Genomic DNA, 241,811 nt, shown 5'->3' with positions numbered 1-241,811 from the left:
GTTACAGATTGTTACATGTACTTTACATACATATACATGAGACTACTCAAGGCGACCAAATTGAGCAGCTCTTGCTCAAGCTTAGTTCGTTAAACATGAGTTAAAATGAGCTCATTGTCGCTGACTGATCAATTAAATGGTAGCAGATGACCACCAATACAATCATCATTGAAACAGATTTCACACAAACTAAAGCGCACTTGAATCGGTGCACATTAGTTATTGGAGAAGGCGGCCGAATTTGTTTAGTAATGGATGGAATCATTGATGGATCCTGAGAGCAGAAGGTTCATACATGAAGCATCTATACATCTTTCTGCACTTCCATTGTTGCTTTCTTTTCTCCCATATGAGGAATCAACATGCATGTATGCAAGAGAGAGAGAGAGATGACAATCGCTTACAGATTTGTTTCACTCATGCAGAGGCTGCATGTATATAGCTCAGGTCTCTCCTAACTTTTTAACCTGTGACAGCCATACTAATGTTGTAGCCAAAAAAGCAACGTTCAGTCGCAAACCTAGGATTTAAGAAGCAGACTGGGTCTTGAGCGACAAAATTTTTACATTACAACAACAATAATAACAATCCAGTTTTATCAAAAAGGAACTACCCAACTAAATAAGCTTAAATAAGGTGCATACGATCCACATAAGAGTTGTGTAACCACTCGTTGAGAGGCTCTCCATATCCTACAAAACAGCCGGAGTTACCATTCTCAGTGACAAAAGGAAACCCAAATAGCTGAAGCAGATCATGCACAGACTGCCTAACAAGAGAAGTTCCGGTGATCTTGCTACGCCTTCCCCAGCCGGTAACAATGTCAATGCGATTAGGCGCCACGCCACCATATGCAATCATCTTCTTTCTGAACCAGGCCAGTGTCCTCGATACAGCTATCACAGCCGTCCCATTAGACATGACATGGAGATTGATGAGCCAGTAGGACTGCCGCTTCTGTGTAACTGCATGAGGATAGACATTATGTGCTGCAACATCCCAAACTAAACCAGCCTCCTCCTTGAGCCCAAACTTGTGGAGGAAGTCAATAACTGCATCTAAAAGGCCCCTCTTGCTCTCTCTGTCTTCTGCATGCATCAGATCCAAGAATTTGGTTGCATGGTCGCGCACATTCTGCCCGTCAGGCCCAGCTGATGGCATTGTAGACAAGAAGGAATGTGCAGGATGACCTGTCACCGACATAAGTTTGCGGCAGGAGCACATAGCCTCGTGTGATGATGTGTCTGCAGTGCAGCAGCTAAGCAACAAAGTATAGGTCTGAGATGAAGGATTAAGTCCTAAGCTCATCATGGACTGCAACACCCGGTACGCATCGGCAAACAGATGAACTCTGAGGAATGCACTTATCAAGGAATTGCATGTTGGGACGTTTGGTTTCAAGCCTGATTCCAGCATAGACTGATACCATCCCTGAGCCTTCACAATGTTCCCTGCCTTGCCCCACAAATCAATCAAAAGACCATAAACTGGCTCATCTGGAACCAAATTCTGTCTCGTCATCTCTGTAAAAACAGCTTCAGCTTCATCCAGATGCCCACAGTGGCCAAGTACCTCCATAATGATATTGTATGTTACCTTGTCAGGGCGGAAGCCTGCATTCTGCATGTCCCGGTACAGCTTCAGTGCAATAGAGAAATTCCTTGCCTTTGCATGCAGAGTTATCATGATATTGTAAGTAATTACATTAGGTACACATCCATTTGCAACCATCTCACAGAAGAGTTTGTAAGCAGGGGTTAGATGGCCAGCTTTTCCAAGGCAGTTGATGATCACACCATATGTGAACGTGTCTGGTGTGAGGCCAGCTTCAAGCATCCTGTGGTACATATCTATCGCAACATCAAAGAGCCCAGCTTTTGCATGGATGTCAATAAGGGTGCAGTATGTAACTCTATCAGGTTGACAACCTGCCTCCTGCATCTTATAGAAGAGGTTGACAGCCTCAGCAAGGTAATTAGCTCGCCCATAACTGTGAATAAGACGATTATATGTCACCACATTTGGTTGACACCTATCCCTCACCATCTCATCAAGCAACCTATTTATGGTTGCAAATTGCTGAGCATTCCCAAGAATGCCAACCATTGTTGTGTAGCAGTGCCCGTCATGCTTGTAACCTGGCTGACGTTTCAACCAATAGAAAAAGCCAAGAGCAACTGAATGATCTTTTATCAGTTTCAGCAATTGGTTTGCTTGGTAAGCATTCATGTTACAGCCCAGGTCTGAAAGAACTGCTTCTGCTGCAGGTCCCCACCATTTGAGATGTCTCAGAATGTCATACACATCTTCAGTTCCATTCCTAGCACTATTTACATAACTTACTTGTTTGGCCCATGGAGCTGGTCCCATATGTGTCCTCTTCGATTCCAAGGAGTTTCCACACAACTTATCCACAGAAGTACGCTGAACCTTGACTGTGTCTCTTCTTTCTGGCATCTTTTCTTTCCCATTGGAAGACTTTGGATTTGCCTCTCTCCTGTGTGCGTGCAATTTTGATCCCTGTGGTATATTCTTTCGCTGGTATTGATGATCTGATGCAGACATATCAGGAATTTCAGAATCTGCTTTGACAACATTGCTCACAAGGTTTTTTGATCCCCTTCTGGAATGCTGTTTGTCAGGCTTACTGCAGTCACCATGAGCATAAACAGTAGAAGTTGACCCCTTGTTAATGGATGACTTGCCAAGCTCTTGGTAGGGGCTAGATATTTTCGTAGTCTTGCCCTTCGAAGATTTTCCATTAGACCTCCCAGGGTCGACCATGAAATTCTGAGGTACAACATTTAAACCGTTCCCATCTGAGGTGGGGAGGTAATTTACTATATCAGAGATAAAGCCAACGGTTGCAAGACCTGCCCTGATGATCTGCTGTGTGAATAATGTTTGGGAATTGATTTTGTGTAGCTCGACATCATGCATGCTGCTACGCACATGGAGACTTTCATCCAGTTGCTCAGAGTTGGAAACAAGATGAAGATGAGGCAAAGGGGCTGGAAGGGCATTACTTTCGGTTTTTCCATTACCAGAAAAAACCTTTGGTACTATTGGAGGTTTTACTTTAGTTGAAGATATCAAGGTGGAAACGTCTGTTGAAAAATAAGCATGTGAGCTTTTGGACTGCTTTCCCAAGATGCAGTGCTCTTCATCAGAGCAACTAGATGCACTTCCATCCTGATTGTTGCTTCTTGAACCAGCAAGAACAAAAGACCTCGCACACTTGCAAATGGGAGCAACCTGTTTTAGTCTTAACATCATCTGCAAAACAGATTTCTATAGAAAAATGTAAGAAACATGTTGCTGAACAAGCGAATTAATATCTAACCTCAACCAAATATTTTATCTTCAGAATTCAATTTAAAATGCCAATAGTCAAATGTGATCCTCTTATCAACATTTAGAAGTAAGAAATCCAACAAAATCTAATAAAACTTTTCATTGTAAAATCAACTTGATTTATATCAAGAAACTTTATCCAGTCAGAATATATACTTTTCAATGAATGCATGATGTGATTATAGATCGAAGATTTGTTTTTCCTTTAAAAAGCACAATATCAATAAGAGAAGATGGCTCACAAGAAGAATCCAGACCCCAAGGGGAAAATTAACCCAAGGCGATTCCGTAAAGCGAGGAATTAACCACCAAGCTATACCTATTCCAGGAATGGTGAACCAAACATCACATCAACCAAGCAACTTCAGTTAAGTGGGCATTGGATTGCCATGGGAAAGGGTAACTTTTCTGGAAAATGTGTGAGCCCCATGCTTTTGCCCCTTACGGAAAATCAAGAGCTGGTAAATTTGTTTAAAAAAGGACCATTTCCTGAGAAAAAGAGTCCTCCCAAAGCGGTTCGATTTTTTTTCCCACAAAAGACATGTCATGCACATTAGTCAATGAAGAAGTCCCTAGTTCGTATAAATTACATGATGAAATTTACTCTAGTTAAAATTATTTTGTAGGAGTATCAAAAAGTTTGTCTATTCATCACCAAGTTGCACAACCAAGGGTGCTTTATTTTGTAGCTTTCTCTGATGATTGTCACGCAGAAAACTAAGGGACCAGCTTTATGTTCCTATCCTCTTATTTTCACTATGCAACAGAGATACTGCCATAATGTCTCTCTTCTAAAGCCCCCTGTAACACCATGAGCTCTTCTTCATACAAATTGTGTTTGTTCTATAGACTATGTAACCAGCACCGATTATGGGTAATACAGATTCAATTTAGCATTCCTCGAGATCTTCCACTGGTTATGTCCCAATGTGAAGCCGTGTAATGAGCCTGATAGCTAACACACTTCTCATCATTAATTGATAAAAAATGCAGCTTAATGACTCGCAATGAAAAGTAAACAAGTCTGGGACCTCTTACAACAAGAAAGTAGCAAAAAAAGTAAAACTAAACTTTATATTCATTTTTGGCAAAAACTATGTAAGTAGCAACATTTATAAAAGTTAAAAGATTTTAAAATAGAATAACACACAGCAGTCTATTCCCAAATACATATCTCCGTGTGTAATATTTTAATTATTTTATCAATCTCTCTTCCTATTCCATTCCATCCCATCCCTTTTTACCCAAAGATCTAGGTCATGCAACATTATGAAATCCAGGAAACAAGGTAATCCAGAATCTTATCTGATAATATGGATTTTCTTGGTTATTCATTTGGAAAGCTGAAAATCTTAATTAATAGCGTGATACATTACAAGGACAAAGCAGGAAAAGGAAAGAGCTAGAATAGACTCGTAGAGAAGACAAAGGTGTTGGGTAATGTGGCTTTGACTTGCTACATGGGACATGGGACCAACTTGGAGTCCCTTTCCTATGTCTCCAAGTAAACCCCATCTAAAGGAATTAATTGCAAGACTCCAAAAGAGATATGGAAAGGTAAGCCAACGGATTATTCTATTTTGAAAGTCTTTGAATGTCCTGCTTATGTTTATGTGCATAGTAGACAACGTTCCAAGTTAGATGATAAGTCTAAACCATGAATCTTTTTCGAATATGATAAGGGAGTGAAGGGTTACAAGTTATAAGATCCTAATTCGCATAAGATCATCATAAGCAGGGATGTTTTTTATGAGCATATGGTGAAAGCAAATAAGATGGATAACATGCAACAAAAAGATGGTGAGAAGAAACTTGTCATTGAGGTAGAGGTGGATGAGATTGATCCACCAAGGAAAAGTGTGATTTCTTCTCAAGAAGCTCCTAGCATGGTTCAAGAGCAAGAACAACCTTATAACTTATCAAGAGACAGAGAATGAAGGACCTAGAAGGCTCTAGTAAGGTACAGTTTTGAAGATATGTCTTTCGTTGCTCTAACTGTTGGTGTAGGTGATATATCATGCTATAAAGATGTTATGAACTAAAATGATAGCAATAAGTGAGTGTTGGTCATGACAGAAGAAATGGAGTCATTTCATAAGAATAAAACTTGAGACTTAGATGAGTTACCCAAGGGTAATAAAGCTAAAGGGTGCAAGTGAGTATTCAGGAAAAAAGAGGTTGCATCAGAAAAAATTGATGAAAAGTTCAGGGCTCGATTGGTGGCAAAGAGATTATTATAGAGAGAAGGAATCGACCATAATGAAGTTTTTCTACTGGTTGTGAAACACACATCGATTCGGGTGTGTTGGAGATGGTTGTCATGCATGATCTTGAGTTAGAGCAACTTAATGTGAAGACCGCATTCCTTCACGAATACCTAAAGGGAGAAATCTACATGTAACAACATAAGGGTTTCAAGGAACTATGCAAGGAGAGTCTTGTTTGCAGGTTAAAGAAATCACTTTATGGGTTGAAGAAATCTCCTCGACAGTGGTCTAAGTGTTTTAACTCTTACATAATTAAGGTTGGGTATACCTAAAGTGAATACGACAGTTCTATTTATTTTCGAGTTCTTGATGATGATCCATGTATTGTACTGATGTCATATGAAGGATCTAGGTGTTGTGAAGAAGATTATTTGCATGGAAATTTATAGAGACAAAAAGGTCAACAAGTTATGGGTTTCACAAAAGAAGTATGTTGAAAGGTACTTGAAAGATTCAATATAGAAAAAGTGAAACATATAAATACTCCTCTTGTTAGACATTTCAAGTTATCTAAGCACTTGTGTCCTAGCACAAAGAAAGAAGAAGCATACATGTCTAAGGTGCCATATGCGAATGCAGTGGGTTGTCTTATGTAAGTCACGGTATGTAGTAAGTCTAATATTTTACATGTTGTAGATGTAGTTAATGAGTATATGGAGAATTCAGGAAATGAGCATTGAAATGCAGTTAAATTGATTGTTTGATATTTACGGAGCACTACAATTGTTGGTATCATTGTTTACGCAGGGTAAGTCTTCATGTTATGTTAGAGGTTATGTTGATGTTGACTTTGCAAGGGACTTAGATAAAAGAAAATCCACCGGTGGTTATATATTTACTCTAGCAGGTGGGTCAGTGAGTTGGAAGTCTAGGCTTCAATCAGTGATTGTTATGTCCACGACTGAGACAAAATATATGGCAGCTTCAAAATCAACAAAAGAAGGAATATGACTTAAGGGTCTAGTTAATGAACTTCACATTTAGCAAAGGAAGGTGCAATAGTATTGTGATAGTTAGAGTGTGATTCATTGGCAGAGAATTTAGTAAGTCGTCCCAGGTCAACGCATATTGATGTGTGGTATCATAAGATTCGAAATATAATAGAAGATGAGGAGTTGGATTTAGTAAAGGTACACATGAAGGATAATCCAGTTGATATGATGACTAAGTTGCTTACAAGTGATAAGTTCAATAGGGATGGCAGTGCACCGGGGGGAAGCGGGGATCCATTCGAACCCACCCCGTTTGGGGCGGGGATGAAGGGCATGAAACAGGGATGGTGGTGAAAATAAAAACCCATGCGGGGATGAGCTTACACTTTCCCCTACTCCGCCTCGCCTCATCCCCTATCTCTATTAGTAAAATGACTAAAATACTCTTATTATTTAGTAAAATTACACATAACTCCTATATATATTCCTCATACTAAATTTCTAACCATAAAGCCTAAAACAACCCTTTTGGCTTCTTCAGTTCTCCTTCCTCTCTTTCTTCCGGTCGTCGCAGTCGACCCTTCTGGCCTCCTCGTGCTTCTCCACGTGACAACTCGACCCTCTCGGTGGCTCGGCCTCTCCTTCTCCTTCTCCTTCTCCTTCTCCTTCTCCTTCTCCTTCTAACGAACGCAACAATAGGAGACGGGGACGGTAAATTTGGCGAGATGCAGCAACGGGAATGGAGACAGGGACGAGGCCGGGTGCAGTGATGGAGACGAGGATGATAAATTTGAGACAGAGCGCGGGTAGAGGTCCAAAGTCACCCCCCCCCCCTCACAGGGATGAAGGTCACTATTTTAAGACGCGGTGGGGATGGATGTAAGTTTTCTCCAGAATCAATGATCAGGAAACTGCAGAGAAGAAAGAGAATGAGGCTGCAACCAATCACGTTTTTCCATAATGGAAAAATCATGATCTCTTCCTTTTAATACATGAAACAAAACCTAATACATGGCGCATGATTTTGGATCATGCACAACTTGCTCTTTAGGAACCAAAAACGACACTTTGTGAGTCCCTTAGTGAACAAATCAACCACTTGGTCTTTTGTTCTAACATAATGAGGCTCAATCTCTTTTTCCTCAATCTTCTGCCTGATAAAATGCTGATCAATCTCAATGTGTTTGGTCTTGTTGTGATGAATAGGATTAAGAGATATTTGGATAGCACTTTGGTTGTCACAAAGGAGAAAGAAACTAGCAATCGTCTCCTTTAACTCTGTTAACAAATGTCTAGTGCATGTTACTTCTGTCGTAGCAGCAGCCATCGGTATTCGGCTTTCGTGCTAGATCTAGCCATTGCCTTTTGTTTTCTACTACTCTAGGAAACAAGATGGGCACCAATGAAAACCTCGTATCCTGAAACTGACTTTCGATCATCAGGATCTCCAGCCCAGTCTGCATCTGAATAAGCAATGATGTCATCAGCAATACTTATGGATCTGCTTTTAGTGTACAAAAGTCCATCTCCAACAGTACTCTTCAAGTATCTCAGTATCATTTTTACTGCATCCATGTGTCCCGTTCTTGGCTCATGCATGAATTGAGAAACTTGATTGACTGAATATGTGATATCAGGCCTGGTGAATGTGAGATATTGAAGCATCCCCACTAAACTCCGATATTTGGTGAGATCATGATACAAGTCTTCGTCTTGCGTACTTAATTTCTGGTTAAGCACACTAGGAGTAGCAAGAGGTTTGCAGTCCTTCATTCCAGCCTTTTCTAACAGATCCAGGGTGTATTTATGTTGGGTCAAAGTAAGCTTATTTTCTTGATTATCCACCTCTACTCCAAGAAAGTACCGAAGATTTCCAAGGTCCTTCATTTTGAATCTTTGGCTCAGAAGATCTTTAGTCCCTTGAACATGGTTCTCACTACTTCCTGTAATAATTATATCATCGACATATATCAATAAGTGAAAAAGGTGCAAAAGGATCCGACCTGATCCACGTCGATCCATGTAAAGATTGTGTACAGCCATGTAACGTACCCAGACCGTCGGGTCTGGTTACACCAGACCCGGATCCATACTTCTGTATTGTAACATTATAAAAGCCCGTATCCTGAAACTGACTTTCGATCATCAGGATCTCCAGCCCAGTCTGCATCTGAATAAGCAATGATGTCATCAGCAATACTTATGGATCTGCTTTTAGTGTACAAAAGTCCATCTCCAACAGTACTCTTCAAGTATCTCAGTATCATTTTTACTGCATCCATGTGTCCCGTTCTTGGCTCATGCATGAATTGAGAAACTTGATTGACTGAATATGTGATATCAGGCCTGGTGAATGTGAGATATTGAAGCATCCCCACTAAACTCCGATATTTGGTGAGATCATGATACAAGTCTTCGTCTTGCGTACTTAATTTCTGGTTAAGCACACTAGGAGTAGCAAGAGGTTTGCAGTCCTTCATTCCAGCCTTTTCTAACAGATCCAGGGTGTATTTATGTTGGGTCAAAGTAAGCTTATTTTCTTGATTATCCACCTCTACTCCAAGAAAGTACCGAAGATTTCCAAGGTCCTTCATTTTGAATCTTTGGCTCAGAAGATCTTTAGTCCCTTGAACATGGTTCTCACTACTTCCTGTAATAATTATATCATCGACATATATCAATAAGTGAAAAAGGTGCAAAAGGATCCGACCTGATCCACGTCGATCCATGTAAAGATTGTGTACAGCCATGTAACGTACCCAGACCGTCGGGTCTGGTTACACCAGACCCGGATCCATACTTCTGTATTGTAACATTATAAAAGCACTGTTTTAGGTTACAATTTCATAACAGAAATCGTGACAGCCGAAGTCTTCTTTTGGATTCCTTCTTCGTCTCTCTCTCTCTCTCTCTCTCTCTCTCTCTCTCTCTCTCTCTCTCTCTCTCTCTCTCTCTCTCTCTCTCTCTCTCCCATTCTCTATTTTCTCTATACAGGTGAAAAACTAACATGGTATCAGAGCCGAGATCCGTCTAAAGGCTGAAAAGGATTCCGGCAAGGGCGACGTTCAGAAAATCGAGGTTTTTCGTTCCTCTCTCCCTTTCCTTCTGTTCATCTCCATTTCCTCTCCTCTTTACTCATTCGTCCCCTCTTTCTGAAATCCCCTGTGTACCCACATCTCGCGTGGGTTTTATTTCTTTGTCAAACTGTGATCCACGTGAACCCTATTCACGTGGGTTTTATATTTGGTGAATCTGTGATTCACATGAACCCTATTCACGTGAATCCAAACTGTGGGTGACTGTATTTCACGTGAATTGATTCACGTGAAACACCGAATCTTTCTTTAATTCTATTTGCTTGATCTTCTTTTGCCCAATCTTCTCTAAGTCTGTCTTTGCATATTCGAATATTACAGCTTTTTTTTATTCATTACTGCTATGCGGTGAAATTTACTTCTTGATTATCCATTTCTATTCTTGTCAAAAAAAAGGGGGTATATTTAACGTGTGAAGGTATTCTTCATCACGTCAATCTCAGTTTCTGCACTGTATAGAAAAGGTTCAGATACTGAGTTCCCTGAATCTGACAGCCTGCGATTCTCTATCCTTTACAAAAAAAGGAAGAAGAGGGTTGAACATTTCGTGGACACTCTTGTTGACATTCTCATTGATTTTCATTCTCAAATGGATCTTTATCTCTCCTAATCAAATCTTTCTTCAAGTTTTCTCAACCAACTCGTTTCTGAAAAGTTGAATACCTCAAATTTCTTGATTTGGAGGAGATAAATTATTCCTTTTATAAGGAGTCAAGGTCTCTTAAGTCACCTGAATGGAACCACTCAAGTCCCACCAAAATTTGTCCCGAGAGAAGAGAAAGATGATCAAGGAGCGAGTTCGATCGTATATGTCAAAAATGTAGAATTTCTTAATTGGGAAAGGAAAGATTAATCAGTTGTTGCATACATCACCTCAACCCTGTCTCAAGAAGTTCTAGTTGTCATCCCCGACAATTGTACAGCGCTACAACTCTGGGAGCGACTGGTTCAGACGTATTCGCAGGTTTCTCAAGCAAGGATGGTTTTCCTAAAAAGGAAATTTCAGTTCCTAAGAAAAGATTCCATGACCATCATGGAATATTTGAACAAGATAAAGACCATCACAGATCAGCTTGCAGTTATAGGATGTGTCGTAAGCGACAATGACATGGTGCAACAAACTCTGAGTGGATTGGGATCTGACTACAATATGATAGTCACTTCACTATTGTGCCTTCTTGCTCTTCCTACCTTCGATGAGTTACGAGCCAAATTGATTCAGTATGAAATGACTCTGAAGGGATTCTCTAAAGAAACTCATATTCACACAAATTCTCAAAAAGTTTTTGCTATAGGAGTGACTTATGGTAGAGGACGAGGAGGACAAGGGTGAAATAGACACGAAGGGCGTGGCCTGCTTTCCACTCCAAATATGTGGGCTCATGCGCAGGGATCAAGATTCATCCCCACTTGCTTCCTTTGTAACAAAAAGGGGCATATCAAGAAGAATTGTTGGCATAATCCAGAGAATAAAGGAAAGGGTCCACAGACAGAAACCAAAAGAAAGTTCATAAATACCAGAGACAGTGGAGCGATTAAAGATCTGCTGATATCTACCTTGTAAGAGTTGAAATTGAAGCAGAGTGATGAAGGCACTTAGTTTGTCGACTGAGGGGCAGCGACTCATGTGACAGGCGATGCAGGTAAAATTTTTAACCATATTCCTTATTTTGGAAAAAGTAAGATTGTCACTGAAGATGGATCCCACCATCCTGTTTCTCATGTTGGAAAAATTGTCATTCACATGTCACATTTCACTCTTACTCTTTCTGACGTTCTTCATGCTCTTGACATTAAGAAAAATATTGTCTCTGTCTCCAAACTTATTGGTGATAATAATGCTTCAGTTGAATTCACTCTCTTCTCTGTGCAGATCAAGGACCTACACACGAGGGAAACATTCGCTGAAGGAAAGAGACGAGGCAATATGTATGTCTTTGAAGAAGCTCCATGTCATGTTGTCGCCCTGCTCATCTGAATTTGAAGCCTTCATTAGAGTCGTGTTCATCCTTTTCTGCCAGTGTTTTTAGTATCTCTGAATGTAATAAGTCATTCTTATGGCATAGTCGGTTAGGACATTGTGGAAGTCATTTTATTGAGAAACTTGTCTCTAATAATCTCATTCCAAAAGAAAGTCTCAATGGAGATGAGAGCAGTCATAAATGTTCCAGTTGTCTTTCATGCAAGAGTCATGTATTGCCTTTCCATTTCATTAATAATAGAAATTCAAAACCTTTTGAGATTATTTGTTCTGATGTATGGGGACCCGCCCCAATTGTCTCTGGATCTGGGAGCAGATACTATCTAATCTTTGTTGATAGTTATTCTCGATACACTTAGATATATTTCATAAAGAATAAGTCGGAAGTCTTCTCTTTGTTTCAAAATTTTCTTTCCTTGGTCAAAAATCAATTTTCTGAGTCCATTCAATTTTTTCAATGCAATGGAGGTGGGGAATTCTCATCCCGTGATTTTATTTCTTTTCTTCGAAATAACGAAATAAGAAGAAAGGTGTACTGCCCTCACACTCCTCAACAAAATGGGATTGTTGAACGAAAACATATACATATCGTTGAAAGTGCCATGAGTATGCTTCATGACAGTAATCTTCCTATCAACCTATGGACAGAAGTCTTTCATTCTGCCGTGCATGTGATAAATAGACTGCCCACGGTTGTTCTGGAGAATAAGTCTCCTTATCACTGTCATTTTGGAGCTCATCCCAGTTATCATGATCTGCGTGTTTTTTGATGTGTTTGCTATGTGCATATTGATCAGTCCATGAGAAACAAGTTTCAAGACAAGGCCCAGAAGTGTAGGTTTGTGGGATATGCAGATGACTACAAAGGATATAGGTGTTATGATCTCACCAACAAACGTATCAGAATCTCAAGAAATGTTGTCTTTGATGTATGCCAACTGAAGTTTACTATCCTTTGTTGAGTTCAGAACTTTTTGCTAACTCCAATGAAGCATGTTCCTCAGATTGCATGCAGCAAGGAGAAGAGATGTTTAAGAACACTGGTACGTCGGGATCACAGAATGCAGAGGAAGTACCGAGCAGATACAAAGGTATTGTCTATTATAGACAGAGACCGACAGCATCAAGCCATTCAGATCATGTCTCAATCGGCAATCCGACTCCTTCTCATACTCTTGAGGTCAGAAAATCAAACTGCATACGACATCCCATTGACAGGTAGGTTAGCTATAACAACTTTCCTTGGATCTTCAACTCTTTTTAATTGCCCTCAATAAGGAAGATGAGCCCATCATGTACTACGAGACAGCCACTTCTACCAAGTGGGTAGAAGCCATGAATGATGAAATGCAAGCCTTGCATGAATGTGGAACCTGGGAAATTGTTCCGAGACCACCTGACAAAAATGTTGTCGGATGTAAATGCATCTACAAAATAAAGTACAAGTCAGATGAAGCCATTGAACGATACAAGGCAAGGCTTGTGGCAAAAGGATTCACTCAAGAAGCAGGGCAAGACTATGATGAGACCTTTAGTCCGGTTGTAAGAATGGGAACAATTCGAATTATTATTTCTCTGGTTGTTGAACATGGATGGAAGTTGAGTCAGCTTGATGTGAAAAATGCATTCTTGCATAGGGACTTGAAGGAGGAAGTATACATGGAGCAACCCCCTGGATATCAAGAACAAAATTGTAAGGTTAAAAAGAGCTATCTATGGTCTGAAGCAAGCATCTCGCTCATGGTTTGATAGCTTCTTGCTAGAGATTCAGAAACATGGATTTTTACGTTTCATGTTGGACCACTCATTATTTATTTTTAGAAGTCAGACTGTGACCACTCTGTTATTAATTTATGTCGATGATATTGTCATCATAGGAAACTCTGCGGCCCACATCCAAGAAGTAAAAGACTTGCTAGGTCAGAGGTTCAAAATGAAAGATCTTGGAGTTCTACGTTATTTTCTTGGTGCAGAAGTTGATAATCAGGCTCATGGCTTGACACTCACTCAGCACAAGTACACCGTAGACGTTCTCAGCAAGGCAAGCATGAAAGACTGCAAACCTCTGGGAACTCCGAGTGTGCTTCATCAAAAACTTAGCGCTCATGATGGAGATCTGTGTGATGACCCACCAGGTATCGAAGCATAATAGGAATATTAAAGTACCTCATATTCACTAGACCTAATATTGTTTATTCAGTCAATCAAGTGTCTCAATTTATGCATGCGCCACGTACTGGACATATAGAAGCGGTCAAGAGGATCCTTAGATATCTGAAAGGGACTATTGGGGATGGATTGATATATTCACCACAGTCATATGGCAAAGATGAGCACGGACTCACTGTATATTGTGATGCAAACTGGGCAGGAGATCCTGATGAACGAAGATCTACATCAGGATATTGTGTTTTCATTGAAAGAAATTTAGTCTCTTGGAGCAGTAGAAAACAAAAGGTCATCGCTAGATCAAGCACTGAGGCTGAGTATAGATCTATGGCTACTGCTACTGCCGAAGCCACATAGATCAGGCATCTACTAACTGAAGTAGGAGAAAAGATCTTCCATACTACCTTGCTATGTGACAACCAAAGTGCTATCAACATGTCATTCAATCCAGTACATCACAATCGTGCTAAGCACATTGAGATCGACCAACACTTTGTGAGACAAAAGGTTGAAGAAAAAGAGATTGAGCCTGAGTTCGTCAATACTGAAAGACAAGTTGCAGACCTATTTACCAAAGGGTTAACAAAGGATCATTTTTGGATGCTTAAAGGCAAGTTGTTCATGGTCCAAAACCATGATCAACTTGAGGAGGGGTGAAAAAGGTGCAAAAGGATCTGACCCGATCCACGTCGATCTATGTAAAGATTGTGTACATCCATGTAACGTACCCAAACTGTTGGGTCTGGTTACACCAGACCCGGATCCATACTTCTGTATTTTAACATTATAAAAGCACTGTTTTAGGTCACGATTTCATAACAGAAATCGTGACAACCGAAGTCTTCTTTTGGATTCCTTCTTCGTCTCTCTCTATCCCTTTCTCTCTTTTCTCTATACAGGTGAAAAACTAACAATAAGAAGGTAGTAAACTCCTTACCTCGATGAATAAAAAGAGAATGATCCAATTGCGATTGATAAAAACCATGTCTTTGAATTTCTAGGGAGAAACTCTCAAACCAAGATCGAGACGCTTGTTTCAGGCCATAGAGTGCTCGATTTAATCTGCAGACATACTCCTTTCAATCCCCTTCTATATATCTTGGCGGTTGTTCCATGTATACTTCTTCCTTCAAATCCCCATAAAGAAAAGCATTATTCACATCTAGCTGGCTTATTCTCCAACCATAATCTACAGCCAATGAAAGAACAATGTGAATTGTGCCCATTTCATGACTGGACTAAAAGTTTCATCATAATCCTGTCCAAATTCTTGGGTGAATCCCTTTGCTACGAGACGAGCTTTGTATCGCTCAACACTCCCATCCGGTTTGTATTTGATCTTGTAAACCCATCGCGACCCAACAACATTCTTATCTGAAAGTCGAGGAACAATTGTCCATGTTTGACATTGGTACAAAGTTTTCATCTCTTCATTCATGGCTTGAATCCATTTCTTGAAGTTAATAGCTTGATGAAAATGTCTAGGCTCAGTCTCTTTCTTAATCTGAGACAAATATAACTGAAAATCCATGGTGAAATTCTCATAACTAACCCACCTTTCAATAGGATGTCGGGCTCTGTCTGATCGTCTAATTGGGAGTGCCACTGTATTAGAAACTGGAGAAGTAGTGGTGTCATTGGGCGAATAAGACGTAAGAGCTTCTTGTTCAATATCATTCGGGGCCAAAAGGGACCTTTCTCTTCTCCTATAAACTTGCCCAGCAAACTTATTAATCTCTAGAGGATTGTCTATTTCAAGTTCATGTATTCTATTGTTTCCATCTTGACAGGATATCCCTTGAGCACAAGAGGAAGAGCACTCATTGCTTGTTTCAGGAAAAAGCTCTGCACTAAGCCATGGATCATAGAAAAGAGCATTCATATTGGTTTGGGCAGAAACATATTCTCCATCTCCAAAATCATTTTCATCAAAAACTACATTTCTAGATATCTTTATTCGCCTGCTGTCAGGATCATAACATTTGTACCCTTTATGGTGATTTGCATATCCAACAAATCTGCACTTTGATGCCTTAGCCTGAAACTTATTTCGCAGAGAAGAATCAATATGAACATAACACATGCAGCCAAAAAAATTTAGTTCATCATAATTAGGATGCTTTCCAAATAAAACGAAATAAGGTGATTTATTTTCTAAAATCTTTATGAGCAGGCGATTAATAATGTAAACAACAAAATGAAAAGCCTTTGTCCATAATCCTATGGAAACATGACTTCTGTGCATCATGCTCATAGCGCTCTCCACAATGTGACGATGTTTCCGTTCTGCAAATCCATTCTGTTGAGATGTATGCGGACAAGATACTCTATGATTTATTCCACTATCTTGGAGGTAATTGATAAATTCCCTAAAATATTTCCCCCACCATCACATTGGAAATGTAAAATATTACAAGAAAAATGAGTTTTAATAAATGCATGAAAACAACGAAAAATAGAAAAGACTTCTGATTTATTCTTCATGAAGTATATCCAGGTGAAATGAGAGAAATTATCGATAAAAATAACATAATATCTGCTACCAGAATTAGAGGAATCAGGAGTCGGTCCCCACACATCAGAACAAACGATTTCAAAAGACCTTGAAGCTCTCTCATTTATTGAATGGAATGGAAAGGAAGAACATGACTCTTACACAGTTGACAACTGGAACATATTTTATCATCTAATCTAGGAATCAAACTAGATTCAAGAATAAGCCCATTAGATACCAGTCGTTCAACAAAGACTCAACCACAATGACCAAGACGAGAATGCCAAAAATCAGGCTTATTACATTTATTTGAAGATTGCAAACTAAACACACGCATACTCTTTGACGACATAGACTGAGGAGACTTCAAGGTAGGTCGGACACAAGTAGAAGGATCCTCCTGGAAGATATACATATTTTCCCGGCGTTCCTCTCTAGCGAACGTCTTCTTCGTTTGTAGATCCTTGACATAAGCAAAAGACGGAGTAAATTCAACGGAAGAATTGGTATGATCAACAAGCTTAGAAACGGAAACTATATTTTTCTTAATATCTGGGGCATGCAGGACATTGGAAAGATGAAGTGGGGATTTAGACAAGGGAATAGAAACATTTCCAATGTGAGTGATGGGATGGTGTGACCCATCTCCAGTGACTGTTACTTTTTTCAAAACAAGGGTTAAAGTAGAGAATTTACCCGCATTACTTGTGACATGAGTAGCTGCCCCTGAATCAATGTACCACACTCATTTATCATCGCGCTTCAGATCAAGTTCAGAAAACGTGGCCAAGAGAAGCTCTTTCACATCTCCACCAAACTTTGAAGAGTTCTCTTTTCGTCCTGATGAGCTCTCACTCTTTTGGAACTTTCCTTTGTTCTGTGGATTGTGCCAACAAATTGGCTTTGACGTGACCTCGCTTGTTACAGAGATAACATGTGGGTACATTTTTCACATTATAAATAGGTGTAACATTCGAAGTAGGAAGTAACCCATGCCCCCCGGAGTACCTCGTCCTCGTCCTCTGCCGCCTCCAAAGTTACTATCCCCACGTCCCTGACCAAAAGAAATCACAGTAGCAAGAACCTGTCCACCAGTCTCATGTGACATCCCCTTCAAAGTCATCTCATATTGAAGTAGTTTTGCTTGCAAGTCCTCAAATAATGGTAAGTCGGGTAGACATAGCAGTGAAGTCAAAAGGACATGAAATTTCAGTCCCAAGCCATTCAAGGTTTGCCTAACTTTGTCTTTATCTGTCACTTCAGACCCTACAACGGTTAGTTGATCACTGATGCTCTTAACCTTGTTCAAGTACCCCATGACGAACATGGAGCCCTTAGTCAGGAGTTGAAATTCACGCTAAAGAAAAGAAATTTTAGCCTCTGATATCTAAGAGTATGTCTTTACCAGCTTGTCCCACAATTCCTTTGTTGAACACTCATCTGGAATTCCCACCAATACTTCTTTAGAGATAGTAGAAATAATAAAAGCAATTGCAGCTTGATCACGCTTCATCCAAATCTCGTATTGGGGATTTAGAATTTGTTGTATAAAATCAGTCTCATTTCCATCCTTAGTTTCTTGGATGATAAATTCTGGAGCTGAAATTGATCCATTTAGATGTCCAGAGAGACCTTGGCTTTTAATGAAGGAAAGAAGTTGTCTTTTCCAGATCAAAAAATTGTAATTGGTAAGCTTTTCAGAAATTAGTTAGCCAAGGAAATTGGATGAGAGAAATGAATGAGAAGAATCCATGACTTAAATTTTTTTTTTTTGACGTGGGCAATTAGTATGCAAAATTGTCACAGACCAAAATGCAACAAATAAGACTCATCCCCCACCTTTTTTTTTAAAGGAGAAAGCTCGAGTATTCAACGTGAATGTGAAAAGTTAGATCTGATACACATATCTAATTTGATTGCATCAAGGAAGTGACAAATATGAAGATTATATTTTTTTTATGAGATTGCACACAACAGTAATGAATACGAAGAGTAACAGGTGAAACCGAGACTGCAGACTGATTCTAACCAATAGTCAGATTTAATGCACCGATCTGGGAAAAAGCGTGAGGTGTCAGATCTGTCACACAGATCCGGTGAACAACGAGAATGAGTTTGACGCAAAACTACAAAGGAATACCGTGAAACTGGTTTGGGTTTGTCGTGAAACTGATTTGGGTGAAAAGGAACTCGACCCAAATCAGTTTGATGCAAAATTGATACCAAAAATGTCGTGAAACTGATTTGAGAATAAAAGGGTTGTCGTGAAACTGATTTGATGCAAACCCAAATCAGTTTCAGGAAAAGAGGAAGATTTGAAACTGATTTGATACAAACCAGATGGCTGAAAAATACTAGTCAGATGTCTGATCTGATCTGTGTATCAGATCTGAATGGAAGGATTAATAAGAACGAGAATCTAGAGAGGAAGGAATAGATGAAAACAGAATATTAAAGATGAAGTGCAGAATGAAAAAAAGCAAAACAGTAGAAGACGAGAGAGGAGATAGAAAAGGGAATAAGATCTCTTAGAGACACACCTGCTGGAAAAACTTTAAGCCTTCGGATCAGACTTGCTCTAATACCATGTAAGTTTTCTCTAGAATCAATGATCAGGAAACTGCAGAGAAGAAAGAGAATGAGGTTGCAACCAATCACGGTTTTCCATAATGGAAAAATCATGATCTCTTCCTTTTAATACATGAAACAAAACCTAATACATGGCCTTTTACAAGTAACCCTAATAAGTTACAAGTATTTACAAGTATGTCCAATATATGTTGGACATGTTACACAAAAGTAGTTTGGATCCGGATCCAGATCCAAACTTAAATACAAACACAAATGCCCGATATATGTCCTGTCTAACAATGGACACCTTGTCCCCGGCACCTGCCTCGGTTCACTACCATCCCTAAAGTTCAGGCACTGCTTGGACTTGGTTACTGTTTCAGGTTAGAAGCATGGGCCCCAAAGAGAGGAGCATTGAAGGTGAGAAAGAATTTTTTACATGGGTGATGGCAAGCCAAACCCAAGGTAGAGATTGTTGGGTAATATGGCTTTGACTTTCCACATGGGGCATGGGACCCACTTGGACTCCCTTTCCTATGTCTCCAAGGAAACCCCAACGTATTAGGGGTTTCTCTCTTTGTTTTGGAAACTACCCATATGAGGGTATTTTGGGAACCCACAAAAGTGGTGGTAATTAAAAACCTATATGAGAGGGTGGTTCCAATGTGGGATCTTTTATGAGAGGAAAACTAAGAGAAAAAGAAGGAAGAAAAAGAGAGGCTTAAGGCATATTGAGTCTCTCTTGTACATGGTGGGTGAGGGTTCTTGTTCACAAGTGTGAAGGATAGCTTGTTTGGATTGCAACAAGGGAGGAGAAAGAAGGTGGGGCAGACTTCGTTTTGACTTGTCGGATCGAGAAATTTCTTCTTGTTCTTGAGAGCCCTGAAACATTGTGTACTTGTTGGTTTCAATAAAGATTTCTCTCATACTCTCCCCATGGACGTAGGCGATTTCGTCGAACCACGTAAATTCAGAGTCTTGTGTGCTTGATTGTTTTCTTGTTCTTTCATTACATCGTGTTTTTGCACATTTCCCGCACCCACAAAAGGAAGAACAAAGAATTGCCAACAAATTCACCCTATAAAAAAAAAATCTTTGGCAAACCAAGTCAGCCATAATATGCTTTCCAAACTTTCTCTAGCAATAAGAGGTTTCTAGAACAATGTTGATCAAATGAGAAGTCCACAATCTCAAGCCAATAGCCTAACCAAAGATTGCTTTTCTATGCAGAAAAGACATGTATCGATAATTATGATCTTACATATGGAAAATTCCTTCATATCTCATTCATCCCCAACAAGATGTCTTTTCTATGCACCAGTGGAAAAAAAAAACACAGGGCATGACATGGTTCATATATGATTTCATTATTAAACAAAAACCAAAAACCCATTTTGTGATATAGTTTGTCTATTCCATGACCAGAACAAAGGGAGATACACGTTGCACCACGATTTTGAATCAGAATAGAGATTTCAAGAAATGCCAGATCTATTTACTCTATATAATCGAACCTGATCTGGTGTATCATAAGGTATTTGCCTTTTCTACTGATTCCTATGAGTTGGATAAAAAAAAAATCTTGAATGATGTATTCAACTCAAGGGATGAATCTAAAAAGAATCTTCATTGGTTCTACCTCATATTTTTTATGTTTATCCCCATTCCTTTTATTATAGATACAAAACAAACCAATTAACCAAGTTATTTGATGAGATATTTTTGTTTATCCTTGTTTCTCTCTCCAAATTACTACAAGTTGATCCTGCCCCTTTTTTCCTAATAGGAAATGGAGTTTTCTATTTTATTAGTAGTGTTACTAACATGATAGAAAATGACATGATGATAATCTTTCATCTTCGTAAAAAGAAAGTCCTTGCTGAAGCCTTATGTTTACAATTGTAGTTTAAGTAAGATCAAAATTTGTATGACATTTTTTTTAATAGAATTGAACTTGAAAAAACAAAAAGGAAGAACTTTGTTTTCAATGAGGTTCAGTATTCACATGAAAACCTAGAAAAGAAATGGAGGAAAACAAAAGACTGAGGCAAGTGATACAGGGAATTTTTTGGCCATGGAAGTAATGATACGGAACCCCTTAGTAGAAAGGTATTCCAGTCTAGGCTGAAGATGGCACACTTCTCAGAACCATCCAGGCTCACTTGGTCAGTGTATTGGAGTTGCAGTTGCTACATAATTCACAAACATGAAAATTTGAACCTAACTTTTCATCCTTGTTGACATCACTTATCCATCCAGACAAGGAAAAAGTGAGCAAGCATCATCTGTATAGAGCTGTGTATCTAATACCAGAAACAACACCTGGTAAACAAGTAACAAATGAGACACTATTTTTAATTCAGCGATGATAATAAGACAATTTTTTCCAGTTTATGCATAAAATTCACAATTCCTTACATGTTACAATATAATAACACTTTGTAACCTCATTGGTATTTAATTCTTGTTAAAAATTAGCACAAAGCATGGATCACTTCAAAGTTCAACGTAATAGTCAAAATTTCTCAAAAAGATAATTCATCAAATCATGTTACAAGAGAAGCTATGAAAATCCCCCACCCTCTCTCTGATATATATATATATATATATATATATATATATATATATATATCCAAAATAAAGAGATATCCGCCACTAAAATATCAGCTTTAAATTGAAAAAACACAACTAAAAGAACTGCACAAGCAAACCATTCTATCTGATACTGAGAACCTTTTATAGGCCATGAGAGAACATAAGCACTCTAGTCTTGGTACAATTGCCTAAAGGAGCCATGTTTTGCAGGTTACAACATAGGCACTCCAAAATCCTTAATTTAGTAGTGTCAATGCTGGTATTTCTAAATGCTGGTGGTAGGTGCTTCTCGGAGCTGTCACACAGAAACATGTTAGATGATATCTAGGATACACTATATGCATCAATAGATAGTTTATATTTTCTACATTTTTCCTTCATGCGTTAGTGGAGCTCTACATGTGCAATTTATATGCCATTAGATATTGTGTATTTGTGTGTTTGTGCATGTGTTTGCCTGTGAAACATACACAAGACAGCTGCACCGCTAGGCAAAGGTGTTATAGTTGGAGATACCATTGTTTTCAGTACAGAAGTTCCTATATCAATGGAAATGTCCTGCCTCTTAGTGCACTTTGAGCTATTGATTTATGTAATAGGGAGAAACCAATTAAGTTTACGACAAAACCTAAAATTCAATCACTGATTCAATCTGAGTACCTAACTGGCGAGACCTAAACAGAAAACCGAAGATTAACGAAGGCAGGTGATTGAATTCAGTGGTTCCTACCAGCAACCTGTGCTTACTAGGCATAGTTTACAGGATCACAAATTAATCCAACAATCATATGATGATCATAAAAGGCTGAAATCAACTTAAAATAAACAAGAAATCACTGGGGAAGCAATTTACGAATGTTATCAAGGGTTTGGACATAATCTAGTTCAAAGGCCCAGAAAACGAACCCTGCAGACCAAATGAGTCATAACAAAACATTTTTTCACAAAGTTTAACCAATGTTATCAAGGGTTTGGACATAATCTAATTCCAAAGCAGAGAAAACGAACCATCCCCACTGAATCCAGAGCCATAAGAAAACATCTTTTTACAAAGTTTAACCAATTTTATCAAGGGTTTGGCCATAATCTAATTCAAATACCCAGAAAATGAACCTTGCCCATCGAATTAGAACCATAAGAAAACAACATTCACTAAGTCCAAACCTTGCCACTCCTTGCTTTAAAGAACAATATCAATTTGACTAATTGGTTCAACAATTTACAGCCAAAAAGATAAATAGAGATGAAGGAATGGCTACAATACCCCTTGTTTGTCGCCAATTCTATTGAGGCATAGCGTTCACCTGGAGACACACAATCAGCAGAATCATAGAATCAAATACCAGGAATCGAAATTTATTCACTACATCCCCAAAGGCATAGAAAAACAAACAAAGAATATAAAGGTGGGTCGAGCTGGAATCACGACGTAGACTGTCAATGGACCAGCCCAACAACAAGGTAACACTTAAATCACCACACCTCCCCTCATTTCTCTTAATCCTACCTTCCACCGTCTGTGATAGTTCGTATAACAAACTTTACCCCATCCCCCATCAGAAAAAAAAAGCAAAAAGAGCATGAAGAATGCACTGATTTGCAATACCATGCTCTTTCATACGCTTGGTATGAAGACTAATGACGATAAACTAAAGCTGAAAGAGAGATATTGGCAATAGTCAATCACCCACAAACAAAAGAGAGAGAGAGAGAGAGCGTGTGTATACCTTCTTCAAAGGTATCCAGTGGTCACCATCATCATCATCATCCAACTGATGTCTGGGAATGGAGAGAGGGCTGCACCAGTTGTGGTTCCAATCATCCTGGAAGCAACTCTCTGTCTCTTTCTCTCTCTCCCCAGCCAGAAAACTAATGAAGTTTCCCAGCAAACGGGGGAGAAAGAATGACTGGTTCTGCCTGGACGATGGAAAAGGGGGGTAGATTTTTCCTTTTTCTTTCTTTGCTTTTTTCTACTGGGAAGCGGGGGTGAGACAAACCCACCAACTTTTTTTCTTTTCTTTTTTATTTTTTAATAAAAATTAGTGTGGTCTGGTCGCCTTATTATTTTCTCCTACTTTTCTTATTAAAGTTTATGGTGTGTCGATATTTTGATTAGGGGGTGTAAACGGGACTGGTTTACCCGGACTCGACCCGGACAAACCCTATAGGTCCAGGTATGGTGACAAATAAGTCCGATTCAGACATGGTCTTGAGTATAGTTTGTGATATTTTATACCAGACCCGGACCCGACCCGAGTTCTGATTAAGACCCACAAATTTCAATGTAAAAATGATAAAAATTATTATTTTACCAGGTATGGTCCAGACTGTAAGTTTGGAAATTAGTGTAGTACGGAATCAGCGGTCTATATTATATCTCATAATTAGAAAATAAATGTTTTTTAATACAGCTGTAAGTTTGGAAATTTTGGTAGCTCCAGTTGTTTGTTCCACCTGTAAATAACCCAAAATAACTCTCCTTTTTTTTCCGCTAGGCATTCAAGTTTTTCTTTTGATTCAGTGATTGTCCTTTTTTTTAACGAGGATTCAGTGATGGTCCTTTATCTTGCACAATTGGCAAATTTTGTTATAGTTATTATCGTACTTAGCAATTAATCAAGTGTTTATCGACAAATCATGATTAATCAAGAAAAACAATCAATTTTAGTACATCAACTTTCTGACTAATAATACTAAACCCAAGAGGTTTGGCGCAGTGGGATGGGATCTTTTGACTGGAAGTCCAGGTTCAAATCTCATGGGCGTCACCCCAGCTTAAGCCAAAGCTTTGGGACTCCCTGGGGTGGAAGGGTAAGCCCTCAAAGTTTTACTAAGGATTTGGACATTTGTTAGGGACGATCTATGAATGTCATCAAGTCGATAGGACGTTCCATGTGGGTGTTCTTTGTTGTAAGATTGAAGTTGGGTGTGATAACTGGTGGACATTAAGGCCATTGGGACTTTATCAATTAGGGTTTGTTTGATGCCTGGGCCAAGCTTGAAAGGAATGAACGAACATAACAGATAGGACGGGTACTCGTCCAATGTTTGTTTTGATTGTACTCATCTCTCTTCTCTCGTCTGCTGTGTTCCTTATGTTCAACTTTTGTTTTACGTTGTGCAACAGAATGAGCACATCAAAAAAAACTCTAATTCCATGAAAAAACAAGAAAGAAAATGGATGAAAGGCAAGAAAAAACCCGGAATTGACAGACAAACATTGAAATTTATAGTAGAAACCAGTAAACCATGAAGATCCCATCGTCTAACCAATCATTGGACGAATTTCAAACCCTAATCAAAGGAAAAAGTACAAGCTGTGATTGTTCTTGTTTTAAAATTTTGTGAAAGTTGGTCAGAAGATTGACCTTGACCTTGTGACCAACAATTACAACAACTATTTTTCCTGCTGTGATTGGTCATCCCTATGTGCGACTGAAGCAAACACGCTCTATGTTTAACCTATTTTCAACGCATCCAATATCGCAAGGCCTTTTTTGTCAAATCAAATCCATAACTTTAGTATGAGATCCAAGCTTTATCCATCTTATAAAACAAAGGCACCTTTCAAAATTCATATGAAGTATAAGATCAAGACTGACCCAACCTATATCCAATTTGTTTTTATAAATCCAAACTGCCCAACAAGATGGGTAGGAGATGGAACTCAGGTCAGTCAGAGTTTGAAGTTTCCACTCATTTTTTCATGGTCAGATGATGCATAGACAAATTCATTGACCGACATGGACTCTTCTATCGAGCTAGTAAGATCGACTTGTTAACATCACTAGAGTTCTCTTTGGGCAGGTTTGGAAGTGAGAACAAGGTAGGAAAGATAAAATGGCAGTCTTTTCTAATGTTTCAAATGAGAGAATTTTTCAAAGATAGTTTTTCTAAAAAAAAAAATTTATAGAAAAAAATCTTGTACTTGGGGTGGAGTAATCTTTCATGCATAAAACATTGATTTAACACACACTCCCTAGCGACCTCCTCACTCGGTTGTCCTTCTTCTCTTACTATTCCAGATGATGGGTGGCACTCTCGATATGGCGAGGGTCATCGAGTCCAATGATCGGACAGTTTCCAAAGCTCTCACATAGTCGAGCTCCCCCGAATTCCAGGCTTCTCCTCTCCCTCTTCCCCACTCTTCATTTGTTCACCGACGATCTGGACGACCTCCTCTGGAACCCTATTCTACATGGGCCCCGATTCTAGAATCCTCCTCTCCTTCGCGTTCAATCACTAGCGACAACAGTTGATAAGGACTGACGGCGATTCATTGACGAAAGTTGTCACCCAAGTGCGTCAAGATCAAGAATTCTTCGATGGAATCAGTGATCATTATCGTAGAGATTGTTGGTCATACATGACCAAGGTTGGCCATGTTTCACACATGGGTTCATGCGTTGAGGAGAGAGGTGGGCCCACTCTCTCTCCAACGCATGAAACCTCCCAATAGTGAGCTTTATCCAAATGGAGCATATTTGAATGTGCTTCATTTTGATAAGTATGAAGTGAAAGTTGTTGTCGATTTTCTCCCAGTAGTGAGCTTTAACTAATGTTGGGTAACAGAGGTGAAACCACTAACAAACTCTCCCTTTTAGGGAAGAGGATCTCACACAATGAAGATATAGAAATATCAAAAGTGAGAAATCACCCCTTGAAGAAGGTCTATTACAATACCTCAGAGCTTCATCATCTATGCACATTGTGTACTCCTCATCCCATCAGTGGTATCAGAGCCTTGGTTCATGGTGTGCACGGTTCCGTCTTCAAATCATTGTTCAAAGTCGCTGATTGCCGCTCAAAGCCGCAAAACATCGATCACCGATCATCGAAAAACAAATACAAGAAAGGTCAGTGCCCTTTTTCCTTTTAGTGTATGGGTTGTTGTATTTGGAGGGGCTTAACCAAGTCCGAATCGGTGACCTTTATCCCCTATCACCGGATTTCCAACCTTAGTCGGTGAAAATCTGGCAACAAGAGAATATATAAAAAAATATAAAATAAGGGTGTTGGGTTTTGATTAAATGGATTTTTTTTACAAAGTAGTAACAAATAGGTCGCCAGATTAAATGGATTTACGACCTACCTCGCTGAAGCTAAACAAAAAAAAACATAGCAAAAAAAAAAAGGAAAGCGCTTTCATTTTTCTAGGGTTCCATTTTCTAAAAAAAAGACCCTTAATTGGGTTTGTTCGAAACAAACAAAATTTGGGAAAATTGTCTTTTTTTGTGTGTTTTTTTTTTATTTGGGAAAACCCCTATGAGGAGACCCTCTTTCGTTTTTAGGGTTTCATTTCCTGTATAAAAGAAAAAAAATAGACCCCAAATCGGGGTTTGTGTCTAGCCTCTAGAAGGTTGCCAGTTTTTTTTTTTTCGGTGACCTCTAATTTTAAAAAAAACTTCTTTATTTTTGTTGTCGCTTGAAGAAACAAAAACAAACAAACTCATTCTCTGTATTTTTTTTAAGAAGCAGACCCAGATCAAGGTCTGCATCTATCTTCAGTCATCGACACTGGAGATTAGACATCTCTAGTCGTTGTCGTGAATCACCGACGATGAACGCCAGGCTTCAACAAAAAAAATAGAGGGAAAGTTTTTTTCTTTTCGTCAAGAGAAAACAAAAAAACACATGAAAAAGGAGAATCACAATGGGTCACTGGTATTCGGCGACCCTTGTTCACTAAAAAAAAATCAAAAGGGCAGCATACCTTTTTTTTTCCTACATCGCCTCATCGTCCACCATGGTGTCGCCCACCACGCTGTCCCTACTGCTAAAATTTTTTGGTGACCCAATCGACCTACCTGTGGTGGAGGATCAAACGCAAAAAGGGTTTTTCACGTAAGGGGAATGAAAAAAAAAAACTTTTGCAGAAGAACAATGATTTGAGAGAAAAAAAAATGAGTTTTAAGGATTCTCGAACATTCGGTTCTTTTATACTGTTAAACAGGAAAAGGTATTATGCAGTCCCTAGTCTTTTCTAATAATACCAATCAAGTCCCTATCTAGTTTATTTATTTTTCGCTCATGTTCTTTTCTGTTAATGTCGCTAATATCCTGCTGCAATAAAATTACGTCTCTAACTTTTGTTATTTTAAATTTGGCACCTATATCATCTACTTTACAAAACACATCCTTATTTTCTGGTAAATTCCAGAAAGCGACTTGTACTCTGAAAAATATTCAAAACAGACTCTTATCTTTCTGAGATTTTGCAAAAAACCCCATGGATCTTTTTTTGAAAGTTCTGTTTTGGGGGTTCTATTTTTTCTTTCACTACACACGTCTGACTTTTCTGAAATTACATAATAAGTGCTCAAAGTTTGCAGTTTGGCTCATTGATCTTTGTTTTAGTTGAAATATGTTAAAAATTGATTGTCTTTTATTTTTTTAAATATTTTCATGGCAAAATATGTTTAATATCATGATTTTACATATTTTGAACATGATATTTTGTGAGTTCATGGCTAATGTTGTGATATTTATCTTATTGTTGAATGTTAGACATATTTTTATCATATTTTGCTAACATAAAATACTTAAAATCAAAAAAATGCCTAGTAGGGTTTGTGCTACTGAATTGGCCAAAACTGATAAATTAAATGGAATCAATTTTCATATTTGGAATAAAAGGATTCCTCTTATTTTGACTTTAGAGAGCATCGAGAATGCCTTGACTACTGAAATGAACCCGGGTGACACAACTCTAGAAGCAGATAAAAATTTTTATCTTAAATATAAAAAAGATAACATGTTAATCAGAACCATCATACTCACCTACATGGATGATGATCTCATTAGGGTGTTCGAAGATTACTCTACAATAAAGTCAATGTTTGATGTTATTTCAAAGAAATATGATACTACGTTTAAAACTCACATTCAATTGCTCTTGGAGCAATATAATTCATGTAAGATGCAAGAAAGTGATAATTTAGTTGACCACGTGAATAAAATGTTAGTGATGGCAAAGGACTTGATGATTATTGGAAATGTGATTCCTGATCATATGCTGATATCCACTATTTTGCATAGTCTCATATCTTCATGGAAGATGGTGCAAGTTGCTCTATGACTGAACTCTAAAAAATTGACACTGGAAGAGTTGTATGCTCCACTTAAAATTGAGGCAGCAACATATGCAGCAAAACATGAAAAGTGAATTATACTTTGCTAAAGATGCTCTAAACAAAAGTCATAGCCCTTCCAAATGCCCACATTTTAAAAGAAAGTTTTTTAAAGGTAATGACAAATTTGATAAGAGAAAAATGTTCAACATTTCGCAAGCCGCAGGCAACCACCTCTCAGGTGAAGTGCTTCAAGTGTGAAAAAACTGGACACCTCAAAAAAGATTGTTAAAGTCGGACGAACAACAACAATAGCATGAAGAACAAAAATGGCAAGCAAAAGGGGAGACATGATATGATTTATGTGATATCAGAATGCTCATATATAGACCAGGCACTTTCTGGATGGTGGGTAGACTCTTGAGCAATGCGTCATATCTCCATGAGCAAGTAAAGAATGGTGGACATAATTGAGTATAAACTCAGAGAACATCGGGTGTACATGAGGAACAACACCTACTCTGATATTATGGATATTGGAACTTATTGTATTGAAACTTCTAGGAACAATATTATGTTATCAAATATTTTGTTTGTACCATCTATGAGACAAAATCTAGTGTCAGTTCTGGCATTAATTGCTAAGGATTTTGAAGTTAGGTTTCTCTCAAAAAGAGTTACTATAGGAAAACACGGTCGGGTTCTATTTTATGGAGTTTTTTATAAACAACATGATTTGTTCAAATTTTTTTATTCTGAGATGAATAAAATTTTATATATTTTTATTTATATTGATAATGTCTTTAATGTGGATGTATTGTTTGGCACCAAAGACTTTGACATATTAATTTAAAGAAAATAAAAAAACTTATTGAATTAAATCTAATACCTAACTTTGATTAATCTTCTTTTTACATATGTGAACCTTATATTCATGGTAAAATAATAATAAAACCATTTTCACATAATGTAATTGGAGCATCTGAATTATTAGAAATCATACACACTGACATTTGTGGTCTCTTCATGACTTAAACTCATAAAAGAATATAATATTTTATATCTATTATTAATGACTTATCAAGATATAGCTATTTATATCTTATCATATAAGTATGAAGCATTAGAAAAATCTAATTAATATCAACAAGAAGTCAAAAACCAACTTAGTAGAAAGATTAAAGTTTTATTGTCCGATCGAGGAAGAAAATTTACCTTAAATGAATTTTCTGAATATTGTAAGGCTAGTGGGATCAAACATCAAACTACGACTCCATACACTTATCAACAAAATGGTGTAGCTGAAATATTTAATAGAACCTTTCTTTATATGGTTAGATACATGTTATCTAATGCTTCATTACCTAAAGTATCTTGGAGAGAAGCAATACATATAACAACATATATTTCAAATAAGGTTCTTTGTAAGACTATTGTCTCTACACCTTATGAATTATGGTCTAGAAAAAAACCTAACCTAAGTTACTTTCGTAGATAAAGTTCAGTAGCTAAAGATTATAGAGTAATCAAGAGATAAACTCGATACAAGATCTATAAGGTTTGTATTTATTGGATATCCTAAAATATCCAAATGTTATAGATTTTACCATCTAAATAAGAGTTTAATCGAAAGTAAAGATGTTATATTCTTAGAAGATCAAAACATGAAACAAATTATTCCTAAAACAAATGGAGATGAGCTTCTTGATTTATATTATGACTTTGATGACTCACAATAACGTTTATGTAATAATGAATCATCTTTTCATTCCCTATTTTCTTCAAATCAGACTCAGGTTGGCCATAAGAGGTAAAGCTCCCCTGTCATACTTGGATGGCTATTATATCTACCTAGTGAAGGAACTGTGTTATGCCTTAGACCTTGATGACATGGAAGATAACCTATGAGGCAATAAAATCACGTGAGTCAACAGACTAGGTAAATGCCATGGACAAGAAAATTGAGTTCATTGAGAAAAACTAAGTCTGGAAATTGACTGATTTACCTGAGAAAAAAAAACCATTGGTTGTAAATGAATTTTAAAGAAAAAATTTAAGTCTGATGAAAGTATTGATAAATTTAAAGCAATGTTGGTAGCTAAAAGATTTTCTCAGAAAGAAGGGTTAGACTATTTTGATACATAATTACCTTTACAATTTTTGCCACAATAAGGATAATTCTCGCTATTGTAGGTCATTACGACCTAGATCTACATCAAATGGATGTTAAAACCACATTTGTTAATGGTGAGCTTAAGGAAACAATTTTCATGAAACAACCTAAAGGCTATATAATTAAAGGCAAAGAAGATACAGTATGTAGGTTGAAAAAAATCCTATATAGACTCAAGCAATCACCATGACAATGGTACTTAAAGTTTTATAAGGAAATTACATCATTAGGTTTGTGAAAAATAAATTTGACCACTGTGTTTATGTCTGGAAAAGTGAGAGCAAATTTGCTATTCTCTCACTATATGTGAATGACATTCTTTTAACTGGAAATGACAATGATATATATGATTGTCAAAACCAAGACATAGTTAAATTCTTAATTCGAGATGAAAGACGTGGGAGAAGAATTCTATGTTCTTGGAATTAAAATCACTCGAGATAGAAATTCTAAACTTTTAAGTTTGAGTCAAGAAAGGTATATAAATCATATACTCAAAAAATTTAGAATGAGTGATTGCAAGCTTGTTAGAACGTCTGTGGTAAAAGATATTCAATTAAGTAAGAATGATAGTTCTGGTGTGGGATAAGAAAGACTAAATGTCCCTTATGCACAAGCCATTAAAAGCTTGATGTATATTATGCTATGTATAAGGCCTGATATCAGTTTTGTTGTTGGCCTCGTTAGTCGCTACCAAAGTAATCCTGGTTAGCCTAATTGGCAAGCAATAAAAAGAATATTTTGATATTTAAAAGGGATAATAAACTTAAAATTATGTTTTCAATATGAAATTTAGAATTAACTGGATATTTTGATGCTGACTTTGCAGGCAACAGAGATGATAATAAATTCACTTTTGGATTTATTTTTTGTCCTCAGAGGAGGAAAAATTTCCTTGTTTTGTAAGAAACAAGGTTGCATAGCTCAACATACTCAGTAAGCATAATATATTGCATGCAATATTACTGTGACTTTTGCCATTTGGATAAACCGCTTCATTAATGATTTGAAGCAGGATATAACCAATGGGCAAGTTTAAATTTATTGTGGTAACTAAGCTGCCATCTATCTTATGAAGAGTGGAGCAGACGATTCTAAAAGTAAACATATAATGGTAAAATACCATTATATTCATGACATGATTGAAATGAATGAAATCAAAGTCAGTTACTTACTTATATATGTTATGATTGTTGATTCCTTAACAAAGGGCATATCAGAGAAAATGTTATCAAAACATGTATCCTGTATGAGATTAAGATATTTTGATAAGACATGTGGCTGAATGAGTAACCAAAATATATAACTCATTCTAGAAACATTGATGCAAGTGAAATACTTCAATAGTGAGAGGCAAAATCCTGGATCGTGATTATTTTTCACATAGCCAAGTAGGAGATGTTGGTCATACATGACCAAGGTTGGACATGTTTCACGCATGGGTTCATGCGTTGAGGAGAGAGGTGGGCCCACTCTCTCCAATGCATGAAACCACTTAGTAGTGGACTTTATCTAAATGAAGCACATTTGAACATGCTTCATTTGGATAAGTATGAAGTGAAAGTTGTTACCGATTTTCTATTTTAGAGAGAAAATCGGTAGCTCCCACAATGCTGGGTAACGACTACCCAGGGGGGTGAAACCACCAACAAACTCTCCCTTTTAAGAGAGATGATCTTACACAACAAAGATATAGAAATATCGAAAGTGAGAAATCCCCACTTAAAGAAGGTCTGTTACAATACCTGAGAGCTTTGTCATCTGTGCACATTGTGTACTCCTCATCCCATCAAAGATCTGTCGGATTCTTGTCCTTTGTCGATGGTTTATGTAAAACCCATGAAATTTATGGAATTCTAAACGAATAAAACATAGGCATTTATGTGAAATAGTAAGATTTTATGCTAAGCAATACAATTTTGATGACTTGGGGCTTCTAGAACGAAACCAGTAACAAACCCTTGAAAGTAGTATTTGGATCTGGATCTTTGCAAGATCTGATGATCCGACTTGGCTCACAGGGCCCAATGAGAAACTTGATGGTTTCGGGATGATAGCGTGAGATCCAAAACACATTTAAGGTAAGAGAGTGCAAGTTTAGAACAAACGAGAGAAAAATCCACGTGAAAACGGGAAAAAATCTATCAACAAGGAAAAATGTCCCAATATGACATAAAATGATTTTTCTTGTAAAAGTAAACACCAAGTGATAGTGTGGTATAGTGGTAGGACACACAGTTGTGTGGAGCCATATCTTAAGTTCAAAACCCTGGAGCGCCCACGTAGAAATGAAAAACATTGCTTTTTCGTGAAATCCGGAACAAAACTAAAAGAGTTAAATACAATTTAATCCACACACTTTGCAATGAAAAACAATATAGCACAAGTGGTGGGGTTTGTTGCCCCTTTGATGAAAGACCCTCATTCAAAAACCCCTATGCACAAATTGTCTTTTTGCATAAAAAAATGATGATTTTACTTAAGTGAATATATATATATATAGGAATGGTAAAAACGTGGGAGTTGGGTTAAGCCTAGATTTTTGACTGCTTTTTCTCTTTTCCAAAAAGTAAGAGAGATCCCATGTGACATGGAAGAGGGGTACCCATAAAGCAAATAGTGAGGGAAGTTAGAGAAAATCATGCCAAAGAGAGAAGGGGCATTTTTGGAAATAGGCATCACCCACCAAAAACATGCGATGAGGGTGAAGATTTAATGTTTTGAAAATTTAATAACTTCCCCTAAGTAAGAGGAGTTAAATGGGGGATTTTTTGGTGGGGAGTTACACTAGACGTCTCTCTCTCTCTCTCTCTCTCTCTTGACGTTTTGGCCAGCCACCCTTTCCTTCTTTGCTGATCGTGGGGACTCCATTATTGAAGTTGTGTGGGTTGCTCCAATGAAGGAACGAGAGTGCAACTGTGTCGTCGCAAGACTTCAAATAGGTAAGGGACATTATACTTATATGTTGTACTCACTGTCTTGTAGTACGTATGAGGCTTGATGCCACCCAGAAATTTGTACTAAACCATGCCAGCCATGGATGGGTATATAGGGGTCCAAGCTCTGAATTGGGATGATAAAAAAAAAACTTTGGGTTTTGGATGGCCCGAGTGATGGAGGGCTGGATGTGAACTCATCCCAAACGTTTGATGGGCATTTGTAACACACGATTAGAGTGGATGACTCTACAGGTGAGAGTATGTATACCAGAGATGAGAGGATCTTTCCACTTCCAGTAGCTATCAGAAATTTTAAGTTATATGCTCAGCACTATACACAGACCACATCACATGAATATATATATATATATATATATATATATATATATATATATATATATATATATAGGTTGTTCCCAGATCTACTGTCCAAGGGTTTCATTAGAGATAACTCAAATCTGATTGTTTACAAGGCTGTGGTTGAGACCCACGTCTGTTCATTCCCTGTAGATTTAAGTCTTCGCCTTAACCTAATGATTTTTGCTTAAATCATCTACAAAATGTTGTTTTGATAGTCTATTAAACATGGGCCAGATAAGCTTCTAATTTATGCTCTGCCCCACCATGTATCGGCTGAGATTAGTGGTGGAATGTGAATGGCTGGACATAATGTCTAATTTTTTTATTTTGCTAGTTTGGGTTATTACTTAATGAGCCGTAAACTTTTGCAATGTATGCATAGTGGTCGATGGCATATAGCGTAACTAAGCTGCAGATGACGTCAGTATGCTATTATATTCATGAAATTATATGATTGCTATGAGGAACTATGAGTTAATGGTATGGGAAGTGTTGGTAGACTGACATGAATATAATTGATTTAACGGGAACTAAAATGTTAACCACTTAAGTCATTGTTCGTTCCTTTCATTCTCCACAATTACTATCCTTATGTTTATGTTGTTGTTTAATGTATTTTTTTTTATACCACCATGGACATATTTGCTGGGAAATTGACCATGGTTATAGTATTACTCAAACGTGTTTTATTGATTATTCTTATGTACTATTTACTTTGTACATACCCTGTCCATAAAGTGTGAATATCTAATTTTCTTCATTTTTGTCATGTTTAGCCATGTCTTTTATCATAGTCTTTTCCATGGTGGGACCGAAGGGGTCCAGCGTTTTAGACATTTTTGCTTGAAGAGAGTGTATGGTTGTTTGTCCATTTAAGCCCATGCTACCTGGATAATGTAGGTGTGTTAGCAACAAACAAATATGTATACACATAGACACACACATGAGGTGGCATACAATGCGGGCAATACATCTTTGTTGCTCTCTTTGCATTTGTGCTTATTAACTTGGTCAATTTTCCCTCTAATGTAAAATAAAATAAGGGAAACTAAAAATATATAAGGGAAGCAACATTGCCAAAATGGTACAGAATGAAATAAATCTTCGCCATTGCTGGAAAAAAAAATGGGGGCAGCACGTGTTGTACATGCTGATATGCTCTATCTGCCTATATCGGGGCCATGCAAGACATGCTGGGCTCCTCAAGGAGAGACACCAACCGTTAGCACCTTTCGTTGATGACTGTCACCTAGGGGTGGCAACCATAAGGCCATGACAAGAGTCGGCCGATGACAGTCTAGCTTGTTGCGACAAGTCTATGTGACCTTAGTAAGGGTACTTTCAAATATATATATATATATATATATATATATATATATATATATATATATATATATATATATATATATATATATATATATATATATATATCAAGCAAACCATGCCACATGGATGGCATAGTTAGTGGGTACTAATGTGTACGTCGTAGCTCAAAAAAAAATGAATGCTCAAATATGGACTTTGAGTCCAGTCGTGCAGGAAAAAAAAATGCTACCTTGATGGTGCTTAGCGCACCCTAACTCAAATGCATACTTTGTGTGCGAACTTTAAGCCGGGTTCAGGATTTGGGAATTCCTTGTGGTGCGATGACTCGCACAAGAACATAATTGATAAATATAAATGTATGCATCACCAAAAAGGTGATGAGGTTATGGGTATACCGGGAAGACGATATATGTTACTAGACCCCCCCTTAGGGTGCGATAGCTCGCACAAAATGATAAAGAAAAGGTTAAATGCAATTATAAACATAAAACCTCTGAGATTCTGGGTACACCTGAAAGACGGTGTATGTTACCGGATTCTTCGGGCTCTGGGTACACCTGAAGGATGGTGTGTGTTACTTAACCCATGGTTTACCTTGGAGAGGGTAGGTGGTACAAGCTTCATGGACATTTTGATTTTTTGTGAGAGTTAGGCATCTCACCGGGTCCCCAGTCTACGAAGTTAGGGGACCAGGACTACCAATGTATTCTAGGTGGTAGATCCAAGTCTTCTGCAGAAGTGTCAAGGGTGCATCCTAATTCTTGTTCTAGCTACTGAGGAGTTCTCTCTCGGTCACTAACCGTTCCCTTTGGACATCTGTACGGCTAGTCATACGAGTTATTAATTAATAGACCCCCGTATGATCTCGGTCCGCTACGAGGTCTATGCCTGTGCGTGCTCACAAGATAAGAGTAAGATAAACATTAAATAATTTAAGTTGACTGAAATCTTATTCCTGAAGAATTGTATACTGTTGATATGACTTTCGTAAAACTTGTGCAATCTACAACTTATGCTAATGTGAATAAATGTATCTTTAACTCAGTTATCTTTTAACTGTATTATGAATTAGAAAGTATAATTATTTTCTTAGAATAATATAAATTTCCATGCTAGTTATATTTGTAGATGTTGCACATATTTGTACACAGAACACTAAGCTCCATATATAAATATAATGCTTCTTACGCAAACAGGGGAGTCTGACCATTCTGCTTTAAATGTTTTTCAGGAAGCAACTAAATCAGAGCATCAGGGCATCATTATGGATATAGCCAAGAGATCTCATTTATTTCAGTATTTTATGTTTAAACTCTAATTAATAAATTTACATTATGATATGAGATGTAGTTAATGACATTAATGCTTTAATTAATGAATGATATGCTTTAGTACTTCTCTGTTTTACCCTGTAATGCACCCAACTCTTGTTTTCACACTTTTGCTATTTCAAAAAAAAAAAAATTACTCCAAAAAATTTTACTTCAAAAAGTTGGGGCGTTACAGTTTATTATATCCGGTCAATCAATATTTGTCTTTGTCGATTCAAAAATTGCTATTTTTAAAGGGAGTTAGCTTTGTGTGATCTTAAAAGTGTTGCTAGTAAATAAACTTAACAACTAGCGACTGGACTCGGTTCGACTCATCACAAACTCATTTGTGATCGGTTCGTATAGCTAGCGAGTCGAGCTCTGACTTGTATATATATATATTATGTATAATATATCTTTTAAGTGTAATATATAAAAAGAAGAATGCATAGAATATATTCCAAAAGAGTCTGATTAATGAAACATATATACATAAAATATGAATTATTAAGTGTAATATTAAAAATATATATTTTGACTATAATATATAAACACACACACACACACATATATATATATATATATATTCCATGTATAAATAACATAGAATGTTTTTACACTAGCCAACTCGTGTCCAAGATGAGTCGAGCACTCAGCTAAACACAAACATGAGCCGAGCCACGAGCTCAATCCACTGGTAAATGAATTGAGCCCGAACACACTTTGTCCAGTTCCTTCGACTTATTTACCAGCCTTACTCGGAAATTGAGCGCCACCACCACCACCATCACCCTAAAACCAAGTGAAGACAAGAGCTTGGCTCTCGCCTGCTCCTGGAGGAGGGGACAACATCACCACCTCCACCCCCTCCTCTCTTTAAATTTTTTAATGTTTTCAAATTTGTTTTTCTCATACTACACAAACAACTAAAATATTTTTATTTAGAAAAAATAACATATCAAAAATGCTCATAGGCAATTTTTTTTAATGAGACTTTTTCTTGCTTTCAAATGTGCCCTATGAGAACCATAAATGAGTTGAAGAAGGGATTGAAGATGCGAGCAAAGGTGAAAATGAAATATGGGAGTGAATTTGTGATGCAGCCTTGTTGTGGAGAATGTGGGGAAATTAGGTACTAGCTACTGTCATGATGATCCACACTACAAGAAAGAATTATTAAATAAAAAACAATATAAGACCACTAAATTTCATCTCTACGAAAGTTCTAAAATGCTTATTTATTATAAACAAAAAATCGAAGCCCCAAACTAACTTGAATATTGAATATAGATTCAATATATAATAATAATCCAAACAAAATAAATGACAATAAATACAAATAATAATAATATAATAAATTATATATAATTGGACCCTAGATCTTCATTGGCTTGACATCTTCGTTTTATCCAACTTTCGTGAATTTAACTCCGTTGGTGAATCAAATTGTCAACTACATCCTTTTAGTATGTAGTCCCAAAAGGAAATGAAATACATATATACACCCATCTTTTTTTAAGTATGAAACTGACAAAGTGGTACATGACACTAGGGGTGCCAACGGGTCTGATTTACCACTACTCAACCCGGACCAAACCCTATAGAGTCCGGGTATGGGGACAAATAAGAAGACCAGATTAAGACCCAGGTCCAGACCCGAAGGTCCGGTTAATACATAGACCCTGGTATACTTTGTGAAATTTTATACCACACCCTGACCCGACCTGAGTTCCGATTAAGACTCATAATTTTTCAATGCAAAAATGATAAAAAAATATTATTTTACCGGGTATGATCCAGGTCTGGTTCATGTAGCTCTTATCGGATCCAGGTATGATTTCTCTTATAGTAGACCCGATTAGACCCCAGTCGAAACCCGATACCATATCCAAAAATCTGGTCCAAGTTTGATTCTACCTGGGGCTGAACCAAACCCGAACAGTTGACACCGCTACATGACACACTTTTGACACTATGTAATCGTGTTTTGGCCAAGTCCAAACAAATACGACAAACATAGGCAATCACGACTCAAAATATGACAAATTTTGCCAATTGATCTTTTTGATGATTTTATCGTATGAAAAATTAAGCGCCTTGGTTATCCACTTGTTAAAGTTGCTGCATGGTAAAATAAGGCACTATGCAAGTTGTAGTGTGAAAAAAAATAAAACCACACTACGATTTCGATCAAACAAAAGAGCAAAGCTAACAGTAAAACAATAAATTGGCAATATTTGTTATGTTTTCTAGTTTGTGGTCAGTTATGTATTGCACTAGAAATTAGAATGTGACGGAAAACCAACTTGCAACTTATTTTATGACTTGCAAGTGACTAATCGCCAAGTCACAAAGTGACATAAAATAACAAACAACGAAGTTTTTTAAGGTTTCTCCCCCAAGACCTTTCATCTTTCCTTCTCTTTCTCTTATCTTCAGCACCTAAGCAAATTCTTAGGGCACGTTTAAAAGAGAGAAAGATGTAGGAAAAGTGATGCAAAATGAAAAGTTTGTATGGATTTTTTGACCCTTCCAAACCAGACAGGCTTTTAGCTGATAGAATTTTTTAAAAAGTACACTTTTTGATAAGAAACATTCTTCCATAAAAAGAGGTGGAAGAATGTTTTCTACGAAAGAGAAAATTTATTTTACACTCTCCACCACTCATCTCACCACCACCCTCCTCTCTCTCCTTTTCACATTTTTCTGCTCAATTTCTCTTCATTGCTACACAAACAAGCAAAAAAACTTTCTTTTGAAAAACGCTTCTTAATAAAAACTCACAGGCAAAACTTTCTTTTCCTATAAGAGTTTTTCTCTCTTCCAGACGTGCCCTTATGCTAAGTGCTATATGTGTGATGCAAAATGCGTGAAACCACGTCCATCCACGTGCCCACACAAACTCAGAAATGCATTCTGCGAGTCCACTTGAGTCGCATTTTGCTGTCTCAAAGTGTTCCATCCTCTCTCTTGGAATAGGGGAGGATAGGATAACTTTGAAACAAAAAAAGAGGGTCCCCTTTATCCTTGTCAGCGCTGTTTGAGATAGGACAGGACAGGACAGGACAGGACATGATGGTACCCTAGTGCTTTCATGTCCGTGAAGCAAACACCCCCTAAGAGGTGTTTGATTTGCAGAAAACTCTGACGATGAAAAATAAAAATTGAAGTTTTTTTGTTTTGCACTGATGAGTGAGCTTACCATTGGCAGAAAAAATCCATGAAAACTCTGCTCATCTTATAAGAACGATTTATGAATGTCACCAAGTTCACGGGACGTAAGAAGTTGAAAACCCATAATTGGCGCCCCTTGCATCAAGGTGGAAACTGAGACTACCCCTCGGTGGCAGGGGAGACCTCAAGTGCTTTCTCAAGCGGAGGTCAGCCAAGTAGTGATGGGCTTCCTTTAAAAAAAAAGAGTGGTTAACCAAAGCTCTATTACAAGATAAGAACTGACAGGCCTCTCGGGGCCCACCTGATTCTGAGAGTAACGTTCGTCTCTTCACGCTACAATGGGGTATGGAGGCGGTTGTGCACTCGTCACTATAGAACCAAGAACAGCCCCAGGCGGGTTTTCCTCATTGCTCCTCTTCCAGGCTCCAGCTCCTCGAAGTCACAGACAAGAGAGAGAGAGAGATGGATGGTTTGATCAAGGAAGACAGATGGGGTTACACTGTGAGAACAAGCTCAGATGCTTGCATCTCTGCCATCAATTCTTACTATGAACAGGTGGGTCCACTTAAACCCCGCCCTCTGTGTGTGTGTGTAGTGAATTTGTGTTTGTGTTTGTGTTTGTGGGGGTGAAGGTATTGTCATATGGGAGAAGCTGCAGAGTCATAGCAAAAGCAGCGGCAGAGGACAAGGGCTGCGTCCTGGCCAACGTCTTGGCCGCCCATTTCTACCGCAGGAGTAAGCCTCAGCTATCGGCGTCTCACCTCGCTGCTGCCAAGGACAACCTCGTGAGGCCTAGACTCACAACCTCCCTTGTTTCATTCTTCATTCTTATCATATTTGCCGCATTCTGCTTCTGATTTCCGATGTCGGTTCGTCGTATTTGGCCAGGATCATGCCACTTCTTATGAGAAATCGGTGTACGGTGCAGTTTCCTGCTCGATGGATGGTAGCGTGGACGACGACGCCGTTCTTGCTTTCCTATTGGAGGTATATTCTTAAATCGACCCCTCTTATCTTGTTCCTGATAATGAATTTTGTGAATGGTTTGTTTAATGATGACTTTTTGGGAATTTGGTTGATCATCCAATCGTAATTGCTAGATACAGCTTTTCGTTCATTTCTTTTGGACGTAGAATGCTTGATGACCTGTAATCGGCTGCCTGTGTTATTGGGGTTTGGGTATTGGGAGTTGGGTGTTGATCATGAACGAAGTTGGTCTTTTGTTTTAGATGCATTTCTGAATTGTACAAGGGCGGGCGGGAAATATCAGTTTCATAAGAGACCAAGAACAATAGAAATCCCAGACAGCAGATCGCTTAGCAAAGAGAAGCATGAGAGGAAGGCCACATATTGTTCGAACTGTTACATGTAGTTACAGGAAGCTTCTAGGAAACTCAGATGTGTGAATCCGTATGCTTCTTTCACAATTCTGAAACTTTCTTCGAAATCGCTTTCCCCAATATGAAAGCAAACTTTTTCTGATGCTGAAAATGCACCTTTGGTGGTAGAAAATTTGTTTTTTTCTTTTTAAAATTTGTCCTTTTATTGTAAAACCTACTATGATGGGTCTTTGTAGGCAAAAGACTTAAAGAAGTGTTTAAATGAAAAGCAGATTTTATTTACGTTTTTTAATGTTACTTCTCGATTCAATGATCACTTGTCCCTCAGTTCCTCTTATGCTTCATAAACACTTCATCTCACACCCACTTCTTACTCTGGTAACAATGCTATACCATAAGAAGATTGAGAATGCAAGCCCAAAAAAGGATTTTAGTTTTGATACATTCACTCATACAGACATTAGTTGATTCTCAGAGGTGTTGGCTATTGTATTCAGTTGCATGCTGGTACATCTTACTGTAGTCCTCAACTAGTTTTCTATGCATATATTGAAAATAAATAATGGTTGGTTGGAATAGGAGGGTTAGGTGCTGCATATGGTCCCTTTTTCAGTTCAGGTTAGGAATCCTTGATAGGGTTGGACTCCCGTTACGACTAAGACTCTTAAGCCCTCTTTCATGGCAAAGGGCATTCCTCCCTGGCTTGTTGAAACAAACGGCCCCCTTAATGGAACAATTCCAATTACAGTTAAGACTCTTAAAGACACTAGCACCAACATTGCAACAAGTATCCAAGCATAAATAACTTACAATAACAGCAAGAAACTCTTAATCTGAACATATTCTAAAGTAACAACCTAGGCACAAAATCATGCTGTTGCCCTTGATGGGAAGAATGACCAAAATGCCCCTGGTAGGCACACATATTTCATTGAGTTGGGACCTTGATATTAGCAACTGATGTTCACTATCTCTTTCACGTTATTTTGACTCTTTAACATATATTCTTCATCAGATATTTGTTATAGGCTTATTGATTCTTCTTGGTGTCTATTATTTGTTAGAATGCAACAACCACATAAGATCTTCTAGACCCTAGTGCATCCTTGAAGCCAAATATTTGGCCACACGATATTCAACTCTATAAGCAGTGTGTTTATGTTAGCTGGTGTTGAGTGTGGACTTCACTTGGTCTCTGACAACTCTAACACAGAGACAGAAATTGCATACTTGCCGCTAGTAGCAAGCATGTTGGAGTTGATTATTGTGTTCAATATGACTGTCTTGATGGAACCACATCCATTCATTTTTGTTGCTGTCATTGAGCTTGCTGACTTTTTTGATGTTATTTCCATTTTGTACAATTTAAAGCAGTCTTGCCAATGCTTCCCGTCCTGGAAAATGATTTTCCCAGGTCTACAGCTTGTGTGTGTGTGTGTGGGTGGGGGGGTGGGGGGTGGGGGGTGGGGGTTACTAAATGTTTCATGCTTACACAGTATTTAGACTTGTAACTGATTTTCCCAGGTCTACAATTTAAAGCAGTCTTGCCAATGTTCCATTTTTGTTTTTTGTTTCACAACTAAATTTATACTATTTTATTTCAGCTAATAAAGAAGTACCCAAGGGACCTGGTGTCTTTGAAGAGGGCCCAGATTATATGCTTCTACTTGGCACGACCTGATTTTTCCTTGTACCTAGCTGAACAGGTGATCTCTAATCTACTTTGAATTGTGTCCTTGGTTGAATAATTATTTAAGTTTATGAAAGATTATCTACAGAATTGTTAATGCATCACTCCTTCCTTTGTTGTGTTAATTTACATATTTGACTTCTTTTATATCATCTTTCCTTGGTTGAGAATTTATTTTAAATTTATGGAAGGTTATCTACAAATATGTTATTGCACATTGCATTTTATTTGGTCTGTTAGTTTATCTATTTGACTTCTTCTACAACACATCCTTTGTGCTTTCCAAGCTAGAGCTACAAAGAACATTTTAGATTCTCCATCTAACCTTTTTTTCTCTGTAAACATTTTAAATTTGTGATTAGGTTGATGATATGCAAGTCCTCTGGCTACTCTACCTTTAGAAAAAAAATTTAAAACTATGCAACTTAACACGAAATTCTATCTTTATTTCATCTTTTTAGTAAGGGGACAACTGTGCATTTTATTTCTTCAGGTGAATTCATCTTTATTTATATCTGTTGAGAAAATATTAGTTTTGCTAATTTAACAAAAAATTTAAATTGCCTATAGGCTTTGCCAGAAAATAAACGAGCGAGCTACATATACGGGATGCTTGCTTTTCCTTTACTTGAGCTTGGCAGAATGGCTGATGCTGAGGTAGCTGCAAGAGAAGGTTTAAGAATCAACAAAAATGACCAATGGTCCCGACATGCTGTAAGTTGTAGCTTGGAGAATCTAGTGGAGTAATATTACTCGTCATATATGACTGCTTCTTAGAACTAATATAGTCCTGCTAGTGCTCTTTGTCCCGTGGTGGTTGATGCTTGACACTGCCACTGTTGCTGCCCGGCCTATAAGTACACACTCTGACCACAATCAGTCATTTAGATGGGCAGGCAGTTGCATTGCTGCATGCTGATGTTTCTTTGGTTCCTATACTGATCAATCCTAAAATTTTCTGTAACCGTTATCTTTTTACTTCCTTCTATTCAACAAATTTCCTTTTTTTGCATCTTTGATATAGTATTCTTGAAGATGAGAGAATTCTCGACTTGAGGAGTTTTGCATTAAAAGCATTTCATGAATTTGTGGATCTTCATTCTGCCAAAGTTCTTACAAGATAGCTGATATATTTTATTTGAACATTTGTTTTCTTTTTTTTTAGTGCTGCATAAAACATTTACTTGCAAGAGTATTTCATTATTTTATAGTTATCCATTGTTGAGTTGTCAATTGCCATGAGTACGTTGCAAGCTGACTTCTGGTGCTGATCGCATACTCTTTGAATTTCAGTATTTTCCCATGGCTATTTTTATGAAATTTCCAGTATGGCTAACACATATAAGGGGGTACAGAAGAAAAGTCTAAAATGGAGTATTTATGTAACATAGGTTACAGATAAAATTTCTCTTACTACTTATCTACCGGTTGAAAAGTCCAATATTTGACTTGATAATCAGTTTTTAATTGTGAGTTTGCTCCATCATTCTATAAAATTTCAAAAAGGGCATTGGTAATCTTATTAGTTGGTTCCCTCTTATATCTAGCAGTTGTTGAATGAAGATCTTAATTAGTAGTCGTAGGCTTCGTGGGAACTTATTAAATTCTAAGTAATTTTCACTAATGAGAACACAAGAGAAGGAGCACAATCACAAGGCAGTCACTAATGGGCACAAGAACACAATATAGTTCACAACAAAAGCCACTAAGGCTATGTCACATGGGTGCGGGTGCGACACGGGTGCGGCTGAATTTCAAAATTTTTGGACACGGGGCCACAGATATATATATATATGTATATATTTATATATTTAAAAAAAAATATATCTACACAGTCTGGTAAAGACTGTGCTCAACACAGTTAAAAAAAATATATCTACATAGTCTGGTAAAGACTGTGCAACACAGTCTGGGTAAAGACTGTGCTCTGCATAGTCTTTCTCTCTAAAAACAGAAGTATATAAAAAATATATAAAGGATATTTTTTTTAGTTTTTATACATTTTTTGTCCTAAAAAATGGATAAAAATAGACTCGGTCAACGTTGACCAAGTCCAAAACAAGGACGAACTCGGTCTCGACTTGTTGACCGAGTCCGACTCGGCGTTGACCGAGTCCGGGCCGTGTCCGAAGCCACACCCGTGTCCGCACCCGTGTCAGGGCGTGTCGACTCGGGTGCAGCGCCTCCCTAGCCGAGTCCATGTGACATAGGTAAGGACAGTTATGAGGTTAAAAGAATCGAACACCTTAAATCTGTACACAGATTCACAATTTCAACGTTGCTCTTAAACCCATGCCAATTCGATTTAAACCAAGTCCCTTACCTATTGAATCCCAAGAGGAAAAAACCTACCTTGGTGAGCTGCTGTGGAGTGTGGACTGAACCACGAAGAAAGAAGAAGAAGGTGATGACACTGCAGAATAAGGAACGCTGCAACATTCCTCACACTCGGTACAACCCTCTCCCTTTCTCTCTCTCTGCACCCTCTCTTTTCTCCCCTTTCACGATTTCATCCCTCTCTCTCTCTCTCAAAATCGATATTGGGAGAGAGAGCTCTCACCAATTTTATAAAAGGACTCTTCTTCTAAAGGGGACATCCTTATCAAATTTGGAAAGTCTTCTATTATGGAAATAGAAGCCTTTTCTATACAAACTCTCAATTAAAAATATATATAATATGTATATATATATTATCTATTATTATTAGTATTGTTTATTTTTAAAAGCTTAATTATCCACACACATATGCATCATGGGTCTCGGCCAGCGAGCCCAGGATCCATATCCGGACCCAAATGACGTCAATCACTATATATATTATATACATTATATCAATTCAAATAGTGAAAATTGAAATGAAATGGGGATCTTCGAAACACGAGCTTAGATTAACAAGAGCAAGTGTCAAGAATGACACTAAAGCATAACCCTTAAAAAGGGTATAACTGGAAACAAAATAAAAATAAAAATGTATTCTTTATTGATATGAAAAACCAATTGCTTAAGAAGCATTGGAGTAAAATACAAGAGGGGCTGCACCCCTTTATATACACAGCTGAAAGAGGACTCAATAGAGCTGTTGGGCACAGTCCAACAACTCTATTTAGAGCTGTTGGAATGTGTCAGTCCAACAGCTCTATTAAGAGCTGTTGGACTGCGTCAGTCCAACAGCTCTATTGCTAGTCAAGTCTGGACAGGACTTGACTAGCAACAGTCATTCTAGTTCAAACTGAACTAGATGACATAAAGACAAAAAATAAAAAATAAAGGGAAAAAATTACAGAAAAGAAAGAAATGAAAAATGTATATATATATATATATAATATAATATTATTATATATACATATATGTACAGTTTTACATTTTAACACTCCCCCTCAAACTTACGGTACAATGAGCGAAAGTTTGTCTAAGAGAAAGTGAAATCGGGGAGCAGCGAGAGGCTTTGTAAAGAAGTCTGCTAACTGATATTCTGAAGTGACATATGGCAGATCAATTATCCCGTGTAGATATTCCTCTCTGACGTAGTGACAATCCATTTCGATGTGTTTGGTGCGTTCGTGGAATGTTCTGTTACTGGCAATGTAGATCGCACTTTTGTTGTCACAACACATTTGTGAAGCCTTTGTTGCTTCAACTCCCATGTCAGCAAGCAGTCGTCGGAGCCAAACTACTTCCATGGTCGTGGTTGCCATGGCTCTGTATTCAGCTTCGGTGGATGAGAGAGATACCTTCTGCTGCTTTTTACACCTCCACGAGATTAATGATTCCCCTAAAAAGACACAAAAGCCAGTGGTTGAGTGTCTGTTATTGGGATCACCTCCCCAATCAGCATCAGTATATGCAATTAAATCAAGAGAAGAGGAGGAAGATAAGAAAAGTCCTCGTGAAAGAGAGGACTTGATGTATCTGATAATACGCATGACTGCTCCCATATGAACAGAAGTAGGAGCATGTTGAAATTGACTTGCTGTATGAACAACATGTGCTATATCTGGTCTGGTAATGGATAGATAGGAAAGTGCCCCGACAAGCTGTCTGTAAGGAGTAGGGTCTGCAAGAAGTTCTCCATCATCAATCTTCATTTTAACATTAACAACTTCTGGAGTGTCGACTTTCTTATCATCAGTAATACCAGACCTGAAAACAATATCAAAAGCAAATTTAGTCTGAGATAATAAATATCCTCTAGGAGAATAAGCAACTTCAATGCCTAAAAAATATCTCAACAAGCCCAAATCAGTCATTTCAAAATGAGATTTAAGAAGTGTTTTGATTGTTTCAACTCCCTGTTTATCGCTTCCGGTGATGATCATATCATCCACATAGAGAAGAAGCACAATGATCCTTGCATCAGAATTCTTAATAAACAAAGCAGTGTCAGTTAAACAGAATTGAAAACCAATATCAATCATAACACGACTAAGCCTATCATACCAAGCTTTTGGTGCTTGTTTAAGTCCATAAAGAGCTTTTTCTAAGCGGAGGACTTTACCCTTAGGAATACTTAGACCAGGAGGGGGTTCCATATATACTTCTTCAACTAGCTTTCCATTTAAAAAAGCATTTTTGACATCCATTTGAAAAATAGACCATTTTTTGATAGAAGCTAAGGCAATTAAGGTTCGGACAGTAGTCATACGAGCCACCGGAGCAAAGGTTTCTTCATAATCAATCCCATATTCTTGGGCATAACCTTTGGCTACTAAACGGGCTTTATATCTTTCAAGAGTACCATCACTCTTGGTTTTAATTTTATAAACCCATCGACATCCTATAGTTTTCTTCCCTGGAGGAAGATCTTGAATATTCCATGTAGAAGCCTTTTCAAGTGCATCTAATTCAGCTTTCATGGCTTCTATCCATTTGATATCATTTTTTGCTTGAAAATATGTGGATGGTTCTTCATATGAGTGAATTAATGCAATAACTGCCCTATATGTGGGTGAGAAAGACTCGTATGATACAAACTTTCCTGGAGGCCTCGAGATTCGGGTTGATTGTCTAGTTGGAATGTTAGAATATTTCTCAAGTGCACATGGAGGATTAGACTCTTGTCGCCTGGAATATTGAATACTAGTATCTCTATGAACTTCTTCATTTTCAACATTAAGATCAATAATTCTTTGATCATCATCAAAGTTACAGTCAAGGTCATATTCATTAGATGTTGATGTTAGATCTAGCAAAAAGGAGTACTCAGTGACGTCTTTTAATTTTCTAAAATCAAAGAAGCTCTCCTTTTCAAGAAAGGAAACATTTCTAGACACATATAGTTTATTATTTTTGAAGTCAAAACATCTATAACCTTTCCGGTTTTCAGCATATCCTAAAAAGGCACAGGGAATCGCACGAGGGGAAAGTTTATCATTTTTGTCAGTAAATATGAAACATTTGCACCCAAATATTCTTAGTCTAGAGTAGTCTGGAGAAATGTTCATAAGTTTTTCAATGGGAGTGATATTTTGTAACGAAGAAGATGACATCCTATTAATGAGATATGTGGCAGTTAAGGCAGCTTCTGCCCAAAAGTCTTTCGGGACTTGATTTGCTATTAATAAAGTCCTAGTGGTTTCTATAATATGGCGATGTTTTCGTTCTGCCAGTCCATTTTGTTGAGGTGTATAAGGACAAGATCTTTGATGTGTGATGCCATGCAATTTAAGATAATTTTGAAAATCTGTGGATAAGAACTCTCCCCCTGAATCTGTGCGAAAAATAGTAATATCATTTTGAAACTTGTTTTTAACCATATTATGAAAAGTTTGAAAGTATGAAAATACTTCAGACTTATGTTTGAGAAAGTACATCCATGTATGTCGGGAGAAATCATCGACAAAAATAACATAGTAAACAAATCCTCCTTTAGAAATTATTGGTGCAGGACCCCAAACATCCGAGTGTATTAATTCAAGTGGTCTTGAAGAGAAAAAGGTTCTGTTCTGAAATGGTAATCTTTTCATTTTGCCGAGAATACAATCTTTACAATCAAATGATTCAGAATTACAAAATTTCCCTAGATTTGGAAAATGTTGGATTTTGGCTATATGTGGGTGACCAAGTCTCTTATGCCACAGTTCCAACTCTATTTTTTGAATATTATAACAAAAAGCTTTCTTTGGCATTTCCAAAAAATCCATGTAATAGAGTCCTCCTTCTCTATGGCCTTCCCCAATCAGCTTGCCTGACTGGCGATCCTGTACCCAACAACCATGAGAAGAAAAAGAAATATTACACCCATAATCAGAAATTTGAGATACAGATAAAAGATTTAAATTTAATTTGGGAACATGTTTAATTTCTGGAATAAAAAAATTTTTTGTTTTATAAATTTTTTCAAAATTTCCTATTCCTTCTATTTCAAGAGAAGTCCCATCAGCAGTAAAGACCTTTGACACACTTGTTTTATTTTTAACACATTTGGATAGACTTTGATTATTTGGGGTCATATGAAAAGATGCACCAGAGTCAAGAAGCCAAGAAATTTTACCTAGATCAGAAAAAGATGAGGCTGCTGCGCCGGTTGAAGCTTCAGATGAGGAAGAGGCACCTTTGATGAGAGGCTGAAGAATCTCCATTAGTTGGGCCAGGGAAACTGGTGCATCATGATCTTTAGGCTCCGATCCAGCAATTGCAGCTCTTTTTTCTCTCAGCTCCTTAAGTTTGGGACATTGTGGCCTGTAGTGTCCCGGTTCATGACAGTGATGACAAATAACTTTCTTCTTATCATAGTCACCATTTTGTCGGTTAAAGTGAGGAGGCCTATATGATCGAACATGATTCTCTGGTCTAGACACGGCTAAAACGGAATCATCTTCAAGTTTTAAAGAACCTTTCCGGAGACGATTTTCTTCCATTGTTAACTCTTCAATAGTTTCAACAATAGAAGAAATTTTTCCCCGGTGAAGTAGGGCCGATTTAGTGGTTTCAAATTCCGGCCTTAATCCAGTGATAAACTGGTAAAAATGTTCGGCATCGAGTTGTTTCTGACGAAGCTCGATGTCTTCGGCACAATGCCACTTTGGTTCTAAAAGGGAAAGTTCTTCCCAAAGTTCGGACAACCCATTGTAATATTCATGAATAGTTTTGTCTCCTTGTGTCATCATTCGAACTTTTTCTTGGAGGTTGCACACGTGTGCAATATCTTTAAGGGAATACATATTCTTAAGGTATTCCCATGCCTTATCGGCATGATCAAATTTGGCAAGACTGAGCATTTTTTAATGTCAACGCTATTGATAAGCCATGACATTATCTTCGCATGAGATATTCTCCATTCTTTCCATTTCTTCTCGTATGAGGCATTAACCTTGATTTTCTCTTCTTCCGATAGAGGGACCTCTTTATCTCCCTCCTTTTTAGTAAGAGATAGCTTAGGTTCCGAATCGGAACCATCCACAATCCCCCATAAGCCTTTTCCCCATATATGGTGCTTCATGATTGAAGCCCATGTTACATAGTTCGTATCGCTTAGTTTCATAGGCATGATGGTGACTTTATCATTGTCATCCATCGATTACAAGGAGAGAAAGAATAGGGATAGAAGAGAAACAAGGAAAATGAAAAAGAAAGAAAAAAAAACAATACAACAAGATGTGAAATCTTCTCCAATGAAGTGATAAAACACTTCTCTTCAAGTGGCGAACACTTTTGCAAACGGGCACGGAAACCGAGGCAGCTTTTCCTCAAGATTTAGTACTTCCGCGGCTCTGATACCATGAAATGAAATGGGGATCTTCGAAACACGAGCTTAGATTAACAAGAGCAAGTGTCAAGAATGACACTAAAGCATAACCCTTAAAAAGGGTATAACTGGAAACAAAATAAAAATAAAAATGTATTCTTTATTGATATGAAAAACCAATTGCTTAAGAAGCATTGGAGTAAAATACAAGAGGGGCTGCACCCCTTTATATACACAGCTGAAAGAGGACTCAATAGAGCTGTTGGGCACAGTCCAACAACTCTATTTAGAGCTGTTGGAATGTGTCAGTCCAACAACTCTATTAAGAGCTGTTGGACTGTGTCAGTCCAACAGCTCTATTGCTAGTCAAGTCTGGACAGGACTTGACTAGCAACAGTCATTCTAGTTCAAACTGAACTAGATGACATAAAGACAAAAAATAAAAAATAAAGGAAAAAAATTACAGAAAAGAAAGAAATGAAAAATGTATATATATATATATATATATAATATAATATTATTATATATACATATATGTACAGTTTTACATTTTAACAAAAATATACTTATTTAATAAAAATTATATTTATTAAACTTATAATTAGACAAAATTCTACGAGATATTACATCCCATATATATACAACAAAGGAGGAAGAAGAGGGCTAGTCCCAATGGCTAGAAAAGACACATAAAAAAAAAGGCCCCTAATGTGCAGGACCTATTACATAAAATAAAAAAACTAAAATGCCCCTAGAAGACATTACCTATTACATTTACATGAAGAAATTTTAAAACACACACACACATATATATACATTAATATATATATACATTAAGTATATACATATTAATATATGTATATATGTTAACCAAAAATTATATATATATAGTCAACCAATACATTTAACGTCCTCCTTCAAACTGATTTGGAGATGACCGATAGTTTGCTTAAAAGAAAAGAGAATCGAGGTGATGGCAAGGCTTTAGTGAAGAAGTCTGCAAACTGATATTTTGATGTTATGTATGGTAAATCAATGGTTCCCTTGAAAAATTCTTCTCAAACATAGTGACAAACCATCTCTATGTGCTTAGTTCATTCATTGAATGTGTGATTGCTTGCAATGTATATGACACTTTTGTTGTCACAACACATCTTTGTAGGTGTAGAGATGTCGACACCCATATCCTTCCACAAACTTCTCAGCTAAACAATTTTAGTGGTGGTGGTTGCCATTGCTTGATATTCAACTTCGGTGAAAGAAAGTGACACATTTTGTTGCTTCTTACACCTCCAGTATATAAGAGAATCCCCCAAAAATACAGAGTAACCTGTAGTAGAAGTTCGATTATTAGAATTGTCTCCCCAATTAGAGTTACTATAAACAATTAAACTTAAAGACGATGGAGAGGATAATAAAAACCCTTTGGTTATAGTCCCTTTCAAGTATTTGATGATTTTTATAACAACCATATAGACTCTATTAGGTACATGTTGGAATTGACTTGCGCTATGAATTGCATGTTCTATATCGAGCCGAATGATGGATAGGTATGTCAGATACCTAATTAACTGACAATAAGGCGTAGAGTCTTCTAATGGAGTGCCATCATTAGCCCTCACTTTTGCATTGATCACTTCGAGAGTGTCCACTACCTTTTCATCCGTCAAACCTGATCTATCAATAACTTCATAAGCCAATTTCATTTGAAATAGTACATATCCTTTGGAAGAGTAGACAATATCAATACCTACAAAATATCTTAGAAAACCAAAATCAGACATATCAAAAGTTTCTTTGAGAATATTTTTAAAGAATTCAACCCCCTTTTTATCGCTACTAGTAATAATCATATCATCTACATATAAAAGTAAAATAATGATGTTGTTTCTGCATTCTTGATAAAAAGAGCAGTGTCAATATAACAAGATATAAAATCAAGATTAATCATAACTTTGCTAAATCAGTCTTTGTATAAGGAAGGTTCATAAAATGCATGTATGTCTAAAAGACACACTCTATATTTAGGAGAAAAAGATTCATAGGACACAAATCTACTAAGGGGCCTAGATATTCGATATGATCTCCTAACATTGGTTTCACCTGTAGGTTGGTTTTGCAAAAACTTATCAAGTGCACATGGATGTTTCTCAGTGTTATGCCAAGAGTAGACATTAAATTCTTGAACATCATTATCTTCATTTATAAGGAGATTGTGAGTATCAACATTCACATCGTTATGAGCATAAACATTCACTTATGACAATCATCATTCACATAATCATCAATAGAGTCACTAATAATACGATCATTCTCAACATCATTAGAGTTAGATGATTTCTTCTTTTCCTTGGGCAATAAATCAAACAAAAAAGAACACTCAATATCTTTCTTAGTCATATTTTTCTCAATCCCATTTTCATCTTCTAGAAAAGTAACATTTCTAGAAATATAAACTTTTCATTTTTTAAGTCATAACACCTATAACCTATGTCACATGGGTGCGGGTGTGGGGGTGCAGCACTTTCAAAAACCTTGGGTGCGGGGGTGCGCCAGGGGCAAAAATGTATATATATATATAAAGGGGGGTCTGGGGGTTCCCCCCGGTGCGGGTCCCGCTGCGCGGTCAGCGGGTGGGGGTCCAGGGGGGCCGCCCCTGGCGGGGGGTTATAGGGGGGCAGCGCCCCCCCCCCCCCCCCCCCAAGATTTTTTTTTAAAATTCTGCAGCCCATTTCATAGGGCAATTTTAAAAAAAAATCCAAAAAATGGACCGAAATGACCTTGGGTGCGGTCAACGCACCCAGGGTCGGGTTGACCGCACCCGGTGCCGCACCCACACCCGCGTCGAGTTGCATCGATGCGGGTGCGGCACCCTACTAGCCGAATCCCTGTGACATAGCCTATAACCTTTTTTGGTTTTTCCCATAACCAAGAAAAACACATTCAATGGCTTTTGGCAAAAGTTTGACATTTTTTTCACAAAGGAAAAACATTTACAACAAAAAAAATTAATTTTTTAAAATTAGGTTCAATGTTAAAGAGTCTTTCTAAAGGCGAGATGTTTTTCAAAGTGGAAGATGGCATCTTATTTATTAAATAAATAATGGTAAGAGTGACTTTGACCAAAAAATTTAGGAACATTTTTTGAAATAAACAATGTTCTAGTAGTCTCTATAATATGCATATGCTTTTTTACGACAAACCCATTTTGTTGAGGGGGGGGGGGGTTGGGCAAATTTTTTTACATAAAACACCATTTTCTTTGAAATAAATTTTAAATCCATTTGACAAAAAATCACCTCCCGAATCCGAACAAAAAATATATGTTGATTTGAAATTGATTTTTAATTAAATTTGTTAAAATATATTGTTATTACATATATATAGTATATATATATAGAGAGAGAGACACACACATACATATATATTTTGTAATACCCACTAGGGGTAAAATAGTCTTTTCACATGTATACATGCATATCCACTAGGGATTAGGGGTGGCAAAACCTGACTGACCCGCCAACCGACCTCTTAGGCGGGTTCGGGTTTGGCTTAAACTAACCCGTTTAATAAACGGGTCGACCCGCCTAACCCGTTTATTAAACGGGTCGGGTTCGTGTTAGGGGTATGCCAACCCGCTAACCCGGCTGACCCGTTTAATAAACGGGTTAGGCGGGCGGGTCAACCTGCCAACCCACCCGCCAACCCGCCCGCTAACCCGTCGACCCGTTTACCCGACCCAACCTGTTTATTAAACGGGTTGGTGGGTCGTGTCGGGTTACCCGTTTAACAAACGGGTCAGTTTCGTGTTTGCCACAGCCGACCCATTTAATAAACGGATCGGGTTCGGGTTGAGGTATGCTTACCCGCCAACCCGACCCGATTGCCACCCCTACTAGGGATATGCTTTCTTCCTTTTTTCTTTATTTTTTATTTTTTATTTTCTTTTTTCTTTTTTATTTTCTTTTCATTATGAAAGGAGGGGTCCACCATAGAGTCGTTGGACCCCTCCAACGACTCTATGGGAGCCCCTCCTTGGTTCCCTTTTGTGTATAAATAAGGGGCTTTGCCCCATGTATTTTGTAAGCTTGTTTAAGCTTTTCTCAATAAAGGTTCTCATATTTAGTTCTCTTTCTCTCATTTTGTGTTTGTCAATTGCCACTGTGCGTTATTGTATTTTTGCCCATTAGTGGCCTATTGCTTGTATGCTTGTGCATCTCTTAGTCACTTAGTGACGTTATCTTTTATCATTAGTGTTTCATTACATGGTATCAAAGCATTGGTTGTGAAAGTATCATTGGAATACTCTTACTTACGTTTGAGTAAGCTTCATCAAATTCCTCCAAGATGGGTTGATCTTTTATTCAAATTGAATGAAACAAATTATAGAATGTGAGCGGTCACCATGGAAAACAATCTCAAAGGTAAAAGACTTTGGGGATATGTATGTGGAACCATTCCAGAACCACAATTAAAGCTTACTAAATAGGAGGGAAATTAAGAAAAGGCCTTGAATGCAGAAGAGAAGGATAAAGCTATTCAAGAGTATCAATCTAAAGTTGAAGATTGGGAAGGTGAGCATGCCAAAATATTGGCATGGTTCATGAATAACGTGGAGCTTAAAATATGTGCCAATCTTGCCAAATTCAAGAAAACAAATGAAGCTTGGTTCTTTATGATAGGTATGTACACTAAAAAAGACCTTGCTAGGCATTTTTTTTTGCAAGAGAAAATAAGAGAAACCAAGCAAGGGAACATGAGCATTAGAGACTACTATAGTACTCCATCTCCGTTATGGGATGAACTTGCTCTTCTCGAACCACAATGGGAAGAAAGTGCTATTGCTATGAGGCAAGAACAAATGGGGAGAGAGAGGTTTTTTCAATTTATTTATGGGTTTTGTCTCGAATTTGATCAACTAAGAGGATCCCTTCTTCATAGGACTTCTACCCCTCTTAGTGAAATTTTAGCCGATTTGTGCCAAGAAGAAACTCGCTTGGCTCTTAAGAAAGATATCGATGAGGCCCATGTAGTATCTAGATCGGGAAATAATATGAGAACATACAAACCTCCTCATTTTTGAAAAAATAACAATGGTGGAGGAAGAAAAATTATTTGTCACCATTGTAATGAACCGGGTTATCTTCAACCGGATTGTCCTAAGCTCAAAAGAAAGGTGGCTTCCGTTGGAGAGTGTCCAAGCAATTCAAGTGAAGAATCAAAGAGAGCTGAAGATATAAAGTACTCCATTACACAACTTACCGAAACTCTCCAACAATTCATGAGGATCAATTCTTCCATACCTTCCACCTCTGGTGCCACAATCTCATCAATTGTCGGTATGTCCTCTTGGATTCTTGATTCGGGTGCCTCTTTCCACATGACTCCGAATGCATTTCTTTTATCAAAACCAAGTCTCAATTCTTTTAAATCCTTCGTTTTCACGCCCGATGGAACATCATTAGATATTGAAGGAATGAGAAACCTTGAAAAAGTTTATGGCCAAAACAAAGAATTTCATGTTTCAAAAATTAGAATCATTCCAAAACTTAATTTAAATCTTTTTCCGGTCTCTCAAATTACTGATTTTGGATGTAGTGTATCCTTTTCACCAACCAATTGCTTTGTGCAGGATCTCCGGTCCGAGAAGCGGATTGGGCAAGGCCATAGAAGAGGAGACCTATATTACATGGATTTTTTGTCTTTGTCATCCAAATCTTTTTGTAATCATGTTCAATCTAAAGATCTTGAGACTTGGCACAAAAGGCTTGGCCATCCTAGTATTTCCAAGTTGTATCTTTTTCCATTTTTTGAAAAAATTTGTAATGAAAAAACATTTACTTGCAATGATTGTATCCTCGAGAAAGTGCATTCGCTTACGTATCCACATAACAATTTTGTTTTCAAAAGACCATTTGAACTAGTGCATTCAGATGTATGGGGACCAACACCCGTTATGTCTAAATGAGGTTATTCCTATTATGTTGTCTTTATTTGATGATTTTACTAGGTACACATGGGTTTATTTTATCAAAAACAAATCCGATGTCTTTTCCAATTTTAAAGAATTTCATGTTCTCATTCAAAATCAATTTCAAAACATAGTCATTTTTAGATCCAATTCCAGAGGAGAATACATGTCAAAAGAATTTCAAAACCATCTTAAACTAAACAACATTATACATCAAAGATCTTGTCAAAAAACTCTCCAACAAAATGGTCTTATTGAGAGGAAACATAGGCATCTCATTGAAACAACAAAGACTTTTCTTGTTTCTAAAAATGTTTCAAAGAACTTTTGCGCCGAAGCCACTCTTGCCGCAACTTATCTCATAAATCGAATGCCTTCCTCTTCTTTAAAAAATGTCTCTTTTTTGAGAAATTGTTCAAAATATCTCCGAATTTTAAAAGATTGAGAGTTTTTTGTTGTAAGTGCTTTGTTCTTTTTCAAGGACAAGATAAACTATCATCAAAAGCTCTTAAATGTGCTTTTATTGGCTATGGTGAAAATAAAAAGGCTATAGATATTATGATATTCAAAACAACAAACTTTATGTTTTAAGAAATGTGACCTTTCTTGAAGAACAAAATGGTTTTAAAATTCAAAAATCTAAAGAAGAGATTGACTATTCTTTTCTATTTGACTTATTACCTAGAAATAAGTCTACAAGTGATTTAATTTGTGATCATACTTGTAATGACAATTCACATCAAAATGTTGATTTGTCATATCAAATTGTTAATTCTCACAATTAGAATCCTAATAATATGCATGTGTATACTCGGCGTGAGGGCAATGAACATTAAAGTGCTTTCGATATATATTATCAAGACATCTCCTTAGAAGATCAAGTTAAAGAAACCCAACCTAGGCGATCTTCTAGGAATAGTATACCTCCTAAAAAATTTGTGTCATATGATTCATTTTCTCTAAATTTTCGAACTTGTCTAATGATGATACATTCCTATCATGAGCCTTCCAATTTTAAAGAGGCTGAGCAACATCCACATTGGGTCGATGCTATGAGACTTGAAGTAGAAGCCCTTAACAAAGCCAACACTTAGACCATCGTAAGTCAACCATTAGGGAAAAGAACTATTGGATGTAGATGGGTTTATAAAGTCAAAACCAAGAATGATGAGACATTAGAAAGATGCAAAGCTAGGTTAGTTGCTAAAGGATACGCTCAAGAATATGAAATTGATTATGAGGAAACCTTTGCCCTAGTTGCTAGGATGACCAGTGTAAGAACCTTGATAGCTTTAGCATCTATTAAACAATGACCTATCTATCAACTAGATGTTAAAAATGCATTTTTAAATGAGAATCTTTGTGAAGAAGTATTTATAGATCTTTCGTCGGGTCTTAAGATTGATAAAGAAAAAATTCTCAAACTTAACAAAGCCCTATATGGTCTCAAACAAGCTCCAAAAGCTTAGTGTGATCTTTTTAGTAAAATTGTTCTTGCGAATGGTTTTACATCTTGTTATACTAATACTACTTTATTTGTTAAGTCTACAGGAGATCACATAACTATCTTATTGTTATATGTTAATGGCGTGATCATCACTGGAAATGATAAGAAGAGCATTAAGCTTATTAAAAATATTCTCAAAAATAATTTTGATATGTTTGATCTTGGGTTTCTAAGGTTTTTTTAGGGATCGAAGTTACATATTCCCTTTGGGGGTATGTTCTATCTTAGATAAAGCTTGCATCAGACATTATTGCTAGGTTTGAATTAATTGATGAAAAGAAAGTGGACACTCTTGAAGTAATCAATGCGAAGATGAGAGCCAATGATGAAACTCTTTTAAAAGATCCCACTCCCTATCGTCAGCTGATTGGATCACTAACATATTTGTCTATTGACATGCCATATATTATTCATGTTGTTCACAGTGCAAGCCAATTTCAGACAGCTTCTACTTCTATTCACATGGCAGTTGTCATGAGAATTATCAAATATTTAAAGAAAACTATAACAAAAGGACTATTCTTATCCTCCTCTTCATCTCATAATTTAATTGCTTATACTGACTCTGATTGGGGGTAACCCCAAAGATTGTATTTTTACAACAGGTTATTGTATTTTTCTTTGAGAATCATTAATTTCTTAAAGATGTAAGAAACAACAAAAGGTGTCATTTTCTTCCACAGGCTAAGTATAGGGCGATGACCACTACTACCACTGAACTTGTCTGGTTGAGAAGTCTACTCAAAGATATGGGCGCCCTTTTCTCTACTCCTTCGAAGTTGCGCTGTGACAACAAGAGTGCTATTTACATTGCTAGCAACCACACCTTCCATGAACGAACAAAGCATATAGAGATGGATTGTCACTATGTTCGAGATGAATTCCTACGGGATACCCTTCAAGTACCCTATGTTACTTCACAGTATCAACTAGCGAACTTCTTCACCAAAGCATTGTCATCGCCTCGCTTCTACTTTCTCCTTAGCAAACTCTCGGTGATCTCACCGTGTGTTTGAGGGGGGTGTTAAAATATATATATATATATATATATATATATATATATATATATATATATATATATATATATATATAAAGCAAGAGAGAGAGAAAGCAAGAGAGAGAGACATATACATATATATTTTATATATATGTATATGTCTCTCTCTCTCTCTATATATATATTGTAATACCCACTAGGGGTAAAATAATCTTTTCACATGTATACACGCATATCCACTAGGGATATGCTTTCTTCTTTATTTTTTATTTTCTTTTTTCTTTTTTATTTTCTTTTCATTATGAAAGGAGGGGTCCACTATAGAGTCGTTAGACCCCTCTAACGGTCATAAATATCTCAAGGATCCAAGATGTCTTACCCAGAGGAGAAGTGGATGACACGGCGGCTCCCGAAGTAGATGTAGACGTCTTCAAGAATTGTTGAAGAGCATCCGCCAATAGTGCAATATATAGATCCTTAAGTTCACCACCTCTTTTGTTATTGATTTCACTACAAGTTTTGGATGAAGTGTCTCAAATCAGAGCTACCTTTGTCTTCAATTTTTGGCAAGCTGGCTTGATATGCCTCGACTCATTGCAAAAGTAACATATAAACTTTCTTTGACCTTTATTTTGCTCATCAAAGTGTGGTGGGGTTTATAAGTCTTGGTGGTGGCACCGGGTTTAGATGCAGCAAGAACGACATCATTGGTCTTTTTTTTCCTTGTCCTTCATTCTTTCTTCCTCCATGCTCAACTCGATAAGAGTATCATGGAGAGAATGAACCTTTGATTTGTGGAGTAACATCATTCTTACTCTCTCTAACTCGAGCCTTAAACCATTAAGGAGCATGAAGAGTCGTTCCCTCTTGGGTTGTTCTTGTCTTAGGCAATGATCTCCGGTAGTTTCCCATTTGGGTTCCAAGATGACAAGCTCTCTCCAAAGATGGTCCATCTCGTTTTAGTAATCCCGAATTGATTTTTCACCTTGCCTCAAAGACATCTTTCTTTTATGGAGATTCCACCAATGAGCCATGTCCTTCATGGTGTACAATGTACATGTTTCTTAGGAACTTCCATGCTTCCTTGGCAATTTTGAATTATGCCACACTATTAAGAATAGAAGTGTTCATGTTACTATTCATGCCAATATTTTGGCATTGTCCATCTGCCACTCCATGTCTCGAACTCAAGGGTGGCGGTCTCCTCATCTTTATTGAGAAATGTAATGTTTCCATTCTCAAATTTTGTGAATGAGAGTTGGGGCTCCAATCGATCGCCATCAATGTGCTTGATGAGTCCTTTGGATAAGATGTGGTTTTCCATAGTAGAGGCCCAAGTGCGGTAGTTGGAACTATTGAACTTGATGGACATGACGAACACGGACTCCTCCATAATGCACGAGCAATGAAGAGATAGGATCACTTGAGGCTTGGCATGTCTTCCAAGTAGAGGCACGATCTTCATGAGGGTCACTAGGATTAAGGGCCTATTGGCTCTGATGCTATGTATTAAGAACCCAAGAGAAGGAGCATAATCACAAGGCCACTATTGGGCAAAGTACAAAAGCCACTATGGACAAGCACAAGAACAAAATATAATTCACAACACAAAGGGCTGAGCACAAAAAAAATATAATTTTATTAACTCTCAAATGCTTAAGAAAAGCATGAGAAAAAATATGGGAGAGCTCCCATATGTATAGTGTAAGAAAAAACCAATATTAGATCAAGAAAACACAACAGTTTGCATTGTGCTGAAGGAGGAGAGAGAGAGAGGGAGATGCTAAAAAATGGCAGCCAGCTAAAGAGATGACTAGCCCTAATGTTATATTATGAAACATGTAATACAAGAGGTTTAAAATACAAACAAATTACAGGATTGCCATTATATAAAGAATACAGTCTTAATATAAATAAACGCCTCCGGTGACGTCAAAGACACATTTTATCACCCTCCCTCAAGTTGTGCATGGTCATGAACCATGAACAACTTGTTCTTTAAGAACCAAAATTGATGCTTTGTTAGGCCTTTGGTGAACAAATCAACAACTTGACTTTCTGTACGAGTGTGATAAGGCTCAATCTCTTTGTCTTCAACCTTCTGTCTGATGAAGTGTTGATCTATCTCAATATGCTTTGTGCGACCATGCTGTATAGGATTATAAGCAATGTTAATAGCACTCTGATTATCACACAACAAAAATAATTGTGAGATTCCTTCTCCAAGATGTCTGACCCTTGTAACTTCAGCAGTCCCACTAGCCATGGACCTATATTCAACTTCAGTACTGAATTTTTTTTCCAATGAATATACAATAGCCAGAAACAGATCGTCGCTCATCTGGATCTCCTGCCTAATCCGCATCATTATAAGTGATGATGTCATGTCCTTTATTGTCAGTCCAATTTCTTTGATAAAGAAGGCCGTCACCAATGGTTCCTTTAAAAAATCTTAAAATTCTTTTCACGACTTCAACATGACCGGTTCTTGGTTCATGCATTAATTGAGATACCTGATTAACAAAATATATAATGTCTGGCTTGGTAAAAGTAAGATACTGGAGCATTTCAACGATGCTCCAATATTTGGTCGGATCATGATATAAGTCTCCATCATTAGAACTCAGTTTTTTGATGCAGAATACAAGATGTGTTTAGGGGCTTACAATGTGACATCCCTGCTCCGCTCAAAACATTGAGAATATATTTATGTTGAGTAAGAGTTAAAACATTATCTCTTCTATCCACTTCAACCCCGAGAAAATACCTTAAGTCACCAAGATCTTTCATCTTGAATTTTTTCATCAATAATTCCTTCACTGTTTGTATATGACTATTTGAATTGCCTGTAAGAATTATGTCAACATATATAAGTAATAATGTAGTAACGTCATTATCCTTGAAAATAAAGAGTGAATGATCAAGAGAACATATGCGAAAACCATAGTTTTGAATTTTAAGAGAAAAACTCTCAAACCAAGCGCGAGAGGCTTGCTTCAATCCATAAAGAGCTCTATTCAGTTTACAAACATAATCCTTGGGTTCTCCTTCAGCATATCCAGGGGGTTGCTCCATGAAAACTTCTTCTTTCAGATCTCCATGTAAGAAGGCATTTTAACATCTAACTGGCTCAACTGTCATCCATAATCAACAACCAAAGATGTAACAATTTGTATTGTTCCAATATTAACAACAAGACTGAAAGTTTCATCATAATCTTACCCATATTTGTATAAAACCTCGTGCCACAAGTCTTGCTTTATATTTTCAATACATCCATTAGGTTTATACTTAATCTTATAAACCCATTTGCACCCAACAACATTTTTCTTCTCAGGTCTAGGAACAATTTCCCAGGTTTGGTATTCATGAAGAGCTTCCATCTCCTCATTCATAGCCTCTATCCATTTATGCGATTTAATGACTTGATATAAGTTGACAGGTTTATCATGCTTCTCAACTTATGACATAAAAATTGAAAATCCATGAAAAAGTTATCATAGCTGACCCATCTTTGAATAGGATGGTGTATCCTTTCCGATCTTCTTAATGGAGGCTGACTCATATCCTGCTCGACATTGTCAGTGACATGATCTCTTGCTCTTCTAACACAAACTTGACTAGAAAATCTCTGAAATTTTATAGGCATTTCATTTTCTGAGGAATGTGGAGGTTCAAGATTTTTTATATTTGAACTCAATTCTTTATAAAATGGCTGACAAGTCCTCCTTTCACTTTTAAACAATTCTGCACTCATCCAGGGGTCATAAACTTCAATATTTCGAGATGAGTTCTGCTCTTGAGATAATGACATGCTCTCAAAATTCTGTTCATCAAAAACATTTCTGGAAATTTTGATAGCTTAGTTACCAGGTCATAACATCTGTATCCCTTATAATCTTCTGTATATCCAACAAATCTGCACTTCACTGCTTTATCCTGAAATTTATTTCTCAGAGATTTGTCAATATGAACATAACAAACACAACCAAAAGTGTGCAAGTCATTATAATTAGGTTGTTTTCCAAGAAGAGTAAAATATGAAAACTTGTCTTCTAAATTTCCCATGGGCAGACGATTAATCACATGTATAGCGGTATGAAAAGCTTTTGTCCAAAGATTAATAGAAATATTACTATCATGAAGCATGCTCATGACACTCTCAAGGATATGGCGGTGTTTCCGTTCAACCACTCTATTTTATTGAGGAGTATATGGACATGACGCACACCTACTTATCCCATTATTTTGAAGAAAATCAAGAAAGTCATTTGAAGAATATTCACCTCCACCATCACATTAGAAATGCACAACATTGGAAGAGAAACGATTTTTAACGAGTACACAAAAATCTTGAAATAGTCTAAAAACTTCAGACTTGTGTTTCATGAAGTATATCCAAGTGAAACGAGAGTAACTGTCAATGAATAAAACATAATATTGACTTCCAGATGAAGAACATACAGGAGCAGGTCTTCATACATCAGAATACACAATTTCAAAGGCTTTTGAGGCTCTTTCATTAACAAGATTAAAAAGAAGAACATGACTCTTACATAACTGACAACTTGAACATTTTTAGCATTTAAAACAGAATGTAAACAGGACTCTGGAATCAAATTTTCTGACACAAGTTTCTTAATAAAACTATGACTACAATGTGACCCAAGCGATTGTGCCATAAATTTGGCTTATTACATCGAGAAAGACTAAAGACATCTGAATGACAAGACTTAAGACTCTGAGATGCCGATTCCAAAAAGGTTGACTTCAAGGTAGAAGATGAATGAGATGTGTGATTCTCCTTGAAGATATACATGTTTCCTCAGTGAATGTTTCTTTCGTTTGAAGATCCTTAATATACACAAAAGAGAGAGTAAATTCTACAGAAGAATTTGTATAATCAACAAGTTTGGATACAGAAACATTATTCTTTTTAATATTAGGAGCAAAAAGAACATTTGACAAGTTAAGAGAAGTACTAGACAAAGGAATTTGTGCACTTCCAATATGAGAAATGTGATGATGTGTTCCATCCCCAGTGACTATACTACCTTTTTAGAAATAAGGAGATAAATTCGAGAGCTTACCAACATTTCCTGTAATATAAGTGGCCGTTCAAGAATCCACATACCATTCTCCTTGTTCATTTTGCTTAATACTCATCTGAGATAAGGCGGCCAACAAAAGTTGTTGCATATCTCCAAAAGATTTTTGTCCATCAGATTCCCTTTTGTTTCCTGCTTTGTTATTCTTTCATTTGTTTTGGGGATTAAACCATCAGTCAACTTTCACATGTCCTTTCTTGTTACACTGGAAACATGTAGGCACTCTTTTCTAATTCCCTGCATTGAAAAATCCTGGCGTGCTCGGAGTAGGAAGAATACTACGACCTTATTGACCAAAACGACCTCGACCTCTTCTACTTTGAAAACTGTTACCACGACGTCCAATACCATGAGATATGTCTAATACCAAGACATTATGAGTATCTGCATGATCACTGCCTTCCGTCAGGTGTTTTATGCTCATTTCATAATGAAGAAGTTTAGCTTGAAGATCTTCAAAGCTAGGTAACTTTGGTAGAACCGATAAAGAAGAGGAGAGAACATGATATTTTGGACTCAGTCCATTAAGAGTTTGCTGAACTTTTTCCTTATCAGAGACTGCACTCCCAACAATAGCTAGTTGATCTGTAACTGATTTTACTTTGTTTAAAAATTCTATGACTGACATTGAGGATTGAGCCCTTTTTAAGAGTCTGGAACTCCTTTTTTAGAAATAAAACTCTTGCTTCTGAAATCTGAGAATATGTTTGCGCAAGTTTGTTCTATAATTGACCAGCAGTACAATCATCCGATATTGATATCAATACTTCCTGAGATAGGGTGAAAGTAATATATGCAACTAATGCCTAATCACGCTTCATCAATATTGTGAATTCATGATTTGAAATATAGGTAGCCAATGCATCTCCTTTATCATCCTTTGTTTCCTGTGGATTGAACTGTGGTGGGATTGAAATTGATCCATCTAGATGCCCAAACAGATCTTGGCTCCTTATAAAAGGAACAATTTGTCTCTTCCAAGTCAGAAAATTAAAATGATTTAGCTTTTCGGAAACAAGCTGATTCAAAAAATTCGAAGAGAGGCCAGCATAGGTAGAGGAGTCCATTTAAATAGATGAAAAGAGAAAGGATAAAACAATAAGGACGATTAGAATAAAAATTCAGCCAAGAGCAAATATGCAGCAGTAAAATCAGATTTGACCAATAAGCAAGAAAGAAGATTTAATGTAAAATGTGCCTCTCTTTTTTTTAATAAATAAAGGCAGTATTTGGACTCCGTCTGATTCCTGCAACAGACCTGCTAACACAATAAAATGCTGCCAATACATTTTTGCCCACTGAATATATGCGAAATAATGGAGAGGCAAGAAGGATTAAAGATAATCATTCAAGGTTGCAGAAAATAAAATCTGGACAAATATTAGATCCAAAAATTTTCAGATTTGGATATATCACAACCAGAAATTTTCAGATTAGGATATTAGAAACAAACAGGCACTATTTTGACGTCAAATAAATTTCCTTTTTTTTTGTTTAAAAGGTTGACGTCAAAATAAAATGCACGATATAGATGGAATAAAACCAAAAGACATTCAGCTGACAGGAAAAGAAAAGCTGACAGAAGAAGAAAAGAATAAAAAGAAGAAAGATTAGGAGGAAATGAAGATTAAGAAGATTCTGACCAGAAGAAACAAGATTAGATCTAAAAGGGCATACCTTTTGGAAGAAAACCGAAGTCCCGCTCTGATACCATGTAAGAAAAAACCAATATTAGATGAAGAAAACACCACAGTTTGCATTCAGCTGAAAGAGGAGAGAGAGGAAGAAAGAGAGAGAGGGAGATGCTAAAAAATGGCTTCCAGCTAAAAAGATTGATAGCCCTAATGTTATATTATGAAACATGTATTACAAGAGGTTTAAAATACAAACAAATCACAGGATTGCCATTACATAAAGAATACAGTCTTAATATGATCCAGATCCAGTGATGTCAAAGACACATTTTATCATAGAGCAAAGGAGGAAGAAGAGGGCTAGTCCAACTAGCCATTGGACTAGCCCAACAGGCAACAGCTAGTTGGGTTAGTCCAAACAGCTAGGAAAAACACATAAAAAAATAAAAAATACAACAAACAACAACTACGCCTTCATCCCAAAACAATTGGGGTCAGCGATATGAACCAACAAAGAAAATCATTCTGGGTCTTCCACATGAATCCTTCTCCTCCATTCATTTCTATCCAATGCCATGTCATCGGTGAGGTTCAAAGCATTCATATCCTTTCCTATCACCTCCATCCATGTCTTCTTAGGCCTACCCGACCTCTTTTAACTAATATATTTTCCCATTTCTCCATCCTTCTAACTGGAGCATCATTAGGCCTTCGTCGAATATGTCCAAACCACCGTAAACGATTCTCTCTCATCTTATTTTCAATGGGTGCAACGCCTACCTTCTTACGTATCTCCTCGTTTCGAATCTTATCTTTTATTGTATTTCCACACATCCATCTCAGCATACGCATATCAGCTACACTCATTTTTTGAATATGATGTCTCTTGGCAGCCCAACATTCCGTACCATATAGTAAAGCGGGCCTAATAGTCGTCCTATAAAACTTTCCCTTCAACCGCAATGGCATTCTACGATCGCACAACACTCCAGTTGCACTCTTCCATTTCATCCACCCAACCTTTATCCTATGATTTACATCTCCATCAATTTCTCCATACTTTTGAATGATAGATCCCAAATATTTGAAAGAATCATCCACCGGTATTTCTTGCTCACCAAGCTTCACTACACTCCCATCTCTATTTCGTTGCTTACTAAATCGACATTCCATGTATTCTGTCTTACTCTTACTCAACTTAAAACCTCCTTGCTTCCAATGTTTGTCTCCATAATTCTAACTTAGCATTAACCCCAGCTCTAGACTCATCAATCAAAACAATATCATCAGCAAACAACATACACCACGACACATTTTCTTGAATTGATCTCGTAAGCTCATCCATCACTATAGCAAATAGGAAAGGGCTTAAAGCAGATCCTTGATGTAACCCAACCGTTATAGGAAAATTGGTTGTCACCCCTCCACAAGTGCGGACATTGGTTACTACTCCTTCATACATATCTTTAATTATACTAATGTACTTGAGAGAAACACCTTTCTTCATCATTGTCCACCAGAGAACGTCCCTAGGTACTCTATCGTAAGCCTTCTCCAAATCAATAAAAACCATATGCAAATCTTTGTTCCTCTCTCTATTTCTCTCAATAAGTTGTCTAAGAAGATGTATAGCTTTCATAGTAGATCTTTCAGGTATAAAACCAAATTGATTCTCCGATATCATGACAACCTTCCTCAACCTAGACTCAATCACCCTCTCCCAAAGTTTCATAGTATGACTCATGTGTTTTATACCACGATAGTTTGTGCAATCTTGTATATCACCCTTATTCTTATATAGAGGCACCAAAGTACTTTTCCTCCACTCATTAGGCATCTTATTTGTCCGCCAAATCTTGTTAAAAAGATTTGTCAACCATTATAAAAAAATAAAAAATAAAAAATAAAAAATAAAAAATAAAAAATAAAAAATAAAAAATAAAAAATAAAAAAGACAAAACTGCCCCTAATGGGCAGGGCCTATTGCATAAAATAAAAAGACTAAAATGTACCTAGAGGACTCCCTATTACATTTACATCAACAACAACAACAACAACAACTACGCCTTCATCCCAAAACAATTGGGGTCAGCGATATGAACCAAAAAAGAAATTCATTTTGGGTCTTCCACATGAATCCTTTTCCTCCAATCATTTCTATCCAACGCCATGTCCTCGGTGAGGTTCAAAGCATTCATATCCTTTCCTATCATCTCCATCCAAGTCTTCCTAGGCCTACCCCGACCTCTTTTAACTAATATATTTTCCCATTTCTCCAACCTTCTAACTGGAGCATCATTAGGCCTTCGCCGAATATGTCCAAACCACCGTAAACGATTCTCTCGCATCTTATTTTCAATGGGTGCAACACCTACCTTCTTACGTATCTCTTCGTTCCGAATCTTATCTTTTATTGTATTTCCACACATCCATCTAAGCATCCGCATCTCAGCTACACTCATTTTTTGAATATGATGTCTCTTGGCAGCCCAACATTCCGTACCATATAGTAAAGCGGGTCTAATAGTCGTCCTATAAAACTTTCCCTTCAACCGCAATGGCATTCTACGATCGCACAGCACTCCAGTAGCACTTTTCCATTTCATCCACCCAACCTTTATCCTATGATTTACATCTCCATCAATTTCTCCATACTTTTGAATGATGGATCCCAAATATTTGAAATAATCATTCACCGGTATATCTTGCTCACCAAGCTTCACTACACTCCCATCACTACTTCGTTGCTTACTAAACCGACATTCCATATATTCAGTCTTACTCTTACTCAACTTAAAACCTCTAGCTTCCAATGTCTGTCTCCATAATTCTAACTTAGCATTAACCCCAGCTCTAGACTCATCAATCAAAACAATATCATCAGCAAACAACATACACCACGGTACATTTTCTTGAATTGATCTCGTAAGCTCATCCATCACTATCGCAAATAGGAAAGGGCTTAAAGCAGATCCTTGATGTAACCCAACATTTACATCAATAAATTAAAAAAAAATATATATATATATATATACATTAATATATATTTATATCAAGTATATACATATTAATATAAATATATATGTTAACCAAAAATAACAATATATATATACATTTAACATTATGTCTATATATGATTTTTCCTGCAGTTATGCCATGTTCTTCAATATGAATGCCGCTTCAAGGAGGCCATTGAATTTATGGAAGCTTCTTCTCCCTCATGGAATTTTTGCTCTTCATTTGTGTAATAAACTTTCATCATTGATTCTATTATTCAATTCATTAGGTTCCTTTAATGATTTGACATTTTAAAAATATTTTTATGGCTATGGATGTTTTTCAGGATTACCCATAATTGGTGGCACATTGCTCTTTGTTACCTGGATGGCCACTCTCTGCATAAAGCTCTTCAAGTTTATGACCAGCATATATGGAAGGAATTAGAAAAAGATGATGCTGAAGGGGCTAAGGTATGACTGTGTGAGCCCTTTCTGGATCATGTATTTAAGATTTTGACTACAAAAATTTCCCACAGGTTTATTTAAATGCTCTGGGATTTATGTTACGTGTTGGCGTGCGTGGTTACACTGATGATAATGATTTCCGTCTTAGAGCACTGGCAGCTTGCCTTTTAGATCAGGTGAGTTTGGGAATCTTTACAATGATATCAACAATCATAAATGTGAATTCTGTTTTAGTTGATATATGTTTGCAGGATAAAAGCTGGGAACCCTTGGGTGGCCGTAAGGTTTCTATGGGCAGTCCAATGGACCATAAAGAAACCATATGGCGAGACCACCTGCCCGTCGGTCTTTATAAGCATTAATATGTGCTAGAAAATCAGAAAAAAAACAAAAACATACTGAGCTGCAATAAGTCAATAACTTGTGTTTTTGCAATGGTATTAATATAATCTTTAAATGATGCGTTCCTTTGATTGAAACTTGAAGTTCGTATATGGCTTTTTGGGCACAGATTATCTTGGGGATAAAACATGCTTTTGATATTATACATCTACATCTCATACTAGAAGTAGATGCCTCATGATCTTTATTAAGCTTAGAAGAGGGAATAACCAGCAAAAATTCCCAAGAAAGTAGTGTGTTTTTGGTTGATGATATTATCTTTATACTTTATCTACCTAGGGTTCCCCTTTATGAGAGAATGCCATTACTCATGTTAATGAGGATATGCCTACTCTCTTGAAATAGTGAAAATCAATACGTTCTTTAGGTCAACTACCAATTCTAAATGTAGGGCTGTCATTTGGAGCTCGTGAGGCTCAATTTAATTTTGGGGGTGTTGTGAGTTGATATGCCTCTAGGCCCTCTACTCATGAATCTTTATTTTTGCAACAGATCACTATAGTTATTGCTACTAATCTGGTGAATTCATGAGTGCATAACACATCATTTTTTGTATTGTCATTTTATTTAAGGGAAAACCAAGAAAAAGGGTATTCTAATAAGAACTCAAAATCAATTATTGTACTGACAAGCTATGTGGTCAAAATCCTTGACTAGGCTCTGACCAGGCTGCCTAGTTGGGCTAGGCGGAGCCCTACTACCTATGCTGAAGCTGTAATAAAACATGCAGAAATACAATAGAAAACCCACTAATGGAAAACAAGAAACAATAAAGAGTATATTCACTTGAAAAATGCTTGGAAAAACATGCATATTACAAGGGGAAGGAGTGCCTTTAAATAAGCAGAAAAATATACACATGGGTGTTGGACCAGCCCCAATGGCTAGAAATATAGCTGTTGGGATGAGCCCAACAGCTATTTCATAAAATATAAAAAAAATTTTTTTACATAACAGCCCCTACTAGGTTGTCCATATTATAAACGTTAAAAGACTAAAATGCCCCTATCTATATAAAAGTATATATCTATATATAACTGATATATATAATAACAAATAACTATATTTTAACACTCCCCTTCAAACTTACGGTATGATAATCAAGAGTTTGCCAAAAAGAGATACAAAACAAGGTAAAGGCGAGGCCTTAGTGAAGAAGTCCGCCAGCTGACATTCCGAAGTTACATAGGGCAATTCAATAATTCATCTTAGATATTCTTCTTGGACATAGTGTCAGCCCATCTCTATATGCTTGGTTCGTTCTTGGAAGGTGTGGCTGCTTGCAATGTAGATATCACTCTTATTGTTGCGACACATCTTTGAAGGACTAGAGATAACTTAACCCATATCTTTGAGAAGACTTCACAACCAAATAATCTCCATAGTAGTTGTTGCCATGACTCGATATTCAACTTCAATGGATGATAAAGATACCTTCTGTTGCTTTTTATACCTCCAAGATATAAGTCTCCTAAAAACACACCAAAACCAATATTTGAGTCTCTATCATTATGGTTGTTAAAGTATATATATTTAAAATTATATATACTTATTGTGTATACATATATATATATATAGATATATATGTATTTATATTATTGTAATAGGGAATACCCACAGGGGTATTTTTGTCTTTTCATTGTAATAGGTTGTGCCCATTAGGGAGACATTTGTCTTTTTCTATTAATTTCCTTTTTGTTTTTTATATAATGTCCTTTAGCTAAAACTAAAGGACATCATAGACTTTATTCAATGGGGACGTTGGGACCAGGGGCGTAGCTGGGATTCATGTGAGGTGGGGGGGGGGCAAATAGGGTTGTAGCAAAAAAAAAAAATTGGTGCGATAGTCTGGGGTTCGGGGGCAGTGCCCCCCCCCCCCAATTTTTTTTTTAGATAAAATAAAAAATGGCTACAATTATTAATAAAAATCTATTTCATATGGACAAATCAAACTATTTGCTGCAGTCTTTCTCAACCTCAACGAAAAGTTCTTAAACATTATCTAATGGCAATATATAACACTGGTGCGATAATTTCAAGTTCATAACAATGCATAAATTTTATTTATGACAAAATAAATCAAAATACAAAAGTACCAACTAAAATGGACCCCGACGGTTACCCACAACATAAAATTCATCTATAAGAGAATCTATAACTAAAGTCATAGTATATTCTCGTTCGATGTACAATGTCATACAGTCAGCAAGAAAACTGTCATCCATTTTGTTACGAATTTCCGTCTTCACATGCTTCATCACTGAAAATGCTCGTTCTGTAGTGGCCGTAGAAACTGGTAATGTCAATACAAGACAAAATAATCTAGTTAGCATGACATAACTTTCTGACCTTTCACTTACAACCAACTGTTGATACAAATCAGGTAGTGTAGGTACTTGAAATTGAGTATAAAAAACCACATCAATTTGATAATGTTGTAACTCTGCTTTCAAGTAAAATATATCTTGTGCTGTAAAATCTTGAGGATAGAACTTCTCTGTAAGCTTGTAAATATCAGCTATATTAAAGGATTCAAATGAGTTTCTAGGATCCAATGTCGCACTGAGAGAAAGAAGTTCGACTGATGTGTCATTAAATCTAGTATTTAACTCCACCAACAAGAAATCTATAGCTTTATTGAAAACATCAAAATGATAGTGATGCTCAAGTGAGGGATACTCACGACCACGGGATCGACCAACCATATATGAACCACTGAAGTCAGGTAGGCAAATATCATTTGTTGAACAAAATGATGTTACCTCTTGAAGGAATTCTTCCCAACCATCTTCTCTCAAAGCTTGAAGTAGTGTAGACAAATCTCATAGCAGTCAAAATATCTTGATTTTTCTTCTGAAGGGTCTGACATAGAATATCAATAACTGCAAATATTCGATTCATCAAATGCAAGACAAATGCAAATTCGAACAGGGGGCTCCGCTCCCTTGTCGGTCGAACCAAAGAGAGACCCCCTGCCGACAAGAGACGACAACAGGGGGCTCTGCTCCCCTGTCGGTCAAACCAAAGAGAGAGGCAGGGGGAGCCCCTCTGCCACCGAGAAACGACAGGGGGCTCAGCCCCTCTGTCGACTGAACAAAGGGAGAGGCAGGGGGGAGTCCCCCTGCCGACGAGAGACAGCGATAGGGGGCTCCGCCCCCTGTCGACTGAACAAAGAGAGAGGCAGGGGGGAGTCCCCCTGCCGACGAGAGACAGCGATAGGGGGCTCCGCCCCCTGTCAACTGAACAAAGAGAGAGGCAGGGGGAGTCCCCCTGCTGACGAGAGATAGCGATAGGGGGCTCTGCCCCCCTGTCGACTAAATCAAAGAAAGAGGCAGGGGGGGGGAGAGTCCCCTTACCGACGAGAGGCGACGACAGGGGACTTCGCCCCCTGTCGACTGAGCAAGGAGAAAAAGAAGAAGAAGAAGAAAAAGAGGGTTACCTGAGGAGGAGGAGGTCGATGGTAGTGGAGACGAGGGAGAAGGTGGTGGTGCTCGGAGGGGGGGGTGGGGGTGGGGTGGCCGACAGCTTTGGTCGCCGGCGACTGCTCGAAAGACGGGAGGCTATGGAAAGAGAAGGAGAGGTGAGATGAGACCCCAACGTCGGGGGCTTTGGCGCAGCCGGCGATCGGACGAGAGGAGGTAACAAGGAAGTCGACGTCACGGTCGTTGGCGGCTCTGGTCGTCGGTGGCCGCGGGGGACGAGAGGAGACAGGAGAGGCGGAGAGGAGAGAGACGGTGGCGAGGGGTTTTGCCCCTCGCCCAAGGTGCCTGTGTCTTTTTAAAGACACAGGCTGTGATAACCGCATTTTTTTTGGGTATTAATTGGATTTTTAAAGATATAATGCGTAAACGGTTTGATTTGGGTCTGGGATCCAAGACCCATAAAGGGATATAAAATAAATTAAATATAACGCGTGGATCCAATCTGAGGATCCACACTATTGGAGAACTTCGGACCCAAATCGCGGACCCGGGTAAGCAAAGGATCCACTGATCCTGATCGCAGCAGGCTCGCGGGTCTCGAATCCGGACCCGAGTCGCGCCCTGCGATACCGATAAGTAATAGTAAAAAAAAAATGTAAATTAAAGGGCAGGGGTTTGCCCGATAAAATGGAGGGAAGGCTGCGGTTAGGGTTCTGAAAGAACCCTAACACGATGGAAGCAGGGGGCGGGGTCGTGCGAGGCCGCCGAAGGGAAAGGGGGGGAAAACCTATCCCCTCCCTTTTCGTGGGCTGCCCTCCTGCAAAAAGGGAGTCCTGGATTTCTTGCTCTCCCTCTCCTCTGCCCCTCATCACCCTCTCCACCGGCATCGCGGCTGCGGAAACAGCAGGCCGACCATCGACAACAGCCTCCCGATCGCGCCCTTCACGCCGGCAGGAGCTCCGTCGTCGGCAAGCCTCCCGGCCACCTGCTGCCGCCATCGCCTGCCACCAGAATCGCCGGCGACCTTCTTGCAGCAGCGTCAGACACCTCCTCCTCCAATCGCCGGAACAAGTAGGATTTCTGCACTTTTTGTTTGTTATTGATTGTATCCTGTGTGTGTGTTGTGGGTCGGTCAAGAAAGCAAGACATTAGGTGCTCGGTCGTTCTTGATAGGGTTCTTGGCTACCGGAAAACGCAGGCCCGTGAGTTGGGGTTTTCGATAGTCATGATTTTCAATTTGGGGGTTTTCTTGCTTAACCCTAACTTGGAAAATCTCAAATCAAACCGATTTGGGATTTCGGTTGAAGCTTTGGTCAGCCCAGCCGTGGGGTTTCGATTTCTTGGATATGATAAACCCTAACTAAGATTCCATGTTCACAAATCATATACGATTAGTTACTGGATCTGTTTATCTCTGCAAGTTCTTTGCATAACATCGTGTTTTCCTATCACTTATCTTGGATGCATCCTAAACTGTTTGAGTAACTAGTTAAGAATGGGGGTTTCTTTCTGCGGGTGCTGGGACCCAGATTCGGGGGTGTTCGTGTACATCCCTAGCTTGAAGAGGAGTTGGGGTTTTTGCCGTAAATCCCAAATCTAGGTGTATTTGGGGATTTAGGGCTGAGGTACACCCAAAATCCAGACAGATTTGGGGATATCGATAAGCCTAGTTCGAAATTTGCCAATAAGGTTTTCCCACAAAGATTTCTTGAATCTCTGGTTTGGACATTTCACTTACATCTGGAGTTAGGTGATTCTGTTCATTACTGAAATACATAGTATTATTGTTTTCTAAAATTTTTGGTAACGAGTGAAAGGCATGAGATGGTATTTTGTTGTTCATCATGATGATAAGAGTCAGCATCTTGAGATGAACTTGAACCACAAATCGGGTTGTTGGGAACCGCACTGCGTGCCCTCTAAATTAAACAACCTGTTTAAGTTAATAAGATGCTAGATTAAAAAGTACGTTAAATCGATGTTGAGTTAAATGTATCGCAGGTTCCATTCTGTTTTAAATTCAGAATTTGGGTATAAAGCATCCCGTGAAATCTTCGTAGTTGTATATCATGGATTAAAGCATGAACACTTTAAGAATAATTTCCTGGTAATCACATGAATGGTCAAGGTTAGGGTGTTTGGTAGACACTGGATTTGGGTCTCCCATGAGTAGTCGGTTTTGGAAAAACATTCTTGAGGGAAAAAGGATCTAACATTATTAGGGATTTTCATTATTGATTTGTTGAATGTGTTCATTTTGTGGCATCGACTCCTGGTATTATGCAAGTTGTATTCTTCTCTCATGGAAGTCCGTGAAATTTTATTATGATTGGCTGAAGTTTAGTCGGCTGGACTGGATTGACTATTTTTAGCTAGAAAGATGGGGGTCCGGGATGTTAAATTATGTACATAATCATATAATGTAATATATATATTTTATATATATATGGTGATACATATACATATATTAATATATATGTATATGTATCTACTCAAATATATATATATATATAAAATATATATTTCTATTTGTTTAGTCATAAGGGTAGTTTAGTCTTTTCCTCTATTTTTGCGCACATTCACTTTATGGATGTGATTGTAATTATTTTTATTTTTTCTTTTTGTTTTTTTCATTTCTTTTTGTATGTGTACCAAAAAGGTACCTTGGGGGGCCCACCAACATAGTCGTTGGGCCCTCTCCAACGGTCACATTTGTGACCGTTGGAGGGGCTCCAACGACTATGGGTGGAGCCCCTCCAAGGCCCCTCTTGTGGTGTTATAAATATGGGCTCTCCCCTTTGTATTTTCTCATGTCAAAGCCCAAGTTCTCAATAAATTGATTCCATTATTTTTATGCCTTTGTGCATTTGTGAGTTATTTGTGGGTTGTGCTTTTTGTGCACAAGTGTTCTAAAGTGTTCTTATTGTGCTTTCGTGGTGGGTTCAATATCAAGAATATTAAGGTCTTGATATTAGTATCTTGTTGGAGATACTTTCACATGGTATCAGAGCCTCGTTGGAAGAAAGAAGATCGTGTATCTCGCCTCTTGTGAAGCACCTCGAAAATCGTGCCCTCAAGCTAGTGAAGTTTTTGAGTAAAGCATTTGCTCCGGGGAATGTTTTAGAAGCAACTTTTGTCAAGAAAAGGTTGAAAATCCGTTAAGGTACGCTTTATTTTTCATCTTCTTCTCTCCATAATGGGTGAAAAAGACTCCCACTTCTCCCTTGGTTTTTAACTTAGTGGTTCAAACTACCATGTTTGGGCCGGCAACATGGAAGCCCATATCAAAGGGAAAGGTCTTTGGGGTTATGTTCAAGGTTCCATATCGGAACCCGAACCCAAGCTTTTTATTATAGAGAAAGGGGAAATCAAAATTCTTGAAGGAGAAGATAGACAAAAGGCCTTAGAAGAATATTCCAAAAGGCATGATGAGTGGGAAATGAAGAACTTCAAAATATTGTCTTGGATTTTTTCGTCCGTAGAAACCAAGATCAATGCCAACATCATCAAATTTAAAAGGGCCTCCGAAGCTTGGTTATACCTTGAAAAAATGTATACGTCAAGGGACTTGTCTCACAAATACTACCTCCAAAAGAAAGCCTTGACTCTTCAACAAAATGATTTATCTATTCGGGAATATTTTGCCGAATTATCATCTATTTGGGACGAGCTTGCCATGCTCGAACCAAAATGGAGCGGAGAAGCTATTGAGTTAAGGCACAAACAACTTGAGGAAGATCGTTTCTTCAACTTCTTAAATGATCTTAGACCCGAATTTGAGCAAATTCGGTCCTCCCTTCTATCGGCTTTTACCTCCCCATCTATTGAAGATGTCATCACCAAGCTAAGTGGTGAGGAAACACGTATGGGGATTAGTAAAAATAACCCAAGCATTCTTGCTACACCTTCTCAAAATGACTATGAAGTGGTCAATGCCGTGTCAAGACCCGGTAATAATTTGAAGACCTACAAACCGCCCCATTTCAAAAATCAAGGGCAAAATGATCGATATGGCAAGAGAGATTATAGCAAAATAACTTGCCATTTTTGTAAAGAACCGGGACATATCAAACCCAATTGTCCCAAATGGAAGAAATTCCTCGCCGCGGCTTTAGCATCCCAATCGGAGGAACGACCTTCAACATCAAATGAACCTCTTTCGCTTCATCAAATTATGGATGCTCTTCAACCTCTTCTCAAAGGAGGCACTTCTGGAGCCGCCATGTCATCTTCTTCCTCTCTTGGTAAGACATCTTGGCTACTTGATTCTGGTGCTTCGTTTCATATGACTCTAAGTCATTGTTTTCTTTCTAATTATTCTGAAAATCGCCTTCCATCTTTTGTCTCAACCGCAGATGGAACCCCTCTTGAAATTAAAGGAATGGGCAATTTTGAAAAACAAGACTTTTTTATCCCAAAAATTCGTCTTATTCCAAAACTAAACTTAAGTTTACTTTCCGTTTCTCAACTCTCGGACTATGGTTGCGATATAAAGTTCTCTTCTAATAAATGTTGGATACAGGATCGCCAGTCCGGGAAATTGATTGGGGAAGGCTCTAGGAGAGGAGACCTCTACTATGTTGATTTTCTTAAAATTCCCAAGAATCAATTTTGTAATGTTGCTCAAAACAAAGATATTCATGTATGGCATAAGAGATTGGGTCATCCCAACATTGTTAAAATCTCTTATTTGCCTTTTATTAAGCATCTTTGTAATGAAAATTTTGTTTGTAATGAATGTATTCTTGGAAAAATGAGAAGTCTTCCTTTTCCTCAAAGATCCATGTTTACAACAAAACCTTTTGAAATCGTTCACTCCGATGTATGGGGTCCAGCTCCGGTGATATCCAAGGGAGGCTTTTCTTACTATGTTATCTTTGTGGATGATTTCACTAGGTTTAGTTGGATATATTTTCTTAAACATAAATATGAAGTTTTTTCAACTTTTAAAACATTTCATATGATGGTTTTAAATCAATTCAATGGAAATTTTAAAATTTTTAGAACCGATTCGGGTGGCGAATACCTTTCCAATGAATTTAAAAGCTATCTTGAAAACTATGGAATTCTTCATCAAAAGTCTTGTCCCAAACCCCCCCAACAAAATGGGTTGGCTGAACGGAAACATAGGCATATTATTGAAACCACACGAACTTTGCTCATTTCTCAAAATATACCGAAAAAACTTTGGGCGGAGGCCGCTCTTACTTCTGTCTATCTCATAAATAGACTTCCATCTAAAAACTTGAACAAGATTTCCCCGTTTGAAAAATTATACGAAAAAACCCCTGATTATAGCAGGTTAAGGGTTTTTGGATGTAAATGTTTTGTCCTTACTGATAAAAATGACAAACTCTCCCCTAAGGCCATTCCTTGTGCCTTTCTTGGTTACTCTGAAACTCATAAAGGTTTTCGCTGTTATGATGTTAAGAGTGATAAACTTTATGTTTCCAGAAATGTAAGCTTCTTGGAAAATGTTAGTGGTTTCGAAAAACTTGAAACTAATGATGAGAATATAGATTATTCTTTTCTGTTTGATTTATTAATTGAAGATGATGATACTAGCGATGATGAAACAAATCAAAATGATGAAACTCATACTGATCAACCCATTAATGAAGAACCACATAGAGATCCTATAACCTACTCTCATAGAGATAGGAGTACTTTTAGAAGTGCCCTCGAAAGATATGATAGTGAGTCTACCCCTTCAAGTGAAGGAAATCTTCGTAGGACCGAAAGATCAAGAAAACCCTCTTCTAGGTTCATCTCATATGAGTCTTTTTCACCAAAATATAGAGCCTGTCTAAGCGCCATCCACTCGTACATAGAACCTAGGGATTTTGAGGAAGCACGAAAATACCCAGAATGGATAGTTGCTATGAATAATGAACTTGAAGCTCTAAAGAAAGCAAAAACCTGGGAGTTTCAAGACCTTCCTAAAGATAAGAAAGCAATAGGGTGTAGATGGGTGTTTAAAGTCAAAACTAAGAGTGATGGGTCTCTTGAGAGATATAAGGCCCGCTTAGTTGCAAAAGAATATGGTCAAAAATATGGGATTGATTATGAGGAGACTTTTGCCCCCGTTGCTCAGATGGTCACCGTCCGATGTCTTATAACCGTTGCTTCAATAAATAAATGGAACATCTATCAGATGGATGTTAAGAATGCGTTTTTAAACGGAGATCTAAACGAAGAAGTATATATGGATGCTCCTCCTGGAATGGAGTATCCTAAAGGGAAAGTGCTTCGTCTTCGGAAAGCACTGTATGGTTTAAAACAAGCTCCCAAAGCTTGGTATGATAGGTTCAACTCTGTGATGTTAGATAATGGTTTTTCATCATGCTTTACTGATACTGCTTTGTTTGTTAGAAAGTCTAATGCAGGGATTGTTATTCTGTTGCTATATGTGGATGACATGCTTATTACTGAGAGTGATTCTAAAGGGATGAAAAGCATAAACTCCATGTTAAAGGATAAGTTTGAAATGTCTGACTTGGGTTTCTTAACTTATTTTTTGGGTATTGAGGTTGAATACTCTCATAAAGGGTATTTTTTGTCTCAAACTAAGCTTGCATCTGAGATTATTGACAGGTCAGGTATTACAGATGATAAAGTTTGTGAAACTCCTGCTATAGTAGGAGCAAAAATGAAGATTGATGATGGTGTTCCTCTCTCCGATCCTACTCCCTACAGGCAACTAGTAGGCTCGTTGATGTATCTAAGTATCACCAGACCAGATATCTCACATGCGGTGCATACGACAAGTCAATTTCAGCATGCACCAACTTCTGTTCACATGGGTGCTATCTTGCGTGTCGTGAGATACCTAAAGCACACTATTAATAAGGGAGTTTTTCTGTCTTCCTTTTCTGAGTTAAAATTAATTGCTTATACTGACTCTGATTGGGGAGGTGACCCAAATAACCGTCACTCCACCACTGGTTTTTGTGTATTCTTAGGGGACTCATTGATCTCATGGAGATGCAAGAAGCAGCAAAAGGTATCTCTATCATCAACTGAAGCTGAATATCGTGCCATGGCGACTACTACCATGAAAATTGTTTGGATTCATCAGTTGCTGGAAGATATGGGAATCAAAATTGAAGGGCCTACCAAGCCTTACTGTGACAACAAAAGTGCGATTTATATTGCTAAAAATCACACTTTTCATGAGCGGACCAAACATATAGAGATGGACTGTCACTATGTTCGGGAGGCGTATCTCCAAGGAATCATTGACCTTCCATATGTCACGTCCGAGTATCAGTTGGCGGACTTCTTCACTAAAGCCTTGTGTGCTCCGCGCTTCAACTTCCTTCTTAGCAAACTCTCGGTCATCCTGCCCTAAGTTTGAGGGGGGGTGTTAAATTATGTACATAATCATATAATGTAATATATATATTTTATATATATATGGTAATACATATACATATATTAATATATATGTATCTACTCAAATATATATATAAAATATATATTTCTATTTGTTTAGTCATAAGGGTAGTTTAGTCTTTTCCTCTATTTTTGCGCACATTCACTTTATGGATGTGATTGTAATTATTTTTATTTTTTCTTTTTGTTTTTTTCATTTCTTTTTGTATGTGTACCAAAAAGGTACCTTGGGGGGCCCACCAACATAGTCGTTGGGCCCTCTCCAACGGTCACATTTGTGACCGTTGGAGGGGCTCCAACGACTATGGGTGGAGCCCCTCCAAGGCCCCTCTTGTGGTGTTATAAATATGGGCTCTCCCCTTTGTATTTTCTCATGTCAAAGCCCAAGTTCTCAATAAATTGATTCCATTATTTTTATGCCTTTGTGCATTTGTGAGTTATTTGTGGGTTGTGCTTTTTGTGCACAAGTGTTCTAAAGTGTTCTTATTGTGCTTTCGTGGTGGGTTCAATATCAAGAATATTAAGGTCTTGATATTAGTATCTTGTTGGAGATACTTTCACACGGGATTGGTAAGCTCAACCACCTTCCTTAGCCTATGCGAAAACTTACACTTTTGCTCGGAGAATACATGAAATGTTATCTTAGCATTTCATTGTACTGGTTGTGCATTTATGAATGAGGTCATGGCTCAGTCAGTGATATTTTTGATGAGCACGTGTAATTTATGAGCACACTCACACACTCAAAGGAGATATGCATGGGTTAATACACGTATGTGATGTAGGTGACACACGTAGTGAAGATGCATATGATTGAGATATGACATGCTTATGATTGTGTTAGGGTTGCATGAGTGCACATGCATTTGGCACATGTTAGCATGATTTTTAGTTTGTAACATGTGAGGTATTTGATGTCTAATAATATGTCATGGCAAAGTTGTTTTGATATAGGCGCATACATGATATGAATGTGTGCAACCCTGAAGTTTCAATTGCTGAATCTGGGTTATGTTCATGTGTGTGGATGTTAACACATGAAAAGGTTTTCTGTGCCTATATTGATGGGACATGTTTATTTGTCGTGCATTTATGGATTTGTTTTCAGTGCATGTGCATACACGAAATCGATGTGTGTTTAGCATGTAAAATCATGTATAAATGCCCTTATGTGCTTATGGATGATGGATGAATGCATGTGTGTTAAGTGATTACATGAAAGCACTTACACATGGATGATGAACACCTGCATATGACTGTGGAAGCTCATGCACATTGTTAAAATGGTATGAATGAATGTGCATTTGGAATTATGTTGGTATTATTGCATACATTGCAAGTTATGATTTTTGCCTACGATGCATCGATGGTCTAGATGAATCATCACATGCCTGGAGAGCCTTGAGCTTGAGTTTGCTTTTTCTTTAATTGTTTAAATGCATCGCAAAAATCATACTTTATATTATTGTTCTATATTGCACTGTTCGATGTGTTTCCACGGGCTGGAGTCTCGTGATGGTTCTCGCAGGGGTTGATGCGAGCTTTTGCCTTGTCTTTGCATGTGGAACTGCAAAATTCAATAATTGGCTCTTAATAAAAAGATAATGAATAAGAACAGTGTAATATACGTTCTGGGATATCTCATCTGGAGTATGAGAATCTTAGATCCGGTCTTGGGGAGACTGTGAGGATACAAAAACTTCGTGTGCTGTAATTTTGTCCCCTGAACCTGATATTGAGGTTCTTTCTCCTGGCCACGGTTTTAGGGAGAGTCCGCCACTTTACCCGGGAGTGGTGTGTTGGTCACAGTTGTGAGTTTGTTTGGTACCAAGGAAGTGACACTTGTGGGCGTGGGGTGTCCCTTGTGTCCCCGACATTAGATGTGGAGGTCTAATGTTCCGATGTATGGTGTTGTTTCTTGATATCGGTCGAGGGCTAAGGTGAAACCAATAATAAAATACAAATTGTGTGTTAAGCTACCCTGGGAACCTACTTGACCTCGGGGTTTGTACCCGTTTGGTGTATCCGCGGGCAACAGTAATTAAAAAGAGGAACTTAAATTGTATGCATTTAATAGGGCATGCATATGGAAATGGAAACTTAAGGAAAGATAATAAGAGGATTCATGCATTACACATAAGTCATGCATTTTTCTGCTATGCATTAGAACATGCATATGTTATCTGTTTCCTTAATTGTTATATGTTGGTGGATGCGTGATGTTTAACTTTTAATGTATATTAAATGTTTTGTACTAAAATTGTGCATCATGGTATGGTTTAATGTTTCTTTATGCATAATGGATGTACCTTGTGGGATGAATGCGTACCTGGATTGCATTTCTTTGAATAATTGTGTGGATTCGTATTGTGGTTGTGGGATATGTAATTGCTGCTATCAATGTTACCTGCCAGTTAGCTTATGATAAATTGTTGACTGTTGTAGCATAGACCTTTACTTATCCTTGTACGTGCTGAAAATCATACATGACACCCATATCACATACTGGATTCATGATATACCACATTAAAAGTTACAGATTTCCTACTTAGACAGTTGTAGTCTAATTCCTATAAATTTCAGGTAAAGAGTTGAAGTTAGGAGCGGCTGCTGGATGAGGTTTCGATCGGGATTTTGGATTTACTGTTCCAAGGATAGTGTGAGAACTCTGATCTTAATTTTCATTGATATTGAAATGAAAAGAATGTTTTGGTCTTGCTCCACCTGTAATGTTCTGGAATGCTTAACCCTATGGTATGACTTGTTTCCGCTGTATTGAAAAAAAAATTCTTTAAAAATTGGGGTTTAGATTTCGGGGCGTTACACAGGCTTCTCGAATATTCAAGAAGCCGGGTCTGGGCTCGGGTCCAGGTACAGCTCGGGTCCATGGGAGGCTATGGAAAGAGAAGGAGAGGTGAGATGAGACCCCAACGTCGGGGGCTCTGGCGCAACCGGCGATCGGACGAGAGGAGGTGACAAGGAAGTCGGCGTCACGGTCGTCGGCGGCTCTGGTCATCGGTGGCCCCGGGGGACGAGAGGAGACAAGAGAGGCAGAGAGGAGAGAGACGGTGGCGAGGGGTTTTGCCCCTCGCCCAAGGTGCCTGTGTCTTTTTAAAGACATAGGCTTCTCGAATATTTGAGAAGCCGGGTCTGGGCTCGGGTCCAGGTCCAGTTCGGATCCGACGCAGCGGACCGACAACGACGCATATCCGACACGTGCCTAGCACGTGTTCGACATGTGTCTGATACGTTTTTTTTTAAGGGCTCTACACCAGGTGTTGGATCTTACCTGGGAATCAGGACTGGGCTTTTAAATTTTTTTATTTATTTTTTAACTGGGTCGGGAGGCAGGACTGGTCCGCCTTTGGTTGGGACCTCCCTAACAGCTCTATTTCTATCCGTTGCGGATGGCCCCTAGGCCCTATCTGGCTCTGTTGTGTATATATTAGGGTCTGAACCCCTTTGTAAATTGCATGCTTGTCTTAATCTCAGTAACAACTTCTATATTTTTTACATTGTCTCTTGCCCAATTGTGGGTTTGTGCTTGTGTGCTTATATTGACCCATAAGTGGTCCTTGCTTTTGCACGCTTTTGTGTGCTTGTAAAGCCCATAAGTGGCATCCTATTACTATTTTTTGTATTTCATGACATGGTATCAGTGCGTTAGGTATATTTGAAGTGAATGAGCGTTCATTAAGAGTACGTGACAGAGGGATTGAGTGATAGTGAACTTCATTGCTTTGTTATTGCATGATACTTGTTTAAGTGCTAGAATGGTAAGTTGATTATGAAAATTGTTATTGTGATAATCTTCTGAAATTGTGCATGAATTTGGTTTATGCTATTTCATTACTGTTTGAATTTTTAGAGGAATTCGTACAAAGGACTTTGGTTCTTACACGTTTTCAAATTTTTTTTACAGGTCTGGGTACACAGTGATGGGATGACTTGCTAGATAGGGGCTGCAAGCTTTGCGTGATATGTCATGGGTTCTTGATAGAGTGACTCCTTGACGTATACGATTTTCTATTTCAGTTTATTTGACATTCATTCAATTGATTAATAAAATGATTATTTCTTCGTTGATTCAATGCACCGTTTGATGTGGTTTGGTATATATTAAATCTGTGAGACCCTGGATACTTGGGTTTTGTTTCTGCAATTGTTTAAAAAAAAATCACTTTTTACGAGGATAGGTTGAGGTCATTATAGAGTTGGTATAAGAGTCAGACCACCAAACTATGTATTAAACTATTTTTTTGGGATACCAAACTTTTTTTGTATAAGACAAGGTTGGTATTTGAGACCTGTTAGATCTGTCAGAACCATTATAAAAAGGTCATGACTCGTATTCCAGAAGCAATCTACATTACTGGTAAGAGCTATTTTGTATATTTGTCCTTACTGTTTTGAAATTGCTGAATTTTTATGTTGTTGGCCATAGGGATAATTTTATTTAATTCCATATGTGTGAATTAAATTGTTGTGTTTGTTGTTATGGATCAATCTTAAAAGGGTAGGTTTGATCAGGGTACGAATTTCTAATAAATCTTTATGTGATAGATGTTCACCCGTGCCCCAACTTCGTCTTCTGGCGCTCCAGCTGATTGGCTGAAGCAGAGGGACTTTTTCACGAATGCTCTCAACACCCTGGCAACGATTTTGACTATGCACATCCAGGTGTAGGCGATGTAGCAGACGACGTGTGTCCACCCGCCGAGGTTACTACGAACCCCTATGCAATGACGTTTGAGAAGTTCTTGATGTTGGATCCGCCAACCTTCTCAGGGAAGGCTGACCCAGAGGCAGCTGAGAGTTGGGTCAAGGAAATAGAGAGAGCTTTTCGCGTTCTGTCTATGCTCGAGGACATGCAGACTGATTTTGGCATGTTCCGGTTGGAGGGCGATGCCAAGAAGTGGTGGGATACCCTGCGATGGGTGAAGTACGCATGTGTGGAGGATATCCTCTGGAAGATGTTCAGTGCGGAGTTCCTGGACACATATTTCCTTGTTTATGCCCGCGAGCGTATGTAGTAGCAGTTCCTCGAGTTGGTTCAGGGGAACATGAGTTTGATGGAATATGTTAAAATATGCTATATATATTTATATATATAGATTATGGCACATACACATATATACTTTACATATATATGTCTATGTGTCTATCTACATATATAAATATATGTATTCCCTTTGTAATACCCACTAGGGGTAAAATAATCATTTTACTATTTCAGGCCACATGTATATTCTTTTTCCTTTTCCCCTTCTTTTTCTTTTTCTTTTTCCTTTTTCCTTGGAAAAACCCCCCTTAAGAGACGTTGGAGCCTCCAACGATCACATTTGTGACCATTGGAAGGGCTCCAACGTCCCTTAGGAGCCCTTCCAAGGGTCCTTTCCTTGTGCCTATAAATAAAGGGGTTTTCCCCCATTGTATGTATGCTTCTTTGAAGCCTTCTTGAGTGAAATATATTTTTTCCTCTTCTTTTGGGTGTTTTGCCACTTTTGTGGCTTTGTTGTAATCTTGCCTATTAGTGGCTATTTGTGTATGTGCGTGCTCTCTTAAAGATATCGCTCCTCTTATTTGACACTTCATTACATGGTATAAGAGCAAGGTTATGAAAGCTTCATTGGATCCTCTCTTGACAAGTAATATCTCTTCTCTCCCTTGCTTTCAAAACTCTTTTTCTATAAATGGCCAACAATGATGCAAAAATCAATCTCTCATTCAAATTGAATAGGACCAACTATCGTATCTGGGCAGCCGCCATGGAAAATAACCTCAAAGGTAAAAAACTTTAGGGTTACGTGTGGAACCGTTCCGGAACCACAATTAAAATTAACCAAGTTTGAAGGCAATAAAGAAAGAGCATTGAATGAAGAAGAAAAGGAGAAAGCTATTCTTGACTTCTCTTCAAAAATGGAAGATTGGGAAAGTGAGCATGCTAAAATTTTAGCATGGTTCATGAATAATGTTGAATTAAAAATTTGTGCAAATCTAGCAAAGTTTAATAAGGCCAATGAAGCTTGGTTCTTTATGAAAGGCATGCACACTCAAAGAGATCTTGCTTGACATTTCTTCTTACAAGAAAAGGTAAGAGAAACTAAGCAAGGTGATATGAGTATTAGGGACTATTATAGTACCCTATCTTCTTTATGGGATGAACTTGTCTTTCTCGAACCACAATGGGAAGGTAGTGCTATTGCCACGAGGTAAGATCAAATGGAGAAAGAATTTTTTTTCCAATTTATTCATGGGCTTCGTCCCGAATTTGAACAATTAAGAGAATCCCTTCTTCATAGGGCTTCTATTCCTCTAAGTGACATTTTGGCTGATTTATGTCAAGAAGAGACTCGTTTGGTTGATGAAGTTCATGTCGTGTCTAGACCTGACAACAATGTAAGGCCATACAAACCACCCCATTTTTTGAAAAATAATGGTGGTGGAGGAAGAAAAATTATTTGCCATAATTGTAATGAACCGGGCCATATTCGCCCAGATTGCCCCAAGTTCAAGAAAAAGGTAGCTTCCGTTGGAGGAATTCCTCCAAATGAAGATTCAAAGAAAGATGGAGACATAAAGGAGTCAATTGCTCATCTTACCAAAACTCTACAACAATTCATGAAGATGAACTCCACTCCATCATCCTCTACACCATTCACTTTCGGTGCCGAAGAGTTGACTCTCACTCAACATAAGTATACCATTGATGTTCTCAATAAAGCGGGTATGAAAGACTGCAAACCCTTGGGAACTCCTAGCGTTCTTCATCAAAGGCTTAACTCTCAAGACGGGGATCCATTTGATAATCCCACACAGTACCGTAGCATAGTGGGTATGTTACAATACTTCACTTTTACTCGCCCTGATATAGTATACTCCGTGAATCAAGTATCTCAGTTTATGCATGCACCATGTGAAGGGCATATGGAAGCAGTTAAACAGATACTTCGATACCTGAAGGGAACGGTTGGGGATGGCCTCTTATATAAGAGAAAAACCAATGGGCAAAATGCACATGAGATCACTGTTTATTCTGATGCAGACTGGGCGGGAGACCCAGATGAACGCAAATCAGTATCCAGCTATTGTGTGTTTGTTGGGATGAATTTGGTTTCTTGGAGTAGTAAGAAACAAAAAGCTGTTGCCAGATCCAGTACAGAGGCTGAATACAGGTCAATGGCAGCCGCCACTGCTGAAGCTACTTGGATTAGACACTTACTGACAGAAATAGGAGAATCGATCTCTCGATCACTTCTTTTGTGTGACAACCAGAGTGCCATTAGTATGTCTTTTAATCCAATCCATCACAGTCGTGCCAAACATATTGAAATAGATCAACATTTTGTGAGACAAAAGGTAGAAGAGAAAGAGATTGAGCCTGAATTTGTACGAACTACAAATCAAGTGGCGAATATATTTACAAAAGGATTGACAAAAGACAGATTTTGGATGTTAAAAGACAAGTTGTTCATGGTTCAAGATTATGCACAACTTGAGGGAGGGTGAAAAGAAGTGTATTCCCCATGTCACGGGTCACGGATCTGGAGATCCAGACCCGTGATCATTGCCTTCTCATTAATGGCATGATGTAATTTATTCTTTTGTTATAAGGGTACTTTTGTACCCTAATATCTGTAATAGTATATTATTATAAAGAGGTTAATACAGCAGCTGGCCCTACGAAACAAGTGGGGTATCGGTTTTCTCCCAGTTCCTCTCTCCCTCTCTATCTCTCTCTTTGTTTCTCAGCTTTCACGCAGGGAAGGACGAGAACATTGGAAATCTTTCACCTAGCACGACACCAATTTCACCCGCACCGTACTGCATGGCACCTGCATGACTGGTTGATCTGAAGAAGCAGCTGTAGAAACTTCTTGATAAGGGTTTCAACTTGTGGTGTACCAGTTCTTCTTGTCAAGAAGAAGGATGGGTTCATGTGACTCTGCATAGACTATCGCATGTTGAACAAGGTAACCATGAAGAACAAGTACCCTTTGCCCAAGATTGATGATTTATTTGACCAGTTATGTACGACAAAGGTGTTTTCTATGATCGATCTTTGCTCCGAGTACCATCAATTGTAGATCAGGGCAGAGGATATTCTGAAGACTGCATGCAAGTCTAGATACTGGCACTACGAGTTCATGGTGATGTCTTTCAGACTGACCAATGCCCCTACAACGTTTATGGACTTGATGAATTGAGTCTTCAGTTTGTGGTTGGATTCGTTTGTCATTGTGTTTATCGATGACATTCTGATCTATTCTGGGAGCGTAGAGGAGCACCGAGAGCATCTGCAAATCGTGTTGCAGACATTGAGAGAACATAAGTTGTATGCTAAGTTCTCGAAGTATGAGTTTTGGCTTGACAGAGTGATGTTCCTCGGTCACGTGATCTAAGAGAAAGGTGTGAAAGTTGATCCAGCAAAGGTGGAGACAATGTTGTCTTGGGAACAGCCGAAGACAGTTTCAGAGATTAAGAGCTTCTTGAGATTGATGGTGTAATATCACGTATTTTCACACTTAGCCATTTTGAGATTTTTTAAAAAATTTAGCTAAGTTTGGGAGAAAAATCGTTTAAGCCTCAATTTTAGATCGATGTTTTTGAGTCTGGGTTTGACCCAGGTCTCAATTTCTATGTCTAAACGAGCCAATCGAAATGTGAGAAAAAGTTTTATTTTTGATCTTTAAATTCAAATAAAATTCAGGTTATTTTCGGGTTAAATTCAGAATTTGATATTTGTGTAATATGTCGTTGGATGCGTCTCGGAATTTTGAGCACAACGATATTTTATTTTTTCCGATTCGGGATACGGTTGAGCTGAAAATCGCATTTTTCTAGAAATTGAGCAGTTTGTCGGGTTGGATTCAGATTTGGATCGGACCGAATCTGAGGGATTTGATCCAAATTAATATGGATTTGGACCCTATCCTAGACCCATATTAATATGGATTTGATCCAGTTTAAAACCCATTTGGATTTCGGATATGGATTTAGGTCTTGGATCCGGATCCGGATTCAAATCTATGCCCAACGATTTTTCTAACTTTAAATTCATCAAAAACCTTTAAATTGGGGTTTATTTATGTTAAGAAGCCTTCCGCATTAATTTGATAATTTTTGGAAATTTATTTATAATTTACTATTAAATAAATAAATAAATAATTTAATGCAATTCCGAAAATTTATTTTGGGGTTTGTTTAAGACTCTTGAAAGATCCTTTAAACATGTATGGAAGAGTTCAAGAGGATTTGAGAGACTAAGAGTTCTTTTTTAACACAATTTTAAAAAGTCAAACTTGAAGAGTTTTAAAATTTTTAGAAAAACTCATAAAGAAGAGTTTTAATTTTTGAGAGTTCTCTCCCTCTCCGGCCCTTTTAGATGGGCTGGAGAAGGGAGGGGCGACCTCCCCTATGGGGGCCTATAAAAAGACTTCAAAAAGAGAGAGAAAAGAGAAAGAGAAGGAAAAAAAGAAGGGGGAGAGAGAAAGTGAGGAAAAGAGAGGTAAAAGGGGGAAGAAGATGAGAATATTTGACCTTTTTCAGCCATCAATCCACCTTCCACCATTGTTTTCTTTGTTTTAGATTCATGGTACGGGTTTCTCTCTTGTTTCGGATGAGAAAAAGAACATGGATTGGATTTTCATGTGATGTTTTTTTATAAAAGTCCATGGAAAAAGAGCAAATCTAGTTATTTACTCTAAAATACATGGACAGGGTTTTGTAAATCCTCTTTCATGGAGGTATTTTCGATTTTTATACACCTAGCAATAAAGAAATTTCTGTGCATGGCATATTTACACCAAAACAGAATTTTATTTTATGGTAAATACAGTTTATTATGTGTTGTTCATGATAGATTTGGTTTTTCATGAATATTCTGTTGAAGGAACATTAGATGTTGTGGTTTTTTTATAAAAGTCCATGGAAAAAGAGCAAATCTAGTTATTTACTCTAAAATACATGGACAGGGTTTTGTAAATCCTCTTTCATGGTGGTATTTTCGATTTTTATACACCTAGCAATAAAGAAATTTCTGTGCATGGCATATTTACACCAAAACAGAATTTTATTTTATGGTAAATACAGTTTATTATGTGTTGTTCATGATAGATTTGGTTTTTCATGAATATTCTGTTGAAGGAACATTAGATGTTGTGGTTTCGGGTTCATGAACGCATGTCATATTGATAAAATTTGATTCTGCATGTGTCCTTGTACTAAGCATAAGAGTAAATGCATATGCATGAAGTATATCTATTTGAGAAATCAAGATAGTAGGGTCAGGCATGCTCATATGCATGAAGTATATCTATTTGAGAAATCAAGATAGTAGGGTCAGGCATGCTGAATATTCATATTAGGTAGATTCCTAGCATGATTTGAGTTGTTAGCATTCCAAATACGTCCATAGGCATGTGCTGGGCTGTATTCTGCTCAAAAAGAAAAGAAAAGAAAATAAAAGAAAGGAGTTTAATTTTTTTTGTGGCACTGGGGCAGTCAGCCCCAACCGACTGGGTCGGCTGGGTGGGTTTGGCTGTGTGCCCGATGCGGTCGATTGGGTTGGCTGGGTCACATGTATCCAAAATATATATATACTTTATGTATGTTAATGTAAGGTCCTAAAATCTATGTATAAATAAATATATATATATATATATATATATATATATATATATATATATATATATATATATATATATATATATATATATATATATATATATATGACGCTTGCATAACACATTATACGCACTGCCATGTGTTTGAAAATGTAATCTTCCTTTGAAAAGATGGTTTATGAAGCATGTCCGAATAATAACCAGATTCATGTATACTTGAATTGGTTCATGCATCTGTAGTCATTTTCATGATATGATTATGCTCGATTAATTCCAGTTCGGGTACCTGACAAATCCTTTTAGTTATGCTTACTGTTGGCACCCATTTGGACTTATAGAAATCCAGTCAATGCACAGATTTTCAGACCTTCTCTAATAATGGATTGGGTTTAATACATACATAAGAGTGATATATTTAGACATGCTTAGTCTTGTTTGGCATGCACATTACTAGTATAAATGCATAGTTATTTTTCATGTGCATACACATAATGAGAGTGATATGCTCATAGTGGTATGAGTGTCCTCATGCAAGTAAAAGAACGCTAGTTCCTAAATGCTTATGCTCGTCATATAATGCATGTTCGGGTTAGTGATGCATAGTTGTTTCCTACGCATGTGCATACATGAAATAGATATGTTTGTCATGTATGTGGCGACATGAATATTTACATGTTTAGTTGAATTGTTTCATAAATGAAAGCATGCATTGGACATGAATACATGTATTGAGTTAAAGCATGCAATGAATATGAAGTTGTGAACTCGTGCACATGCATATGAGTTTTATTGTTTCATGCACATCTTTAAATTTATATACATGAATGTGCATTGAAATGCATGTGGAAAGTGCATATTAGCATGTTATTCATGATTTTTGCATATGAATGCACTGATGATCAAATGGATCATCTACGCTGTGTGGGCCTTGAGCATGTGTTGCTCTTTGTTTTAGTTGTTTTTGGGAGGCAATGCAACAATGACGAGAGAAATGATGGAAGAAAGAAAATCATTTATCATAACTGTGGAGAACAAGGGCACATCAAACCATATTGCTCAAAATTCAAAGAAAAGAACGATAAAAGATTAGCTACTCTAGAGGCTTCTTAAGAGGACAAAGATGCAACCAATAGAGATCTAAAATCTGTTGGAAGCATGTCATTGTCCCAATTGAAGCCCTATAATCGCTCCTCAAAGGCTGTAGTTAAAGAGCTGATTAGGGCCAATCCTTGTTATGTTTCATAAAAGTGTTTTTATGATAAATGTAATATTATCTTCATTGTGACGATAAGAAAGAGGAGTAAATAAAGTATCCCATGTTTCATGCTGTAATGTTTCTTCTTCTACTTCTTCCTCTTCTTCTACTCAGAATCATCCCCATAAAACTTCAAACAATCATGTTCAACACCTTTAACTGAGAGAAGGATGATGATCATTATCATTGGAAAGGGCATTTCAGTTATTTTATAAAAATTGCAAAATGTGTATTAAATTCCCAAAGTGCAACTATAAAGTACTCTTTACTTTTTCTCTAACTACTTAACTACCCCTATTAGTGGCAATTAATGTATCACTATGGTAATTCAAAATTTGTTGGATGATAAAAATGGGTGAACTTGTAAATTTCCAAAAAGGTGTTTCTCTCTTTCTCTCTATACTTACATATACATATATAAATGTATGTATGTATGTTTGTATGCACATATGTATGTGTCATAAAAATATTAGCCATGTTTTGGGGAGAATTTAAGATTAGGATGTTTTTGTCAAAAAATGTTTTTTAAAGTCAAATTTATCAACAGAAAATTTGAATAACTTTGAAAAATAAAATTTTCAAGAAAATATTAACAATATATTTTCATTTGAGAGTCTTTAATTTATTATGATATTTTTGATTTTTTTTTTTATTTTAGAAATAATAATTCAGCCATGCAAATAATTAGAAAAGGTAGTGCTATTTGTGGCTAATTTATTATTATGGTACACATACATGCAGAAGATGCCACTTATGGGCTTACAAGACGCACAATAATGTGCACAACTAAGGACCACTTATGGATCTATGCTAAAACACAAGCACAAGAGCCATTTAGGGGCTAGAACATAACATAAAAAATATAGACTTTATTGAGGAAGCAATGCTAGAGACAAGCATACCAAACAAGGGAGGATAACTCCCTTTATATAGGCAATTGAGAGCCTATAGAGCTGTTGGGGAGCTCCCAACGGCTCTAATGGTCACAGACCATTATGCCTTCAATGCAATAAAAAATAAAAAATAAAAGAAAACAAATACAAAAAGACTAAAGTGCCCCCTAATGGGCACAACCTATTACATAACATGAAATGACCAAAATACCCTAATGGGTATAACCTATAACATAAATGTAGGAACATATATATACATATTTATAAGTATATATGCATATACATACTCTCTCTCTCTCTCTATATATATATATATATATATAAGAGAGAGAGAGAGAGAGAGTATGTATATGCATATATACTTATATAAAAATAAAATCTTCAAGAAAATATTAACAATATATTTTCATTTGAGAGTCTTTAATTTATTATGATATTTTTGATTTTTTTTTATTTTAGAAATAATAATTCAGCCATGCAAATAATTAGAAAAGGTAGTGCTATTTGTGGCTAATTTATTATTATGGTACACATACATGCAGAAGATGCCACTTATGGGCTTACAAGACGCACAATAATGTGCACAACTAAGGACCACTTATGGATCTATGCTAAAACACAAGCACAAGAGCCATTTAGGGGCTAGAACACAACATAAAAAATATAGACTTTATTGAGGAAGCAATGCTAGAGACAAGCATACCAAACAAGGGAGGATAACTCCCTTTATATAGGCAATTGAGAGCCTATAGAGCTGTTGGGGAGCTCCCAACGGCTCTAATGGTCACAGACCATTATGCCTTCAATGCAATAAAAAAATAAAAAATAAAAGAAAACAAATACAAAAAGACTAAAGTGCCCCCTAATGGGCACAACCTATTACATAACATGAAATGACCAAAATACCCTAATGGGTATAACCTATAACATAAATGTAGGAACATATATATACATATTTATAAGTATATATGCATATACATACTCTCTCTCTCTCTCTCTCTCTATATATATATATATATATATATATATATATATATATATATATATATATATAATGGCACTGCAACTATGTCAGCGAATTGCATTAAGGCCAACTGCTAACAAAAGTTTCTGGTCATACGTACAATAGGATGATAGTATAAACACTTTGTGTAGGGTGACCTTCATTCATTAGTACCTATGTCACATGGGTGCGGGTGCGGGTGCGACACGGGTGCGGAACAATTTCATAAATTTTGGACACGGGGACTCGGCTATATATATATTAAAAAAAAAAAAAAAAAAAAAAAAATATATATATATATATATATATATATATATATATATATATATATATATATATATATATATATATATATATATATAAGACTCGGTCAAAGTTGTGCCCATTAGGGGACAGGTGATGAGTTGTGAAGGCATTCTGTACACTTTCTTCATACAGGAATAATTCACTTTTGGGCATTTTCTTCATACACTGTAATAATTCACTTTCTTCGTACAGGAAAAAACCACAAAAACTTGAGTTGTGCCCATTCTGTACTTAAAACTTGAAAGTGTACAGGTTTTTTAGTTGTGATGGGTTTTTTTCCTTACAGCTGTAGCCCAGAAAATTTAAAAAAAAAAAAATTCAAAATTTTTTTTTCCAAAAAATGGACCAAAATGACCCTGGGTGAGTTGACCACACCCAGGGTCGGGTTGACCGAGTCCGAGCCGCACCCGTGTCCGCACCCGTGTCGGTGCGTGTCAACGCGGGTGCGGCGACCTTGGAGCCGAGTCCGTGTGACATAGATTAGTACACTATCTGTTTATCTCTTTCTTCTGAAATGTTCCTGTAAACTTCCAGAAGAAACTCCTGTTTTTTCTCTTTTTTATTTCAAATATTAAATCAGAAGGTTAAATCTATGCATGGTTAAGCATATCTTGTAGGATTTGGATAACTTTGTTTCCAAGTGTGTTGGTAGCCTTTGAAAAGACTGAAGAAAGAAGAATTGTGTAAAGCATCTTATGTTGGCTATATTTTTCCATAATTCTTCTGTTCCCTTAGATGTGAAGAATAGAGAATAATACTGCTGAATTTTCCTGTTCTTTCCCCTTTGTTAAATTATTTTGGTTATTTTCCTGGATGATTTCTGCTTAATAATGCTTTCATAATATGTTGATTGAATATTGGCTCAATGTATTGGACGATATTGCTACTTTACCTAAATATGGCATGCTTCAATACCCAGTCCACTTGGTGTATGGAATGGTTGCTTGATGTATTGGCACTTTGGGCTTTAGCTCATATTGGAGAACTCTCCAGGGCAAAGGAATTGCTCAATGCCATTAGATCTAGGTAAGTTGAAGCTCATGTGTATAATTTTTTCTGTCATTCATAACCTTATACTGTCATATTACTCTTAGGTTTCATTCAATGACTGCAAAGAAGCAGCAATCAATGCAGAGAGGAGTTCTGGTTTGTATATTTTTTTATTGGGCACATTTATACTTCATTTACTTTGGTTTTTGTACTGATTCACACCATCATAATTCTCTAGTCATTATTCTTTTGTTTTAAAAGATTTTTTTTAATGCTTTAACCTTTAAGAGGTTAGGCAGTTGTTTATGAAACCTTATGTAATTATTGGGGCATGATTATTATCTTATTGTGTGCCATAGTTGGCAAACTCGGCGAGTCAATTCATGACTCACCTGAGTTGGCTCAGTTTCAGCCTTAACCGAGTCAGAAAAACAATATAACTCGGTTAGGACCAAACTCGGCTGAGTCAATGCTGTGACTTGGCCGGTTCAGTCAAGATTCGACCGAGTTTATCATTGACTCAGCCCAGTTTTTCACTGCCATATAGGATAAATTGGTTTTGTTTAAAAATTCAAATTATTTAAAGCTTTCTATTTTTCAAAGTTCCTCCTGGCACTTTCCAAGAAAAATGTTTTCTATTATTGGTCATGGTTCTCGGTGGATGAGGGGAATAACATTCAATGTAGAGAGAGAGTTAATGATTAAATGATAAATATTAACATTTAATAATATAATCACAATAAGAAAGGGCGATTTTACCAAAGATGACACTATTCAATGCATCTTAAATCACTCATGCAATTTTTTGAAAGTTTCATCTTTAGAATACAAATATCATGATTAAATCGTGATATTTACATTTTATCAAATATATCATAATATTTTGTAAATATCACTCTATTTTACAATTTAAAATAGTCAACTAACATATCATGTTTTTCAGCAATATTTCATAATACATGTAACTTAAATTTTTTTCTCTCACAAAAAACAGTAAAAATATCTCTAATCTGTCACTACGTACATATTTATATAAAAATTCTAAGTTGCATGTATTATTATATATAAGAAATCACACTTATATGTTAATTTTATGAATTTTTGTATTATAAATTATATATTTGTTATTTATTTTTAATAAATTAATAAAAACCTTGAATCACCCAAGTCATCGAGTTGACTCACTCGAGTAGCCGAGCTACATGCAGCCGTTACGATACTGAGTCCCGAGGATGCCAACCATGCTATGTGCTCATATTTTAAATAGGTGTCTTTATTTGTAGAGGTATGGAGATATCATACATGATTAGTGATTCATGGAGTATTTCCTTCAAGAAAAGAAAAAAAATCATGTTTATTTTTATTTTTATTTGCAACAGAATTTTTTTCATGGGAGTATGAGATAGAGGTCAGGAAAATATATGAAGCATTATAATTAAAGGCTGGAGTGACTGAAATCCAATATTACCACTTATTGATTATGCAATTGTACATCATGAGCAAAAGTCTTTTGCTATTGGTAGAAGGCTATTATGTTTTGATGAAATATCTGGCACAGAAGCTGTAACTTCCCAAATTTCAAACTTGCGAGCCTTTTCAGAAAAACAGGCAAGAGACTAGAAATATCTCTTTCCTTCATAGTTTGTTTATAAAATCAGCGGAAGATGTTTCTTTTGATAAATCATAAGGCAAACTGAACACTTTGGGCACGTTAGCTAAAAGAACCAAAATTCACAAGATTCGGATATCCTAAGAGAAATCCGATACAAACCCAAGCGTCCAGGACGCGAGCTAAGAGCAGGAAGAATAAGTCTTGAAGCCATCTTGCAATCGCGCAATCGCCCGTAGTGTACCTAATCATCACCTGTACCCATAGAATGGGTTAGTTTCGCGAAAAACTAGTAGGTGCACAAGAGAGACTAACAGGAAACTGAATTAAGTACATTTAATTCAGTAGGCTACGCAGTTTAAAACAGATATGCAGTTAAACAGGTAAGCAATGCAAGCAGGTGAATAGTGCAAACACGTAAGTAGTACAAGCGAATCAGCAGTGCAAGCGAGTAAGTAGTGCAAGCGAGTCAGCAGTGCAAGCGCGTAAGCAGTGCAAATGCGTAAGTAGTGCAAACAGTAAGCAGTGCAACTGACCAACGCAACATACGATCCATTTGATCGTAAGCTGTGAACTACTACGCAACAAGCTTGTCCTCGTTCCTAGAACGAGGTCTCTGCGTCTAATCACCATCAGGACATCGTTTGTCACTCACTACTTCTAACAAACGCTTTGTCCTGAACGACCTTAATCTATTCTCATCTCTCAAAGTCTTACGCGGCTAACCGTCACCGGTTATGACGCACTAAGGTGTCATACTTTCTCAGAAAAGCTCACCCTTCCGTAGAAGGTCCAAAACATGATCACTAACTCAAATCGCTAACGATCTGATTTCTCACACCTGAGTCAAGCATGTAATTATGCTAAAACAAAAAGCCGAAACTATGAATTCATAGTTGGCTATCACAAACAATCTCAGAAGATCATCATAGCTCACCATGACTTTTTATGGTAAGCAAAAACACAAGATCCACATCGGATCGCTCGGTCCGGGAGATATACGACCTGACAAGGAATTACCGCCCTAGAGGGTATACTTGATCTTGGACCATACACTTCCTCACAGGAGTTCACTGTCTTTGCGGCTACACATTCGTGGACAGTGTACATCCTCACAGAGAATCTTCCACTCTAGCCGGGTCACCTGATCTTGATCATACATACCCCCACAGCGAAAACTTTGGGAAGTCGGTCCCTAACAAAAGCCATATCCAATGAAAATCATTGTGATACACGCATCAACACGAATGACCGCTCTCAGGGTCGATAGCCACTAATACAAACGACAAAGTCAACGCCGGATCACCTGGTCTGGGAAATGTATAACCTCACAAGGAATTCCGCCCTAGATGGTATACCTGGTCTTGGACCATACACTTCCTCACAGGAGTTCACCGTCTTTGCGGCTACCCGTTTGTGGACAATGTACATCCTCACAGAGAATCTACCACTCTAGCCGGGTACCTGGTCTTGATCATACACGCCCTCGCAGATAATCCTTTGGAGATCAGGCCCTCGACAGACACCCTACTCGGTGATACATGCATCAATACAGTTGACTTCTCTGAACCATTGATCGCCTCGGGGTCAGTAGCCACAATATGGGCACAAGCATGCATATCAGCAATATGCATCGTATCGCTTCACATAGAAGCATATAATCCTACGCCTCGTGTTATTGCCACGAGAAACATTACAATCCCCAAATAGGACCTCAAAGCATGCATAAACGACACATGAGAACACGCAGATATGGCAATCCAGTTGATTCTATGGGCGAAGAGTAACTAACTTTACCCGTCAGCCAAACCAAACAACTGAATAAGACGAGCACTCATAACAATGCTCGTAAAACATACAATTACCATAACATGGCTCAGTCCATCAACAAGTAATTAAATTAATCGTAAAGCATAAACCATTGTATCACAAGCCATTCATAAGCTATACACGATAAACAAACATACGGCAACAGTTATATCACAATATGTAAGCAGCTTATAAGACAAGCGGCCACATCAATTCTAGTTGCCACCAGTTCGTAGATTACGAGCTATATGCAATCACATCAATCATAAGAGATGCAAGCCAACAAGTGCTACGCTACAATAAGCACCAAATAGTTCGACCAAAGGATAAAACAAGTCACATGCTAATATGTAGCAACTGGCATAATGCTATTATTATAAACATTTAACTAGTATGAGAAACTCCTTATTACTCCGCAAAGAACTGCGTAAGCAGTTTAACCAACTAGAGTAACGCCTTGACAGACGTGCACAACTCAACGAGAAACATACTGAACTACCGAGCAAGCAAGCGATTCAGTAGTGCAAGCTAATCAATAGTGCAAGCGAATCGATAGTGCAAGTGAGTCAGTAGTGCAAGCGAATCAGTAGTGCAAGCGAATCTTACGACCTAACGACCAGTGCGAACAGACCTTATGTTTCGATAATTACTGGCCCGCGGGTAGAAACAACTGAGACTAGTTCGGGCGTATGTTATTCTATGTATTTTCAATAACCCGAATAGCTAGTTGAGTCCGCTCCAAAGGGGACGACTTTAGCCGAGAGAGGATTCCCCAGAGGCTGAAAAGCAGTGCCACAGATGCATCCAACTTCTGAAGAAGTCTTGAGCTAACTATTGTAGCCCCTTTCCCCTTAACTCCAATGACTGGGGAGGCCGAATCATTGCCCGTGGGGTGATTGTTAACAACCTGTCCATTGGAGTTTTGTACCGCTCTGTCCTCTCCCTTGACAGACAACCAGAAGCGAATGGGTGCGTTAGGGGTTGCTTAACTAACGACCCATCCTATGCTGTGGTCTTTAAACCACTCAAGTATCTTGCCTGTGAAGGAGAATGTGAGGCCATTTATGTGATTACAACATTTTGCATTTAGCGTTGTTCGAGGTCGCACGACCGTCTCATCCGATCATCGCAGTACTAGACGTGTCGTGCACGACTACAAGTACTCTAGGATGAAGGGGGTATAGCTCCTCAATAGAAGCCTCAACATGAGTGTTTCACAAAGATGTAAAGTTTATCAACTTTACTCTATCTTTTGAAACAACAGTACCTTGTGCCAACATTATGCATGTGATTATCTCGAATCACATCCACTATCGGGGTATCTACATGTCTCGCATGACTCGATACCGGTCTCGATAGACGGGATACGAGTTTCTCAAAAGAACACCCACTAAGAAGTTCGCTCGAACCTCCAGTTCGGGATCACCCTAGATATGCCAAAAAGGCGAGCAGAACCAACCAGTCACGTCCTTCCAAATGCTTCGATTTGGAGCAGTCTTTGATGCTTTTGCGCAGCTCCCTAAAATCTCAAGTCGACTCTGCAGGATTGCGCACACGAAGAGCCAGGATCCTTATGAGGTATCCCTCCCCTTAGACGAGGATGTGTCGCTCGCTCCCGACTGAACTCTTGTCGCAAGAGGGAGAGTGGTAAATGCCCCTTGCATCCTCCACGAGGATGCCTTTAAGGCATACGCAAAGAGCAAGAACCTGCACGTCATCTGCAATAGCAAGGCAATACCAACACATATGCAAAAACAAGAGCCTAGGCGCAAAGCGCGACGACAAAGTAAAGGCGGTAAGCAGAAGTGCAACGCAAACCCTCAGCACAACCCGCAACAACAAGTAAAGACCGTAAGCAGGAGTGCAACTCAGAACCTTTGCGCGATGCACAACGACAAAGTAAATGACAAGGATCGTGAAACCACGTCCTTGAGTTAAATGCGTACTCGTATAAATATATATGATATATATACGCATATATATTTATTTAATTGTCCTTTTTACTTAATTGAACTCAATTCAATTGTCCAAGTCTTCTGTGCAATCTTCCCCTACCTTTGGGAGTTGCAAGCTTGCTGGCGTCTGCGAGTGTAAGCGATAGAAGGCTCGGGTCGTGGAGCGCGAGCAAGATCCGTCGTACGAGCTGCAAAAGTGACGATCTTAGCAAGCTAACACCAAAATAGAAGGTCAGGGGCACCGTCGCCGTCCTGACGTAAGGGAAGTAGAGGCAGGGGCATCGTGCCCTTGCGCACCTGCCATAAGTGCAAGAAGCAGGGGCAGGGGCTGCGAGCCCCTACCGACCTGCTGTCAGCGAGAAGCAGGGAGACAGGGGGCTGTACCCCTGCCTGAAGAAAACAACGAGGGAGGCTTCGCCTTGCCTGCCAAAAGAGCAAGGAGGCGAGGCCCTTCCCTGCAAGCCACTAAGGGGGAGGCAGGGGGCTTCGCCCCTGCCTGCCAAGAATGCAAAGAGGGGTCGGGGACTTCGACCTCCGCCATCTCTGAAAAAGGGCAGCGGCGACGACCCTGTTATGTCCAGCAAAAAGAAACAAAGACAGGGGATGAGCCCCTGTTTGCCAAGCAGAAACAGAACACAGGGAGGGCTCGACCCTCCCCTACCCAGTAAGCATAGGGCGGCGGGAAGAAACCCAGTCCTCCCACCGTGCCCACCGATCGAAGAAAAGACACAGGCAGGGGGCTCTGCCCCGCCCAGCCTGACGTGAAAGAACAATGATAGGGGGCTCTGCCCCCCTGTCGATCGAACCAAAGAGGGAGTCAGGGGGGCAGTCCCCCTACCGACAAGCGGCGAGGACAGGGGGCTCTGCCCCCTGTCGGTCGGCTGAACACGGAGAAGGTGAGGGTTCAGGGAGGGCTCGACCCCCTCCCCCGCTGACAGGAGAGCAGGGAGGGGCTGGACCCTCCCTCCCTTGCTGACAGGAGAGCAAGGAGGGGCTCGCCCCCCTCCCCTGCCGATATAGGGAGCAGGGAGGGGCTCGGCCCCTCCCCTGCTAAGAGTGGGCACAGGGAGGGGGTTTGACCCCTCCTGTGACCCCATGGGGAGTAAGGAGCAGGGAGGGGGGCTCGACCCCTCCCCTCCTAATAGTGGCACAGGGAGGGGGCTCGGCCCCTCCCTTACCAAACACGGCGCAGGGTGGGGCTCGACCCCTCCCTCGCTGAAAAGAGTCGCAGGGAGGGGGCCTTGCCCCTCCTCTGTGATTTAAGGCAGCAGGGAGGCGGCTCGAAGGAGGTCGTAGGTGGCGACAGGTTGACCGGGGTCTCCAGCGAGAGAGAGGGTGTAGAGACGAGTCGGGGGGAAGAAGGGAAGAGAGATGGGCGTCGTGAGAGAGACGGTGAGGGGGGTTTCGTGTTTGAAACCCCCCTGCCTCGCTGTTGATCGAAGACCCGAGGGAGAGAGGCGGTCGGAGGGGAAAACCGCAGAGGCTGAGAGACGAGAGGGGGAAAGAGGTTTCGAGAACCTCCCCCCTTCGTCGCTGCGTGCTTTTTTAAAAGCACGCAGCCGACTTAGTTACCCGGGTCGGATCCGGCCCGGATCCAAACTTTTTTTTTTGTCGGGTTATTACAGAAGCCATGGCCTAGCAATTGAGGACTTCATCCTCACCACAGCTGGAGGGCGATTTTGAAAAGATCTCCGTTCTGATTAAGGACTCTGTGTAGAATGGACAAAATATTGCATTAATTGATGTGAATGTGAAACACAAATGATAGTGCCTTCCAAAATAATTCTTGGTGCCTTCTGGTTTTCTCTCAGCTTGCAGAGGCACTGTATGAATATGGAAGGGGTGATCACCATCGTGCATTTAGCATTATTGGTCCAAATTTCAGAGCAGTTGATTATAAGGTATAAATACTCCTACACTCTGTTTGTATAAAGCTTTATATTGCATATGATTTTGGGATTAAATTATTGATACTCTTAATATTAGGTAATTGGAGCATCTGATGAACAACTTGAAGTCTTTACTGAAGTATGGTACACGATTTTACTGAACACTGGACATGTTGCTAAGGGTATGCTAGTGCATGGCTATTTACATAATGCTAGTGTTTTGATAGCTGATAGCTTGTAAAAATTCATGACAGCAATCAGTGAACTAGAGAAGCGTGTTCAGATTCAGCAAGGAATCCCTTTCATATGGCGCTTGCTGGTACAAGTCTAACTTAAACTTTCCTTGTCTGGTTAATAAGTGATTGATGCATATACTGTAATAAAATAGCAGAAAATACAAAAAAAAATGTCACTAAGGGCTTCACAAGATCACGACCACAAAAGTGCATAAGTATAAACCAATGCCACTAAGGGCTTACAAGATCACGATCAAAATGTGCACAAGCACAAGTCCACTATAGGACTAAACAATACCCAACAAGGAGCAACAACACAAGCACTAAATGCATATAAAACATTAAGGAACTAAATAGAAAACATAAAATATAAAAAATATTCATCTTTATTGAGCATAAATGCTTAAGAGAAGCATTGTTTATACAAGAGGGGTTCAACCCCTATTTATACACAAAAAACCCACTAAGAGAGGCTATTAGGAGCTCCCAAGGAGTCGTTGGAAGCTCCCAACAGTCATAAAAATGACCGTTGGGGAGCCCCAATGACTCTTTGAAAGAATGCCCAAAGAGCCCTTGGTCTTTTAAAAAAAGGGACTAAGAATAGAATAAGAAATAAAAAAAATAAAAGACTGTCTCTAGAGGACATATTCTATTACAAGGAAAAAGACCTAAATACCCCTGACAAAAACAAAAAAAAAGTAAAAAATATATTGATATATATATTCATATATTTTAACACCCCTCCTCAAACTTACGGTGTGATATACCAAAAGTTTGAAAATGCAACAAAGATTCAATAAGAAGGGTTCAAGTCTTTAAGTGTCTTCAATGAAAATCTCCATCTTTATAACATATTAGAGAGTTTTGCAAATACAAGTCTTCAAATGTTTTTTATTGGTGATCATCTCCAATCGCCTTCACCTGTTATCTCCATCTTCATGATGCATCAAAGATATTCTTTTCTCAAATCGCATCTTTAAGAACCTATAGAGAAAACAAAACAGAGGTCCCAACTACAAAAAAAAGGTATTCTAACCAAATAGTTATGAAGTTTTAAAGCAAATATATATATTTTGAACAAGAATAACACTCAAGAAAAATTTTAAGCAAAATAGTGATAATTTTTAGAAATATTAGATAACCATTAAGAAAGATACGAGGAGCATACCTCAAAAGAGAATTTTTTATGAAATCAAATTTAGACAATCATAAACTCAAAATCAATATATTTTTCAAGAAATCATAAGTATTGATCATAAGGGAACTTAATCACAAAAAAGCATATCAATTATCAAAAAGAGATAAACAATGATGTATTAATAATATTCCAAATTTTTAGAAAAACTCTTCAATTAAACCAAATCATCAATTTATACTAAAAACAACATGCATATAAAGTATAACACTAAAAAGAACCCTCAAGAAAAGAGGAGTTAATTAAATTTATGCATGCAACAATGTGAACAAGATAATCAGTATGAAACACACATATATATTCAACATGCAATTAAAACATATCTAATGCACATAAGAGCAATACAAATAATTTATCAATAAAATGCATGATTTTAATGTAAAGAATCAAATAGCCTTCAATTATGTACAAAAGTGTCCACCAATATCAAGTGGACAACACACAAGTGTTTTTCGTAAGGAACACACTCAACACCTACAAAGGGGCATACACAAGAAAGCTCACAATATAAAAAATAAGATTTTTATTAAACATCACAAGTATGCAAAATCCATACAATCTTTATCAATAAACATTTTTCCCTATAAGGAAACACAAGTAGAAAATATTTTAAAATTTCATTGAGAGATTCTAAAAAATCTTACATAACTAAGGGAATGATACAAATTTCAACAATAGTTCGACCACTACGAGCAATAACCTCACTAGACCTTCAAACCTCAAAATTCAAGTGTATCAACGACTAGAACAAGAACATAACCAATGGGTGCACATAACTCACCACATTGAAAACATCTCTCGTCTACATATAATGACACTCAAAACAAGTGTACGAGCGACTAGAACAAGAGCATAATCACAATGCCAACGATGAGCTAAAATCACACACGAAGGTGTTAATAAACATCTCTTATTTACATATAATGACACTCAAAACAAGTGTATGAGTGACTAGAACAAGAGCATAATCACAATGCCAACGATGGGCTAAAATCACACACGAAGGTGTGACTAAACATCTCTTATCTACATATAATTGTTACCCGGAATAAAAAAGAAGTATACAAAGCTATACATAAATGGACTCGGGTCTGGTATAAGATCCAGACTCGACTCAAGTCTGGTATAAGATCCAGACCCGAAACACACACACACACACTTTTTCACCCCCTCTCAAGTTGATCATGGTTCTGAACCATGAACAACTTGCCTTTAAGCATCCAAAAACGATCTTTTGTCAAGCCCTTGGTAAAAATGTTTGCAACTTGTCTTTCAGTGTTAACAAATTCAGGCTCAATCTCTTTTTCTTTAACCTTTTGTCTCACAAAATGTTGGTCGATCTCAATATGCTTAGCGCGACTGTGGTGTACTGGATTGAATGACATATTAAGAGCACTTTGATTGTCACACAGCAAGGTAGACGGAGAGATCGTTTCTCCCACTTCAGTTAGTAAATGCCTGACCCATGTGACTTCAGCAGTAGCGGCAACCATGGATCTATACTCAGCTTCAGTGCTTGATCTAGCAACAACCTTTTGTTTTCTACTACTCCAAGAGACTAAGTTTCTCCCAATAAAAACACAATATCCCGACGTAGATTTTCGCTCATCAGGATCTCCTGCCCAGTCTGCATCACAATATACAGTAAGTTCACGCACATTCTTACTAGACGACTGTGGAGAATATATCAAGCCATCTCTAATGGTCTCTTTCAGATATCTGAGTATCCTCTTAACTGCCTCCATATGTCCAGTACGTGGTGCATGTATAAATTGAGACACTTGATTGACTGAATAAACAATATCAGGTCGAGTAAATGTGAGATACTGCAACATTCCTATTAGACTGCGATACCTGGTGGGATCCTCATATAGGTATCCATCATGAGTACTTAGTTTTTGGTGGAGCACACTAGGAGTTGCTAAAGGTTTGCAGTCTTTCATACCACTGCCTTGCTGAGAACATCTATCGTATACTTGTGCTGAGTAAGGGTCAAGCTATGAGCCTGACTATCGACTTCTACGCCAAGAAAATAGCGCAAGGCTCCGAGATCTTTCATTTTGAACCTCTATCCTAATAGGTTTTTTACTTCTTTGATGTTTTCTTCAGAGTTTCCTGTGATAACTATATCATCAACATAAATTAACAATAGAGTGATCACATTCTGACTTCTAAAAATAAATAATGAGTTATCTAGTAGGGAGCGTGAGAATCCATGCTTCTGAATCTCAAGTGAGAAGCTGTCAAACCAAGAGCGAGATGCTTGTTTTAGGCCATAGATAGCTCTTTTTAGCCTGCACACGTGTTTTACAGTTTTGCTCTTGATATCCAGGGGGTTGTTCCATGTAGACTTCCTCCAAATCCCCATGTAAAAAGACATTCTTAACATCAAGCTGACTCAGCTTCCATCCATGTTCAACGGCCAGTGAAAGAATATTTTGAATTCACATTCTCACCACTGGACTGAATGTCTCATCATAGTCTTGTCCTGCTTCTTGAGTGAATCATTTTGTAACCAGTCTCACCTTGTATCGTTCAATGGTTCCATCCAATTTATACTTTATTTTGTAGACCCATTTACATCAAACAACATTTTTGTCAGGTGGTCTTGGGACGTCTTCTAGGTTCCACATTCATGTAAGCCTTGCATTTCATCATTAATGGCTTCTACCCATTTGGTAGAAGTAGATGCCTGGTAGTACATGATAGGTTCATCCTCCTTATTCAAAGCAGTTAAGAAGAGCTGAAAGTCCAAGGAGAAATTATTATAACTGACCCACCTATCACTAAGATGTTGCATGCGATTGGATCTTCTGACCTCAAGAGTATGAGAGGAAGTAGGTGCAACTGTTGAGGTGTGATTTGAAAGATTTGGCGCTATCGTTCTCTGTCTAGTATAGCAAATGCCCTTGTATCTGCCCGGTACGGATGGTATTTCTTCCCCATTCTGTAATCCCGATATGCCAATAGTCTCAGACATTTCTTCTTCCTGCTGCCCACAATCTGGAGAACAAACTTTATTAGAACTAACAAAAAGTTTTGAATTCAACCAAGGATGATAAACTTCGGTGGTGGTAGAGGGCATATCCGTTGTGTCAGCTTTGTGATCAAAATTGTGTTTATCAAAGATGACATTTCTTGAGATTCTGATACGTCTGTTGACGGATACGTAACACCTATATCCTTTGTAGTCTTCGGCATATCCCACAAATCTACACTTTTGAGCCTTATCCTGAAACTTGTTTCTTAGGGACCGATCAATATGCACATAACAAACACATCCGAAAGCACGCAAATCATGATGACTAGGATGAGCTCCAAAAAGACAGTAATAGGGAGTCTTATTTTCTAGAACAACCATAGGCAGACTATTTATCACATGTACAACAGAATAAAAAGCTTCTGTCCACAGATTAATGAGAAGATTACTATCATGGAGCATACTCATGACACTTTCAACGATATGCCTGTGTTTTCGCTCAACAATTCCATTTTGTTGAGGGGTGTGTGGGCATGACACCCTTCTTCCTATCCCATTATTTTGAAGAAAAGAAATAAAGTCACTAGATGAGAACTCCCCACCTCCATCACTTTGGAAGAATTGGATGGACTCAGAGAATTGATGTTTTACTAAGGAAAGAAAGTTTTGGAACAAAAGGAAAACTTCTGACTTATTTTTTATGAAATATATTCAGGTGTATCGAGAGTAGCTATCAATAAAGATTAGGTAGTATATGCTCCCAGATCCAGAGGCAGCTGGGGCAGGTCTCCATACATCAGAACATATTACCTTAAAAGGCTTTGAAGCTCTCTTATTAATAAAATAGAAAAGCAATACATGATTTTTGTATAAAAGACAACTGGAACACTTCTGACTTTTCTCATCCACTTTAAGACTTTCTTTTGGAATGAGATTATTAGAAACAAGTTTTTCAATAAAATGACTCCCACAATGTCCTAATCGACTATGCCATAAGGAAGGCTTATTACATTCAGAAATACTAAAAACATTTGCTGAAGAGAAGGAACACGACTCTAATGAAGGCTTCGAATACAGATGAATAGGGCGGATGGGATGACATGGAGCTTCTTCAAAGACATACATATTGCCTCATCTCTTTTCTTCAGCGAATGTTTCCCTCGTGCGAAGGTCCTTGACCTGCACAAAGAAGGGAGTGAATTCGACTGAAGCATGATTATCATCAACAAGCTTAGAAACAAAGACAATATTTTTCTTGATATTTGGAGCATGAAGGACATTAACAAGTTCAAGAGTAGAATGTGACATGGGAATGACAAATTTTCCAACATGAGAAACTGGATGATAGGATCCATCTCCAGTGACAATTTTACTTTTGCCAAAATAAGGGATAGATTTAGAAAGGTTACCTGCATCACCAGTCACGTGAGTTGTTGCCCTGAATTAACGAACCATATGCCTTGATCATTCTGCTTTAATTTCAATTCTGACAGGACAAATATTAGCAGATCTCTAATCTCTCCATTGTCTCTGATATTAGTGGGCTTTCTTTTTTGTTCTGGCTGTGGAGTCTTTCCTTTATTTTCAGGGTTGTGCCAACAATTCACCTTGATATGCCCCCTTTTGTTGCAAAGGAAGCAAGTGGGGATTGACCTTTGTCCCTGAGTGTGAGTCAAGATATTTGGAGTGGGAAGCAATCCACGTCCTCCGTGTCCATTTCGCCCTTGTCCCCCTCGCCCTCGTCCTTGACCATAAGTCACTTCTGTGGCAAAAACTTCTTGAGAATTTGCATGAACATGTGTTTCTTCAGAAAATCCCTTCAAAGTCATTTCATACTGAATCAATTTAGCTCGCAACTCATCAAAAGTAGGAAGAGTAGGCAGGCACAATAGTGAAGTGACGATCATATTATAGTCGGGTCCCAATCCACTGAGAGTTTGTTGCACCATATCACTGTCACTTACGGCAGATCCTATAACTGCAAGTTGGTCTGTGATAGTCTTCATCTTGTTGAGATATTCCATGATGGTCATGGAATTTTTTCTCAGCTGCTGAAATTTCCTCTTGAGAAAAACCATCCTCGCCTGTGAAACTTGTGAATACGTCTGAACCAACCTCTCCCAAAGTTGCAGGCCTGTACAATTGTCGGGGATTGCAACAAGAACCTCTTGAGACAAGGTAGAAGTGATGTATGCAACTATTGATTGATCTTTCCTTTCCCAGTTGAGATATTCTGCATTTTTGACATACACAATTGAACTCGCCCCTTTATCATTTTTCTCTTCTCTCGTAACAAATTTTAGCAGGACTGGAGTGGTTCCATTCAGGTGACCTAAGAGACATTGGCTCCTTATAAAAGGTATGATTTGTCTCTTCCAAATCAAAAAGTTTGAGGTGGTTAACTTTTCAGAAACAAGTTGATTGAGGAAACTTGAAGAAATACTCGATTGAGAAGAATGAGAATCTATGGAGGAAAAGGAATTGAACAAGGATATAACAAGGATATTCGAGTGTTCACGGAGTGCCCCGTCTACTGTCAAAAAGTTTAGCTCGTCGCACCCCATTTTTTTTGTTTCTTTTTTTTCTTTTTTTTTTGTTTTTTTTGAGCTGAGCAACCTTCGAGAAACTAGCGATTAGAGTCTGTCAGATTCAAAAAGAGATCAGATTTGAATTTTCCCTTCCCTTTTTTTATAAAATTGAGATTGAGGCAATAGGAATTTCTCACACATTGAACAAAAGTTGAAACTAATTGTGTTTTCAGGTCTGAACAAAAACAGATGAAGATAACGTTGACAGACAACTGTTAATTGAGTACCAGTTATGACAGCGAGAAGAAAATAGGTTAAAAGGAGGAGACACTTGGTAGAAATGAAAGCGAATAAAAAAAAATCTGCTGTCAAATATCAGATTTGAACAACAAAAGTTTGATTCCAGTCCAGGTGGCAGAAGGATGCGCAGGGGAGAAGTGCTCCAGATCTGGTGCAAAAGGAATCAGATCTGAATATGCTAGACGAATAAGAAAATGGGTTGACTTTAGGGTTTCACACGAAACAATAGATTCACGTGAGACAAGATTTTTTTTTTGAGATTCACGATTCACGTATTCATGATTCACGTGATGACTTAGAGATTCACGTTAGGGATTCACGTGAGATGTGAATCCTTCATCAAAGAAACAAAAAGTGAGATGAAGAAGATCGAAAGTGAAGAAAACGAGAGAAATGGAGAGATCTCAAACCTTGGTCGCACCTTTTTGGAAGCGCCCTTCAATCCCTAAGTGGATCTTTGCTCTGATACCATGTTAGAATCTCTTCTTGAGCCTGTGTTAAGAAAAGAGAAAGGAATAGAAGAAGGGGCTGCGGCTGTCACAATTTCAATGAAATCGTGACCTAAAGACTGTATTAATATGTTTGAGTGTACATTGTGGGTTCAGGTCTGGTATAATATCCAAACCCGGAATAAAAAAGAAGTATACAAAGCTATACATAAATGGACTCGGGTCTGGTATAAGATCTAGACCCGAAACACACACTTTTTCAATAATGACATTAAAAAAATAAGTGTATCAGCGACTAGATTAAAAGTATAATCTCAATGCCAACAATGAGCTAAAAACACACACGAAGGTGTGAACAAACATTTCTTGTCTATATAAAATGACACTTAAATAAGAGACATAATAGGAAGAAACACAAAAGGTGAGAGAGCTTATAATAAAAACAAACTAATGCCATCAATTTGTACAATCTTTCGAAACACCATGGTTTCAAAAATAGATAGCCATCACAAATAAACATAATTATGAGCATCCAATATAATAATGGCCAAATAAACAAATGAGTGATACAACACACTCATAAAACCAAAGATCAAGCAACCGTCAGTTAGAGCCGAACTATAAGTTGACAATCTAAACTTACATAATCGAGGTGCATACAGCTCACTCATGCAAACAAACTCTGGTTCAATAATAACAAGGCCAAGAGAAATGATGCATCATATAAAATTCAGTGATGGATACAACAAATGCTATAAGAAGGCAATAAATACTCACATAAATCATTTTCGAAATAAGTGAGTTCAAATATAAGAACTAATTTGAAAAGCAAAGTTTTAAATCAAATCCATAACAAGATGTCAATTGATGCAATCATATGCAATGCGATCATAAGCATCGTTAATATAAGCAAGCTATATAGAGAGATAGCTTAATCTAGATTAAAAGTATACTATGAGACAATCAATGTCATATAACATTAAAGATGACCAAAACATATATAGAGATTCTCAAAGAACCATATAAAAAACCAAGTGCATACAAAAGTACAACTAATCATGGATAATCACAAAGAGATTAAAAGAACTCATGTATATGCAATAATCTAAATAACTTAAAGCCACATATCTTATACGAAAGACATACATAAGAATAAATTTAAGCATATATGCAAGTAATAGATTTAAGGCACTAAGGGCACAATATAAAAAAATTATATTTTATAAATAACAAGTCTTTAATCTAGAACATACATGTTTACACCAAAGATCTAAGTAGACAAACACATCCATCATTAATGAACAAGTACTAAAGTGAACCATAAGGGAAACACTTATAACACCCATAAAGGGAAAACACAAAGAAGTTTCTCATAATTCTCAACCTAATATTTTATTAAAAACTGAGTATGTAATATATTTAGATATCATGCAAAACATGTAAGATAATGATCATTAAAGAGCCATGAGAATAAGAAAATAACATAATCATGAGGACTACAAAAAAATAAGAGAAACACCCAATATCATAACCATTGTCTCACAAAAGGACCATAAAAGGCATTTATTAAAGTGAATGACTTCTCATAAGAAATTCTGCTCAATACCTTATGCACAAATAAACAATCATGTAAGGCAATCATAAGTGCATAAGAATCAAATATCAAAAAATTATTATTATTTTTTTTCATAAGCTAAATCATAATTTATAACACTTCATATGCTACTTTTAATATCCCAAGAGTAAAAAGAAAAATTAAAAACAAGTTTAAGCAAAATTTCATAAGATCATACTTATGAAATACACACAACACCATTATTTTAAAATATCTCAAAACATTTTAAAATATATGACAATTTTTCAAGAAAGAACAAAACAAAGTTCAATAATAGAACAAAAGCCAGCAAATACTTAAGCATACAAAATTGTATACATGTATATAAAATAAAACAAGTTTTTTGAAAAAATAAGATTCAAACATGATTAAAAAAAAACATACATATATCTAATTTCACAAGATTAAACAAATAAACCTTATAAGAACAAGTCCAATAATTAAAAAAAATCAAAGCTTTTTTTTTAATAAAAATAACAAAACATATATATATATATATATATTTAAAGATTAAAGAAAATAAATGCTTCCTCATGCATAATGCATGAAAAAGATAACACAAGAAATACTTAAAGATATTGTTAGTTTTGGATCATGGATCCGACCCGCACCACATTCCAAGGATCCATCTTGGGATGCGTGGGCGGTGGCATGTTTGTAATTTATCTTTATTACTTGTGTAATGTTATACCCTGTACAACACTTATAAATAATAAGGAAAAGAGGGAAAACCCTATTGCCGCCGACTCCTCTCTTCTCTCTTTACCTCATCTCTAACCCTTGCAGGTGGATATTTCTGACATGGTATCAGAGCACAGGCGCGGAAATCAATCATCTAGAAGGCCTCTAAAGACCAACACGTGCTGCTAAAGGACGTAGGTTTATTTATGTTCCTTCTTCCTTAATCAGTTTTTGCTTCTTTCTTCTTTTTCTTAATCCTCTTTCACGTTATTCCAGTTTCTCTTTTTGGTTCTTCTCATTCTCAATATTTCTGGTACGCGCATCTTAACATCCTGTTTCAGTCTGCCGAGTTTTTGTTTTTCTCCCCAAAATATTTCTGATTCTTTCCCTTTTTCTGGTTCGCACGTTACTATTCTCTGTGTAATGTGTGTGCTGATATCATTTTCAGCACACAGCAACATTGCTGCTTCCTTTTCTTTCCCTTTTTCTGGTTCGCATGTTACTATTCTCTGTGTAACGTGTGTGCTGATATCATTTTCAGCACACAGCAGCATTGCTGCTTCCTTTTCTCTGTGTAACGTGTGTGCTGATATCATTTTCAACACACAGCAGCATTGCTGTTTCTTTTTCTCTACGTAACACGTGTACTGGTATCATTTTCAGCACACAGCAGCATTGCTGTTTTTCTTTTTCTCTGTATAACGTGTGTGCTGATATTATTTTCAGCACACAGCATTGTTGTCTCCTCTTCAATACACTGTTAGAACAATTTAGCTTCTCATTTTTCATATAATCCATGGATTCCAAGTTGAACCCTAGTTTTCTTACTCACCTCATGACCCACAAGTTATCTCATGATAACTACTTACTTTGGAAACGTTAGATTGTGCCTTTTATTCACAGTCATGGTCTTTATGGGCATCTAGATGGGCGATCACCCGCCCCACCTACACATATCATGCAAGAAATAACAGGTGAAGATGGGAAGGTGAGTCAACTTCGAACCACCAATCCTGCTTATGACATATGGGTACAGCGGGATCAAACATTAGTTGCTTACATAACTTCCACACTTTCTGATCGTGTTTTACAAACTATTTCTGATGATCAATCTGCTGCCGAGTTGTGGAATGGACTAGCTCATTCCTTTTCTCAGGTTTCTGAATCTCGGGCTTTGCAACTCAAGTGGCAATTCCAATCCATGCGAAAAGGAAACAAATCTATTACAGAGTTCATGGGGGATGTCAGGGTTATTACAGATCAGTTAGCTGCCATTGGAAGTCCTGTATCAGATAAGGACATGGTACAACAGGTATTAGGTAGCCTTGGACCTGAATATCGCATGTTTTGCACAACACTCCAGGTTGTCTCGGTTCTTCCATGTTTTGATGATCTTCAATCTAAGCTTTTGCAATATGAGGTCAGTTTAAATCAGGAACACGCGTCAGATGATACTCATCCTGTGATGATGGCACATACGCCTATTCAAACAGGAGCCTTATTTACTCCTCCTCGTCTAAATGGAACAACTATAAACAAAGGAGGATTACTACCTACACCAGCTGGAGGAGGCCTTGGCTCAGGTAGTGTACCACGAGGGGGACGTGTTCCTACTTGTTTTCTATGCAACAAGCGGGGACATGTTAAAGCAAATTGCTGGTACAATCCTCAGAACCGGAACAAAAGAGGGAGGTCAGGGCAAAGGGCAACTCAGACATTTGCACGCACTCCTCAGGGACAGGTTCTTCCTTAGGACGTACAAAATATTCTTATGACTACTTTCAATCAGATGAACTTGCGCCAAAATGATGATGGTATATGGTATATTGATTCAGGAGCAGCAACACATGTTACTTCTGATGCAAGTAAATTTTCTCACTTGACTCCTTACACTGGAAATGACACTATAGTCATAGGAGATGGATCTCACCACCCCATCTCTCACACTGGAAATGTCTCCCTTTCTTTGCCTGAATCTCAATTACCCTTGTCAAATGTCTTACTCACACCTGCTATTCAAAAGAATATTCTATCTGTGTCTAAATTAGTTGATGAAACAAATTCTTTCGTTGAATTTACTCCTTCTTCTGTTTATCTTAAGGATCTTCACACCAAGAAGACACTCGCTAAATGTGAACGGCGCGGGAACATGTACGTCTTTGAAGAATCTCATGTGCCTTTGAAGACGTCGTCTTCCGTAGCCGTGGCTTCTTCAGCTCCTTCCTTTCCAACATTTTTGAGTCGATTCACAGATCATAGTTCTTCATCTAGAGTCTTGAAACTTAATAAGCCAGACTTATGGCATCTTTGTTTGGGTCATTGTAGTCAAGTTTTTCTTGACAAGTTGTCTGCTAAAGGTCTAATACCCGCAGTCAGTTTAGAGTCAAAATGTCGAAGTTGTCATTTATGCAAAAGTCATGTACTTCGTTTTCATAGTATCAATAAAAGAGCAACAAAGCCTTTTGAGATTATATGCTCAGATGTTTGGGGTCCTGCGCCCACTGCCTCTCTTTTTGGATCTCGATACTATGTACTTTTTCTTGATTCTTACACTCGATTTAGTTGAATTTACTTCATGAAAAAAAACATGAAGTTTTCAAGTTGTTCAAACAGTTTCATGCACTAGTCCAAAACCAATTCAATACCAATGTTGTATATTTCCGGTGTGATGGGGGGGGAGGGAGAATACATATCCCATGATTTTAGTGAATATTTGAAGGAGCATGGCATTACACGTAACATTTTTTGCCCTCATACCCCTCAACAAAATGGAGTAGCTGAGAGAAAACACAGGCATATTGTTGAGACAACCTTGAGCATGATGCACACTGTGGGTATTCCCTTCTCTCTTTGGACCGAGGCTTTCCATACAGCTGTTTACGTTATCAACAGGTTGCCCATGACCATCCTTGAAGATAATTCTCCATACTTTGTTCTTTATAATTGTCATCCATCATATGAAGAACTACATCCTTTTGGTTGTGTATGTTATGTTCACATTGATCATTCATTGAGAAATAAGTTTCAAGATAGAGCTGTACAGTGCAAGTTTCTTGGGTATGCAGATGACTATAAGGGATACAGGTGTTATGATCCTCATACATGCAAAATTCGGGTATCTAGAAATGTTGTTTTTTATGATAAAAATTTTGACACTCTGGGTTCGTCTTCCACAGATACACAGGACAATTATGATCCTTGGCTCAGTGACTCACTTTTATATGACTCGTTGCCTTATGAGGATTCATCTTTATTGACAGACAATGAACCCTATACTTTCGATGTGGAACCACATATGGAAGACATTCCTCCTACAACAACATCCTCACGTTTTTCTGGTCTTGTTTATTCTCGTAGATCTCATCCAGTCAATGATGAGACTCCTCTACGACGTTCCACTCGGATTAGACATCCTATAGATCGTTGGGTAAGTTATAACAATTTCTCTTTGGATTTTCAAACATTTCTAACCAGAGTGTCCAAAGAAACAAAACCTTCCTCCTTTCATGATGTTGTACATTCCCGTGCCTGGGTAGAGGCGATGAATGAGGAAATGGAAGCATTGCATGAATGCAATACATGGGAAATTGTACCAAGGCCAGATAACAAGAATGTTGTAGGGTCCAAATGGGTGTACAAGATCAAGCACAAACCGGATGGCAGTGTTGAGCGCTATAAAGCTCGTCTGGTCGCACGAGGCTTTACACAACAGTATGGGCAGGACTACGATGAAACGTTCAGCCCAATAGTAAAATTGGGCACCGTCAGGATTATCATTGCATTGGCGTTACAACATGGATGGTCACTCAGTCAACTTGATGTTAAAAATGCTTTTCTGCATGGTGAACTAAAGGAAGAAGTTTACATGGAGCAACCACCTGGTTATAATATGCATGATTCATCCAATTGGGTATGTAAACTTCGACGCTCTCTTTATGGCTTGAAACAAGCTTCTCGATCTTGGTTTGAGAGTTTTTCCACGGCGATCCAACATCATGGGTTCACTAAAAGTGTTCTAGATCATTCATTGTTCATATTCAAAAGTGATTCAGCTATTGTTTGGGTGCTTATATATGTTGATGACATCATTATTACCGGGAGTGATGAGGTTCACATATCTTGGGTTAAGTCTATGCTGATGGCTAAATTCAAGATGAAAGACTTGGGTCCCTTGCGATATTTTTTGGGTGTGGAAGTTGATAGTCGACATGAGACTATTACATTGAGCCAACATAAGTACACCATTGATATTTTACTTGCTACCGGGATGGAGAATTGTAAACCAATTAGCACACCTTGCCTTCTAAATCATAAGCTAAGTGCTAAAGAAGGCACTACTTATCATGATCCTACTTTGTATCGTCGAGTTGTAGGGATGTTACAATACTTAACATTCACTAGGCTTGACATAGCATACTTTGTCAATCAGCGTTCACAGTTTATGCATGCTCTTACAAATGTACATATGGAAGGAGTAAAAAGGATCCTTCGGTATTTAAAGGGTACGATTGGAGTCAGGGCATCGACTATTCACATACACAGACGCGGACTGGGCTGGTGATCCTGACGAGCGCAGATCAGTTTCGGGGTATTGCATTCTTATCGGAAATAATATTGTAACATGGAGTAGCAAGAAGCAAAAGGCAGTGGCGTGATCTAGTACTGAAGCAGAATATCGTGCAATGGCAGCAGGAACAACAGATGTTACATGGGTGAGACATCTACTGCAAGAATTACAAGAATCGATCTCGTCCTCTATGCTTCTTTGTGATAATCAGAGTGCTATTAATATTGCCTTCAATCCCATCCTTCATTGTCGCACGAAGCATATCGAAATCGATCAACATTTTGTTAGGCAAAAGGTGGAAGAAAAAGAAATTGAACCTGCATATGTTCGGTCAAATATGCAAGTTGCTGACATCTTTACCAAGGGATTATCCACTCATCAGTTTTGGGCACTCAAAGGCAAGTTGAGCATGATCAAAGACCATACTCAACTTGAGGGAGGCTGTTAGTTTTGGATCATGGATCTGACCCACACCACATTCCAAGGATCCATCTTGGGATGCGTGGGCGGTAGCATGTTTGTAATTTATCTTTATTACTTGTGTAATGTTATACCCTGCACAACACTTATAAATAATAAGGAAAAGAGGGAAAACCCTATTGCCGCCGATTCCTCTCTTCTCTCTTTACCTCATCTCTAACCCTTGCAGGTGGATATTTCTGATAGATATAAGAGACATATTGGATCTAGTTTTTCCTTGAATTCAAGTAACACAACGATCATAAATCCTTCATGAAGCACAAACTCAAACCAAAGAATCCCAAGACCCAAAAGAGGCAAAATGCCAAAAAAAAATTCTTGACTCTAATACCATGTAATAAAATAGCAGAAAATACAAAAAAAAATGTCACTAAGGGCTTCACAAGATCACGACCACAAAAGTGCATAAGTATAAACCAATGCCACTAAGGGCTTACAAGATCACGATCAAAATGTGCACAAGCACAAGTCCACTATAGGACTAAACAATACCCAACAAGGAGCAACAACACAAGCACTAAATGCATATAAAACGTTAAGGAACTAAATAGAAAACATAAAATATAAAAAGTATTCATCTTTATTGAGCATAAATGCTTAAGAGAAGCATTGTTTATACAAGAGGGGTTCAACCCAGAGTTACCAGAAGCGCCTAGGCATGTGGGGAAGCGCAAAATGGTGCGATTTCGAAACGTGCAGGGAAGCGCGCTTCCCTTTTATGGGATGGGAAGTGCGTTTCCCCCTCGCTTTCCCCTTTTTTCATTTTTATTTTTATTTTTATTTTTTCCCTCTTTTTTTGCTTCCCCCTTGCTTCCTGGGTCGCTTCCGGTTCGCTTCCAAGACAGTTCGTGATTCGCTTCTAAGTCGTCCCATGCTTCCCGCTTCCTACAATTTTGAAAGTGCCTCGCTTCCCACTCCCGCTTCCCGTATCGCTTCCCACTTCCTCAACTGACAACCATGGTTCAACCCCTATTTATACACAAAACAGCCACTAAGAGGGAGGCTATTGGGAGCTCCCGGTGAGTCATTGGGAGCTCCCAATGGTCATAAAAATGACTCTTGGGGAGCCCCAACGACTCTTTGGGAGAATGCCTAAAGAGCCCTTGGTCTTTTGAGAAAAGGACCAAGAATAAAATAAGAAATAAAAAAATAAAAGATTGTCCTTAGAGGACAGATTCTATTACAAGGAAAAAGACCAAAACACCCCTGATAATAACAGAAAATAAAAAAGAGTAAAAAATATACTATATATATAAGTATATATATACATATATTTTCACATATACATACTCAATGCAGTCATTCCTGAACTTCTGAAACCTTGATAATGAATCAATTTGAGAAGAGCATGTATAAAGGGCTTACAAAAGTTGTCATTGTAGGCTTGTGTTTGTATGTTGGCCTTTGGAAAATGGCTTTGCTGCAACGACATCATTTTTTTTACAAGTTATCACACACACACACACACACACACACACACACACACATATATATATATATATATATATATATATATATATATATATATATAGAGAGAGAGAGAGAGAGAGAGAGAGAGAGAGAGAGAGAGAGAGAGATGCAACCATGCTAAATGGGGTTTTCGGTCTTTTCTGTTTTATTTTTAAATTTTGATCATATAGATGTGATCTACCTGCTTGATTTTATAAGGATCAGCTCTTGGAGAGTTCGATTCCGATGCATGGGTAAGTTTTTATAAGGTTTGAAAAAACAACGGTCCAAAATCTTTGTAAAATTTTAAGGCTCCAATATCATTTTTTTTTCATCGAGAACATATGATCAAGATGTCGATTCCCTGTAAATGGACCATGCTGAATGCATCTATGGAGTCAGAATTGCGAAAAAGCATCGGAAAACCTGAAAAACCCATTTAACATGCTTTCATCACTCTATATATATTATCACCATCCTTTTTAAATTCACTACCATAGATTTTTTTACCTTCACTTCCATGTCTTGACTCTGGATTAGCCATACCATTGTATCCACAATAGTGACAAAGGTTAAAAACGGCAAAATATCGGCAGCCAGAAACTCGCGAGAATTTAAATGTTTTTTTGAAAATCTCCATTTTTTCATTAAAGTCTCGGCAAGAAAAAATAAACTAAAAATCTAAAAAATAAAATTTTATAAAGAAATATAAATAAAAACATTTAAAAATAAAAACCACATGGTTTTTTCATGATAAATAGCTGATAAAAACATAAATATTGCATTTAAAACATGATATTTATGTTTTTGATGAAAAACTCATGAGAAATTGCTAATATCATGAGAAATTGCCATTTTTAACCTTCGGGTAATTTCTCGCAATATTTTCATAAATCTTGCGAGATTTTTCACTATGGTATCCACCTCCTTTTGCAAACATATATGAGATTTTCTTTTTATTAGTTGTGTATGTTTGCCACGTGGGCTTTGCTCATCAGGTGGGGGTGACTTGTGAATCTCACCAAGTTGACATGACATCACGTGTTTCAAACCCACATGTGGTATCCTTTGCCACCTATGTCACACGGATTCTTCTAATAGGGCACCGCACCCGCACCCAGGCGGGTCCGACACTTGGACATAACTTCCTTTGTGTTAGGTAAAGTCAACCACACCGAGGTCCATTTCTATATAAAAGTAGATTCAATTAACCCTAATAAAGTCCATTTTTATCTATATCATATATATAAATACATAAATGCACACACATACACATAGTGTTAACTTAAAACTGTTAAAAATTATATATATATATACCCTCCCCGCACCCAAGTTTTTTTAAAGTGCCGCATCCGCACCTGCACCTATGTGACATAGCTTGCCACAAGGTCGAAGTTGGGCGTACTCCCTGGTTGGTGGGGGGGGGGGGTCAGAAGGGTTACCAAAAATTCCGCTTACATATGGGAAACTTGTTTCTGAAACTGAAAACCTTGCATTTCCGAATCTTGTGGAAAACTTCTAAAAATGCATGAAAAACTCGTTTCCTATAGAGTGAGAAACCTCTTTCACATCACATGAGAAACCTACTTATTTTTCTATGAGAAACCAGTTCCCTTATTTGGGAAATATGTTTTCGTACATTTCTTGCAAGTTTTTCTTAAATAGGAAATTTCTTTTTTCATGAAAATTTGAGGTATATGTGTTATTCAAAATTCTAATTACATATTTTAGTTGTAATCAATGTAATCATATATTTTACAAAAAATATATTAATTCTTGCTATTTATCATAATATTAAGAAAAATAGTGTAAACTTATAATATTCTTAATGCATATTGTCGACATTTGCACTTTTGCTCCACAGACATTCATGTGTACACACACAATATATTACGTTTCCCATTTCTCATGAATTTTAGAAAGTCCCGTTTCCACGTTTCTCATTCCGTTTCCCTTCCTGGCAACCTTGGTTTTACCAACTAGAGGTCTGCCAAGGTGTTGACGATGGGAAAAAATTTTTGTGGACCTTTAACATTGTTCTTCTGAAACTATAGGGTTATGTTTTGTTATGCAGCTCAAGTGTTTCAATGAATCTTATAATGAAAAAGAAAGGGCAACAAGGCTGGATTGCATTTGTGGCATTGGGAAGAATTGGCTATGCAAACCTATTCCGTTAATCTCAATTTCCATTTGTTGGATATCACGCATTTGCCATAATTATCATTATGCCTAATGCCTTATAGGTTATGTTGTACTTTTTTTCCTGTGTCATGAACTTGTATATTCAACTTCTCTCTCTCTCTCTCTCCACATGTTACTATTGTTAAATTATGTAATCTAATCATGCAATGTAATATATATATTTTATATATATAAGGTAATACATATACATATATTAATATATATGTATATGTATCTACTTATTATATATATAAATTATATATTTCTAACTGTTTAGCCATAGGGGTAGTTTAGTCTTTTTACAACATATTCTTTTTAGAATATGTTTTTGTAATTTCTTTTTATTCTTTTTCTTTTTGTAAAAGGTGCCCACCTTCTAGTCGTTGGGCCCCTTCCAACGGTCACATTTGTGACCGTTGGAAGGGGCTCCAACGGCAAGAGGTGGAGCCTCTCCAAGGACTCCACCTCCTCTATTTAAAGGGGCTCTCCCCTTGTGTACTCCTCAAGCTTTTAGGATTATAGCCCAAGCTCCTTTTCAATCTTATGACTCTTGGGTATGCTTTTGCGCATTTGTGAGTTTGTGTTGTGCTTTTTGTGCACAAGTGTTTCAAGTGTTCTTGTTGTGCGTATGTGCACGCATTTGTTTACAAGAATATTGTAATATTGCTATTAGTATCTTGTTGAAGATACTTTTACATGGTATCAGAGCAAGGTTGAAGGAGGTTCGTGCATTTATTTGTTTTTCGAGTGCCTTAAAAAACGTGCCTTCAAGCTTTTGGCGTTTGAAGTGGATAACCTTCTTCGGGCAATATTTTAAGAGTCTCTTTTGTTAAGGAAGGCATGGAAGTTTCTTGAGGTACGTATTATTTTTCAACTTCTATCCTCTCTAATGGGCGAAAAAGACTCTCATTTTTCTCTTGGCTTCAAATTGAATGACTCAAACTATCATGTTTGGGCCGGGAACATGAAAGCTCAAATAAAAGGAAATGGTCTTTGGGGATACGTTCTTGGTTCTATACCGGAACCCGAACCAAGGATTACTTTGGTAGAGAAATGTGAAATCAAAATTCTCAAAGGAGAAAAGAGGAATAAAGCTCTTGAGGAATACTCCAAGAAACATGAAGAATGGGAAATGAAAAATTTCAAGATTCTTCCTTGGATTTTTTCATCGGTTGAAACAAAGATAAATGTCAACATTATTAAATTCAAGAAAGCATCGGAAGCTTGGCATTATCTAGAAAAAATGTACACGTCAAGAGACTTTGTCACACAAGTATTATCTTCAATAAAGGGCTTTGACCCTTCAAAAAAATGAGATCTCCATAAGAGAATACTTTGCGGAATTGTCATCCATATGGGATGAACTCGTAATGCTTGAGCTTAAGTGGAGTGAAGAAGCTATTGAGCTTAGATACAAACAATTGGAAGCAGACTACTTTTTTAATTTTTTGAATGACCTTAGACCCAAGTTCGAGCAAATTCGGTCCTCTCTCCTTTCCTCTTTCGTTTCCCCCTCTCTTGAAGATGTCATTACAAAGCTAAGTGGGGAGGAAACTCGTATGAACTTTAGAAAAAACAATTCAAGTGTTCTTGCTACTTCAAATAATGAAGAAAATGAAGGCGCTAATGCCGTATCAAGACCGGGGAGAAATTTGAAAACTTATAAGCCTCCTCACTTCAAGAATCAAAACTCAATTGGTCAAGGAGTGAAGAAGGACTATAGCAAGCTTACATGTTATTTTTGTAAAGAACTGGGGCACATTAAACCTATATGCCCAAAATGGAAGAAAATACTTGCTATGACCATGACATTTCAACAAGAGGAACAACCATCATCGTCAAATGGGTCTCTTTCTCTTTATCAAATTGTAGAAGCTTTGCAACCTCTTCTCAAGGGAGGAACTTCCGGAGCCGCTATGTCTACCTCTTCACCTTCCGGTAAGATATCTTGGCTTTTAGATTCCGGCGCATCTTTTCATATGACTCCAAGTGTTTGCTCCCTTTCCGAATTTTCTAAAAATCTTCTTCCATCTTTTGTCTCAACGGCGGATGGAACACCTCTTGAAATTAAAGGAATAGGAAATTTTGAAAAACAAGATTTTTTTATCCCTAAAATTCGTCTTATACCAAAACTACATTTAAATTTACTTTCGGTCTCTCAACTATCTGATCATGGTTGCGATGTAAAATTCACTTTTGATAAATGTTGGATTCAGGATCGCCAGTCTGGGAGATTGATTGGGGAAGGCTCTAGGAGAGGCGAACTCTACTACGTTGACTTTCTTCAAGTTCCCAAGAATCAATTTTGTAATATTGTTCAAAACAAAGATATTCATGTATGTCATAAGAGATTGGGACATCCCAACATTGTTAAAATCTCTTATTTGCCTTTTATTAAACATCTTTGTAAAGGAGATTTTGTTTGTAATGATTGTATTCTTGGGAAAATGAAAAGTCTACCTTTTTCTCCAAGATCCATGTTTTTAACAAAGCCCTTTGAAATTGTTCATTTTGATGTATGGGGACCCGTTCCTGTGATATCTAAAGGCGGATTCTCGTATTATGTTATTTTCGTGGATGATTACACTAGGTTTTGTTGGATATACTTTCTTAAACATAAACATAAAGTTTTTTAAACGTTTAAAACGTTTCATGTGATGATTTTAAATCAATTTAATGGAAGTTTAAAAATTCTTAGGTCTGACTCTGGTGATGAATACCTTTCAAATGAATTTAAGAGTTACCTTAAAAGTTATGGTATTATCCATCAAAAATCTTGCCCGAAAACCCCACAACAAAATGGGTTTGCCGAACGGAAGCATAGGTATATTATTGAAACAACTAGAACCTTGCTCATTTTTCAAAACATTCCAAAGAAACTATGGGCTGAAGCCGCCCTTACCTCAGTATATCTCATAAACAGACTTTCATCGAAGAATTTGAGTAAAATTTCTCTTTTTGAAAAGTTGTATGAAAACGAACATGATTACAACAAGTTAAGGGTGTTTGAATGTAAGTGCTTTGTCCTTACAGATAAAAATGATAAGCTTTCCCCAAAGGCCATTCCGTGTGCCTTTCTTGGTTATTCCGAAACCCATAAGGGTTTTCGATGTTATGACATTAAAAATGACAAACTTTATGTTTCCGGAAATGTGAGTTTTTTGGAAAATCTTAGTGGTTTTAAAAGTCCAGAATTACATAATGAAAATGTTGATTATTCTTTTTTGTTTGAACTATTAGCCAAAGATGATGATTCTAGTGATGATTAGTCAAATCAGAATGACTCAAGTGATATTGATATTGAGGAAATTATTCCTTCGCTTTACTCCTCTCACCAATCTATTAATGAAGGGCCATATAGAGATCCCATCACCTATACTCATAGAGATAGGAGCACTTTTAGAAGTGCTCTTGAAAAATATGATGATAGTCAGACTATTCCTCAAGGTGAGGAAAATCTTCGTAGAACCGAAAGACAAAAAAGTTCCCTCTAGGTTCATATCATATGATTCTTTTTTACCTAGATATAGAGCATGTCTTAGTGCCATTCACTCCTACGTAGAACCTAGAAACTTTGCGGAAGCTAGTAAAAGTCTTGAATGGATAGTTGCGATGGAAAATGAACTCGGAGCTCTGAAAAGAGCTAAGACATGGGAATTTCAAGTTCTTCCTAAGGGTAAAAAAACAATAGGGTGTAGATGAGTTTTTAAAGTTAAAACTAAGAGCGATGGATCTCTTGAGAGATATAAGGCTCGATTGGTTGTCAAGGGTTATAGTCAAGAGTATGAGATTGACTATGAAGAAACTTTTGCGCCTGTGACCCGAATGGTCACTGTTCGATGTCTCATCATTGTTGCATCCATTAACAATTAGAACATCTATCAAATAGTTGTTAAGAATGCCTTCCTGAATGGTGATTTGAATGAGGAAGTTTATATGGATGCTTCATCTGGAACAGAGACTCTCAAAAGAAAAGTGCTTCGTCTTAGGAAAGCGCTCTATGGCCTAAAACAAGCCCCTAAGGCTTGGTATGATAGGTTTAACTCAGTAATGTTGGAAAATGGTTTTTCTTCTTGCTTTACTCACACTGCTTTGTTTGTTAGAAAATCCAATGCAGTGATTGTGATTTTGCTGTTGTATGTGGATGATATGCTCATCACCGGAAGTGATTTTAATGGAGTTAAGAGTATAAAATCAATTTTAAAAGATAAATTTGAAATGTCTGACTTGGGTTTTCTACCTTATTTTTTGTAAATTGAAGTAGCATACTCTCATAGAGGGTATTTCTTATCTCAAACTAAGCTTGCTTCTGAGATCATTGACAGGTCAGGTATTACAGATGAAAAGGTTTGTGAAACTCCTGCCATAGTGGGAACTAAAATGAAGATTGATGATGGTGTTCCTCTTTTGGGTCCTACTCCCTACAGACAACTTGTAGGATCATTGATGTATCTGAGTATTACCAGACCAGATATCTCTCATGCAGTGCATACTGCAAGTCAGTTTCAGCATGCACCAACATCCGTCCATATGAGTGTTATCTTATGAGTCGTAAGATACATTAAGGGTACTCTAAACAAGGGAGTTTTTCTATCATTTTCGTCTGATTTAAAGTTAATTGCTTATATTGACTCAAATTGGGGAGGTGACCCAAATAACCGTCACTCCACCACTGGTTTTTGTGTGTTCTTAGGAGATTCACTGGTTTCATGGAGATGCAAGAAGCAACAAAAAGTATCTCTATCATCAACTGAAGCCGAATATTGTGCCATGACAACTACTACCATGAAAATTGTATGTATTCATCAGTTGCTGAAAGATATGAGGATCACAATCGAAGGACCTACCAAGTTATGCTGTGACAACAAAAGTACAATTTATATTGCTAAGAATCACACTTTTCATGAGCGGACAAAACACATAGAGATGAATTGTCACTATGTTCGTGAGGCGTACCTCAAAGGAGTCATTGACCTTCCATATGTCACGTCAGAATATTCGTTGGTGGATTTCTTCACCAAAGCTTTGTGTGCTCCGCGCCTTAACTTCCTTCTTAGCAAACTCTCGGTCGTACTGCCCTAAGTTTGCGGGGGGTGGTGGTGGTGTTAAATTATGTAATCTAATCATGCAATATATATATATATATGTACCTACTTATTATATATAAAATATATATTTCTAACTGTTTAGTCATAGGGGTAGTTTAGTCTTTTTACATATTCTTTTAGAATATGTTTTTGTAATTTCTTTTTATTCTTTTTCTTTTTTTCTTTGTGTAAAAGGTGGAATGCACCTTGGAGGGGCCCACCATCTAGTCGTTGGGCCCCTTCCAACGGTCACATTTGTGACCGTTGGAAGGGGCTCCAACGGCTAGAGGTGGAGCCTCTCCAAGGACTCCACCTCCTCTATTTAAAGGGGCTCTCCCCTTGTGTATTCCTCAAGCTTTTAGGATTATAGCCCAAGCTCCTTTTCAATCTTATGACTCTTGGGTATGCTTTTGCGCATTTGTGAGTTTGTGTTGTGCTTTTTGTGCACAAGTGTTTCAAGTGTTCTTGTTGTGCGTATGTGCACGCATTTGTTTCCAAGAATATTGTAATATTGCTATTAGTATCTTGTTGAAGATACTTTTACAACTATATGGTGGTATTATGCACTCTTGTTAATTTTATGTGTACACACAAACATGCACAAACGTATGCCCGTGTGCGTATCTAGGTGTGTTGTGTATGGTGCATTATGCATGTGAGTTTATGTTGTGGTGCATGCCAGTTCTCTCTTTTTCTCTCTCCACAGATTATTTGGTGTATTATGCACTCTTGTTTACTTTATAGGGTGTGTGTGCATGCATTCTCTCTCTCTCTCTCTCGCCACATTATTTGGTGGTGTTATGCACTCTTGTTAACTTTACTGTGTGTTGGCGTGTGTCTACATGCATACATGCACGCCTGCAAGTGTGTGAGTTGGTGTGCAAGTATGAGTGCATATGTGCTCTCTCTCTCTCTCTCCATGTTATGAATTGGTTGTTGTGCACTGTTAACTTTTATGATATGTGTGTTTTTGTATCTATTGATGTAATGAGGTGCACTGCATGCATAATGTTTCCCAAGAGGCACATGCATATAGATGCCTCCTGCATAACTGTCACTTTAAACGCTAGAAAATTTATCTCTCACATGCATAACTACAAGCAGATGTTCCACTAAATAATTAAGAGAACTGCTTTTAGTTGTTAGCTTTCTTGCCATCTTACATCTACTCCCATGGTTGATCCAGGAGAGGGCTTATCTACTAGCAGGCTCAGGAAATGCAGAGGTGGCTGGGCAGAAAGCACAGGCCTTAGAAACAGCATATTTTGAACAGAATGTGTGAATTCTTCTCCATGATCTCTTTTTATTTTTTTAAAAATATCTTTAGTGGGAGTTGTCCATAAACAAGTCAGTTAATAGATGAATGCATGAATACACCAGATTCTGACTTACCAAACTCAAAATACTTGAAAAACTAGGACAACCTCCAACTATTCCATCTAATTAAACAGAGTGACACAACTGGCAAGTTCTTCAATGTTTAGAAAACTGATGTTAACTCTAGGGCCAGGACGACCAACTGGATTCTGAATTCCCTATAGTGAGGTTTAGCTATGTACTGCAAGTCATAGTGACAAAAGTTAGAAACGGCAAAATATCGGCCACCAAAAATTCATGAGAATTTGAATTTGTTTTGAAAATCTTGCATTTTTTGGCAAAATTTAGGCAATAAAAAATAAATTTAAAATATAAAAAATATTTAAAAATAAAAACCATATGGATTTTCATGATAAATAGCCGATAAAAAACATAAATATTTTGTTTAAAACGTGATATTTATGTTTTTGACAAAAACCTCACGAGAAATTGAAAATATCGGGAGAAATTGCCATTTTGAACTTTCGAGTAATTTCTCATTATATTTTTGCGAGATTTTCATAAATCTTTTGAGATTTGTCACTATGCTGCAAGTTTCAAAAGTTTGTTGGTTATTTCAGTGAAAATTTAGATATTGTGAAACAAATATATATTTTCACTTCATTAAAAGCAATGTGGATGTCTTGTTTATGTTTGAAAGACACATGAATGGTTAGGTCATACTATCATAACTGGGGGGTCTTGGATTTGAATGTCACGGGGTCATCCCTCATCATGCCTATGCAAAAAAAATTGAATGTAGTGTACACTGGTGAAACACTTAAGGGCAGCGACAGCTTATTTAGATTCTCAAAGCACTATGGTAAGGATTATTAACTGGTGCTGTAATAGCTCTGCCAAAAAGTTTTGCAGTTAGCCCCATGAAAATGCAAACGGTGAAACCAATTGTCTTTTTATTTGTTCATTCTATTAACATCAATGAAAGGTACCTTACATATTTGATAGATGATTTATTGTTAAATTTTAGTGGAAATATAATTCTGAGTTGTTGGAAAGATGCTATATAGAATTAGGACATTTGCATGAAGATGCTGAAGAATAAATCCAAAGTTTTTCTTTTACATAATAAACGTAAGGTGGCCTTGTAGCACTAACTTCGGTTTTAAACTTTGTAGCCTTAATTTAGAGTTACATTTTATTCCTTCTTGAGAGAGAGCGCGCGAGAGAGAGAGAGTTTGTGCCTGGCATGTGTTATATCATGTTGATAAGAATTTGCTGGGCAGTGTGCATGCTGTATATCGGATGAAGGCTAGATGGAACAATGTTCATGGAATTTTGAATTTCATAGGAATAGATATAAACAAGCTAATTGCAACTGTTCAAGTGGAAGCTTTCGTAAGATAAATTTAATCCAACCACATGTATTGCTCAATACAACTTGTCAAAAAGGTTGGTGTTTCATATTTGGTAGAAAGCAATGACAAAAGATGTTCTTCTGGTTGTTGATGAAAAAGGTTTATGCGCCATGTGTGGGAGCGCCAAAGCTTTGATAGCGCACCAGAGACCATTAAAGTGCTTAAAAGGACGTACATGTATTGTATAAAGAATCAGAAATCTTCAAGAGACAAGGGATGTTGCTGCAGTTTTTGGACGTGTGTGGTGTGAGAGATGGAAAAGTATTCTGTTAGCAAGCTTTCCATTTGTTCGCACTTTGAAGATGAATTATGTTGATCTGTCTTTATGCTGTGTAATCTTTTTGAGTCTGTTGGATCGATTGACCATTCCTTTCTGGCCATATACTGGATTGAATAAATTCACTTCTTGTGAATTTCTTAGATTTGTTGTAGACATACTATATTAAGGAATGCATGTAATTACATCGTGTTTTATATATCATTTACTGTTTCTTCATAGGAGGAACTTGGTGAAAAGATCAGAGAATCTCAAACTTCATTATAGTGATCATGGGGGTGGTTCAGATTTGTTGGCTTCTCTTCATATTGTTGATCCAGGCTATGTGCAGAATATACTGAAACACTTGATTAGTATCCACAGCAATGCCCTTCACATTGAAAGGCACCGAGTAATCTTCTTCTATGAGTAGCTGTGCATCGCTTTTAATCTGCATGGAAAGCTTATAGCTTATACTTTACATCATTCATCTGGCATTCTCATGTTGGTTGGATTTTCCATTCATTCATATTCAATGGGATATCTGTGGCTTAAGCACCATTAGAATATTATTCCACTAAAAGAGCATAGTTTAGCTACTCATCCATTAGGTCTGTCAATGGGTCAGGTTTATACCCGGTACACGACCTGACCCAAGCCCAAATTCTCGGGTATGGGCATAAAAAGTGCCAACCAGAATCTGACCCAAGCAATATTCTGGCTGGGTATTCGACTCAACCAGGCCTATTTGCTGGGTACCCGATCTGACCTGAGTGTTTGATATGTACTTTAAGTAAACTTCTAAAATCATATTGGTTTGGGTTTGAGATTTTATTTTGGTGACCCGAAAAAACTCAAACCTGACATTTTGTTATTTGTGCGGGTTTGGGTACACCATGATGGGTCGGGTACTTTACCCGTTGACAGCCCTACCGTCCATATGGTGGATCCTAGATAAATGATGTTTACATTATTTTTTTGGAAAATGACCGTATTGTATGACAAAAATGACGTGTTTCTAAAAATGCTTCACAATTTACCAAATCTATCAAATGGACAATTATGCAAGTTCTAAAAAATTTTAGGACCTTTTTACCCTTCTCATGTGTGAACCTTACAAATTTTGCAATTTGGCAATTCCCATGAGAATTTCTTCAAAAATTTGCAGAACATTTATTCTCAGGTCTATATCTCACTCATCCAACATTGAAAACCTACATTTTTATAAATGTTGAAAAGCTGAGACACAAATCTCAAACTTTCTTGTTTTGAGTCAAAATCGAAAACCCATTTAAAGATCTTGTTTTTGAGATCCAAAACCAAAACAAAAACTATTCTGCGAATTGTTACAACCAAATAGTCTGTGTTTCAGAAGGCATTTTTTTAACCAATTCGTTAGATTGATGTGATCTTGGTGGCGTTGGAAAGTTAACGTCTTGATCTTAGTTATTTTTGTTTTGTTTCTCCGAATTCTTGGCATAGGTGGCTAAAAAATAGCATATAATCATTGGGATAGGCGCAATTGCGCCGGTTCATCTCCTATTTTAGAAACATTCTCAGAATTGTATCTCAGTGCTTGTTTGTCATTTTTAATGAATAAAATATTATAAAAAAATATTTTTGTTTAGAATCTTTGTTCTTTTTCGTGTTTTTTTTTTCAGATTTCTTTATTTTTAGAGAAAAAAATTAATGACAAAATGCATCATCGATGAAGTGTCGTCGATTTGTGTTTCACCAAAAATAATTGTTGGAAATGAAATATAGCATTTAATATGACGGTAATTTCGCACACTTAAAAGAACTTTGACATCACTGCATGCGAAACTTCATGAATTTTGCAAATATTTTAAGAATTCTATAAATTTTTCAATAATTTTGCAACTAACAATGCGAAACTCTTGACAAACTTCACGAGTAGTGTCATGATTTTTGTACTGTAGATGCGGAAATCATGAAGAATTTCACATGGTGGTTGCAAATTTTTTTTCTTATGAAATTTATTATTTGCCTTCACCATTCGCAGATGAGTCACCAAAAAATCCTTGGAGGTAGGCCAAAATTCAGGGTTTGCAAAAATAGGGCATCCGGATGCAAAAAAGAAGTTGAAAAATGAAGTCGTTCATACATTTTGTATTCATTCTATTCTTTCACAAAATGAAGTCGCTCATACATTGCATTCATTACATTTTTTCATAAAATGAAGTCGCTTATACATTGCATTCATTACATTCTTTTACAAAATGAAGTCTCTCATACATTTTGCAGTCATTCCATTCTTTTACAAAATGAAGTCGCTTATACATTTTGCATTCATTCCATTTTTTCACAAAATGAAGTCACTCATACATTGCATTCATTTGATTCTTTTGCAAAATGAAGTCACTCATACATTGCATTCTTTCTATTATTTACAAAATGAAAACGCTCATACATTGCATGGGGAGAAAACATTATCATCGATTAACACATCTTAGGGGCTTTCACAGTTCATTCGAGCAGCGGCTCTCCATCAATTTTACATCTTCATCCTTCGCATTCTCTATAATGAGAACGAATTTTCAGTTGATCAACTTTTTCACTCACAAACAACTCATGTACTTTTGGTTTCCTATCCCATAAGATCTCACTACTGATGCTTTTACTGAAGAAACTTACCATCGATGAAGTACTGCAAATCTTTTCATCATTGATGCTTTTATAAAAAAAACTCACAGTCGATGAAGTGCCACTGATCTTCTCATCACTTATGCTTTTACTAGAAAAACTCACCGTTGATGAAGCCTATTCTTTTATAGAAAAAACTCATTGTCGATAAAGTATCGCCCATGCTTTCTGAGTTTTTCATTGCCGGTGAACTGCTGTCGATGAGAATTTTTCACAAATCTAGAATATCGTCAAAATATCGCCGAAATGATTGGGAACCACCGGTTGGGGAACAAAAGAACCCTAGGATTGCAAAAATAGGGCATCCGCATGCAAATAAGAGTTTGAGAAACAAAGCATCATTTATATAGATTGGAATTTCACAAGAATTTTTTTTTGCAATATAAGACTTTCGCAAGTTTTTAGTAATTTCACAATACTTCATGCGATACTCCTTGAAAATTTTGCAAGGTAAAGGATTTTTACAATAATTTTTGGAATATCAAAATATCAGTTGCGATTTTGTTGACAAGTTTTGCAAGTCCATCAATTTTTAGTGTCATGATCTGCGAAAACTGAAAATTTCCAACTATGAGAGGTAAAAGCATCCAAAAAAAATTTGAGAACCCGCAAAATTGTCCATTTGACGGATTTGATAAATTGTGGGGAATTTTGAGAAACACATCAAATTTATCGTACAATACAATCATTTTTCATTTTTTTAATGACAAAGTAGGATGAATAAAGGCACGCAATCAGATATACATTTAAAACATACCATACTGTATTTTTAATTTAAAACATGCAACTAAAAAAAAGTAAAGCAAATAAGTCCATTTTTTATATGGCTCGTAGTTGAGAAAGAAAATTCTAGAAAAGATTATCGCATCTTGTTTATTCATATATCCTATCAGAAAAAAAAAAGAAAAATGAAAGTTAATGTAAATTATATTTACTGCAGTTAAAAGGTGAAAAAAGGAGCATAGGCACCATGGTTAAAAGGTAAAAGAAACAAAGAGGAGTGCAATTTTTGACAAACATATAGGAGAATGGTAATTAAATTTTGACCAAAAAAAAGGTGATGGTTGACAATTTAGAAAATTAAGGGCCATACCATTAAGATATCAAGGTAAACCGGATACATTCTGGGTATAAGTGGTATACCATAACTGATCATTATTTGTGCTTTTTTTATGTGAAAATTACAAAACTATCACGAAGCTGCAATGTAATTTCATACCGAAAATGCATGAAAAAATGTTATTTGAGAAAGTCATGTAGAAAAAAAAATGGCCTTCATTACCCTTCTACTTTTACAACATTTAGGGTAGGGTACTGGAGATTTGAGTGCAAACAGTGGTTGTATGTTATTTCTTTTCGCGTAAGGATACGATAGATCTGTCCTTGCTTCTTAGCGTCTTGTGGGTGATTACAGATCAGCTCTAATATTTTATTGCTTGAGTTTTGAATAAACTTGGTTCGTACAGTACGGTTTGTCTTTATGTGGATTAACGGTTGCAGAATGCACGTTTATTGGACGGTAGAGACAGGTTTTTGACTGTCAAAAGATCAGGTGATATTTCATATCACTAACCATGGGTGATTTGGCATATCTACCGTCGTTTCTAACAATCAATGGTGATCAGCAAGACGGTTACGAGAATGTCAAGGAGCTTAGTTAGGCTGGGCCCGTAAGGAAAAATATAAAACCGTAGAAGATATATATAAACTGTCTTTATCGTGTTAATATTGCAATTAAAACATGATATTTTTAAAGACCATATATTTTTCAATGTATCAGCTTTCGAAAAGGCGGATCTTTGTTATATAAATTACGAAGAATGATCAACTTGCAGCTAAGACCCCATTTAACCTGGGGTTAATGTTTGGTGCTATTTAAGGTACAAAACTATTTAGTATAAATCACCTTTTCATATTTTTTAGTTTTTTTTTTGGTAGATCGGACTTTATAGATGAGATCTACATGGTTTGTTTTAGGGGTGGGCATCAGCCTGCTAGGCCCGCAGGCTGGCCCGGTCCAGCCGGCTATGGCCCAGGCTTGGGCCTTCATTTTAGACCCAACCCCAGCCCAAAGCGGGCTGACTTGGGCTGGGCTGCAGGCCTACCTGGCCCGGTCTCTCTCTCTCTCTCTCTCTCTCTCTCTCTATATATATATATATATATATATATATATATATATATATATATAGAGAGAGAGAGAGAGAGAGAGAGAGAGAGAGAGAGAGAGAGATGGGTAGGTGCGATACATGCTAAATGGGTTTTTCTTAGATTCTAGTGTTTTTTTCACAGTTCCGACCCCGTAAATGTGTTGGGCATGGTCGATTTACGAGAAATCCACACCTGGATAATGTCTTTTCGATAAAAAAAAATGATATTTGGAGCCTCAAGATTTTACAAAGATTTTGAACTGTTATTTTTTGACCTTATAAACATCCACCCATGTGTCAGAATCAAACACTTAGATCACATCTGTACAATCAGAATTTAAAAATAAAACAAAAACACCCTGAAAAACTCGTACCTACCCGTTACTTTATAAATATGTGTATTTATGTTTATATAATTATATTTATAATATATAAAATATATTTTTGTATATATTCACGGGATATCCCAATCCAGCCCGGCCCAATTAGGCAGATGGGTGGGACAAGTCACATTCGGCAATGAGCCAGCACGAACCGGCCAGGCCCTTTGCCCACCCCTAGTTTGTTTAGTAGAAATATCCAGAAAAGGGTGGTCTTTTGCTCGGTTGAGCCAGCCTTGAGCTGTGAGGTTATATCACGTGCAAATTGCTTTACAGGTTTTGCTTCCAAGGGAAGCTGAGCCTTGCAATGATTATTACACCATAAATGGAATAAGAGCAGCAGCTTCAATGCTAAATTCCTAGGCTGTTTGTGGCAGTTCAAATTCAGCGACACCTTGTGTTGGAGGCCAAAAAGATCACTAATCTATACATCTCATTCAAGGGGAAACTTATAAACATGCTATAGCCCAAACCATAAAAAGGCACAAAATCAATCCTAAACACAGAACCGTAGAAGGTGGGGAGCTCATCAATTTCCTCAGACCAAGATTAGAGATTCCTCTTGAATGCCTGATACCACAATATTGACAGCAGATCAGCTCCCACATTAATCAACCCTTCATCTTCTCAATGGCAGGCACTGAGAGAGAAATCTCATTCTCTTTACTAAAGCAGCATATAAATTTTTCATCATCAAACACATTGCTTTGGTCTGAAATTTTCCTTTGACAAGAGATTCACCATAAGGCGCTCCAGTCTCAAGGAACCTGGACCAGGCCTGAGCACACCTGGATCACCTATAACTGAGCAGGGATCAGTCCCATTTTCCGCATCTCCAACACACCAACCTCCAGGAACGACTCTTCCAGTACTCCGGCCTAAAAGCTCGGCATCAATCTTGTCAAGCACCGGATCATCTTTATAGAATTTCCTTGCAAAAGGTGCATTGCTATCTATCATGCTTTGAGAATGGTTAAGCGTGAGGTGGTGAGGGTGCTGCTTCGGAGGATTGTCCCAAGATATGTAATGCAAATCATGGTTAACAGTTGTGTTCCGGAATTCATGCGTGTTACATATGATGGTGTGAAAGTATCCTTCCGGAGAGGAAAGAAAATTGGCATAGTACATGAGGACCGTCCTTGGGAGATTGTCCCAACCCCATATACAGTATTCCATGAAAGCCCGAGAAAGTGCCACCCAAGCAGAGCCTGAACAGGAAAGATAAGTCGCAGATCATTAGCACTTTCTTGCACACAGATTCAGAAACAGGGAAACAGTGTGCAAGGAGGAAACATTTGAGAATGCATCAAAATATACAGGCATGTTGTAATGAAGGGCAAGCATTGCAAGTCACGTTAAATCCATAGGTCTATATTATTCCTGTTTTTTCTGTTGCAGCAGTAGAAGACTTGTACGGGTATCTCCAATGACAAAAGTGATCATCGTATTATATAGTAAAATGAAATAGAGAATAATAATAAATGCTGAAGGAACAAATAGCACATGCATAACCGTGAAAGCCCGAGTGCACCAAGTTTGCTGCAGGAACTAGAGTCAAGCACTTGTGATTTAGTGATCAAGTCGCTGGTAGAGATTGCAGAAGAAAGATACAGGATGACCAATTAATCAACTGATACTAAGAACAGCATATTGTTAACATAATCATCAACATTGGTCTCAACGATATATCAAAAAGGCAGCTTCTCAGGATATTATTAGAGGTTTCTCTATAAACCCCAGGAAATCTGTCTTCTGAAGAATGAAGCTTTTTAACAAAAATTGCAAAAAGGAAAAGAATAGATTATAGTAATGTTTTTTAATGGGTAAAGAAAAGGATTTTTTTTAATTATTAAAAGCTAAGGATTAAGAAAATGACGTTTAAAAATATAACAAAAAGAAAAAGCATTCTAGAAAAATATCATGCAATAATGTGATCATTTTAAAATACCCACATTTAAAATATTGCAAAATTTTTGCCTTTCTAATAAATTTCCCATTATATCATGATATTTTGAAAATATTGACAAGACCTATGACCATGCATTGTGACGTAGACTGTCTCAGTTGATGATCCAAGTCATTTCTTATGCAGTTGGTCAAGCTCTCAACCTCTCTATCCTATTTTGTTTGAGTAGTTGAGGATGCTATAGATGGTTTGGTTGCTACCAAACTTTGGGCAAAGTTTGACCAAGAAATATCCCACCATTTCTCAGAACCATTCTGAAAACTGGCCTGACAGGAAACCAGTGCATATCATAATTTCCATGTTGACAACCCGTCAATTTACCACCAAGTCATTGATGGAAAGGATGCAAAACATCACTTGAATGACATTCTGAAATGTGTATTATTGCAGTAGGTTTGCACTCAGCTTCATTCAACCCATAACTTTGAGAAGTTAGAATTAAGATAATATATCTTGTATGTGAACAATGACACCTTTTGGAAAACTTTAATATCAATTGACCACATGACAAATGTTTGATGTCAGGAAAGAAGTAAAAACAGAGACCTAACTGTAAATTATTGCAATATCATTTGAAGGAAAGAGAGAAAAGAGAGAAATATCCATCCACAACTTGGAGGTGGCTACTCATGCTGCATGTACTTTTGTATGGCATGCATATGGCATTGATATTAGACACTAACACGATGCCATATGTACTTTTGTATGCAGTGGCAGAGACAGTTATAAATACTTGTATAACCCAGCTGGTTGAAAGAGCAGAGGTACCCATGGCAAGCTAGGTAATACAAGCATTTATAACTGTGACTGTCTCTGCCACTGCATACAAAAGTACATACAGCATCATGTTAGTGTCTAATATTGATACCATATGCATGCCTGAAGCCCCCCCTCCAAGTTGTGCATGGGTGACCACTATGGAGTCATGGACAGCTTGATTTTCAATTGCTAATGCTGGTGTATTATAAATGGACCGTTGATGAATAGTATGCTACTTGCTACTCTCTAAGCATAAATATAGTCTCCAGTTTCTTGTTCTCAACATTCTTGCAAATGAAATGTTTATATAGTTCTATGTGCTTGGTATTATTATGCTGGACTGAATTAATAGATATTGCAACTGCAATTTTATTGTCACAATACAAAATAAACCAAGTCATTGCTTGACCAAGCATCGTGAGTGGATACCTTAACTAGAATACTTTAAGAATTGCAAACCATAGACCTGTATTTTGCTTCCGTGGTGCACCTTGCAACAGTCCCTTGTTTCTTACTACTCCATGGGACCAAATGTGACCCATGCTATGTCACAGGGACTCAGCTAGCAGGGTGCCGCACCCGCGTCGACGCGACTCAATGTGGGTGCGGGTGCAGTCAACTCGATCCTGGGTGCGTTGACCGCACCCAGGGTCATTTTGGTCCATTTTTTTGTTTTTTTTGTTTTTTTAAAATTTTGCCCTGTGAAATGGGCTGCGGAATTTAAAAAAAAAATCTGGGGGGGGGGGGGGGGGGCTGCCCCCCTATAACCCCCCGCCAGGGGCGGCCCCCCTGGACCCCCGCCCGCTGACCGCGCAGCGGGACCCGTGCAGGGGGGAACCCCCGGACCCCCCTTATATATATATTTACATTTTTGCCCCTGCCGCACCCCCGCACCCGGGTTTTTTGGAAGTGCCGAATCCCCGCACCCGCACCCATGTGACATAGGACCCATGTATACATAATACCTTGAGGTAGACCTTTCACTAGTCGGATTTCCATCCATTGGCATCCGAATAGGCAAAGATCAGTACCTGGCCCAAAACATGAGTTTTTGGCATAGTTTATATTAACTTGCAATTACACGTCTTTTATATACTTGAGAACTCAGCCGCTTGAAGATGAGTGGTTCTTGGAGCATGCATAGATTGCCAGGTTTGATTCATAGCAAAAACCATACATGTCCTTGATAAAGACAAGTACTACAATGCTCCTACAATACTTGTTGCATCTCTTAGGTATCGATAATAACAAGGATCCCTCATTATCTATTAAGTGTTTGTTCATAGCAGCCACCATTTAAGTGGGTTTATAATCAGCCACACGTGATATGCACAGAAGATTAATGCATATTTTTGCTGGAAGACTACCAAAAATTAGGTCTATGGTCTATATCAATCCCAAGAAGGTACCTCAAGATCCTGATTTTCTTCATCTAAAAAAATTCATTTAACAAAAGGTTAACTCCTTGGATATGAGCAAGAGAACCATTTAAATGAACATATCATTGACATACGGGAACCATTTAAATGAATGAAGATGGAATGATCAACTTCAATTCTCAGAAATCTACATGCACAAACTACACAATGGAAACTATCAAATAATAAATGTGAGACTTGCTTAAGTCCATATATCACCTTCTTTAAACAATGAACCATGTGTGATAGATTTCTTTTACTATATCTAGGTGATTGTTCCATATACAACTTTTTATGTAAGTACAATTGAAGGCACACATTCTTTACATCTAATTGTTAAAGCCTCCATCTAAAATTCACAATCAAGGATACTACTCATCTTCAGCACTAAACTAAGAGTTTCACCATTGTGTTTGGATGTATCTTTTCACTACAAACTGAGCTTTAAACTTCTCAATGCTTCTATCTGACTTATATTTTATATTGTAAATCCACTTAGAGCCAACTACGTTCCTTGTCAAGGGGCGGATCCACTATTTCCTATGTTACACATCTATGGACTGCCTCAATCTACTTATTTATCATCTCTATCCATCTCTAATCTTCTCCAACCTTGCTATAAGATTTAGGTTCATTGGATTGCTGAAAATTCAATAAACACTTGAAACTCAACTGAGAATGTCACATAACTGATGAACTGTTCAATTGATGCTTAGTTCTAGATGAGTGATGAGATGTTTGTTGGGATGTATGAGGAACTAGACTCATAAAATCTTCCTATGTAAGTTGCACCTCCATGTTTGTGGGATGTTTTTGATGGTCATCTGTTTAAGGCTGCATATCAATATTATTCTTGTCAGCAATATCTTAGCACATCATTTGATTTTTGGAACTTAATTGCTGTCACTCTCTTGAGTGAAAAGCCAACCTTTCTTCCTGGCATTCTATGTCACTGTGTTCTGTAAAGGGAATAGAGCATCACCATTGCTGCCTGAGGTAATAAAATCTGGTTGAGTGGACCACATAGGGCTATAGGAGCTGCAAGTTGAAACCCATGTGCTTCAAGCAACATGGGTGACTCTCCAAACCTTCTCTTGAGTATATGGAGCTTAGCCTCATCAAAATCTCACGAGATATCATGGTTTTTTAGCACGTGAATTAAAACATCTGAAGCGCCTTTGTGATGATCATCACATCATGGAACATCTTGTTTATTAATATGTAAGACACAATCAAACAGATGTAAACATGAATAGCTTTGGGGGGGGGGGGGGTCGCCAGATAAGGCAAAAATTTGTCAAGGTCAAACATTTCCTCTCTTAGACACATCTCTATACCTATGGGATCAAGGTCTTGCTCACTAACTATTTGTTCATTTTTCACCAGGGGCATATCCCTTGGCAATTCATTTGTGTCTATTACCATTTCATAATGGTTTGAAACAACTAAAACCACTTCATCATAAGGAAAGCCATAACTGATCAAATAATCATTGCTTCCACAACGATTGTCCATCTTGAAGTACAAAGGAACTGATGGAACCACCAAATTCACAAAGCAGAAACAAAAGCTTAAATGAGGACTGAAAAGGTTAGAGAAAGCACTCTTTCTATCGATAAACAACAGTTACATGAAAGATAAAATCAAATAGAATGCATGAATAAAGAAAGAGGAAGAAGATAACATGAATTTTGTCATCATAAATTTAGCTGAATATGAGATCAAATAATTTGACAACTATAAAGAACCATCATTCATATGACTTCATTTGAACAAGAAAACCAATAAGAACGAATCTCTCTGAGTAGCTGATATCAATTAAGACGCCAACAAAACAAATTAGCAATACAAACAGCAGCTCACCTGTGAAGAGCCTAAATGCAGTAGGAACACTTCTTCTCTGGGACACCCAAAAAACTTCTGATTTTTTGGACAAGTAGAGTCCAGGATCTATTATAATAGGTTTAGCCCTCTGGAATCTGCATTCATTGATTTTCCCAATTCCCTTAGAAAGATAAAACACACTAAAAAAGAAAAAAATTACGAAATTTGAAAAAGAGATCACAAACGAGAGCTAATGTTTACATACTCTTTCCATCCAATATTACTCGTGTGCTCGATGAAATTCAAATCACGTGGGAAATACGAGAATGTGTGCAGCAGATCTTATTTCCAGCAAAAGAAGAAAATTCAAATTAGGCAAAACAAAAAGAAACAAAACAGCAAGTAAATGTTTGCTATTGAACTTGAGCATTTGTTATACACAAAATGAAAATTCAATCGTAGAACTAACAGCAACAAACACATACCGTCTTGAGTGACAAGAGGGTAGTCAGAAGCACTGAGGTTGATGAACCAATCCCACTCTCCCCCGTCCCTCAGTAGTATCGCAGCGGCGTGCAGCGTGTTCGCCACCATCGTCGGCCCTCTGTAAGTAATCAGATTCGACTTCGTGATCACATGGACGTTCTTGAATCTCACAAAGACCGGATCTTTCCTTATGTAATTGTTGAGGGAAATCTTCTCTCTCGGCGGCGCCTCGAGATCCAGGTGGATGATGTAGCGATTGAGAGGATGGTACACCGACTGGAGGGTCCTCTTCAACCTCTCGCCCTCACCAACAGAACCGGATATCAAGTAAGCAAGTCGAGGGGGAAGAGGGAGAGAAGAGGATGGGGAGGACATCAATTTGGTCTCAACAAATAGAGGTTTTGCGTGTCGGTATCCGAACCCAAATGGGAAAATCACCCAAGGGTAAGGGGTACCGCCGGTGGAAGTATTGTCAGAAGTGATCAATGTGGTCAAGAAGAGGAGGACTAGAGAGAAGATGGAGCCGATGGCCAATGAAAAAATCCATTTTCTCTCCATGGTCGAGTAAATCTGAGAGAAACGCTTCATTTTCTCAAGTGGGTACCTCATAGAATGGCCCAAGGACGAGCATTCATGATGGGTTTTGATTGCCATCTTGAATTGAATGTGATTTTCTTCAGATGGGAGACGATGGGGTCTTGGATGTCCTTGTTGGGGAGTGTCTGAAGGGTGAAAACACTGAAAAGGAAAGGATTCTCTTACAGAAAGAAGGAAGATTTGTTGGAGAAGATGGAGAAAGTTGGTCACCGCCCTTCGGTTCACGCTTTGTTTGTGAGGGTCATCCGCTACAACCATCCCTCTCGATCTCGCGCGGTTGTTGGGGCTTTGGCTCTCAGACGTGAACGATGCTGCTGCCTCAGTTTATTTGAATTTATAGTTCCTTCATAATTAGCAAAATTAATTAATTTTGGTTTTTAATGACAATTAATAAAAATCAATTATATTTAATTTCGTAATTGACAAATTGTTAAAGATGTAATATTTGCCACGAAGGTCCCACTCATCTGGTAAAGGTGACTCGTGAATGTAAGTTTTTTTTTTAACAATATTTTTGAAGATAAAAAAGAAATTTGTTAAAGTTAGGTAGAACCATAGTTACCAAAAAACTAAATGGATACAAGAAGAGATGTGTGAAGCGGAAGTGGGAAACAAGTATGAAGTGGGAAACGAGTGTTAAAAAGTAATACTAAGTGTAGGGATACGGTTGTGAAGTGAGCATGCAAATACATGAAAAAATGAAAATAATATAAAACCAATACGCAAAGCTTGCTATAAAAAAATATAATTTTCTAACCCGAAAAACATAAGTGAGGGAGAAGCAAATGAAAATTGACAAGAAACGAGGAGAAAATATTAAAGAAGTGAAAAGGAATCGTTTTGAAAAACACAGAAGTAAACTTCCTACTAAAGAAAATCAAGTTTTTCATTGAAGGCAGACTTCAAAAAGCTTTATAACCTTTTGAAGAAACCAGAAGTTTTCTGCGAGCGTTCAAAGAAACAAGCTTTTCCCACATAGTAAAAAGCTTTCAGTAACTATCTGCAAGGCTGAAGTTGGATATACCCTATGGTAGGTAAGGGGTCCTAATAAATTCGGTGTGGAAGGCAGTTTTACTATTGTAAAAAAGCTTGGTTTATAGTTTGCATCATTGCCAGTCTTGTTTGGAAAAATTTCTTCCATCCGTTGCGCAAAGCAATAGTCATAAATCTTGTTTTTGGACAAATGTTAGCGAAGAAAATTTTAGTTTTTTTCTCAAGAAAATCTTGAACATGCAAAAATCACAAGTACGTTTTTCTCTTTTAGTATAATACTAACCCTTGATAATTGTTGCAATAAAATAGTGACTTTTTTAAAAGTATAAGTAGTATTTGTAACATGTAAGGGTAGGGTATGGGGTGGTGGACAAGGTCTTCACCCTCACCCTGTCTCAAAATTTTGCCCTCCATTCCTGCCCGGATTTTGATTTTAACCTTCATCTTCGGTTCATTCTTTGTTTCATGTCCTCCATCCTCAATTCAAACAGAGCGACACAGGGCCTCATTTTTCTGGTCCTTTAACCGTTACCGTTATCACCTTCCGCCATTAGAGAAAGGAGATGAGAGAAACGAGAACTCACACGGCTCAGTAGAGGAAAGAAAGAGGAGAAATTCGAGAAAGTGTTTTATGTTAGGGTTAGGAATATATATAATATGTATAAAGATATAATAATAATTTTCTTAACGAGGATCGGGGATGAGGTGGGGTAGGGGCAAGAGTAAGTCCATCCCAGCACCGGTTTTGATTTTAACCTTCATCCCCTGTCCATTCTTCATTTCATGTCTTCCATCTTAGGTTCAAACGGGACCAGACAGGGCGGGGCCCCATTTCTCACAGGTCCCCTGGATTGTTAATTATTGAATAAGTAAAATTTTACTTAGTCGCCCTCCTTTTACTTCTTATTCAAAAATGGCATCATGTTTCTGATTTTTACCACATGGACTTCTGTTTGTATGACATCTCTCAGACAAGAGGTTCTATTTATTATTGTCTATTATCCTATATTAGATTATAAGTCAAATTATAATAATAACCTTCATAATCAACGGCTCAAAATATTTTCCTGTTTCCTTTTCATGAGGATAAACATTTTTTTTTCAATTTCAAAAGGCAATAAAGAAAACCGAAAACAATCACATTTTCCAAGCTCATGGATGTTGACCTGAGATCCTATTTGATAGTTTCCAGCAAAATGTGGCTCATATTAAGAATTTCAGAAAAATGAGGCTCATATTTGAAATTAGGGGCAAAAGATTGACCCATAAATGAACCCTTTCCTTAATAAATACATTGATTAAAATAATTTTCAGGTTAAAAAAATGAACAATAACCGCATAAAAAGGAGTTACAAAACCAAAACCAATGGTAAATGCGGTTTAATTCGATTTAATTTCACACAAGGACAACAAACAGTCATATGAATGAGATTTTTTATTGAAAATCAAGTTAGGGTATAGGAAATATATGATTTATTTCAAGATCAACGTGATCTGAAAAAATCCAATAAAACTAGCCACATACCCGAGGTTTTCTTAGAACTATTTTAAATTTTATAATTTTTCATGTTCTAGATGTTTCTCTCAAAAAATGGGGTTTCTTTTTCTTTTTTCTGCTGGTCTTTTGAAAAGACAGCTTTATTTTTTTTTCATTTTCAAAGTTTTATTAAAAGGACATGTTTCAAAACGGGGTTTTATTATGTCATTTGGAATCTTTCATTAATTCTTCCATCTTTGATGACGGGACTTTGTGCAGTCATAGTCACAAATATCGTGAGATTTATGACAAATCTTACGATAATATCACGAAAAATTATCTAAAAGTTAAAAACAGTATTTTCTCGTGATATTTTCAAAATATCATGATTTTTTGTCAAAACATAAATATTGTGATTTAAACATGATATTTACATTTTTCATGGTTATTTACCATGAAAAATTTGTGGTTTATATTTTTAAATATTTTTATTTATATTTTCTTATAAATTTTTATTGCCAAGATTTTGCCAAAAAATGAAAGATTTAAAAAAAAAAATTCAAATTCTTGCAAGTTTTTGACTGCCCCTATTTTGCAGTTTTTAACTTTTGTCACTATGAGTGCAGTAACCTCAATTTGTTGTGAAACATAGTCACAAATATTGATGACAGTTAAAAAATATCATAAATTCTTTGAAATATTTTCAAAGGTCATTATTATACTGAAAAAAATGTGATATTTTCATAACATCACTTATGATGAGAATATCACATTTAACCTTATACTGATAGGGTAAGAGTATTTTTTTATAGGCTTATATGTATATATTTCTATATATCAACATTTTCTTGAGATTTATTTTGACAAAACTAGATATTTCAATAAGCCAAGATATTTTTTCAATGGTATTTCCTCAAAAATGAGAATTGTGATTACCATGCGAAGTAACTCACTACAATAAATCTGTGGATTCGCGACGGTCGCTAATCCGTCGTTGTACAGTTTAGCAATGGATAACTTTCATCGCAATTTCTTAGTCGCTAATTAACGATGGAAAATATCTGTCACTACTTCTATCACTAATTTGTGATGAATTAGCGAATGCCATGATTTATCACAAGGCCATCGTTAATCCATAAAGATTTGGTTTTACGATATATACACATTCGTTGCTAATTCTGTCGCTATTGTAGCGACGACATTGCGACATATTATAATCCATCGCAAAACATTAGTCGATTCAGTTTTGTGATGGATAAATATTTATCGTTAAAATGGAGGCCGATACTAATTAGCGACAGATATTATCCATCGTTGATCCGTCGTAAAAATTAAAAAATTATAAAAAATTATTTGAAATAGAGAAATTTTCTCGTTATACAATTTATATATCCTGTGTATAAAAAACAAAGTACACATAAAAAATACATATACAAAGCAGCTAAAACAATTTATCGATCCACTATAATCCTCGCCAAGTTTTAATTATTTGCAAGTGAACATTTACAAAGAGATTCTTTTGAAACAATAAGAATGTACAACAAATTCAACACATGAATCTAATCATCGTCAAGATTTTGTGCATTATCTTCTTTATTGTCTCAATTTGTCCCTTCATCCATGCCTCCATCAGCTCCTCTACGTTGATTATCTCCAGCATCCTACAAGAGAAAAGAAAGGTTAATATTGATAAACAAAATATAATGAAATAAATTATATGTAATGCACCTAATCTAAGGCAATCAAAGTAACATGAATGAATTACACATAGACTAGCTAGCAATAAAGTGAAGGACATTAGCAGAATTCAGATATGTGTTCTAAGGCTGACAGAAAAAAATTCATAATGATTCAATCATGCATATATGTGTTCTAAGGTTATCAAAAAAATATCATAGTGATTCAAGCATGCATATATGTGTTATAAGGATGTCAAATAAATGTCTTATGTATCACAATCATGCTTATATGTGTTCTAATGTTATCAAAAAACTCTCATAGTGATTCAATTATGCATATATGTGTTCTAAGGTTGTCAAAAAACTTTCATAGTGATTCAAGCATGCATATATGTATTCTAAGGCAGTCAAACAATTTCATAGTGATGAAATCATGCTTATATATGTGTACTAAGGTCATAAAAAAACTTTAATAGTGATTCAATCATGCATATATATATTTTTTATTAGGTTGTCAAAAAACTTTCATAGTGACTCAATCATGCATATATGTGTTATAAGGCAATAAAGAAACTTTCATAGTAATAGAATCATGTTTATGTGTTCTAATGTTGTCAAAAAACTTTTATAGTGATTCAATCATGCATATATATGTTATATGGCAGTCAAAAACTTTCATAGTGATGAAATCATGTTTATATGCGTTCTAATGTTGTCAAAAAACTCTCATAGTGCTTCAAGCATGGATATATGTATTATAAGGCAATCAAAAACTTTCATAGTGACTCAATCATGCATATATGTGTTATAAGGCAATAAAGAAACTTTCATAGTAATAGAATCATGCTTATGTGTTCTAATGTTGTCAAAAAACTTTCATAGTGATTCAATCATGCATATATATGTTATATGGCAGTCAAAAACTTTCATAGTGATGAAATCATGTTTATATGTGTTCTAATGTTGTCAAAAAACTCTCATAGTGCTTCAAGCATGCATATATGTATTATAAGGCAATCAAAAACTTTCATAGTGATGAAATCATGCTTATATGTGTTCTATTATTGTCAAAAAATTCTCATAGTGCTTCAATCAAGCATATATATGTTCAAAGGTTGTCAAAAAACTTTCATAGCGATTCAATCATGCATATATGTGTTATAAGGCAGTCAAAAAACTTTCATAATGATAGAATCATGCTTATATGTGTTTTAATTTGTCAAAAAACTTTCATAGTGATTCAATCATGCACATATGTGTTATAAGGCAGTCAAAAACTTTCATAGTGATGAAACCATGCTTATATGTGTTTTAATGTTGTCAAAAAACTCTCATAGTGCTTTAAACATGCATATATATGTTATAAGGCAGTCAAAAACTTTTATAGTGATGAAATCCTGCTTATATGTGTTCTATTGTTGTCAAAAAACTCTCATAGTGCTTCAATCAAGCATGTATGTGTTCAAAGGTTGTCAAAAAACTTTCATAGTGATTCAATCATGCATATATGTGTTATAAGCCAGTCAAAAAACTTTCATAGTGATGGAATCATGCTTATATATGTTCTAATATTGTCAAAAAACTTTCATAGTGATGAAATCATGCATATATGTGTTATAAGGAAGTAAAAAACTTTCATAGTGATGAAATTATGCTCATATGTGATGAAATCATGCATATACTAGCTTAAAATCTAATGACATGAAACTTTCATACCTGACAGGCACCTACAAACGAAGTTCCCCTGTCCCGAAAAAAGTTGCACAACTCATTACAGACAACATTGGAAATTACTTCATGTAAATAGTCACGCATTGTGTCCTTAACAAGCTCTCAGACACCATCCCAAGAATTAGTCGGGTCAATCAGACACTTGGAGTTGATGCTGGCTAGAGAACTCTGAGAGCCCTTGCTGGAAGAGGCAACGACTTGTGAGGTGTTCATATTATTCCCAAACCCAAACACATGACCCTTTTTGGGTTCACTGGTTGCAGTCACCCATGCTACAGGATCAAAAGGCGGATGCTGAGTGGAGTCATCGTCATATCGCTCTACCATCTGCTGCTCGTATGACTCCTACAAAGTAATGATTACAGTATGAATTAATAATTAATAATTACAATGTTCATGATAACTTATATATTACAATATTTATTAATACAATAAATACATACCATTATTGTTCTTGCCCTCTCTGATATGAACTCTCCCGTGCTCTTACGTTTATATGTTTCAACAAACACATCCTTGTAAGGCACAATGCCTTCTTTTTCTTCTTCCTGCGAGGTTAAATGATAAAAAATTATTTAAAAGGTATGCAACAATACTTATAAATTTGACAATATATATATATATATATATATATTGATGAGTTACCATTTTCTTCGGGTGGCTCCCAAAAGTCTTAGATCCACCTGTGTGTAGATGGACATCGGACATCTTTGCTCGATTTTGTGCAGCCTTTGCTGAGCGGTTTCAAAATTCATACCCTGCCCACTTGTCACAGATTGCATCTAAAAAATCTGACCTGATAGTAGGAGGGTCATGGCCCTTCCACTTTTGTGGATTATCTACCCCACCAGATGCTTTTATTGCTGCAATCTTCATATTATGCAGCATGTCTATAAATCGACTGACAATCACCTTCTGCCACACCACCTCGCGTCCTGCTCCTCCATCGCAGTCGCGAAGTGATTCAAAGACTACAAATAATTTCAGAAAGTTAGTAGACATGACTATAACAAAAAAATAAATATGAAACACATTAGCTATGATAAATGATTGTATACCATGAATGAGGACCACAATCTATCCAACACCTCCTTCAGGTACACTTTCTATTGAGCGACCAATCCTGATAGATGTTGAACTAGTGACTGCCTAATCTCTCGTATTACTTCTTGTGACTTGAATCTTGTGCTGCACATGAATTGATACACATTAACTATCGATATACACTATTTATAAGATAAGTATTGGATAGGTAAAAATAAAATACTTACGACCGATTATCGATATACACTATTTGAATATGTCATCGTGTGTCAGACTAAGAAGACCCTGCATCCAGCGTTGTCTCTTGACGTGTATGAACAACTGGTGTAGGTGGGTCATGTGCAGGCGAAACATCATTTATAGAAAAATAAGTTATTAATTCACACAAATCATGCATTTAAACTAATCAAGTATACAATTAGTTAAATGATATACCTATCGAAGCAACCCGTGAAGCTGAAGGTTGACCATATTCTAACAAATAAAAATTTTATTTGGATCAGTTACACAACTCTATATCTTCATGGATACATAATCAAATCATTACAATATATTCAAACCATTCATATCAAATATTGAAATACATTAAAACATAAGATATGACATCACTTGCTAATCATGGATAACTTATCCTTAACTTTCAATACAATTGGATCAGTTACACAATTCTAAAAGATTGCAATACATTCAAACATAAGATATGTATTACAAGATGTATTTCACTAGCTTGAGTATGCTTCCTCATCACTTGTTTGACTTTCATATTCTTCTTCTTCCTTCTCCTCATCTTCGTCCTCTTCTTCTTCTTCTTCTTCATTGGGCGTCCATCCACTTGGTATATCATTTGGATCACATTCTTCCATACGTGTGCTATCGGACAATGAAGATATGACATGCATACTATGTGCGACATCGTGACCATAAAAGAAGTCATACATATCATCTAATTGATAGTAATCACCCTCTTCAGCAATCTTGTCTTCCTGTAACTGATCATATTCGGGGTATAGTTTAGACTTCACCTTACAAACTGCCCACCATTCATTTCTATATGACTTCTTTGTATTCGGATATGAAGTATAGTAAACTTGTTGAGCTTACGAGGCTAATATGAATGGTTCATATGTTTCAAACCTTGATTTATGATTCACCTCTATAATGCTTGAGGTTGTGTCGACTCTTGTTGTTGTGGGATCAAACCAATGACACTTGAATAATGTTACCCTATTATTTATGCATAAGTAAGTCAACTCCATTATTTCTTTTATAACACTGTAGTAGTCATGTTCATTTTCACCGTAGTTGCAACCCTTGACACACATGCTACTATTCATTGTTGACTTGTTTATACCGTAGTCTTTTATATGAAATCGATAACCATTTATGATGTACCCGTTGTAACATTGCACAACTTTGGTCGGACCATTTTGTAAATCACATATTCCTTGGTCATTAACATCACTATGACAGACCTACAAGCATAAACAATGACTGTGATCAAGACCAATTAAGTAACTTATTGTTGTTTATATGGAAAGAATGCATGTCATCGTCCTTACCAACTCTTTCAACCATGCCACAAACTTATTTTCACGTTCTTTCTGTACTTCTGAATTAGTGAGATATGAAAGTTCTCTTCGCAACTCCAGATCAAATCATATACACTTAACAAATATTTATATTACAGAACTATGTACGCACGTATAGAACTTAATGTTACATATTAAGTATACTTACTCGATGTAGGGGTCGATCACTGAGCAATTAAAAATAATATAGATTTGTGTTGCATCTTGCTCTCGATCTTCCAAGAGTCTTGATCGTCAACTACCAAAGGCATGCCCAAGTGGTTGAAATATCAATAGTTTGTCAGCTACAGTAAATTGTTCTCCATCATCGTTACGAGGCGGGCAAATATAATGTGTTGGAATATGAGGTTCAAAGTACATAGATGAGAAATTTAAAATCTCTTCTAAAGTGTATGCCTCACAAATAGAACCCTCCACTCTTGCTTTATTTTGAACCTTTTTTTTGAGGTCAAACATGCATCTGTTAACAATATACATCTCGTAATATAATAAATTTCCAATAGCATTGAAGAAAAAAATAAAAAAAAATATACCTTTCAAATGGGTACATCCACTGATATTGCACAGGTCCACCAACCCTAACTTCATATGGCAAATGTATGATCACATATTCCATAACAACGAAAAATGCTGACAAATAGTAGTGACGATAGGATCCTCGAGATTCTTTACCTCAGTTACTACAACTTTTGATGCGTACAATGTTCTAAAAAATCTACTCAACTTGGATAATACCTCTCATATAGGTTTGTCTAACATATCATAAAATGCTAGGGGAATCAACCGTTGCATAATAACATGACAATCATGGCTCTTCAACTCATATAATTGTCCCTCGTCTATCTTCACAGCTCGAGCAATGTTAGAAACGTATCCATCTGAAAATCTCAATTGTCTCAACCATTGACATACCTGCTTTACTTGATCTGGTTCAAGCACGTACCTTATCTTTGGTTTCAGTACTTTGCCATTGTAGTTTATGAGTTCCAATTCTGATCTTTTATATATTACTTTTAAATCTATACGGGTCTTCAGATTATCCTTCGTTTTCTCTTTGACATTCATTACCGTATTGAACACATTATCAAACATATTTTTCTCCACAAGCATCACATCAAAATTATGTCGTATCAATAGGGTCGACCAATATGATAGTTCCCAAAATATAAATTTCTTTATTCAATTGTGATCCTTCCCAAATCTAAGGAAGGGCGTCAGACTATGGACATCTGTCAGTACATCTGAAAAATATTACAATCATCTTAAAATCTCTATGCCAGAAAACCATGTAGGTGGACCTTCCATTTCAGTTGTGCCTACTCGAAAATATTCTTTTGTCGTTTGAACGTATGGTCGTTGGGTAAAAATTGACGGTGACAATCAAACCAGCACGACTTCTGTCCATACGTCAATCGAAAATATTTTATATCCTCCATGCAGTATGAATATGCCAACCTCACATGTGTGCTCCAACCAGATAACATACCATATGCAGGGAAATCACTGATTGTCCATAGAACAACAACCTTCATATTAAAGTTTTGTTTTTTGTGGGCATCGTACATGAGAACTCCGTCATCCCACAATATTTTCAGTTCATCAATCAATGACCTTAAATATACATTAAGATTTTGGCCCAGAGAGGCCAGACCAAGGATCAATAGAGACAAGAAAAGATTTTGACGCTTCATACACAAGCTTGGAGGAAGGTTGTGTGGGGGTGACAAATACTGGCCAACACGAGTATGAAGTTGATCTACCCCTAAATGGATTAAATTCATCTGTACATAAACCTAGCCTAGCATTTTTCACTTCCATTGTGAAGGTCTGATGAGTATAATTAAAGTGCTTTCAAGCTTCCGTGTCAACAGAATGCGTGATCTTGTCTTTATCATGTTGAACTTTATTTGCATGTCATCTCATGTGTTTAGCTGTCCTCGAAGACATATACAATCGTTGCAATCTAGGGGTGAGAGAAAAGTAGCAGAGTGACTTGTATGATACTTCTTTTGACCTCGTGCTACCATTGCCTCTTGTCTTTGGCTTGAAACGAGGATGCCCACAAGACAAACATGATCTGCTATTTTTTTTTATCTTTGAAATACAACATGTAGTGATTTGGACAAGCATCTATCTTTTGATACCCCATACCTAAAGCGTTAACCATAACCTTTACACGATAGAAATTTTGTGGCAATTTTTCATCTTTGAGCAACATACTCTTCACAATAGAGTACAGATGGTCAAAACATGATTGACTCAAATTATACTTGGACTTCAAATTCATTAGTTAAAGAACTGCAGACAAGATAGTGTGACTCTCACAACTATTTCAAAGTGGCTCATCAACATCTCTAAGTAAATCATAAAATCTATTAGCTGCATCATTTGCTGCTTCTTCCTCTACCCTAGTTGGTACATCATTAAGACCCATAGCAGAACCCAAATATGGTCCTACGACATCAAATATCAAATCTACATATACATTATCATGCATCATATCAACCCGTGTATCAAAATTATTCCAAAATTCTTCACCATAAAGCATCCAATTCTGATAATCATTCACAAAACCCTTCCTGTATAGGTGATGTCTAACGTCATGAGGTTCTACAAATCGATTGTTCTTACACATCGTGCAGGAGCACCTGATCCGACCTGTGAGATCCACTATACTAACACTTGTAATTGCAAATTCAATAAAACTATCAACACCATCCATATATTCAAGCGATACCTCATTGTCAACTATTCTATGGTACATCCATTCACGGTTTGCAGCCATTTTGGGCGATGGATGTTACGGATAATATCCTAACCAGTTAAAAGAAAATCATAAGATTGCGATGATGAAAAAAATATCTAATTTATCATGCATTCATGATGGATGTAATGATTTGCTATATATATTACACACACACACACACACACACACACACACACACACACACACACACACACATATATATATATATATATATATATATATATATATATGGTGTTACTCAATCACAAAAACTATGATGCATTAATTGATAACTTAATATTTTCATGTACAAAACGATCACATCATATTTACACTCATCACAAGGATATTTAGAATGATAAAATCACATTCGTCAACATGATACATTCATTTGAAGTATATTTTTATGATACAATTTCATATAGAATACATAATCAAATTGACAATAACTTCATGCAAGCATAGATACAGTCACATCAAACATGACAATACAATCATTCATTCATACCACAATAATGTCAAATATGTACCTGCAACAAACACACTCCAATATCCCGCTAACTACTATCAACATGAAATTTGAACTCTAAAAATAAGAGCACTTCTATTTTCATACATTCAAATCATGCTCAGTATGATCTTCGAACTCCAGCAAAGCAGTTATAGATATCCACAACTAAGTGAGTGTGTAAACAAAAAAAAGTATTGCATCCAAGAAAGTAAATAACCTGTGATGCGCCTGCATCACTTACTCACTATGGGTATTTACCCGATTTGCATTTTGCTTGTTTCTTTTCGCATAGCATTTTAAGCCGCATGTGATGCTTAGCATTAAGCATCGCACATTTTACTCTGTTACGCACCTGTAATGCCTATTACTCTTGCCGGCCAAAGACAAATACACAAGGAGAAGCAGAAGAAAATAGGTTGTCAACCATAGACAAAGACATAGGCGGGGCCCCCTACCGGCCGAGCAAACACAATGGCAGGGGGGCGAATCCCTCTGTCGTTGTTGCTTAAACAAGAGCAGGGCGGCAAAGGCCCCTGCCGGAAAGTACTAGCGGCAGGAGTGCGGGCCCCCTGCTGGCCAAGCAAACACAACGACAGGGGGGCGGATCCCTCTGTCGTTGTTGCTTAAATAAGGGCAGGGGGGCTCTGCCCCTTGCCAAAAAACACCAGTGATAGGGGGGATCCACCCCTGCTGGTCGAGCAAACACAATGGCAGGGGAGGGCGGATCCCTCAACCGTTGTTGCTTAAACACAATGGCAGGGGGGACCCCTGTCTGCCGAGGGAAAAAGAAGGGCAGAGGCAGAGCCCCTGACAGTCGAAATGAAAGAGTGAGATAGAGATGAGGGCAGGGGCATCACGCCTGTCGGCAAATCCAAAGACGACTGCCCCTGCCTATCAGAAAAGACACAAAGGGCAGAGGCGCTGCGCTTGCCTTGTTGTCAAAAAAATGAGCGGCAAGGGCCGAAGCCCCTGCCTGACAGAGTGAGGGTAGGCAGGGCCTTGCCTTGCCTGCCTATAGTAGGGGGAAAAAGGTAGGAGGCAAAAGCCCCTACCGACAAGGGACACATGACAAGGGCGTTGCCCTTGTCGACCTGCCAAAAAAGGAAGGAACGAAGAGGGAGAAGACAATGAGGGGTAGCAGTTACCTGTGAGAGAGGTAGGATGGTCTCGTCGTCGGAACTCGCAAGAGCGAGCGACAGAAAGGGTGTTCTTGTGGTCGCCGACCTCGGGTGCCAAAACATGAGCAGAAGGGAGGGAGGAAAGCGGCGGTGGTGTGGCTGCCGACGTTCGATTGGCTGAAAAAGGAAGCGGGAGAGAGGGAGCGATGCAGGGTGACCAATGGTCGGTGGTCGTCGATGGCAGTAGGGAAGAAGGAGACGGTGGTGGTGTTCGGCGGCTTTGGTCGTCAACGTCTGCTCGAAGGATGGTCGGCGGAGAAGAGGATCGAGCGACGACAGAGAAAAGGCGATGGATCGACGAAAGAGGGGAGAGAGAGAGAGCAGGGAAACAATTTCGCATCCTAGATGGGTCATTTTATATCGAAAAGTAGCGACGACTTAGTGACAGAAAAATTCTACCGCTAATCTGTCGCTAAGTTGCGACGGAGTTTCAGACCTAATTTTTCCTTCGCTACTCCATCGTTATTTAGCGATGGATTAGTGTCAGAATTTTTTCTTTGCTAATCCGTCGCTAATTAGCGACTGATTTTGCGACGACAATATTCCATCGCTACTCCATCACTAATTTTTGATTTTAACGACGGATAATTTTCTCTCGCTAATCCATCGCCAAATTGTAGCAAAAAAAATTCATCACAAATTTTCGTTGCTACTTAGCATTTTTCTTGTAGTGACTACTAAAATTTAAGTTTTCCTTTCAAACATACTTTCTCAAACAAACATGGTGTTTACTATAATCCACACGCACCGTGCAACTAGTGAGAAATGTGAAAAGTCCTTCAGCGTTGTCAGATCGCTTAGCACCGTTCATCTTTGGCATAAAAGCGCTCGACCAATGACAACAAACACCTTCTTGGGTGCCCTCATGCATATCTTGATAATTCTTTGTCCATTTGATTAACTAATGATTTTCTTTTTCACCCTAAAAACTAGTTAGGCATTGCATGAAAGAACCTTTCTTTGCATGACTCCTTTCTTTCAAAAGAAAAGATTAAATGCATAAAGATGCCCCCTAAAGACTAAGGGGAAAATGAGGCATCTTTTGTTACAAAGTGATGTAGGAGCAAAGCAATGCATATCCGAGTCCACTTTATCTATTGGATTATTTGAGATTCATTTTAGTTTAGTTTAAATATTTTTTAATTTTTGGATCATTGTGTTGGATATTGGATCATTTTGTTTGATCCATATCTTAGTTAAGATTAATTTTATCTTTTTAAGAGTTTATCAAATTAAGTAGTTTATTTGGATTGGGATATGAGATATCTCGTCTAGAGCCATATGTAGAATGGACAGTTGAAAGTTAATTTAAGATTGAATTTAGTATTTTCAGTTATTTCAATTTTGTATTTATTTTCCATAATTTTCAACAATTTCTTTGAATTTCTCATATTTTTTTGCTTTTCTAGATTCTCGAGCATAAGAGTAGGCTAACGTAGATTTTCTCATAAATCGAGCCCCTTTGTTCGGTCTCAAGAATGCTAAGGCAACCTATTAACGGGCAATGACCAGCATCGGTTTATGACCGACTTTACAAGTTTTGTAGAACGGGTTGTATTGGCCCGATCCTAGTGTGGCACAGTGAAGGTAGGATTTAGATAATCCGAATGAACTTGTACTCTGTTGCACCGATGCATCTTCAATGGACAATGTGGGACCCTCTGACTTTACATAGAGCTCTTAGTACTCACCCTCAGACTTTATCTGCACCCACTGTGTCAAGGTCCACAAGCCAACAATGGAGGGCTGAAGAGGAGAAAATTTTAAGAGAAACCCTTGTTTTTTTGGGTATCGGACTTTGTCTGATGTCCGACCCAATTTGATTCCGTTTAGCTGCATTTGGTAAGCTCAAATCATATCTGATTATAATCTGATGCCGATATGGTTTTGATTTTTTGTTACCAAATCTGACAAATATTTGAATTCAATGAATACTCCAATCTGTTTACATCTTAAAAACGGATCTGCTATGAACTTTTCACCAGCTATATCCAAATCTGAATTTGAATAGGTTTAGCCACATCAAATTAGTCCCATCTGTATTGGCCGCATTTGATCCCAATCCGAACTGTTCACATCCCTAACCACTACTTCAATTAACTTAGAGTGCATATCAGGTCAAAAGCAACCTCTCATGGTAATCCATCAGAGGTCACCCTGATGCCATTCATTCATGTAAATGAACGGCATCCAAAATATCATGGTTGGACTCTGCATCTCTTAGATGGGTCCCACATTTTTTCCAAAGCCGTTGATGTGTAAATGATTGCCTCTCTTGAGTTTGCAAAAACGAATGACTAAACATACAGCGTTCAACCATAATATTTGTGATGAGTGTCATCAAGGTGACTTAATATATGTATATATATATATATAATAGAGCCAGCCAAATTAGGCCTACGGGGTCTGCCGTGGGTGGGGGTTTCCCCAACAGTCCGGCCCGAACCAAACTTTTGGCTCGGCCCGTCATTGACAGCCGGGCCATTGACTGGCCTGGCCCCTTGCCCACTCCTATTTGCTCACTCATATGTATATGGTTTTGGGCCTTGACATCCAAGGCACCCGCTGACTAATTCATCTGCACTCACCATTGTTGCCTTTCAAAATCCACATTATAGAGGTGGAAGGTTAAGGGTTGACAATTTTAAAGAAACACCTTAAACCAAATTGTTCAGCTGTATTTCAACATAAAAATGAACATTTTTTTTTGTGAAGAATGTAAAAATAACTCTTGAGATCACAGACCTAGTCGTGTTGGCTCAGCAGGCCTTACTTAAGATCACCTTTATAGCTAGGGATGGCAGTGGACCGGGGGAAAGCAGGGCCCCGCCCCGCCTCGCCTCGCCCCGTTTGGACTGGGGATGAAGGGTATGAAACGGGGATGGAAGCGGGGACGAAGGTTAAAATCCATCCCCGTCCGGGGATGGAGGTGGGGATGGACGTGCACTTTTCCCCGCCCCGCCACGATCCCCGCCCCAACCACTTTTCCCCGCAATATCCCCGCCCTGCCCCGCCTCATCCCCGTTTGAACCGGGGATGGATGACATGAAACGGGGATGAAGGCGGGCATGGAGGATAAAATCCATTCCCCGCCGGGGATGGAGGCGGGGGTGGAGGATAAAATCTTGAGGCGGGGCGGGGGTGGATACCTTGTCCCCCGCTCTGCCCCGCCCCACTGCCATCCCTATTTACAGCGATGTAAACCCGTGGTGAGCTCCTTGTCCTCATAGAGTCGCTCAGTTTTGGCTGAGCAAGAGCTTATCTCTTGCCCTCATTAATACAAAGCGTTTGATACTCATGGGAATGAAACTCTGACCACCTGTCTAATGGCCAAGGCCTTCTCCATTGTGCCAAATCGCTTGGAGCTTGAAAATGGAGAACTATGGCGCTAGAAGTTTTCTTAACGTTAGATTGGGCCGTTATTTTGGCATATAAGTTTCAAAAGGATGGGTCTGGTTTAGGTTCATCGTGTGTCCAAAGCTGTCTGAATCCAAGCAACCAACTTAAACTGATGGATATATTTCAAAGTCAGTAATGATCAATTGGATTAAGAGCCAAGGCCACTAAGTGTGCCTCACGTCATGCCTTTCTAAAATTAAAAAGAAAGACTTTTATGTGTAAGGTGGAAGGGTCACCCCCTATGGGAATGGTTTCTATGGAAGGGGCGGAGGAAGCTTGGCAGCATGACTTTGGTGGAGCCCGTTGCTTTGTGCGTTAAACACCTTTCTTTTTTCATGACATGCAAACGGGCCTGTAAGAGTGTGTTTGATGGTGCATCCAAGATTGAATGAAACAAAAAGACAATGCATTGTTCTGTAATAACTGTACTGCGATCATCGTTTGTTTCGACTGAACAAGAAGTTATCATTTTTTGTGTCTAGCATTAGATTTTTTACGTCGTGCGGGCAACTTGAACAAATATGTATAAGTGTTAGATAACTTTGTTTTGGATCATACAACTTGATTCACCCAGCCATATGATTGTTTAAAAATGTTTATTGTAGATTTTAGCTTTGGATATTGATCTCGATTAGATCTAAAAACTAAAAAATGTTTAAAATTTAGGTAATTTTAAAAAATAAGAATTGATCAGTTTTTATATATAAATGCTTTAATCCGTGTTATATTGAATCTAATTATGAAAGTTTATCAAAAAGTTATGAATTTTAATCTCAAATATGGATCTCAAACTGGATCCAAGTACGAAAGAAATGTTTAAATTTTAGGTAATTTGATAAGAAATAAAAATGCATATTATTTTATATACAAATACAAAAATCATAAGTAAATCATAAAACCCTAAAATACAATAAAATAAACCATAAATAAACCATAAATAAACCAAAACCTATAAACTACAAGAAAAATAAACCATAAATCAAAGAAACCATAGATAAACTATACAATTAAATATAAAAAGCCCTAATTCAAACTCTAATCAAAGAAGAGAAAAAAAATCCTAAATTGAATACAAGAAAAACCTTAATCAAATTAACTATAAAAAGAGTTAAAGGAATTTGATTCAAAATCTTAATAAAAAAAAATCAAAGAAAAAAGCCCTAATAAAAATAAATATCAAAACCCTAATTAAAGATATTTGATTATAAACCCTAATAAAAGAAAATTAAATAAAAAAACCTCAATAAAATAAAAGAAAGCCCTAATAAAATTAAATAACAAAAATCTTAATTAAATATATATGATTCAAAGCCCTAATAAATAGAAATCAAAGAAAAAAAACCCTAATCAATGAAAAAATCTAATAAAAATTAAAGAAAAAAGAAAAACCCTAAATAATGATATTTGATTCAAAGCCCAGCTAATAAATGAAAATCAAAGAAAAAAAGTACTAAATATAAAAAATAAAATCCTAATTAAAGATAATTGATTCAAAGCTCTAATCAATAAAAATCAAAGAAAAAAACTCCAATCAATGAAAATAAAAAACCCTAATAAAATATCAAAGGAAACAAAAACAAAAACTATAATTAAATATATTTGATTCAAACCCTAATTAATGAAAATCAAAGAAAAAACTCAAATTAATGAAAATAAAAATAAAAATAAAATAATCAGAGAAAAAGTATGAAGGAAAGAGAGAGATCGGGAGAAACGAAGAAGAAGAAGAGAAAGAGAGAGAAGGTCAGGGTTAGATTCCCCTTCGTCTGAGTTTTTTTTATAAGCCGGGTTCCCTTCATCCCATAATTTCACCGTTGCACGCATCCAGTGTTCCGCATGTATGTAACATCCTGCACAACGTAAGGGACACACGATCAAACACCCCCTAAGAGCACATTTGTGTGCTGCAGAAACAAGGGGATCCACGAAAATGCACAGGACCCCATGCATTTCCGTGGGCTTCTTTTCGCGTCAAAGACACTATCATTTTCAAATATGGGGGGGGGGGGGGGGGGGGGGTGGGTGGGTGGGCGGTGGCAGTATCATTGAGAATTGGCCTGAATCTGCCAGTTTGTATTGTATCGTTCAAAAATCGATATTAAACTTATTTTTAAATAAATTTTAAAAATACTTTTAAATACTTTTTATTATTTTTTAAATATTTTGTTGACACATCATTTTCTGGTTAAAAATTAGCCAGTATCAGAATTGATTTCAGTGTCCCATACGATTCTGGCAACTTTGGCTCCACAGCAACCCATGCCGTAGAGGCTTTGTCCATGACACAAAAACATACCCCAAGTTACATAAGCTCATTATGAGTTCCACATGATAAATTCACTAATACCATTTTGTTGTATTAAGATAAAGGAAGACTTTTTTTTTTATGATGACCACCTCTGAAAGCCACAGACACACCTGTGCACCAGTGAGGTTTGATCAAGTGCCTTCACCCAGCACCACCACAACCACCACATTGGCCGCGGGGGCGGCTCCCCTGGTAGAGAAAAGGCATTTCATATACATACCAGGCTCTACATGGGAGGTAAACATTGAAGGTGTTTGAGCCAACAGAGGAGTAAAAACCTCCAGTTCCCCAAATTAATAAATGTTGCTTTTAAGAAATGGTGTTTCCATCTCCTAAGGACATAAACAGGTGCTCAATTTGGGTGGTTGCAATACTGTACCCGACTAGTACATATGTTTAAAGAGACTTGAATTTGGATTTAGGTTTGAATATGAAATCTCTCCAATTAAATTGGAGTTTGAGTATAAAAATATAATGTAGATCCAATTGAAGTTTGTTAAAATATTTGGATGTAGTTATGTTGTACCCAAATCGGTTCTACTCATCCCCATCTTCTTACCCCTCCTTGAAATTTCATTGATGCAACTTGTTTAGATCAAATTAGACTTCACATATGTGATTTACATCTTTTATTTAGTGAAGATCAACATTTAAAACGTGCATGATTTTTTGGCAATTCAAAAATCATCGGTTGACAAAACACAAAAGTTTGTAATTTAAAAAATCATATTTTTTTTTCATAAAAAAAATATGACTCAAAAAGTCCATATTCTCATTGAATTGACTATGTTGATTTGTTCAAAACAACTTGCATCAATAAGATTTAAGAGGGGTATGAAGACGGGGGATGTCATAGTGGATGAGTGGAACCAACCTGATGTCTTAGAAACATTTATTAGAAGTTATAATTGTGGATGAAGGCTAGTAACTTTGTGAGTAATTTCTTGATTGTGAGCTTGTTTAATTTCAAAACCTTTTATTTTTTAACCCATGTAAGAATATGAGTAGATTGATGTAGAAAATTGAACCAAAATCTGGTTGGATTCTGCTATACATTACTATATATATGTTCAGATTTAAAATTTTTACCAAACTCAAGTAAATATGTTTGGGACAATATAAATTCAGCCAAAGTCCCTTGTGGTTGACATCCTTGACCAATCTTGCTTTAGGTTGCAAAATCAGCAGTTATATGGCCATAGCTTACTCAACTCCATCCTCCATAGCCGTTGCCATGCAACAAATGCTAGGTAAGTTTAACTCAATCCCTGCCTCTTCCAAATAAAAAAGGGTTTAGGGTTGTTTCAAACCAATGTTGTCAGTATGGGTGTGAATCGGGCGATTTGTATCGTATCGGCAGAAAATCGATACGATACTAACCTGAATCAGTTATTTTTAATAAATATAAAAAATGCTTTAAAGTGAAATTTTAATATTGTTTCAATGGTTTTAACACGTATCACATTCTGATTGACACAAAATATTTATTGAGCATGATTTATGACATCAAACACCAGTTTTCCCTTGTAAGAACATTGAAACAAGTTTTTGCAAGTTACCCAACGAGGAAAGAACATTCAATCAGATTTGGATTGGACCATTTTGGATAAGATTGCATTTGTTTGAATCAAGTTGGATCAACCACATCGTTTTGGATTCTGCTATTCAGAACAAGTTGAATCTAACCATCAAATTTTGATGACGAGGAATCCTCACGTAAGGGAGGGAAAACCTCTGGTGGGGGGCCATGATCGACCACCCTGCTCTACATGGCCCACCTGAATCTGACCATCAGACTGAGTTGGCGTTGTTATTCCTCAGGTTGCACCAAGTTTGGATCTAGCCAAAATGAATTGGACTGAACCTCATGCCGCATTTTGGATTAGATGGAACCAATTTGGATCAAGTTAATGTCTTCAGATTTTGATTGGATTTTAATGGACCTGCTTGGATCCAGACTATTCATGTGATGCAGACAAAGATCTAAACCAGAGTAAAACGTGTTGAGTTGAAGGATTTTGCAATTTGAATTGAATAGGTATCAAATTTCTAAATACACATAAGTTTTACATCATATATATACACATAAAGTAGGGGTGGACATTGGGCCAACCCGATTAGGGCCCGACCCATCTTGGGGCCCGAGTCCTGCACTACTGTGTTATAATTGGGCTCGGGTCAGGCCAAGCCCTTTAAGCCCGACTTGTTGGGCCTTGTGCATTTTACACATGGGGCCGGCCTGATTAAGGTCCGATTATCTAATTGGGCCGGGTCGGGACCAAATAAAGTCTGACATGCAGTCCAGCCGGATGACCACCCTTAATAAAGTATCATTATTCAGAAGAAAGTCGTGTAACCAATTCCTATTATATAGACGTAAGTTGTAATTTTTGCTGCGTTGCTAGGTAATTCATTCAGGGGAGATCTAATTAGGCAACCAGGACTCAGATCTAGAGGCCCAAGACTGTGTCTCAGTTCCAAATGGACAAGGTGATCCGAATTCCTGTGTTGACTGACGGATCCAGAATGGAATCAAGAGGAGTGCACCATGCATAGGTTTACGAGGAGAACCAGAGGACAAAGGAGGCATGCATACAACCCCCTTAACCTAGGCCATGTTCCCCCGCAATCCAAGTCCTGGGGTCCAAAAAGTTCGTTTGCAGTTGATCTAAAAGTGGAAGCTTATCCAGTTTAGTGATCCGAGATCCAATAAGATTTATGGGGTCATTAGGGTTTCTCATCTATAAATAGATGTGATGCTTTTATATGAGAGTACTTTTATTTTGATGAGACAATATCCTGATATTTCTCTTCTTATTATTTCCAGCTTTAGTTAAATTAAATTTCCCATTTTCCTAGATAATCTTAGCTGTTAATCATAGTTGGTAATCAAATATTTGAGGGTAGAAATTCAAGGTAACCAGGCAAGGAGTAGAAGAAGGAAAGGAAGAAGAAAAATCTGGGTGGTTGTGAAGGCATCAAGATGAAGATAAGATGAAGGTGCCAAATCAAACTCCGTTGGTGCACGATTGTCTGTAGTTTGCAAAGGTGGCCCGCGTAAGGCAGGGTGGTCGATTACATGACAGCATTTCATGTGGGGCCTGCACTCTGTAGCCGTGGGCCCGTACAATGCTGTCATGTGATTGGCTATGGCACTTAACCACTCCTTTGACCTTGACTTGTTTGCGGGAGGGTTCCTACTCATAAAAAATAGTTTGCAATCATTGTTCGGACGATAGTTGGTGAGAGAGAGATAGAGGTTGTGATTAGGGTTGCAAACAGGTCAAATCCAGGAATCCAAATTTGCAAAATATCATGCTTGTCGATAAAAAGTCCACGATCAAGTTGGGTCGACGACAAGGACAAAGAAACGGGGCGTTGAACAATGAGAAAATGACTTATTGAAAGGATGTATGATAGAAATTCCAAGGTGAAGAAGGTAACTCATGAGTCAAACTTAAAAGTAAACCAGCTGCTTTCACACCGTGCAGACCATGCAATCTTCGTGTGTTATAAGAATCCAGTTAGTCAATCTGCAACCAACCGAACTTAAGTTTTCCTAGACTAATGTTTCAATTCATACTGTCAGCAAAATTAACTCCTCATAGCTGCTATTCGCAGTACCACCCTAAGTTTTGGTGGTTGGTACCACAATAGTCTCTCTCTCTCTCTCTCTCTCTCTCTCTCTCTCTCTCTATATATATATATATATATATATATATATATATATATATATATATATATATATATATATATATATATATATAAATGGAGCAGCGGGAGAAGGATACCACCTAACTGTCAGATCTGTTTGAATCTATTTTTATCATTTGATTTTTTTTTTGTAATTTTTTAGTTTGGATCTTAGTATAATATCAGATCTATCTATAATAGGATCAAGGTTTCCTTTGTGCTCTACTGATACATTGTGAAAAGAGAGAGAGGGAGGCTTGGTTATTGATGATTTTTTTAGTAATTTTTTTTGCATTTTCTGTTTTTTTTTATTAAACTCTAGATTTCATAGATAATTAGTTTTGAGCTAGGGTATCAATCGGTGCTCAAGAGCCATCCTTCTTTTTACTGCATCAAATTGGTAGCATATATGTGGGCAGTGGCGTAGCTAGGATTCATGTGAGGGGGGGGGGGGGGCAAACAGGTGTGTAGCAAAAAAAAAATTTGGTGTGATAGTTGGGGGTTGGGGGGCAGCGCCCCCGAAAAAAAAATTTGAGATAAAATAAAAAATGGCTACAATTATTAATAAAAATCTATTTCATATGGACAAATCAAACTATTTGCTGCAGTCAGGGCTGGGCTAGGACTGGACTGGGCTAAAAAAATGGATAAAAATCTATTTCATATGGAATCAGGGTTGGGCTAGGACTGAGCTTTAAAAAAAAAATTAACTGTTTCGGGAGGCAGGACTGGGCTACAGCCCCCCAGCTCCTCCTCTGTATGTGGGTGTATTGACTACGTCCTAAATATTCCTTTCACCTAAACCAATCCTAAATGGCTTTAAAAAGCAAGGTTTTTGGGTTTGAACTTATGTATTCTCTACAACTTATTTTGCAAAAAGCAAGCATCAGATTAGTCATTTTTCATATTTAAATGTTTTTGATAAAAAAAATCTAACAACTACTAGCGATAATCAGAAATTCCGTACGTGGAAATAGTAGAAGACGCGTTGGAGCATGGGGATCAACTTCCTGGAGTTACCTCCCACGCTTGGGGATCAACTTCCTGGAAAAAAACATGTATATAGATACGGGGTAGGGGGAGCCTCCTAAGACAAAGGAGAAGGTAGGGATGGCTGTGGACCGAGGGAAACAGAGCTCTGTCCTGCCTCATCCTGTTTGGACCAGGGATGGAGGACATGAAACAGGAATGGAGGCGGGGATGAACTTCCACTTTCCCCCACCCCGCCCCATCCCCATCTCAGTTCATGGCTTGCCCCACCCCACCCCACCCCATCCCCAATCCTTCTTTAGGAAAACGGGGTCCCACTCTGCCTCACCCTGCCCCATCCCCAATCCTTCTTTAAGAAAATGGGGTCCCGCTCCGTCTCATCCTATTTGGACTAGGGATGGAGGACATGAAACGGGGATGGAGGTTAAAATCAAAACTCCTGTGGGATGGAGGCAGGGATGAAGGATTGGATTTTGAGATGGGGCGTGAGTGGAGACCTTGTGCCCCGCCCCGATCCATTGTCATCCCTAGCAGAGAGTGGTGATACGAGGCATTCCGTAGGAGTCAAGGGTTGTCTTGCTGAAAGTCATCATCCCAGGGGAGTGTTATGAGCAGTTAATTCGGTCCATGAGGTGTGAGAGATCTCAACAAAAAGTGTGGAATATGGGTACATGTTTAAAGCCTTTCTTGCTTAATGGCCTTCCATGCTAGACCTACAATTCTCTGCTTGGAAGGATGGTTTGTTCCTAATTTTTGTTGCTAGTGAAGAGCTTCTGATTATTGCAACAAGGGAAGATGGAGGGTCACTGGCAGGACTTTGCTCACAAACCAGTGGTACCCAAGAATGCTTATGGAATTGAAAGTTACAACCAAGCCGCCCATTTGGATCTGAATGCTGGATCTTTTGGCACAAAGTTGTAGACACAAGACATCTTCAAGGGCATAGCAACTTTGCTTGGCAACAGAGTTCCTTAATGCGGATTCTTATACTTGAGTGAAAGAAAATTTACATTTTGCAAGAATGAGAATTAAAGTCCCCCTCGATTTCAGACCAGAGCCTTTGGTGGACATTGTGATCAAAGGAGGGGAGGAGAAATTCAACATGAAATGAAATCCTGTATGAAAACAATGTTTACTTCTATAGCCGATGTGGATCCATTGCTCATTCGGTGGGAATATGTAGGTAATTTTCTCAGAAGAAGGAGCCCTCTAGAGATCCAAAGGATGATGGATGAAAAACATTTAATATGATGAAGAGAATCCGCGGGATCCAAAACAGAGGAATTGAACTTAGTCCATCATACAGACTCAAAGCCCTATGGGAGGAGGTGATGACAGAGGAAAAGGACGAGGAGCAAGTATGAGCGAAAGAAGTAAAGGAAAATAATCAAGAAGGCAGAACCCTACTGGTCGAGCAAAAGGGAGAAGGAAGATCGAAAGAGATGACACATCAACAAAATGAGCGACCAAGCGTGTCTGAGGAAGTCTAGATGAAGGCACAATGGAAGCGGGGAGAGGTTTGGGAGAGAATAGCCCCCTAAAGACCCCTTTACATGAAGATAATGTCATTGAACATTAGAGGTTTGGGACGACGGTGGGCTAGGAGGCATATTGCTGATATGCTTAAGAATAACAGGGTGAACTTGGTTTTCCTCTTGAAAACAAAGTCGCAAGTGATGTCATTCCTCAAATTCAAAAATAATTCTCAAGTTACAACTATTTATCTTTGAGATTCATTAGCAGTCGAGGTGGAAATTGCTTTTGTAAAAGATCAATTGATAACAATTACCATAGAAAAGGCTTCAGAGGTGGTGGTAGTCACAATAATAAAGCTTGGCAACACCATTCTTTGTGGACAGTTCTACGAGAACACCTCCAGGACTCCCTGTAGCTAATCCTAGGAGATTGTAACATTACTAGAGGCCCATGGAGATTAAGGAGTAAGCACAATGACTGTCAATCCTTCAACTCCATGGTAGACGACTACAGTCTCATGGAGATTGGAACCCAAGGAGGATGATGCACGTGGAGCAATAACCAAGCGGGTGTGGGATACTAAGCAAGTTGATTAGATTGAGAACATTAAATCTTCCATTACATTTTTTAAATTTTGTGCTATGCATGAGGAATGTGAGACACTAGTTAAAGATAGTTGGGATCAGGGGAGTCAAGAATGCTATATGTTTAGATTGACTACATGTATGGATGCAGATAAGAAGAACCTGAGAGAGTGTGCCAAATAGGGTGTTGGTTTAATTCTGAGGAGAGTGAAAGAAGTTGAAGCTGCCTTGAAAGCATGCCAAAAAGATATAGAATAAAGGGATTTAAAGGCGATAAGGAAAGAACTAAACCCAAGTAAGGAGCTCCACATTCTCAGAGAAACGGAAGAGTCCATTTTGAAACATAAATCTAATGTAACACTCCAAAATTTTAACCTGAAAATTATGAGATTTTTTTTAATACTTTTAAAATTAACAGCAAAAATTATTTATTAAAAATGTTGGTTAAGAAAATCGAGCGTGTTAGAGATCTGTCAAACCATACACTGAATTAAATTGAATTTATCAATATCATAAATGACTTAATTCAGTCTCATGCATTTAAAATAACATAAGAGTCCCTATAATATCTAAATTAATAAAATCATATCCAATCAAAAGTGCCTAAGAAATAAAAAAGATTTGACTCTCGACCGGCCATCATAAGGCATCCTTATGAATTTTTGAGGTCAAACTCACCAGGTCCAGTAGAAGGTACTAAACAAATACAGGTAAACTGAATCAATATACTTCATTCGCTTTACAATCAATCATTTAAGCAGACAATCATTTTACGCATGCTTTCAATACCAATTGCATATAACGAATTGATTAAGAAACAAACACTAAATTTATGCATTATCATAATTGCATAATACAAATCAATTCATAGGTAAATACTAACTTTATGCATGAGCAAATAGATAATGCATGTACTTACCAATGCAAAACAATAGCTCTTTCATGCACGAGTGACTTTAACTTTCTTTATTTAAGTTTTATTTTTACAATAATGCATGACATGACTAAACTAATGCACATACATTTATTGTTTCACTTATTAGCTTTATGGGTACTAACACATGCTTAGCCTGAATCAGGACAATGATATAAGAGAGGTATTTTCAAACAAGTTGTGACTTAACCCTAACCCAACACATTTTACCAGTCCTGAGTGAGGGATCACCTTGTCGAGAAAGAGAGCTCTCAACACCTCTAACTTGACATATCAGACTTCACTCATGAGTTCTTTATCTACTACCATGCAACAATTGTGGAGGTTTTTCCTATTTTCGTAGTTGGAGAGAAGCAACCTTTTGTACTTAAAATTTAGAGTTATGGAGCTTAGAGTACTACTTACCATCTCATTGTATGCATCAATAGAATTAATATTCACATATTATTCTTTTATTTACATTAATTCTACTATTTTTCATACACAAACATAATGAGTCTATCTCAAAGATTCGTGTCTTCATTTTGGACACCTTGATGCATAATTCAATGTCACTATCACTTTCATATTATGCATACTAATTGTAACACATTCATTCATAGGCGTTAAATATGATTCACATCATACATCTATACATTGTTCCATACCATACACTGCAATGCACATGTACTTGAAATTCAGTAAAAATGTTCATTCAGTGGCATGCAATAATAATTCATCCGATGACATGATTATTAAAAATTTAAAACATGAATTTACACAATATTACATGCTACAATTCCACGTTAATATGTTATTCAAATTATTATATTAACATCGAAAGTTCATACTTCACATAACTTAACTGACCCTTATTCGGTTCGAGACCTGGTTAGGCGAGATTCACCCTACTTTTACAGAACTATCATGTTGTACATAGGATGATATTTGACCTCACATTTCTGTCATAAATGCTCTCATTTGTCAGCTTTCATATGCCACAAATTGTTCGTAAAAACTTCTCATAATAAGTGAGTTATGAACATTTAATTGAGTAAAAGTCGGTTGCCACATTCATATAGATACGTTAATCAAACAGTAAGTAGTGACCAAATCATATTATATATGTTTTTTTTTTTCAGTTCTTGTGTAACCACCCTAGTAGCCAACATAAAATAGAGGTTTATTAGGACCACAATTGACCTGCTGAAATCATTGAGCACTTGTAGCCCACGACAGCCCGACTAAGGTGCACAAACAAGGATGCACCTTGCTAGTCACCTAGGTCTAGTCAGCAAGCTAGGGCAGACTTATCCGAGTCTACTGCACCTACTCATGTGCAGTAGGGGCAGCCCATAAACCAACACAAGGTGACATTCACTAACTACTCCTGCTAGACAAGCGAAGACCCCATTGGTGTAAGCTTATCATTGATTTTAGTCAAAAGGTGAAAGTCAATCTCCAAAATGAAATTATTTCTTTTTGGGACGACACATGGGGCTGCAGAGCAACCTCCCAAAAGCATATTTATAGTGGTTTAAAATTTGGCAAATGTGCAAGTTATATTTTCTAGTGTCAAAATGGTGTTTGGAATTTTTTTCTTGATGAGGGCTACTTTGGAGACTTTGGCTACATTTTGTGAAGTTTTTAAGTAGTTGGAAAACAAATACAAGGAGGGAACTTATGATGAAGTGCATTTCCAAAATAGAAAACTTTCAATCAAGTCATGTTACGAAGAAGTCAAGGTTCAAGCCGTGTTGTTTGGTGAGAGAGTATCACAGAAATTTTGAAGAACTCTAGCATGGAATAATACCATAGCGGATATAAATTTACATAAACATAGCAGACTATAAAAAAATAAATAAATTGACTTTCTGAATTTCAGCCCAATCAAGGTTCAAACTTATTTAAGTAAACCCAAATAAAATCTATGTCCAAATTAGACTTTCGAAAATTCAAACCCAATCAAGGTTCAAACTTATTTAAGTAAACCCAAATCAAATTCATGTCCAAATTAGACTTTCGAAATCCAAGCCCAAATTCACACTTAATTAAAACTTAAATTAAATCTTAAATGAATTCACTCGTATTGACTGAAATCCTATATATACTTTAAATCCAATTTAACCTTGAGTTTAAATTCGATTTCAAACCTTAATTAATTTTGATCTCTTTTAACATATAAATTCAAATCTCAGGTTGGCATTAAATAAAATTCTATTTTCACCCTATTTAAGCATAAAAATTTATATATTATTAAATCCAAATAAGTCCAACTTAAATCTAGATTAAATCCAATTTAAACATCAAACTAGATTCAAAATAAATTTTTAATTTAAAATTCATCTCAAATCCAATTTGGAGTTCATTTTGTAATTAGATCCCAACTTATATTTATAACAATATTTTAATATTAAATTTATATTTATTCCTTATAAAACTTATCAAAAATTCATAAGTTTTACATCTAGGGCCAAGTGGCTTCAATAGAGAGACAAAAACAACTTTTTCCTCCACTCTCAAGTAAATAAGAATGTTATGCAAAAGCACATCCAAAAACTCTCTTTTGTGAATGATAGGAAAGTCCCATTGAAAGAAGTAATAAAGCAGGAGGCAATCTCTTTTCAGCACTCTTTTGCTAGTGCGAGAAGAAGAGGATCTCAAATGCAGAATCGGCCAATCCCAAGAGTAACTGAACACGATAATCAGGAGTTGCTAAGAGCAATTAATGACTTTGAGATTAAAGAGGTAGTGTTCAGTCTAAACCCAAATAGTGCTTTAGGCCCAGATTGGTTTTCAGGATCCTTTTTTCTAAATGTTTTGGCATATTGTTGAGGAGGATATATGTAAGCAATTGTCTAGGAGATGATAAGATAGAAGGGTCGAGATGAGATAGTGCACAAAAACATTTTGCACTAGCATCACTGGCCACAAACAACACTTACTCTGTGGTTTTTAGTGGAGGAAAGGCTTCTCACACAGGATACACAAAAGAGATTAGGCCTCGCCACTCTAAAATGATGTATACTATGTAAAATGATTGAGTAATCACATTTCACCTCTTTTTGGAATGCAATAAGGTGAGGGCATTACAAAAACAAGTAGTGGCTTTCTTTGGTAAGAAGTGGATATGAAAGGAGACAATCAAACAAGCTATGATAAGTTGGAGAGCTATGCATTTTAGGATACGTTTGGGAGTCTATTGTAAGAGGAGATGGGATAGCATCAAAGGTAGTTAGCTGATCTAGGCTACCCTAGATGCAATTGGAGGTTGATTGGGATAACAATTTGAGGGATGTTAATTATGCCAGAAAATCTGCCAGCTCCAAATCTATAAATTTTCAAATTTCAAGTCCCCATATAAAGAGAAGGTATTTGAGACTCCTTGAATCACAGGAAATCTGGTGGCTTCCTGGAATTTTGATAGTTCACACTTTTTTAGTGCATTTACCTCAATAAATCTCCTTTTAAACACTTTTTTAGTGCATTTACTTTAGTAAATCCTCTTATATATATATATTGACGCTCCTCCATGTGTTTCACTGAAAATTGCTCCAACATTATTTTTCTCACATTCTCAATCTCAAAAGGGAAAGAGGTAAAACAATAGGTTATTTTTGTTTTTTTCTCCTTGATTTTTTTGTTTTTTTAAGTGTGTATTGAATTTTATTTTGTTTTTTAACTGTTTATTTGTGTGTTCATAGGATAAATATTTTTTTTTGCATTGTGATAAGACTTTTCCAATCAATCTTGAGGAGAAAATAATAACAATAGTAAAGGTATATTCATACTATTTTATTGAGTTTTTCAATTTAATTGTATGATTTGATTCACATTTGTTGTATTCACATGCTAAACATGAAGTGAAATATTTTAGTGACAAGAGTATTGCAAAATACACACAACTTTGCATCATTATAGGAAATGACTAAGCAAATGGTCATGCCGATGTATCTTTTGGTGATGGTTTCACTGATTTAAAGTAATCATCCATGCAAAATTGTAATGATGATAGTTACATTCCAGAAATGCCTGAAGTTTTAGAGGACTATGATTACTAAGAGCATCCACAATAATTCATATCTATTGTGGATAGCTCCTGTTCTACTAGGTCTTCTCTTCCAATTTATCAAAGTGAAACAGTAAGAAATAACAAAAGTAAGATAGGGAAGAAACTAAAGGATGTGTTAACTCTATTATATAAAATAATTCAGGGTCTGTCAATATGACAAATGAATTATGTACATTAAGCCTTGAGAATACAATGTTTTATGATATAAAGTTTCTTGCTGAAAATAAGCACTTGGCAAATGTATTCCTATCTTTGCCTACAAACATGAAGCGTGAATGGATCCTTGGAGATTTAAGAATAAATGAAGACTAAATTAGATATTTTTTTAATGATAACTTTTTTAATAAAATGATTATACTTCATTGTAAAGAACTTTTATTTTTATTTTCATACTTTTGGACTTAGTCTAGAATACTTGAGATTGGAGTGAGTTTAATTAGTACTTATGTTTAATTTAAATGTCACTTGTTTGTCAAAAACATTAAGGCTCTGTTTTGCATTTAAATTTGATATAACATTTCTTTACATTCTTTGCTACTCAAATACCCAGCTACATGTTCCAACATGGTGATGAATCAAGAGTAGTTGAAAGCCTAGATCATTTAAGAAGTTATTTATGCTTCCAAACAACAGATGAAGTTCACAACTCCTTTGAAATCCATCTTGATGTATCCTTGCTCAACTTGAATATTTTTCCTATTGATTGTAGATAAAAATAATTTTATTTGAATAGTGTAAGTGTATAAATGTGCGAATTGAGATATTGAATAAATTGAAAAAGAAAAATGAAAAGAAAGAAAGATAGAGGATGTAAGAGTTTTTTTCTCGTGGATATAGGTCTTTGGCCTAATCAACTATATGCATGCTATTTCTCTTCTCTGATCTCTTATTTAATTTTTATTTAAACAATTCTATATTTTTAACATCTTATATATACACATACATGGAGAGAGAGAGAGTATGGGTACGAAAGGACTCGGTGCCAATAATAAAATTGAAGAGTCAACTTTATTATGCATGATATAATAAACTATATTACTTTATGACTTTGCTTTGGGGTTGTCTTAATTTATTTATTGCAACCTTTTAAGATATTTTCTTGGTATTGAACTCCCATTATATTCTGGTTGTTGGCAACCCAAATGGGGTTCATATCCAACAGTTATCCTGAAAAGGAAATGGAAAGAAGAAAAAACTAAAAGTTGACTTTGTTGCGTGTAAAGAAAGTTCAAAGCTACACTTTATCCTGAAGTCATTATCCAAAGTTTAGTCAAAGAAGTTGGAAAATGTCAAAATTTTGTTTTGGTCATGCATGACGTGCATGACAAAGTCCAAATGTGGGTTATTGTTTTTATCTGCAATTTGGGGCATTTTCAGTCCAGAGAGGAGTTGGTGATTGCATTAGTAAGACAAGAGTAGTAGTTGACTCCTTGAGCGTGGTGGTTGAATTTTCCGCTCTGTTCATAGTTTAAAATATCATCGATATTATAAAAATATCGTGATAAAATACAATATTTTTAAAGTAATATTTATTTTGAAATTTTGACTTTCCTTTTGCTAGGTTAACGAAAAGCCCCATAACTGACTACACATTAATTAAAGGGCTGCCGATTGGTAGGGGGTGTCAACGGTCCGGTACAGGGCAGGATCGGGTCATACCCGATCCATTGACACCCTTGTTAGTTTGTAAAACAGGGGTTATAACCAGAAATGCCCTAAGAGGATGGGAAACACGTTTTCTCGGAAATAGTCTTCAAAACGATAAATGCTGTGTTTCCGAAGCATTTGTGAAACACCAAAAAATTATAAGAAACATGTTTCTCATATTCGGGAAACTCGTTTTCAATGTGTTTCCTACATGTTTCCCAAGCATTTCTCTTTCGTGAGATTCATGTTTCTCATATTTCATTTCATTAATTTATTATGTGATTAAGGCTTTTTTTCCCTTAATGTTTCTCATGTGTTTTCCACACCTTTCGCAGTTCGTTTCCCAATTTGTTACTCGTTTCTTGTTTCACATGCGCCTGAAAAACCTCGTTTCCCGTTTTCATTTATCAGGATGTTTCTCATTTCCATTTCCTTTCTAGCAAACATAGGTAAAACCTTTTAGGTTTCCCCTTGCTCACTAAGGGGTACATCCAAACTTTTGCTCCATGTGAGCTTCGAACTGTGTTCATCTCATGTTAGGTGACAAACCATAGTTGCCCCTAATGAGATAAGTGAACTTAAATAGGAAGGTAATACTCTTGTGAGGTGAAAATATCACTTCTATAACACAAACATTATCGTGAAAAGACTTTTTTGCCCAAATATTTTAGATTTTTTATATTTTATTTTTATTATATATATTGTATTTTTTAAGAGAAAGACGTGTTCAAAATATTAAGACATTTTTCTCTAGCTGATATTTTCCCAAGAACAAGATTTGTAACTATGCATATGCTAATGCTTTTCTCTCTCTCTCTCTCTATATATATGTATATATATATATGTATATATATATGTATATATATATATATATTTTGTATGAAGCACATTACCTTGCACTTTAGCTCTTAACATATATCTCTGGTCACTCTGAGGGCACGTTTGGAAGCGAGAAAAACTCTCATAGGAAAAGAAAGTTTTGCCAATCAGAAATTTTGACATGACAAGTTTTTCAAAAAAAAAAAAATTAACTTGTTTGTGTTTCATGAAAAAAACATAGTGAAAAACCTTTTCGCCATCATCAAAGATAATAGACATGAGGAAGAGGGAAATGAGAGAGAGAGCATAGGCAGTAGGGGAGAAGAGAGAGGTTGGGAATGGATGACGGGTCTTGCAAGAGGTGAGATGGGTGGTGATGATGGTGGTAGGTGGTGGGTGGTGGTGGTGGTGATAGTGAGATGATAAGTGGTGGTGGTAGTTAGATGGGAAGCGGGAGTGTAAAAATAAATTTTCTTTTGGTAGGAAAAAGTATACTTTTAAGAAAAACTCTTAACCAAAAGGTCTCTTTTGTTTGGAAGGGTTGGAAAATCCACACGGATTTTACATTTTGCATCACTTTTCCTACAATTTTTCTGAAGACGGTAATAAAAGTTGGTGCTGGGAGAGGTTGTAGGTAGGGGTGTCAATGGGTTGGGTTTGACCCAAACACTACCTATACCAAACCATATACCATCAGAGCTTGGTAACAAATAAGTTCTGATTAGAATTTGGGTCAGACTCCAAGGGTTCAGTTAATATATGGAGTAGGGTATAGTTTGTGAAATTTCATACCAGACACATGCCCGACTCAAGTTCCGACTAAGATCCGCAAATTTTCAATGTAATTTTTTATTTTATTTTACTGGGTATGGTCTGGGTCTGGTTCATGTAATCCTTATAAGATCTGGGTATAGTTTCTTTTATGATGAATCCAATTGTACTCAGGTCCAAATCCAGTACCTGCATCTCAAATCAGGTCTGGGTTTGGTTCTACTTAGGTCCAAACCAAACCCGACCCACTGACAACCCTACTTGTAGCCTTATAGGTGAGACATAGGGGGCCCATGCATGTGGATATCGATTCTTAAATGCCAATCAATTAAGAAACCGCTTCCACTGAAAATAGAGATGGCTGGAGACAGATATGTCGGACAGCCACAGTATATAAATACACATACTATATAATATACATATTTGCCACTGTCTGCAGTATGTACAATATAGTTGGAAAATTGGCGCAAGTTGCATCCACTCAATCTGAGCTTATAGATATGTTGGACATGGTTTTTTTGCTAGCAATCATACTTGGATCATGTTTAAAAGTATTGTATTTTTTTTATTTATAAAATTTTAGTACAATATTGTAAGTAGTTGATTTTTGAAGCTCTTAAAAAGAGCTTACATATTGCAAATACATGATTCAAAACCTATTTTTGCAAATACATGATTCAAAACCTATTTTTTACTAAACAGATTAGATAGACACATTTTTAAGTTTGGACCTATTTGATAACTAGGTGATCCAACTTAGGACTTTGCCGAGTTGGATCACGTCAGTCCCTAAAATTGAGCCAAAAAAACTGGCATGACTCAGTTAGGGATTAACTTCATTGAGTTAGCTAAGTTTTATCATTGATTCACGTCAGTCCCTAATATTGTTTATCTTTTTTTACATTGAAAATTTGCGGATCTTAGTCAAAACTCGGGTTGGGCCCAGCTCTGGTATGAAATTTCACAAACCATACAGAGCTCCATATGTTACTTGACTCTTCGGGTCCGATCCAGTTTCTAATAGGATGTTCTTGTTTATGACCAAACCCTGACCCTATCGGGTAAGGTATGGTACGGGTCAGATCCAGGTCAAACCTGACCCATTAACACCAGTGGCAGAGCCACATTGAGGCCAATGAAAGAAGGATCAGGGTGGCATGCCCACCCTGATCTTTTATGTGCCCCCTCCCCCCACCCGATGACTCTCTCTCTCTCTCTCTCAACCCAATAATCCCCCCAATAGAGGGGTTTGCTAGGGCTGGTAAACAAGCTGAGCTTAGACTGTTCGAGCTTGGCTCGTTAAGGCTACACTCCTGCTCTGGCTCGTCTTCTAAAAAATTGTTTTTTAAGACTTAATAATATATAAAATATATGTATAATACATATAATATATGTTTAATCCATGTATAAAACATATATAATATGCATTTTAGGTATATAATATATATAATATATGTATAAATACATAATATAAAAGTATATATAAAAATATAATATGTAAAATGACCTATACAAGTCAAGCCAATCGAGCTTGCCATGTTGGTGCTCAGCTCATTTACTTAACTGACCTAAATGATAGATTGGTTCACTGAGTTCAATTTCTGAGTCAAGCAGAGACAAATGGCAAGTTGTTCATCTCATTTCTCAGCTCTAGAGTTTGTGCCCATCCGAGTTCAAATTTCTGGCTCCGCCACTGAATGACACCCTACCGAGGATGCAATTTTGGCTTTTATTCATGTATGAATCCTGAAGGGGAAAGGGCAGCATTTGCCAACTTAAATAATTGGAAGCCTTTCTAATTTTCCAACTCCCTTCGGCATTTTCTAGCTCCCAAATATGACCTAAAGTCAAACATAGATTTAGTGAGACTCTGAATCACTATAATGCAAGTTATTTTAATATAATCGGATCTCATCGATGAATTCAATATATTTTCAAGATAGTAGGGATCGACTTCTGAATCATGTTTTAACCATGAAAAAAACACACTTTTATGACCTTGTATACTGTTGATTTTTGAAGCTTTAAAACACAACAAAAAAGAATGAAGGAAAAAAAAGAAGCTTTTGTACCCACAAATGACTAACAAATATAGTCCCACGATCTACTTTTGAACATTGAGAAATTTTGGTCTACCTTTCAAAGTGCGTTTGATTACCTGAGATCCTAGATCCAAGGTGATCATAGACCCTGAGATGAATCTGATATCCTATATTTTTAACTGGATATGGAATGCAATATGAAAAGGTCATTTGATGAGTGAGATTCATGCATCTTTAGTTTGACCCCCCTCTCCTGCTATCCAAGGCTCTTTGCATGGCTTTTGCCACTGAAAAGCTCAAATCTCTTTCAACTTTTACTGATAGCCATCCACCACCACTAGCCATCCACCACGTCCTAAAGCTTGTTAAAAGACGTTGAAAGAGAGAGAGAAATGTCTACCGTGGGCCACAGGCAATCAAATTTAAAATAATATTAAGAGAGAGAGGTGGGCTTGACTTGCTGTGTCACCTGTCCCTTTGAAAAACAGGACCACCCACTCTCCCAAACCGATTAAAGATCTTTGGCTTTCTGCGTGCCGTTTAAATTCCGGATTGCTCCATGGATGGTGTGAAACAAGATGGTGTTCCCATTTAGTAAATTACTGCCTAGTCTATCATTGTGCTGTCAATGACTATATAATCCCCATTGAAGACCAGCATTCAAACCCCTCGGATACTGCCGGACCGTTGAAGCCATGAGCAAATCAAAGAGGGGTAAGACAATGGTTTGTGGGGTTAACATGAGGGGTCTTGCTCTTTTCATGCTTCTCTTCAGCTCCAGCTTCTGGGGTTCTTCTGCTCTACCACTCTGCACTGATTCAAGTGGGTACCTTTCTTCTGTTCTGAGCTTCTTTCTTTAGTGGTTTGATTGGTTTTGGTTTCCTGTCTTGCTGGTTTTCCTTCTTAGTTGTTTGGGGGAGTTCAGAGGGCCTAATTGTTGATAGTTTTTTATGGGTTTGTCATGAAACAGGGGCTCCATTACCCCCAAAGGCTCCCTTATCCTTCTGCCCTTACACGGGAAATGTATGTTGTGATGCGAAAGAGGATGCTGCCTTGAAGACTCAATTTGATTCGATGAATGTGTCGGATCCCGCGTGCGGCGCGGTGATCAAATCTATTCTCTGCGCAGTAAGCCAATATACTGGTTGATGGTTGCTCTTTATCAGCGGAATTGTCTCAATTGGTTTCTCTCTTGTGATCGACATCTATTTTGTTGTGCACTGTGTTGATGCCTACGTGAAAAGATATGCATACTTTGAATGGTGATTTTTTTTGTTTAAACAGTGATTCAGGACAAGTTGTGGTCGGTGTCACACATCTCGTTCTTGAGATAATCTCGGTGAGTGAAAATCTCACGTTTTGAAAAAACTGGTTTTCATGTAAAGATGCATGAAAATATAAAAATAGAAATGGATAGAATTGTAACAAAATTGTTATGTCCTTACTAATGACATAAAAACACGATGTCGTCAAATAGTCGATATTTTGAAAATATCATTTTTTGGGATAATATAAGTTTTTGAAAATATCACGATAAAATAACAGCATTTTTAAAATATTCATGATATTTCTGACATTGGTTACGATATTTGGCATGGTTCATAGGCTAGATTGATTAGACATACTAATAAGAAATCTGGCTTTAAGTGATTTTACACCTGGCATTTTTTCTTATTTTTCTTCATTTTGCTTCTTAATACCATTATGAAGTTTGTAGTGATCTGTTAGGAATCTGTTATGTTTGGCCGAGCACCACAAACTTTATCCCAAGCTCCCACATGGTGATCCCAACTCTACCTGCATGAAGTAGCACCCTAAAGTACTTCCAAAGGATTCATCTCACGTGGCATGCAAGGATGACAAAATTACGAGATTCAGACTGACCACAGTAGAAAGGAATAAGTGCATTTTAGTCCAATAATTCATTTGAAAGATTGATTTATGACTCCTGTTAGTGAATCAATGACCATTGTTCTATTTGTAGAGTAGCCTTTGGTTAGTCAGCGAAAATTTTCTTGGGTGGAAATATCTCATGCAGAACCCTGTCAACTCCATGATTATCACGGTCTGGTACCAAGGAAGATCACTTTTTTGATGCATTCAATTAAGATCCTTCCGTTGTTTTTTGTTCTGGATGAATTCAGTTTCATATATAATTTATGAAATATATTCCTCAAACAGTGCTGCGTGTTTGTCCTAAGAACCAGTTCAATGATATTGTCTTTATGCTTACTAGCTAGGAGTATATCATCATGTAGAGAAAAATATATTGCATAATTCTCATTACATTCGAAATAAATGTTATGGTCAAATGAGATTAGAAAATCTACTCAATCAGTGAAACATTAATTTCCTGTACCATTATCTAAAAGCTGTATGTGAACATGATGCATTTGTTTAATTCATATGGTATGTTTTTGTCTTTGTGCTTAACCAAACCTTCGAGTTGTGCCATATAGGTGTATCATCGAGATGAACATTAAGAAAACATATTTTTCAGGTCCATCTGTTGAAGCTCTATATCATATTAGGCTGCATGTAATCAAAAGAATCCTAAGTCAAATTGGCTAAAAGAAAAAAAAATCTAATCATTGTAAATGCTTTCACATAGATTATTACCTGTACAACCATCCTGACCTTACGCTTTTCACCCTCATCATCAACATTTAGCTTGGTCTTCTAAATCCATTAGCATCCTAAAACTCCGTATCCTTGTCACAGATCACATAATTCATATCTTTTTATTTTTTATCAAGACTAATAACAAAAAGAAAAGTGGAAGTGTAATGAAGAGGCGAGGTTCAACATACGGTGGATATTCTTCGCAATTTTGGGAATTTTTTGGAAGTAGTGGAATGAAGATAAATACAATTTAAAGAGAGAGAAACACTTCTAACGGGTAAAGGCTGTTTCAATGTTCTCATAATGGAGATATAATTTTTCTTGTTTATACTTATATGTACCACAGTGCTTTTATGAACCTAATAATGTGTGAAGAAGATCCAACCTTGCTAAGATTGGTCCAAGTTACATTGCATATAAAACCCTTCAGATTCATCGATACATCTCTGTGTTAAAATATTGTTAAAATAGTTGATTAATATTTTGGGGTTAATCATGGAGTCCTGTACTTGACAATCAAATGCTTTTCTTTTTTTTTCTTTGGCTCCTAATCTTTATCAAATGAAGCTCTGTTAAAATAAATTTGTTTAATACATCAATTGATTTGATGATCCACTTAATTCAAGCTTCTGATTTTGCTTCTTCTGCAGAAATGTGATCAGTTCTCTGCAGAGTTATTTAGGATAGAATCACAGCAGGGTACTTTTCCTGCATTGTGCAATGGAACTGTTTCAAAAGACTCAACTCAGTTGACGGATGCTGCAAGTGACTACTGTTCCAGTGTCTGGAAGACATGTCAAAATGTATCCATTGGGAACTCCCCTTTTGCAGCTTCACTTAAAGGAGGACCCACAGCCAATGCCAGTTCATCTAAATTCACAGACTTTTGGCAGTCAGAGAAGGACTTCTGTGCTGTATTTGGTGGGTCCTCTACTGAGGAACAGGTTTGTTTTGCAGGAACTCAGGTATCACTAGATAGTACTGTAGATTCACCTCCAAAGGGCCTTTGCATTGAGAAAATTGGTAATGGTTCTTATCTCAACATGGCGAGTCATCCTGATGGTAGCAGTCGTGTATTTCTATCCAACCAAGCTGGAAAAATATGGTTGGCAACAGTTCCTAAAGCTGGATCTGGTGAAACATTGCAGTTCGACGAGTCCAGTCCATTTCTTGATATAACTGATGTAGTACATTTTGATTCAGAGTTTGGCCTAATGGGAATAGCATTTCATCCAGATTTTGTTAAAAATGGGCGTTTTTTCGTTTCTTACAACTGTGACAAGACGAAGACACCAGGTTGTTCTGGAAGATGCGCATGTAATACTGCGGTAGACTGTGACCCTGCTAAGATTGGTTCAGACAGTGGTTCCACGACATGCCAATATGGCAGTGTTGTTGCAGAGTACTCTGCAAATGGCAGAATACCACCCTCCCAGGTATGCATGACATTCTTCATCAAGGAATAATGTTGTATATGAAATAGCTATGCAAATATTTTTCTTTGCTAGAGATCTTTGATGACATCTTCTATTCTTTCTAGGCAACAACTGCTAACTCTTTGGAAATGAGGAGAATATTTACTATGGGTCTTCCCTATACATCTCATCATGCTGGGCAGATTCTCTTTGGCCCCGCAGACAGATACTTATACTTTATGATGGGTGATGGTGGCAGTAGGGGTGACCCTTTCAATTTTGCTCAAAATAAAAAATCTTTGCTTGGAAAGATCATGCGCCTTGATATTGATAACATTCCAAGTAAGTACTAAATCTCATTCTGTCACCAATAAAACTTTCAGTTTATCTCTTTCATTTTGCTTTCAAAATGCTTATATTTCAGTGCTAGTCAGTATTGATAAAAAATTTGCGGTGAAGGAATGGGACTTACCTAGATTTCACAAAACCCTTTTTCAAAATTCGTTCAAAAAGATGTAGGACACACATTTCAAGCCTGAACCATCCTTCACGAGAAGGTAAAGTAGAGGCAGGTTTTTCGATCGCCAGAGCTTGAAGCTCACCGCCGCGAACCGAAATATAAAACATGTATGAGTATTTATGTGAGTAGAACAAAAACTAATATAAAATCACAAAATTGTCGAAGCGATTTTGAAAAATCACAATTTTTTGGACTTTGGGGTCCATTTAGTTCTTTTAGGGCTCCTTTCTAGTCTAGCAAGACGTCTGCCCAATAAGATAGTTGTTGCAATGACTTCAACAGTACCTCTGCATAGTTCTGACAGTTTAGAGCTCAGGCCAAGAGAGGGTAAGAGTGAGGGCAAGGCTAGCACCCAGACAATGAATTTCTAGATCCCCTTTACTCTAGGGGTCACCTCCTATTTATAGGAGTCATGTATGGGATATAGATCAAGGGTTTTCTGGATCTGAATCCAACGCAAATGGATCCATCCTTATCATCATAGGGGATAAGGCTCATTCATGAAGAGTCCTGCATGAAACATACATGAGGAGTTTCAGTGTGATTGGGACACGCCTCTTCCTGAGGCTTATCTACACATTCGACGGGGAGGACAACATAGAGGAGTGCTGTCCCAAGGCAGGATGACAAGCTTGAGTGCTGTCTGAAGGTAGGAAGACACACTAGTATGTCGTTTTAGGGCAAAAACAATGATCTTTTGGGTTTTTTCTAATATGATTTTTCTTGTTTCAAATCCTCATCTTTGAAACTTGAGAGCACGTTTACTCAAAAAAGGTTAGTATTTTGGACATCTTGAGAAAAATTGGGTGTCCACAGTTAGTCAGCTATAGCAAGCAGCATAGGCCTTTAAAACAAAATCTGTATAGAGAGCAGGGCACTAATGGCTTACATATACTAATGAGAATGTGCTGGCCATGAGAGATCTAGTTTCTGACAATGTTCATGTGCTTTATACTTGTTTGTTTCTTGCTGTATCATTCTTCTTTTCCTCATTATCATGTTTTATTGCTATGAAAACCATTGCTACAAATATGGTTCTCACTTCTCAGTAATTTCTCAGTGAGTTTTTTTTTGGTGTTTTTTTTGGGACAATCTCAGATGCTTTAAAAAAGTTTTAGATGTAAAGAAACATTAAAAAGGATAAGAAATAATAGGTTTTAGCATTATTCATTTATGAAAACATAAATAAACAAGTAAAAATGTTTTTAAAATAAAATAAAAAATAGCAGAAATATATATTTTAAGTAATAAAGTAAGACTTTTTACAATATCATGATATTTATGTTAAAATATTGTGGTATATTTCTTTTAATATTGGCTAGGGTGTTTTTCTCATAAATATCATGTTTCAAAATATCAACAATACTTACATATACTAATGATAATGTACTGGCCATGAGAGATCTAGTTTGCTTTATACTTGTTTTTTTCTTGCTGTATCATTCTTCTTTTCCTCATTATCATGTTTTGATGCTATGAAAATCATTGCCAAAAATATCATTCTCAATAATTTCTCAATGAGTTTTTTTTTGGTGGTTTTTTGGGGAAAATCTCAGGTGCTTTAAAAAAGTTTTAGATGTAAAGAAAAATTAAAAAGCATAAAAAATAATAGGTTTTAGCATTATTCATTTATGAAAACATAAATAAACAAGTACAAAATGTTTTTAAAAAAAAATAAAAATAGTGGAGATATATATTTTAAGTAATAAAGTAAGAATTTTTACAATATCATGATATTTATGTTAAAATATCGTGATATATTTCTTTTAATATCGGCTAGGGCATTTTTTTCATAAATATCATGTTTCAAAATATCAACAATAACTGTGGCTATGATTAAAACGTAGTCACAAATATCGGTATCGGTTATATCTCGGCAAGGCTATTTCTTGCGATATTATAGGTTTGGTGATAAATCTCGGAAAAATCTCAGGGGCTTAAAAAGTATAAAAAATGACAAAAATAAATAGGAAAATATCATGTTTAGACAAAAAAACATAAATAATAAAAGAAAGACGTAAAAAATGTGAAAAAGAAGAAAAACATATTTAAAATGTAAAAAATAAAAACAGTAAAACTAATTTGATAATATCGTGATATTATCAAATTGGCGATATTTTCAAAATATCGTGATATTTTACCTATATTATCGTTTGCTGAATTTACAATGATAATATAACAATATTTTGAAAATATCGCCGATATCTGTAACTATGGATTAAAATTATAAGCATGAGTTCTGTCCAATGAAATGTAATCAAATAGAGGCCTTTTAGATGGATAAATTTTTTTCTCTGGCTCAAAGTGACAAAGAATTTGACAAGCTACACTGGGAATTAGCTAGTTCTATTGGTATAATTTAGACAGCATTGCATGAATCAACTTGGAATTACCCAAATTTCAATACAAATACTAGCAATGGTCCTTCAAGGATGATGCTTGAGTTGCTATGGTACCTGAGATATTTGATGACCAAAACAAAAAAAGAAAAAAAAAGAAAAGAAAGAAGAGTATGTGAAATTGTCTACGAAGAGACAATGCATAAACAAGCATAAAAACTTTGTAAAAGAAGTGCACGAAAGCACTCTTACAACACTTGAACAAAATACACAAAAAGCGTATAAATAATAAACATGCAATAATGCATGTATTTCAATATATAAAAGCAAATGCTTGAGACTCTCAAGCTTGTTCTACAACAAGGGGGAACACCCCTATTTATACAAGAAAGAAGAGGGCAAGAGGGGGCTCCCCAAAGGAGTCGTTGGGGAGACCCCCAATGCTCCTTTTTGAATGTGCAAAAAGGCAAAAATAAAAGAAAAAAAGAATTACAAAAATAAAAGGAAAAAGGAAAAAAGTACAGCATATTCCAAATGGGATATGCGCAAAATGTGAAAAGACGACAATACCCTTATCAGGTAAAAAAGAGAAAAATGTATAAATATATATACTTATATATAGAGATACGTATACATATAATATATGTATACATATCTCTATGTATATAAGTATATATATTTATACTTACAATAATGCTTTTGAGTATACATTTTAACACCCCCCCTCAAACTTACGGTGTGATAACCGCAAGTTTGTCAAGGAGGAAATGAAATCTAGGCGAACAAAGAGCTTTTGTGAAGAAGTCCGCAAGTTGATATTCAGACGTCACGTATGGTAAATCAATGACCTTCTTCAAGTATTCTTCCCTGACATAATGGCAGTCCATCTCAATATGCTTTATTCGCTCGTGAAAGATGTGGTTTTTGGCAATATAGATTGCACTTTTATTGTCGCAGCACAACTTAGTTGGTTCTCTGATAGGCACTCCCATATCTTCCAAAAGGCGTCGAATCCATACAATTTCCATGGTAGTGGATGCCATGGCTCTGTATTCGGCTTCAGTGGATGATAAGGATACCTTTTGTTGCTTCTTACATCGCCACGAGATCAACGATTCTCCTAAGAAAATACAAAAACCAGTGGTGGAGTGACGGTTACTAGGGTCACCTCCCCAATCTGAGTCAGTATAAGCAAACAATTTTAATTAAGAAGAAGAAGATAGGAATACTCCCTTATTCATCGTTCCCTTTAAATATCTGATGATGCGACGCACAACACTCATATGAACGGTTGTAGGAGCATGCTAAAATTGGCTGGCGATGTGTATAGCATGTGACAAATCGGGTCGAGTAATGCTAAGATACATTAAAGAACCTACCAACTGCCTGTAAGGAGTAGGATCCGTTAGAGGAACACCGTCGTCAATCTTCATTTTTGCTCCCACAACTTCAGGAGTTTCACATACTTTGTCATCAGAAATCCCTGATCTGTCAATAATCTCACAAGCAAGCTTAGACTGAGATAGAAAATAACCACGTTGCGAATAAGCAACCTCAATTCCAAGAAAATATGTCAGAAAACCCAAGTCTGACATCTCAAATTTTGAAGTTAAGACGGACTTAATACCCTTGACTCCTTGAACATCATCACCTGTAATTAACATGTCATCAACATATAGTAACAATATTACAATCCCTGCCTTAGATTTTCTAGTAAATAGAGCAGTGTCAGTATAACAGGAGGAAAAACCATTTTCCAGCATTACACTGGTAAATCTGTCATACCAAGCTTTGGGGGCCTGTTTCAAACCATAAAGGGCCTTTCGAAGACGAAGAACTTTATCTTTAGGGATCTCCATGCCTGGTGGAGCATCCATATACACTTCTTCGTTAAGATCACCATTTAAAAAAACATTTTTTACATCCATTTGAAAAATATTCCAATTTTTAATAGATGCAATAGTGATAAGACATCTAACTGTAACCATTCGGGCTACAGGAGCAAAAGTTTCTTCATAATCAATTCCATACTCTTGCTCATATCCTTTTGCAACTAAGCGAGCTTTATACCTTTCAAGGGATCCGTCACTCTTAGTTTTAACCTTAAAAACCCATCGACAACCTATAGTTTTCTTTCCTATGGGTAGAGTTTCGAAATCCCAAGTTTCAGCCCTTTTAAGAGCATTAAGTTCATTTTGCATAGCTTCTTGCCATTCTATACATTTTTTAGCTTCTTCAAAATTTCTAGGTTCAAAATAAGAATGAATAGCACTAAGACAAGCCCTATATCGGGGTGAAAAGGAATTAAAGGAGACAAAACGAGTTGGAGGTCTCCTATTCCTCTCAGATCTACGGTGATCGAGAACAGGAACAAGTTCACTATATTGATCAATAGCACTTCTAAAGGTGTCTTGGTTTCTACGTGAGTATGTTATTGGATCACTTGAAATCCTGCCTTCTTGTTGGTTATGCTCTTCGACATTACCCTCAATGTCCTCATCATGGTTTGATGATACATCATCATCACTAGATATATCATCATTACTAGACAATAAGTCAAAAAGGAAGGAATAATCAAAATTTTCTTGTTGCGAAACATTTTTTTCAAATCCACTTTCATTTTCCAAAAAAGTTACATTTCTAGAGACATATAACTTATCTTCTCGAAGATCATAACACCGAAATCCCTTTTGAGTTTCAGAATAGCCAAGAAAAGCGCAGGGGATAGCCTTGGGAGAGAGTTTGTCATTCTTATCCGTAAGTATGAAACACTTACACCCGAAAACTCGTAACCTATTATAATCTGGTTCAAGTTTATATAAAATCTCAAAAGGAGATATTTTCCCTAATATTCTAGAAGGTAATCGATTTATTAGATAAACAAAAGCAAGAGCTGCTTCAGCCCAAAAATTTTTAGGGATGTTTTGAGAAATAAGAAGGGTTCTAGTGGTCTCAATGATGTGCCTATGTTTTCTTTCGGCCAACCCATTTTGTTGAGGGGTTTTGGGACAAGATCTTTGGTGAATGATTCCGTGATCTTCAAGATATATTTTAAATTGGTTAGAGAGATATTCTCCTCCAGAATCACTTTTAAAGATCTTTATGTTACTGTTAAATTGATTCTTGATCATTGAATGAAAGGTTCTAAAACACGAAAAAACCTCATGCTTGAACTTAAGAAAAAATATCCATGAATATCTAGAGAAATCATCCACAAAAATAACATAATAAGAAAAACCTCCTTTTGAGACAACAGGTGCGGGTCCCCAAACATCGGAATGAACAATTTCAAAGGTTTTAGATGAGAACATAGTTCTTTGCTCAAAAGGTAAACTTTGTATTTTTCCGAGAATACAGTCATTACAAGAAAAAGAACTTTTACATAGGTCCTTTGCAAAATGTAAATAGGATAACTTGATGATATTAGGATGACCAAGTCTTTTGTGCCACACATTTATGTCTTTATTTCGGGCAACATTACAAAAAGATTTTGGAACTTGAAGAGATTCCATATAGTATAGATCGCCTTTTCTAAAGCCTTCCCCAATCAATTTCCCGGACCGGCGATCCTGTATAAAACATTTATCACATGAAAATTTAATATCGCAACCATGGTCCGAGAGTTGAGAAACAGAGAGAAGGTTTAAGTTAAGCTTAGGTATAAATCTGATTTTTGGAATAAAAAAATCTTGATTTTCAAAATCACCTATTCCTTTAATTTCAAGAGAGGTTCCATCCGCAGTGGAAACAAAGGATGGAGAAACATTTTTTGAATAATCGGAAAGTGAAAACATGTTTGGGGACATATGAAAAGATGCATCTGAGTCCAAAAGCCAAGAGACTTTACCTGGAATGGAAGAAGTAGACACGGCGGCACCGGATGTAGCTCCCTTGAGAAGAGGTTGAAGGGCTTCCATTATTTGGTTCAACGAGAGTGACCCACTGGATGATGCTTCTTCCTTTTGTGGTGCTCCGGCGGTGGCCATAGCGAGAAGTTTCTTCCATTTAGGACATACGAGTTTGATATGTCCCGGTTCTTTACAAAAGTGACATATAGTCTTGCTATAGTCCCTCTTTCCTCTTTGTCCGCCATCTCCTCCTTGATTTTGGAATTTAAAATGAGGAGGACGATAGGTCTTTACATTATTTCCGGGTCTTGATACGGCATTGACCTCAATGTTTTCATCATGATTACAAGGGACCATAAGAACACTTGGTCCTTGTTTACATAAACTCATACGAGTCTCCTCACCACTTAATTTGGTGAGAACATCTTCAAGAGAGGGAGGAGTAAATGAGGATAGAAGTGATGACCTTATTTGCTCAAATTTCGGCCTCAACCCATTAAAAAAATTGAAGAAACGATCTTCTTCAAGTTGCTTGTGGCGGAGTTCAATTGCCTCTCCACTCCATTTTGGTTCAAGCATAGAGAGCTCATCCAAAATAGAGGAAAGATCGGCAAAATATTCCCTAATAGACATTTCACCTTGAGTAAGGGAGAGAGCCTTCTTTTGAAGGTAATACTTATGAGATAGATCTCTTGATGTATACATCTTCTCGAGATAATGCCAAGCTTCCGATGCCTTTTTGAATTTGATAATGTTGGCATTAATCTTCGTTTCGACGGATGAGAAGAACCAAGAAAGAATCTTGAAGTTCTTCATTTCCCATTTGTCGTGTTTCTTTGAGTATTCCTCAAGAGCTTTGATTCTTTCCTCTCCCTTAAGAATCTTGATATCGCTTCCGTCCATTACGGTTATCTTGGGTTCCGGTTCCGGAATCGTTCCTTGCACATAACCCCACAATCCTTTTCCTTTTATGTGGGCTTCCATATTCCCGGCCCAAATATGATAGTTGGACCCATTCAACTTGAAGCCAAGGGCAAAGTGAGACTCTTTCTCACCCATTAAGGCGTAAAGAGAAGGAGAAAAAAGACGTACCAATACAATGTTTCAACTTCTACTTTGCACAAGATCCTTCTAAAATATTTGAGAAGTAAGATCCACCTCTTCAATCTCTAAAGATTCGAAGGCACGGTTTTCGAGGCACTCGAACAAAAGAGGATCCCACGATCTTCAATCACCAACCGAGCTCTGATACCATGTGAAATTGTCTACGAAGAGACAATGCATAAACAAGCATAAAAACTTTGTAAAAGAAGTGCACGAAAGCACTCTTACAACACTTGAACAAAATACGCAAAAAGCGTATAAATAATAAACATGCAATAATGCATGTATTTCAATATATAAAAGCAAATGCTTGAGACTCTCAAGCTTGTTCTACAACAAGGGGGAACACCCCTATTTATACAAGAAAGAAGAGGGCAAGAGGGGGCTCCCCAAAGGAGTCGTTGGGGAGCTTCCAACGGTCACAATTGTGACCGTTGGGGGCTCCCCAACGACTCTATTGGGGAGACCCCAATGCTCCTTTTTGAATGTGCAAAAAGGCAAAAATAAAAGAAAAAAAGAATTACAAAAATAAAAGAAAAAAGGAAAAAAGTACAGCATATTCCAAATGGGATATGCGCAAAATGTGAAAAGACAACAATACCCTTATCGGGTAAAAAAGAGAAAAATGTATAAATATATATACTTATATATAGAGATACGTATACATATAATATATGTATACGTATCTCTATGTATATAAGTATATATATTTATACTTACAATAATGCTTTTGAGTATACATTTTAACAGAGTAGAAGGCATAAAGAGCTTCCAAAAGACCTTGGTTTTAGTTTTCCTTGCTAGGTAATTCCTTTTTCTAACTATCTTGTTTAACTGTTTGATACTTGAGCAAGTGCCTACATCACAAAATGTACATTCAACAATTTGGTCAAATCCTTTGATTCAGTCAACTAAAAGAAGACATAAATGATGTTATCACAACAGTATCCTCGATTTTGCTCATTGGACACTTCAACTATGTTGTTTAATAAGCTGTTAATAGGTTAATGTACTGGTCTAATTTAATTTGAGTATTTACTGGAAACATGTCCAAGGATATGCATGTTTTGCTGCCTGTGCTATAGGCTATCCTCGATTTTCGCAGCATTATCATCCAGAACAATGAAAAGTTAGAAAAGTAGAAAATTGCTTGAGAAAAAGCAGTAACTGAACCACAAAAATTTCTTTAAGGGTGAAGATTTAGTCAAGTACCAAAAGATTCTAAGCTGTTGTAAAGGAGATTGCTAAAAAGAAATGCAAGGAAATGAAAAATTTTCTATGAAGGCCAAGTGTTGTCTTTGTGTTAGGCTTAGTATCGACTAGTAAAGTGTATGCATGAAGGGATTAGAGATCAAATTGATGCAGGGTTTTTTCCATGTAGAATGCCAATTTGGATGGGGAGACATCTGTTGGCTTGTGAGATCTCAAAAAGACTTCCAGAATTGGCTAATTTTTGTTCACTTTTTGATGCCACAGTCTTTATCAACATCAGTCCAAATGAAAAAAATTTGCAAGTGTAGAAGTTGATGAAGTAAACTAACTTGTCATCCTTTCTTCTCGTTATCAATTTTGTGTTCACTTATTTATCCATGTAGTTGAGTTGGAGTTTTTATTTGGATTGGTAGCTTTTCTGAGTGATGCACACATAATTCAAAGTGAATTCTTTGGACATCTATGCCAAAAAGATATTCCTTCATTCTTATTCAATGTTTTTTCTTCAATTTTATGCCTCAGGTGCTGCTGATATAGTCAAACAAGGTTTCTGGGGAAATTACTCAATTCCAAAAGACAATCCATTTTCTGAAGATAATCAGTTGCAACCTGAAATATGGGCCCTTGGACTTAGAAATCCATGGCGTTGCAGTTTTGATTCCAAAAGGCCCACATACTTCCTCTGTGCAGATGTTGGCCAGGTTTCAAATTGCAGCTTTTGATCATCTGTTCTACTTCTACTTTGCATATTCTTAATATGTCATTCAGATCTCTGTCATTAATATCCTTTATGACCTGGTCACTGTTTATTTTTTTGTGGTACCTTTGTTGTGTTACTGTTTCTTCATTTTTGGACAAAAAGATTGATAAAATTAACATTTCTATACAATTCTGAAAAATTATTCCAGTGTCTTCGTGAATATGCTTAATGCTCATTGTGCACTTTGACAATCTGATTTGTTTACTAATTCTGCTGCAAGTCTAATACACTTTACTGTAAAATTTTTAATTAGTGACACTTAATATCATTCATGTTACTGCACAGTCTTGAATACTCTTTCTTGTTTAATCTTTTAAGTTTGCTGTACAACAACAACAACAACTACGCCTTCATCCCAAAACAATTTTAAGTTTGCTGTAGCTGCTTAAAATTTATATTCATTTATTTTGGGAAACTTTGGAAACAAAGGAGGGAGGAAAAGAACCATATTTCAATACCCAAGAATATAATCAATGATGTAAACAGGAAAAACTAAAATAAGGGATGATTAGCGACTTAAACAGCCATAATTACACAAATTATGAAAAATGAGAATGCAGTTGCACTTAGGTCACTATGAACAGAAAATAAAACAAACAAAAAATAAAGAGTAGAAACCCCTAACATCACCACTTCTAAGAGTTCCTTCCAACTCATAAGTTTATCATCGAGATTTGGCCAAGGAATGGAATTGCAGAGGGGGTAGAACTAAGTTTCCATTAAAAAAAACAATTTTGACATCCATTTGAAATATAGGTCATTTTCTTACTAGAGTCCTAACAATGGTTATTCTAGTAACTGGTACAAAAGTTTCTTCGTAATCTATGCCATATTCTTAGGAATGGCCTTTGAGAGTTTCATCACCTTTGGTTTTGATCTTCTATACCCACCTGCAACTTATAGGTTTTTTGCCTTGTGGGACATCTTGAATGATCCGGTTATTAACCTTTTCTAACACTTAACTCTATCCTCATGGCTTCTATCCACTCAGAATGATCTTTAACTTGAGCATAGGTTGAAGGTTCTACATAAGAGTGAATTAATGCAATAAATGCTTTGTATTTTAGAAAAAAGGACTCATACGATACAAACTTCCCAAGTAGTTTAGAGATCCTAGATGATCTTCTGGTTTGAACTTGAGATTGTTTAGCATAATTTTCTAGTGCACATGGGTGATTGAAATCCATATGCCTAGAATACTGCAAATAATTTTGGTTCCTATGAGAATGCTCTTCGTTAATTATATGATCATTATCATGGTTACACTCATCTATTATATCAATATCATCATCAAGATCACATTCTTAATCATGTTTTTCATAATTTGGAATCAAATCAAATAAAAATGAATACTCAGCTACTTCCTCAACTTTTTCAAAGTAAAAAAACTTTCCTTTTCCAAAAATGACATATTGCTTGAAACATACAATTTTTTATTTTTGGGATCGAAGCACTGATAACCTTTTTGGTTATCTGCATAACCTAAAAATGCACAGGGAATAGCCCGAGGTGAGAGTTTATCATTTTTGTTAGTGAAAACAAAACATTTATATCCAAAAACTCTCAATCTAGAGTAATCAAGAGCTAATTTAAAAAGTTTTTCAAAAGGTGTTATATCTTTTAGAGAAGAAGATGCCATCTTATTAATAAGATATGTGGCAGTTAGGAATGCTTCAACCAAAAAATCCTTTGGTACTTGGTTTGCTATTAGTAAAGTTCTAGTTGTTTATATAATATGTCAGTATTTTTGTTGTGTCAAACCATTTTTTTTGTGGTGTGTGAGGACAAGATTTTTTTATGTGTGATGCCATGTAGGTTTAGATAATCTTTAAATTCTTTTAATATGAATTCTCCCTCTGAATCAATGCGAAAAATAGAAATGTCATTTTTAAACCTATTTTTGACTAAGTTGTAGAATATTTGAAAATGTAAAAAGACTTCAGACTTATGCCTAAGGAAGTAGATCCAAGTATGCCTAGAGAAATCATCAACAAAAATCACATAGTATGCATATCCACCCTTTGATATAACTGGTGTTGGCCCCTAGACATCCGAATGTATTAACTCAAGCGGTCTAGAGGAAATAAAAGTTCTTTCATTAAATGACAATCTCTTTATTTTACCAAGGATACAATCTTTTTATTTATAATTTTCAGAGTTAATTTTTTTTTTTAGATTTGGAAAGTATTAAATTTTGGATACATTAGGATGACTAAGTCGTTTGTGCCATAAATCCAAGTCAATTTTTTAAACATTGCAGCAAAAGGTATTCTTAGGTATTTCCAAAAAGTCTATGAAGTAGATGTCTCTTTCTCTATGACCTTCCTTAATCAGCTTCCCTGACTATCGATCCTCCACCCAACAACCATCAGAAGAGAAAGAGACATTACATCCATTGTAAGATATTTAAGAATCTGACAAAAGATTTAAGTTTAATTTAGGAATATACCTTACTTTTAGAATAATAAACCTTTTAAAATTTTATAAACTATTTTCAAAATCTTCAATTCCTTTTATTTTAAGAGATGAACTATCGACCGTGAAAACATTTGATATGCTTAAATTGATATAACATTCAGATAAAATTTTGTGTTTGGGGGTCATATGAAAAGAAAACACCAGAGTCAAGAAGCCTAAGAGTTTTATCGAGATCAGAAAAAGAAGAAATTGCGGCTCCAGTTGATGCTCCATTTAGAGAAGATACTCTTTTAAACAAAGGTTGGAGAATCTCCATAAGTTGTGACATAGATATCGCTGCATCATGGGAGTTGTTAGTTTCACTTGTTTCTTGAGACTAACCAACCGCCACCTTCTTTTCTTCCCTTTTTCTAAATCTAGGACATTGAGGTTTAGTGTGTCCCAATACTCCCAACTCATGACAATTATAACAAATAAATTTTTTTGGTCATATTCATTGCCTTGTTTCCAATAAAGCTTGTTATCATACTTATTTCCTTGTTTTCAATGAGGTGGCTTGTAAGGACACATGAAATTCCTCAGTTTAGAGATGTCTAAAACATAGTCATTTTCATTTTTTAAGGAGTGCCTTCTTAGCCTATTCTCTTCCATACTCAACTCTTTAACAATATCAATAATAGAGGGGATTTTCTCTCTATGGAGAAGAGCTGATTTGGTACTCTTAAACTTCGGTCTTAAACCATTTATAAATTGATAAAAATGCTCTAGATCAAGTTGTTTTTTTTTTGGAGTTATATATCTTCCGAGCAATAGGAATGGAGTAGGGATTGTTATGAGTCGTGAGTTTATAGATAATGTTGTTGAGGTCCGTAGGAAGGGTGATAGGATTTTACTTATTGAATTAGTATTAGGTACAGATATTATTAATATTATTAGTGTTTATGCACCTCAAGTAGGTTTAGATGATTCCATTAAGCGTCAATTTTGGGAAGTAGATAGAGTAGTACAAGGGATATCTTATGGAGAAAAGCTTTTCATCAGTGGTGACCTTAATGGACATGTAGGCATTTGAGAGTATCCATGGAGGCTATGGTATAGGAGAAAAAAACGAAAGTGGAGAAAGGATTTTAGATTTTGGTTTGTCCTATGATATGATCTTAGCAAAAACTTGGTTTAGGAAGAGGGAGTCTCACCTAGTAACATTTAAAAGTGGGGTTGATACGAGTCAGATAGATTTTTTCTTACTTAGAAAGAGAGATAGGGGTTGTTGCATTGATTGTAAGGTTATACCGGGAGAAAGTGTAGCTACACAACATAGAGTTTTAATTTTAGATCTTAGAATTAGACAATGCCTCAAAAGGGATAGACATAGGATAGATCCTAGAATTAAGTGGTGGGCACTAAAAGGAGCTAAACAAGGAATGTTTGTAGAACAAGTAGTTAAGGAAGCTGATTGGTGTCTCGAGGAGGATTTAGAATCAATGTGGAATAAGATAGCGGGTGGCATGAGAAAGGTGGCTAAGGAGGTATTGGGTGAGTCTAATGGCAGTGCACCGCTTGGTAATGATACATCATGGTGGAACGAGGATGTCAAATTAGCTATTAAGGTTAAAAGAGAGTGTTATAGAAATCTAAGTAATAGTCATGATAATGAGAATTTGGAGAAGTATATGATAGCAAAGAAGGAAGCTAAAAAAGTAGTTCGAAACGCGAGGGATAAGGTATATAAGGAGGTTTATGACAAGTGGGATACCAAAGAGGGCGAGAAGGATATTTATAGGCTTGCAAAGATGAGAGATAGGAAATCGAGGGATCTGGGTATGGTTAGATGTATCAAAGATGAAACACAAAGGGTTTTAGTCAAAGATGAGGAAATTAAGGAGAGTTGGAAAGATTATTTTGATAAGCTATTTAATGAAAGTCATGCTCAGGATCTTGGAGACTTGTCCATTCCTTTTCATGAGATGAATCGTGACTTCATGCGCAAGATTCAAAAGAAAGAAATTGCAGAGGCTTTGAAGAAAATGAAATCAAGAAGGGCAGTTGGCCCAGATGGTATACCTATCGAGGCTTGGGAATGCTTGGGAGAGAAATATTTAGAATGGTTGACAAATCTTTTTAACAAGATTTGACGGACAAATAAGATGCCTAATGAGTGGAGGAAAAGTACTTTGGTGCCTCTATATAAGAATAAGGGTGATATACAAGATTGCACAAACTATCGTGGTATAAAACTCATGAGTCATACTATGAAACTTTGGGAGAGGGTGATTGAGTCTAGGTTGAGGAAGGTTGTCATGATATCGGAGAATCAATTTGGTTTTATGCCTAGAAGATCAACTATGGAAGTTATACATCTTCTTAGACAACTTATTGAGAGAAATAGAGAGAGGAACAAAGATTTGCATATGGTTTTTATTGATTTGGAGAAGGCTTACGATAGAGTACCTAGGGACGTTCTCTGGTGAACAATGATGAAGAAAGGTGTTTCTCTCAAGTACATTAGTATAATTAAGGATATGTATGAAGGAGTAGTATCCAATGTCCGCACGTGTGGAGGGGTGACAACCAATTTTCCTATAACGGTTGGGTTACATCAAGCATCTGCCTTAAGCCCTTTCCTATTTGCTATAGTGATGGATGAGCTTACGAGATCAATTCAAAAAAATGTACCGTGGTGTATGTTGTTTGCTGATGATATTGTTTTGATTGATGACTCTAGAGCTGGGGTTAATGCTAAGTTAGAATTATGGAGACAAACATTGGAAGCAAGAGGTTTTAAGTTGAGTAAGAGTAAGACAGAATATATGGAATGTCGGTTTAGTAAGCAACGAAGTAGTGATGAGAGTGTAGTGAAGCTTGGTGAGCAAGAAATATCGGTGGATGATTGTTTCAAATATTTGGGATCTATCATTCAAAAGTATGGAGAAATTGATGGAGATGTAAACCATAGGATAAAGGTTGGGTGGATGAAATGGAAAAGTGCAACTGGAGTGTTGTGCGATCGTAGAATGCCATTGCGGTTGAAGAAAAAGTTTTATAGGACGACTATTAGGCCCGCTTTACTATATGGTACGGAATGTTGGGCTGCCAAGATACATCATATTCAAAAAATGAGTGTAGCTGAGATGCGTATGCTTAGATGGATGTATGGAAATACAATAAAAGATAAGATTTGGAACGAGGAGATACGTAATAAGGTAAGCATTGCACCCATTGAAAATAAGATGAGAGAGAATCGTTTACGGTGGTTTGGCCATATTCAGCGAAGGCCTAATGATGCTCCAGTTAGAAGGATGAAGAAATGGAAAAATATATTAGTTAAAAGAGGTCGGGGTAGGCGTAAGAAGACTTGGATGGAGATGATAGGAAAGGATATGAATGCTTTGAACCTCACCGAGGACATGGCATTGGATAGAAATGATTGGAGGAGAAGGATTCATGTGGAAGACCCAGAATGATTTTCTTTGTTGGTTCATATCGCCGACCCCACTTGTTTTGGGATGAAGGCGTAGTTGTTGTTGTTGTTGTATATCTTCCGAGCAATGCCACTTAGGCTTAAGAATAGATAATTCTTCTCAATGTTCGGATAATTCATTGTAGTATTCTCTAATACTTTTTTATTTTTGAGTGATTGTTCGATCTTTGTTTTATAAATTGCATACATGTGCAATATTCTTAAGAGAATATATATTCTTAAGCTATTCCCAAGCTTTGTTGGCATTTTCAAATTTTGCGAGAATAGAACATTTTTTAATATTCATGCTATTGATTAGCTAAGACCATAATTTTGGTATGCCCATTCTTCACTCTTTTCATTTTTTCTTTTAAGTAGCTAGTCCCTTTGTCTTCTCACTATCCATAAGAGACACTTTTTTTTCATTCTCTACCTTTGTGATGACTAGTTTAATCTCTGGATCGGAACTATCAATTAATGTCCCCAATCCCTTTCTCCATATGTCGTGCTTCATTATTAAAGACCACATTACAAAATTAGTATCATTGAGTTTCATGGGTACAATAGTGATTTTCTCTTTGTCATCCATTATTACAAAGAAGAGAGAAAGAGATGAGGAGAGAGATGTGAGAAGGGAATATATGAGAAAGGAGGGAGAAATAGCATGAGCACACCACCACAAACACATGATCCAACGAACCACGCTTACACAATCACACAAACACTTGAATCACCGAGAAATTTTTTCTTTCTCCCATGACCATGAGCATGAAAAACAAGACAACAAGCAATCCTCAAGAGTCAAGAGCAACCTTCATCTGATACCATGTAAAGAAATAAGACTCTTCTAATTACACACAATATGTCCACCAAAGATTCAAGAGAACAAGCACAACAAGTGTCCACAAAAGGAACCCACACAAAAGTATCCACAAGAAGACTTAAAAATAAATAATATTTTATTCATCACCAAATGCAAGAAGCATTACATTGAGGAGGGGGGATAACCCCTATTTTTATACATGAGAGAAGAGTGAGGGAGAGAGAATAGAGTTGTAATGGCTCTATGACTAGTCAACTTAGTTGTTGACTAGTTGGAGCTCTAGTTCATTTTTAACTAGATAAAAATAAAAAAGGTAAAAATAATTTTATATATATATATATATATATATATATATATATATATATATATATATATATATATATATATATATATAGTAATGGGTTCCTTAGGCTCCCTTTTTCGTTAGGCCTCTTCAAAAATCATAGTTTTAAGTATTTTGTCTCACGTCTAACACTGTAGATGTGATCTATAGGTTTTCTTTAGTTGGAATCGACTTTGGGATCGATGTATACAGGTTTTTCCGGTGATCCAAAATCATTGGCTATGAAGGCACCAGTTTTTTTTTAGCTCATAAAAACATGTTTTTTCATCAAAAAAACATGATCCAAGAGTCGATTCCCACTAAATCTATCATGCTAAACACATCTAACTTTTCAGATCTATCATAAAACACTTAAAACCTATAGGGCAGAATGGGGCAGAACAAGAAATGGGGCCTAATATGTTCAGTTCTCATACATATATATATATATATATATAGATGTACATTTTACCAGATTTAACATATGTTATTTGGAGTGCATGAAGTAGAAATATGGTTCATTCAAATCATACAATATGTTCCTTGAGAATATGGGACCATAGTGCCAAGAAAATATCCAACTATAAACCAAGTTAACCATCTGAAAGTTTTCGTGCAACTGGTTTATTTTGCAAGTGCTTTTTTCTATATTACATGTTATAATTATGTTATTTATATGTAAAGAAGTGTGATAGCTATTGAGGGTCATATACTATGGAGCGCTAATTTGGTCCTGATGTGTATGATTGAAAGGTCACTTAGTATCTTACTCTTGTTAATATGATCAATGTATGTAAATGAAGTTTGAAGTTACTGAAAGAGGATGTATTAGCTCTAATGTGAGAACCATACTCTCTCCCGATATATATATATATATATATATATATATATATATATATATATATATATATATATATATATATATATATATATATATATATATATATATATATGAGTGTGTGTGTGTGTGTGTGTGTGTGTGGTGAGGTTGACTAGATGTTCTATTTAGTATAAACCACCTTTGTCATTTTTTTAAAATTTTGTGGATCAGACCTTCTATATATGATAGTTTATGAGTGCCATTGCTTCCTAAAAGGTTGGACATCTCATTACTCGGTTTACTTGTTGCTATCAAATTTCTTTTATCTTCTTCTTTGGAGAATAGTATATATGTGTGCAAGTAAGGTAGTCACTTGTAGATCGTAATATGTCTTAGTGTGCTCATATCGTTATCTAGACCCCCAATCTTCTTTCTCTTCCCCTTCTTAAAATGTGCACACTTCACTTCATCATAGCAGCTCATATGATCCCACAACTTAATTAATTATAGTAGTCGTTGAAGGATTGCTTACCTTGTTTGCACCTTTGAATCCTGAGATATCACACCTTTTGGCTGCATTCGTCTTGCTTGAGTAGGCTTCTGAATGGCATCCCATACCCTTTTTGCTAATTTATAATTTGTAGGTTTTCCTTATTGACGATTTTATGAATTTTAGGAGCAATGCTATCAGTAGATAATTCTAACAATCTCAATCCAAACAACCAGGATCACTTTTGTTGGATTTTTTCACTCCATAGATGTACCCAAGCTTTCTTAACTCATGATGCCTCGTACTTCTTTCCATCAAACTTAACAATAGTGATTTGGAAGTTTGACATATTACATTATGCTAGATTGCTTTCAGACACTTGATGACTCCTCATCTATGGTTTTTTTTTTCTCCTCGGCCTTTTCAATTTGATTTTGTTCACCCATTCCAACAAGTGTCTATTTGTGTGGATTATTTTTCTTATGTAGTAAGAAATGACTCAAAGCGGTGGAGATCCAACCAAGTTCTAGCCCAAGGACAATCTGGTGTTTACCAATATTAGTCTTTTGGTCAAGGTGTGAGTACGCTGCTTGGTTTCACTTTTCCATTATGTTGAACTGTGAAAAATTAGAAAATTTTATGGACTGGGAAAGGTCTCTAAAACTAGCTGTTTTCGAAAGGACAAGTTAGATTATATCCTACGAAGATGTTGACACTAGGACCCTGGAAGGAAGAAGGGGAGGCATGCTTGTGATATCATGGCTTGCACTTTTTGGTTACTTTAATAAGTCCTATGTGTGACAGAGTACTTTCTTTTTTCTTACGTGTTTCTGATTGCTTACAGGAATCCATCAAGGGATGTAAGCTGATAAACATCTTTTTGTTTGTATTTTTTTTATTTTCACCTCTTTAGGCCCCTCAAATTCTGGAAATGAACTAATGAGATGTACTGTCTTTTGGCTTCATGAACTTTCTAATTTTTTGTGAATAAATCCAGAGATGATATGGACTAGTTCTCAAGGGTTGTATGTTTTAATTAAGTGATATGACTAAACTGGCGTGCTATCTTGCTTTAAGGAACTATATGAAGAGGTTGATTTAATAACGAAAGGTGGAAATTTTGGATGGCGCGTTTATGAGGGTCCATATCTTTTCACTCCTCTATCATCTCCTGGAGGGAATACAAGTGCCAGCTCTATACAGGCAATACCTCCTATTATGGGTTATAACCATTCCTCTGTCAATAAGAATGAAGGTTCTGCCTCAATAACTGGTGGATACTATTATAGGTCAACAACAGATCCCTGTATGTATGGAAGGTGAGTGAGAAAACTTGAAACTTTTCTAGTTATTGTGTTGACTCAATGAATCATACTCTTTTGCTTGAGTCCAACTGGGGATACTCTGGCTGATTGCCAGAAAACTTGAAACTTTTCTAGTTATTGTGTTAAGTGATTCAATGAATCATACTCTTTTGCTTGAGTCCAACTGGGGATACTCTGGCTGATGGCCGTATTATATTTGAATATGACAAATTTCAGGTACTTGCACGCTGATTTGTATGCATCAGCATTGTGGGCAAGTATTGAAAACCCAAGTGGCGGTGGGAAGTTCAATAGCACCATGATTCCCTTCAACTGTGCCGCAGACTCTCCAATTCCCTGCACATATACGCCAGGAAATCCCCTCCCTGCTTTGAACATAATCTACTCCTTTGGAGAAGATAACAACAAGGATATCTACCTACTGACCAGTAATGGAGTATACAGGGTGGTCCCTCCCAGTCGCTGCAAGTACACATGCTCAAAGGAAGTCATTTCAACAACAAATGGTAGTTCTGCTCCTAGCCCTTCATCTTCTGCAGAAGGGAAAATTGAATTTCGAAAGAAATCAGTTGTTTTGTTATGTCTGTTCTTGTCTTTGTTCTTGATCTATTGACCCTGGAAGAGTGCTATTTTCCCAAAGTGGGCTGTATTATCTTAGGGAGCAACTGTATCTTATGAATTAGTTGACTGTGTAGCTTTGAAAGGGCTAGGATATACTGCTCAGTTTTATATCTGGTCATTTGTGTATACTTTGTGTCTGTATGAATGTCCACGTATGCGTTTCTAGTAAAACATTACAGGAGTAAATCTCTAGTGCATGTTTCGTGGAAATGGCTTGTGTAGGACTTATTTTCTTGTTTGCTGCTAGTAAACTAAGCATGTTTTTTTTTGGTCTATTTTTAAAGTAATAATAAGTTAAATTCAAGAGTAATTGTGTTTTTACAGTACTCACTACCGAGTAATTGAATACATACAAAAACTATCATTTTCTTTTAAGATTTTCAAAATTATACTGAATCTAGGTCCATTCTTGTCCAAGATTGGTCTATTGATGCAATTATCCTTTTCTCTTAAAAAAATTTGTTTTTTTTGGTAGTCAACTGCCAAGTTTCTTGATATAATTTGTTGTCTGAAGGTTTGGCTACAGTGCCTTCACATTCATAGTTTTTGCTACTTAGTAACGGCCTGGCTTTTGAGACATTTGCCTTTTGGTAGTTTCCCTTTTTCAATTGGGCTGTTACAACAATATGTTTTCCAGTGTAAATTAAGGGAAAGATGGAACCTGGATTGAAGATCCATATCTAGCTCATAGGATCTATCTTGCTCCATTTTATATTTTAGACTGTCATTATTGTTGTTTTTTCTAATGATATGTATCATGGATTTAAAATTTATTTATGTTTAAACTTAGGGCCTTCTTAGGGTTTCTTTTTCTATAAATAGGTGTTTAAAATATCTTTATAAAAGGGATCTGATTAGTGAAAGCTGTCTTTTTTTTTCGTGTTTGCTATAAGTTTGAATTTGGTTTTAGTCTAATCTTTGGTTAGAATGCAATACTTCATGGCTTAAATTCTCAACGCATTTTGAATTACATGAAAGTGACTCAATACAAGGGGATTACTCACCTTGATTCGTTTGAGATATTGCAAAATTTGAGAGATAATTGTAGAAAAATGATATCCAAGAAAAAATGTAGTGGAGAAGAAGGATCCTGATTTTTCTATTGATCTTTTACAAATTACTGAATATATAAAGTGCAAAATAAAAGATAACGATAATAACTCACTTACCTCTGTCATATCCCTAACTCAAGGGATTCACAATGATCCCTCTTCTATTTCCTCCTTGAATTAAGCAATTCGCAAATTGAAACTTATCTAAGTTAAAAAGAAAAATTTATATTTTTCATATTTCCCCCACTGTAAATAGGAAACATAGTAAATGAGATAAATTTAACAAATTTAACACTCTCCCTCAAGTTGGAGTGTGTGGATTTATCACACCCAACTTGCCTTTTAGTCTAATGAACTAATCACGAGCTAGCGCCTTGGTGAAAATATCAACACACAGATTTTTGGTGTAGACATACTCGTTTGGATTATTTTCTTCTAGATTTTTTCAGGAACCACATGACAACCCACCTCTGTGTTTTGTACGGTCATGGTAAACAAGGCTTGCAGTTATGTGAATTATCATTTGATTGTCACAATATATAACCTTTGGTTCTGGATGATTGATGTTGAAATCATGAAGGAGATGTCTTCTCCATTTCATCTCGTGTACGTGGTTGCTGCCATGTATTTATACTTTATTTCTTTGTTTTCTATGATATTGTGTTGTCTCCAATCACAATGTAGTAACTCCACGTAGATCTTCTGGTCATGAAGTTGCCCAGTCTGAATCACAGTAGCCTTACTTGGATCTCACTTTACATTGACATTAAAATGCCTTGTTTGAGAGTTCGTTTTGATGGACCTCAATAAACATAAAGTAGCTTCTAGATGCAGTTTTCGTAGTTGGCTCCTAAACTGGCTGAGGATATTGATCGGATAAACGATATCAGGACAAGTGATGGTAAGGTATATAAAGTGCTCAACAAACTTTCGATACAATGTCCCATCATTTAGAATTTCTTTGTCCTCATTATTTAATTTCAATTGTTGTCCCATTGAAAAATTGCATGGACATACTTCTAGATATCCCATGTAATTCAAGATATCAAGAATATACTTTCTCTGTGATAAAAATATTCTTTGTTTGGATCTGGCCATCTCTATCCAAAGAAAGTATTTAAGCTGACCTGAGTCCAGTTTAAATTTTGGGTTGAGATTTGCTTTCAATTTTTCAATGTTGTCAATGTTGTTCCATGATATGATAATGTTATAAACATAGACTAAGAAGAATACACAGGATGCTTGTGACATCTTTGAAGATAGAGAATAGTCTGCCTTTGACTACACATACTCGAATTCTATTAAATATAAGGTTAATTTAGAAAATCAATTTTGTGAATATTGTTTTAGTCAATAAATAAACTTATTTAGTCGACAAACAATACATTTTCTCTGATTATCGAGGTTCGGTGGCAAATGCATGTATACTTCCTCATCTAGTTCACCATGAAGGCATTGTTCACATCAACTTGATAAAGATACCAATTTTGAATAGTTGCGATGGTCAAAAGACATCCAACCATGATGAGTTTGATGACAGGGAAAAATGTTTTATTATAGTTAAGTCCCTCAACTTGTATATATCCTTTCGCAACAAGGCAAGCTTTGTGACTCTCGACAGATCCATATGATTTGTACTTAGTCTTGTAGACCCATTTGCACTTGATAGCCTTTTTTTTTAGGAGATCTATAATTATCCAGGTACCATTCTCTTCTACTACTCTATTTTTCGTAGCATCTTGCCAATGCTTTGTACTTTATGGCTTGGTTGAAAGACTCAGGTTCAATGACTTGGATAATGACATCGATAAAGACTATGTGATCCATATGATTTGTACTTGGTCTTGTAAACCCATTTGCACCTGATAGCCTTTTTTTTTAGGAGATCTGTAATTATCCAGGTACCATTCTCTTCTAGTACTTGATTTTTTGTAGCATCTTGCCAATGTTTTGTACTTTATGGCTTGGTTGAAAGACTCAGGTTCAATGACTTGGGTAATGACATCGATAAAGACTCTATGTGTCACTGAAAAAGACTCATAACTCAAATATTAAGACAAATGGGCTCTTAACCACCACATCACTCAAATCATCAAATTAGAGGATGGGAGTTGCAATGTAGCATTGATAATATCGAAGATAAGATGGTTGAGTGAAAATCCGTTGGGATTTTTTTGTGGGTCTCAAAGAGTGATTTTGAGATTTTTGACTTGACTTAATTTGCTTGTCATGAGATTTTTGTGATGTATTCATTCTCAAGTTTTGGGACAAATTTTTTTACTAATTTCACATTCAGATATGTTTTAACCGATTCAGAGATAATCATGGGAATGACACTATTCCTATCATTACTTTTGTTGCATTGACCTTGAAAATGAAAGTGATTTTCATAAAAATGCATATCTCTGCTAGAAAATATTTCTTGTTTTTCATTTTCAAAAACTTTATAGGCGGCTTGACCATGAGAGTAACTAAAAAATATATATTTTTGAGCCCTACTATCAAATTTATGCAAATAATGCATATTATAAGCATAGCAAAGACACCTTAATATCTTCATATGAATGTACCAGAGTTTTTTGTTGTAGAGAACCTCAAAAGGAGTTTTCTTGTATAACGTTTTGAAGGGAAGGCAGTTTATGAGATAGGCCAAAAGAAGAACACTTCTCTCCAAAAACGTATAGGCAAGTTGGCTTGAAATTTAAGTGCATGGGCAATATTGAGGTCTCCGTTTTCGCGTTCGACAATGCCACTTTGTTATGTTGTTTCAACACAACTATATTGGTGATTTATATCATTTTCACTAAGATATGACTGCATTTCATTAAAAAAAAACTCAGATCTATTATCGGATCTAATACTCAAAACACGAGTGTTAAATTGATTACCAACCATGTCAATAATTTGAAGAACATTTTGCATTTTAGATTTTAGATTTATGTCACATTAAATACGCCCATGTGCAATGACTAAAATTGTCAATAATTATGAGAAAATGATGCACCCCATATAATGAAAGGGTTTTGTATCCACCTCATATATTATAGTGAATTAATTTAAAATGAACGGATGTAGATATAAAACTATTCAGAAATGAGAATCGGGTTTGTTTAGCCATATGACAAATGAAACACTCATCAAGAAATACATGGCAATCAATTATCTTGGAGTTTATCAATGTTTCAAGTTTAGCATTGGATAAATGTTCTAACTAAGAATGCCATAAAGAAAAAAAGTATTTTGAAGATGAATTAAGTGCGAAAATACTATACATCTTGAGAAAATATAGCCCATTATGCAACCGTCCCACTCCAATACTCATCTTTGACTATGGGTTCTGGAACCAATAATCATTGTTAAAAACAATTTCATAATTAAAAGTTTATTTACAAATATGAGATCGAATATGAAAATAGGAACACACAAGACATTTCCTACGTGGGTCAAATGAGTGGAAGCTCCATTTGGTAGACCGATAGGTGGACAAAAAACTATATACAAATTATTTAGATTTGACAAATCACTGGTTATATGATCGATATCACCCGTATCTATGATCCAATGTTGGAAAAATGACAAAAAGAGTGGAATCAAAGAAGAGATTAACTTGTGGGTTACCTTGGTGTATGAATGACCTTATCTTTTTATACTCATCACGGGTGAATTGGGGTACCAAATTCTTATAATAAGAGTATTAGGGACAATCAATAATGTTAGCATTAGCTTGACCACTTGTTCGAGCACTAGAGAGTGCCCCTTGACGACTTAAAAAATCATGGAGGTAGAAGCAATTTTCCTTAGTATGCTGGAGCTTCCCACGATATTCGCACTTGGGGACGTCCCCTTGAGAAATCTTCCGTATGTTGAGGATTAAATTTTGTCATTGTAGCAGATCTCGATGCTTCTTGGGTGACAAAAGGATAAACTTTAGTGATAGCGGGAAGCATACTCATCAAAAGTATTTGGCTTATGACAGAAGTGTACCTACTCCTAACGATCAAAGCGAGTCTCTTCATTAATCTCTCCAAGTAGGATTCGAACCTAAGACCAATTGGTTAATAGCTGATCGCTCTACCACTGAGCTACTGAGGAACAATGAAAGATTAGATCTCATAGAGTTTAACTCCTATTCTCAAACTGTCATTGAGCCCCATTAAAAACTGCATGAGCTGACCCTGATGCAGGAGTTCTTGAATTGCCTTCCGGAGAATGTGAGGATTTTAGCGTATGTGGCCAACTCATCCCACATACACTTCAACTTGGTATAACAAACAACCACAAAATTTTCAAATTGTTTGTGATTGATAATTTTCTATTGAATTTGATAAATCCTTGGGGCATTTGATTGTGAGAATCGTTCCCGCAATTCTTTCTAGACATTTGATGTAGTTTCAATGTATATGATGCCTGCAGCGAGGTCTTTGAGCAGAGTTTTCAAGATCGATGATTATACCTTATTATTACATCATTGCCAAGAGGCAACCAACACGGGTGGCTCATCGGGCTTTGGAATAGACCCATCTATGAAACCCATTTTGTAGTGTTTTTGTAAATCCAAGCACGTAGATCACAGTTATATTCAAGAAAAAAAGACAAAAATCCATGAAAATAGTGGTTCACAATTAGCTCTCTATACATAAAGAGAGAGTAGGTGGTAGCTGCCTGCTATCAGTTTACCAGGATTTTGAAGATTTTTTTATGTTTTTTTTTCTTAAATCCGACCATATAGTTCTACATACTTGATTTTATAAGAATAGACTCCTAAATTGTCAGATTCTGCCATGTAGATAAGTTCTTATAAGGTTTAAAAATCGATGGTCCAAGATTTTGAATATTCAAGGCTTAAAAAGTAATATTTTTTTATCAAAAAACATGATACAAATGTCATTTTCTATCAAATTTACCATACTGAACACATTCATTGCATCCAACATCTTGTTATATAGTATTCCTCATGGTTCTTCTTCTACAATAATTTCAAAAGTAGTGCGATACACAGCAGGATTCTACATAGAGAAGTCTCCAATGAGAGGTTGGGAAACAAGACAAGTTCCAGGGTGGACTGAATGGTGCAAATAGTACGAGTTCGAAACATTCTTACTTGACGTGTTGTTTTGCAGTTGGGTAGCATTTTCATGGGACAACATGATTGATGACAGAAAAAAAACACCACAAAAAGACATTGCAGCTTTGGACAAGTCAAGGATGAAACACGTTCACACAATGATGGCAGCTGAAGAACAAATGTAGCTACATCGGGTGGTTTCTTCGCAATGCTCCCTATAGATCGTGCAATTCTGATATCATGTAGAAAAATAATATAAAAAAATACAGTAGATAAGAATGATTCTGATTTTTTTATTGATCTTTTACAAATTACAGAATATACACAGTGCAAAATAGAAGATAACGATAACAAGTCATCGACCTCTATCATATCCCTAACTCAAGGGATTCACAATGATCTCTCTTCTATTTTCTATTTGAATTAAGCAATTCGAAAATTGAAACTTACCTAAGTTAAAAAAAAAGAAATTGCATTTTTCTATTTATTACATCATAAATAAGAAACATAGCAAATGGTATAAATGTAACAAATCTAACAATAATCTTATTATGTTTAGGATTTAACCAAAGGTCAATCGATTAAATATTATGATGCATGATATAAATGAACAATTCTGGGAAACATATAGGAAACGTGATATCATATAGAAGAAAGTTGTTTGTGGTCTCTTCAAAAAGATTGTGGGCAGAATACATGAAAGAGATTTTTGGTGCACAACCCGAGAAGCAACTCTAAAGAAATGCTGGGAGTTCTTTCTGCATATAACTTTTTCATTTTTTTTTGATATTTACGTAGAGAAACCAAGCTGACTCTGCCTGTTGTACTTATCCCCAGGTAGTCGCCTCGCTTCAAACATAACTTTGATTCAAACAAAAGGCTTCAAACATAACTTTGAGCAATGTCAGAATCGGTATCAGCCCTGAATTGATTTTCCCAATTTTTAAACAGGAGATACACATGGCACAAAAAAATGAAAAAATAATTTAAACCATTTTAAAAAAATAAAAAATAAGCTGAATCAGCTTGGTTTCGTATTGATTTGTGGCTCATACGATACAAGTCGGCCGATTCAGGCCGAGTCGCAATGACACTGACAACATTGCTCGTGAGTTTGAAACCTGATGTGCACATCCTTCACGGTGGGCAAGGGAGACCTGAGGTTTTCACCAATGGAAGCCACAAACAAGGCATGTGTCAATTGATTGTAGCTTTCAGTGAACAAAAAAATGACCGGTTATCACCCACCCAAAAAGAAAAAATAAAGATGACCATGACATGAGATTGTTGCATTTTGTCCATGCTAATAACCGTGCCTTTGACAACATGTGATTCCATGTTATAAATGGCAATCTCTAATCTGTTACTGTAAGCACAACTGTTTTGTGTTGGTTTTAGATTGTCCAAGACACATGAAACATAACCATAGCTAAAGCGGGGGCCAACAGATGCACAAATAAACATATTTAGACAAACAGGAACGTAATTGTATTAGCCATTTCATTAAGGCTATGTTTGGGAGCGTTGAATCAGAGGTTGTGTTGTGGTTTCCGCCATGCTCTCGTACTCTTGCTGTTTGGGAACAGTGGCGTTGCTGAAACAATGTGTTGGGACTGGTGTTGGCAGGCCCAACACCACATTTCACCACCTTTCACGAGAGAACTTTTTGGCAACTCCATCTCTCAACATCACATTGCCAAAATGATATTTTGGCAACACACTGAAACTGTGTTTCCATCCTATTGCAAGGTCCCAAACATAGCTTAAGTTCATAAAGCCAGCAAGCTCTTCAGCAGAGAGAGAGAGAGAGAGAGAGAGAGAGAGAGAGAGAGAGAGAGAGAGAGAGAGAGAGAGAGAGAGAGACCTTTTAGGATGCACACTGGGAAGATAGGAATATCATATGCTTAAGCCACGTAAGGTTTAATGTTTAAACACTGTTTGAAAACAGTTTCTCAAGCAAACCAGGAGCAATCGTGCCATTGCCATTCTTTTCAAAAAACAGGATACCATTTGAATAAGGATGTCAATGGATCAGATGTTATCCCGAATTTGATTCCATTAACTGGATTTGGTAAACAAAATTAAATCCAATTAATAAACATAACCGGATTCAGCTTAGGATTTTACAACAGCATCCGATGTTCTCACTGAAAAGAAGAGTTAAAAGATCGGCTCTTTTCATGATATTTTCAAAATGTTGTGGTATTATGGTTCCTAGAACAGTTTGCTTCTATTGTAGAAGAGAGTTTGTGAGGCTGTATAAATGGGACAAATTACACAGTACTAAGACAACTAGAAAATCTAAGACCTATTTAGAGGATACAAACCATGTACACAAGTTGAATTAACAGAAATATTCAAACTATGGAAAACATATAACGTGCTCTTTCCCTTTTTCACTCTCCAGATCTTAAGAGAGAATCAGGATGATATAGCAGCCAAAAAAAGCAAAAAGCTGGACCAAAAGAAATTCCAAATGATCAGATTGGTAGTTATGATTAGTTGATTCATTACTTCTCCCTAGTTAGATTAATAAAACATTATTGGAAATGACAATAAAAATATTATGAGCAGCAGCAGAACATCTTAAACACAAGCTTTGATTTCAATTTTACAAGAGAGCAGTAGGCACACAAACGCTTCATCATTGTGGCCATCCAATTTACATTGAAATCAAACTTGGAATCAAGATTTCATCAATGAAAACCATCCGTATAAACATAGATGATCTCAAGGATGTCTGCAAATCCTTCAAAAGCAAAACCAATCTAAAAAAACTCAAAATCCAAGTAAGAACCTGATGACTTGTCTGAGTCAGTAACTTCCTTTTCAACTGAAGGCACTGGCATTGATGGGGCAGCTGCATTCTTAACAAAAGTTAGATCCACAGGCCTAGGAATCTCTGGAGGAGATGTGCTGCGAATGAGAGCCCAGTTAACACTCTCAAAGAATGCATGTTGCTTGATTTCTGTGGCCCCTCTCTTGTATGCTAACCTGTGTTCTGGATCTTTTACAAGCAAACCTCTAATCAAATCCTTAGCAGGAAAACTTACTGAAGGTGCATCTGGAAACTTAAGCGGCTGCCCGACAATGTTGAAGAGGGTAGCACGATTGCCTAGACCCTTGAAAGGAGTCTTTCCATGCAGTAATTCATACAAGAATATTCCAAATGTCCACCAGTCTACAGCACTACCATGGCCTTCACCTTTGATGATTTCAGGTGCAAGATATTCATGAGTTCCCACAAACGACATCGAGCGCGCACTGGTTGGCTCCACAATGAGCTCTGGAAGAGCAGCTGTATGGCTCAGGAATGCACCTTCATTTTTCAGCTTTCTAGTCTTAGTAGAGGAGAACAAGAGAGGTGCAAAGCAAGATGGTTGCAGACATGCTGGCTTCATGCTAGATGTTACTGTACAATCTGCCTCAGTACAGGATGGTTGAATGCAGTATGCAGGGATCTTCCTAGAGGTTTCAGCTCCTATATATGAAGACTTCACAAGAGTTGGACTTACATGGCACTTCAATGATAAATCAAAGTCTGAGAGCATGATATGGCCATCCTCTCTCACCAAGACATTTTCTGGTTTTAGATCCCGGTATACAACTCCCATCATGTGTAAATATTCAAGTGCAAGAAGAACTTCTGATGCATAGAACCTGAAAAATGTACACATGATTCAGAAGCAGTTTAATGATAGTTTACCAGTTACATTAATATACAAGCAATAAAACCAACATTTGTGATATCCACAAGTGGATATATTCTGTCAATTAAAATGGTTCAACTATACACATACGGCTCAGGAAATGGTAGGCACAAAGGAAATACATGAAGAATAGAAGGCACTCTTATGCAAACTGAACGCTATCAGAAAATGTGCTTAAAAGAAACCGAGACAAGAATGTATGACAATAAAGAAATGCATATATTTATGAAGACAATTACAGTTAACCAATCAAGTATGTTATTCCATGGCCTACAAGAAGAGGAGAAGAAAGGAATCATAAACAATGGCTAAAAACTATCCATCATTATTCTAGAAAATTGCTGACTTGTGAAAAAATTACTCATGGTCTAGGACTCTAGGAGGAACCACTGGAACAATATTTAGCCATGGATCACTATGCTGCCTGAAATCAGCAATTAGTTCAAGTATAGGGATTACGTATCTCAAATATCTGCAGACCCCTTTCTGCAGTACTAATGAAAGAAATCCAAAGAAAGGCACAGGAAAGAATGCATACTAAATCAGGTGCTGTTTGGATGATTCAGAAGATCCAAATCCAAAGGGATATGGTAATTGAGCAAGCTAGGTCAGTGTCAAGCTCAAAACAAACTATTTGATTGATTCATCTCCTGATACTGATAGGATAAATGTTTGACTACAACTAGAAGCTTTCACTATTTATGTAGGACAGCAGATTAGTTTGACCTTACAAGCTGAAGTGACTAAACAGAAGGAACATAAATACATACATGAAGATCAATGCCCTTCTTGGTTAGAAACATAATGAAGTCTCTATTTGTAGGCATATAATTTAGGGGAGCATTAATTTGAGTTAAGATCTCAGCTTGAAGAAACCTGCATATTCCAGAGTGAAGAATCTTAATGTTATATTCCAAACAACCATTTTTTTGAAAGGTTTTGTGTGATTAGCAATGTCATCAAAGCTCCTATCACTGCCAAGCGGCAATTTTGCCAACCAAGAAGTGGTATAATAGGTTACTCCAAACATCTGCTTTATCTGTACCAAATCAGCAATAAATGTTATACTGAAAATGTTTATGCTTGAATGATGCATTCGTGCACATGTTTCTTCAAGGGGTTTTTGCCGAAATTCCAATACACATCAACTTCTGCCATTCCCTGATTATCTATATGAAAGTTCTCCAAACACGCTGTCTACATGGGAAAATATATTTAGTGTATCCAAGCCAAGCCAAGCCATATGAGTTTCCTATGCACCAATCTCAATCATATAAAACAATGGCAAAAATTTGGTGTTTAACTTCTTATATTTTTTATACTTCATTTCACTATGCAGTGCTCTAATGGCACCTAACAGTTACGGAGTTACTCTTTCCAAGCTTCAGGCAATGGTTGGAGCATTGAAAACTTCAAAATATTTTGCATTTTTTCAGTAAAACCTATGGCATGCAAATCACGACTAAGTTCATTATAGTGAGGATATACTTTGCTTTCTAGATATTCCTGGTTAGTTCTTAACATGTTCACCAACTTCTTCATTTTGTAGCTGTTAGCCACTAACTTTTCTTTTTCCCGTTTGATTCAGAAATCAATGCCTAAATAATGCATTAGAATCTGATACCTTTTTTTTTCTTTTTCTTTCTTTGTTACTGGATTTCTGATAATCAGTCAAAAGTAGAACTCATTTGATAGGTTTTATATAATTCACAGGTCAAGTGCTTCCAGGTCCTATATAGTTGCAGGCCATCACTTTTATTACATCACTTATTTACAATGGACCTCACATTTTACCACTTTATCCTAACAATTTATTCTAAGCAAAATGCTTTATATTCTTTTCCTTCCCCCAAGCCTATGGGCCACGGACTGCTGAAGAGATATGTCTTTGCTTATATACCTAAGTAGCCCGACCTTTGGTGTTCGTAATTTAAGACTGTGCATCTAAATCTGAGTTTTATGGAGCTTGATTAATTAAAAGTATCTAAATACATACTTCAACTACATTTAGCTGGTATTTTCAATAACGTGAGGCATTTTGGGCATACAAACCCCATTTACTGGTAAAAGTCCATCCTATGGCATACGTATCACCAAAAATTGCCATTTTCCCATACTCAAACGATTGGGATACTTCTTGCAGATTCCAATGATTGGAGTATGCCACATTTCATTCCCTGCAATTCCTTTCTACTCATTAAGACAAAGTGCTACCCTATTCAAATGAAATGTAAGCCTAAAATACTCAACCATGACTCAGGAAAGCAAAACATCTATAAAAGCTCACGAATTCAAGAGGAACTTGGGCGTCCCTGCGTGAGTTAATCATAGAGAAGAATTTCTGCATTGCAACTGACCTATGTCTATTCAGGAAGGAATGCCATTTTTGTTTTAGCACTAGGTTCATGGTAAAACCAGAACTTGTAATTTCAATGAGAATGTTATAATGATGATTAAGCTTCCCCTTGAAGATATTTTATGTCACAGGTGCATAAATTGATCAGCTTGCACATTTATCTCATCTAATTGCAAAATAACAAATACTGAAAATGGTTTATGAAGAAACATGATAATGAGTTCAAATAACAGGATCTCTCCAAATCCTAGCAGTTATATTTAATTCTACAACAGAAACCATACCAAGAATACAGAATTAAAATTGCATAAGCTGTAATCCCTCCAAAAGGAAAGCCAACACTAATCAAGCAAAGGCACCATGATGGAAAATAAATCACCACAGGCAACAATTACCGTGCAGCATGTTCCGAAAAGCGTTTTCCGGGCTGCCGTTGCCGGAGCATATGAAGGTCGCCTCCGCTGCAGAACTCCATCGCCAAGCAAGAGAACTTGTCCGTCTCGAAATGGGCGTACAGAGTCGGCAAGAAGGGGTGGTCTAAAGACAAGAGGATCTCTCTTTCTGTCTGGGCCCTCAACCATTTCTTCTTGCTTGACAAAGATTCCTTGTCCATAACCTTCATTGCAAACAAGCAACTTGTTCCTCTCAATTCAGCCAAGTACACGCTTCCAATGTCTCCACAGCCGAGTTTCTTAAGCAGCCTAAAATGGCCCAAGCCCAATGGCCCATCCTTAGACTTCACATACTGAATCGCATCCCATCGGAGGTCATTACCCTTATGGGGCTTGTTCGGTGTGCCGATCGAGCTCGTATAGCTTCCTCTTATGCTCTCGGTGTCGCCGGACACGCTACTGCAATAGCTCGACGTGCTCAAACTGCTCTTTCCACTATCCATGGAGTCCACATGTGCAATCTTAGGGCTTTCTGCAGCTCTGCATTCACCCTTCTTCCCTTCAAAAACTGAACCATCACTAATCTTCAATCCATCACTCAGCTTACTACAGGTGCTGCTCTTCACACTGTTGGTACCAGCAGTGATGGTACTGCTAAGGCTGCTCTTACAGCTAAGGTCCATACTGCTCACACTGGAGCTCAGTGGGACACCAACATTAGGATCCCCACCCTTAAAGCTACCACCCTCAATAGAGGAAGTGCTCATGGATTGACAGAGAGAATCCATCTCTTCAACCACATCTTTGTCAATCACAGCTGCCATACTGTGCTAGTATTCTCCTCTGCACTTTCTTCAAATATACAGAACAGGATTTATACCCTCAGAAAAAAACCAGCTTGTGAAAACAGCAGGAACTCATTCAACACAGTCCGCGAGGGCTGCACTCATCTGGAGGGGGTGACTCGGAAATGTTATCAAGTTGACAGGATGTCACAAGTTAGAAACATGCAAACAGATATCTTTTGCCGCAAGGTTGAAGCTGGGTGTACTCCCTGATGAGCAAGAGGCGCCTGCCTGAGGTTTTACGCTAATAAACTCCTTGAATGAGATTGTTTTTCTCCGACTATCAGAGAAAAAAATCAACACAGGTCTGGAACAACCAATAGACTGGTAGGCCAGGCGACCCAAAAAAGTAACCTAAGTTGACAGGATGTCATGAGTTAGAAACATACAAGTGAATATCCTTTGCCACAAAGCCGAAGCTGAGTGTACCACCCCTGATGATCAAGGAAGTCAATAAGTTTTTATGCTAATAAACTCGGCGAATGCGGCTGTTTTTATTCGATTATCTAAAAAAAAAAACTTTCAACACAGGTCTGGAACAACCAACAATGTGCATTGCATTCCTGCACTTAGAGGCACCAAGAATCCACATTCAAGGTTGGTACCTGTTCTTAGTCCTTTAGTCAAAGAATAAAACAAGATGACCAAGAATCAGACCGACCCATCTCAGCTTTTTGGTGAAAAGGAGTAAAAAAAGGAAGCAAAAATAAGGGAATATAGTCATTGGGACATACTCAAAACTCGAAAGCAGGCAGCCTCAGAAACACTTTCACAAAAAGAGAAAATGGGAGAATTGGGCTCCCCACAAATTTGTTTTTTTTGGGTTTTCGGCGTTGTGAATGGACTAGTCTCAAAGCACAATAACATGGGGAGAGCAACAAACCAACAAAGCGTTCGAACTTTTGAACGCTCTCGAGTCTCAAGAAGAGACACGTTCAGTCAAAACGTCAAATCTAATGAAGCTGACATTAAATTGCAAAAGTAAGGCATGCGGTTTCAAATTCAAAAAGAGCATGAGTCTCCTTCCTCTGTGCGTAATCAGAGAGAGACAGAGAGAGGATTGAAGATGGTATTGGGGTTTGAGTCATTTTAATTTTTTTGGTATTTTTTGACCTCCTCTTTCTCAGAGATCACAGGATTCACAGCGAACAATAAGACAGGCAGCCTCGGGAGTAACACAGTGCGAGCGGACAGCTGCACACACTCGCAAGCAGGTGGTTTTACAATAATTTTCTCTCTCCTCTTTCTAATCCGCTTTCTCTCTCTACTTTGGATGCATTGAATAGAATCTAGGCCACAGCTAAGTAGACTCCTGGCTGCCTCAAGTTACGAAGTTGGCTGTAGCTAATAAGAACGCGTCAGTTGCACTGGAGGGTGAATCAGGTGCATAGTGATTGCACATTTTTAGTGTGCTGCTACACCTGATTCCCGAACATGAATGGGATGTATGGTGTAGAGAGGGAAGATCAGGTGCAATGTGATTGCACACCTTTTAGTGTGCCGCACCACTTGATCAGATGGATGGTAATCAGGTGCAGGAAGACACTAAGTGTAATATAGGAAAAACTTTTAAATGCAAAATCGAGGGTATTTACATAAATTTAGTTCTGAGACTGATCCAAACCAATCAATGGCGGGCTAGATTTGTGTTAATGATTCAGACTTGAGAATAGAATGCAGAGCGTTATATACTCCAGAAAGTGATCCAAACAAAATTTTGAATCGACAGGTTCAATACGCTTTTACGGTTTTGAATGAGAACGGATACGATCCAGCCCGAGAAATTCAGTTTGAAGCAGAGTCGAAACTGTACCGAATCCAGATAATCCATTTGAACTGGATTCAGATTTACTGTTACTCCAGAAAATACGTTTACGATAAACAGATCAGTTGTGTTCACGGGTTTGGACTTGGATCCAAACATCCGAAGCTCAAAAGGGCATTTACGAAAGAAATTTCAAAAGTAGAGGTATTTTGAAAAGTAATTGAAAATAATTGAAGGAAATAATAAAGTCATTTCTCCCTAATGGGACCCTTGCAAGGTGCCACATAGTGACCTCCTCCTCTCTCTCTCTCTTGGGAAGGTCGACATTCGACCCTCCCCTTTTTCTCTCCTCTTCCTTGGATAGACACCCAACCCTCTCTCTTATCCCTCTCTTTTTTTTTTTCCTCCGTTTCCCCCTCATCTCTCTCATTCCTTCTTCCTTTCACGAGCTGGCTAGCTCCATTGCCGGACGATTCCAACGCTGACCACACCGCGCATGATCGCCACCACATGTTGGGGAGCTACAGTGGACGACAATTGAACCTGCTTACTCGTTGAGTCTCTCTCTTTCTCTCTCACTTGCTAGAAAACTATTGTAACATTGCCGCCCGACTGAGGCAGTTACGAGAAGAGGAAGAGCCGCTTGGGCGATTATGAGAAAAGGGGAACATTACCCCTCTCTCTCTCCCGCAAAAATGGAAAGTGGGAGAGGGAAGGGGAGAAATACCTCCCCCGATTATGAAAGGAGAGGGGTGAGGGGGTAACAATTACCCTTACCCATGGCTATAAAAGCCACAGGTTCCCCTCTTCCTTCCTCTATCTCTTTTGGTAGAAGCAAACTCTAAGAGAGAGAGAGAGAGAGGTTCAGAGAGAGAGAGAAGGAAATGAGAAGGCACAATGACAGCTAAGGATGTCACTGTCGGCCAGATAAGTACTCATTCTCTTTCCTCTCATTTTCTTTTCAAAGCAGAAGACGCCGACAATCGCATGATTGCCGACGAGTTTCAAAGGCACAGGAACAAGGAGAACCCTGTCCTTGCTGCTCATATGGGTGGTGAAATAGATGGGGGTTTCTCTCTCTTATCACTAACGACAATCAGTAGGTTGCCGATAACAAAAAAAAATGGAAAAACAACGGGGGGGGAACCCTACCGCATGCTGTCTGCAGTGAGGAGGCGCAGAAGGTCAGACCCTCTGCCCTCACCATCGGCTAGTGCCAATGGCTTGAAAAAAAATACAGACCGTAGGAGAGGCAAACTCGGTCTGCATAGACTGAGTCAACTATGTCACTCAGTCTGGGCATGACCCGGACTTAGCCGAGTCAAGGGATGACCAAGGTGACTCTGTCTGGGCATGCCCAAACCGAGTCAACAGCAGAAAAAAGTTGTTAATGGGGACACACCGAGTCAGGCCTATAGAATAACAGACCATCTTAGTCTGAACAAACTGAGTTGGGTCTAAGTGGTGTAAAAGACTGTCTCGGTCTAAATAGACTGAGTCAGGTTTGATAGTTTTAGTAGACCATCTCGGTCTGAACAGACCCAATTAGGTCTATTTTCTTAGCAGACCCGCTCAATTTAGAAAGATCGAGTCGGGTCTGATTTTGGAGGACGAACGCGGTCCAGATCGAGTCGTGTCTGCTGTGGGCAGACCTACTCTGTTTAGATCGAGTCAAGCCCACAGTTGGGTTAGACCAACTCGGTCTAGACTGAGTTGGCTGAGTTTTTAGAATATATATATATATATCGATCAATGGAATTAGATGAGTACATAGAGCAGAGTGAAAATCGAGATGGCAAAGACTTCGATTTTTCAATACGAACTGGAACAAGGTTTGGATCCAAACTTAAATCAGATCGTGTATACCTAAAGTGGATCCAAAACTAATTGGATCTAGTTGGGTTTAATCCAAGTCTTCTTCATCGCTGATGCCAAACTTATGTCAAACCATCACGTAAAGGTATGGATCGAGTATATTGAATCCAAGATCAAATCAGAGTTGCAGTTGAAAAAATGAAACTTATATGATTCGCTTTGGAATAAGAGTGAATCTGGATCTAAAATTTAATTAAAAGTTGAATTATAGTGAATACGAATTAAATATGGTGTAAAGATGTAATATAAAAACAAAATAAATTAGAGAAAGTACATGAAACTAGGGGTGGTCAAAAAGTAAAAAAAAACATTTTGCCCTCAGTATGCCCGATTAGTAAATAAGATATAACTTGGTACCCCAATGTCAGATTCAAGTGTTTTTTGGATCCTTGGATTCTCCTCTTCAAGTAAGATCCATTAGAAGGGGATGTGATGACAAACCCTGAAAGAACAGAGTCAGAGTTTGGCATTAAAGCTCAGGGGTATTTTCAAAGTTTTCACAAAGACGGGACTTTAAATGATAATACAAGATATTCGTTTATTTTAGATCAAAACTTGCAAAAAGGCTAAGGTTATTCCTTAGAATTAAAATTTAAGCATTCTAGGTAAGTGAACATTTGAAAAGTCTTCTTTAGTTAAATAAAATACATGTTGATTAGTTTAGGCATCTTGCGATATGATTCAATGTATTTTAAGTATACTAGTTATATTTTATCATGAATAGAACAACTGTTTAGCATGCTTAGGAATATATAATCATGATATTATGTATGATGCTTAAATGAGATGATATATGCTACATGTTTCTTGCTTTATGACATGATTTAAATTATGAATATATCTTATATAAAGAAAATCATGACATTATTGCATGTAAACGATTGATGTATGATGTTGAGAATTGAGTGTAGTATTCCAGAGTTTTGGGATAGGATCTATTATGAAAATATCATGCTTATTTATGCCTTGAGAGGGGCATTATAAGTGTTATAATTTAATAAGTTGACTCTGTGGTGGGTTGTTATTCTTAAATATATGACACGTGAATACATGTTAACTGTAGTTAGTGGACATACATTGATAATTATATAAAGCACTAACTTTAAGAAATGAAGTTTAAAAGAATAATGTGCATATGATAACCACAAAGAGCATAATAGAGAACTTTATTAGGAGGTATGGTCTAAGGAACTATTTAGGTGTGTACCTCGTGTATACTTTATGAATTTCTCAAACATTCTTAAGTGACCCTTAGTGGTTAAAACATTGCCTACTAGATACATATAAAATGAAGTATGAACCACAAAACCTTGGGGGGCAAGTATAGCTTCTCGACACCTTATGGGCATGTATAGCTCCTTGAGTACCTTAGGGGCAGGTATAGCCGCCCAAGCTCTTTGGCTAGTTATCGATGAGCACTTTGTGGCTCTCGGCTTGCAACCAACGAGCAGTTGCAACACCTATGTCCATAATATGGGTCAGTTTGTTGCTTGTGGTTTATATGTCTGGCCAACACTGTAAACTCTGAGTTGCTACGCTAAAAAAGGCTACGTTTGAAATAGTCGACTAGAGTAAATTATGAATTTACGCATAATGATAGAGATACGATAAAAATAGGTAACAATTAATAAATAACATATGTGCTTAGTTAACAAACTAAACTAAGACTATAAGCTTATAGCTCACTACAGTTGCAACGGTAGTGTTTATTTATAAATGAAAACTTACCAAGTTGTAGACTCACCTCCTCTCTTGATTGCAACTGTAGGTTCAGGAACTGCTGCTAACAGGAGGAATTAGTTCAGGACTTTGACTCAGTTGCCACTAGACTTTTCCATATTTTAAGTATATTTCATTTTTATATTTCTGTTTATTCTGCTTATGTAATTGAAAAAATTTATTTGGATGAAAATAGTTATTATTAATGGATGTATGGACTTTCAATTATTATGAAAAAAAATTGGCATGGTTTTGAGGTTATTTTGGTTATTTTCTTTTAAGAACTAACGTCCATAAACTTGGGCTTGAGAGGCCCCGGTTTGGGTCATTACAACCATACTTCATTAATCTGAAGACTCTCCATTTTTGACAAACCCTGCTTATCTGATCCGACGTCTATCTCGCTCACTCTCCAGTGATCTCTACTCAAAGGAATGGCTTCAGTGGGGGATTGATTTTTGGGTGCTAGTACAAGGTTTATCTATTGCAGAGGAATGCAGTCCTCGACATGAAGAAGAGTCTCTAAAAGGCCTTCGATTATCTTTAGCAGTTCTGATCATCCCTCTTTGTTTTCTCTCTTAGCTGGAAGGAAGTCAAGTTGCATTTCAACTCCAGATTTGTCCCCATCAAGGTTCAATTTTATGAACTTCTGAAGCAAAAGAAGAATACCCCTCTTCCTCCCGGAGAGGCCATCATTGGTAATTTCAAGCCTTTGACTTCTTTGAATCTGATGACGGCTTTGGCGGCTATGGAGCTGAAGTGTAAAAACCTTAAGGTGAAGCTAAGTCAACGGTTGATGATGCCTTCATCTGTTGCGAAGACAATGAGGTGGAACCCCTATGGAATTGAAATTGCTTTACAAGAAAATGGATGTGTGCGGGCTCACAAAGTTTATGGTTGAACATGAGTCCACTACCAAAAGATGCTCCATTGAGGACCTCGTCACAACTTTGTAGGAAGAGATCTGGCTAAGTTGGTGCTTGATTTCAAGGATGAGTACTATTCGACTAAAGTCAAGCAACAAAGGATGTTGTCGTTGTGGACTCCGCTTCTCATCGTGGTTTTGATAGCCTTCAGGTGCCTCTTGGTAAACTAAAGCAAAAAATCAGCATCTCTGTGAAGGACAAAGCTAAGAGGTTCACATCCAAATGGGGCGATAGACTGGCTAAGCACCCAGATGAGGATGAGATGGCACTCTGCCATGCTACTATTGGCTATCTAAAAATTTTTGTTGCGTAATGCAACATCCTCAATGTTGATGCAAAGGAGTTGTATGAAATCCTTGTTTCTGCACTTTGGTACACGGGTGCTAGAAATCTCTGCCACAAAAAAAGTTAGGCTCTTCGATAGAATGCTAGATACACCAGGCCGTCATTGCCACCCTTGAGTTATTTTTGTCACCACCTCGTTAGCTGTGTTGATCAAGGAACACATTTCTATAGAGGTATAATTCTTGAATCCTTATCAGGGCTTGGGGTATAATACCCCTATGTTCATCAGGTTTTTAATTATGCACGAGATACATAAATAGCTTCCTTTAGATGAATTCAGAACTCGAGAATAGTTCTTTGGGTTCGTATATATTAAGAATAATTTATTAAACTAACTGGAGATGAGACATGGCAGACATTGATATAAATTATAATTATAGAATCAATTAATCGAAAACGAAATAAAAGTGCTTTGTTTTGCAGATTGAACTTAAAAATAAAAGATAAAATCAGTATATTATTAAATTAGTTGCAAGTAATGATGAACATTTAAGTATATGTTGTGTGAGTGTATGCCGACGAGGCATACACAATTAATGTTTATAATGTGTGTATGTGGTATATGTGTAGGCAAGAGCAACATACGTATATACATTTGATTGTGGTTCGTGTGTATGATATGTAGCATATGCATGAATGTGAAATGTAATACGTACATATACAAGTTTAGTATATGTACTTATATTACAACTATGGTTCATACATCGCTTACGAACCTATGAATTGTATTTTGTGATGTGCGCATATACAAGAATGACATATGTGCGATTGTTTACTATGATGCATATGTGTGCAAGTAAAACATATGTATAAATGCTTGATGTAATGGATACCTATGCATTTATACAAATGTTTTGTCTGATGTAGCGAGTGTGTATGCAATTGTGCACATGTATAATTATATAATTATGATGAGTATGTATACAATAATATATATGTATGAATTAATATATGATGCATGTGCATATATTCTATTGGCATACGTATGCATATTTTAATACGTGAATTGTTTGTTTGGGTTTTGAGATAGAATGTATGTTGCATACATTAAAAATTAAATTATATATAATTGTTTGCATGCATTAGAAGATAACTACGTATAATTGATTGCGCAGGGATGGGTGAAATAAAAATTAAATAATTGTATGCAATGTGTAGGATAATGTATGAATTAAGACATAATGTATGGATGCATACATTAGAAATTAACTGCATAGGATTGTTTACATGCATTAGAAGGTATCTGTATAGGACTGTTTACATGCGTTAGAAATGATTGATTTGAATGCGAAGATATCACAATTCATATTAATTTGTAAAATATACACTTTCAAATGCAGAAATGATGACTATCAACTCATATGATTGTTTCAAATGCAAGGCTTGCTATTCATATTTTAAAACTTCCACGTAGGATAAATATGTTTGAATTGTGATGTCATGATTAAATTTGTTGAATTGATGGGTATTGACCCAATGTATTCATTCAATGTTAAAATTTTATAATTTATGTTTTAATTAAAATTCTGGCAATGTGATATGCATGAATTGCATTATTGAATAACATGATAATTATGTGTATTGACTTAAGCACAACTGTTGATTTCATAATGCCTAGCATGTGTGTTTACTTGATAAATGTCATGTATTAAGACAAAGTTCTTAAAAAATAAAAAAAAGTTACACTTAATAGTAAAGTTTGAAAGATAGAGCGACATTGACTTATACTATTGAAATCGAACAAGTGGGTTAAATGTGAACCTGCGTTACACCGATCTCGTGAAAAATTATGAACATAGCCATAAGTCATTCCCGATAAATTATGAACGTAGCCGCTAGCCATTCTGGCAAATGAGGGTCAAATGTGAACCGTACCCCCTACCACTACGGTCTAAGAGAACCTTTCGCTTTGATACACATGTGGAGTTTGAGCTACAACTGTACGTTTACAATCGTGCACTACAATTTTTTTTAGTTTGAGGGATGACATGTCTCATACTTTGGTGTCAGTCTCTTGTACTTTCTGAGGTTACATATAAAAAATATAAATTGACTAAATGAATACCCTCTTACGAGTTTGAGTGTTTATAGTCGATCAAGAGTGATGCCCTAGGTTAACAAGATGAAATTAATATGAAATGGTTGCAAGCATAACATGTAAAGTGAAAGAAATATAATTAAAAGATAAAGAAAATGTGATCATCCATAATAAGTTATGATTGCATGTTTAAATTTTGTTCTATATATAAATGCATATTGAATTTAATGTAAGCATGATTGTATGCTTGAATTTTATATGAGCGTAAACGTATGCTAAATTGAGTGATATTATGATTGCATGTTTCAATTCATTAATTGTATGAATGCATGTTTGAATGAGATATATTACATACTTGTAGGCTTGATTGATTATGCGTAAGAGCAAGCACATGTTACTGGTAAGCATTAGTTGTTTGATATGCATGTATTAAAGTCTACATATATTGTGTGCTTGATCTATGCATAAAATATGTATAGAGTTTGTGTAAATCAAGTATATTGATATACATGACTTGTGTTGAGACATATTGCATTCATAGTTATGTATGAAAGTACGTAACCTATTATGGTTTTTATAATTATTTGTTTGACATTCTAAAGACCTAGTAATAACAACAACAACAACAACAACTACGCCTTCATCCCAAAACAATTGGGGTCAGCGATATGAACCAAAAAAGAAATTCATTTTGGGTCTTCCACATGAATCCTTTTCCTCCAATCATTTCTATCCAACGCCATGTCCTCGGTGAGGTTCAAAGCATTCATATCCTTTCCTATCATCTCCATCCAAGTCTTCCTAGGCCTACCCCGACCTCTTTTAACTAATATATTTTCCCATTTCTCCAACCTTCTAATTGGAGCATCATTAGGCCTTCGCCGAATATGTCCAAACCACCGTAAACGATTCTCTCGCATCTTATTTTCAATGGGTGCAACACCTACCTTCTTACGTATCTCTTCGTTCCGAATCTTATCTTTTATTGTATTTCCACACATCCATCTAAGCATCCGCATCTCAGCTACACTCATTTTTTGAATATGATGTCTCTTGGCAGCCCAACATTCCGTACCATATAGTAAAGCGGGTCTAATAGTCGTCCTATAAAACTTTCCCTTCAACCGCAATGGCATTCTACGATCGCACAGCACTCCAGTAGCACTTTTCCATTTCATCCACCCAACCTTTATCCTATGATTTACATCTCCATCAATTTCTCCATACTTTTGAATGATGGATCCCAAATATTTGAAATAATCATTCACCGGTATATCTTGCTCAACAAGCTTCACTACACTCCCATCACTACTTCGTTGCTTACTAAACCGACATTCCATATATTCAGTCTTACTCTTACTCAACTTAAAACCTCTAGCTTCCAATGTCTGTCTCCATAATTCTAACTTAGCATTAACCCCAGCTCTAGACTCATCAATCAAAACAATATCATCAGCAAACAACATACACCACGGTACATTTTCTTGAATTGATCTCGTAAGCTCATCCATCACTATCGCAAATAGGAAAGGGCTTAAAGCAGATCCTTGATGTAACCCAACCGTTATCGGAAAATTGGTTGACACCCCTCCACAAGTGCGGACATTGGTTACTACTCCTTCGTACATATCTTTAATTATACTAATGTACTTGAGAGAAACACCTTTCTTCATCATTGTCCACCAGAGAACGTCCCTAGGTACTCTATCGTATGCCTTCTCTAAATCAATAAAAACCATATGCAAATCTTTGTTCCTCTCTCTATATCTTTCAATAAGTTGTCTAAAGACCTAGTAATGGTTTGCAAAATTATACGGAAACATTATGTATCTCACTCTCAAATTTTTTATATATTTCAAATCCAAGTGCATAGGTAGAGGGTCGTCATAGTGTGAGGACTTCGATTTTGGGGATGGGCTGAATTGGACTTCTTCTGTATAATTTTGGGTGTATTTATATCCTGAATTTCATTTGTAAAATAAATAAAATAGGTTTTTGAATGTGTATTGTAATTTTTTTAATGGTTTGATTCTATATTTGTAATGCACTCAAGTTTTGAGATTGTTTTCAAAATATTCGAAAAGACTTCTATTATGTTTTCAAAGGTTTAATATTTTGTAAAAAAAATCCCCCAAAATTTGGGGTGTCACGCTAAGTATGCAATCACATTGGACCTATTATCCCTCCTTCCACCACCCAAACTTCTCTCTCTCTCTCAAGGTTACAATATTGACAAAAATTTGTTAAATAATGAATACAGTATTAAAAACAAAAATACATTAAAAATGATAAAAAGACAACAGAACCAGTTAAAAGATCAACAAATAGTACGCAGGGGCTTTATTCCATTTTAATTTTATAAGATAAGATAAAAATTGGTCACATATATAAGATTTTTTTCTGAAAAAGTAAGGCAAGGTATAGGAACTTTGTCACTAAAATTAAAGACTCAATATGATACAAACTCGGGATCCAAACAAAAGTTCGATTGTATTTGAGTTATGTTGAAATATAATCTTTTTGTGTTATAAATGCTTCTCCCAAATAAAATAGTTTTTCTGCTTGTATTTGGAAGAAGACAAAGTTTTGAAAAATAGTTTTTCTGCTTGTATTTGGAAGAAGACAAAGTTTTGATTGTTTTATCATTTGCAAAGTTTTATTAAAAAATTTAATAACATGTTTTGTGTTCTAGACTGAGTTTTGCTGTTTTAGACTTTGGAAAGATGAGCTAAACCCAAATGGACATTTGATTTGATTTTTTTTTCTTGGTAGCAGGGAAAACACCATGTCATATATATATATATATATATATATATATATATATATATATATATAGAGAGAGAGAGAGAGAGAGAGAGAGAGAGAGAGAGAGAGATATGATCATATTAGGCCCCATTTTTTGTTCTGCCCTATAGGTTTTAATTGTTTTATGATAGATCAAAACCATCAGATGTGTTTAACATGATCGGTTTAGTGGGAATTGACTCTTGAATCATATTTTTTGATAAAAAACATGTTCTTGAGAAAAATTGGTGCATTCATAGCCATTGATTTTGGATAACGGGAAAAACCTATATATGACGATCCAAAAGTCAGTTCCCACCTAAATAAATCCTATATATCACATCTATGGTGATGTGAGAAAAAATACTTGGAACAATAAGAGAGAGAGAGAGAATCAATGGTTTATAATGCACTAAAATTTGATGATAAAATATTCATATTTTAACATTAAATCAATAAAAAGAAACTTGTTTCTTCATAAATCCTATGGATTTTGGTGACTCCCTAGCGCCAAGGGGTAATCCCAAAGAGTTTTACAGTGCCAGGACAGCGTAGGCAGAGCTAGTGCGACTAGGTCTATCATTTTATTGGTGGTTTTTATGTGTAAATATAAAAAAAAACAATGATAAACAGGATATAACATAAAACACCTAAACTATGATTTTTGGAAAGTCCTAATGGTGACCTAACAAAAAAGGAGAAGCATAATCTACATTCCCACCCCCCACCACCACACACACACACACACACACACACACATATATATATATATATATATATATATATATATATATATATATATATATATATATATATATATATATATATAGAGAGAGAGAGAGAGAGAGAGAGAGAGAGAGAGAGAGAGAATGGATGATTATTTTGTATATTGTTAGCAGGATGCGTGTGCGTTCAGCAGCACATGCACATTAATAAGAAAAATCACCTTTAGTGGAGGTCGTGACTGCTGCTAAGGCTTGTTTTTTTGACCTGTATTGGTGGTCAATGACCACTGCTTTTTTTTTGCATTAGATCGATGCTGGATGCGTGTTCGACGATTGGGCATCCACTATTACGCTTAATCATGTGCGCGTGTGTGTGTATATATATATAATCACTAGAATATGAGAACTAGAAAGATGAAAACTAATGTGTGAACTAATATTTTCATGATTTTTTTGTTCCTTTCTCATGTGATCTATATGTTTGGTTTTATAAGAATCCGCTCTTGAATCATCTAATATTTTTGATGCATAAACATCATTTTTTAAGGTTTTAAAATCAATGACCCATAATTTTTATAAATATTCAAGCATTCAAAAATCACATTTTTTCATCCAAAATACATGATCCGTTGATTCCTAGCAAATTCACAATACCAAACACATCCACATGGTTGGATTTGCAAAAAATGTGTTGGAAATGACCATAATTCTAGTTTCCGTGTTTGAGTTCTCAAATTCTAGTTATATATATATATATATATATATATATATATATATATATATATATATATATATATATATTGCAATTATGTGACATCCTTTTTTTCAGCTTGGTTACCTTCACGAGCACCAAAAAAGAAAAGTGAAAAAGGAAGGCCGACTAAAGTAGGATGTAATCAGGGCAATAACAAACCCGGCATGATGGGTTTGATAAAATAGACCAGAATCATATATCTGACCCCAATATAAAATGGATCTTTTTATTTATTCAGGTTAACATGAACTGGATCCGGTGCAAGTGGAGATGTCAATGGCTTGGAATTGGTAGGGCATTTTAGGCCCGGTTTGGAAACTAGTAGCTGGGATAGGAAGTGCCATTTGAGGAATTAAGAACTGCCAAATCTTAACCTCTTGGAGGTGGTAGCTGTGGATTTCATTCTTTAGTGTAAATACAAAGATGAGAGGGCTTCACTTTCCATCCCAAATGCATAAACACCCGTCCCAGCTACCAGTTTCTAAACCACAAGGTAGTTTGACCAAGGTTTTTTTTTAAAGGCAAGCTGGGTTTAGGCAGATCCCTACCAGTCACACAACTGTACCATTGGGTTTTGAACCTGACACAAGGTGACTTGCACTAGCTGCTCCTACCAGACAAGCAGAGCCCCGTTGGTGTTCAAGTTTTTGCCAAATGGGTTAACTCTTATCTCAGCTCCTAGATTCCAAACAGGGCCTTATATTCAATTCCCAATCTGAGCCTGAACCAACTCCAACTCTAATTATGCGTAAAAATATATCTGAATAAATATTTTAAGCTATTGGATCATGATTGGTTGCTGTCCTTTTTTTCATCTGGATCTGAATCTGGTTACTTAGTATCCAATCAAGACAGATTCGATAAAGCCTACATTCGAACTACTGATTACTCTTGATCAACATTAATCAAGATCCGATTACTCTTGAATGCCATTGATCTCAAGATGAATGACAATCAAAACCTATACAAATGAGATGCTCATCACTTGGATGGGCTCCACCTTTTTTTTTGTGATGTCGTTTGTGTTTAGGAGGGATTGCATGAAAATGGTTTGAAATGAAGACCTCACAATGAGCTTGTCCACTGTTGATGGGTGTTGCTCATTTTCAAGATGAATGACATCCAAGGCAGCTCTGACATGATCTGCTCTCGCTCGGGTGGGAATTTATGTATTTTGAGAGAGAAAGTGAGACCTAAGACGTGGAGAAATGTGATTGAAAGAGAACACGCACAAGCATGCAAACTACAAACACAGGTCTTTACATGGTTCGGTTCAGTATAAACTTACGTCGAAAAGTTTATATATATATATATATATATATATATATATATATATATATATATATATATAACATGAAATGTTTTTACATGAGCCAGCTTTTGTTTGGCTTGTCTTATGCAGAGACGAGCTGAGCTTGGCTAAACACGAACACAAGCCGAGTCATGAGCTCAATCCACTGGTAAATGAGCCGAGCCCGAAGATGCCCTGTTCAACTAGTTTAGCAACCCTACTTGGCACACCTTCATTAGGGAGTCACATGAATATCAGAAATTGACCACTTTGATCCAAAAGAAATGGCAAAGATAATGAAGAAAAAAAAAGGGAAAAAAAAGGCCAACAGAGAAGTAGGCTTCCTAGCTAAGGATGTAAGATACCTAACTGAATCTAAACCCAATTAGTCAGATTTGGTAGCTTAAATAACATCAGATTGATAGTTGCATTCAGATTTAGAAGGCAGTGTCTTACATCTGAATAAGAATCCGAATCCAAACTGAGTATGAATCCGATAGATATACGAGTTTAATTGCATAAAGAAAAGTATCCGATTGACTAGTTGGATCCAAATTCGATATTAATTAACTTTTCGATTAAAATCCCATTTGAGTTTGAATCTGATTAGGCAATAACCAATTATGTTGAATTCAGTAATGTCTATTGCCTTTGTTGATGTTCTTTGCCTTCGACTTCATATTGTCCAAACTACCCATATTACTCAACTACATGGAATGGACTGTTCCTAAGAGGACGTTTGCGTAACATGAAAACAGGCATATAGTATCTACAAATATTGTCAGTATCGGCCTGAATCGTTTCGGCAGAAAATCGATATGATACACGATACTGACCTCAATCAGCTATTTTTTAATAAATATAAAAATGCTTAAAATTAATTTTTAATATTATTTTAATGGTTTCAACCCATATATGTCACGTTTTGATTGACACAAAATATTTGTTAATTATTTTTTAGCCGATTCAGAACTATTCACTTGAGAATCGGTATGGGCCGAGACACCTGAATCATTGGGCCAACCAATTCAGAACGATTCAGGGCCTAGACCGATACTGACAACATTGGTATCTACAGAAACGCATCTCTAACCTCCCTTGGACCCCCTCTCAAAATCTGTAAAAAGATACCCATAATAATTTGAACCATTGTATCTGCATGCCCACAAAAGCTACCTGGCTAGGTGGATCGGCTTAAGGTGTTCAAACTGAAAGGTGTTGCAAGTTCGATACCCCTGGTGCGGCTTGCTTCTGCCATGGCAGTGTAGGCCACCAGATTGGCAACCAGTCCTTAATCAGATAATTTTGTATACTTGTACATGATTTTTTACTATATATATAGAAATACATTGTTAGTTAGGGTTTGCCTAACCACATCTTGCCTTTCCAAAAGAAAATCTCTCTACCAATATTTGAGATGTTCGAACTATGGCGGTGGTTTCATCTTGAATGATTAAAAAAAAAAAGACCATTGTGCCTGCACTTTTGGTATTTGAACATTGTAATAATTTTTAAATTGGTTGAACGTAAGTGCATGAAAAATGAAAAGAAAACACAAAAAAAAAATGTAGGGCGGAAGCAAATAAGAAATGACAAGAAGCGAGTGAAAATAAAATTTTTAATTTTCTATGAGGTGAGGTCGGGGTAGGCCTAGGAAGACTTGGATGGAGATGATAGGAAAGGATATGAATGCTTTGAACCTCACCGAGGACATGGCATTGGATAGAAATGATTGGAGGAAAAGGATTCATGTGGAAGACCCAAAATGAATTTCTTTTTTTGTTCATATCGCTGACCCCAATTGTTTTGGGATGAAGGCGTAGTTGTTGTTGTTGTTCTATGAGGTGAGGAGGAAGCCAGTGAAAAATGATAAAGCGAGAAAAAACCGTCAAGAATGAGCAAGGGAATCAATTTGTGAAACTAAGATGTAGTATGCGCCCCACTAAAGGGAATCAAGTTTCCCATATTTCAAAGTGGGTATCTCAAAGCTTTCCCTCCTTTTGGGGAAGCTAAGAGTTTCTTACTTCTATCGGAAGCAAGCTTCCCATGTAATAAGAAGCTTCTAGTAACTATGGTTATACCATTATTTAATGACATGGAATTCATTGCGGGTGTAGATATCTTTTTTAAATTTGTTCAAAATTTTTTGTTATAATAAGAAAAAAATGTTTTCTCACTTAGGGCAGGACAGTGGGCAAGCCCAGTCTGGTTAGTAGACGAGCTTGATTGGGTTTTGATGGGCCGGGCTTGGTCAAGTCCGACTCGTTAACAAACCAGGTGGGGCCTAGGGCCGATTCAAGTCGGGCCTGAGTCTAGTACAAAGCCCACAGCCCACCCGTTTGACCCATGGAGCTAATTAGGCTTGAGTTGGGCTAGGTTACAAGTGAACTTGTATTCACATATACCACATTCACCTCTTTCAATGCATAGTTTGTTTTAGTAAAAAATTGAAAAAAAAAATCATTAAAACTCAAGATAAATATAAATTTTAAAATAAATACTTGACCGTATATGCGTATATAGTAGGTGTTAGCTGCCTACCACTTTTTGAGCATACTGCCAGCAAATTGAGCTTTGGAAGGATTTTTTCTAAAATTCCAAGTGCTTGACTTTACAAGAATAGACTCTTGGATTGTTTAATTTTAATATTCAGGTAAGTTTTCATAAGATTTAAAAATCAATGGTCTACAACTTTCAAAATTATTCAATACTTAAAAAAATATATTTTTATCGAAAAAACATTATTCAAGCGTCATTTAAAAGAAAATCAACCATGATGAACACTTTTGCAAGGTCATATTTATGAAAGATAACCCTAAAACACCTATTGACTGGCAGTAGGCAACTCTGGCCCTGCCAGACCTGGTATTTTGTCAGGCAGGGCTCTGTTTTAAAAAGTAGGCCCAACGGGAAACTCACAGGCCGCCCAGCCCTACCCTCACTTACATCTCCTTCATTACTTGAAAAGGCAAGCCTAATTCCATCTTGTTAAGCCTGCATCAATAATAAATTACCAAATCTCTGATTTTAAGGAATTAAAAATGTGGGATCCTTCATTTTTATAGTGTTTTTACTTAAATTCACTATAAGTAACTTTATTACTTCTAATTTTTTTCCTTTTGACAGTTTCTTGCCTCAGTTTACCTGACTTTTTTTTTACTGAAAAGTGATTCCTTCTTTCTTTATTCTAATCCTCCATTCAGATGGATAATTTTAGCTGTGAAGTGAAATGATCAGGTGCGTGCAGTATGATTGCAAAAATATTTGTGCATTAAGCACCTGATCACCCTCCATCTTGGGGACAGGGCTTGTCAGTTGTGGGCTCAAGCCTGATGGAGGGCAATCAGGTGCTCAATGCACAAATTTTGTGCCACGTGATTGCACTGGACTCATTTTAGCTAGCATAGGGTTATAACCAAATATTCTTCATTTGACAAAGCCAAAAAAATATATATATCACCAAAAACTGGTGATATTGAACATGGACCACACACGTGTTGACAATTGCAGTCACCACTTGAGAAGGAAGACACGGCGTGACACATTTTGCGCTGACAGATCCACCTCATTTTCATTGAGACCTAATACGGATATCGTCAGAGGAGCCTTGAATGCCGTTCATCCATGAGATGAACGGCAGCCTAATAACCACCATTTTTTCTTTTTTAGCTGTACATTTATTTTCTTGCTTTAGATGCCATTCATCTTGTAGATGAATGGCTCTGGATTTTTTTGTGGGACCCATCTGAGAGGCAAATTGATTGCCCTTTATCACATGGATGAACGACATCCAAGGCACACTCTGGCCTGATCGGGTCTCATTTTCAATAAAGAACATATGTGATTAGGGGTGGCAAAATCTGACCCGACCCGCCAACCCGCTTCTTAGCTGGGTTAGGGTTTGGCTTAAACGGGTTCGTGTCGTAAACGGGTCGACCCGCCTAACCCGTTTATTAAACGGGTCATGTTCGTGTTAGGGGTACGTATGCCAACCCGACAACCCGTTTGACCCGTTTAATAAACGGGTTAGGCGGGCGGGTCAACCCGCCGACCCATTTATATATATATATTAACTTATCTAACCCTAACTCCGACCCGCCAACCCGTTTGACCCGTTTAATAAACGGATTAGGCGGGTGGGTCAACCCGTTTACACGAACCTGTCAACCCACCGACCTGTTTATATATATATTAACTTATCTAATCCTAACTCTGACCTGCCAACCCGTTTAATAAACGGGTCGCCGTGTCGTGTAATCATGTCGTGTCGACCCGACCTGTTTATTAAATGGTTTAACCATGTCGTGTCGGGTTACCTGTTTAATAAATGGGTCGTGTTCGTGTGTGCCACATTCGACCCGTTCAATAAACGGGTCATGTTCGTGTTGAGGTATTCTGACCCGCTAAATTGACCCGATTGCCACCCCTATGTGTGATCCACATCCAATATCACTAATTCTTGCTGATATTGAATACCGAGCGCTTTGAAAGAAAATAAAAGGGAATAGAATAGGAGAAAGGATAAAAAGAGAGGCTAAATTCCTTATAAAAAGGGATACCATCTCCACTAGAAATGCTCCTTATTATGAGAACCACGTTGGAAACCACTCTTTGTTGATACATGCTTGATGCATAAAAGTGGCAGCCCACTGAGTTTTAGGCTGTGAGGCCAGTCACCATAAGTATGACTGGCAGAGCCAGCGCCATTAGGTCTCTGTTCCTAAGAGCGGTTTCTCCATGTAAATATCGAAAAAAAGAAAGAGAACCGTATTTTTAGGGCGAGTGTGGTAAGCTGCAGCCTCTGTCCCCATAAGATTCACATGTGGCACTCTTCTAGCTCCCTTTCTTCTCCTTTATCAAGCAAGTAAAAAACAGAATGAGCAATATTGATCCAACCATACTTAATATAAGCAGAACCATATCCAAGATCATTATAGATAGCATATATATAACGTGCTCAGTCAAATGTAGGGGTGGCCATTTCTGACACCACCCACCAACCCGACCCGCCAACCCGCTTCTTAGGTGGGTTCGGGTTTGGCTTAAACAGGTTCGTGTCGTAAACGGGTCGACCCGCTTAACTCGTTTATTAAACAGGTCGGGTTCGTGTTAGGGGTATGCCAACCCCCCAACCCGTTTATCATATCTGCCATTAACCAAAAATGCACCAAAACAAGTGGCCTCGAGCAGAACAGGTTTCTCTTCATGGCATTAATTTATTCTGCCTGTAGTAAATAAATGCTCATCCTTAGGTCGTGTTTTGCTCCTTTTTCGTTTGCTTCCGCCGGAAGATACGCGGTACCACCATGGTCGCTCTTCAGCTCGTTCCCGAGCCCATACTCGGTGAGATCTCCCCGCGTGCTCACCCTCCCGGTAAGCGGCGTGACCATCTCCCACAGCCAAAATCACCTGGTCCACGATGCCTTTGCTGGTGGCTCCCCTGAGACCGACTTCTACAAGGACTCGCCCGGGGACATCGCCGCCGTCCACGGCGCCCCCAGGCTCACCCTCGACCCGCTCCACAACTGTGCGGGGATCGCAGCGATCGCAACCCTCCTGGCTCTCGGTGTTCGGTCCGTTGGCATCTCGGTCTCGCTGGAGAAGGGGCTCCCTCTCGGCAGTGGCCTCGGCTCGAGCTCGGCCAGCGCCGCCGCCGCCTTTGGCTTGAACGCCCTCTTCGGCGGCCGACTCTCCGGCCTCGACCTCGTCCTCGCCAACCTGTTTACCCGAACCTGACCCACCAATCTGTTTACCCGACCCAACCCATTTATTAAACGGGTTAATCGTGTCGTATCGGGTTACCCGTTTAATAAATGGGTCGAGTTCGTGTTTGCCATAGCCGACCCATTTAATAAATGGGTCGGGTTCGTGTTGAGGTTTTCTGACCCGCCAACCCGACCCGATTGCCACCCTTAGTCAAATGCAAGGATGGTAGTGGCCCACGAAAAACAAGGTCTCCACCCCCACCCCATCTCAAAATCCTGACTTCCATCCCCATTTCATGTCCATCTCCCATCCAAATAGGGCGAGGTGGGGCGGGGCCCCTTTTTCCTCGGTCCATTGCATCCTTGGAAGTATTGGGGACGTGGTAGGGAGGGGTGATTGGGACAGGGATGGGGGTGGGGAGGAAGAAAGCGTAAGTCCATCCCTGCCTCCATTCCCGCACGGTTTTTTATTTTAACCTTCATCCCTATTTCATGTCCTTCATCCCCCGGTTCAAACGGGGTGAGGTGGGGTGGGGCCCGTTTCCCCCCATCCACATCCATCCCTAGTCAAATGCTAGTTTTTCTATATTTCTTTTATTGGAAAATATTGGATCTTAATAGGAACTCGGGTCAAACCCAAGGTTGGTTTGGAATTTTCATAAATGAGACCCGGTTATGTGTACTTCTCTGATCCTATGGGTTCAAATGAATAACTAATCAGACCTTATACGTCACAAGGACACAACTAACGGACACGGATCATATTATTTTTGAGTAATTTTCTATTAAGAATAGCATAAAAAGGGACACGACATGAGGGCAAGTTGAAGTGTCCCTGTGACATAGATTCAGAACTATTTCATTAGTTTTGAACATAGGACTATGGAATCCAATTTGGGTCGGATCAAGTCCAACATGCCTAATCCACGTCTGTCTTGATTTCAACTTTCAAGGTGCTCCTATCATGTGTAAAATCTAGATCCATACTAAAACAAGTTTAGCCTATAACCAAATCGGGTCTCGGGTGATAACCTCTTGGGTGACGACCCCAGATTGATTACCAAAAAAAGAAAGAAAAAAAGATTGCAGTATATTTTTCATGAGGCAAAAGGAACCCTTTATATCAAATAGAAAATAATTTTTTTTTGTATTCACACCGAAAATTCAAGGCTCCCAAATAGAGCTTTTTTTTTTGGATAATCCATGAGAACACCCCCCCCCCCAGTACATTATCTGGGTTAATGCAGAGTGCATCAAGATGGAAAAAAATGCTGGCAAATCAGTAGAATTTTCTTTTGATCAAAGGGTTTGGGTTGGACATTTCTCATCAAGTTAGGGTAATTTTCATATGACTACCATTTTTTTAATCTTAACTAACATACCCACTAATTTTCTTGTTTTGCAAATAAATTTCATACTCTTGTCCAGGGTAAAGCAGATAACCCATGAGTTAACTCTTGTTAAACCCATAAGTTGAATGACCAATTTACCCTTGTGAAGTAACAAAATCCCATTTTAGTTCAAACATTTAACTTATTTTTGTTCTATTGTCTTTACCTCAAACAATAAAATAGATTGACAAATAAGAACATTGCTTGCCCTACTATAGTTTTCCATGTTTGACAATAATTAGTACTTTTTAAAGGTAAACAAATAAATTTATCTTAAGCATAAAAAGCATAAGTACATTTCTATAAGGATAACATGGTAATTTTAAGTTCATGATCAACGTTAACTAAAGGTTAAACCAAGGTGGTAGAAAAATTGAGGATGTTGGACTAAAGGTGGCAAAAGCTTTTAAGAAAGAGATGGAATATGATCGGACAGATGCAAAGGGCCAGCATGTGAAACCAACCGTTCCTAGATTTTGATACCAAATTCTCTACAATCAAAAAAGGAAAAAAAAAAAAAGTAAAAAAGTTGAAAACTAACGGGAAAGCAACATCTCTCTCTAAAAGAAAAACAGTTTTTTTGCTGGTGCACAAATAGCGCCAGCAAAAACCTTTGCTGGTGCAACAATGCGCCGCCAGTAGCACCAGAAAATGTACCGCCGGTAATGAATTTTATGGCGCAACTTTACACCGTCGGGAAAAATCAATTTTTGCTGTCACAAATTTGCACCAGCAAAAAGTTAATACTGGCACAGAACTGCGCCAGTAAAGATGTTTCACAAAATTGAAAGATATCTGTCTTTGATATAGGCAAGCTGGGGACTCAATCTCGACAGTGAGGCCCCTTGATTATGAGAGTGCAATCCAACTCTTCAGCTATCTCATTCGACCCCCCAAGTGAGGCCCCACGACCACCCTGCTTTATGTGGCCCACCTCTGAAAGCTACGGACACACATGTGCACCAGTGTGCTTCTATCTGGTGCCTTCATCTCAGCACCCTCACAACCACCCTGCTGGCAACCCCCACAGTGGACAAATGAGCCAACTCTTATGTCGTATCTTTTTTTTTTTTTAAATCATAGGGCCCCAACTGAATGGTATGGCCAAAATGTAATTGCCAATACCACCAAGCTTTTAATATTCATCTTGCCCTTTGGAGGCATATAACACATAAACGCTGATGTCATACTCTTTTTTATGCATGTCTAGCACTTTTTTTTGTTTCAATAATAACAAGGATAAACCACTGTTATGATTCAGTGATACCGTTGGTCATTTGATCATGACATTTTGTCTGTCAAACTCCCAATTAATTTCCAAACATAATACAAGGACATTCAGATGTGTCTACAAAGTAAGAATTTTCTGTTGCAAAATCTTAAGGTCCTACTGTAATGGCATCATTTGACAAAAGTAGTAAAATTAATAACAAGCGTGGTTTGATGAACCTACGCAAAGCTTGATGAAGGCCGTAGATTGAATTGGCTCCTTTGTGCGTGTCCTTCAATCAATCAACATCCCCAATCCCAAGAGAATATACACAATGCCTGTGAGTAAACACCAAGTGGAAAATAGCATGATGTGCTTTAGTCCACAGTCACAAATCTGGCTCTTAAGCAAAAATTTGCTGCTATTTTGAATTTTTTTTCGAAAAAATATCAATTTGGTATAAAAATGTAGGTTAGAATTGTAATCAGATTATTCGAGAGTCAGTTCCTACAAAACCAAACATGTAGATCACATCTGTACAGTTAAAAAAAAAATCAATAAACTGCAAAAAATGGTCAATCCGTAAGAAGCTCGTACCTAGGTTGGTTGGTACCTACCGATTCCTCTACAAAAATATGAATAATATAAAAGCACTCTGGCAAGTGTTTTTTATCGGGTTAATTTCGTGATAAAAATATGATATTTTCAAAATATGCGATATTTTGAAAATACTCCATTTCGGTATAATATAAGTCTTCGACTATATCATGAAAAAATCACAATATTTTCCCAAAATATCAGTGATATTTGTAGCCATGCTTTTGTACATGGCAAAGGTGAGAAAAAGTGGGAATTCAAATGCTCACGAACTTACCTGTCCAAATTCCTGGAAGGTTCTTCAAGCCGTGGCTCCAAAATGAAGCTTGAAAGTAGCAATCTGTGGACGTATTAACACCAAAAGGGCAGTTGCAGACAAAGGAATTGTAACTCCCTGTGTACCCACAAACTCCATTGCTCTTCTCACATTGCGTACAACCAAGTGGGTAAGCATTATTTACACTAAAATGATATTTTAGTGCAATTCCGTATTTCCATTTAGAGGCATCAAGTTGTTGGTAATTGAAATTGTTGATAGATGTATAGGAGGCACATTGCAATTTGGTAAGATCCATATCAAAGGAAGGACCAAGGTCAACAGGTGAATATATGCAACATGATGAAACTGGAGAGTAGAGTTGGAGGTTGAGGCCAGCCACTGCAGGGCAAGCATAGAGCTGGCTGCATATTGGGGCACCACTTACATCACACAATGGAGCATTGTTCTTTTTGAAATTGCTGTTGAAGGAATTGTTGAACACAGGGGAAGAGGTAACAGAGCAATCAAGAAGCGCGAAGACCGTGTCGTCTGGGAAGGTGAACGGCGCATCCCAGTCGAGTCCGAAGCCTTTGCTTGGTTGCATGCATGAACATGTAGACATGGTTGGATCTTGTACATAAAACACTTGATTGATGTAGTCAATCCACTGAACCGCATACTTGCCGGAATGTGTTGTGAGGACAAGTTGTTGATCTTTGCATGTAACAAAGTTTTGGAAGCGAGGATCCCCGCAGCCCGGGCCGGTTCCAAAGGGGTACCGGATTTGTAGGTTCCCACATGAGTTCCTGCATGGTTGGGGGAAGACTGATAGAGGAAGTGCAAGGAAGAAGAAGAATAAGAAGGAAATGGAGTATATAAAATTCATGCTTTCTTGCTGGTATGAGCAACTTCTTTTCCCTCTTAACCTTTTTGATTGGAATTTGCCCTTTCAAAGTGATCAATGTATGATTGGTAGGTTGGCACTGGACTTATTTTATTGTTTTGAGTTGTGGGCGATAGTGAAGTGCCCATGTGCTATAGCGTGGCAGTTTTAGGTATGGGAGCCCACTTTCAATGTAAAAGCATTTTTTCAATTGCTTCGATTCCCTGACTTAGGGTTCTCTCTTAAAGTACTTGGAGCTTCATAAACAATAGCACTTTTAACTATATCTAAAGCATAATGACAAATATTCCCGATATTTTGAAAATATCGTGAAAATGCCATAATTTGGTTTTGGTCCCTATTTGAAACTGCCAAAGTGTTGCATCAAAGAAGAGTTACGGAAAACTTCTTAGATAGGTGGGAAGCACGCTTTCTAAAAACTCACTTCTAAAGTGTGATACTTCTCGCTTCTGAAACTTGATGAGAATCTCGATTCTCCCACGCTTTTTCTATGCTTTTTACACACTTTATCTATTCTTTTTATATATTTTCTCACTTTATTTTTCATGTTTTTACGTGTTTTCTCTCACGCTTCTCATTCATTTCCATGTGCTTTCTTCAAATTGATCATCATTTTTAAATTTTGTTAAAAATTTCATTTTTGCATTAAAAATAAAAAAATAAAAATATTTTTTTTATTTTACCTTTTAGTTGTGCTCCATTTTGATTCCCTTTCAGTTCTTATATTATTTTTTTATTTATCGCTTCTCGCTTCCCATATTGTTTTCCGCTTCGACTTCCTAGTTTGGCAACCTAGCGTGAAAGTATCAATAAAATCACATTTATGTAAGCTATTCACACGAAAATTGGTTATTTTGTATGTGTTATTTTGTTTTTTAATATTGTGGTCCTATTTATTTATTTATCTATTTATTTCTATCATTGTATATTTTGCAGATAAAAATGAAAGAAAAACAAAAAATTTCAATTTCTCACGACAATTTGACTGTTGTTATTTTTCGAGTTATCTCAAGGTTTATTTCTCTAAAGGGAGTTTACTTTGTTCTTGTTAAGAGTCAGTGAGATTGATGCCCACATCATATTATTGAGGCAAGGTAGCTTTGCCAAAATTGAAAGGATCAACACATGCTTATCCAGACAGGTCAGGCTGACTATCCTTTTCATAATTGAAAGTATGTCATGATCAAGACATGAATTACACTTGGAAAATGGGTTTAGCATGAACTCCGCAATTCTTTAACATCAATGAACTAGATTTTATCTGATATCCGACCGAATTGGATTCCCAATAGCACTTTTAACTATGTGTAAAGCATAATGACAAATATCTGCGATATTTTGAAAATATTGTGAAAATGCCATAAATTGGTTTTGATCCCGATTTGAAACCGTCAAAGTGTTACATGAAAGCAAAGTTACCAAAAACTTCTTAGATAGGCGGGAAGCACGCTTTCTGAAAACTCACTTCTAAAGCGCGATACTTCTCGCTTCTGAAACTTGATGAGAATCACGATTATCCCACGCTTCTTCTATGTTTTCCACACACTTCATCTATTCTTTTTATATATTTTCTCACTTTATTTTTCATGTGTTTCCTCTTACGCTTCTCATTCATTTCCATGTGCTTTTTCTAAATTGGCAATCATCGTTTTTAGATTTTGTTAAAAATTTATTTTTTGTATTAAAAAATCATAAAATTTAAGAATAGTTATTTTTATTTTAGTTTTTAGTTGTGCTCCATTTTGATTCCCATTCAATTCTTATATTTTTTTTATTCATCATTTCTCGCTTCCCATATCGTTTTCCGCTTCTGCTTCCTAGTATGGCAACCTTGCGTGAAAGTATCAATATAATCACATTTATGTAAGCTATTCACAGAAAAATTAGTTATTTTGCATATGTTATTTTGTTTTTTAATATTGTGTTCCTATTTATTTATTTATCTATTTATTTTTATCGTTGTATATTTTGCAGATAAAAATGAAATAAAAACAAAAAATTTCAATTTCTCACAAGAATTAATTTGACGCTTTATCTCAAGGTTTATTTCTCTAATGGGAGTTTACTTTGTTCTTGTGGAGAGTCAATGAGATTGAGGCCCACGTCATATTATTGGGGCAAGCTAGCTTTGCCAAAATTAAAAGGATCACATGCTTATAGAGACAAGTCAGCCTGGCTATCCTTTTCATAATTGAAAGTATGTCATGATCAAGACATGAATTGCACTTGGAAAAGGGGTTTAGCATGAACTCCACAATTCTTTAACATCAATGAACTGGATTTTATCCGATATCCAACCTAATTGGATTCCTAATAGCACTTTTAACTATGTCTAAAGCATAATGACAAATATCTGTAATATTTTGAAAATATCGTGAAAATGCCATAATTTGGTTTTGGTCCTGTAATATTTTGAAAATATCGTGAAAATGCCATAATTTGGTTTTGGTCCCTATTTAAAACTGCCAAAGTGTTGCATGAAAGCATAGTTACCAAAAACTTTTTAGATAGGCGGGAAGCACGCTTTCTAAAAACTCACTTCTAAAGCGCGATACTTCTCACTTCTGAAACTTGATGAGAATCTCGATTATCCCATGCTTCTCCTATGCT

The 241,811-nt window shown here is 37.1% G+C and overlaps 5 protein-coding genes and 1 long non-coding RNA gene across 11 annotated transcripts; 2 read left to right on the top strand and 4 right to left on the bottom strand.

Annotated features, from left to right (window-relative positions):
* Positions 1 to 407: 407 nt before the first annotated feature.
* On the bottom strand, positions 408 to 23,425 carry LOC149830470 (pentatricopeptide repeat-containing protein At1g74750-like). 4 transcript variants are annotated; one of them, XM_090016532.1, is made up of 3 exons: positions 23,186 to 23,425; positions 22,723 to 22,762; positions 408 to 3,291 (listed from the first exon to the last, which is right to left on the bottom strand). In XM_090016532.1, exon 3 carries the CDS (start codon positions 3,274 to 3,276, stop codon positions 628 to 630), a length of 2,649 nt encoding a protein of 882 aa, XP_089872658.1. In that variant the 5' UTR covers positions 3,277 to 3,291; positions 22,723 to 22,762; positions 23,186 to 23,425; the 3' UTR covers positions 408 to 627. The 4 variants fall into 4 exon arrangements, with proteins under 4 accessions (XP_089872658.1, XP_089872659.1, XP_089872660.1 ...); XM_090016533.1 differs by having other exon boundaries at positions 408 to 3,276; positions 23,186 to 23,391; XM_090016534.1 differs by lacking the exon at positions 22,723 to 22,762 and having other exon boundaries at positions 23,186 to 23,391.
* Positions 23,426 to 40,174: 16,749 nt separating this feature from the next.
* LOC149830469 (uncharacterized) lies at positions 40,175 to 129,647 on the top strand. 3 transcript variants are annotated; one of them, XM_090016530.1, is made up of 15 exons: positions 40,175 to 40,365; positions 40,443 to 40,595; positions 40,699 to 40,797; positions 42,755 to 42,856; positions 43,411 to 43,554; positions 68,891 to 68,985; positions 69,085 to 69,211; positions 69,277 to 69,381; positions 95,426 to 95,532; positions 95,601 to 95,652; positions 102,681 to 102,770; positions 102,856 to 102,940; positions 103,013 to 103,077; positions 127,693 to 127,782; positions 129,338 to 129,647. In XM_090016530.1, the coding sequence occupies exons 1-15, from the start codon at positions 40,273 to 40,275 to the stop codon at positions 129,371 to 129,373; spliced, it is 1,443 nt and encodes a 480-aa protein (XP_089872656.1). In that variant the 5' UTR covers positions 40,175 to 40,272; the 3' UTR covers positions 129,374 to 129,647. The 3 variants fall into 3 exon arrangements, 2 of the variants coding, with proteins under 2 accessions (XP_089872656.1, XP_089872657.1); XR_016433877.1 differs by lacking the exon at positions 129,338 to 129,647 and having other exon boundaries at positions 40,178 to 40,365; positions 102,856 to 102,897; XM_090016531.1 differs by lacking the exons at positions 95,426 to 95,532; positions 95,601 to 95,652 and having other exon boundaries at positions 40,203 to 40,365.
* A 5,387-nt stretch (positions 129,648 to 135,034) lies between these two features.
* LOC149830468 (beta-glucuronosyltransferase GlcAT14B-like) lies at positions 135,035 to 142,032 on the bottom strand. Its single transcript, XM_090015825.1, has 4 exons — positions 141,138 to 142,032; positions 140,918 to 140,993; positions 140,692 to 140,807; positions 135,035 to 135,893 (listed from the first exon to the last, which is right to left on the bottom strand). The coding sequence occupies exons 1-4, from the start codon at positions 141,991 to 141,993 to the stop codon at positions 135,379 to 135,381; spliced, it is 1,563 nt and encodes a 520-aa protein (XP_089871951.1). The 5' UTR covers positions 141,994 to 142,032; the 3' UTR covers positions 135,035 to 135,378.
* Positions 142,033 to 177,858: 35,826 nt separating this feature from the next.
* Positions 177,859 to 201,703, top strand: LOC149830467 (HIPL1 protein-like). Its single transcript, XM_090016529.1, has 7 exons — positions 177,859 to 178,219; positions 178,368 to 178,525; positions 180,670 to 181,455; positions 181,560 to 181,776; positions 190,980 to 191,158; positions 200,625 to 200,866; positions 201,089 to 201,703. Exons 1-7 carry the CDS (start codon positions 178,093 to 178,095, stop codon positions 201,483 to 201,485), a joined length of 2,106 nt encoding a protein of 701 aa, XP_089872655.1. The 5' UTR covers positions 177,859 to 178,092; the 3' UTR covers positions 201,486 to 201,703.
* A 5,055-nt stretch (positions 201,704 to 206,758) lies between these two features.
* LOC149830466 (serine/threonine-protein kinase D6PK-like) lies at positions 206,759 to 215,568 on the bottom strand. Its single transcript, XM_090016528.1, has 3 exons — positions 214,638 to 215,568; positions 214,072 to 214,589; positions 206,759 to 211,270 (listed from the first exon to the last, which is right to left on the bottom strand). The coding sequence occupies exons 1-3, from the start codon at positions 214,890 to 214,892 to the stop codon at positions 210,379 to 210,381; spliced, it is 1,665 nt and encodes a 554-aa protein (XP_089872654.1). The 5' UTR covers positions 214,893 to 215,568; the 3' UTR covers positions 206,759 to 210,378.
* Positions 215,569 to 237,410: 21,842 nt separating this feature from the next.
* LOC149830465 (uncharacterized) lies at positions 237,411 to 239,225 on the bottom strand. The gene is made up of 2 exons (XR_016433875.1): positions 238,316 to 239,225; positions 237,411 to 237,779 (listed from the first exon to the last, which is right to left on the bottom strand). It is a non-coding gene; the product is annotated as an uncharacterized LOC149830465 (long non-coding RNA).
* Positions 239,226 to 241,811: the final 2,586 nt, after the last annotated feature.

The sequence above is a fragment of the Nuphar pumila genome, chromosome 8 (assembly GCF_984573655.1).
Source record: "Nuphar pumila chromosome 8, dmNupPumi1.hap1.1, whole genome shotgun sequence".
Taxonomy (NCBI): domain Eukaryota; kingdom Viridiplantae; phylum Streptophyta; class Magnoliopsida; order Nymphaeales; family Nymphaeaceae; genus Nuphar; species Nuphar pumila.
The sequence above is the reverse complement of the archived record's forward strand: the minus strand, read 5'-3'. Positions and strand labels throughout refer to the sequence as shown.

Excerpts from the sequence above, each read along its gene's own strand:
- LOC149830469 (XM_090016530.1), top strand. The coding sequence starts at position 40,273 with ATGGATGGTTTGATCAAGGAAGACAGATGGGGTTACACTGTGAGAACA. Across the intron at positions 43,555-68,890 it reads ACCAATGGTCCCGACATGCT|TTATGCCATGTTCTTCAATA; the intron begins GTAAGTTGTAGC and ends TTTTTCCTGCAG. Across the intron at positions 103,078-127,692 it reads CTTTCATATGGCGCTTGCTG|GAGAGGGCTTATCTACTAGC; the intron begins GTACAAGTCTAA and ends TGGTTGATCCAG.
- LOC149830467 (XM_090016529.1), top strand. The coding sequence starts at position 178,093 with ATGAGCAAATCAAAGAGGGGTAAGACAATGGTTTGTGGGGTTAACATG. Across the intron at positions 178,220-178,367 it reads ACCACTCTGCACTGATTCAA|GGGCTCCATTACCCCCAAAG; the intron begins GTGGGTACCTTT and ends GTCATGAAACAG. Across the intron at positions 200,867-201,088 it reads GATCCCTGTATGTATGGAAG|GTACTTGCACGCTGATTTGT; the intron begins GTGAGTGAGAAA and ends GACAAATTTCAG.
- LOC149830468 (XM_090015825.1), bottom strand. The coding sequence starts at position 141,993 with ATGGTTGTAGCGGATGACCCTCACAAACAAAGCGTGAACCGAAGGGCG. Across the intron at positions 140,994-141,137 it reads CCCTCTTGTCACTCAAGACG|ATCTGCTGCACACATTCTCG; the intron begins GTATGTGTTTGT and ends GCTGGAAATAAG. Across the intron at positions 135,894-140,691 it reads TGCATTTAGGCTCTTCACAG|GCTCTGCTTGGGTGGCACTT; the intron begins GTGAGCTGCTGT and ends TTTCCTGTTCAG.
- LOC149830466 (XM_090016528.1), bottom strand. The coding sequence starts at position 214,892 with ATGGCAGCTGTGATTGACAAAGATGTGGTTGAAGAGATGGATTCTCTC. Across the intron at positions 214,590-214,637 it reads TGAAGATTAGTGATGGTTCA|ATTGCACATGTGGACTCCAT; the intron begins GTTTTTGAAGGG and ends GAAAGCCCTAAG. Across the intron at positions 211,271-214,071 it reads TTTTCGGAACATGCTGCACG|GTTCTATGCATCAGAAGTTC; the intron begins GTAATTGTTGCC and ends TACATTTTTCAG.
- LOC149830470 (XM_090016532.1), bottom strand. The coding sequence starts at position 3,276 with ATGATGTTAAGACTAAAACAGGTTGCTCCCATTTGCAAGTGTGCGAGG.